Source organism: Eptesicus fuscus, chromosome 7, assembly GCF_027574615.1.
Source record: "Eptesicus fuscus isolate TK198812 chromosome 7, DD_ASM_mEF_20220401, whole genome shotgun sequence".
NCBI lineage: Eukaryota > Metazoa > Chordata > Mammalia > Chiroptera > Vespertilionidae > Eptesicus > Eptesicus fuscus.
Genome location: NC_072479.1, coordinates 65,571,372 through 65,859,729, shown reverse-complemented (window position 1 = coordinate 65,859,729; position 288,358 = coordinate 65,571,372). Strand labels below are relative to the sequence as shown.

The following is a 288,358-nucleotide window of genomic DNA, read 5'->3' as shown; positions in this document are numbered from 1 at the left end:
AACCTATCTCTGTACCTGAATTAGGGCCACTCACTCCGGGCATCCAACACTGCAGCACTTTCTTTCCTTTCCAACTGATGATACTCATGACTTGATACTGGTTTCTATTTCAATGCCTACCCACCAGAGTTCGCTGCGTATGCAGACACCTTTCATATGCAAAAGAATCCAGCACTCTGTCTACAAAGGAAAGATGTTTATTTCCAGGGGCTGAGGGTATGGTGTAATAATAAGGGTCAGATTACGTGTGTGATCAATTTTGGCCTTTTGCATGTCAATTAACATATCGCACTTGGATGTTTTATTGATGGCAAAATCCTATAGAGGGATGTTATTATGCTCATATTTTAATATCTTAGGGGTCAGCATCACTGCACACAGATATCCACCGGCATATATTCACATGCAGAATGGCTACTTTATCATTTTAAATGATTTAAGCCAGTGAAAGGCCACTCCATTTGTTTGCTCAATAGTCAATTGAAATGGAAATGGTTAGCTGAGTGCAGCTCCCTTGAAAGTCCCTTTCCTTCCAGCGCCAATTAGAGTTTATGAAAGGTGTACTCTGCACAGCTCGCTCAGGACAATAAATCACTAAATTGGAAGCGTCGCTTACCTTGCTGATTCTGATAAGAAAATTAATAGAATTAGCAGCTTATCTGCTCAACCAGGGATTCACATTATGGAGAGAGAGAGAGAGAGAGAGAGAGAGAGAGAGAGAAGAGAGAGAGAGAGAGAGAGAGGGCAAAAAGAATGAAAAAGAAAAGAAGGGAAAAAAGAAATCTATTTCTATGGTGAGGGCTGCCTGTATTTCTTCCTGGTGACAGAGAGACAGTTTGAATGGTTTCTTTTGGCCCCCTGTGGTGATAAAGCTCTGCTGAAAACAATGCAAGAAGCCCTATCAATTATTGTCTACTTGTTTTGTTTTCATGCATAATTAAAGCAGGACAAAGCCTAGACATTATATAAGGCTGCATCCAGCAAAATCCAGCATCGGTCCTACTACTGATAAACAAAAATTCTGAACAGCCCCAAATTGAAAAGTGGCGAGACTGAGATTATGTTCAAAAAGAGGATTTACTGTCTCGTGTTTTCTTGGAGAGGGGTATTACAGCGCTGCTTTTTGTCTGGGGAAGAATAATTGCTTGCAATAAAGCTGCTGTTCTCAAAACAGAATAAAAAGACAAGAGTCATTTGTTTAAAAAGATCCTTAGTAGCCTTCTCCCTGCTCCTTTTTTTCTTAAATATATATATGAAAATCTGTAATTATTTCTTTGAAGAACATTTTTCAGCAGCTGTAAGTAATAATGAGTCAATCGCTGTGTGCTCCTTTTTTTTTCCCTCAGCAGCTGCGGACCTACCCATTCAAAGCAATTAATTGATATTCGTGAAGTGCTTTGAAACTGAGAAGTGGCATCTCATAAGCGCTAAATAATGTTCTTTTTCTTTCTTTCTTTTTTCTTTTTTTTTCTTTCTTTTTTTTAGAAAGAGAAAGGGAGAGGGAGAGAGAGAAAGAATGGTATGAGAAACATTGATCCTTTGCCTCCCATATGGGAATCTACCCAGCAACCTGGGTATGTGCCCTGACCTGGAATCGAACTGGAGCCCTTTCTGTGCAAGGGATGATGCTCCAACCAACTGAGCCACACCAGCCAGGGTTAAATATTGTTCTTATTGTTTTTAGGAATTAGGAACCCAGCCTCCCTTCAGACAAGCCTCAGAAGAATACCAGTAATTCTAAGTATCATAAAGCTATCACCTAAAACTCCAAAGCACCCAAAATAAGATTCAGATCACAGACCTTTGTAAGATCCATCAGAAGTTAATTACTAGAGATAACATCACTGGGTGTTATGTATCAGGTGTTGAACAAAGTAAAGCTCTAGCTCTCTGCCACATTTATCATTTTTACACATTTATACCTGTGCATTAACTTGCACCACACTTTTTCTTAAAACACACTTTTCAAACAATATGTGTTTGAGAAGATAGTGCTTGTTTGTACAACTTCGCTAAGTTAAGACTTTCGTAGATCATCAGGCCAATTGAGAGAAAGTTTAGCATTGTGTTATTGTTTTAGAGTGGAAAATCACCCTACTAAACCAAAAGAATCTCTAGATTATCTCAAATGTTTCTTATTTTTTAGCAATATATTGATTTTGGAAAATGCTTGAGCATGAAATATTGGTATAATTTCCAGCAGATTTCACTGTTTTCATTCCATATTTCAACTTTTTTAAATCTTTACTGATATATACGCTTCTGCTATCTACATTATTGACAGTGTTGGTCATAAGAAAGGTTGGTCTGTTGGCAGTATGTATATGTTTCAAAGCACAAAATAAAAGAGAATTCTTATAAAGATATCTCACAGAGATGGCTACAATTGAAATATTGGTTCTTGGGGCAATAACTCTAGAGATGAAGTCATAAACCTGCTGGCATCCATTGCTGTTAAGAAGAGCTATGGGGAGCAAAATTCTTTCCCAATCACAGACCAAGCACACGGATTGGTATTCTTTTCCCTGATCCTGAAAAGCAGCAGCTTGCTTTAGAAATCCTTTGTTGCTAAGCTATTAATGTTGACCATCCGATGATTTTTCTTTATTGAGAAATGAAGAGAATTACAGATGGTTTAGCACCACCCAACAATGCTTACACACACATTTTGAAACCAAAGATAGATATTTGTGAGTCAAACATGATACATTAGTGAACATGCATACATAACTCTTCAGAGAAAAGAAATCACAGAATACTACTTGATAGCCATATATAAGGCAATCTGTTAATTTTGATGCAATTAAAACAAATATTGCAATCCATGCAGTTTGTTTTTAAGACCTGTGAAATAGGAATTTTTAGGGGTGAAATAGGCAGGTTTAGGGAATTTTTTAAATTAAGGGGGTCCATGGAAAAAACCCAGGGCTACAGAGTTGCAAAAGGGTACATTTCCATGAGACAAGGGAGCAGGGAGCAGAAGTTACATTTCCATAAGACAAGGAATTTGGGAGAGGCAGCAGTTACATTCCCATAAGATAAGGAAACTGGGAGTAGCAAAAGCTCTATATTTACAAAATAAAGAAGGAGGAAGAAAGTCCAAAGGAAATAGGAGAACAATAAGGGAGGAGGGGAGAAGGGCCTCACGCACCCATTGTGAGTTTTGACCTTTGAGCTCAGGAGTTACTATAGTAACCAAATCAAAGGGGAATAGGGGCCAATCATAGGGGCTATCAAGGCACAAAACCTGCCTTTATAAACTGGGGGGGGGGGGGGGGGGGACTTGGAGGGAGCCTTTCCCCCTCCCCAAGTGGGAGTCTGTGCTTGTTCTTCAATAAATTTCCCTTTGCTATACCATCTTCCGTCCATGATTTTTCTTGGACTCCGACGGACAAAGAGCTCGGGGAAGCCATCTGGCCCAGGCGAGCACTGTGTGTACCCAAACTTGGTGCTTTTAATTTTTTTTAATTTATCTTTATTGTTGAAAGTAACACAGATGTCTTCCCTTTTTTCCCCCATTGACCTCCTCCAATGGATGGCTTCAATAAAGACTTTGAATACTAGGAAATTTCAGGGTTTAAGCAAAACTTTCCCATTGCCAATTTAATTGTCCAAATGAAGCTACCAAGTTTTGTAGAACTAAAGCAAGCACATGTGGGCTCCTTTTTCCTATCACCCTAGCTGTCCCAAGTTTGCCAAACAGGGCCAAACAATTTCTCTCTAATAGTGAAGGAGTAGCCAAAAATGGCCAATGAATGACCCTTCTGAACTATGCACAGATTAAAGTGAAAAATAAAAGGAAATAATGTTAGAGATCGTCCATTCCAGAGTACTTGAGAAACCTGCTACAGTTCTCTAGAGCAAGAGCTCTCCACCTGATGGTATGCTTTAAAGATGGTTATGTCCTTTCTCCTTACAGACTTTACATGAGTGTCTCTCCTGCTATTTCAGGTGCTTAACTGAGCCTGGCCAGTGTTGCTCAGTGGTTGAGCATTGACCTATGAAACAGGAGGTCACAGTTAGATTCCCAGTAAGGGTACATGCCTGGGTTGCAGACTCAATCCCCAGTGTGGGGTGTGCAGGAGGCAGCCAATCAATGATTCTCTCATCATTGATGTTTCTCTCTCTCTCTCTTCCTCTCTGAAATCTATGAAATATATATATATATATATATATATATATATATATATATATATATTATTTATTTTTTTTTTTTTTAAAGCACTTAACCAAAACAACTGTAACAGTGATCTCCTCTATGGATTCATGGGGCAGAAATGAGAATTGCCTAACCAACTTTTCCTCCAATGGGAGCTGGGTTTTAGTTTAAAATGATGGAAATCAAGTCACATGATCATGTAACCAAAAAATGGGATTTGAGAGAAAGGATAGAAAACTAATTTTATTACAAAATTAATTTGGGGCCAGGCATTTTACAATGATAATATGATGCAATCCTCACAATTCTTCGAGAGAGATATCATTGCCTGCATTTAAAAAGTGAGACAACTCAATAATATTATAATAACTACTAGAGGCCCGGTGCATGAAATTCGTGCACGGGGGTGTGTGTCCCTCAGCCCAGCCTGCATCCTCTCCAATCTGGGACCCCTCACAATCCAGGACTGCTGGCTCCCAACTGCTCACCTGCCTGCCTTCCTGATTGCCCCTAACCGCTTCTGCCTGCCAGCCTGATCACCTCCTAACCACTCCATGCCAGCCTGATTGATGTCTAACTGCTCCCCTGCCAGCCTGTTTGCCCCCAACTTCCCTCCTTTGTCAGCCTGGTCACCTCTAACTGCCCTCCCCTGCAGGGTTGATCACCCCCAACGGCCCTCCCTTGCAGGCCTGGTCCCTCTCAACTGCCCTCCCTTGCAGGCCTGGTCCCTCCCAACTGCCCTCCTCTGCTGGCCATCTTGTGGTGGCCATCTTCTGTCCACATGGGGGCAGGATCATTGACCACATGGGGCAGCCATCTTGTGTGTTGGAGTGATGGTCAATCTGCATATTACTCTTTTATTAGATAGGATGTATGGTGTCAGATGAATACTAGATTCATCAGGGTGATCACTTTGTAAGTTACATAAATTTATAATCACTTATTGTACACCTGAAGTATATATGTATTTTTTAATTTTAGAAAAACAAGCTCATAGATACAGAGAATAGATTGGTGGTTGCCAGAGGCAGGGTAGGATCAGGTAAAGGTGATCAAAAGGTATAAACTTCCAGCTATACAATAAATAAGTCATGGGCAAGTAATGTACAGAGAAGTGACTATAGTTAATACTACTGCAGTGCATATTTGAAAGTTGCTAAGAGATTAGAGTTTAAAAGTTCTTATCACAAGATAAAGATTTTTTAACGATGTCGGGTGATAGGCATGTGGTAATCATTTTGCGACATACAAATATGGAATCATTATATTGTATACATCAGGGGTCCTCAAACTTTTTAAACAGGGGGCCAGTTCACTGTCCCTCAGACCGTTGGAGGGCCGGACTATAGTTTAAAAAAAAAACTATGAACAAATTCCTATGCACACTGCTAAGTCGGCTGCTAAGCAGGACAGGCAGCGGCGGCAAAAACACCTGGCAGGCCGGATAAATGTCCTCGGCGGGCCGCATGTGGCCCGCGGGCCGCAGTTTGAGGACCCCTGGTATACATGAAACTAATATAATGTTCTAGGTCAATTGTACCTCAGTAAAAATGATTATCATTTCAAACAACAAATTAAACTAAATAAGAAGATAAAAAGTGAGACATCTGAGGTTCCCCAGATTAAGAATTGTGCTCATGAGAGCAAAGAGATGGCACTGAAAGTTGGATTTAAGACTGTGTAACTCCTAGTGCTTGCACTCCCACTGTGCCAGGTAGTCTCCCTTCCTGCTAAAAACCAAACAACTGTTTAAGTTAATTGCCCATAGAAATAGCTGCAAAATAAGAGACCTCCATGTACCGTTGTGTTTAAGGGACAATGCCCTTCTGTCATGATTTCCTTAATAAAGAAACAATATTGAACTTATTTTTAACTAATAAAGAAACAACAAGTAGCTTGGTGGCATCACGCAGGTGTCTGATTAGTCACCTGACGCATTTTCCCAAATAGCACTAAAGGAATTTGACCTCAAGAACAATTTTCATTCATTCCTGGATGAGCACACCTTTCAAGACTTAGCACATTTGTTCTGCACTAATAATAAAATTGGATTATACCTATTTCATATGAGCAATAAAAAGCTAATCCCTCATAAAGCTCATTCTAATAAATTCTTTGTTTAACCATGAATCAGCTAATCTGCTGACCAAGAACTCTCACGAATGCCTACTGAATACTACTCCTTACCTCATAATTTACTTCCGCCTCTGTTCATTTCCCACAGATGAACTCAAATCACACATGAAGCACGTTGAGTCTGTGCTCATAAATTTCAGTTGGCCTATAATTTGTGATACCAAAAAGTCAATACAACAGAACCGGATTCTTCTCTCATAAGCTCAAAAACTTTCCAGGTTCACTAAAAACAATGAACAAACACCTTTCCTAGAAATGTGCAGCTGTGCTCCGATGTAGATCTTATATGCCTTGCTGTGTCTACAGTGAAAAGGCATGGGAAAAATTTAGCAAGCGATATACAATGCCTCCAAATACCTTTAAAATAGATCTAAATAAGAACAAAAGATGAGACAATCTTGTTAAATCCTCTGGAAATTGTAAAGGGTTTAATTTTGAATTGTGACTCTCAGCCCAGAATCTCTTCAACCACAGAAATAATAAAAGCTGTCTTCAATGCTCCTTCACTATCAGGCAATGTTGTGTTTTTAATACAGGACTGCTTGACCCTGGCAGGGCTGCTCTTACATGTAAATGCCACGTTTTCCACTCACAACTTTATTTGAGTACCACTGTTATACGTTGATTTGTGTCACCCAAAATTCATATATGGATTAGTACTTCAGAATGTGACCTTATTTGGAAATAGATTCTTTACAGAGACAATCAAGTTAAAATGAGGTCATTACAGTAAGCTCTAATATGATGTGTCCTTTTAAAAAAAATAAAATAAAATGAAGGAGCCCTGACTGGTTTTGCTCAGTAGATAGAGCATCTGCCTGTGGACTGAAGGGTCCCGGGTTCGGTTCTGGTCAGGGGCACGTGCCTGGGTTGTGGGCTTGATCCCCAGTGGGGGGCCTGCAGGAGGCAGCCGGGCAGTGATTATCTCTCATCATTGATGTTTCTATCTATCTCTCCCTCACCCTTCCTCTTTGAAATCAATCAAAATACTTTTTTTGAAAAAAAAAAAAAAGAGGACATATGGACATGGATAGAGGCACACACAGAGGGAAAACAGTGTGAAGAAACACAGGGACAAGGTGGCCGTGTGATCAGTTTGATGTACGTAAAGGCAAGAACTGTAAGGCTTGCCAGCAAACACCAGAAGCTGGATGAGGCAAGGGAGGACTCTTCCCTAGAACTGTTGGAGAGAGCATGCCCTGTTGCTTTGAGCCACTACATCTTGTGTGCTCTGTTGCAGTCGCCCTAGGAAGCTAATACAGCTACCCTTGTGGCTCCATTTCTTCAATGCATGCTTCCCCTGGGAAAAGAAAACATTATTCTAGGGATTGAAAACTAATTCCAACCCACAGACCAATTCTGATCGATGGTTAGCGACTGCTGGAGTGCTGTGTTGAAAAAGGTTCTCGGGTCAAACGCAGGATCAGCAAAAACAAAGTCCACCGCGACTGCTCGCTCCAGGGGCAGGAGGCTGCGCGTGGACATTAAGCCACACATTTCCCACGACTACATTACATCTCTGTCAGTTCAGTCATCGATACTAAGGTATAAATTCTTTTCTCAGAGTCTTTCCAATACAGACCAGATGAGAGTAGAATTCGGAGGAGGTGGTTTAAAAGTAGGTTTAGAGAAACAGATATTGGCCCCAAGAGAGCAGGCCTGGGGAAGAGCCCTGTGTAGCCTGGGATTGCATGAAGACTCTGAAATTCCAAAGATCTGTTCAGAAGAAAGGAGAAGGACCATCTCTTTTACCTACATCACAGTGTTATCCAGAGAGCCTTGCTGCTTATCTCTGTAAGGCTGTTTCTTATTCATCGAGCCAGAAGCTTTAGATTTCTCTCCAATAGCAATGACCTATCATAGAACACAAGGCAATAGCTTTGTCACACTGTAGCTCCCTGTTAATTATTGCATATTACAGTAATTAATATAATTGGGGCATTGGCGCTGGAAAATAGAAGACCTGTGTTTATAAGAAAACAATTATATAAGAGGTTATATTTCAAATCAGAGGAAGAGGATATTCAATAAATAGTGGTGAGTCAATTTGCTAATCACCTAGAAAAAAATTAAGTCAGAGCCTTATCTTAACCCAATATAGAACAACAAATCTGGACCCAACAATGAGGTACCACCTCACACCTGTCAGAATGGCTATCATCAACTAATCAACAAACGACAAGTGCTGGCGAGGATGCGGAGAAAAAGGAACCCTCGTGCACTGCTGGTGGGAATGCAGACTGGTGCAGCCACTGTGGAGAACAGTATGGTGTTTCCTCAAAAAATTAAAAATGGAACTCCCATTTGACCCAGTAATACCACTTCTAGGAATATATCCCAAGAAAATAGAAACACCAATCAGAAAGGATATATGCACCCCTATGTTCATAGCAGCACAATTTATAATAGCTAAGATTTGGAAACAGCCTAAATGCCCATCAGCAGATGAGTGGATTAGAAAACTGGTACATCTACACAATGGAATACTACGCTGCTATAAAAAGGATGGAATTCTTACCATTTACAACAGCATGGATGGAACTGGAGAGCATTATACTAAGTAAAATAAGCCAGTCATGCCCTGGTTGGTTTGGCTCAGTGGATAGAGCGTTGGCCTGCAGACTGAAGGGTCCCAGGTTCGATTCCGGTCAAGGGCACATGCCTGGGTTGTGGGCTAGATCCCCAGTGGGGGGCATGCAGGAGGCAGCCGATCAATGATTCTCTCTTATCATTGATGTTTCTATCTCTCTCTCCCTCTTCTTTCCTCTCTGAAATCAATAAAAAAAAATATTTTTTTAAAAAGAAATAAGCCAGTCAATAAAAGAAAAATACCGCATGATCTCACTCATTTATGGATAATAAAGAACATTATAAACTGATGAACAAATAGATACAGAGGCAGAGAAACATTGAACAGACTGTCAAATTACAGCGGGGAGGCTGGGGAGGGTTGGGGGGGTGGGGGTAAGAGATCAACCGAAGGACTTGTATGCCTGCATGTAAGCATAACCAATGGATGCAAGACACTGGGCTGGGGGGGGGGGGGGGAGGTTAGGGCATGTGCCGGGTGGGGGGGGGGGGGCGCGGTAGGGGAAGCCAGGGGAAGGTCAATGGGGGGGAAAAAGGAGATATATGTACTACTATTTGTAATACTTTAAATAATAAAATAAAATTTAAAAAAGAGTCTAAATATTAAAAAATCAAATTATAAAAATACAGGTAAAACTCTCCAACCCTATTCTTATAATCTTGGTTTGGGAAGACCTTCCTAAGCAAGACTCAGGGCCTAAAGGAAATAGACTGATAAAGTCAGCCATTAGCAAAATTAAATACTTCTAGGATTTAAATCATACTACAAAAAAAAAAGTTAAATAGCAAACTAGGAAAAATAGTAAATGTGTAAATCTAAATGAATATTGAGTCAGTAAACAATTATCATAAAATAATAATATCTTGTTATAGTTCAAAATATATGCAGCATTACCACAAGATAATAATAACAAACGAGAAAATTAAAGTTACTATAACAGTTCCTTATGTTCAAAAAATTAAATATAGACATGAAACATATTTAAAGACAGACTGAATTTTGGAGATGAAAACTACAATGTCTTAGAGGAACACATACTACATGGGATCGATAGAAAATTAGATAAGATAGGATAAAAGATTAGTTAACTTGAATACATCCTAATAAAAACATTCAAAAATGAAACACACAGAGAAAAAAATTCCAAAAATAAAAGAGCATTCGTGTTCTGTGGATGCTAATATATATGTAACCGGGGTCCCACCAAAAAATGAAAGGGAGAAAAAGGGAAGAAAAAATATTTTAAAAAACAATGATCAAATTTCTACATTTGGTGAAAATCCATAGATCTAAGAAGCTCAAAGAAACACAAGCATAAGAAACAGGAAGAAAACTATGCCAAAGTATATTATAATCAAATTGTTAATGTTCATCAAATTTTAATATAACCTCACACCTGTCAGAATGGCTATTATCAATACATTAACAAACAACAAGTGTTGGTGAGGATGAGGAGAAAGGGAGCCTTCATACTCTGCTGGTGGGAATGCAGACTAGTGCAGCCACTGTGGAAAATAGTATGAAGGTTCCTCAGAAAATTAAAAATGGAACTGCCTTATGACCCAGAGATTCCACTTCTGGGTATATATCTGAAGAAACCCAAAACACTAATTCAAAAGAATATATGCACCCATATATTCACTGCAACATTATTTACAATAGCCAGATATGGAAGCATCCTAAGTGTCCACAGATAGACAATTGAATAAAGAAGATGCAGTATATGTATAGAATGAAATATTACTTGGACATAAAAAAGAATGAAATCCTGCCATTTTCAACAACATGGATGAACCTAGAGTGTATTATGCTAAGTAAAATAAGTTAGAGAAAGACAAATACCATATGACCTAAAAAACAATAAGTTCCTGGTCCCACACTGCTCAGCTGCTTCTCCTATATGATTTCGATGGTTCTGTTTACATCAGTCTTAACAAGAGGTATGCCTGTTCTCGCTTGTGCAGAAAACATTGTTCCAGATTCGATTGGGTTCCTGTCCCCTCAGATAGTTTTTAAGGTTATTTATTTAAATGTCTAGTGTATTTTATTGTAACAGACATTGTTTAGCCAACATTGCCTATTTCAGTGGCACTTCACAATCTAGTTTAAAAAATAAAACATTTTAAATGGACAGAAAAAAATAAAAATAAATAAATAAATAAAATAAAAAACAATAAATGAACAAACAAAACAGAGACAGACTCATAGATACAGAGAACAAACAAGTGGCTGCCAGAGGGGAGGGCTTTGGTGGGCTGGGTGAAAAAGGTAAAGGGATTAAGATGTTAAAATTGGTAGTCATGAAATAGTCATAGGGAATAAAGTACAGCAAAGGGAATATAGTCAATAATATTGTAATAACTATGTACAGTGCCAGGTGGGTACTAGACCCATCAGTAATAAATGTCTAAGCATTATTCTGTACATTTGAAACTAATAAATATTGAATGTTAACCGTAACTGAAAATTTTTAAAAATTAGTGCCCAGCCAGTGTGGCTCAATGGTTGAGCATTAACCTATGAACCAGGAGGCCATGGTTCAATTCCCTGTCAGGGCACATGTCAAGGTTGTGGGCTTGATCTCCAGTAAGGGGTGTGCAGGAGGCAGCCAATCAATAATTCTCTCTCATCATTGATGTTTCTCTCTCTCTCCCTCTCCTTTCCTCTCTGAAATCAATAAAAATATTTTTAAAATAATAATAAGTAAAAGCAGCCAGATTTTAAAAGATGTGTTATATACAGAAATGAACAAAGAAAAGGATGACAGCAGATTTCTCATTGCAAACTGCAAGCAAGAAAACAATGAAGTAACATCTTTAGAGAACTAAAAGAAAAGGAAATTATTAACCTAGAATTTTATACCAAGCGAAAATAGCTTTCAAAAAGTAAGGCAGCCAAAACCGGTTTGGCTCAGTGGATAGAGCGTCGGCTTGCGAACTCAAGGGTCCCAGGTTCGATTCCAGTCAAAGGCAGGTACCTTGGTTGCGGGCACATCCCCAGTAGGGGGTGTGCAAGAGGCAGCTGATCGATGTTTCTGACTCTCTATCCCTCTCTCTTCCTCTCTGTAAAAAATCAATAAAATATATTTTTTAAAAAAAGTAAGGCAAAAAAATAAAAATAAAAAACAAATAAATAAATAAATAACAAAAAAGAGATAAAAATAAAATAAAAAGTAAGGCAAAGTAAGCTTTTACAAACATAAAATCACTGAATAAATTCATCACGATCAGACCCACATTCTAAGATATGCTAAAGGATGTGCTTTAGGCAGAAGGTGAATGATATCAGATGGAAATATGGATTTACACAAATAAGAACACTGAAAAAAATGCCTATGTTAAGAAACATATAATATTTTTATCTCTTTCAAAGATAATTTGTGATTGCTAACAGTTAAGGGGCTCCCTTTGGGGTGATGAAAATAGATAGTGATGATGGTTATCCAACATTATGCAAAAACCACTGAATTGTACACCTTAAAATGGTCAGTTTTGTGATATATGAATTGTATCTCAATACAAACAATAAATATTTTTCATAATTGATTAAACAAAAATAATAGTATATGTAGTAGGATATATAACATATGTAAAAGAAAAATACATGATAATAATAGATGTTAATTCTCCCTAAAATTGATCTACAGATTCAATGCATTCCCATTAAAAATTCCAGCAGGATATTTTTGTAGAAATTGACAAGCAGATTTAAAATTCACATGCAATGCAAAGGACCTAGAATAACCAAAATAACTTTGAAAAGTAAGGACAAAGTTGGAAGACTATACATCCACCAGAATACAAAAATGTTAAGGATTAAAAATACCCACTGTTGACAAAGAGAGAGAGTAACCAAAACTCTTATGACACTTTTGGGAGTGTTCCTCTGACCCAAAGAGTCCACTCCTAGCTATATACCAAAAGGCATACATGCATGTGTGCACTAAGAGGCATGTGCAAGCATGTTCAAACCAGCCCTAATTATAATAACTAAAAACTGAAACAACCCCAATGTTCATCGACAGTTGAATAGATAAATTGTGATCAATTCATACAATGGATCTCTAAACAACGAAGATCAATGACATGGGTAAATCTCAAACATAATTTTGACTGAAAGGGATCAGACATGCCTTATGTATAATACCATAAAATTCAAAACTAGGCAAAACTAATCCAGGGTGCTTGTAGATGGCTACTAAGATGGAAAAGTACAGAAAGAAGCAAGAAAGTGATTACCACAAAAAATAGGAGGATATCAGTTATATTTAGGGAGAAGGAAAAGGAAAGGGAAAGAATGGGTCCCCGAAGGAACTTCTAAGGCAGTGGTCGGCAAACTCATTAGTCAACAGAGCCAAATATCAACAGTACAATGATTGAAATGTCTTTTGAGAGCCGAAAACCAACTTCTGTGCATGGGCCACAAAGTTTCAATCTCACTGTACGTGCGCGCCCGCACGTGGTATTTTGTGGAAGAGCCACACTCAAGGGGCCAAAGAGTGGTTTGCCGACCACTGTTCTAAGGTATTGGCAATGCTTACTTTCTTGATTTAGGTAATAGTTACATGGCATTCATTTTGTAACAAGTCACTAATTCTTTTACATTTTATTTTACCCACATTTTCATTAGTGTGGTTATTTCAAAAGAGAAATGCTTGGAGGGAAAAGTCCCTTTGTTTTCATTGTGGTGGGATTTGAGTTGTGGCTGTATGTTGAATCTGCTCTTTGTTCCAAATAGACTATAACATTTTACTCTATATAAATCTATATAATGTGAATTATTTTAAAATAATCATGTGTTATTTGGGATTTAAACCAATAATTTGTGAAACAGAGAAACGAGAGATTCTGGGATTTCTGAAAGTGAATAAAACTGAGTTAAATGAATGAAAATGTGATCAGAAAGAAAGAAATAGCTCCTATTCTCAGCCAGCTTACAATCTTTGGAAGAGTGGTAGTAAAGAACAAACAATTCCTATGCCTCTTTCTTTACTCAATCAAAAGCACTTAAGCTCTTTCCAGGAGTATAATGTAAATATGAGGAAGGGAATTGATTTTTTATCAAACACACAAGAATAAATCAGATGCGTTCTATTCCCTTCAAGGTATTCATCTCAGGAAGTTAGGCACTTTTTCCAATGAAGTTTTATTAATGCAAACATTTTGGTATGCCTCTCAGAGAATTGCTTTCAGAACCTGTGGCATTCTTTTAATAACCTCAAGGATGGTAAATTCACCCTTTGAGAATAAAGTGAGAAAGTTATTTGGATCCATGCCTGATAAATAACATAAGTAAACTCATTCAGTGTGCATTGATTTGATCCAAAAATTGAAGTGTGACTGTAAAAAAATGGAAGTAGTCTCAAAAGAAATTCCCAAAGAAAAGTTCCTTTCATAAAATAGTTTGAACAATGACAGCATTATTGAAATAAGTGTTTTGATTCTTTGTAATGACTTTGGAGACAGTATATATTCCATTCACTTATTCAACAAATGTTTATTGAGTCCTTCTGTGTACCAGCATTGTTCCAGACCCACTGGGGATACAACAGGGAACAAAAATGGACCCCAAAAAAAAAAAATCCCCGCCCTCATGTAGCTTATTTGAATACATGCTTATTAACAATTCACCACAAAATTAAGTTACTTTCTGAATTTGTGTATTTAGTGGTTATAATGAACATGTCTGCATCATCTTTATAATATAAGTATTATGGCTCATTAGGTTTAGTATTATAGGTCCTTAAATGGCAGGGGCAGATCAGGATTTAAATCTTGTCCAACATATGCTATATGCATACAGATTACATATATATATATATATATATATATATATATATATATATATATATATATATCAAAACTGCTTTTCCAGTGGAAAATCAAGAGTTGCTTATATTTCATTATGGAGCTTTTAGTAAAGAAATAGAGTTGATACTAAAGCAAAATATGTTGATTTGTTTTGATTTGACAAGAATAACTTTTAAAATTCACTATTGCGTTCATAAATACAAGGATATGTTCAGTTTTCTTGAGACTAGCAGGAAAGATTTGGTCAAATAGATTCCCAGAACGTGTCACAGTCACAGGGAGAGGATTTTCCAAGGTGCCCAAGGAAGGCAGCATCGCACTAATTTAGTAGCTCACAGCTCTGCACCTGAAATCCCCAAGAACAACGGGAAACAGTATCAGCATCCGGAAATTAGTGGCTCCACACCTCAGGCTCTGTAAAGGAGGTTGGCGTGCTAACCGAAATCTCAGAATTGAGGCATCAGAATTAGGGAAGTCCCTTCCTCCTGGCCCACAGCAGCCACCACCAGCACTCATCACGCCCAATCCCATCTCATCAAAAACCTTCTGTTCCATTTCTTAAGTGAATAGAAAAAGCTCTGCTGAACATTCAAACACCGTTGCCCCAACCTCTCTGCAAAGAGGCACAGAAGTTTTATCAATGACATTAGCGGTGCGTTTTAAAGAAATCTGCAACGAAGAGAAAAACCAGTAAGAAGGCAGCACTCCACTGGCATCAGAAGGGGGGTGCTTGTCAGGCCCCGTGCCCCCACGGCTGAGGCTGTGGGAGGAATGGAGGCGCTCACGGTTGCAGATAGATAGATAGATAGATAGATAGATAGATAGATAGATAGATAGATGGATAGAGATATATAGATATAAATATAGACAAATATATGAAAAATATACACAGAAAGAATTTGGAATTGAATTTTAAATTTACATGCAGTGGTTTTAGAAGGGAATGCTTTTTTCACATCTTTGATTCCATTGTTTTGTAATTATAAATGTTGTTATTTGTAATTTAATTTATTTACTAAAAACTAAAAATGCTTTTTTTCTGGAGGAAGAAAATCAAAGGATGGGCAGTTTATATGGGGACCTATCATGATCCCAAGGGCTTCCCCTCCCAAGAGTCTGACCATTTCCCCACCTTGCTGCCTTCCACCTGCCCCATGGGGCCATCTACCCACACTCTTACCTCCAACTGAGCCCCAGAATTATAGCAGGTAAGGCCTGGAGTGGGGAGGCCTCTATTAGAAGATTTTTTGCTAAGCTTGTCAGTAGATAATACACACACACACACACACACACACACACACACACACACACACTGCTAGTCCCTTAAAAGCAGAAATCCTATCTTTCAGGTAGGAACCATTTTTCTTGGTATTCTCCCCAATTCATGGAACAGTAGTTACTTTATAGTGCTGAATGAATGAACTGATTAATGAATGATAAAAGAATGAGTGGATGATGAAAGATTAAAGAATAAGCAACTTATTCCACTTAACAGATATTAAGCACCTACTATGCATATGTCAGGCACTGTACTAGGAGCATTCCTTGCCATTGGGGAGTTTATAATTCATTGGGGAACACAGACGAGTAATAATGTCAGGGTGCTGGCTAACACCCTGAATGCTAAAGCAAAATATGTTGATTTGTTTTGATTTGACAAGAATAACTTTTAAAATTCACTATTGCATTCATAAAAATAAGGATATGTTCAGAAGGAAGTGTCCAGGTGGACTAGGCAGAGAGGGAAAAGAAGAGGAGGGAAGACTGTAAACTAATATCCATTTCTGCAGCATGAAGGGTAATGCCAGAGTGATGAAAAATGCAGATAAGACGTAAGGAAAGAGTTCTTCCAATTAGACTGCAGATGGTCACAGACAGAGGGGGGGGGGGGGGAGTCCTTTCCAGGTGGAAAGAGGGTGGCTGCTTTGATCTCTGGGAGCAGGGCAGGCAAAGTCACTACCTGCTGTAGGTCAGGGGCTTGGAGGGTTAATGAGGAAAAACTGGAATGTTAACAGCCATCCATAAGCTGGCATCAGATTGGAACCAGGAAGAGCCAAAAGACGCATGAGCCATCCATTCTTCTCCACCGGCTTTCACAGGATCCCAGGCTGGGAACACTGCGGACCTGCAGACAGACAGACCTCCACGCAGAGGCACGGAAAGCTGGGCCAGAGTGGGATGGCAAGGGAAGCCCCACAAACTCCTAGGTGGTCAGGTCTCAAGCCTACTGGAGGTAGGAACCAGAGCCCACAGGCAAAACTTTGGGAACCACTGGTAAACTGAAACTGGTGGGCATGTGCGGCCCAGCCCTACCCATCTCAGCTCTGGAATCCACCAAAGACATCACCCCTCATCCTAGTGCAGTGGTCGGCAAACTCATTAGTCAACAGAGCCAAATATCAACAGTACAACGATTGAAATTTCTTTTGAGAGCCACATTTTTTAAACTTAAACTTCTTCTAACGCCACTTCTTCAAAATAGACTCGCCCAGGCCGTGGTATTTTGTGGAAGAGCCACACTCAAGGGGCCAAAGAGCCGCATGTGGCTCGCGAGCCGCAGTTTGCCAACCACGGTCCTAGTGGAACAGAAGAAAGGATCATTGCTCTTCTGGGCAAATGTTACCTATTTCAATCTCTCCCATGCATACACAATGGCCAGCATATAATTTTTTTTTTAAAAGGAGACAATCAGGAAAATGTGACCCACAATTTTTTTTAAATGGGGATATTCGTACTTGTATGTGACTTTTGACTAAACTTGAGTCTGGCTCCTCTGAGTCCTCTTTGTGACTGGCCTCACTTGGGCTCTGTCGTTGGCCTGCTAAGTTCGGCTTTAGAAAGAATCCTCAGGGTCATTTTACTGAATATCATCATTCTCGATATCTTATCACTCTGGCCCACCTTCAGCAAAAATCCTGTCAAAGATTTTTAGCCAGAATTCCCCCTTGCCCTGTTGTTTCTTCTGGGTGATTTTCCACCCATGGACGCCCTCCCTGATCCTTGTTCTTGCTGAATTCGGAGTTGAGCTCAATCTCTCTCCCCTACTGCAAATGCCACTGCAGTAGTCCCTGAATAAAGTCTGCCTTGCCATCTTTAACAAGTGGCAGGATAATTTTTACTTTTTAGTTTTCACAGGGTTAGTGTGATGATTGATTACATCAGCTGACAAATGTAAAGTACCGAGGACAGTGCTTGGCACAAGGAAAATACGAGACAAGGCCAGCTTCATGGGGGCACAATGTAGGCGGTTGTGCCGGGACCCTCACTAAGAAGGGCCCTGAGCTTGCTGCCTCCCACCTGCCCCAGGGGCCATCCACCCACACTCATTGGTGTAATGCTCTGCTGTCACATGTTGAAATTCTTGATAGTTTTTTAATAAAGGCTCCATATTTTCATTTTATGTTGGGCAGACAGGTTATCTTACTAGTTCTGACATTATATGATTGTTCGCTACTCACTCAGCTCACCTATCACTTGATTGGAAAGAATTCTTCTGATACTGCCATCCAGTATCCAGTGGGTTTCTCTCTCTCTGAGCTTGTATGTTAGTGTGCAATTGTGCTTTTAGCAGTGTGATGATTTAAATAATGGTTTTCTCCTGACCAGTAAATAAGCCCCATGCAAGTGGGAGCTGTGGCTGTGCTCCCCATTATCTCCTGTCCATAAGTGTCTGAAAGAAAAATTGAGAACTTTTAGATTTTTTAACATATGTTAAACAAAAATCCTCTTTTTCCATCCCTTCCATATTCTGAAGCAAACAAACAAAAAAAAAAACAAAAAAAAAAAAAACTGGTTATTGATCAATTTTTTTCCTATGTTGGATTATATCACATATTGGGAAACATCCCTTTTTTTTTCTGGAAGGTTGAGAAAATAAACCAAATAAACATTATTATAGTGTGTTTCTTTGTGTGAGGATTATTAATCCATCAGATAAGCAGAATTAAGTCTTTCTGAGCACTTCCCAACCATGTTTAACATTCGGGAAGAATTATGTTAACTAAATTCGAACAAGGCCCCTAAATCTCTAGGATTTAGTTTTCTCGTCTCTAAAATGAGCTATTGGACCTCATACGCGTGGTCCCAACTGGTGTGTCCGTGCAGAACAGTGAGCCTATGACAAAGGAAACATAGTGTGAACTCCAGAAATGGGCTGCTTTGAAAAGAAGGAAACATTTTTTAAGTGTGAAAACAATTTAGGGTTTTGGATGCTGCCAGAACAAATGCTTTAAGATGAAAGGAAACGTCACAATTTCATTACCAAGTAGGTAGCAACAACAAAAATAGGAATCTATCAAAGTCATTTTATGTTTGGAAATAAAATTGACAGAAATCCCTTAGAACATGTACCCTTGTTATAGTAACTGGTATCTAAAGATAAAATTCCTGTTAGCAAACAGAAATACAAATATGGCTGCCTTTGAATTATCCACTGACAATCTGATTTAACAAAATAAGTACACAGTCAGGCTTTCAATTTGGATAAAGGTAAGTGAAGACAAATCTGACAGTGGCTTAAGTTTTATGTATAAAAATATAGACGTGGAAGCCCGGCTGGTGTTGCTCAGTTGGTTGAGCTTTGATCCATGAACCAGGAGGTCATGGTTTGATTCCCAGTCAGGACACATGCCTGGGTTGTGGGCTCAATCCCCATTAGAGGGTTTGCAGGAGGCAGCTAATCAATGTTTCTCTCTCATCATTGATGTTTCTATCCCTTTCTCCCTCTCCCTCCCTCACCCTGAAATTAATAAAAACGTATTTTTAAAAGTAGGCATGGAAGAAAGAAAGAATATAAATTGTCTAGCAAAATAAATAAAATTCAGCCATGAAAATGCAGAGTAAAGGGAGATTTTTAGAAACCAGTAACAGACAGGAAGGCTGGTAAAAATATTAAGATCGCCTCCTTAAACAGCCTCCCGGCCACTTGGATGTGGCGTGGGACTAGGTTCTGGCTGAGATACAAGTGGAAATGTTGTATTGTATGTTTAGGAGGGAGCATGCTTTTCTAAGACTGGAAGCAGCGCACGGCATAACGGGAGAGGATCTGGGTCTCTGACACTGTGGGACCACTTCCAGGTCCTGGACCAGCCACCCACTTCCAGGGTCTCTTACATGGGAGACAATAACATGACTTAACCCATTAGTTTTCAGATCTTTGTGGCTCACAAGATCTGCTGGAATGTATCTCTAACTCTTATAAAGGGATCCATTGTGAAGAAGAAGAAAAAAGACATCAATGCTCTTTACAACCTCAGCTACTGCTACTGCAGGGAGACCGGGGCCCACAATGAAGGGCCTGGGTGTAGGGGGAAGAACCTGGAGCTTCAAAAGAGAAACTGGGGGGAAAAGGAAGGAAAGGAACAAACAACTACTTAACAATTTTGCTCAAGGCCCTTTTTTACACTAAAGCCCACCTCAACATCTGTGATAAATCGTATCATATTATTTACTCAAGATCTCATGGTATACTCACAATACAATACACAGATAGTGTATTATAGAATTGTACACTTGGAAGCTATATAATTTTATTAACCAATGACACTCCAATGAAATCAATCAAAAAATAAAAACATTAAAAAAGATCTCATGATACAATAAAGGATCGGCATGAAATAATAGAGAGCAGTTCTGAATAGGAGAGGAAAGGATACACTGTAAAGAAACTCTACAAAAAGAGAAGGTTTTCATCAGTTAAAAGGATTTTTCAACGTCAACAATAGGAAATCTCATAATCTGATTTAGAGGAGGAAATGTTAAAAGTACCGTTTGAGGGACTGGCTAAGGGACTCCAATAATCCTCACACCTACTCTGTAAAATGGCAGCAGAAGAATCTTGAAGTTTGTACACACACACACACACACACACACACACACACACACACACACACCCCATTTCCAGAGGATTTGCTGTCCCTCTGGGAAGTCACCCAATGCTCACTGTGTGTAAAGTATGCATATGTGGCAGGGCTGAAAATCAAGTCCAGGCATCAAACAGAATCAATGCTGCTCTATTCCCGCAGCTTCTGCTGGTATCAGCATCTCCCAAGAATGGAGCGAAGAGAATGAAAGCGTGAATCATATTGTTGGAGTGCCCTGCAGATCTAGCTGAAGAGACTCCAGCCAATGATAGGAAAAGGTGAATAAGAATAGGGTTAGGATCCCGGACAGCAAGAGATAAAGCTTATCAAAGCTACCTGGGGAGTCTTAAGTGGGAACAGAATGTCAGATGGATGTGCATAAAACCACCAGGTAAAGGCTTGACCATATTTAACCTCAGACAAATGGGTCCCTCCAACAAGGGTTGTGATTATGATATAACTGGTGTTGGAGGAACAGTTTAGAAAAAGCTACAATCACTAGTTTGCTGCCAATTAGAAATAAAGGATCATAAGTAATGTTACATTTGTATTTCACCTGAACAGTACTGGGTTTTATATCACTTTAGTGCAGAAGTTCTAAACTCTAATTAAAGAATCTACCTTGTTTAAAGTCCCACAGTCAATTAGTTTGAAAGGCATTGAGAAAAATTAAACATTTTACTAAAAGACTTTTCAGAGCCTTTCCTATAAAAATGTGCACTGTGATGAACAAAAAGGAGGGTATAATCCAATCCATTTTATCACAGGACACATTTTAGGAGGGAGTGTATCAGTTGATAGGGGTTTCACAATTCAAACTTGGTAAAATACTTGTTTGAAGTATAAGGAAAAACACCAACTTTCTTCGGGGCTCACTCTGGGTAATAAATAATAATAATTAATTTGTCATAAGTACTTGAAGATGCTTGTGCTTTGCAAACACCTAAATCACAGGATCGGAGGACCATCTTGTTTAGGGGAAGTTCTTGTTTAGAGGAAAGGCCATGTGAAGATACAGAGAGAAGGTGGCTATCTGTAAGCCAGGAACAGAAAACTCATCAAAAATCAAATTTCCCAGTACTTGGACTTCTAGCCTCCTCAACTATTAGAAAATAGATTTGTATTGTTAACTGGTGTTATAATAACAAAGATATAAGAACAGCCTACATTGAATAATAGATTCTATGTATGTGCAATGAGTGAAGAGTAAAGACTGCTAAGAGACAAACGTCAGAAACATTTTATCAGGGCCATCTCTCTTCAATACTTTTCCCCAGATGCCTGCAGGGGTCACGCTCACTTCATACAGGTCCCTTGTCAAATGACATCTCCAAGGAGAGGACTTTCCAATAACTCTCTAGCCCCTTTCCTTGTTTTATATTTTATAGCACTTATCCACCTACATATTATATATTTATATGTTTATCTGTTTATATTTTATAGCACTTATCCACCTACATATTATATATTTATATGTTTATCTGTTTACTGTCCTAGAACATTGGCCCACAGAAGCCAAAGATTTTGTTTATTCTCCTCTGTGCCCTAAGTGACTAGAACAGTGCCTCTGTCACATAGTAGGCCTTCAAAAGTATGTGTTCATTGGATAACAAGAAATCCCACATTGATTTCTCAGTCCTCTACTAGTGATGGTGTTCCTGGAAATATTTCTTCTATTCAAGCATTTAATATTCTTATTCCTATTCTCAGAAAGAGTGATGAAAAAGAGGTTTGCCAATGGTCGAGCTCTCTAGACTTCTAGGATTATGGTTAAGGTTGGGTCTTTCATTCTTGACATAATTGCCAGTGCCAACATTCAGTGCCAATATCATCCTTTTAATTGGGGGCAAGGAGAGGTAAGATTATTCTTTTATCTATCTACCTATCTGTCTATCTATCTATCCATCTATGTACCTATTCATTCCAAGCAGCAAGCAAGTATAACTTCTATGACATAGAGCAATTACAAAAGCTGCAGAATATCATAATACTGTGGTATCTCTTGATATGGACTAAATTGTGCGGTTCCCCCCACAAAATTCCTATGTTACAGCGCTCACTTTCTAAGAGACTGTATTTGGAGACAGGACCTTTAAAGTGATCATTAAGATTAAATGAAGTCCTAGCGTGGACCTCTAACCCCATGGGACTGGTGTTATAATAATAAGAGGAAGAGAAGCCAGGGTGCATCTTCTCTCCGTGCATGCACAGAGGAAAGGCCATGTGAAGATACAGAGAGAAAGTGGCTATCTGTAAGCCAGGAACAGAAAACTCATCAAAAATCAAATTTCCCAGTACTTGGACTTCTAGCCTCCTCAACTATTAGAAAATAGATTTGTATTGTTTAAGCCTCCCAGTGTGTGTGTGTGTGTGTGTGTGTGTGTGTGTGTGTGTGTGTGTGTGTGTTTTAATTTTTATTTATTGGTTTTCAAAAGAGAGAGGGAAAGAGAGAGAGATAAACATTGACTGTTGTTCCACTTATTTATGCATGCATTGGTTGATTCTTGTATGTGTGCCCTGACCAAGGTTTGAACCCGCAACCTTTGTGTATCCAGATGACACTCTAACCAACTGACCTACTCAGCCAGGGCCCCTCCGTCTGTGATATTTTGTGAGGGTAGCCCAAGCAGACAAATACAACCTCTTCTTGTTGAAATGTATGTGCATTTTCTTGAGGGAACAAAACAACCCAATCTCTATACATTCCAACTTCATAATGACTTGTCTAGGAGTCCATTTTTTTTTCATGGATGAGAAAGTATGTTACATGGCAAGCGACTGACAGTTTCTTAGGGAGAACTGTCCAAGGCAGTGTGTTTCTCAGTACCAACTGGAACCATCCATGTGTCTACACAGGAAAACTTCTGATAGATTGACGCATGTACCAAAGACAGGAAGAAGGGCAAGTGAGCAGTGTCTGTAAGATTAGGACAGGAAAGTTAAATAGCACAGTGAGCTGAAGCTTAGGGGGAAATGCTAAGACAACAACAAAGGTTAACTGTGTTCGATAAATCAATAAAAATGAAAAGAATAAGCCCACTTCTTGAGAAAGACTGTATAATAGTAATATATGACTAAGAAAGCAGAGAATGCAAGTCCTTGACAGCCTCGTCTTCACCCAAAAGAAAGACATTCAGATTGGAAAAGGAACAAATATGGTTAAGAGGAAATTGAACAGCTAAGTAAATTACAATGCCTCCACCTTTAGCATATTAGGTAGCCACTAAAAATTATGTTCATGAAAAGTTCTTAATGGCATGGGGGGGAGGAATACATGGAATAAAATTAAGTGGGGGGAGAAAGCAGGATACAAAATTGAATCGCAAATAATCTTGACTTATGAAAAAATAAAATCAGAGAAAAAATACCAGATGGCTATGTGCCAGAATAACACGGGTTGTCTCTGATTGGTAAGATTATGGGTATTTTTTTTCTCTGTGTTATATTTTTATGAGCCTTCAAGCAATGAACATTTGTTACTTTTATAATCAGAACATAGAAGTAGAAAAGTACAAAAGAAACAAAAAAATAGGAGCCCAAAACACATGAGGTTATTACAAAGCAGCTCCAAGGCACTCTGAAATAAGGCCAGGATTCCAGACCCAGGAGTTGCAATTGAAGGAATCGGTATCAGTAATACCTGAGGACCCATAAACATTAAGTAAGAGGCCGGAAGGCTCTGGCTTTCAAAATTATGGCTATCTTAAACCACTGGGCACAAAGGCTCAGGAAAACTCTTGACTTGATAGTTTTGGAAATCTGGAAGAGGGGATAGAAAAGGAACAGGCTTAGCTTTCTCTGTCACTATTACCCTAGATGTGAGCTTCATCTTGCATACAATTACCGAGACCTGGTAGAAACAAGATACGGGGCCCACATGGACTCCAGCCCTGTGTGGTCTGTGGGTCCCAATACAATCCACTTACTAGTATAACTGATGGCATCTGGGAGTTGGGGCATAAGTTCACAGTGTTCACTGTGGTGGCTTTTTTTTGTGTGTGTGTGTGTGCCAACTTTTTCTCCCTGAACTCCTCCCTGCCCTCACAGCATTCTACCATCTCCCTCTACTGGCCTTCTCTGTTCTCAAAGTGTTCTTGTCTACCCCAATCCACACTTTCTATCAATTCCTTCCAAAGTTCTTTTTTCAACCACAGGCCACTGAGAGCCAGCCCTGACAACACATGAGGATATTTCCCAAGGTGTGCTTCTCATAACCAGCCCTGACAGATACCCACGGCATTATTCCCAGACCAAGAGACTGATTATTTAAAACTAAAGAGCCTCCTTTAGAAGATTCATAAAGTCCATTTGAATATTAAAAGTTTTGAAAATGCCTACAATAAAGAAATGTGTTTAAATGTGACCGTGTTTTATGAAACCTTTTTAAAAAAATAGTCTTGTTAAATCCAATAAATTAGTGATCTTGGAGTACATTTGGGCAAGAGTTACATGAGAAGTTTCCTCTCCAGTAACCCTTATGGCCTAAAAATTGCAGCTCCCATGCTTTTATCTAATACCTTGATATGGGAATTGGGACAAGGGCCCCTGAGGGCATCAAGCTGCAGCCTCTGCATCACCTCATGACGGGAATCCAACCTGCCCCAAAGGAAATGAATCTGTCCTCCTACAACCAACAGACGGGGCGCTGGGCCTCTTTATTCCTTCTGATGCTTCTCCCAGCTATGTCCCGCTTCCCACATTCCTCACAGTACCCACCAAAGACCACTCTGCATAAAAGCTCAGACAACCAGCAGAAATTAGCAAAGAGGCAATCAATCAAACAGTCTGTTATTCTGACATGCTCCCTGCCTATCTTTTCCGGAGATTTTTGCGATGGGATCTTGACATCTTTTGGTTTTGGTTTTGTTTTTCCTGATAAATAACTCATATCTCAGCTTACTCATCACTTCTTCAGGAACATCTCCATGGCCATATCAGATTCCCCATCTTATCCGCATAAGAGTACCCATCCCTCTTACAATACCATGTACCTCTCCCTGAAGTATCACAATGACCATTTTATGTTTATTTGTATGAACATATAATTTATGTCTGTCTCTGTCACTAATACTAATACACAATAAATTATTATGTTCTGCATACTATGTTAAATGTTTCACCTTTATTTTTTTTTCCCCATTTAAGCATAAGGTTTAGAGGTTCAATTATTATCCCCATTTTACAAATGAAGCGACTGGGGTATAAAGAGGTCAAGAAACCTGACAGAGATTACGCAGCTAATATGGGACAGGCTGGAATTCTAACACTAGGACTCTTGCTCTTAACCACTGGGCTGTATTGTCTGGCCACTAGACACCAGGTTCATGAGGGAATGGATCATATCTGACTTCGCTCATTCGGGATACAGGAGTGCCTAGCACATACAATCTTTCATTATATTTTTGAATAAGTGAATGGATGAATGGATAAATAAACATAATTCAAGCTTAAAATTAAAAAATGTCAGAAATCTACACTACATAAAGTAAAAGCTGTCCATAGTCCTACTACTACCCCTCGAAAGAAATGTTTTCAGCAATTTTCTAACTGTCCCTTACAAAGCAAAATCCCATTGAGCAGCGTCACTAAGTACATTAGGTATGTGACTGTTTGCATGGATTTTTGAAACTTCAGGAGAATAGGAAATGTTCCCCTCAGAACTTTGTCATACATTGGTACACTGTTACTCACATTACCTCTGCTTGCACCACCACAAATCCTCCCATTGTGCTCAATATTAACAGATGATGGATAAGCAGATGTTTATCATCAAAGCAATAAACAACATCATTCACAATATCTATGATCAAGAAAATGAACTATAGGCTGGATAAGAGTACAGATATGTAGAATCAAAACTGAATAAGTAATAGAACCCAGAAAGGAATAATTAATAATTGTTAAAACTGGAAAGAGGACCACGGCAGCATGCCATGGTCAACATTTCCAGTAACCATTTCAGTGAAAATGCAAAGTGTGTTGATCATTTCTGAAGATATCACTAAACTGGGAGAGAGAGAGAACATTTCAGATGACAAAATCTGTCCTTAATATTATCCCAATAGTGGAAATAATGAAAGAAAACAATAAGATTAAATTTAGCAAGATTTAATATAAAGTCTGAATTTAAGCTCTAAAATTCAATAATATAAATTTAGAATGGTGTACCCTATTTTCTTGATAGCTTATGAAAAAATATGCTTCTATGAGCCAATGAATGATTAAGAGAAAAGAAATTTTCTCTCTTTTTAAAAATCTCTGTGTGTTTTTTATTGTTAATGAATATATACTCACTGTAACATATTTTTAAAATATAGGACAAATATATATATAATATAAACCATGGTGGTCCTGTTCAACCCTTTCTCTCCCTCCAACTTCCCTCTTCCAGAGTAGTCCATGTGAACAGCTCCAGGTGACAGTTTATAGAATCATTATTTGCAATTTCATATGAAAACCAAGCAGTTCAAATGCCATAACCTCCAGGAATCCTTCTTTGACCTTTGGCCCTCAAAATGGGTTAGGGAAGTTTTGCTGTACCATCTTAACACCAGTACCATCCTCTATCCTTGACTTACACATGATACATGACTCTATTTAATTATCTACCTTACCCATTAAACTGTATGTTCTTTGAGGACAAAAATATTTTATTTAACTGGATAAATGCATGAGGTCTACATCATAAGTTTAATAATGTTTGTCAAACTAAATGGAAGTGACGTTAAAGATTTTGTTCAATGAAGCCAAAGTCAAAGATTGAAGCAATTGTTCTTCAAAGTAGAACCAAATGCTTGGGAATTAGTCATCTTTAAAGTAAAAAAAAAAAAATTAGTCCAAGAGTATCTTAGATTGTGAGGGAATTTGGCTCTCCATGATCAATTCCTCTTAACTCCAAAATTTCAATCCCTTATCAACCTTTGTTCACTTAAAACAATAGTCTTTGTGTTTTTCAAAGAGCTACAAGAGAGAATCAAAAATCTAATATCCTCTCCTTCTTCAGTATGGCTCTTCTCTATTATGATCCTCCCTGATTTTTTCTTCAAGATTCTAAGAAGAGACTAGCAAGTAGATCTCTCATTATGAAGAGAATAAATCGTTTATATTCTATTTTTCCTAAATGGTTTAAACACTTTCCTCTCTTCTTCAATGAAGAAGGTGAATATAATTACCCAGTCAAATGTTTTTTTGAATTTTAGAGAGAGAAGTGTGAGGGAGAAACATTGATGTGAGAGTGAAACATCCATCGGTACCTCCTGCATACCCCCTAGTGGGGATTGAGCCCACAACCAAGGCATGTGCCTTGATCAGCAACTTTTTGGTGCACAGGACGACACTGAACTAATTGAGCAGGACCAGTCATTTTTTATTTTTTATTTATTTATTTTTTTTTTTTGAGAGAGAGAGGAAGCAGGGAGAGAGAGAGAAAGGAGAGATGGAGAGATAGAGAAACATTGATTGATTCTTGCATGTGCCCTGATCAGGGATGGAATCCACAACCTTGGCATATTGGGACAACACTCTAACCAACTGAGCTACTGAGCCAAGGCTCCAGTCAATTTTTTTAACATTATTCTTATACTAGAGGCCTGGTGCAAGAAATTCATGCATGGGGAGCTGTGTCCCTCAGCCCAGCCTGCACCCTCTCCAATCTGGGACCCTACCAGAATAGGGCCTAAACGGGTAGGCCTAAACTGCCCTCCCCTGCCAGCCTGGTCCCCCCAACTGCCCTCTCCTTCTGACCTGGTCACCCCCAACTGCCCTCCCCTGCTGGTCTGGTCCCTCCCAACTGCCCTCCTCTGCTGGCCATCTTGTGGTGGCCATCTTGTGTCCACATGGGGGTGGCCATCTTTGACCACATGGGGCAGCCATATTGTTTGTTGGAGTGATGGTCAATTTGCATATTACCTCTTTATTATATAGGACCTGTAGAAAAATAAGCTTGCTTTTACACTTACCAGATTCCTAAATGTTGATGATTTTATTTTTCTAATAACAGTATTTCACAAGAAATTGCACTTTGATAGGAATGATAGTTAAGCTGAAACATGGTCATTTTTCTTTTATGGGTAAAGAAGAACAAGCTTATATTTAATTTAATGGATTTGTTGTTGTTGTTCTACTCTTCTACTTACTTCTTCTAGATCTATTGTTCCCATTAAGTTGTCATAATATCCTATTAACTGAATGAAAAAGAATTCTGCACGGTCCTGAGATTGGAAGGAAAGCATTTCCTTTCATTATTATCATGAGAAATTTTTTACTCACAAAAGATTTTTTCTTTTTCTTGTGGACCTTTAGTTTGCTTTCATTCAGGGTTTTCATAATTATTCCACCATTATCAGTTTTCGCTTAAGGCCCCATTGAATTGTTGTATTTCTCTTCTATCTTTAGTATTACTTTAAAAATATTGGGTATCTAATTAGGGAAGTTTTTTTCCATAAATATACATTTCAGAACTGTACCATGGAATGACCAAATACCTGCGGCTCACTCCTCAATCTTTTCTCTCAGGTTCTCCTAAAAACAGCTTTAGGTGAACAGAGAACGCTGTGCTGTGTTGCAAAGATAAAAGCAAAGGGCCGTGTGTGATTCCCAAATTGAAACCACAGAAGGCGGGATTCACACTGCTAATTGTTGCTTAGCAATAAAATGTGCAAAACATGCTAATGGAACAGTGACATCAGGCACCAGAGGTGTTTGTATGGATGCTGGCAGTAAATCAGGAAGTCAGAAAGCCAAGAGCATCAGCAAGAAAAGGAATTCCCTCCCTTCGGAGCCACGAGGGGGTCTGCCCTGCTTCCTACCTACTGCTCAGCTGTAAAAAGAGGAAGTCCCTTTTTCCATTAGGGACTCCTGTTGTGGTGCTTGAATACTGCATGGGAACAGATACTCAGGGGCTCATGTTATCCCAAAGGAGTCCCTGCTGACTTTGCACATATCTACAAGAACAGATACTGTTTTCTTTTCCTTCTTAAACAAAAAGATTCTCGTGGAGGATAAACGTTCAAACCCCAGTTCTGACGTTTGCTAAGGGGGCAGAGTGGGACTGGCAGCTTCTCTCAGTCAGTCACCCTCATCCCTGGCTTTGTAGGTGGCAGTTTGCTTCAGGGTTTAAGGTTGTGACACAAGCCAAACAAAGAGCCCACAGTGTATAGGAACAGACTGATATGGGGTCCTAACTTGAGAACAGACTCCAGCTTTTCCTTGTTGTGCTGTGTTTTGTTTTGTTCTACCTTCATTTCTTTCTTTCTTTCTTTCTTTCTTTCTTTCTTTCTTTCTTTCTTTCTTTCTTTCTTATTTATTTAATTATTTATTTGAAATATTTATTTATTTATTTATTTATTTTGGTTAATCCTCCCTTGAGGATATTTTTCCGTTGATTATTTAGAGAGAGTGGAAGGGAGGGGGAGAGATAGAGGGAGAGAAACATCAATGTGAGAGAGACACATTGATTGGTTGCCTCCCACATGCACCCCGACCTGGGCCGGGGACTGAGCCTGCAACCCAGCCAGATACATGCCTTTGACTGAATCAAACCTGGGACTTTTCAGTCCACAGGCTGATGCTCTATCCACTGAGCCAAACAGGCTGGGACCTTCATTTCTTTCTAAGGGGGTTTGTGAAATGTTACAAGTTGACTGAAAAGGAATTTGAATTTACCTATTATCTATCTCTTGGGTGACATGTAAATGAACAGAATATTGGTCAGGCAGGGATTTGGGGGGATTAAATAAATAGAACCTTGATTCTTATTAAATCAACTTTAAGGGAAAAATCATGGCCCCCAAAGAAAGACAAAAAGTACTTTCAGAAAGAGATGAAGACTCCTATATACCATGACACTGTTGAGCAACAGAATGTTGGCAAGCCCAGCCACACTTTGTCTTTCCTTAGTCTCTCTCTCAGGACACCTTTACTGGGAATATATATGGGTCCTGCTCTTTGCTACATGCTTGGGCTATACAAATATTTTGTACATGGTCCCTAACTTGTTACCAGTGTAGTAAAGATAATATGTATATGTATTAGGGACATGCAGAGACTATAATGTAAAAGTTAAAGATCTGCATACTGAAAATTGATTCATGTATTTGCAGAATTACCTAGCTCCTTTAATCTGCTATCCCCTATATTGGTGGATGGAAAAATCCAGATGCTTAGTATTCAATAGACACTTTCCAAAAACTTTTTAATTGGTATAAACTTACTGTAAAGTGCACAAGTTTTAATGGTATGAATGAAGCTCAGGAGTAAATTTTTCATTTACATAGTATATACCCATATAACTACCACACAGACCAAATATTAAAATTTTTAACCCTCCAGAGTGTTCCCCCAATTAAAACTGTCCCAGAGGTAACCATTATTCTGACTCCTGCCACCATAGATTCGTTTTACCTGTTTTTGAACCTCATAGAAATGAAGTCATAGAGTAGTCTACTCTTCGATGTCTGTCTTTTTTCACTCTACATTGGCAAGATTCTTCCATAGTACATGTAGCAGCTGTTATTTTTCATTGCAGTGTAGTAGTCCATTGTGTAATTATACCACAGTTTAGTTATCTATTTCTCTTTGGTGGACAATTAAAACCTTTTTCCAGTTTTTGACTAATATGAATAAAGATGCTATAAACACTTTTATACATTTATTTTGGCGGACATGAGCACACCTTTATGTTAGGCATAAACCAAGGAGTACAATTGCTAAGTAGGTGTATGTTTAGCTTTGGCAAAGACTACCAGTTTACATGCCCTATACCCTTGCCAACATTAGGTTTTCTTTTGACTGTAGCTAAACTGGTGAGGTATTGTGGCTTTCATTTGAAATTTCCTGGTGATGTTGAGCACTTTTTTATGTGTTCATTGGCTGTTTGAATGTCCTCTTTTGTAATAAAGCTCCGACAGATATATTTGAGAAGGGTTTAAGTTTCAAATGAACAGGATGCAGGTCTGCTGATTTTGCAGGCCTCAGAGAATCTAAGTCCTGATTAGAAAGTGATACTGGGGCCATGCCTTTTGTAAAAGGGGAAACCTTCGAGTGAGCTGCCTATCACTGGAGCTATTTAAGCAGAGACCAGACAAACAGGAAATTTGTAGAGAAATGTAGGTACCAGCTGCAAGGTGAGACTAAATTAACTCAACTGTCTCTTCCAACACTGCTATGTTCTACAGGGATTTAATTGATGAATCAGTAAGAACTGGAAGACAGAGGGTGGAAGACAAAGGACAAAGCTTTTAAGTTTTGAGAATCTATTGTGCACCAGGGCTGTACTAAGCCTTTGCATGCTTTAATTCATTTACGTTTTACAATAATCATATGACATAGTGTAAGGAAAAACTCTCTGGTTTCCTTCTCTCTATACACAACACTCACACTTCTGCTCACTAATTGTGTGGGGGTTTTCCCACACTGATCCATTCTCAGGCACCCACTGGGGGTCCTAGATTTCAGTACAGTTCTGACATCACACACCACAAGTTAAGGGCTCAGTCCCACAAGACTGCCTCCACTTCGGATGCCAGTGACAAGTCCCAAATTATCACCTGTACTTCTGACCAACTGGCTATAAATTGGGGTTCCTGCAACCAACTCCTTGGGTTCTATATTTTTAATGGCTCATAGAAGTAAGGGCCATTTCCCAGTTTGTTGTAAAGTATGTAATAAAGGATAAGATGAACAGCCAGATAAAAGAAAATACATAGGATAAGGTCCAGCGGGTACCTTTGGAGTTGAAATGCACCATCCTCCCAGCACGAGGGTATGTTCACCAACCAGAAGCTCTCTGAAGCCTGTCCTTTAGGGTTTTTATGGAGGCTTCTTATTTAGACACTAGAGGCCCAGTGCACGAATTCATGCACCAGTGGAGTCCCTTGGCCTGGCTTGCGGGATCAGGCCGAAACCAGTTCTCCAATATCCCCCGAGGGGTCCTGGATTGAGAGAGGGCACAGGCCAGGCCAAGGGACCCCACTGGTGCACAATCGGGGCTGGGGAAAGATGCAGGAGGTTGGCCAGCTGGGGAGGGACCACAGTAGGGCTCCAGGGCGTGTCTGGCCCATCTCGTTCAGTCCTGATCTGCCAGACCCCAGCAGTAAGCTAACCTAGTGGTCAGTACACATCATAGCGACTGGTCAACTAGTCAACTGTCTGCCCCCTGTGTGGTCAGTGCATGTCATAGCAGTGGTTGAGCGGCCTTAGCATATCATTAGCGTATTACACTTTGATTGGTTGAACAGATGACCAGACATTTAGCATATTAGGTTTTTATTATATAGGATAACTGATTAAATCACTGATATTTGGTGATTAACTCAACCTCCGGGCCCCATTGGCTCCCCAGAGATGCAGGGGTAGGGCTGAAAGTTCCAACTCTCTAATCCATGGGTGGGGTAAGAACAGCCAGGCCTGCAGGGAAGGCCTACAAAATCATTTGGTCTGGTCCTGCCAAGGCAGGCGGGACTCAAAATTCAATAAATCTAGGAGCTTTTTTCATAGCAACATCAATTTATATTAAGTGAATGATGTTATGAATATCCAAACGGCCATTGGCAGAAAAAAGTTTCCCCACCCCTGCTCTAATCATATGGTTGGTTCTCCTGAGAACCAGCCCTCACCCTGAGGCCATCTAGGAGCCTTCTTCCAACAGTCTTTCATTACCATACAAAAAAGATACTTATCCCTTTAGAGATTCCATGAGTTTTAGGAGCTATATGCCATCAAACAAGGACAGAGACCAACCATTTCTTATTAGGCCACAAGTAGACACTATCTGTATTAGTTACCTATTGTTGTATAACATTATTACCACACACTTAACAGCCTAAACTGACAACACATATTTTCTCATGGTTTATGGGTCAGGAGTCTTAGCGAGGTCCTCTGCAATCTAGGTGTGGGCAAAGGACTAGGTTCTCACCTGAGGCTTGACATGGGAAAGGTCAGTTTCCAAGATCACATGATTGCTGCCAGCATTCGGTTCCTTGCAGGCTATTGAACTGAGGGCTTCAATATCTTGTTGGCTGAAAGCCAGTCTAAGTGCCACAGGGCCCTCTCCATATGGCTGCTCCCCACATGGCAGCTTGTTCTTCAAAGCCAGCAAGGAAGAGAGTTTCCTAGAAAGACAGATGTTCCAGTCATATGCAACCTCATCATATATATGTAATCATGTGTATTCTCTAACCTTTGTTGTATTCTATTAATTAGGAGCAAGTCACAGGCTATACCCACACTCACGGGGAGGGAATTATGCAAAGGTAGGAACACCAGTAGCAGGTAAGATGGTAAAAGCCTACCAACTACACTACTGTTATTCTCACTTTGCAGGTGAAACATAAACTAAGAAAGGCAAATTAACTTGCCAGTCAGCAGGCAAGCCAGGTTTTGAACATAAGTGTATCTAAATCCAGATTTTGCCTTCTCAACCAGGGAAAGGTTCAAAGAAGACGTAGAACTAGAATTGCTAATAGAGGTAGAGCAGGAATTGCTGATTCTGAATAAACTGAGAGAATGGGGTGAGGGAGCAACATGAGCCAGGAGGCAGGAAAGAGTGTGTGTATTAAAGGAGAGTGAGGAAATGGCCCAATTACAATAAAGTTTATTTGGGTGAATGGTGGGGGTGAGAATTGGGGGAAGGCAGGATAACGCCAGAAGTCTAGAAAGTCAGAGAGGCATCAGTCTGTTGCAGTATCCATCAGGGAATTACTGCAGGTTTTTAAGCAGATGTTTTTAAAATATTAAGATGAATAGAGTAGCACCACCTCATTCTAATCAATATATCTGAAACTTTAAGCAAGAACAGTTAGAAGAATAAATATTGATGTTAACCAAAGTAGATATCCACCTCTACTTAGCAATGCCCTTTTAAATGGGGCTGTAAATTATTTAAACAAATAAATATTGACTATTAAGTTAAAAATATTTCTCAAGGAGCATCTTCCGTTAGATGTAAAAGGAAGAAAGACCTTGCCATTAAAAGAACAACTCTGCTTAGGAGGCTTCTACCACCCTCCCCAGGTCATAAATCCTAGGACTGGGACACCATGGACACCTTCTAAGCACTGGAGAGCACACAGCCCTGCAACCCACAGCACAGCCAACCAGACGCAGACCTGCCTGACCCTCTAGAATTCTTATCATATGGAATAGAGGGAAAATTTGAGGTTTTGGAAAAGAAGGCTGTTTCAAACAATCACTGGAAATTATAAAATGAAGTGTTTCTTCGGTCCAACACTCATGTTCCTCACTTTTTCTTCTCCTAAATTAACACATATCACCATAACGTTTGGTACAGTGAGATGAGTTGAGTGTTTATCTGTCCACCAACAATCCCAAGTGTGGGCTTAGAGGCAGGCTGCCTGGCTTGGAATCCTCACTCCTCCACCTGCAAACTGTGTGACCCTGAACAAGCTACTGAATCTCCTCCTATCTAAATGGGGGAGTAATGATGAGATCATGAATAAAGTTTGCAGAAGAATAAAATGAGGTAATACATTGAAAAGGGTGTAGTGTACAGACTGAAAGTAGTAGGCCCATGATAAAACATTCATGGCTATGTCATTAGTGCACAGCATAAGGGTTTGGTAATAAAAGTTCAGTGAATTTTGTTGAATAAAAAATCCAATGTAATGAACACAATCCTGAATCCTTATCCACTTTGGGGCTTTCCTAGGAGGGCACATGTACCTCCAGGGCACACAGCCACAGTGTAAATCAGGGGTCCTGAAACTTTTTAAACAGGGGGCCAGTTCACTGTCCCTCAGACCGTTGGAGGGCTGGATTATAGTTTAAAAAAAAACTATGAACAAATTCCTATGCACACTGCACATACCTTATTTTGAAGTAAAAAAACAAAACGGCAAAAACACCGGCATGTGGCCCGTGGGCCGTAGTTTGAGGACGCCTGGTGTAAATGATCATGGGGCTCTTCCTGAAATCAAAGATTACTTTTCTGGAAGATTTAGGGGATGGGAAAAAAAACACTCACAAGTAGCTTTTTTATTATCGTGATATTAAATGCACAAAAAATGTTTTCGTGGTTGGATATATACTAATTTATACTAATAATATTGATTTAAATATATGAGTTTACTTTTAAGTCCACAGTTTAGAAGTTAAATGTATGGATTTAAGAGTTATCCTATATAATAAAAGCCTAATATGCTAAGTGTCTGGTCGACCAGTTGGCTGTTCAACCAATCAAAGTGTAATATGCTAATGATATGCTAAGGCTGCTCAACCACTCACTATGATGCACACTGACCACCAGGGGGCAGATAGTTGACTGGTAGACCAGTCACTATGATGTGCACTGGCCACCAGGGGGCAGACATGCTCCTACAGGTAGGTTAACTTGCTGTTGGGGTCCAGCTGATTGGGACTGAATGACACGGGCCAGACATGCCCTGGAGCCCTCCCACGGTCCCTCACCGGCTGGCCAACCTCCTGCATCCCTCCCCAGCCCCAATTGTGCACCAGTGAGGTTCCTCGGCCTGGCCTGCACCCTCTGGCAATCTGGGACCTGTCGGCGGATGTCAGAGAGCCGGTTTTGGCCTAATTCTGCAGGCCAAGCCAAGGGACCCCACTGGTGCACGAATTCATGCACTGGGCCTCTAGTAATACATAATTTTTATATTAAGTATCTGGAGGAAAGACTCCATTCAAAACAAAACTTGACACATTAATTTTTTAAATTATACTCATCTTTTTTCATCTGGTGGTAAAATACTAGTGTCACTGTTTTATCAAAATAAGTCTTACCACAAAGCATAAGCAACTTTTAAATTATTTAAATATCTGTTTTCTTCACTAGAGAAAAAATTGGTGAGCCAGGAAAGTCAGACAGACTGTCTTGAGGACCACAATACATAACCAACAGCTAATTGACTGGACCACTTGTTAAACTCTCAGAACTTTGATTTTCGGAACCTGACCTGTTTCACAGAGATGTTGATAAATTTAAATCAGACATGTACATCAAGTGAAACATAAAAACCTAAAATTATAGCTCCAGTTCCCAGTTATAATTCTCTACTCCTCACTTCCCTGATCACCTCTTCCTACAAATGTCAACTTCACGTCCCACCAGCCATCAATCAGCATGTTTTTGCCTTTTAATGGAACCTGAACTTTCTCTCTCCCTTTTTTACTTTGTTATTCAATATGTAAGTTTTAAAAATTGTAGATAAGCCACAGACTGGGAGAAAATGTTTGCAAAATATATATTTGACAAAGTGCTAATATGCAGGATATAAAAATAATTCCTAAGACTCAATAATAAAAAAAAAAGGACCCAATAAAAGACAGGCAATTGGTTTGAAAAGACACTTCAAAAAAGAAGTTAGTTGAATTATCAAGTACATGGAAAAGTGTGCATCATTAGTCATCAAAGAAATGCAAATTTAATTCATAATAAAGTACTCTACACACCCAAATTGTTTTAAAAAAAATTTAAATTGACAACATCAAGTGTTGGCAAGGATATGAAGTAAACAGAACTCTCATATTCTTGAAATAGTAATTCTACTCCTAGGTTTTCACCCAAGAGGAACAAAGCATATGTCTACAGAAAAACTTGAACAAGAATGTATATAGCAGTTTTATTCACAATAGCCAAAAACTGGAAATGGCTCATATATTCGCCAATAGAAAAATGGATAAAGAAAATGTAGTATATTCATATAATGGAACACAACTCTACAATAAAAAGGAACTAATTTTTAATACATGCAATAGTATGGATGAGTCCAAAACATCATGCTGATCGAAAGAAAAACAGTATATACTATATGATTCCAAGTATATAAAATTTTGGAATAAGCAAAAGGTGGGAATTACCTCGAAAAGAGAATGAGGAAACAGTGTAAGATGATAGTAGTGTCCTATATCTTGATAGGGGTCTACATTGTATAGACATTTATATTTGTCAAGATGCAATACATATATACATACTTGAGAGATGTATATTTCTTAGTACAGCAACACACTATAAATAAATGTTGCAAACATGTATTGATGTCTGCAGTTTACTTTGAAATGTGTCAAAATTTAAGATGGATTAAGGGAAAAGAAGAGGACAAATAACCAAACAGATACATGTTAAAATAAATCAAGTAAAATATTAATGGTATAATCTAGGCAGGGGGTATATGGTTGTTCACTGTAAAATTGTTTCCATAACAAAATATTGGAAAATTTGTTTGGTATAATGCAAAACTGAATTGTAAAAACTCAATGGTGAGAAAAAATTCACAGTAGTTGCTGAAGACAGTCCATGAAGGGCACAATTTTTTAAAAATCATAGACACACATACATACATACAGTCTTCCAATTAAAATGGAGCATCACAGAGCACTTATAATAGAGTCTGATATATAACTATTTTCCTAGAAAAACAGTTCCTAAAAGTTATAATGGTTATAAAATAAAAATATAATTAAAAGGATATTAGTACAGATCTTAATCTCAGAAACTAGGAGATAGGTTCTTTTATCCCCAAAAAAATATTCATTAAGAAGGAGAGGATCTGTTAGGAAAATTGGATGGCAAAGATTTTCTTCAGATTACATTAACATCTGCTTTTTTTTAAGGTCAGACACTGTGACTTTAAGGTGTGTTTTTAATGCTTTTTGCTCAAAGTTTACTCTATTGTCTATATCAGTGTTTTTCAACATTCAGTAGTTCTTGAGCATCAGAATCACTGGGGAAAAAATAGTTGAAAATTCAGATTTCTGAGCTCAGCTCATACCAACTGAATCAGACTCGCAGAAAGGTAGTGAAATTTTATCTTTTTTTAATTTTCATATGTGATTGAGCCAGAATTGATAACCACAGCTCAACACCATGCCGTTATCAGATATTAAACATGCTCTGCTAGCAATGGGCACATAATAAAGACTCACTGGCAATCTACCCACTAACTTGTGCCAACTTCCAAACAGCTCCTAGTGTGTGTTTCCCAGTTACTCCTTCCTCTCTTCACTAACACATTTCCTGGTGGTCTCCTGTGGCACAAGCTTTTTAAGTGCAAGCTCAGTTCCCAGCTGATTTATAGAGTAAGGCTGATGGCTACATTAGAGGATAATATGGGATCCCTTGCGGTGCTATTTCTACAGCTCCCAGCCAGGGCTGGGATAATGGGATATGCAGAGCATGCTGTGCATGGGGATCCCCAAAGAGAATAGGACCCAGCCTCTTATCACTGCTTTCATTCATTTAGTTATAGATGGTTTTGTGCATCTACAGCACAGGGACCAAAAGACCTCCATTGTTGTTGTTGTTGTCTCTTAAAGAATATCCCTCCAAAGTTTCCAATGGAGACATGCACATTGCAGATATATACATATGATTTAACAGTCATCTTTCATCAGGATAAAAATTGACTAAGATGTAAGTTGAAGGGCAATAGTAAAGAGGAAAGTAAAGAAGACATGAACCCAGGAGGTATCTGGGGGTAGAAATGGTGATAAAGCCAATCCCAGGCTCACTGCATACAACAATGCCCTTGATCTATAAGTAGAGAACAATAACCCTTTCTATTCCTTCATCTAAACAATCCACAAGCCTAGTTCCCAAAGTGGAAAGACTTGAAGGGATTTACTTGACAATACACAAAAAACAAACAACAACAACAACAAAAAAAGCCTACTTAATTGATGGGTCGATTTTTAGAAGCAAAGAGAGGATGTTTAAAGGAAGGTTGTAAGTGGTGAAGCATTTTGAGATCATTTCATAGAGAAAGAATGGGATTTTGTCTAAAATGTGTCAAGGTCAAAGAATAGAGACTTTGGAAGTTCAGAAAGTACAGCATGGTATTTGGCTTCTATGAAGGCCTCGTGGGGATAGGACTTGAGCTAGTTCCTAATATCTTAAATAGGATTTGATTGAGGACCAGAGGTTGGAAGAGCACCATAGGCAAAGGACCAAAACTTGTCAAACAGCAGGAGAACTTCTTGGTGGGACACTCCTGCCACTTAAAAGGAAGATAGGCCCTGGCTGGTGTTGCTCAGTGGATAGAGCGTCGGCCTGCAGACTGAAGGGTCCCGGGTTCGATTCCGGTCAAGGGCATGTACCTTGGTTGCGGGCACATCCTTGGTAGGGGGCGTGCAGGGGGCAGTTGATCGATGTTTCTCTCTCATCGATGTTTCTAACTCTCTCTCCTTCTCCCTTCCTCTCTGTGAAAAATCAATTTAAAAATATAAAATAAAATAAAAAATAATAAAATAAAAGGAAGATAGGCTTCAATTTTCCTTATGTACTACTCCTAAATATATCATATTCAAATTGCTGAAAAGAAAACACAAAAATATTGAAGGTAGCCTGAGAAAAAAAAGACATATTACATATAAAGGAACAAAGATGAACTTACAGCAGACTTCTCATCAGAACCTTCGCAAACCAGAAGGCAAGAGAGGGCCTTGTTTAAAGTACTGGAAGACAAACACTGCCAACCAGAATTCTATACCCAGCAAAAGTATCTTTCAAAAAATGAAGGGGCCATAAAGACTTTCTCAGATAAATAAAAACAGAGAAGCCATTGCCTACATACCTATTCTGTGAGCAATATTAAAGAAGTTTTTCAAGCAGATGGAATATGATATCCATCTTAGTCTGCTTGGACTGTTATTTAAAAAATACCATAGGTTGAGTGGCTTAAAAAACAGAGATTTATTTTCTCACAGCTCATGTTCTAAGTGCCAGCATGACAGGGTTGTGGAGACAGCACTCTTTTCTGGCTTGCAAATGGCCACTTTCTTGCTGTGTCTTCACATGGCAGAGAGAGGGAGGAAAAGCAAGCTTTCTCATGTATCTTCTTATAAAGATATTAATCCCATCAGACCAATGCCCTGCCCTCATGACCTAATCCCCTCTCAAAAATATCATCTCCAAATACTATCACATTGGGGGCAGGGGTAGGACTTTAATGTATGAATTGAGATGTGGGGGACACCACAAACATTCAGTCCATAACAATATCAGAGTAAAACATGGATCTACATACATACACACACACACACACACACACACACACACACACACATGAATAGCACTGGAAATGGGATATATGAAGCTTTGATAGAATAGGAACACAAAAATATTTGGTTCATTGCTATGTCTTCAGCACTTGAAAAGGTGTCTGAATATCTGAGGGTGCTGGTATTGGAGAATAACAATACTTGAATAAGGACTGTGGATTAGATTATTCGATTTATTTTTATAAAGCAAGGAGGAAACACTCAATAAATGTTACCAATGTTTGATGTCAGGAATTATCATATTTAATCTTCACAACCACACTGAGAAAGGTATTGTTACTTATATTTCTACATTTTAGAAAGCAGACTCATAACAGTTAGATGTGTCACACAAATTATAAGTAAACCACCCTAGATTTCACCCCTAGTATGACTGACCCCCAAAGCCCATGCTCAGTTTACTGGGCCACACTACCATGCAAAATGCACAACCTACATGGGTAACAGTGTGTGGCAGCAACAGGAAGACAGTGACAAGGTGGCTTCTGCACCAAACTAAAGTTAATATGACCCTGCAGCTAATGGCTCAAAGAACACCTATTAATCTTGACCTGTGTTTTGAGAACTTCATTTACTTCTTCTTAATAAATGATAGAATAACTTGAAATGACATTTTCATTATTACCTCAAACTATAATGCCAAAGGACCGCAAGTGACATGTTAATTACTATGCTGTTATAGTTATGAGTCTTTTTTCATCTATTTTCTACTGGCATCACTACCAGCATTTCCATTAATAAGAGAATGTTAATGATGGCCTAGAAACCTCTATTATCAAGTTAGTCATATTTTGCTGTTAAGAATTACATAGGCTAAAGTTTTAGCCTTAAAAGGCCATAGTCCAAGAATTACAAGATACATCTTTCACCACGTTTCAGTAAAATGTTGATACTGTGACTTCTTAGATGAAAGAACTCAGATTCAGTGATTCTAAGCATTTCTGAAAACCTCATGCCTACAGTTCCCTGAGATTAAATCTGAAAATCATTAGCCACGCTAGTGCAAACTATCTTAATTGCCATGTTAGCAGATAAGGGAGAGGAAAAACTACTAACAAAAATGGGTCACAAACTATCTAGGCTTGCTTTAATCAGTTATGTAAATTAGCTCCAGACCCACAAACTAAACCCATGGAGAAAAAGAAATCAGGCTAGCTGGAAAGGCACATGACTGTATGCAGAAGTATTTTTAATTAAAGTGTATTTTAAAAGCACATTAGCCTGTATATATCAATGCTGAGCTTCACACAATAAAATCCAAATAAATGTGAAAGGGAGGAAAGAAAGAAAAGGCAGTCAGTGCTGATTGATGGCCAATGTATCACTTCTAACCCTAAGAAAAGGGGGGAAATTGTAAAAATTACTAATTGAAAGAAGAAAGGGCTTAATGGTTTTTAACTAATCTGCAATCCTGACAGTTAGCATAAATTAAAATTTACACCAAATTTGAACTCATAACTCTCTAAAAAAAAAATCACAGTTGCCGAAACCGGTTTGGCTCAGTGGATAGAGCGTCGGTCTGCGGACTGAAAGGTCCCAGGTTCGATTCCGGTCAAGGGCATGTACATTGGTTGCGGGCACATCCCCGGTGGGGGGTGTGCAGGAGGCAGCTGGTCGATGTATCTCTCTCATCGATGTTTCTAGCTCTCTATCCCTCTCCCTTTCTCTCTGTGAAAAGTCAATAAAAATATATTTAAAATAAATAAATAATCACAATATTATATAACATAGTGTAATTTTGCCGATTCTTCAAAAAGCTTCTCAATGCACATTCTTTTTCAAAAGCAGTTACATAAACCTGATGAGTTCAACCAAAAAGAATGGAGAAAATAACATCTGCTGTATCCATAGCCATGTGGCTACTACGATGAGGGAAATAACTTCACACACACACTTTGTTTGAAGACATTGGTTAACTGTAAAACACTGTCCATGTGAGTTATAACACTCAGGGAGGTCTCCAGTGGCCTTGCCTGGTGCTCTGCACTACGCAACTTTAAGGTGGTATGTATTATTATTGTTATTGTTGTTTTGGCATTATTATTGTTATTAAATACTAGTGGCCCGGTGCATAAAATTCATGCATATTAAAAGGGAATAATTAGTGGAAATATTATAATATTGCTATTTGCCCTTTCTCTATAATAGAAGTGTCCAGCCGGCCCCACCCTTATTGGGTGACACCAAGACCCAGCCAGCCCCACCCCCGTCAAGCCCCACCGGGCGGGGGACGCAGCCTCACGTCCCAGCGCCGGGACACAGGGCACTGCCTCAGGTCCCCCAGCCCTGGCCCGCGCCACACAGCCTCACCCAGACCCACCAAGCTGCAAGACCCCAGACCCGCTGCTGCAGGACCCATCAATGCACCTCCTGGTGACCGGTCATTTGGTCATTACGGATGAAAGTAAAGTCATGCATTTAAGCATGCACATTCATTTTCAATGCCTGATTTGTCTATGTTCTCTATATTGCAAAATAAATAAGATCTTTTTTAATTTCTTTATATAATGACACATACCATTCTCTCCACTCAGTATGCTCCATTTGAATTGATTAAATGTATGGACTCATATGAAAGGCACTGCTGCTTGCTCTTAATAGAAGAAGCATTAGCTCATTACCTAACTCCATAAGTGGTTTAAATGGCATATACTGACTTGAAGAACAGAAGAAAAAATAACAAAAAAAAAAACAACGTTCAGTCCTGTGGATGGAAGGACCCTCTCCCTTTCCCTTTGCTTTTTTCTGCTTTTCCATGAACCTATTTGCCCTCTGCCTCAAAATCAACACAGAAGACAAAATCAGATGCTGTCATCTGCAGTTTGTAGTGCCATTTGAGTACAAGGAGGTGCTTTTCAATCTTTACTTTTTTTTTTTTAATCAATGCAGCTCAAACTTGCTCCCAACATTCCAGAAGCCAGGCCAACGTGGCTGTGCGGACACACCTTTGCTAGGTGCTGTCAGACTTCAGGGCTGGGGCGGGGAACATGCCAGGTGTTGCTGGAAACGAATCAGCTCTCCTCTCTACATAGCAGGAGTCTTTTCATTATAAAATGCAAAGCAGCAGCCGTTTCCATTACCCCCAGCCCTCCACGTCCAGGGTGTAGGAAGGGGCTGGGAGGATATTGACTCTCTGCTCTGATTTCTCTTATTTAACTGAGCCCAGTGGCAGCTGCTCCTCTGAGCGCAACGCCAGCCGGCTCAGGGCTAGCCGCACCTGGAAGGCAAGCGGCAGCGCCCACCAGGGGCTTTGACCAGGCCGGAGCTGGGCTTGGGACATCGGGAAGCTGAAGGAGCCGCTTTAGGAAGCCAGGGTGTGTGGTGGTCCCCGGCACGCTGTGTCACACGGCTTCCCTCCACTCCTGCAGCTGGGGAGAGTTGAGGCTGGGAGTTGGTGAAACTCGCTCACCTGTCGGAACCCGGATTTGGGCAGGGAGCAGGGCCTGGGTCACAGCAACCTCAGCAGGCAGCTCTCCCCAGGCCCAGACGCCACAGCTGGGGGGGCAGGTGTGGGGGCTGCTCCCGAAGACTCTAGCCCCCCCCCCCCCAGCTCCGCACCCCAGCTCCCTGCTCTCCCCCTTTCACCCACAGGCGCCACCCGCATGGTGTGCCCCAAGGCTTGGTGTGCATACGCCAGGGTCACAGGTTTAAGACGCTCCACCTCCTCCTGGCACTTTGAGCCATAAGCGCCGGCAGGGACCTTTCCACTCGGTCTTGGTCTTTGGTCACTGCTGAGGTTTCCTGGACTCTCTAGGCCAGGGACAGCCAGGACCTTTGCCTCTGACCAACACCGTGCCTGCAGCCTGCCTGGGGGTACCCCTAGCCATGGGAAAGCACGGGGGCATGGCTGGCCTCGGGGAGGGGTGGGGGGGTGGGAGGGGTGGGCAGATTGGCTAGCTGCCCTACCCCCCAATTGGGGTGGGAGAGGCTGATCAGGGGTGGAGCCAGGGGAGGGGCTGGGTTTGCGGGTGCCTGGGGATATGCTGTGCACGCAGTCCCGCCCACACGTCGCTGTACACGCAGTCTCCTGCTGATCGGTCGTTATGCATGAAGGCGTGTCGACCATTTGCATAGTAGCCTTTTATTATTAAGATTATTCTAAAAATCCATAGCCCTGTCACTAGGGAGCCAACTGTGGGTCACTCAAAGTGCACAGACAGTACCCACTAGACAAGAATAGGGCAAAGCTTTTTATTGACAAGTGACTTTCTTGAACAGCAAAGTCCTTTGCATACATAGGAAGTGCTCAGTAAATGTGTCATGAATAGACCCAAACTGAAGCACTCCCTGACTATACCTGAGCTTTCCTCAAACATCTCACCCCACGGTGATATGATAGGAATAAAAATAGCAGCAGGCACTATTTATTGATACTAACTATGTAACAGGCTGAACGTGCTAATCACTTTATATTCATTAGCTCATTTAATCCCCACAACAAATTTAGAAAATAGGTACTGCCATTATTCCCATTCCACATATGAGAAAACTGAGGTCAGATGCATGAAGTCATTTGCCCAAAGAGAGCAACACATGGTAAGTAATGGGAATAAGCTTCCATGGGTTTCTCTGACTGCAATGCTTGTGTCTTAACCACAAATGAGGCTGTAATATCCACATTTATCCTTCATGTTGGAGAAAGAAATCTAACCCCAAAGAGGCTAATAAAAGAGCAGTCCAGGGTTGCCTTGCATTTTGAAAACCCAGGGCATTTAGTCTGCCTTTGTCAGTGGGGATGGATTCTGTGCAGGCCATGCAAATTCATGGGTCCTCGTAAATGTGCACTCACAGAAAAGTCCAACGTCTGCAGCCCTCACTGATGGTATATTTCTCATGGTTTCAAGGTTCCGACTAACACATCTCACTCTGGTTTAATAGGTTTCTGCTTTTTGCCTTTTGCTGATGAGGCAAGATCTTTCCCTTTCCACTTGGGAGAGAGACAGTGCAGCAGAGGGGAGAGCTATGGCAGCATGCCTGTGAAAACCAGGGGACTTTGAAGCTGGCCTTCAAATGGTCTGGTTAGAGAAGCCCCAGACCACGTTCCTCGCCCACATCCACTGGAGCCCTGAGGCCTTCTCTTGTAGAGAATCCTCTGTTAAAACGCAGAAGTCTCCATCACAGCCAGACATCTGCCAGAGGCCTGCTGGTTCCAGCGGCGTTCTGGACTTGGCCTCTAGTCCTTGGAGCCACAGCACCTGCCACAGCCCCACTATCTGCCCACATTCCCAGCCCAACTCCCTGGACAGACTTTCTCCTTCATTATGCATGTTCACTACCAAGTCTTCCAGCTCATGCTCTCGCCACTGGCTCACCTCCCTCAGCCTTCTAATACTGCAATGCCATGAGATTTATGATCCACACCAGAATACTTCTGAGAGTCAAAAGGAACAGTATGTTAATACTACACTGGGTAATAGATTTAAATCTGTAAACCTAGATCCAATCACTCCATCGAATACCCACAGGACTTCTCTGTCCTTAAAACAAAATTATAATTCAGTCTGGTGCCTTTTCTAGGAACTCATCCATTCTTCCCCTTTCTTCTCTGCAAAAAATTCCAGAATTTGTTGTCTGAAAACATGGCCTCCATGTATTCACCACTCACCTATTCTCTAATTCCCAATCATTTGTCTTCTTCATCTTCCATTCAACTGAATGGACTTTCTACTAAATCAAATCTCTTTTTTTTTTTTTTTTTTAGTCCTCATTCTCTTAGAACTTTCTGCTCTACTTGGTTCTACTTGATCCTTCTAACTTTAGCTTCCCAAAGGTCTCACTGTTTCATCTGTTCTTTGATTGTTCCCTATTATAAATGGTACACTAAAGGCCCGATGCACGAAATTTGTGCACGGGGGGGGGGGGCGGAGGGGTCCCCTCAGCCCAGCCTCCACCCTCTCCAATCCAGGACCCCTCAGAGGATGTCCCACTGCTGGTTTAGGCCCAATCCCCGAAACTGCCAGTCGGACATCCCTCTCACAATTCGGGACCACTGGCTCCTAACTACTCACCTGCCTGCCAGCCTGATCACCCCTAACCACCTCTGCCTGCTGATTGTCCCCAACTGCCCGCCCTGATGGCCTGGTCGCCCCTCACTGCCCCCTTGACGGCCTGGTTGCCACCAACTGCCCCTCCTGCTGGCCTGGTCTCCCCTCACTGCCCCCTTTGCTGGCCTGGTCGCCCCACGCAGCCTGCTGTTCGGCCGTTACTGTGAGGGTGTCCTGACCAATTTGCATATTAACCTTTTATTAGTATAGATGCCTTCAAGTATGTGGAAAACCTGCCTTTTCTGAGTTAAATCTCAGTCATCCTTCATTTGGCATAATTATGAGATGTTTTCATCCTGGCCGATTCCCCTGGTTGAGCTCCGGTTCATCAATATTCACTTCGAAATGTTTCATCCAGGAAGGAGCACACCCTCACCAGCCTGGAGAAACTCAAGACTGCTTCTCCCCACTCCGCCTCTCTCCACTCTTCCATCCTCATATTGTCTTAGCTTTGTTAGCAGGCTCTTCTCTCCAGTCGCTTCTATCATGTGACAGTCAACAGAATCTCCCGGGTCCTCATTCATGAATTCTTACCAAGTTGCTCTCATCTATCTTGACCTTGTGTGGTGAAATTTTGTTGTCAACCAAAATATAGGATTTTACATTTATCCCTATTATGTTTCAACGTCTTGATTTCAATCCTATTTCACAGCCTGTCAAGACCCTTTTGAGTTGTAATGCTATCATCTATCATGTTAACCCTTCTTTCTATTGAGTTGTCTACATATTTGATAAGCCTCCCTTATATGATTTTCTCTTTTCTGTGCTAATTTCAGCTTAGAGACAGCTGCTTTTTCAAATATAAGTGTTAAAGATCTTTTCACTGCCTCTTGGCTGCTCTGTGTGATCCAGCGTGTCACCAGGAGTTCTCACCTCCCCAGTCTGGCATTATTAGTCCTGTCATTTGGAATGGTGGTCCTCAAACAGTAGACATCAGCATTACCTGTCACATCTTTTAAAATGCATGTTCCCAGGCCCGGCCTTCAGCACTTTAGATTTAGTAGACTAGAGAGAAATCTAAGAATAAGTGCCTTTACCCTAATAATAATAATAATAATAATAATAATAATATGCATATAATATCTTTTCTAAATTGGGTGCAGGGGTTAGAGACTAGGGGTAGGGGTAAGTAATAGTGATAGAGATGAGTTTGATTTTCTAACTGCCCTGTCAATTCCCAAATGTCTTTTCAGGGAATTAAACATAATGGAATTCTCCTGTCATTCAGTTACTCTTCATTCACATTTTCTAGGTAAATTCACATTTAGCATACCAAATGACTCCTTAAAGGACCGGACATTCAATTTGAAAATAATAAGGTGAACATATTTAAATGGCTTCTTTATGGTCATAAATTTAAATAGATTATTTTTGGTCTTAATTTCTATGTCTCTGATGTGAGATTTATAAAATAACTCTTCTGGTCATACATTTATGCAATATTATAGCTGTATTTATTTAAAAAAAATTTAAATATTTCTGTGCTCTGGTTTTAATTCTCTTGTTTTAAATTTCCTTTCTCATTAATTTTAACTCAGCATTATTTTATTGGTTTTTAACCTCATAGGTTTCATTTCCCTTTAAGAGTTTTATACTTGCCTTAAAAAGAATTTTACTTAAAGATTCATCACTTACCTTGTTTTTAAATTTTTTAGCTTTAAGACTGTCTCACCTTCTTTAAATTTTTTCATTTTGTGTAACCATCCCTGTTCTCATCTGCTTTTCTATGTTTTGTCTCTTGCTCGTACAATGCCTGACCAAAAGAAAGTGGGTCATAGGAATGCTCAAAGTGGAAGGAATCCAATTACAACCAGGAAAGTATCCCAGCTGCCTGGCCACCTTGGTACCTGCTTCTCTGGCTTCCCCTAATTCCTCATCCTGAACACTCAGGAGACTCACAAATCATCCTATGATAGGGACTTTGAAATAACCTACCTAGAAAATTTTATGTCATTTTTCTCTTGCTATTAACTTATTAGAGAAGCCTGTTACTTTATAACTACTAGTGTTAGGATGTACATGCTCCAAACTGTTTTTGTTTTCTTTTCCTAACCTAAACTTTTGCTATAACTACCTTTATGCACAGTCAAATCATCAAGTAAATTGATCTATTCAGCATACATTGATTCATTAGGCCCCCATAGAAAGAGAGACATAAATGGTACTGGTTACCATTTATTGAGTATCTACCACATATCACCCTCTGAGTTAAGTCCTTTATATATAGGGTATCCCCCAAAAAATGTATACATACTCACTTTGAATAATTATAAAGGCAGTGTTTATTAAAATACATCCCATTTTCAAAATTGAGCTTGCAGCTGTTAAAGTGTATATACATTTTGGGAGGATATTCTCTATATTCATATAGATGATTAATCTTCATAAAAATTCTGCAATGAAGGTATTATCTTTATTTTACAGATAAAGAGCTGAGACTTTCCTGCTCCTTCTGCTACTCCACAGCCATGCCGTCAAGGGGGTTGCTGTGGAGAGGTAGAAACACTGCTTGTAGAGGATACGGTGATGCTTGGCAGACTCTGGGTCTGAGCCCTGGGCCTGCTGCTGCCTGACAGCCCTCCCTGTCTGACCTCCCTGAGATTGACCCTCAGCTGAAGAGAGCCCCTCACACAAGGTCATACCTCTTCCTGGAGCAGCCCACATTCCACAGCTCATGGATGGTGGAGGGAACGTAAGGACCAGCCCAAACTCAAGAAACACTAAGGGCCATCCCAGCTCCAGATCCCCCTGGGTCCGGCTAAAGGCTTATTATAACCGTAATGCAGCCCACCTTCTCTGTCTGTCCGTCCTGCTTCCTTCCCTTCACTCCACTGTATGGATCCAGAGAGCACTTCCTACTAAACTTCCTGCATCCCAATTTCCTTATCAGAGTCTGCTCCTTGGAAAATCTGACCTACAACATTAGTTTTGTGGTGAAACTTAGAAATGTTTATTTATGAATCCTCTTTAGCAAAAAGCATCAAAGGCAGTTTTCATGAATATGTAAATACAAGTTAACATATGAGAAGTGGCAGAGAAAGGCTAAAGAAATAAAAAATAAAGAAACCAAGGGAAAGGACATAAAATGGAGCCAGGCATGTAGCTAATATAAAAATGAATCCCTTCGCAGGCTCGTAAATTTGGCTCTTTTTTTGCCAATACAAAAGGAAGTAAACCCTACCATTCACGGTGACCTTAAGACTTGCTTAAAGACAAAGTTGCTCAGGACAAACTGAGACCAAAGAGAAATACTTCCTGCATGTTCATATAAAGATCTTCACAGTCTTATATTAGAGGCACAGGTGAGCTGCATGGGAAAGTGTGACTGGCTGGTAGGGTGACCAGCAGTTCAGGTTTGTCTAAAACCAGGTAAAATTCCTGGGACATGGCACACTCAGTTCTAAAACCAGGACTGTCTGGGACAAATTAGGATAGTTGGTCACCCTGGTGATAATACAAATCCAAGATCGGATCAGTAAAAACCAAATCGGCAAGGGACCAATACAAATCAGTTCAGGCACACAGGTTTATGCAGGCCTGGCTTCATCCGAGGATATTTTAGGGTTACCCAGAAGACTATTTAAACTGCAAAGCCTTCACAAACCCTCTGAAAAGACTGTTGATCTTGACTGAGCTTTTTTAAAAAAAAACACAAATTTTTTTAAAAATATATTTTATTGATTTTTTACAGAGAGGAAGGGAGAGGGACAGAGAGTTAGAAACATCGATGAGAGAGAAACATCGATCAGCCGCCTCCTGCACACCCCCCACTGGGGATGTGCCCGCAACCAAGGCACATGCCCTTGACCGGAATTGAACCTGGGACTCCTGAGTCCGCAGGCCGACACTCTATCCACTGAGCCATACCGGTTTCGGCCACAAAATTTTTTAAAAATATATTTTATTGATTTTTTACAGAGAGGAAGGGAGAGGGACAGAGAGTCAGAAACATCCATCAGCTGCCTCCTGCACACCTCCCACCGGGGATGTGCCCGCAACCAAGGTACATGCCCTTGACCAGAATCGAACCTGGGACCCTTCAGTCCGCAGGCAGACACTCTATCCACTGAGATAAACCGGCTACGGCTTGACTGAGCTTTTGAGAGATAATGTACAGTAGCTCCCCCTTATTCGCAGTTTCACTTTCCACGGTTTCAATCACCCACAGTCACCGTGGTCCAGAAGGAAACAATTCATGCGTTTTAAGTTGTGCACTGTGCTGAGGAGCATGATGCCATTCATGCTGTCCCACTCTGTCCCACCCAGGAATGGATGAAGCATCCCCTTGCCGGTGTATTCACACTGCATGTGCTACCCACCCATAAATCACTCAGGAGTCCTCACGGTTATCAGAGCAACTCACAGTATCGCAGCGCTTGTGCTCAAGTAATCCTTGTAGTAGCCTAACGCTACGTCCCAATGTCTATCTATGCCAATTCACCTCACTTCACCTCAGCAGGAAGGCGCTGTGTCATCTCACGTCATCACAAGAACGGTGAGAACAGTACCATAAGATATTTTGAGAGAGAGAGAGATACCACCATAACATCACAGCATATTGTTATAAGTGTTCTATTTTATTAGTAGTGTTAACCTCTTACTGTGCCTAATTTATACATTAAACTTTATCATAGGTATGTACAAATAGAAAAATCATAGTACACATAGGGCCCAGTATTATCTGCAGTTCCAGGCATCCACTGGGGGGTCTTGGAACATGCTCTCCGTGGATGGGAGGGAGGCACACTACTGTTCGCAGCAGTACGTTTAGTGAGCCTTCCTCAAAAATAACTACATACGGCTATTTGATGCTGTCGGAGCGGCACAGATCCTTGTACTTGAGCCGACAGTAGAGCTGGGGATAGCGTTAACATCCTTAGGTGAAAATTGAAAAACCGGACAAGCACAGAAAGGCGATTTCACCTCCATTTGGCGGTGGGCTAAAGGAGGACTTGAGGCCAGGGACAAAATTCTCCTTTGAAAGTCACTTTGAATCTTCTCTACTGAATAACTGCATTCATTGAGGTAAAAATATTCTACTCAAAGAATTGAGCCACCACAATTTTAGTCTGGAAAACACAGAAACTGAAAAAGGCAGATGTTACCAAGGAATCAATCACAATGAAGCACCTAGAATAATTAACTTGATTCTCCCCCACTGTACAACCACCTTGGTCAACTACCTGAGGAATTAACAACAAAGCAACTGAATGATTGCCCAGGACCTGATATTCCCATCTACCCCCATCTACTCTGTAACCAAAATGATAATCCGCTCATTTGTAAGCCTGACTTGTTTCTAATGGACTGAACCCAAGAGTTACAGTCAATAATCCTGATTTAGGAGGTCCCGTTTAGCCGCTGTCTTTCAGCAAATAACCTTTGGAAGTCATTTAACAAATAAATATTCCCTATTCCTGAGTGGTCTAATCAGCAATCATATGGATTTTCTTTTCTGTTCAGTTCTAGTTGTCGATTGTAATTTGTAAAAGAAACTGGGAGGAAGTTGGAAACAAAGATGGCAATTTTCCCACTAACTTGGGCTCTGTGTACGGCTGCACACATGTCAGATATGTTGGAGGACAGTTTCTATTTCCATTGACAAAACTTCCGGATGATGGCTAACACGCTTCCGTGTGTCCCCCTGCACAGCCACAAGCAAAACTGAAATGAAGACGCTCTGTGGTGCCCGAGCCTCAAAGCACAGTGTTTACAGGTAGTGAGCAGTCTCCTGAGGTTATGGACAGAGGCATAGTCAGTTTTATTTTTTTAATCATTGTTTTCCCCTCCCTTGATACAGGAGTTGGTGGAAATATTTGCTAGTGAAACGAGGAAAAGTCTGTTGGAAAGCCCAATGAGGGCAGTCTTTCCTGTGCATTATCTGCAGTTTCCCAGGGAGGCATCAGCTCTCTTACAACTTATCTCAGGCATTCACTTCACAAAAGCAGAGCACTGGCATCCATTGCGGCTTCTGAGCTCTGGCAACAGCCCGAAACAGATTTCCACCTCTGGAGAGCCTTGCTTGCATTACTTCATCGCCTTATTCACCAGCTAATTCCCAGCCCTCCATGTCGACCCAGCGAGTGAAGGATCCAAGAGCTGGGTGCCCAAGGGCCGTGCACTGAGGCCACGCAGTGAGGCATCATGCCTCCTTCCCTTTGCCTTGTCGGCCGTCACCCCGCCTGCTTCCCAGCTACCTGAGTTCCATGACACGCCGCTTTGCTAAATGCAGCCGCAGCCTCAGTCATTAGACCGGAGGGAAAGGGCATCCTTTGCTGCACGAGGAACTTCTCCATTTCCTCAGTTCAGCACCCAGGCCAGCTTTTCTTCTTTCTGCGTAACTAGCTTCAGCTGTGACTAAGAGGTCTGAAATCTGACTCCTGGACCCGCTCACTTTTGCATGGCATCAGAGCGAAGGTCTGTAATCTCCCTGACAGCAGATTTCAAACGGAAGAAGCTTAGCATTGGAGTCTAGGAACTTAACCCTCCTAACCTCGTAGGGCACAGCTCATGGAACTCCAGGTGGCTTTTCAAACATGCTGGTGAGGATAGGATGGCTGCACCACCCGCCCCTTCCACCCTGCGGCTAGGCCTCCATACACCAGCTAAGGAAGGATGAGCAAGCTCTTCCCGGAGGAAGGCAGGCCTGTAGCAGGCGCCCAGGCTCCCATCTTTGTGAACTCTTGAATCAGAGTAATTTCCAAATACATCACTGTCAACACACACCCTTCGCCTGCCCAGAAATTGGGCTGCCACCTCATTCTTTTCTAAAAGTGAAATGGCCCCTATTTTAAAAAAAAAGAAATGTGTTGTTGTGAATATGAACTTGGACCTTGAACAAATGAATGATATGAAGCATGTTTTACTCTCTAATTAACATTTCTGTTTCCAAAATGTTCGCGCATACATTTGTTTAAAAATAGCTGCCTTCATTATCATAATGATTTTTTCCCCTGTGTTCTGGAGCTCAGGGAATTAGTGATAAATGTAAATGTAATCAGGGACACCACTGTGCTCTTAATTTGGCAAGTGAAAACGATTTATATCTCCCATCATTGTGCAGGACAAGGCAGTTTTATAACCAAAAGAAGCTTGAAGTCATCTGATTGCCACCTGACTTTTTTCCCATGTGTATGTCTCTCCTGACTAAAAACGCTGGTCTTACTATCAAGGGAAACGCACTGCGGTGAAGGGTGTAAATTGGACTACCTTACTGGAGAACAATCTGCCAAAATATATCAAAAATGTAAAAATGTGATTATCCTTTCCCCCAGAAATCCCCTTCTATAAATTTACCCTGATATAGTTGCACACCTAGAAGAAGATTCATGCTTGCTGTTTTGCTATTTACAACAGAAAAAAATAAAAAAGGAACCATCCTAAATGCCCAATAAAAGTCAACTAGTCAAATATATTATGGTAGGCAAATAAGTTATCACAACTATTTAAGTAAATAGGATATTTAAAATATTGTTTAATAAGAAACATATTATATCATATATAAAATTCATATTAAAGGTTTTTGTGCAACAAATATTTGTCAAACTCTAAGTACCAGCCATTACTCTATAGCAGAGTTGGCAAACTTGTCCTGAAAGATCCACATAGTGAATACTTTTTACTTTGCGGGTGTATAGCTCTTGCCACAGCTGCTCAACTATGCCATTGGACCGTGGGCAACGTGTAAACAAATGGGTGTGGCTCTATTCCAATACAATGTTATTTACTACTAGGCGGCTAGACAAATTTGGCTGCTGGCTATTAGTTTGCTGACCCCTGTTCTGGACAATTGGAATATATAAGTGAAGCAAAACATACAAAAAACTGACTCTAAAAATCTTACATTCTATAGCTATATCTATTAGTGGCCCAGTGCATGGATTTGTGCACATTGAAAGTAAATTATTTAGAAGAAATATTTTAATATCACTATTGGCCCTTACTCTATAATAGAAGTGTCAACCAAATCCACGATCGACAATGACAGATCGAAACACACGCATGAAATTGGCACCAGTGAGAGCTTTATATGTATCACACATGTGCGAGTCAACATTTATTTTTAAATTGCCAGTGCACGTCATATGTACCGGCCGGTCGGTCAGTAGGTTGGATGGTCGGACGGACAGACAGTAGGTCATTTAGCCTTTTATATATATAGATATATGAATAATCTGATTAGATGAATGTTCACCATTCATTAAGCATATCTTTGGAGACTGTGCCAGACACCATGCTGGAATTAGCTAGTGATTCAATGGTAAACAAAAGAGATTTGGTCCCTGCCCTCACAAAGTTCATGGTCCAATGGAGAAGACAGGCTAAAGACAGTAAAAAGAACAGTTACAGTTTGTTAAAACTTATAAGAAGCAAATAAAATGATTAATACATTGTTTGAAGTTTTTACAATAAGTATGTTTTATCATTTCAAAAACAATAAAGCTAGTCTCCAGAAGATGTAAGTAATGAAAAGGATAAAAGTTCAATTTGTGTTTTCTATTGAACACCTAATCCTAATGGATTTAGAACAGTGGATGATCTCTACATTTTTTACAGTGATTTGTCTTTGAAGTTGTCTATCTAGAATAAAAGGTCTTACTATTCTTAAATAAATAAACAAACAAAAATCCTTGTCTTTGAGATATAAATGAGACTTAGTGAGAGACACAAGAACCTTAATTCTTCTCCATTGATTCACTAATCTCAAGGGTAAAGCAAAGTGCTTAAGGAAGTATAGGAAAGAAGTAACCCAAAGACTGATGATCCTTTGAGATGACTGGCTCCAAAAATATATATGTTTTTTTTATTTTGAAAGGAAAGTATATAGCAGAATATATGCTTGACTCAAAGAGAGGTCTGGCCTCTGCCCTTGGCTTCAAAGAGATCATCTCTGACACACTGGATAGGCATATTTTTGTTCGGGATTAGGGCTGGCCACACCTGATAGTCTTAGGTTGCGGGTTGGCCATGCCAAAAAGATCAACCATGTGATTTAGAGTGGGAACTTTGGATCTCATGGTCTCAGTCAAACTGGTGACTGAATTCACCTGCATAGGCAATTAATCAATCATTCCTATGAATAATGTCCCAGTGACAGCTTTTGAAAACAACGCTCAGGTGAGCTTCCCTGGTGGACAGTACTCATGAGTGTTGTCAGGTATTGACACCAGGAGAGCAGTGTGTCCTGAGGAGAACAGACCTTCACGTTTGGATCTCTCCCAGACTCTGCAAATCAGTGCATTTCCTTGATGCAGCTCCTCCTCTGGCTGATTTTAACATGTATCCTTTCCTTGTAAGAACCATAACCACAAGCATAGTTGGCTTCAGTGAATTCTTGTGAGCCCTTCTAGGGAATTATGCTGTTGGGGTCAGACATAAGCGTGGTCCTGCGGAGAACTGTGCCCTTAGACCGTGCAGTTTGGTCAACATTGTGTAGGGAGTGTTCAGAGGAAAAGAAGAGAAGACCATGTGTTAGTCAGTTAGTGGAACTTCAACTCTCCATTTTTGGTGATACTGTGTTCTCAGAGCTTCTTTCTCCCTCTGCTTCTTCTGAATTTCCAACAACATTCACCAGGTTTCACAGGAGTCACTGCACAGCACACTCAGATTTTACAAAGATGCACAACTGTCCTGATAAAACGCATGCCATTTGGGCACATTTACATATATTATTTTCACACTGTACTTGTAACTTTATCTGTATATGTTTTTTTCTCATTTAATATATAAGGAGCAAATAAAAACCCAAAGACTCAAATCAGTTCATTTCCTTGATGCAAGAGCATATATTTTGTCAAAATATTTTCCTGGCTGCTTTTTAGTGAGTCAAAGAAAAACATTTATTTGGATTCCTAATTTATTCCATTAAAAAAAATATTTCCTAGAACACCAGGGTTTAGATACATTCCATATGTTCAAAAGAGCTACAAAGATTGCAGGTTTGTGAAAGTTTAGATGTGTGTGTATGCCCGTCTTTGAGTGCTGAGATCCTGGGTAATCAACAGCTTCTACTGAATCTTTCTTAGGGGAAGCTTTGGGCTTTTAGTAATGGCAGCCTCTAGTCTATTTATCTTTAAGGTATAAAAACTTGAGAAAATCCCTAAAGCTTATTCTGTCATTTCTTAGAGCTTGCCCTAGTGGCTCTCCCAGTCAAATGTGGGTATATCATAAATCCTGGGTCATCCAGCCCATTGTTTTTAAATATCAAAAAATAATCCAAGAGAATTAACATGGTGAGCCTCCATCCACAACTTGGTCTGAAATGGAAAAGTATTTCCTCCTTGCCTGCATTTCAGCTGCATAAGTCCTGTGATATTCATTTTGAGGACTTGAATTCAGGATAGATGCAACCTCTGAAAACACATTCTAGTTCTGAATTTGTCCTTGCCCAGCACTTGAAAAGATCAGGTGCAATTCAATTATGAAGCCGTGTCTGACTTTTGAAGTGTAAATCCACTGCACTTGAAAATGGCAAGTGTAAAATCCATTCTTAAAAAGTACTTGACATTTTCACATACAGCTTTACAGCCGTGGAAATGTGAAGAGGCTCAAAAAGAGATGGCCAAGAATGGCTTTTTTTTTTTTTTTTTTAAGAAAGAAAGGGGGTTCTAATGCTTGGTCAGAAGCAGAAAAGTCTGATATTTAGCTTTTTGTTTTGAACTTCTTTAAAAGCTGTGCTTTGTACCACTCATCTGTGTGAGCTAATTTTTCCTGATAATGTTTCACTGCTGGTTTGTATGCCTAGTCTCACATGCCTTTCTCTTCACAAGACCTTAATAGGTTGTCTACTTACAACGAGAAGTGATCATGTAGATCAGGAGTTGGCAAACTTTCTGTATAAAAGGCCAGGCAGTAAATATGTTTAGCTTGGGGGCCATATGGTCTCTGTCATCTCTGCTGTTGTAACACGAAAACAGCCATTGACAATTCGTATGCAAATGAAAATGGCTGTATACCAGTAAAACTTTATTTATGGACACTGAAATTTGAATTTCTTATAACATTCACTTGCCACAAAATATTGTTCTTCCACCATTTAAAAAATAAATAAAAACTATGCTTAGCTTGCAGATTGTACAAAAACAGGCAGTGGGCTAGATCTGAACTCCCTGATATAGATGGTAAAAATAATTTAACAAAATAAAGCATAGATTGCAGCACACACGTTCTGAAGTCTTATGCACTCTGTGGGAAAGATCTGCTGCAGATGCTCAATGCCATTCGATCCCATCAGTGCTTCAATACGCTGGCTATGCTGCTGATGTCAAGCAGTTGGTGCTCTGGCCCACCCTGCTCCTCACTCACAGCCATAGCCCCTCTACCTGGGGTCATCCTTAAGCCAGCCACATCGGCATCAGCTGGGAGCAGGTTATAAATGCAGAAACTCGGGCTCTACCCCCCAAACCTTCTGATTCAAAATCTGTAGTTTAGTGAGAGAAGCCAGACACAAATGTCACATGTTGCATGGCTCCATGTATTTGAAAATGGAGAATAGGTAAATCCACAAAGACAGAGAGTGGACTGCTGATTGCTAGGGTCTTGGGGAGAAAGAGGAATGGGGACTGTTTGATGGACATGGGATTTCCTTGATGACATAAACGTCTTAAAACTAAATGGAGATGATGGTTGCACAACATTGTGAATGTGCTAAATATGCCACTGAATTGTATGCTTTAAAATGATTCATGATTAATTTTATATTATGTGAATTTTGCTTCAATAAAAAATAAAAACCAAAGACTCAAAGAGAAAGGTTTCCAAGAAAAAGTTGAAATTGATAGACTACTCAATGTGTTTGAATGTTTGAGCAGAGATACATAGTTCTGGGGGAGAGTTTGGATAAGAATTAATGATAGGTAGGTAAAAAAAAATCAAATTTTACAATGAGAAAATCCACATTTTAAGAAGACTCCCAGAGGTGGCTCATATGTACATTAAAGTTTGAGGAGCAAGCTCTAATGGAAGACCATTAGGTATTTTCAGTCATTTTCTATTTGGTTTATAGAAATATTAGGTTTTCTATACAAAGGAACAAAACATCCATTGATGCTAATGCATATAGCATCACAACATTTGTGGTTATCTAAATATTGTTGATACATTTTCTTAAACCTCTGGATTATAAAATGTTAAAATAATCTCACTTTTAAAATTCTTTTGCCCAAATTTGTCCTACATATTCCACAGGGAAATTGCTAAACCAATGATATATCAAATATGCTTCACCTATTAAATATGTTTGTGCAATTTTTTCTTATTGCAAAAACTGTTCCCTAGTACCACCTATTTCTTCCTGTTATTTATTCAACTATAACATTATTTTTTTAAAAATATTTTAACTTTCATAGATTAACTCTCCAGAAGTTTACCCTACTTGATATTCAGTATATATTTTCTTATGACAGCTTTATGGTACAATTACATTTCCTACATTTTTTTCAGCCCTCTCTGAATATGCATTAGAAAGCAAACCATCATAATTCTAAGCCAATTGGCTTGATTTGCTTACTTAAGCCCACATCACACAGTCATGCTACATTTCCATACATTCCTTTCCCATCTGCACTCCAGCCACCTGCCCAAGTTCCTGGTTGTGCTTACAGTGGAAAAAACCACAGGACACTGACCGTCACAATATGCTTTCCATTGCAAAGCTCTTTAGATTCTGAACTTTAATATGCCAAACTATATAGTGGTACCAGGTCATGTAAGAAACCGAAAATTGCCCTGGCTGGTTTGGCTCAGTGGATAGAGCACTGGCCCACAGACTGAAGGATCCCGGGTTCAATTCTGGTCAAGGGCACGTACCTCAGTTGCAGGCTCAATCCCCAGCCCTGGTCAGGGTGCATGCGGGAGGTAACCAATCAATGTATCTCTCTCACATCGATGTCTCTCTCTGTCCCTCCTCCCTTCCATTCTCTTTAAAAATCAATGGAATACTAAAGGAAGCAACTCAACAAGAAGATATAACTCTGGTAAACATATATGCACCCAATGCAGGAGCACCCAAATACATAAAAAAAAAAAACTTCTGGAAGATATCAAGGGGGAGATCAACAGCAATACAATCATAGTAGGGGACATGAATACTCCATTGACACCACTGGATAAATTCTCTAAACAAAAAATCAGCAAAGAAACAGCAATCCTAAATGACTCACTAGGATCAGATGGAATTAATTGACATCTTCAGAATATTTCACCCCAAAGCTACAGAATATACATTCTTCTCAAGTGCACATGGGACATTTTCAAAGACAGACCACATATTTGGACACAGGCAAAGTCTCTTCAAATTCAAGAAGATAGAAATCATATAAAGCATCTTCTCAGATCACAATAGCATAAAATTAGAAATCAACTACAATAAAAAAATTAAACACTTGGAGGCTAAATAGCATGCTATTAAACAATGATTGGGTTACCAAAGAGATCAAAGAAGAAATAAAAAGCATCCTAGAGACAAATGACAATGAAAACACAACAATCCAAAAATCTATGAGACACAGTGAAAGCAGTCCTAAGAGAGAAGTTCATAGCTCTACAGGCCTACCTCAAAAAATAAGAAAAAATGGTAATAAATTACCTAACCCTACAACTTAAAGAATTAGAAGGAAAGCAACAAGAAAAGACCAGAGTAAGTTGACGGAAGGAAACAATAAAGATCAGAGCAGAAATAAACAATATAGAGACAAAAAAAAATACAAAAGATCAATAAAATCAAGAGCTGATTCTTGGAAAGGATAAACAAGATTGATGAACCTCTAGCCAAGCTCACCAAAAAACAAAGAGAGAGGACCCAAATAAACAAAATCAGAAATGAAAGAGGTGAAGTAACAACCGACCTCACAGACATACAAAGGATTATAAAAAAATACTACAAGCAATTCTACTCCAACAAACCTAGACAAAATGGACATATTCCTAGAAAACTACAATCTTCCAAAACTCAATCAGGAGGAATCAAAAAACCTGAATAGGCCGATACCTACCAATGAAATTGAAGTAGTAACCAAAACACCTCCTGCAAACAAAAGCCCTGGTCCGATAGAGTCACAGAGGAGTTTTACCAAACATTCAAAGAAGAACTAAAACCTATCCTTCTCAGACTATTCCAAAAAGTTCAAGAGGAAGACATACTTCCAAGCTCTTTCTATGAAGCCAGTATTACCCTAATCCCAAAACCAGAAAAGACACTACAAAGAAAGAGAATTACAGGTCAATATCCCTGATGAATATAGGTGCTAAAATCCTCAACAAAATTCTAGCAAATCGGATCCAGCATTACATTAGAGAGATCATACACCATGACCAAGTAGGATTTATTCTGGGGATGCAAGGCTGGTACAATAGCCACAAATCAATAAACGTTATATATCACATAAACAACTTGAGAGGCAAAAATCACATAATCATATCATGGATGCAGAAAAAGTATTTGACTAAATCCAACACCCTTTCTTGATAAAAATTCTCAGCAAAGTGGGAATAGAGGGATCATACCTCAACATAATAAAAGCCTTATATAACAAACCTACAGCCAACATCATACTCAATAGGCAAAAACAAATCCATTTTCCCTAAGAACAGGAACAAGAGGGATGCCCACTTCCACCACTGTTTGGCATAGTACTGGAAGTGCTAGCCATAGTGATCAGACAAGAAGAAGAAATAAAAGGTACCCAAATTGGAAAAGAAGACATAAAACTGTCATTATTTGCAGATGACATGATATTGTACACAGAAAACCTCAAAGACTTCATCAAAAATCTATTAGTTTAATAAATGAATTTGGCAATGTAGCAGGATACAAAATTAACACCTAGAAATCTATGGATTTTTTATACACCAATAATGAACTCACAGAAAGAGAAACTTAAAAAATAATCCCATTTACCATTGCAACAAAAAATTAAGATACCTAGGAATAAACTTAACTAAGGAGGTAAAAGAACTGTACTCAGAAAACTACAGGACATTGAAAAAAGAGATAGAGAAAAACATTAACAAATGGAAGAATATACCACGTTCATGGATTGGTAGAATCAACATCATTAAAATATCCATACTATCCAAAGCAATTTATAGATTCAATGCAATCCCCATTAAAATACCAACGGCATATTTCACAGACCTAGAACAAACTCTCCAAAAATTCATATGGAATAAAAAAAGACCCTGAATAGCCACAGCAATCCTGAGAAAGAAGAACAAAGTTGGAGGGATCACAATACCAGATATCAAGCTATATTACTAAGCCACTGTTCTCAAAACTGCCTGGTATTGGCACAAGAACAGACATATAGACCAATGGAACAGAACAGAGAACCCAGAACTTGATCCAAGCCATTATGCTCAATTAATATTTGACAAAGGAGGCCAGAGCATACAATGGAGTCAAGACAGTCTTTTCAATAAATGATGTTGGGAAAATTGGACAGATACATGAAAAAAAAATTAAACCAGACCACCAATTTACACCATACACAAAAATAAACTCAAAATGGATAAAGGACTTAAACGTAAGACGGGAAACCATAAAAATCTTAGAAGAATCCATAGGCAGCAAAATATCAGACATATGTCATAGCAATATCTTTACCGATACAGCTCCTAGGGGAATGGAAACTAAGGAGAAAATAAACAAATGGGACTACATCAAAATAAAAAGCTTCTGAATAACAAAAGAAACCATCAACAAAACAACAAGAAAGCCCACTGCATGGGAGAGCATATTTGCCAATGTTATATCCAATAAGGACCTAATCTCCAAAATTTACAGGGAACTCATACAACTTAGCAAAAGGAAGACAAACAATTCAATCAAAAAATAGACATACAGAAGGCCAAGAGACATATGAAAACATGCTCAAAGTCACTAATCATCTGAGAGATGCAAATCAAAACAACAATGAGGTACCATCTCACACCTGTCAGAATGGCTATCATCAACAAATCAACAACGACAAGTGCTGGTGAGGATGTGGAGAAAAAGGAACCCTCTTGCACTGCTGGTGGGAATGCAGACTGGTGCAGCCACTGTGAAAAATAGTTTGGAGTTTCCTCAAAAAATTAAAAATGGAACTCCCATTTGACCCAGTAATCCCACTTCTAGGAATATATCCCAAGAAATCAGAAACACCAATCAGAAAGGATATATGCACCCCTCTGTTCATAGCAGCACAATTTACAATAGCTAAGATTTGGAAACAGCCTAAGTGCCCATCAGCAGATGAATGAATTAAAAAACTGTAGTACATCTACACAATGGAATACTACACTGCTGTAAACAAGAAAGAACTCTTAGCATTCGCAACAGCATGGGTGGACATGGAGAGCATTATGCTAAGCAAAATAATCCAGTTGGAGAAAGATAAATATCACATGATCTCACACATTTGTAGAATATAATAAACATAAACTGATGAACAAAAATAGATCCAGAGACAGAGAAGCAGCAAACAGACCATCAAACTTCAGAGGGAAGGAGGGGGCGAGAGGGAGGTAAGAAATCAACCAAAAGACTTGTATGCATGCATATAAGCATAACCCAAGGACACAGATACTAGGGGGTGAGGGCAGTGCTGGGGGTGGGAACGGCTGGGGAGAGGTCAATGGGGGGGAGGAAACATATATAATACTTCAAACAATAAAGAATTTAATTTTTTTTTAATGGAAAAGTATCTTCTGGTCAGGGTTAACAAGAATAAATAAATAAATAAATAAATAAATAAATAAATAAATAATAAAAATTTGAAAAAAAGAAACTGAAAATTGAACATCTACAGCAGCCTGGGCCTGCATTTTTCAAAATCTTCATCAGAGTTTAGCATATGAGAAACTGTTACCACAATTTAGATTATGAGGAAAGAATCCTGATGTTTAGATGGACTAAGTAACTTAATAAGGCTCATCTGGATGCAAAAATCAAGTTAACATTAACTTTTAATGCTTGCCATTTTATGTTAATTCGTATTTTTAAATGATGGCTGATTCTTTGCAATCAGTCTATAGCTAATTATATCTCCAACATGTAAATCTGATGAAGAGCTGGGACCAAAGAACAACAGAAAATACCCCACAAAGACCTTGGGGACTCTGAGCTGTGATGTGCCCCCATCCGTGGGCTGGTCCCATACAGCCTGCGCAGCAGACCTCAGCCTCTGAACTTCCATCCTCAGAGAGCAAAGCTTCGTTTGCTCAACCGTGGAAACATATTGATGCCTGTCGTGGCAGGTGTTTTCCCTGTGTTTTTGTTTTTTTCTTTGAAGCTGATGGTTCTGTCCTAAGGACACAGGAGCAATGTGTTGGGTAGATGTAGGCTGGATTTTTGAAAGGCCTCCTTGCTGAAGCAATCTAAATAAGAAAGCTGGAGTAAAATATATTCTTCCACCCAACACTAACGATCTACATGATCTTTAATGCCAGACAAAAGGATTCTTGCAATTATTCAAAAACATCCAGGTCTAAGTAGAATGTGTTCTAATGGCACATTCACTTCAGAACTTTATATTCTGATAATACAAAAGCTAATATATAGTTAGTATTTAAAGGGGCTCTACCCTGAGCCAGGCCCTTTATCAATGCTATTTATCTCACTTTCCACAACAACCCGCATGAGAAAACTGAAAGATGTTTAACCAAAGACACCAACCTAGTAAATGACCGAAGCAGAGTGGTCTGATTTCAGAGTCAGGTAGATCAGGGTTGTTCTAATCCAGGTACTACAAAGTTAACAAATATTTATATGATTATTGACCACTAGCTTTAAGACTCCAACTCCCACATTTCACAGGTGAAGACATTGAGGTTCAGAGAGGTTAAGCAACTTGCTCAAGTTGACACAGCCAGTTATTGGCAAATTCAGGACCAGAGCCAAGATCTCCTGTCCGCTCAGCCATCTTGTGGTGTCCAGGGTTGGGTCCCACTTGGTGTCCTGAGCTGCCGGTCTAGGCTCTGGCCACCAGCATCCCTGAACTAGAACAAGCAGGTTGGAAATCATTACCTTACTTGTTTTTATTAGTCTTTCTTAATGTTTGTATAGTTCATATTTATTTCAATGTTTAATATTAAAAGTGTTTTGGTCTTTAGAAGTTTGGTGATGCTTTTGTGACCAGAAATATACCACAGGAACTTAACGCCTGTTTATATTAATTAGACTATAGTAAAATTGGTTTTGCTATACATCGTTTTTGCTTAAAGTCAGTTTCCAGGAACCTATCAACAATGATAAATGAGACCTTACTGTATGAGGGCTCCAATCACTCCACGTCCTTACCAACACTTGTTATTTCCATCTTTTTACTATAACCCTCGTAGTGAGAGTGACATGCTTCATTGTTGTTTTGATTTTCATGAAATTCTTCAGAAATCTGAACAAGGAGTGCCTCGTTTTCATTTTACCTTGGGTCCAGCAAATGATGGAGCTGGTCCTCACTGGAGCAAAGTAACTATGAAGGGAGTACCAGCACCCAGAAGCCATAGCCCCTCCTTTCCCTCCTTCCTTTCTCCAGAGGCAAAAAAAAAAAAAAGGCTGGGGTGTGGGAAGAAGGAGAAGAAATCCATCAGATACTCAGAAGAACTGCCTGGTTTACCCTCAGAGGGGACCTACTGGGATTTCAGTTCACCCACCCACCCAAGCCTTCCCCTCTCCTACCCCTTCAACTTGAATTTCTTCAAGGGAGATGGAACCAGCTTTTTCATTCTCAATCCAACAAGAGTCTGCTATGTGCCTGCCAGGCACTGAGCTAGAGCTGCGGGTAACGTGGCAAGCAGTTCCGAGTCCCTGGATTCCCAAGTGTGAATCAAAGGCCTGGTTGATTTGCCACATTCATTAAAATTCACTTACATTAAATTAACATTCTCTGTATTCATCGACAAACATGATTTTTACAAAATCGGTTTCTGATGAAGGAGAAGGGAAAAAACAGGATGTGGGATCCCTTAAATTGGGGCAGCCATTAAGAGGTAACAGAAAGTGGAAGGTGGCGAAACAAAGAACATTGAGATATTTTATAAATCTGCCAAAGGATGGCCCTGTTTGCCCACATCTGCGAGCCACCCTGCTCAGAGGAGCTTCCGTCTTGCCAATGCCTAGTGGCAGGCAGCTCTGCCTGGCTTGATTTATGAAGATGAGATCAGAGCATATTTTTTTTCAACACTGCCTCTTTCCCCGAGGATTTGTTAATTGAGGTATCACCTCTCAAGAATCATTGAGTAAAACTAATATATTACATTGCATGTTTCTGATTTCCACCAGGGAAAATTGTTTCACAATGTGAATTAAAAGGAAGACCATGCTCTTGAGCATGTCAAATAGAAAGCAGTTTATTCAGGACTAAACTGGAAGAGGTTGATTTCCCTAATTTACACCCTGGAATTAGACTTTATTTCATTTCTTTACCCTATTTCTAGAAATGAAATCATAAATTTCTCCTGGCAGGTTAGCACAGATTAGTTTTAAGTGCTCATAATTCAGTTATCTTTGGCTTGTCTTGACCAGCATTCAGCAGAAGTTCATCACATAACTTTGTAACACCCAAAATGGTACACTTGACCGTTTCTAGTACCTGGGATGGTCACTTCCTATCTAGAAAGGTAATAAAATAACCTAGTATAGTTCTCGGGTTTCCTAGACCCCTGGCAATTTGGGAAGGTACAAATGGGGCCCTTAAGTATTTTTCTATTTCTGAAGTTCTAGCAAAAATTAAGCAATACATCTGCACACATCAACAACATCAATAAAAAGCTTTTTGTATGTGGCTGGAATTGTATCAACTCACATTCATCAGACATTCTGACTGACAATCATGTGTTGTTGTTTGATTAACAAAAAACATATTAGTCATCACTTAAAATCATTTTGTGGATATTTTTTAAACTGGAGGATGTGTTGATCACTAAAGATGTGTTAGTTTGTATTAGTTTTAAGTGTTTCTCTGCCATAGCAGGTGTGTCTGATGAAAACCCAGCCATGGTACCTGGGGGATGTGTCAATCACTACAGAGGTCCTTGGTATTAAGAAGTGTGGGGAAAACTGGGAATCTACACTAATAAAAGAATAAGATGCAAATTGACTGTACCTTCACGACACCCACCAGCCAATCAGGAGTGAGTATGCAAATCAACCCAACAAAGATGATGGATTAATTTGCATATGCAGGAGCTGAGCGACCGGGGGCGGGACGCTTGCATCATCGCCATGGTGACAACACAGGCATTCCGCACCACCCCAGCCGCTCCAGGCCTCTGGGCAGCATGGGAAGGCAAAAAGGTGGCTGCCAAGGAAAGGAAGGCCCGTTCTTGCACAAATCTTCATGCATCAGGCCTCTAGTAAACTATAAAACATCAGAAAATTCTATTCCTTTAGCAGCTATTGCTTCTGAATGCAAAGCTATTTAGGAAGTCATGTTCCTGCTTTCTCATCCCTGTTCACAGGTCTTTCTCCCCCTCCTAGCTCTCCCACCTAGAAGTGACCACATTTGGGGGTAGGGCTCCCAAGCAGATACTCTTTGTGGGTTGAATAATCAAAATAATTTGCATTATTGATACATTTTCTTGACAACCTCAGCTTAGAGTTCATTTGGGATATTAATATCAACTGTTTTCTCTCTGCTCACTGGAGGGGCTCTTGCTTGGCATGAAAGTCCAGAGAAATCCGAATGGGTACCCCTGCTCCCGTTTGAAGGTTTGAGCAAGGATAGCTCTGATTAACTTGATTCTTCTCTGTTGGGGAGTTCTACATATGACCAGGCTAAGGAAACTTCTTAAACTGGGTCTTTACCAAATGCCTCTCATCGTTTGCTAGAAGTGAATTCTAGTTCAAACCCAGTCTTATCAAAAAGTAAGATTAAATGTCTATCAAAGTCAAAGGGAGACAGAAAAGAGGCAGGGATGGGCCATTCCTTCTATAGAGAAGATACAGGAGCAACGCGTGCGCTCTCATTGTCAAGGTTAATAATAATAGCAACAATATCAATAATGCATAAAGCACATGTTTGAGAAACTCTGGGGTGGGGCCCAGCATCTGTGTTTTAACAAACCCTCCAGGTCATTCTGATGGACACAATTTGAGACTTGCGGCCCTAGTGTATTTCATTGAAAGTTCACCGCACCTCATGGTCTCTGTAGTAAAATGAAAAAAAACCTTCCAGGGCTCCTGTCTGAGATGCTGCTAGCGCCCTCTGCAGGCCATGCAGATAGAGATAAATGCAGCCAACCTTTGCGGAACAGGGACCTAGGTCCTGTCCCTCCTCGCCCAGCACAGAGCTCTTTATAGCTGATACACAGGGTGCCCAGTCTGTGACCCCCCAAGCCCATCCCCCGGCAGCCAGGCCGCTCTACTGCAAACAGCAGAATCAATGCAGTGAGATTAGCCGCAAGGTCGAAATCTGAGTCTGAACTATAAAGGTGCAGCATTTGACATTTATCCTGCCAGCTGCTTTCTGTAGCATCTCAAATATTTAACGAGTAGCACTTCCTGATATTTCATTTTTCAGGGTTAACAATGTATTTGATGTTCCCAGGATGTGGACTCAGATATCAACCTTACCCTGCTCATAAATTCTGCATTTATCTTACCAGGACCCCGTGAGCGAGGCTATAAAAGTACACCATGCTTACCAGGTTCCGAGTTGACGGCCAGCTCCCAACGCCTGGGCATCTCTCGCTCTGACCCACCCCGGAGGAGAAACAAGGCAGACCCTCAGCCTCTTCGGCCGCTCCTTGTAATGGTTCTGACGGATTCCATTATTAAAGCTTCCTCCTTAATTACTGACATATGTGCAATTCAAGTTACTTTCTTGCAATTATGTTATTCAGCAATAATTGGATTTCTAGTTTTAATTGGGCCCTAAATTAGCGATCGCTTTCATGAAAGCCATTACAGTGATTTCTCACTACAGTTTTTGGTGCTTTTTGAGTACATTATGTTTCAACCCGAGTGATTCACCAGTAGAAGTCACAGCTGCAGTGAACTCTTCCATGGTTTCCTATGAATGACTACAAGGTGGGTGCTGCTCTGGTGTAACTAAGCCTTTGCTGCAAATACTACCCACGGAGCATCGCTGTGTCACGGAGAGGCTGTCTCCTGCCTGGGGTTACAGCACATAATCCTGTGTCTGATGAAGACCCAGCCATGCGACCAGCTATTTAGCTCGGTTAAATGGGAAGAGAATCTATTTTTTACCACCTGCTACGGCGGAGAAACACTTGAAACTCATACAAAAGAAAATCAAATTATTCTTGAAAGCTCTGGAAATCAAAATTTTGTTGAAACTACAGCAAGCATAATCCCATGGGTGTCTTCCTTTCCTAAAGGGAGTGTCTACGCAAATCAGCCCAACAAGTATGCGCTGAGTGTCCGCTAGGCGCTAGTTATTGCAAAGGGCACTAAGCTGTTGGAAGCAGAAGAGGAGTAACAAGGATATCAGTGTTTGTTCTCTTGAATATTCCCCACAGATCTTGTAGGGCACCCCTGGATTCCAGCCAGCTGGATGCTACCCCAGCTCATTTCTACTGTGCTCACCCTCGGTACTCTGTCAGCCACCTGTGTGGGCCTGATTTGCTTTCTTGGCTCTTTAATCTCTGATATCTCCCTCATTTCCAGGTCCCTGCCTCCTTATCGTCCTGCAGCTCAGTCCTGGTTCTAAGCCCACCTCTAGTTAACCTCTGGCCTTTGAGGTACTTGTGTTCAGTTACCCACTCAGCGCTGGGTGCATCCGGGCTCACAGTCCAGAGCAGAGCTGTCCAGCAGGACTTTCTGTGAGGATGGACAGGTTCTGCTAGCACAGGAGCACTGGAAATGAGGCTAGAGAGACTGAGGACATGAACTTTTAATTTTATTTAATTTTAATTAATTCTAATTTGTATCGCCTCGGGTAGGAAGCTCATTTTAGTGTGGAAGATGGAAAAGAATAAAGATTTGTTAGATTTTGAATTTTTAAACAGATTTTGCTGGAACTCACCCTCAGAGAAAGTGTGGCAAGAATAAAGTATGTCTGTAGTGTGTTTTCAGCTTGACTTCTACTTCCTTTTCCCAAACCCACATATCATGTCGAAAGCTGCTCTCTGAGCTCCCTGCAGCAGCCCTCACCCCTGACCTGCTTGGCCCTGCCTCTTCTTGGGGCCTCTGTGATGGGTGTCCTTGCCCCCACGACTGTCCCCACCAGGCTGAGGGGAGCATTAGGCAAGCAAAACAAGGAGAGGAGGCAGAACCAAGGGGGGCAGAGCCAATCAAACCAAACTGTCCAGCTGAGCCCCTTCAGGAGAAAAATCCTAACTCCCACTCTAGATCCTGCTCTCGGTTTTTTCCATAGCATGTTTCATGTTCTAAAAGACTATGTAATTTAATTATGTCATGTTGATGATTTAATACTCTTCTCCCACACAAGCATATGAGCAGCACAAGGGCAGGAAATGTTGTCTGTACAGTTCACTAATCTACCAAATTGCCTACAGCAGAGTCTGTGGAATGAATGGATTGGCCAGGTGAGGGAGACAGGGACTGTGGCAAGTGGTACGTAAAGGCATCAAGATGCTAGGATCCCAAACGCTTCTCGGCCTTTTGGCTCAATTCAAGTGAAGATTCTAGGATCCCAGACAGTAGCTGGAGGGTACAAGAAGTAGGATTTTGTTCAGGACTAGACCAAAGAGTGAAACCTGTGTGCAACTCCAAAAGAATAGTAGTTGCCTAACCACAAGGTTAGGAAGGACTGTGAAACCAGCCATGAGCCCAGCAAAAAAAAAGAGTGCTATAACTGATTAGTTATGTCTGCCATGAGTGCAGGAGTGGTGGCCATAATTGATTAGTTATGTCTGCCATGAGTGCAGGAGTGGTGCTCCACATTTGTCAGTCTTGACTAGTGGAACTAAGAATTAAGGCTCTTGGACTTGGTTTCCTCAGCTGTGAACAGAGAGAGTTGGATTGGGTCAATGGTTACAAAACTGTGATTGGCACAACCCGATGGTGGCCATAGGTACATCAGGAGCCCTGGAGGGAGATGATACTAGAGGCCAAGTAGCTGAAGATTTGAATTACTTCCCCACCTCAACGTTTGGTCTGTTTTACACAACGGGGCTGCAAATCAGATTTTGTTTGAGAAAAGTCTCACTACACACCTCCCAAGAAGGTCTGAAAATCATTAAATAGTGATTATAGCATTTTTTTTCTTTTAAGTAATTGTCATAATTATTCAAAAGAAAAATCCGATGATGTTGTATACTGGGCCTTGATTCTTCACTTCTCACAGCTTGCCAAGATTTCACTACTGCGTGTGGTTTTATCTTATTACTTTCCTCACAGAGGTATTTATACTGATGATAATGAGTTTCAAAACAAATCTAATAAAATATGCAGTTTGGGTAGGATTGTAGAATACACAAGCACTGATGTAGGGAACCAAATTCTACCGCTGCCGGGAGACAAGGCTGCCCAGGAGAAGGCTGAAGTGCAGCCTGCATCTCCTTACCCTTCCCTGCACCTGCTGCCCAAACCTCCCTACCTGCTCCCTATCACATTCCAGATTGGATTTCATTACGGGATCATCTGATTATTCCCATTAAAAATAGCCCTCCAGCATACCTACACACACACACACATACACACACACTCACACACACATTCACACACACATACACACACACACACACACACACACTCACACACGCTCACCTAGAGGAAATTTCTAATAGGCGATAGATCCTTGGGACAGGGTCCCGTTCAGTCAGATGTCAGACATAGCATACCCACATAACTGATTATATTGCTCTCCCCATAAATATTCCACCACCAAGGAAGAGATTTACGATATTGTATCTTCAGTTCAATTTTCAGAACGATTTACAGCTCACACACATCCAAAAACTTATTACCAACTGCATTATTTGAAAACAAAGCGATAACTTGCTCTCCTCTGAGAGGCCTAGCGGAGCCTTCGGCGGCGCGCTCTATCTCTCTGTCCGCTATCTCTGCTGCTCCCACCGCTGGAATATATAGAACAAACCTCCTAAGTGAAATTACAAAGCACACATGCGACATGGTGGGTAGGAGTCTATTAAGTGGAAAGCCTTCAGAGGATCACATATTTGTCTTCAGACTGGGAACCTTGACAGGACTTTTCAAGAAACTGACAGGCCTAAAGCAGAGATTGTGCTGAGAAACGATGTGCCCCTCGGAGCACACTCCTGCTGATAACAACTGGCTTTCTAACATCTGACACCACAGCGCAGATGCGGAGTCTGGCCATCCATAATGTCCTGGAGTCCCCTGGCTTCGTGGCTTAGACTCCTGTCCCCAGCCAGTCCAGTGTAGCTGTGCAGCAGTGTTCCAAGCCCCAACTGCACATCAGAACCAAAGAAACTTTTAAAGAAAATACAGGTCTCGCCCGGCTGGTGTGGCTCCGTGGTTGAGCATCACCTATGAACCAGGAGGTCACGGTTCGATTCCCCGTCAGGGCACATGCCTGAGTTGCAGGCTCGGATCCCCATTGTGATCCCCAGTGTGGGGCATGCAAGAGGCAACCAATCAATGATTCTTTCTCATCATTGATGTTTCTATCTCTCTCTCCTTCTCCCTTCCTCTCTAAAATCAATATATTTTTAAAGAAAATGAGAAACCAAGATGGCGGCATAGGTTAAACACCTAACCTGAAGCCGGGCACAACAATTTCAAAAATACAACTAGAGGTCAGAACGGACATCGTCCAGAACCACAGGAAAGTTGGTGGACTGAAATGCCCACAGCTGGGGGGAAGGAGAAGGCCACGGGGACAGTCGGGGAAGCCGTAAAAGCCTGAGGTATGGAGAAACGGGCGGAGACACGAGCACACGCGCCTGCGGGGAGGATGGAACCGGAGAGGAGGGGGCGGCTGATGACCTGGCCGGAGTTCACTGGCAGGAAGGAGATGAAGGCTCCGGAGAGCGCTGAGCGCCGGCTCCGATTGCACTGAACCCCATTCCGGGCGAAACCCTGGGAAACTCACTCACTTTCGCAACTCCGCCGCCCCCGCAGGCCGCCCGGCCCGGGACGCTGGGGACGCCGCCGCAGCGGCGGCGCCCAGAGCCCAGCGGCCTCCCAGCGCCCGTCCCCGCTGCGCAGCCCCCCGCGCAGCCCCCGCGCGCCTGGTGCCGCGGGCCGCGCGCCCCGCACACCGGACGGAGGCCCGGGCGCCCTCTCCGTGCACCTCCCGGCGGCGCTAGACTTCAGTAGAGTTGACTGAATTCAAGAGATTAAGAAGTATAAATTGGGGGGGACGCCGCGGCGGCAACGTCCGGAACGCGGCGATGGCGGTGCCTAGAGCTCGGCGGCCGCCCAGCGCCCGTCCCAGCCGCGCGGCCCTTGCGCGCCTGGTTCCGCGGGACGCGCGCACCGCGCACCGGACGGAGGCCCGGGCGCCCTTTCCGTGCACCTCCCGGCGGCGCTAGACTTCAGTAGAGTTGACTGAAATGAAGGGATTAAGAAGTACAAATTGAGAAGTTTGAAAAAGATGGCGGCGGAGGTTAAAGGCTGTTCTGTTGCCTCGCACCCAGCGAAATCGGAGGGGATGAGGTGTGGAGGTGCGTGGGTCTGGCTGGTGGCGGGGGAAAGGGGCTTTTGTTCCAAACCTAAGGGAGATTAGCTCTCCATCACCCTGAAACCCATCTTCTGGCGAACCCCGGGAGACCCAGATGCCTGCGGGGAGAGGCGGGACTCTTGCGGAGGTGCGCCCAGCAATCAGTGTTTGCTGCGCTGGAGTGCGGAACGAGGGGACTTAGATACGTGAAAGGCAGAAGGACCAGACTCACAGCCATCGCGGCTCGCCGCACCATGGCCTGTTGGCGCCCTGAGACCCCGCCCCGCCCTGGGACCCGCCCCGCACGTTTTGAAGACCTGCCCCGCAAGTCTTGCAGGCACACCTGCGCCCCAAGCAACGGCTTATGCATGTGGGTGGCCTGCCCTCTGGCAGCGGACCAGATGATCTGCTGTTCTAGTCAGACTGCTCCAGGGCCACTCAGACAGGAGGAAGAAACTACAGTTTTTGCTGTAATCCTTGCTGAGTGCCTAAGGCAGTAGCTGATCTACACCCCATTGGAGACCCAGAAACGAGGGCATCTAGTGGTCTGTGGGAGATGACACCAGATTTCAACCACGTGCATAAGGGACACATTCAACGGGAATATTCAGTGAGCGCCAAAGCTTTGCTGCACCAAGACCCGGCCCATAAACGTGTCTCCTGCACAGCAACTCTTCCTTTATAGACAAAGAGAGCCCCCCCAGTGACACCAACAACAATCAAGACTTAACTATACAAAGGAGGACCAAGATGGAGGCATAGGGCGGAAGCCTGATTGTTGCCTACCACAACAACTTTGAGACTACGACAAGAGAGCAGAGCAGACACCATCCAAGACCACCATAGGGCTGGCTGAGTAGATGCTCTACAACTAGAATAAAAGAGGGGTATGTGGGATGATGCTGATGCCGGTGACCCAAAGACCACACTTTAAGAACTACGGCTCAGGCGACACAAAAGAACTATGGCTCAGGCGATACAACAGCGGCCTGGAACGTGCTCGGCGCAGTTCCCCCGGCGGTCTCCGGCTGAGGGGACGGCTCCACTGGCAGCCAAGCACGGACAGACGAGCCCCTATGAGACATGGGGTGGGAGACTCCGCGCTTGCTGACCTCTGAGTCCGTCAAGAATCTCAACGCCCCGGAAGCGGCCAGGTGCGCATGCTCGGCGACCGGCCACCGATGCAGACCCAAGGGCCGACGCAGCGACGCCAGACTGGCCCACCGCCATGCACCGGGTGCACCGGAGCTTCGCCAAGCCGCCGCCCGACGAGTTCTGCAGCAGCCATACTGGAGCTCTGGAAGGATGGCCAGGGGAATTGCTGAGGGGGGATTGACCAGCAGGAATTGGGATCGGGAAGACGGGGCCCCGCTGAGACCCGGGTGCGGGCGGGGTTGCGCGCCTCTGGGCTCGGGTGTGGTCACACGCCTCTGGGTATAAGTGAGGCCTCAAGTCCCTGGGTCTAGGAGAGGCCACATGCCCCTGGGTCCAGGTGAGGCCGGACTCCGGGTCCGGGTGAGGCCAAGTGCCCCTGGACCCGGATGACGCTGGATCCCGTGCCCGGGCGAGGCCAAGCGCCCCTGGGTCTGGGAGAGCCCACACACCCCTGGGTCCAGACGAGACCATGTGTCCCTGGATCCGGGTGAGGCCGCGTGCACCTAGGCCCGGGTGAGCCCAAGTGGCCCTGGGTCTGGGAGAGGCCAAGCGTCCCTGGGTCCGGGTGAGACCATGTGTCCCTGGATCCGGGTGAGGCCTCGTGCACCTAGGCCCGGGTGAGCCCAAGTGGCCCTGGGTCTGGGAGAGGCCAAGCATCCCTGGGTCCGGGTGAGACCATGTGTCCCAGGATCCGGGTGAGGCCTTGTGCACCTAGGCCCGGGTGAGCCCAAGTGGCCCTGGGTCTGGGAGAGGCCAAGCGTCCCTGGGTCCGGGTGAGACCATGCGTCCCTGGATCCGGATGAGGCCTCGTGCACCTAGGCCCGGGTGAGCCCAAGTGGCCCTGGGTCTGGGAGAGGCCAAGCGTCCCTGGGTCTGGGTGAGACCATGTGTCCCTGGATCCGGGTGAGGCCTCGTGCACCTAGGCCCGGGTGAGGCCACGAGCCCCTGGGTCTGGGAGAGGCTAAGCGTCCCTGGGTCCGGGTGAGACCATGTGTCCCTGGATCTGGATGAGGCCTCGTGCACCTAGGCCCGGGTGAGCCCAAGTGGCCCTGGGTCTGGGAGTGGCCAAACGTTCCTGGGTCCGGGTGAGACCATGTGTCCCTGGATCTGGGTGAGGCCTCGTGCACCTAGGCCCGGGTGAGCCCAAGTGGCCCTGGGTCTGGGAGTGGCCAAACGTTCCTGGGTCCGGGTGAGACCATGCGTCCCTGGATCCGGATGAGGCCTCGTGCACCTAGGCCCGGGTGAGGCCACGTGCCCCTGGGTCTGGGAGTGGCCAAACGTTCCTGGGTCCGGGTGAGACCATGCGTCCCTGGATCCGGATGAGGCCTCGTGCACCTAGGCCCGGGTGAGCCCAAGTGGCCCTGGGTCTGGGAGAGGCCAAGCGTCCCTGGGTCCGGGAGAGACCATGTGTCCCTGGATCCAGGTGAGGCCTTGTGCAACTAAGCCCGGGTGAGGCCACGTGCCCCTGGGTCTGGGAGAGGCCAAGCGTCCCTGGGTACGGGTGAAGCCAGATCCTGGGTCCGGGTGAGGCCGTGCGCCCCTGGATCCATCCGGGTGAGGCCGGGTCCCAGGCCCGGGTGAGACCACGCGCCCCTTGGGTATGGGTGAGGCCACGTGCCCCTTAGTCTGGGTGATGCCGTGCCCCTGGGTTCGGCCGAGACCAAACCAGAGGGAGTCGGACCTCCGTTACCACCATTTGTCCACCATCCAGAGCTGAGGGGTCAGTGCTGACATGTACACATAAGGAACTACTGGACATCGAAATTGGGTCTCAAAAGAACTGTTGGTCCAGGGGGAAGCTCGCTACAGATTGATTCATTTGCCTGTCAGCATAAATATTATTGCTCGTCTCACATTCAGTTCTTATTAGTATATATCTAGTGACATATGATCTCGTTCATCTAGAGGAAATGATGAACAACATAGACTGAGGAACAAGAACAGAACCAGAAGCAAGGAGGCATCGATCGGACTATCGGGCCTCAGAGGGAGGATAGGGGAGGGTAGGGGAAGGGTGGGGGGAGGAGGAGAGTTCAACCAAAGGACTTGTATGCATGCATATAAGCCTATCCAACGGTTAAGTTCAACAGGGGATTGGGGCATGCGTGGGGAGAGGGGTGGGATGGGAATGGGGGGATGAGGACAAATATGTGACACCTTAATCAATAAAGAAATTTAAAAAAAAAAAAGAAGAAAATACCAGTCCCCAGCCCCATAGTTAGCAACTCTGGCTTAATTAATCTAGGATTGGGACCAGACATCAGTATTTTCAAGTGCAGAGCCCCCTGGATGATTCCAATGTAGCAGAGTTGAGAACCTCTGAGTTCAAGTCTCTGAGCTTTAGTTTGCTCAGCTGTGAACTAGTAAGTAGGCACTTCTTTGACTAGTTGTGCGAATTGTTAGCCATCATAGCTCACACCAGTGCCTGGCATGCATTAGTAACTCGGTAATTACCCGTGAGTAAACAAACACCAAGTTAGAGGCGTGGTGCTACATGGTAATCATGAATAAATGAGAGCTAACAGTGCTGCTCAGAATGCTTTCTAAAACATTTACATTTACAGTTTCACCCACAAAACTGTTCGTCTTTGACTCTTGCTTTCCCATTCCAGAGGCGTGGTTTCCTTCCAGGACCAGTGTTTTAGCTGCATCATCCCATAGCAAGGAGAGCTATGAGACCAGATACAAGAAAGGTACCATCACTCAGTATCTTCATGCATCTTTTTATCCTGAAATATTTTCCTATGTCCTGTTTCCCTGGTGTATTGGAGAAGAAATGCATTTCTCATTTATTGAGAACACATTTTTCCCCGAGACTAACTTCATGCCAACATGAAAAAAGAAAATGATGTCCCTAAATTCAATATGCTTGCAAAAACTGAGCCAATGCCTTTGTTTATGGAGGCAAAAATCACAGAATAAAAAATTCTCAATTAAAATGTCCATTTTCATTTCAGTGCCAACAGCATCAAAGTCCTTTGCTATTCAAGTAGGAGTGGAACACCAGTCATCTCTCTAAATGAAACGCACCTCCTCCTAACGTACACAACACGGTCACTTTGGCCCATTTCATTGGCTGGTGCCAAGAGCCACACAGTTGATCATCTGGGGAAGTAGTAGCCCTCATGGTCAGCACCGGGAGGAAGGCAGCTGGAAGAGGTCCAGCCACTGAGCTGAGTTTCAGGGTGGATAGATGGATACAGCTGTGAACTCAGTTATACCAGAGAAGGGGAATTCTGGGAAAGTAGCCAGTTCACACAATTAATCAGCCCATTTAATTGAGATTCATTCCTAATCCTTCCTTCTGTTTGTTTCAAACTGCATCTCTCCACAGCACTTAGGTGGCCCTGTGATTCGTTTATACTACATCTTCCTTTTAAAACCAGGTACTTCGCAGTCATGACTTAAACCTTTCAAGTTTCACTCAGATTCGGTCCCTTTGAAAGCCAACTTCTGGCTGCTCTTTAAAACGTGAATACTTTTCACTCCCTGGGCCAATCAGGTCGCGCCCGAGACATTCTTTTGAGGTGCATGTTCCCCTCGGATTGCCTCCAATTGCTTGCATCTTTGAAAAATCTCTGTAATAAAAATTCAAATGCATTCAGAAGTGCACATAAATAAAACATAATTTCCTCCAAATGATTTATAATGTACTAAAACATTCACTCCCCTGTCTGTCTGCCTGTCAAGAGCACCGCGGCGTATCCATCCTTGGGTGGTGGGACTTGCCCTGCAGAATCTTCCACGGGCGCTGCCTTGACAAGAACACCCAGCGACCCGCCAGTCCTCAGAGAATGTCGGTCTCACTTTACCCATCAAAGCATCAGGGTGGTTTTCTCCATGGCGAGGTAGTGTGGCTCTACATTTACTCCTCAGAGGGCTCTACTTCCAGCGAAAATGCTCTGATGATGTAAGAATCTGTCAGGGCGGCAACAGGTGAGGGACACAGGAGTGGCTTACCCTCTAGGCTTTTACTGGAGCCAATCCTAGGGAGGGCCCTGTGGAGTTAGGTTCACTCCCCCACACCTCAATGCCCCGTTCCCTGCCAGTGCCCAGGCCCCTGCCTTGGTATCCATGAAGCTACCTGGAGTCTTAGGCAGCGGTTGACACGCTCAGAATCCCCTGGAAGTCCTGTGAAAATGCAGGCAGCTGGGGCCTGCTCCTGAGCTCCTGACACAGTAGGTCTTAGGTTTTTTCCAATGTTATTGAGATATAACTGACATCTAACATTCTGTAAGTTTAAGGTGTACAAAGTGATGATTTGATATATGTATATATTGAAAATTGATGACCACAATAAGGTTAGTTAACACATCCATCACCTATATAGTTGTCATTTGTGTGTGTGTGTGTGTGTGTGTGTGTGTGTGTGTGTGATAAGAACTTTTCAGATCTACTCTCTCATCAACTTTCAAGTATACAATACAGTATTGTTAACTACAGTAACCATGCTGTACATTAGATCCCCAGAACTTATTGATCTTATAACTGGAAGTTTGTTCCTTTTGATCATCTTCACCCATTTCCCGCAACCTCACCAACCTCACCATAGACAACCACTAATCTATGCTCTGTCTCTATGATGTCAGATTCCACATATAAGAGAGATCATAAAGTATTTGTCTTTCTCTGACTTATTTCACTTACAATAATGCCCTTGATCCATCCATATTGTCCCAAATGGCAGTTATTTCCTTCTTTTTACTATGGCTGAATAATATTCCATTGTGTGTGTGTGTGTGTGTGTGTGTGTGTGTGTGTGTGTGTGTGTGTATACACATATATATATCACAGTCTTTTCAGACCATCATCCATCTACAGACACTTAGGTTGTTTCTATGTCTTGACTGTTGTGAATAAAGCTGCAGTGAACACGGGGAGCAGCTATCCCCTTGAGATAGTAATTTCATTTCCTTTGTATATATACACAAACATGAGTCCCGTGCATAATAAATGATAAAAATATTAAGATAGTTACGAATGGGTATACATTTTGCAGTCACAAACTTAGATGTGCAAAGATAGAACTTTTAAAAAAACAGGTTTCTCTATAACTCAAACTACCTTCGCTCTCAAACCTCCATTTCACCTGAAGCAGAAAACTTTGTCTAGTCACTTCCAGGAAAACAATCAATTCAGAGTTCTCACCCTCTCTATTAACTCTTTTTTTGCCCAGAGATTATTTCAGTCATGGGGTGTTCAGTAGTTTCCTGTGTATTGGCAGACGCATCTTTTCCCCACCTCCGTCTTCCTTGGTCATATGCTGTGTCTACTACTGATAGATCTTGCAGGATGTTTATGCTCTCCGGGCACTAACCTCACTGCTGCTGCACCATACAGGCTGCACCCTGCTCCCTGGGCACTAGGGCCTTGCTGGTCGCCTGCACCCTTCTTGTCTAGATGTCTAGGCCTCTCCGATCTCCTGGCCACTCTCAACCACTTCTGCACCCCACTTCAGGACACAGAAAATGTTCTTTATTCTTCCACTTCAGGGACAAGGAAAGCTGATGATTGTGCGCTGTCAACTCTCCTCTGCTTAAGTAAACCACTCTGTCATTTTTAACCTACTGGGACCCACTTGGTTCAGGGGATCCTCAGTCTAAGAGGCTTTCTGTTTTCTCAGGCTTCACCCAGAAAACAAAGCACACGTTCCCTGCTCTGGAACTTCCCCTGACTTCTCCAGGTTTCCATTGTCCAACCCCTGCCAAGGCCCCAGGAGGTGTGGCATCCCTTCTCCAGCGCCACCAGCTCCAGTTATAGCTCCTCCAACCCACCTCCTACCACCAACGATTGACTGTACATCTCTTTTTTAATTAAAATTTTCCCACCATTATTATTTTATTATTTGCTTCAAAGTACATGTCTTTTTAATCAGTAAAATGTTACCTAAAAAAAAAAATCAACCTCATCTACCTCCAAATTATTTGGATAGTGTACCTTGGTACATTCTTTTTTCATTTATTTGTTTATTATTGAATATCTATTATTATATCAAATATGTTCTAGGCACTGAGGATACATCAAGAAACAAAACACAGCCTAACTGGTTTGGCTCAGTGGATAGAGCACCAGCCTGTGGACTGAAAGGTCCCAGGTTCAATTCCGGTCAAGGGCATGTACCTTGGTTGTGGGCACATCCCCAGTAGGAAGTGTGCAGGAGGCAGCTGATCGATGTTTCTCTCTCATCGATGTTTCTAACTCTCTCTCCCTCTCCCTTCCTCTCTGTAGAAAATCAATAAAATATTTTTTAAAAGATAAAGAAAGAAACAAAACATAAAAATATCTGCACTCTGAAGCTTACATACTAGAGGGAGAAGGTAGACTATAAACAATAAATACAAAACATTATGTTATCACATTTAGTATATTATATCTATCATATGAGAAGATTATGTAGCATACTCACTAATTAAATAATATTTTAGAAGATGATACATGTTACAGAAAAAGAATTCCACTGTTGGGGGCCTAATGCAAACAAATATGTCAGGTTCTGTGGGTGTGGGGTCCTGGCATCAGCATTTTTCAAAAGCTCCCCAGGTGATTCTAATGTGCAGCCAGACTTGAGAACCACTGCCTTTGTCCATGGAAATGATCATTATCACTCTGTGGGAATTCTCGCTTTTGTCTTATTAATGTCTTTAGTTGTTGATTCATTCAATAAGTTAAATAATAAATCAATAAATATTTATTTAGTAAAATGTAGCACCTCCATTCTCCAGCCTTGTTCAAACTACCAGGGATTTGGCAATGAAGAAATGAAACAAGGTCCTTGCTCGCATGCTGTTTGCATCCCAGAGGATTGTTTTTTCCTCCAATCATCTCAATTCATTCTCACAATACACATATGCAGTGGTCATTCTTATCCTCACTACCCAGGGGAGGAAACTGAGCCTTCATCGAGGTAAGAAACTCACCCAACACCATACAACTACGAAGTGACAGAGCTGGGACTCAGGTCTGAGGAATCAAAAGACCATATTCCTACAACCTCTCTAGTAACAGCATTTCTCAGTGGAAGGCCTTCATTCATGCTTCTTTCCATCTTATATTCAATACTCACGATAGAATTTAATGGAGTTAAATTTGAACAGCTCAAAATTGTGTAATTGATTACATTCAGTCTCCATCACAAATTACTAATTTGATTCACACCTGCCAATGTGACACCTGAGGGAGGGAGTAGCTGGGGCTGGATGGTTAGGCCTTAATGATATACGATATATGTGCTAATCGTGTAAAATAAATGTAATTTTAAATTCCCAGATGGTCTGTGATTAGGCAGGCCACATAGCTATCACTAACTTACCTGTTGGATACCTGAAAATTATTATAATTAAGCCTGGTAAATTCTGAAATTAATTTTCATTAAATCTCCCTATATGAGAGGTACACTGAGGATCTCTCAATGTATTATCTATATATATAAAAGGCTAAGTGACTGACAGTCCGGTCAGCCAGTACCTATGATGCGCACTGACCACCAGGGGGCAGACTCTCAATGCAGGAGCTGTGGAGCTGCAGTGACTTGGCAGCAGTGGTTCTCTGGTGATGCACCCCAAACCAGAGAGGAGGGAGCCCAATTCCTCACGGGGCCACACGATTCCACCTTCAGCCATAGGTTATGTTGTTGCTGGGCACTGTCGACCCCAAATCTGGTTTACTGCACACTTTCGTTTGCATTCCACACCCTGTAGGACAGCAACTTTGAAAATAAAAAATAAATGAAAGAAAAGATGACATAAACAAGCCACCATTACACAATTAGTAGCAGAGGAGGGACTCACACACAGGCAATTCTGTCTGAGAGCTGCCACACTCTACACGCATTGCACCCACTGCACCCACACGCTGCTCAAAAGCACCTGACGTGCTCCGTACCGAAGAGCTCTCAGAATCCTCTCAACTTATTAATGAGGAAATTGAGACACACGGGAAGGTCCTACATTGCTCAAAATTGTATAGCAGGGAGTGTCTGTTTTTTTAGGAGAATACATACTCTATAACCCTCCCAAAGAATTCTGATGATTCTCATCAGACTCTGGATACTTCCTACTTCTCCGTGTGACTTAGCAACTATCAGAACAAAAAGAATAAGAAGAAAAAATCTCAAAATATAAATTCTGTGACAATGGGGGGAAAGGAAAATTTAAATACAACTTCTTTTATGTATGCATGATAAAAGCTAATGTCTATTAAGACCCTAAGATATGGTGAGCACATTAACTGCATTTCCTCATTCAATCCTCACACCAATCCTTGCAGATAGATGCCATTATTATCCCATTTTAGTATCAGGTGTGAAATAATTCGTCTAAGTCTGGAAGGTTGTCAGTGGTGGAGCAGGGAATTCAGAGCCAGGCCTATCAGACCTTAGCACCCACACTTCTAACTTCACGCTCTGTTACCTCCAACTCATGCTCTTCTCTGTACTTCCACTCAAGTCAGCCCCCGACTCCTCTCCTCTCTCCAAATCCAAATTATGTTCCTAAGCACCAGTTCCCACCTTCTCTGCAATACCTTCAGCTTTTTTTAATGTATATATTTTTATTGATTTCAGAGAGGAATGAAGAGGGAGAGAGAGATAGAAACATCAATAATGAGAGAGTCATTGATCAGCTGCCTCCTGCACACCCCACACTGGGGATCGAGCCTGCAACCCAGACATGTGCCCCGACCAGGAATCGAACTGTGACCTCATGGTTCATAAGTTGATACTCAGCCACTAAGCCACGCTGGCTGGGCACCTTCAGCTGTTTATACCAGAATGCAGGCATCAAATCACTCAGGGTGGCCCTGGCTGGGTGGCTCAGTTGGTTAGAGTGTCATCCCGGGCACCAAAAGGTCACTGGTTCAATTCCCAGTCAGGGCATATACCTAGGTTATGAGTCAATCACGGGTTGGGGTGCGTATGGGAGGCAACCAATTGATGTTTCTTTCTCACATCTCTCTCTCTCTCTCTCTCTCTCTCTCTCTCTCTCTCTCACCCTCCCTCTATCTCTCCTCCCTCTTCCTCTCTTTTCCTCTCACTCTCTAAAAAAAAAATTAAATCAATAAAACATATTCTAGGATGAGATTTTTTAAAAATCAGCCAGGGTGGCTGGCTGAAATGTAAGTTCCTGTATGACACCCTGATCCAATGAATTACAGTCTAGGAGAGTGGGACTCAAATGCATTGTAACAGGCTCACTGGGATATTCTGAAGCTCTAATGTTTGAGGGTGCTGGCCTGCACTACCCTGCATGAAACTGTGTACTAGACAGGTTGACCCAGGGGGCACTTGGAACCTGGCAAGGGTTGCCACCAGCTCCAAGCAAGTATGGTCACAAAGACAGCTGTTTGACCTTTCTCGCAAGAGCAAGACTATCATTTTTTTTTTTTTTTTGGACTCTTAGGTTAGCCAACCAAAGCTGGGTTATCCATAATGTGGCTTAACTATGGCGCTAGTTAAGCCTTGGTAGTAATTACTAAAGAAACATTAGGTACAGAACACAAAGAAAGAGAGAATATGGTGGCTCACAAAACACATTTTCTGGAGTTCATGTTTACTCCATATTGAAAGTTAAAGAGTATCCCCTTATGGCATTTCCACTTCAAATGTTCAAGAAAGAAAAATAGATAACAGATTTAAATCAAGCCCTGTAAGAAGCCACTTCTAACAGCCAGGTGGCTCATTTAAATTAGAATGCATTTTGATCCTTTTCTGAATAACAAGGAGGAGCAGAAAAGACACATTTTCAATAACATTTATGAAGCATTGATTTCCCTGTCTTTCTAATCCAGGGATACTCCAGTCACTGCAGAAAGCCCACCCTAAATAGGAACATGATTAACAACGATGATTTGATGACAGGTAGTTAGAGGAAAGCAATTCCTTCATCGGCATTAATGAACATTTACACCTACTATCTACAGAGCATACAATGAAGTAGAGACTTGAAAAATATTTAGGTTTACACCATGGTGACCTAAAGATGACAGTATCTGAAAGAATGATTAAGCTGAGTCCTTTATCAGATCTGGAACATTTAAGGAGCATCTATATCCAGTCTGACCAAAAGAATCATAAAAACACTAGAATGTAAGTTTTCCTCAGCTGCCTCCTCAGCTAGCAGGGTTTGGTGAGCAGGAACTGCCTTCTCCTGGCCGCTCTTCTATTTTTCCAGAACAACCATGATTGAAGGAATGGTCCCTTGGCCCTGTCAGTGACTCCAGATAATTTGATGGGGGGCGGGGGGGGAGGAATCAATGCATCCTCTATTGTATTATTTTTAGTATCTGTTAAGAAAATGCATATTGTTAAAAGGTACCATAAATTCAGTATTATCTTAAAATAACATGTGTTTTATTAAGCACAGCAATTTCAACAGAAACCTAGAAAGTAGTTAAATCATCTCATTTATTCAGTCTATAGACAATGCTTGGTGCACTGGGGAATGGGAAGATCCCTTTAATCATTTTAAGGGCCCGGGGCAAAGATTGGAGTTCCACCAGCTGAGATTTGTTGCCCCAGCCTCTGATCTCAAGGGATTTCCTCCCAGGCTCTTCTCCTTGACTGGTCTGTGGCGAGAGAGCCCTGGTGCCCATCGGAAGCAAGAAGGTCAGACCTGTTAGGACATGGGGAGGCTCGCAGCAAACGCTGGGCTTCTGCAGTTTCCTTACAGCAGCATCTTCAAAGGCCGTCAGGGTCTCCACTGTGTTTAGACTTGGGGACAGAGCCTAGACTGTCTCAGAGCAACTGCTTTGCTCTCTGTGAAGATCTGATTTCACCCTCAAAAGATTCCCTGCCTGGCACAGAGCATGGTGGGTAGAAAAGGATGAGGTAAAAAAGCATTGTCAAGCAGCTCATAAATGTCCAATTCTCTCCAACGGAGGCAAGCGTTGTCCTTGGGAATAGTTACACTATAAAACTGAAGGCAGCAGAGAAGTGGGCTAAAGCAGATCATTCACAAGGTTTATTCCTCAGAAGTCAAACATGATTTCAATGTGGGGTCATCCACCAAGCATGAAGGTTGTGGAGAACAGAATTATTAATATTCCATAAATTCTTTATATAGTACTCAGTGGAAAAATCATCATTTGTAATATTTATCTGGTGCTTGAATGAGAACATGCGATAATATGACAATTCAATTTTCTACTTTGACATTTCAAATATGACCAAGTCATTATAATCAATCCATAATACATTTATCATCTACATGAAGCCAATTATGCACCAATAATCAGTGAATTTTTGAACTTGTAACCTAGACCCGGGTGCAGTGATGACAGCGAAGGTGGAGACATTTGCTATAATTATGCTGTTATTGCTTCTAACAAAATGCTTTATACCTGAAAGGGCAGACAGTGCTTTTAAAACCTCAATTCAAGTCTGGCTTTTTATTACAAATTGCCTTTTGAATCATAAGCTTTTTAGAAGGGCAATAGGAAATGCAGTCATCGGCATGGGTATATGCCTTTGGAATCAGAGAGGCTGTGGTTCAAATCCTGGCTCTGCATTTATTAACTGAGTAACCTTGTCTAAATAATTAAACTCTCTAAGCCTCAGTTTCCCCTTTTATAAAGGGAATGGTAATAATTACCTTGCCAAGGTGCGTAAGGATTCACCATGATGTATGGCACAGAGGTGACCTACAAAATATAGGAGCTATCTTTATAATCAAAAGAACATAATGAAATCTTAAAGGTTTAGATCATGTTTTTTTTAAGTATAAAACTTTCAGCCAATGTTGAAAGAAGAGAAATATTTAAAACACAGCACTCATTGTAATCAAGTGTCTTTTAAAATATTCTGATTGCTAAACAACAATTATATACACTATTTTAATAATACCATAAAATGGTTGCACTTTGTTCTTTGTTTATTGCATTCTAAAATCCCGTGTTAGAATTATAGGCCTATAAATTGGGGCTATTAGGAATGCCTGCAGAAGGCACTTACTGATGCATCATTTAGCCTGAATCTTGTCTTTGGAAGAGAGAAATCCAAATGGCTGCTTCTTTCAAATGTCACCCAGATACATAGTGTTCATTTAAGATCATCTAAATAGCGTATGTGTGTGCATTTTAACTCAACTTTCCACAGTGCCTCATGGGAATTTTTCTTCTCCTATGAGACAGTGAAGAATACTGTCTGGGTCCAGGATGGATTCAGAGATAACCACTATGCGTGGGATGTGTCACTATAGGAAACGTCCCATGGACCACTTCTCTGGTCCCAAATAGTTGGCCTCAGACCTCGTGGAGCTACAGTGATTGCCAGGGATCCTTGAATCAGTATGAGCACAAGCATTCACCTATGCACAATATATAGAGTACATTATCATAAAGGATCTGTGTTTCAGTTACCTACTGTGGAACAAACCACCCAAAAACATAGAGGCTTAAAACAAAAATTATTCTCTCGCATCATTTTCTGGGTTGACTGGGTGGTTCCACTCCACATGGTGTCTGCTGGGGTGCAATTGGGCTGGAACAGTGGTCGGCAAACTGCGGCTCACGAGCCACATGCGGCTCTTTGGCCCCCTGAGTGTGGCTCTTCCACAAAATACCACGGCCTGGGCGAGTCTATTTTGAAGAAGTGGCGTTAGAAGAAGTTTAAGTTTAAAAAATTTGGCTCTCAAAAGAAATTTCAATCGTTGTACTGTTGATATTTGGCTCTGTTGACTAATGAGTTTGCCGACCACTGGGCTGGAACGTCCAAGTTAGCTCATTTTTAGGCTCGCTGCCTGTTGTTGGCTGGGAGCGCAGCTGAGGCTGTCAATCAAAAAAGGCCCACACGTGAACCTCCACAAAGTCGGGGCTTCTCACAGTTTGGTGGTTCGGCTGCAAAAAGTAGACTCACTAAAGGAGAATTCAAAAAGCCCGGTGGAAGCAGCAAGGCTTCTAATGGCCTTGCCTTGGAAGCCACCAGTGTCATTTTGACATCCTATTGGTCAAGCAACTCGCAGGGCTAGCCTTCACTTCCCAGTGGGAGTGCTGCTATTTTTCCTGTGTTTTTCAATATGTAATTGCTAAAGTACAAATTTATTGAAGGATAACTTTTAGTCATCAGGTATTTTTTTTAATCAACTTATACACCGTATAAGCAATCTCACAAAATGATTAAGAATTTAAGCTTTGGCCCAAGCCAGCTCAATGGTTGAGCATTCACCCATGAACCAAAAGGTCACTGGTTCAATTCACATGCTTGGGTTGTGGGCATGATCCCCAATAGGAGGCATGCAGGAGGCAGCCAATTGATGATCTTTCTCTCTTATTGATGTTTTCTATCTGTCGATCTCTCTCCCTTCTTCTCTCTCTTAAAAAATCAATTAAAACTAGTTTTAAGAAAAGAATTTAAGCTTTGTCATCACTTTCCAAGCACTGTGAGACCACACTATATGATCAAATGTTGGTCATCAAAGCATCCTTTGGATTGATGTATGACCAAAAGGGGCAACTGTGGACAAAAAAAAAGGGGGGGCGGGAGGTTCTGTGAAAAGTAACATCACAAGGTGATCTGATCATAAATTCCTAACTGGGCAGGTCATGGTGGATAGTCAGACCCTTTAGTAAAGGCTTATCTTTTCCTCAAGCAAGCCCTGTCCACTGCTTCTGTGAATCCACATTAACACACCTTTGAAATAAGCTATCACCACCTTCAAGAGTGCACTGTAAGCTTGTTAACACATCCTGTAATCTAATCCCTGCCTTGCTTTTGTTCACCTTCATGTGAACTTCCTTACTTTTTCTCTTTAATTTCAAATTCATAAAAGAAGCTACAAAACTCTCTGGAGATCTTGCTCCTAGCATCTGTCGTCACCTTGGCTCAGATAAACTCTTAAATATTAAAAAAAAAAAAAAAAAAAAAAAAAAAAAGCTTTGTAGTCAGACAGGTCTGAATTTAAATCCCTATACTTATTGGTTGTATAACCTTGGGAAAATCACTAAGCCTCAATTTCTCTACCTCTAACTTGGCTACAGAAACACACTTCACAGAGTAGCTTCAAAAATTGCATTTAAAAATGTGTGGCAAGATGCATAGGACTCAGAAAAAGTTAGCCTTGTAGTTACTGTAACGCCAGGAGGCAGTGCTGTAGCTGCATCTCCGTTCTTCTACGGCTCCCTGCTCCACCCCCATCCCTTCCCTCACTTCATCTTATATTGTATTTGAATGGATGCATTGCTACAATGCCTGACCCGTGCTCTGGCTGGGAAGTGTCCATAATTAGAAACTCACTGGAAAGATGGATTTTAACATTTGTTTAGGCACAAAATTTATTAATGACAAACAACTTAAGGGCCAACCTGTTGATAGCAGAGAAGGAAAAACTAAAAAAGTAGCCTTGTTATAATCAAATACCCTTTTTTTGAAAAAAATCTTACAAGTCAGAAACTGACTCCTACATATTAATCACGTGGTGAGTTAGTGCTGACCCACTTGCCACATTTCTTGGGACAAACTGACCAAGAAGCAGGAGTGGGCTCCCGTGCTTAATGAGCAAAAGGTGGCCTCTGAGCGCACAGTGGGCACCAAGTCAAGGAAAGCAGGAGGGGCTGCAGGCCGAAGCAAAGCTTATAACTGGGAACCCAAGGAACTGAACCCAGGCAATGTGGTGAGGGCAACAGGGCCGACTAACGAAGTGAGAGGCAGGAAGTCCACAGAAAGAATTCTGGTGGCCTCCTTGTGGCTGTTCCTCCTACTGCCTGTTCCAAGCAACTCTCCCCAACCTGGAGTGCAAAGCTGCACCGTGCGGCTTCCGACCAAGCCTAGCCCAACCAAGTCCAAGGTTAGCCCAGCCCAGTTCATGGTAAACAAAGGACTCAATGCAGATTTTAAAGTGGAAATTTGGTTCAATTCAAATATTTTATTGGAAGGAAGGAAGGGAGCTCTCTGGCCCTGAACTATTCAAGTGACTATCTTATGAAGAAGTGAATGGCCCAGCACACATAAAGCATGAGGTTTCGCTCCCATGTTCTGAAGCCAGCAAGAGCTGTGCACATTGGAAACTCTGAGGGTGAAAATGTTTGTGGAAGTTAAATGGACCGGGTCTCTCTCTGGGTGGCATAGCTCTGCATGACATGAGTGAAACAAGCTCTCCTCGTGTGCCCAGATAAAGCTTTTTTTTTTTTTAAGGCTGCTAGAAGGGTCTGCCTACTTCTCTGCACTGTAGTCGATCTTGTTATATATTAGGACCCCACTGGATAAGGCCTTCTCAGTAATGGTTTTCTCCCAGTTCTTGGACTGTACCTACAAATTCACCCAGCTACCCAAGTCCATCGTTCTCATGCTCTGCTCCATGTTAACAATGCTGAACAATGGATTTATAGGCAATACATTAGCCATTGAAAACAGACTCTCCCGGAGACTCTCACATCTTATCACAGCATTTGGTATACTATTGAGAAAAAACTCTCAGATGCTAACCCAGGCGTCCTCAAACTACGGCCCGCGGGCCACATGCGGGTGTTTTTGCCGTTTTGTTTTTACTTCAAAATAAGATATGTGCAGTGTGCATAGGAATTTGTTCATAGTTTTTTTTTAAACTATAGTCCGGCCCTCCAACGGTCTGAGGGACAGTGAACTGGCCCCCTGTTTAAAAAGTTTGAGGACCCCTGTGCTAACCCTTTCTTCATTTATAAGCTAGAAGGGAGAGCCATCACTTAACATTCTTGGTGGTGCATCTCACAGGCTGTGAGTGCCACCAAAGAAACAGCTGGCTAGGACTGCCATGTCTCTTTGAGAATGTCTCTCATACACTGATAGTCACAGCATCCATCAAGTCACTACTTTGACATGAATTGTTCATTTATTTTTATTTAAACTCAAGAGATTGTCATCGGATGACCAAGTGGTTCCAATGAATCTCATTGTTTTTTGCCCCTTTTCCCACCCAGAAAGATGCTTTTCCCAAACTCCCCATTGGCCAGACTCTACTTTCATTGAAAAGAAGGGCCTACCTTCTCTCATCCGTCATAGAAGTCTGCCAGCAATTCATGGATGATACTCAAATGTTGCCGCACACCTTCAGGCAGCCATTTATTACTTAAAACCGTTATATCAGAGAAAACTCGGTTTATATCTCACAGAATTAAATTCTTCTGACTACACCCTGCCGACTACTTGCATTTAAATGTAAACTTAATTGGATGGGAGTTTAGCCAGGCGAAGGTGACAGATCTGTGGCCACCAGGCCATGTGGAATTGACTGTCACTCATTAAAGTTATCCTTAAGATAAAGATTTAAATCTATTTCATTTCCTTGCTCAGGATCAGTAAAGTAAATAGGACTAAGACACGGGAATTAAAGGAGATATTCTAGCCGAGAGCATTGACAGCTGAAATATAATCAGTTTCTAAGATTTATAATGCTATTGACTTTTCTTTTGCATCATAAATTCCACTGCTGACTCTCTGCCTGGGCTTTATTATAATATCATATCATATTAGGGAGATCAATTTTGCTGGTGACGAATGAAAACCACTGATATGAAAAAAATTCCCATTATCAGCTCATCACCTAATTATATTAGCATCTTTGTATCCTATTATCAACTCTTTTTATATAAAATAACATTTCCTAATGACAGGGATTTCACTAATGCTATATGAGTGATGCTAATATCATTTGCAAGTTCTCATCATGCATGTCCTGCTTGAAAGCAGAGTGTATTTGTTTTCTACACAGACTTCAAAATTGCAAGTGGTGTCTAGCAATTCAAGCAAAAATGGTGCTTTATGGAAAAGCTCTCCTCTTGCTTAGCATTGAGGGCCCTTCACAGTTTGGGTCCAACCTTCAATTAATAGCATGATGACTCAAAATGTGAAGGTGGTTACAGCAAAAGGAAAGAAATCTGCTAACCTGTGCGGAATGCAAAGTCGAATATATCTACCTTCTTTAATTATCACTCATCCTATTCTCAAAGTCACATCAGGGTAAAGTTCAGCCAAGTGCACTATTATCCCAAACCACGAATGTTCTATATCAACTTTTCGCCAATGCCACTGAATAAGAGATTTTTACCCATTTCTTGGCAAACTCGCAACTTTCTTCGCTGGGTTGAAACCTGATAAAGGCAAAAAACAGCATTTCTAAACTTCATGTTTTAGAATGTGATCGAGTCATTGGAGTTTCTGGCTCTAACTCTGAGATGCTGAACCAGTCAATCACCTCAGCGATTCAGCTTGACAACCAGTCAATGCAGTGAGAAAATCAATTTTATCAGTTCATTGAACTGAACCGATGCCTGTGGACACATGCAAATCCAAGGCCCTCCGCGGCCTCCCATCGCCAGGGTGGCAGCTGCTTCTCTCTGGCCATGTGGGTAAGGCTCTCACCTAGCCAAAATTGCCACACGGGGGGAGCCCGGCTCTTTCAGGTGTTTTTAAGTTCCCATGGCATCTGGCACCGAACTAGGAGACACTTGCTGGGCAGTACCAAGTACGTCTCCTGGCCAGCGCCAGCCCAGGGCCCGGTGGAGCAGGCTGGGCTACTCAATAAGCTCCATGATGACTCTGCTCATTCCTTTTAGAATTCAGGACTTGACATGGACCCTGCTATCCGAGTGCTCTCCCACCGCTCCACAGACTGGCCGTCAGAGCAGCGTCTCTCCAGCCTGTCTTCCAAGAGCCTATTTACCAGGTCCTCGGGGTGGAGCCACGGACCTCCAGGGCCAGTCCTGAGATTGCAGAATTCCTACGGTGGTTAAGTAGCTTGACTTCTTGAACCCTCCCTACAAGTCACCAGCAGAAATGTAAGTCCTTGAAATGGAAAATTCAGGTCTTTATAACCTGTGCAATGAATGGCAGATCGCAGGGTGTATTAAATATGGAACAACTGGATTAATTAATTAGTTAATTAATTAATTAAAAGCAATGGCTCTCAAAGTTTAATTGGCATTTTTTTAAATCACCTGAAATCTTGTTTAAAATATGGATTCTTGCACTCTACTCTCCCCCCAAAAAATATTCTTATTTAATAGGTTCTGAAGGGTGCAGGCATCTCAATTTTAACAAGTACCTTAAGTAACATGCTTCAGTTCAAAGTATCAATAGTCTCCCACACATCTGACTCATCCCTTACTTTAAAACACAAACACCAGCCGGTTTGGCTCAGTGGAATGAATATCGGCCCATGGGCTAAAGAGTCACGGGTTCAATTCCGGTCGAGGGCATATTTCTTGGTTGCACGCTCGATTCCCCGGGGGATGTATCTCTCTCACATCAGTGTTTCTCTCTCTGTCTCTCCCATCCCTTCCACTCTCTTTAACAATCAATGGAAAAATATCCTTGGGTGAGGATTAACAAAAAAAGGAAAAAACCACGAAACTGTGTAAATGTTTGCTGCAAGAAAAATGTTGTAAGTTGGCCCATTTCTGCAGCGAGTTGTTTTGATGCATCATTTACTGTATGTAAGCCTGGGAGAATGGTCAAGCATTTAAGTCATATTCCCAACTCTTCGTTTCAGAGGAAATAAGTTGGGAAAACATCCCTAGTAAAATGTATGAAAATATTTTCACGGGGAATGCCTGAAAATCTTAAACAATGTCTCTCCTCGCGTGGCTTTTTTTGAGTTACCTTAGCCCCAGCGAATTTCCAGGAACCCAGCAGCAGGAAAAAAAAAAAAAAACACCACACCAGGTCCTGAGCATTAGCTCCCACCTTTAAGGAGAGGTGAGAGGAGTCCCGAGAAGCCTAATTATGCTGTCAGGCTAAAGAAGAAAGTGCGGGAAAGCCAGCTTCTTGGGAAGCTGCGTAGAAGCTAAACAATACAGGGAGGGTGGGGACGTTAAACTGTCACATCTCTGAAGGCTTCTAGCTGCTCCTTGCAAGGGGACTTGCGCCCTGTTCTGTGCTCCTATTCTCAAGTGGGTAAGCCTATATGACTGTGCTTTTTACAGCAGTGTGAACTTAACAGCTCACTGTCCCTGGGGGCAGTAAACTCCTTGGCGTGGGTCCTATGATTGCCAGTGTCAAGGTAAAGAGCTTGTTTTAGAGCTAGACCCCAAATTCAAATCCCGATCTACCCCTATCGACTGTGTGAGCTTGGCAACTTATCCTCCAAGCCTCAGCTTCCTCATCTGAAAAATGGACACAATAATAACTTCCCTGGTAGAATGGGTGTAAGTGAGATAAGCTGTGAAAACGCTTAGCAAACTTGCACTGTAAGCATCCCCGATAAATGTTAGTTTATATAAGTTTTGATTCATTTTGGGTCCCCAGTACAGCTTGTGATAAATGGAATGGAAATGCCTCTGATACCCAGCCTACCACAGCCAGCCTCTCTCTCCAGCTGGGCCCCTGAGGGAGACAAAGTCAAGGCCAGACAAATGCTCACTGCTGATTACTTAAGTACTCGCCATAAGCTTTATGTGAAACGCTAACCCTCGTGCCCTTGGACCAAAAATTCCGGAGACTTCCATGGCCCTGTCCTCTGGGTCTACCCTTTGATCTTAGATCCTGAAGGTTCCCACTCCTTGGAAAAATATACAGAAAAAGGATGTCAATGAAGAGAGCACCAAGACCAAGGCCTTCCCCAAACCACACCCCGAGGGAGAGTGACCCCCTGCCTTGGCTTGCCTGGGGCAATCCTGGTGTGATTGTTAACTAGACACCCTCTCCCATGCCGGTCCAGGTGTGGTTATCCAGCCCCTAGGCAATGCAGAGCCGGGGTCCCTCCAGGTCACTTGCAGGTGTTGGAAGCAGATGGAGCTTTGGATGACAACAGCCTCAGGGGCTAACAGGGAAGAGAAGCAATCAAGGAGGAAGAAACCTCCAAAGACAGAAACTGCGGGCCCCGCCTCCCTTCCCAAAGCCCCGCTCTGGAGCCTTGCAGCCCAGCTGTGTCCCTGGGAACCCCTTTGCTTGGACTTCCCTCAAAGCCCCTCTCCCTCAGGTGGGGGAGCCCAGGGGAAGTCTATACAGTATTCCAGGAAATTTTTAAAGAGGCCTTTAAGCCCTACCGGTTTGGCTCAGTGAATAGAGTGTTGACCTTCGGATTGAAGGGTCCCAGGTTCAATTCCAGTCAAGGGCATGTACCTTGGTTGCGGGCACATCCCCAGTAGGAGGTGTGCAAGAGGCAGCTGATCAACGTTTCTCTCATCGATGTTTCTAACTCTCTATTCCTCTCTGTAAAAAATCAATAAAATATATATATATATATATATATATATATATATATATTTTTTTTTTTTTTTTTTTTTTTTAAAGAGTCCTTTAAACCCTGTTCCTAACAGGGTCCCCAACCAGTTCAAGAAGCTCAAAAGGTGAACTTTTACTTTAGAAAGAAACCTTTATATGGACTTAAAAGCTAACATGTTTTTGATGGTCATAACATTCTTGGATAAGGGACAAAAGACCGTCTAACAAGTGGTCTGTTAGCCAGCACAGGGTATTAAAGATACAAGTCCAAAAAAATCACTATCAGCCATAATAACCGGTTCCTGACAAACAATTTACATTCACAGTGTGCTTCCAGACACAGCCTCGCTTCCGCCTTTCACAGCTCCGTGAGATCGGCATTGTGACCCCAAGGTTTACAAGTGAGGGGCAGGACACTGGGAAAAGCTGACTGACTTGCCAAGATCGCAGACCACCGAAGTGGCAGCGCTGGAGCCGGGAGCCCAGGCTTGTGGTTCTCGCCAATCCAGCCAGTCACATCACAGTCAGACTAAACCTGAAGTCAGTTATACAGGAAAAAGAGAGAAGAGAAAAACACAGAGAAGGAAAAGTCCAGGAGGAACCATGTAAGTAGTGCAGGAACATCTCTGCCCCATCCTCTTCACAAATCGCATGCCACGGAAGGAGAAAGGACTGGAAACAGGGCCACGTGATTCACTCAGCTGGGCTCTGTTCTCAGATGCTTCCACAGGAGGGCATCTCACTCACTGACGTGATTCTAAGATATAAAGGCTCGTGTTTTCTCAAAAATATATATACAGAGAAGAGTAAATTATAAACAAATAAATAAATAGCCCTGGCCAGTTTGCTCAGTGGATAGAGCATCAGCCCACAGACTGAAGGGTCCCAATTTGATTCCGGTCAAGGGCACATACCTCGGTTGCAGGTTCTCTGGCCCTGGTCCAGGCACGTGCAGGAGGCAGCCAATCGTTATGTCTCTCTCTCTTTCTCTCCCACTCCCTTCCACTCTCTTTAAAAATCAATGGAGGAGAGAACCAAGATGGCAGCATAGGTAAACGCCTGTACTTGCTGCCTCCCACAACCACATCAAAATTACAACTAAAATACAGAACAACTGTCATCCAGAACTGCGGGAAAGCTGGCTGAGTGGAAGTACTACAGCTAGAGAGGTAAAGAAGAAAGCACACTGAGACTGGTAGGAGGTGTGGAGGCACAGAACAGGCTGGTGCCGCTTTTTTAATCGGGAGGGAGATGGCTTCTTTGGAGGCCGCCTGGAGGAGCAAGGAGTCCCAGTCCCACACCAGACCCCCAGCCCAGAGTTCCAGAGCTGGGGAAAGAAGTCCCTTTGGGCAGTAAGAACTATGGGCTGTAAAAACCAGTGCAGATTGGAGCTGAGTGACACACAGGCTGCTGGAGACCCAGCTGCTCCTCTTAAAAGGCCGGCACCGCAAACTGAACTTACAAGCTCCCGCTTGCTCTGAGCTCCAGTGCTGGGCGAGGCTCTGGGAGACTCAGATACAAGAAGAAACTGGACTGTCTGGCATTGGGGCAGGAACACGGAGGCAGCTTTCTTCCAGATGGAGGTGCTCACAGCGGTCATAGTTCCCGTGTTGAGACCTACCCAGTGCAGGGCTGACTGGCAGACATTTCTGTTTGCTCCACCCTGGAGATTCCCTGAGGCCCCGCCCCACCCAATTTACAACCCCACCCAAGCTGTGCTTAGCAGCTTTTGCATATGAACGGCCTGTCCTTTCTCAGCCTAAAACCTGTCAAACAAGCTGCAGCTGGATCAGGGAGCCCCAAAGCTATCAATAAAAGGCTCAAGGCTGGCACCAGCACCCAACTGCCTTGCTTCACAGCTCAGCCTCATCTGGGCACTTCAAACCCGATACAAAGAGGAGGAATCTGCAGATCTCTCTGTAGCTCCTGCTGGGTGGCCCCAGGCAGTGGCTGACTTTACACCTCCTTGGAGATCCAAGAGCCACTGTACCCAATGGTCAGTGTGAGACCATACCAGATTATAACTCTTCACATCCATAAGTGACACACTCAAGGGGCAGACTCAGTGAGCACCAAAGCCCCACTGAAGCAAGTCCTGCCCCATAAGGATGTCTCCTGCACAGCAGCTCTCCCACTGTAGTCACAGCTGGTCCCCACAGCCAATTGGCCTGGAGGTCAATTCCTCCCAGTGATACCAACAACAATCAAGGCTCAACTACAATAAGACTGCTCACACAGCCCACAAAGGGGTGCACCAAGAGTGATTGGGGAGGCTGAGCCACTGGGCCCTATAGGACCTCTACTACACAAGGCAAATCTATCAACTCAAGGAGACATAGCAGCTACCCAATACATAGAAACAAACACAGGGAAGCAGCCAAAATGCAGAGACAAAGAAACATGTCACAAATGAAAAAAAAAATGGAAGAAAGCAAACTACTGGATAGAGTCCAAAACCACAGTTATAAGGTTACTCAAGAATCTTCTAGAAACCTCCGAGGAACTTAGTGAGACCTTCAAGGATCTTAGTGAGAATGCCAAAAACATGGAAAAGGACCAGCCAGAAATTAAGCATACACTGACTGAAATAAAGAATAATATACAGGGATTCAACAGTAGACTAGAGGATTCCAAGAATCAAGTCAATGATGTGAAATATGAGGAAGCAAGAAACACCCAACCAGAAGAGCAAAAAGAAAAAAAGAATCCAAAAATATGAAGATAGTGTAAGGAGCCTCTGGGACAACTTCAAGCATACCAACATCTGAATTATGGGGGTGCCAGAAGAAGAGAGAGAGCAAGATATTGAAAACCTATTTGAAGAAATAATGACAGAAAACTTCCCCTACCTGGTGAAAGAAATAGATTTACAAGTCCAGGAAGTGCAGAGAACCCCAAACAAGAGGAATCCAAAGAGGACCACACCAAGACACATCACAATTAAAATGCCAAGGGCAAAAGACAAAGAGAGAATCTTAAAAGCAGCAAGAAAAAAAAACAGTTAGCTACCTACAAGGGAGTACTCATATGACTATCAGCTGATTTCTCAACAGAAACTATGCAGGCCAGAAGGGTGTGGCAAGAAATATTCAAAATGATGAACAGTAAGAACCTACAACCAAGAATACTCTACCCAGCAAAGCTATCATTTAGAATTGGAGGTCGGATAAAGAGCTTCACAGACAAGAAAAAGCTAAAGGAGTTCATCACCACGAAACCAGTATTATATGAAATGCTGAAGGGTATTCTTTAAGAAGAGGAAGAAGAAGAAAAAGGTAAAGATAAAAAATTACGAACAACAAAGTGACAACAAATACATATCTATCAACAAGTGAATCTAAAACTCAAATGAATAAAAAATATGATGAACAGAATAAACTGGTGAATGGAATAGAATCAGAGGTATGGAACAGACTGACGATTCTCAGAGGAAGGGAGTGTCGGGGGGTGCAGAAAGAGATTAGACAAAGATCTTATATGCACGTATGCAGTACCTATGGACACAGACAATAGGGTGGCAAGGGCCTGGGGTGGGGTGGGAACTAGTGGAGGGGAGCTATGGGGGGAAAAAAGAGGGACATCTGTAATAATCTCAACAATAAAGATTTAAAAAACCAATGGAAAAATATCCTCAGGTGAGGATTAGCATAAATAAATAAATAATAAATAAATAAATAAAACAGAATCTACAAAACAAGCTGATTTTTAAATAAATAAATAAAGGCTTGTGTTTTTGATAACACAACTCCTAAACACACATGAATGCAACTCGTTCATCTGCTGCTCAACCCCAGGGAACATACTATGTCAGAGGAAAACCCTAGTGAGCAACAATGTCAGCTCCTACACACACACACACACACGCACACACACACACACACACACACACACGGCACCATCCTCAGAGCCGTGGCTCCTCCACTGTCCAGCAGGCACAGTGGAGGAAATGCTTTGACAGACCCCACCTCACCCACTCCTGTCAACATCCCTGAGAAAGGGGGCAATAGGAGAGATGTGGTTGTCCCCATCCTGTAGGTAGGGCAGGATGGTACATTGTGTGGTTGTTTTCTCTGTATCTAAGCCCTATGGGGATAGAAGTGGACTCATGAATATCTTTCAGGGCTGGGCAAGGTTCTTGGGCCCAACCTTGGTCCAAAACCCACAGAGCTGCCGGCCTCGAAGGCACAAGTCTTGGACACTGCAGCTGGACTGAGGCTGGACTGTCCTCCCCATAGAGCAAAGCACCACGGAAACTCCTGGGCCCTGTACAAGCCAAGGGAGATGGGAGGAGCCCCAGTAATAACTATAAATAAGTTTCTTGCTCACCCTGAGAACGTGGTTAGTTTTGCTTTTGCTTTTTTTTTTTTTTTTTTAGAGCAATTTAAAATTCACACCAGAATTACAGGGAAGGTACGGAGATTTCCCATATACCTCCCGCCCCTACAGATGCATACCCTCCCCCCAACACCAACACCCTTCAGCACAGTGGTATATTTGTTACAGCTGATAAACTGATATTGATTACCCAAAGTCCATAGTCTACATTAGAGCTCATTCTTGGTGTTGTGTCTTTTATAGGTTTGGACAAATGTATAATGACCTATATTCATCATTATAGCATCATACAGAGTATTTTTACCGCCCTAAAGGTCTGTGCTCTGCCTAGTCATCTCTGCCTCCACCCCTGGCAACCACTGATCTTTTCACTGCCTCCATAGTTTCACCTTTTCCACAATGTCATGTAGTTTAAATCATATATTATGCAGCCTTTTCAGATGGGCTCTGTTCACTTAGTAATACGCATTTAAGTTTTTTCCCCGTCTTTTCATGGCTTGTACTCATTTCTCTTAGCACTGAGTAATATGGAATTATCTGGGCGTACCACAGTTTAGTTATCCATTCACCTCCTGAAGGACAGCTTGTTTTGTGTTGACTTGTTTTAAATGAAGAAAGACGACATTTCTTGTGGATCTTATTTTGTGATTGTAAATGTCTTCTCACCGTGTGAGTGAGAAAAAAAAACTAAGATGCCAAACATCCAGAAAAACATGTTTTTGAGGTGTAAGAGCAGCCCTAGTTTGTAATGAGACACTTGGTTTATTAGGCAACCTGTTGGCTAACCTATGGTTCTCTCCTTGTTTCCTACACAGTCCTCCACTGTTTAAAGGGACTTTGGGGTGTTCCTGTCCTTTACTGACTCACTTGACTGGTAATCTCAACACCAGTTACCATCCTCAGGATGTGTTGCCAAGACACACAGTAGAAGGGGTTCCTGAGGCCGACCGTCATTAATCAGCTTTCCGTGCCCTGATGCCCGGGCCTTTCGTTAGGATATAGAAAGTAGCTGGGTTTAATGGATCCTTGTCATACAAGAGTCTGTGACTATAAACTCACTTGATATTCATCTAGTTGCAGATGTCTCCTCCACATGTCCTGTTCTGCTCCCACTCTACATTTTGGCGTTTCCTTGCTTTTTAGCATTTGAAGATTTCTTTTTCAGTTTTTCTTGTTTTCCAGCTCAGAGATACAGTTATGGGTTTCTCTTACATGTAATCCGACAAAAGTATATGGATGTGTTCAGAGCCCAAGGAAGACTTCCCATGGCACCCCAGTTTGCCATTCTCAGGGTATTCTCTGTAAAAAGTTCATTCATTCATTCATTCATTCGACATTGTTGAACCATTATGAGGTGACAGGCACTGGGATGAAACAAACATGAGTGAGACAAAATGCCTGTTCCCCACAACCTGACAGTCTAGGGAAGACAACAAACACAAGTGCCATGGGGCTCCTACCCGGCATAGGTGTGCGCCAAAGGGAACAGGAGCCAAGAATCCGGAGCCCCTCACTCGGTGGGAAAGCCGGGAAGGCTTCGCATGTACGGCCAGGGGTGATGAATGTGACCAGCCAAGACCCATCCGTGATCAGCACGTCAGTAACACAAATCAACCTTGGCATTTGTGATCTGCACCTGTTTTAAAATGCAATCGAGCATAAGGTAAAGTGGGTTGTTGGACTAACTCATGAGACCTGGGTCAGAGTTCTCACTCCGCCTCTGTGTGAGCAGGAGCATTTCTACACATCTCGTTCTCACCATATTATTTAACCATTTGGGTTAAACTATCTCTGCCGTCTTCTCTAGCTGAAGATTACATGGCTATTATACTGAACTGTCATCATTTTCCCACCAAAAGCATTTTGTTACATTAGTCAAGGAAATGCAGCTACAAATATCTGTTTCGCCAATGTCGACAAATGCAAATTTAGCTAAAGCAGCAGACCCGGAAGAAGAACACAGACGAACCAAAAAACCTAGAGAGAGGCGAGATGGCTGGTGAGCCTTGGATGCAATTAGCACAATGATGCTGGAACACAGCAAAATGACACTGTGGTTGTTCAGCGTGGATGGCCAGAACGTCGTTTTGACAATTTCTGGTTCACCTGCTTAATCACAAACTTCTCAGAGTTACAAGTCGCATCTTCGCCTCGCAGCCCACTACCAAACACCAGGGGACCCTTAATAATTACAAATTGGCCGTGAGGAAGAAGACACCCGTCTTTTGGTATTTGTCCGGCTGCTGAAAACATGCTTTCAACCTGCCGCAGCAACAAGCCGGTCCCTCCTGGCAAGCGGCCCCTTTCCTACCCTTAGCATGATGGACAACGGTTAATGCAACGCCCAGAGCCCCTGCCTAGATCAAGGATAACAAAAACTATGTCCCAATTGGTATGAAGTGAGGTAAATTGTGATGCTAAATGCGTAGCTTCAGTCGCTCACCCAATTCCGAATCTGTTGTTTACAATCTTTAGCTCAGCTCTGCCAGAGTTGGGTTCCGGTCCCAGCAGCCCAGGCAGACAAAAGGGGAAGCGCAGCGCCACCTGCTGTCCGTCCGCGGGGAGCTGCGGAGAAATTCCTTCCAGAGGGACTGCGACTGCATTTTTGTATATCAATTCTCTCTACTGTAAAGGAATACATGACATGTAGTTGTCGTATGTTTCATTATCTTCTATTGTTTGTTTTTGTCGGATATTCTGCATAAGGATCTCAGACAAAAATGAAATTTTAAGTTTAAAACCTAGTTTATTTTAATATATGTGCTTTATAGAACCACAACATACATTTTTTTTAAATCATCTGACCTTTTCTTTGCATTCATTTTAAGTACCATAAAATTAGAGCCATACACACAGGGAACTATTGGTGAGGGAAAATGTATTGAACAATATTATTTTTTTTTTAAATAAAGGCCAAAACTTGCATCGAGTTCACTGATCTTTTTATAAGTAGTCTTGGTATATGACTCTATTTTAATAAAGCCTATTTTCAGAGCTGACAGTGGTACCCTGGAATTCCTTCAACTATGAATAAAGAAGTCCTTCCCCGGCCAGCATGGCTCAGTGGTTGAGTGTCAACCTATGAACCAGGAGGTCACAATTGGATTCCTAGTCAGGGCAAATGCTTGGGTTGTGTGCTTGATCCCCAGTGGGGGGTGTGCAGGAGGCAGCTGATCAATGATTCTCTCTACTCATTGATGTTTCTATCTCTCCCTTCCTCTCTGAAATCAATAGAAATATATTTTTTAAAAAGAAGCCCTGGTTAGGACTACATATTGGCTCTCCAGCTTGGATGATTTGGGGCTTGTGTTTTATGACGAGAAAAAAATATATGTGGTGAACAAGAAGTCAAGGACAGCCACAAATGTCTCCGAACCCTTACCTGCCACACAGCCATCCCTAAGACTCTGTATTGCTCCCACAGCAGCAACCTGGCGAGAAGCCCAGAGACAGCTTTCTCTGGCCCCTTCTCCCAACATCTCCTACTTTTATTAATTAAGCTTCTCTTCCTATAACTCAAGGTAGGAGTGACAGCAAGAGAGAAACGGTGCTTGTTTTTTTTTTATTACAAATACTAGCGGCCCGGTGCATGAAAATTCATGCACTGGAGGGGGCGTCCCTCAGCCCGGCCTGCCCCCTCTCACAGTCCAGGAGCCCTCAGGGGCGGGAGGCAACCCAGCCATCAGGGGAAGGCAATGCCCCCATCACATCTCTGCTGCTGCCACTGCCAGCAGCTCAAGCCTCAGCCGGCCCTGGCTACCTGAGCCTTGGGCAGCCCTGGGAGGCTGGGCAGCCACCATCCACGGCTTGCCTGCACCTCGGGCCAGCCCTGGGCTGAGGGGACTGGGGGACTCTGGAGGCAGGCGTGCAGCAAGGCCGGGCCCGGTCTTGCCGCGCACCTGCTGCCCCGGTGGTGGCAAGGGAACTGGGTGCCGCCATCTTGTGGCTGTGGGTGCCACCATCTTTGAGGGCGTGACAGTCAATTAGCATATTCCCTCCTTATTGGCTGTGGGCACCACCATCTTTGAGGGCATGGCAGTCAATTAGCATATTCCCTCCTTATTGGCTGTGGGTGCCGCCATCTTTGAGAGCATGGCAGTCAATTAGCATATCTCCCCTTATTGGCTGTGGGCACCACCATCTTTGCGACAGTGTGAGGGTCAATTAGTATATTCCCTCTTTATTAGATAGGATTCCCAAAAATATTGAGCAAGACCAAGATGCTAGTAACAGAATTCATGAAACAAATTATAGATTGAGCCATAAGAAACTGTTGCTACTTTTTACCTAAAATAAAGCAATTCTGCATGCTACCTAGGAAATACTTAGGAAACTCAAGAAATGGAACACCGTCATGGATATAACATCCCGTGGAAGTGCAGTTTTTAACTCCACAGAATTGGTTTATGACTCCATCCATGTGTATGTGACCTGAGGTTGGACAAATGCTGCAGCTTGCTATACGAGTTACAACGTAGCACCATCACTTAGCAGGATGCACATGTGCAAGCTTGCTTCCAATAGGGACAGTCCATTTGGGCATTAAGACTTAGTTTCTCATCCTTGTTTAGCAATTAAGTCTCTGTCAAACTTTTCTATGTTATAATATAAATAAGAACTACATATAAAATTAACATCTTCATACATCCACTAAAGACATGCTCTGTTGCCAAAGCCCATTTTTAAGGCAGCTGCTTAAAAGTCAGAAAGCACCTCCTCAAAGAAATAGCAAGAAGTTAAGCTCCCAGGCCAGCTCATGAGAGTCTGCATAATTCGCAGTGCAGCTCCACTATGATGTCATTTTACAAACCTGAATTGCAAGCCCAGGAAGCAGAAAGACAAAAAGAAGAATGAAAAGGATCAGAAAGTGGCATTGTGATACTTAGTGCTTGTGACACAATTTATTGTTTTTAAGTACTGAAATATGTATTTCGTTCTGGATAATACTGTTGTTTTAATACTTGAAAGAATGTGAATTCTAGATCATTTATGAATTCGAAGGTCAATGACTCAGTGGTTCCATTTATACCACAATACAAAGTTATGCTCATTTTTCCCAGCGAGGCAAAACCGTACCCATAAAGGTTGCAATAAGCAACCAGATGTGCTACCGCACAGTTCCCACTGAAAGGATGAGGCTTATTCCAATTCAAAGACTTTCAGAACAAGTGGGATATAAAAGCACCGGTATTGAAATTGACAAAGGTCCCTCCATCTCAGTGTCCACATGATGAAACTAAGAAAGACAAAGGCAACTCCAACATGCTTGCTTCAAAACAAAATATTACAGCTTCCCATGATAAAAAGATTGTCACTCTGAAAGAGTTCACAAATTTTCAAAAAGTACTCCTCAAAGAGATGGGGTTATTTGAAGATGAAGGAGTCAAAAGTAAAACTCTAGCTTATAGCTTGCCCCTTCACTTCTGGACCTATATAGAATCAGAAATAACATTGTCAGCAGCTGGAAACATTTGTACAAAAATATGCTTGTAACTGGATGATGATGCCATTGACTTCATTTTGTTTAGGTTGCTACTTCTTAAGAGAACTACAAATTACGTCAGATATTTGACTTTACATTTGTGGGCAATTTTCTTCATTTCATAAAAAGGCCATTATGATAAGGAATTATTTTATATATTTCATCTCTTAATGATTTATACTTTTATAATAAATGTTTATCTTCAGAGATTTATCTTTTACTTGAGGTTTTCTAGGTTTATACTTTCTATTTTTGAAATGTGTGAAGTTTGTAGTCCCACTCAAATTTTTTTTTCAGGAATTCTGAAAGTTTGTTTTAAATAAATTATAGATAATACATGTATTTCAGTGTTTATATCACTTAAAATGAAAATAAATACTGAGGTGCCAGAAATACCCTTTTTTTCTGGTCTGTCATAATACCCAGCGGTGCTCAAACAAAGATGGCATGTTGAGGAGGATGGAAGAAAGAACTAGCACTCAAGAGACCTATATGTCAGGTTTAAACAGAACCTACCGAGGCCATAAATAGTGGATGGAACCCCCTCGCCAATATGTAATTAAAAATTAAAACAATACTAAGCCATAAGTCTAACAGAATCCTAATTTTTCCCAGATGAATAATAAATGGTTTTTGTTAAATATTTCATTTCCCCAGCCCCCTAGCCCCCCAAAAAATGTAATGTGTTGGTTCCCTACACATAAGACATGGTCCATCTCTCTGAAGGAGCCCAGTCCTCTCCTGTTCTCCTGATTCTGCTCCTATCCCTCAGTGGCTTCACCTCTCTGGGCTTCTTCCTGCTTAAAAACAAAATTCAACCAAGTAAATTTGAAGATCTAATTGGCTTTATTAAGAGATTCAAGAATGAGGTAGCATCCCATCTAGCAATTAGAAGGGTTTGTATAAAATGGAAGGTTTCGCCCTAGTCAGTTTGTCTCCATGGATAGAGCATCAGCTTGTGGACTAAAGGATCCCGGGTTCGATTCAGGTTAAGGGCACATACCTTGGTTGCAGGCTCCTTCCCAGCCTGGGGCCCTGGTCAGGGCTCATGTAGGAGACAACCAATTGATGTTTCACATCGATGTTTCTCTCTGCCTTTCCCTCTGTCTTCCACTCTTCCTAAAAATCAATGAGAAAATATCCTCAGGTGAGGATTAACAAAAACTTAATTTAATTTAATTTAATTTAATTTAATTTAATTTAAAAATGTAAGGTTTCTACAGGACAAGGAAGCGATTAGCAAAAGAGGAAAGGATTCTTTGTAGGCCAGGACATTTCTTTTCGGGGTGGAGGGGGCCAACAAGGGTTTTACATGCAAATTTCCTCTTCCTCCTTTGGGGCTGGGAGGGTGCGCATTTTGAGGGTCCATGCGACAGATATCTTACTGGTGCTAGCCCAGAAAATTCCACATTGGCAGATTAAGATAACATTTCTGATGAAGGTTAAAACTGCAGTTAGGTCAGGTATTCAGTCTAGGTTTGGTATCATGGGCTTTAGCACAAGCAACACCCTTTTGGGCCTATGTTTTTCTCTTTAACATTCATCAACACAATAAAGATGATATCCAGCCTCCCATGCAACTCTAAAGAATTGCCCTAGCCAGTTTGGCTCAGTGGTTAAAGTGTCAGCCCAGGGACTGAAGGGTTGCTGGTTCGATTCCAGTCAAGGGCACATACCTTGGTTGCAGACTCTATCCCTGGCCTCTATCAGGGAGCATGCAGGAGGCAACCAAACAATGTGTCTCTCTCACATCGATGTTTCTCTGTTTCTCCCCCTCCCTTCCACTCTCTAAAAATCAATGGGAAAAAATATTCTCAAGTGAAGATTAGCAAAATAAATAAATAAATAAATAAATAAATACTCACTACAGAGTCAGTCCTTGGCAACAAACGACAAATGCTGGCAAGGATGTGGAGAAGAAGGAACCCTCATGCACTGCTGGTGGGAATGCAGCCACTGTGGAAGACAGTATGGAGTTTCCTCAAAAAGTTAAAAATGGAACTCCCATTTGACCCAGTGATCCCACTTGTAGGACTATAGCCCAAGAAACCAGAAACACCAATCAGAAAGGATATATGCATCCCTATGTTCATAGCAGCACAATTTACAATAGCTAAGATTTGGAAACAACCCAAGTGCCCATCAGTAGATGAGTGGATTAAAAAACTGTGGTTTATCTACAACAGTGGTCGGCACACTCATTAGTCAACAGAGCCAAATATCAACAGTACAACGACTGAAATTTCTTTTGAGAGCCAAATTTTTTAAACTTAAACTTTTTCTAATGCCACTTCTTCAAAATAGACTCGCCCAGGCCGTGGTATTTTGTGGAAGAGCCACACTCAAGGGGCCAAAGAGCCACATGTGGCTCACGAGCCACAGTTTGCCAACCACGGATCTACACAATGGAATACTATGCCGCTATAAAAAAGAAGGAATTTTTACCATTTGCAACAGCATGGATGGAACTGGAGAGCATTATGCTAAGTGAAATAAGCCGGTTGGAGAAAGATAAATATCACATGATCTCACTCATATGTGGGATATAATGATCAACATAAACTGATGGACGGAAATAGATCCAGAGATAAATGGCGGGGGCAGAGGGGGATTAGAGATCAACCAAAGGACTTGTATGAATGCATATTAGCATAACCAATGGACACGGACACTGGGGCAGTGGGGGCTTGTCCTCGGGGGTGGGAGGGGCCAGAGGGTCAATTGGGGGAAAAGGAGACATATGTAAAACTTTAGAAAATAAAATAAATAACAAGTTTTAGAGTAGAGATCTAGGATACCCTAGATCTCTACTCTAAAACTTGTTATTTATTTTACTGAGCACACCTTCATATCTAAGACATACCCAACCTCCTCCCAAGTCTATGAGTCTCTGTCTATGACTGAAAATATAATCAGAAATGCAAAGAGATATTGTGAGACTTTAATGTCATTATGGTGATGTGAGAAAGAGAAACCCACTTTTTGCATTTTGTTGGAACAACAGAAGGAAGATTTCATAGTCAGATGTGCTTTAATGTTTTGCTAAGGAAAATTACAATATTAATAAGAGGAACTTAAACTTTTCTGTGAGATCAAGGGGTTTAGTTCATGATCAAACGTGGGGCATACTGTATTACTGGAATAATGTCCACTGTGCCAGGGACAAGGGAAATGAGTGCATTCTCCAGGGGAGAGAGACCGCCACCTCTACCAGAGTGTATTGTGTATGTAGCCTTCAGGTTTCCTTAATTAATGCTCTCCCTTGACCCGTTTCGGAATCTCTGGGAGCAACATGAAAGAGGAACTTACAAAAAGGCCTTCTGGGGCCTCGCTACCTTCTTAATTAGTCCAAGAAGTTGTCTAAGGTTTTTGAAGTGACTCCAAAAATATCCAAGCAGGATATGTCACTCTGGATTTGGTCAGAAAACAGGGTCACTACCAGTATTAAGAAATAAGGAGTTTAACATAGGAATTCAAGTCTGCAGCTAGAAAAGAAGGAAAACAGTCACTGACAACCTTACACCAAAGGCACGGAGGAGGGGGTGGGGGCAGCGAGTCTCCCAGGGAAGCCCCAAAACTGTTGCACCTGCCACCACACCTGCCCGGGGGGAGCTCTGGGGACACCGGCAAAGCTGTATCTGTGGCCGCCACAACTTCCTGTGAAGAATGGCTTTTGCTTCCATTTCCACCCTCCAGATCTCCAAGTCTCTCTCTATTGTCCAATTCTAACTCAGAGCCATCCCTTGCGTCACCTTTTACCTAGTTTCTCCTTCTCAGTCTCTTTTCATGGTTCTTCTTCATCTCTCGGAGATCAGTCCCCGGGACGTCCTTTCTCATTTCATCTCCAGTCTCATGACTTTAAACAGCATCTCTGTTCTGATGATGGACCCAAACATATACCTCCAGCTCAGACCCTGCCCCAAGCTCTTGACTCGTGTCTTCCGGTGCCCTCTTGATTTCTCTGCCCAAATGTCTCATAGTACAAACCAAACCCTTGATTTCCCCTAAGAAAAACGTCTCCCTCAGTCTTCCCCATCGCAATAAATAGCAAGTCTGTGTGTGGGTTTTTTCAGTTGCTTGAATCAAGTCATCTTGATTTTTCTCTTTCATCCTAAATCTAATTCATTGCCAAATCCTAGCAGCCCTATGTTTAAAATATTTTCAAGTACATGTACCACATCTTACTACCTTTCATTATCTCCACCTCTGTACCTTGTGCAAGCTTCCATCTGGATTTCTGAAATGGTTTCTTTGCCCAACACACCTCAAGTTTATTTCCAATACCACAGGTAGAGGGATCCAGCTGAAACATTAGATCACATCACTCCACTCTCAGGATTCTACAGTAACACTCCATTTCACTCAGAGTAAAGCCAAATATTTTACAATGTCACATTATCAGAAAGACCTGTCCTGATAACCTTATATAAAATGGCAATCCCATACATACTCTCCTCTATTGACTCCATTTTTCTCCGTAGCACATATCACCGTCTGACCTATTATGTAATTACTAGTGGCCCAGTGCATAAAATTTGTGCACGGGGGTGGGGGGAGGTGTCCCTCAGTCCAGCCTGCACCCTCTCCAATCTGGGACCCCTCGGGGGATATCTGACTGCCAGTTTAGGCCCAATCCCGGATCAGGCCTAAACCGGCAGTCAGGCATCCCTCCCACAATCTGGGACTGCTGGCTCCTAACCACTCACCTGTCTGCCTGCCTGATCACCCTTAACCACTAGGCCTGCTGACCTGCTCGCCCCCAACTGTTCCCCCTTGCTGACCTTCTTGCCCCCAACTGCCCCCCCCTTCCAGCCTGATCTCCCCCAACTGCTCCCCACTGCCGGCCTTCCCACCCCTAACTGCCTGCCCCACCCCCCCCCCCCCCCCGCTGCCTGCTCGCCCCCAACTGGACCCCTGCCAGCCTGCTCGCCCCCAAGTGCTCCCCTGCTGGCCTGATCACCCCCAACTGACCCCCCGCTGGCCTGCTTGCCCCCAACTACCCCCCCGCCAGCCTGATCTCACCCAACTGCCCCCCAATGCCGGCCTGCTCACCCCTAACTGCCCCCCCACTGGCCTGCTCACCCCCAACAGCCCCCCCTCCCCCTGCTGGCCGGATCACCCCCAACTGCCCTCCCCTCCTGGCCTGATCACCCCTAACCGCCTCTGCCTCGGCCCTGCCACCATGGCTTTGTCCGGAAGGACATCCAGAAGTTCTCCTGGAAGGTCTCCCGGTCTAATTAGCATATTACCCTTTTATTAGTATAGATTTAAGATTCTATGTAGAGCCTGCTATAGACCAAACTGTGTTCCTCCAAATTCACCCGTTGAGGTCCTAGCCCCCAATGTGACGATATTTGGAGATGGGCCTTTGGAGGTACTTAGGTTGAGATGAGGGTAGGGTCCTCATAATGGGATTAATACTCTTATAAGAAGAGACACCAGCCTGGCCAGTATGGCTCAGTGGTTGAGCATCGACCCATGGCTCAATTTCTGGTGGGGGCACATGCCGGGGTTTCGGGCTCCATCCCTTGTAGGGGGCATTCAAGAGGCAGCAGATCGATGTTTCTACCTCTCTCTCTCTAAAAAATTAATTTTAAAAATATTTTTTATAAAAAGGAAGAAGAAGAAGAAACACCAGAGAGTTTGCTTCTTCTCTCCACCATGTGAGGTCCTGGCTTTAAAACCAAGGCAATGCTTTCCTCGTTCCCTGAGAAGGAGGGCTGTCTACAAGCCAGAAACCTCATCAGGAACCAAATCTGCCTGTACCTTGATCTTGAATTTCCCAACCTCCAGAACTGAGAGAAAATTAATTTTTGTTGTTTAAGCCACCCAGTCTATGATATTTTGTGTGGAAGCCTGAGTAGGCCAGGACACTCCCACTCTTCCCAACTAGATTATAAGATTCGTAAGGGACCAGGTTTGGTTTTGTTCACTACTGTATTCCCAGCACCTACTTGCCACTCAACATGCAATGTATTCAAACAATGAATAAACTACTGAATGAACGAGCTGCCCGGTCTTAGCTGGAATGTGGCCGAGGTTTGGCTAGCTCTGAGGCTAGCTGATAACTACAAAAAGAAGCGGGAATAAGCTTTCTATCCTAATTGCGTGCATTTAATTTGCAAATGACAATTTAAGCAACCCATCTTAAATATCCTGTAACATTCAGAAAACACAAATACAAATTCTGCCTCTCTGGTTTTCTCCTGATTGAAGGGAGTGGTCATCTATTTGAGAAAGCCTCATAGCGTATCTATCCTGCCACAGGCTTCATCCGGTGAACAGCATTTAGGGGTTCAGAAAGCACAGCATTAAATTCCACTCCCCACCCAAACCACAAAAATGTGTTCCTTTCTTAAAAGCTATTGCAGGGCTAACTTTCAGTATAAGGGCCAACACACTTGAGGTCCTGACTTTGAAACCAAGGCAGTCCTTTCTTAATTCTCCAAGATGGAGTACATGTTGTTACAGAAACGTAATTCATGATGTGAATTAGCTTTTGATAGTCATTCATCCGGTTCCACAAACTCAGAAAGCTCAAAGCCACTCAGACGCGTTTCCTTCAACTGCTGAAATGAGAGTCCTTTCCAAGCCGTAAATTGTAATTGTCTCTGAAAACCAAAGCCAAATGGGCCAGAAATGAGAAGCAGTTTGTAAATCCTGAGTTTGGACCCACCAGAGCCAATTACTCTAACAGGGGCGATTTTGGTGTCTTTATTTGAACGATTGAGATAGCCTGCTTACGGCAAGGTAAATGAATTGATGTGCTCTGACTGTGTAATTGAAGAAAAGCCTGTTGGATCACAAATTCACCCAGTGATTACTTTAGGATTCCTCTGAGAAGGTGCTTACATAATTTCCTTTGTATGGGTTTTCCAGGAGGACATATGTCTCCTATCCAGTGTTCTCGAGACCACAAATGTACCCCATTGATTTTCTCAGTCTACAGTGTGTTGATTTTCAGCCCATAGTGTGTAAGGTAAAAGGAAACAATAACTGTATATAGAAAATATTGATCTGCAACCATTGATTGAAGGCCCCATGTTGTCAAAAGATTAGTTACCTTTAAAAGAAGTACTAAAGGTGACTTTCAACTACTTTTTATTGACTAACACAGACCAGATAAACCCTTCTATTCAAAGCCATAGACTCTTCTCCAGAAGCCGTAATGAATAAACCGTTTTATTCCCTTGCTTGTGATCTAAATAACACTGTCTACGTATTTTCCAAGTACATACAGACATATGCATGTGCTGTTACCAAATGTCAGACAGATAGATGGACATATAGAGCTTCTCTTTTATAGTAATCAAAGGCATGAATACTGGTCTGTACCATCTTTTCTTATCACAACAAAATAGCTTAGAGATAATTCCATATGAGCACATTACTTTAAAAAGTTGCTTGACATTCTATGGTTGGGGATACTATAATTCATCTAAGCTACCTGTTAGCAATGATCATTTCATTAACTAGTTTTTTGTTACAATAGGCAATGCTGCAACAACAACAAAAAATCCTCTGAAATAGAAAATACACAATAGTTCCTGCATTAATCAGGATGCATCATCCGCGTGTTACAGCCTCCCTCCTTAATCACCACTTTCCACCATCTCAGTCCAGAAGTGGCTTCGTAGCTCTTAGCCAGAACTAGGATTCAGCTGCTCCCTCCCAACTGAAAAGAGGCTTAAAAATGTAGGTGAATAAAATGAAATATTTGATGAGTGTTATGACTATCTCTTCCACACTTCAATCACATAAATAGAAATCATTTCCTTACTACAGATGAATTCAAAGTTTGCCAATTATTTATGGAAAGCTTCTTAACTCTCAAGTGGTTATATTTCATTCAACAAATATTGATATCATTCCTACTTCATGCTGAGTACAGGAACATGGTAGGCATTCGATACATGTTTGCTAAGTAAACAAAGGAATGAACCCTAATTATACTAGTAATTGCTGCCATTTCTCCCAGAGCAATCCAACAACTAGAAATGGGTAGAAAGAGCAAATAAGAAAAGACTTCTCTGTCTTCCCTCCTAGTCACTTGGCTTGAGCCCAAATTACCCTCACTTCCGGTTTGAGTCCAAACCTTGACCGGCCGGAGAACGAGGAATCTTAGTGAGCTGTAAACTACAAGTAAACTATGATCATTGCCCAATTCAAAATTCTCATTGTTTCAAGCTCAGTCTACAAGCCTCGGATGGCACTTAAACATTTCAGCCTACAGCTCGCATTTGCATTTTGTGCAAACATTATGCAGGGGTAAAAGAAGAGAATGCGAGGCAGCCTAATCCAATGGCTAATTAGCAACACCTGCACCGAGGCACTCCTCGAATCTTGCTGGTAGGTTACCGGTTGCATTAAAGGATAAGTGATTATGCCTGTCAAACGATGACAGGGCTTGCTTCGTTTTTCAGCGCATGTATAAATTAAATGCCATATTTTTAAATATCCCACATTTTAAAATGACATTGCTAGTTTTGATTTTCAGTTAACAGATTTCAAACATCAGTGACAGAATTATAATTCAATTCCTATAAAATTAGAAAGTTGTATTTACATGCATAAGCATATCCATTTAATCATCGGCATCAGAGTACCTTCTCTACTTGGTCTGATGTTCATCATTTTACCCCTATGCCTAGCAGAACACCCAGGATGTGTAGATACTCAATACGTATTTGCTGAAATAATTCAATTTCTGCCTCAATGTGGATGACTCCCAAATCTCTCTAGCTCCAGGCTGCTACTCACTAAATATCTTTCAATATGTCACCATTCTAAAGACAGCACATGCTCTACTACAATAAACATTGACATTATTTCCTAAATGTACAGTCATTCAAATCAAGGTTAAAAAATGCAGTGTTCCTTGCCCACACATGAGAAAAATCGTTCTTCCTCTAGTCCTGGGGGGCAGTGTCATGGTGGGAAATGGGCGTTAGACCAGCAGTCCTAGCCTGGGACCACAGAGAGTCCTGTGGAAATCTAGGAATCCCCTAAAATTCACACAAAATTCGTGTCGGGTGGATTTTCTCTCTCCCTCTGGGAAGGAGCAGGGTGGCTGCAGGATGACGTGTGTCTGCAGCATGGACACGATGGCAACCCCAGGTGCAGTGGAACCCCTTCGTGTGTCAATGTGGTGACAGTGGTGGTGGTTCCAGACCCACATGAATGGTGTCCGTGTAGGACCGGTGGTAGGTGCCATAAGACTTAGTGTGTCACCCGGCCGGTGTGGCTCAGTGGTTGAGCATCGACCTATGAATCAGGAGGTCAGGGTTCAATTCCCAGTCAGGGAACATATCCGGGTTGCGGGCTCGATCCCCAGTGTGAGTGTGCAATAGGAAGTCATCAGTGATTCTCTCTCATCATTGATGTTTCTTTCTCCCTCTCCCTTCCTTTCTGAAATCAATAAAAAAAAAAATTTTTTTAAAAAAGACAGTGTGCAGTCAGGGCTGGCCACATAATTTGTAGGATGAAAATGTGGATCCCCTCATTCAAAACTTACCTAGATGAGGGGTTGTAGGTGGGGTAATGGGGGAATAAGGACAGATATGTAACACCGTAATCAATAAAGACATTTTTTTAAAAAAAGAAGGTACCCACCCGAGGGAAAAAAAAACAAAACTTACCTAGAATTTCAAAATGCTGACAGTGGGCACTAAAGCAAGTGTGGGCCCCTCTGAGCCCAGGGCCCCATGCAACTGCCCTGGTTCCAGGCCCACGGAGCAGGCGCTGGGCAGTGGCCACGTGGTGATGACGGCGGCTGCTATGCGTCCACGTTTGTTATGTCAGCAGGTATCAGGCACTGCAGCTGCAGGACCAAGTTTGTGGGGTTGATGTGGTGGCAGCAGAGGTTTCAACAGCACTGAATCCCAGAAACAGCAGTGCCAGCGGTAGCTTCTAGTGTTCGAGTCCTCACAAGACACTTCCACGGGGTGGGCCTGGCCTTTATCCCTGGCTGACTAATGTCATTCCTGGTCCTGCAGCAGTCCCAGGGACTCAATGGGCTACCAAGATCTCAAGAACATAAAGCCTCCCCTCCTATTTCACAACCAGATTTGCTTCTGTAGCTTATAACAGAGAACTCCAACTGATTCGTGGCTTATGTGCATTTACTGGGAAGGGAGCTATGGCTTTTACCAGTCTCTCACAGGGGCTCTCTGCCTTAGACACAAGCCTAGTTGAGTCTCAATCCCAACTCTGTCTGTCCCATGCCTCAAGACGGACTTTCCTCTTCTATAAAGCAGGATTAATAAAATCTACTTGGCAGTATTGTCATGAGGAATAAGCAGTAATGCAGAGGACTGCCTATCATTCATGTACTTAAGTTTAATTCCCTTTTGTAGACTCCCTCAAATTATAAATAAAACTTAAGTTTCACTTTAAGAAATGCGGTTGTAAGGTGAGTTAATAAACAAGGATTGGGGATGACTTAGATGTGTTTAATATTTGTAAAAAAAAAAAATCAAGTATTCTATGTTTACTAGGGATGTTTTGAAAACATAAATCAAATCTACAGAAAACTGAGATATTCTATAACAATACAGGGAAAGACAATGGAAACGCTGGATGGAAGGATTAAATGCCATTGTACTTTAAGATCAACACTGGTGCTGTGTTCCTGGGACTGACAGGCCAAGGGCAGGCCCTGTGCCCAATATTTCTGAATTTCAGGCTGGCATCCGGCAGGGCTTCACGCTATTGCACGGTGCCCTGTGGACATGAAGAGATGAGAGGTGTGTGCTGGGAGTGACTGAGCACGGGGGCCCGTAACTGGTTAAATGAGCACAGCCTAAAACACGCATTACGGAGTGAGGGAGCAGGGTTTCAGAGTGTACATCAGAGGGCAATTTCCTTGGTCCTGTACACAGGCTTATTGTTACTCGGTGAAGCCAATTAACTCATCTAGCTATTTATTCGAAAATAATAATTAAATAAATAAATGTATATACTATATGCTATATATACTATAGACACTGAAGATAACGGCTGAACAAATATATATTCCTGCATTCGAGGGTCTTATAGGTTAGTGAGCCAAAGAAGCCGAGACTAGACCATGAATACTGTGGTTTGATAAATGCTAGGACTGAGTAGTATGGCAGCTCAGAAGTGAGCTAACTTGCCCAGTAGTAAGAGTCCTGGAAATGTCAGTCGAACCTTGAAAAATAAGAAAGAGTTTGCAGATTTAAAAAAAAAAAAAAAAGAGGAAAGAGGGGATAAATGGTGATGGATGGAGACGTGACTTGGGGTGGTGACCACACAATACAATGTACAGATGATGTGTTGTGGAATTGTACACCTGAAACCTATATGATTTTGTTAACCAGTGTCCCCCCAATAATTTCAATAAAAAGGAAAAAGAAAAGTGTCACGGAACAATACGTGCAATGACTCACCTTGAGATAAAGCGTGGACTGTTCCAAGAATTATATTCCTGGCTGTGTGTATGGAGCAGAGTGTGTGAGGCGGGAGCAATGAGAGGTGACAATGCAGGTGACATACAGTGGTTGAGAGGATCACTAGTGACACGATATTATGTGAGAACCCGTAAAGATCCTGGTAAGCCAAATGATAGGCTAAACACAAGAAATTTAATTGGGAGACGTGCAAGCTTCCAGATCTAACTACGGAAGAACAGGGTGGAGCACGTGAAAAAGACAATCGGATTTTAGCTGATTACAGGATCAATATGATTCAAATGAGGGAGGGGGTAACCCATAAAACAAGCTTCTTCAAAATTCAAGTCCTCGAAGGGGGACGTCAGAATCGGACTTCGTGGTGCGGTGCTCGCCATAAATGTTGTGTCATCGTATTTACCTTCAAACGCCCAAAGCGCTTTAGATATGGAAGAAGGATCAGACGTGTCCCGGGAGGCCTCAGCGGACAGGCCGGGCCTGGGGAAGTGAGAGGAGCGCACACGTTCACTCGGGAGAAGAAAAAGCCTCCGCTTGTCAAAACCGACACAGACTCGCTCACACGTGTGGTGGGAAGTTACTGTGTCGAAACATGTCCAAGCAGAGGCTTGTCTGTCTGTGATCATTTGGATGAATGTCTCCAAAGACCGTCATCCCGCTCTGACGAGGTGAGAAGATAAAAAATGAACAAGCAATGCCTGCCTTCTAGGCACTCCCAACGATGTCATGCCCTGCATTCAGAGGTATATGCAAATTAACAAGCATATTAAAATCATACTTTCACTTGAAACTGTTCTATTTTTGAGAGGTTATTTCCCCTAAATATTAGCTTTTATACCTCCTTGTGTATAAAAAGAAATCTATATCACCACAATATCTTGTATTCCATTGTGATTTACAACATAACATAAGCAAAACCACACTCTGACCGTAAAGATTAAAAAGCTGTTCTCCGGGTGGGCCACCCTGGGAACCCCTCCAATAATCCAGGCTCCACGCTTTCTGTGAAATGGACTCGGATTTTGCCCCCAGCTGTATAATATAGAACCCTGTAGACAATACTTTTAAATTCACCATTAAAAGTCTAAGAACGTTTTCCAGAACCTACAGAAAACTACTCTTTGAGACGATGGGAGTCACTTTTTTCATAGCACTAAACTGAAAAAAGGCATGGTAGGTCAAAGTCTTTATACTCAGAGAGCACACCTATTAATTTATTTCCACTTCTGTCTGAGAATGAACCACAGCAGTGGTGACCTACAATTTCTTACAGACAGATTTATCCTGAAAAGATGCAAAATGGCCTTTCTACTCAGCATGCAGTATCTCCTCTTCTACTGGGAGACCTTCATTTTGGATGCATATTTTCTTCAGGTCATGGATATTCTTTGCAACATTCACTTGACTTTGATCACCAATTTGACAATTTAGCCTCTATTGCAGAAAGTAGTCTCCAGTTTAGAAATATAGTCTTAAATAGAAAACTAGTAGATTAGTCAAAGCAAGGCAATTTTTATCTATTTTAGAATCTTTAGAGACTGTTAAGAATAGGAAATAGTTTGCCAACCTTCTCTTTTCTATCAGGGAATTAGAGAAGTAGGGGAGGGAAGAAATAAAGCACAACAATATTAAATATTTCTCATGAATGGAGTGAGAACCAAAAATATAGTTTTCAAAACAAATGATATCTACACTTCAGAAATTAGACAAAGTATCATCTATAGGGTTTGGAAGTTTTACTCTGTCATGCTGACTCTATGAAATGTCTTTAATTCTATATAATATAAATCATCAAACACTATTAAAATGAAATATAATTTGAAATTAATGATGCAAAGAATTTATTTTGGTTATCATTTAATCAAACTACTTTCATAATTCAGCTATTCACCTTGGCTTCTTAGAAACTAATGAAATACTAGTAGCTTACCAAATGATGGGGGGATGGACTTTTGGATCTGCTTTTTACCACATGACTACCACTATAACCTTGGACAAGTCACTTCACCTCCCTGGGCCCAAGTCCTCATCTGAAAATACGCAAAATAATACCTGCAGCATAGATTACATTCATCTATGTGGCAAATGCTTCTCAAGTGCTCACAAGGATCTAGTCTCATAGATACTAGAAATTCAATGAAAAGCCAGGTAGGGTCCCTATCCTTATGAACTTACATTTTAGTGGAATAGGAGAATAAGACAGCACACAAAAAATTACATGTCATGATGACCACATCTAATATTCTGACTCTGATCCCACCTCTGATCACCAACTCTGCACCCAATTCCAACATGGGGGAGGGGGTTTCTCCACACCACCCAGCAATTCTCCAGTTCCAGCTGGGTGTCCTACAGTTCAGCTCAGTTCTGAAAGATCTACCCTGAGATGGCATCCGATCCCACAGGTTAAGGATTCAGTCCTACAAGACTGCCCCTCCCTCTTCAGATGCCAATCAAAAATCCAGGCTGTCATTTGTGCTGTCAGCAGCTATGGATTGGAGGTTACAATGACCCCCCTCATGGGTTCAATTAATTTGCTAGAGCGGCTCACAGAACTTAGAGAAACATTTTACTTACTACATGACTGGTTTATCATAAGAGGATGTAACTCAGGAGCAGCCAGCTGGAAGAGATGCCTGGGGCAAGGCATGGGGAAAGGTGTGTCTAGGAGTGCCACTCTTTCCAAATCTCCACACGTTCACCAACACAGAAGCTCTTTGAACCACATCCTTTTGGGTTTTTATGGAGACTTCACATCAAAGGCATAATTAATTAAATCTTTGGAGATCCGCAAGTGATTCAATCTTCAGCCCCTTTCCCCTCCCCAGATGTCAAGGGGAGTGGGAATGAAAGTTCCAACCCTCTAACCCCTGATTGGTTCTCCTAGCAGCCAGCCTCATCCTTAGGTAGGGTCCAAATGTCACCTCATTAACATAACAAAAGACACTTTTTAACACTCTCAACGCTTAGGAAATTCCAAGGGTTTTAGGAGCTCAATCGGGAGATATATATATATATATATATATATATAGATATATATATATATACACATTTATTTATTAAATATATATTTCTTACTAGGGGCCCAGTGCATGAATTCATGCACCTTGAAAGGAACTGTGGGCCGAGAGGCTGCAGTGGGCACAGGGGCAGGTCTCCGTCCATCCTCCGCGCCCCCGCCCAGCCCCTCCTGCCACGGCCCCCGGCCCCCTGTCTGCCGGCAGCCCTGCTCCAGCTGCTGCCGCTCCCACGCACTGACGGCGCCAAGTGATCAGGACTGGTGCCCTGCGCCAGCAGGGGGTGTGAGCACCGGGCAGGACCACCGCGCTCGGGAGCAGAGAATTTTCAGTAACCACCAGAGGCTCGCCCCAATGACAGCGACCAGCGCCCTGCCTTAGTCTGGCACCCCTACTCCACCATCCCGCCATGTCCGGCACCCGCCCACCATGTTCCACACTCTGCAACCTGCTGCCGACGCTTCCCCATGTTTCACGTACACCACCTGGTGGTCAGCGCACATCGTAGTGACCGGTTGTTTGGTTGTTCAATTGTTCTGCCATTCGGTCTATTTGCTTATTAGCCTTTTATTGTATAGGATTATAAATCACAATATCACCCCACTATATAGGATACACACAGGGTAAATGCAGAGACTAACAGGGTCCTATTTATAGAGAGTGATTAGTGTTACAGTAAAGATAACAACAAAGTAGGATCACAGATATAAAGCACTTGGCACATAAAAGACATTCAATAAACAGTAGGTTTTATTATTACATTGCTTCAGAACAAAGGCAGGGAGAAAACTCTGGGACACAAGTAGGTAGGATTTGAAATTTAAAGGAATAGCAGGCCAGATCATTACAAAAATTCTTTTATAAGAAACCCAGAAAAACTAAGTGAAATATAACAGCCAGCCTTTGTAATGCATAGCTGAATTCATTAAAAATTAAATAAATAAATAATAGCCCAGCTGGTGTTGGCTGAGCAGTGAACATTGACCCAAGAATCAAGAGGTCACTGGTTCGATTCCCAGTCTGGGCACATGCCTGGGTTACAGGCTGGATCACCAGTAGGGAGTGTGCAAGAGGCAGCTGATTGATGATGTTTCTTTCTCATCAATGTTTCTATTTCTCTATCCCTCTTCTTTCCTCTCTCTCTCAAAAAATCAATAAAACATATTTATAAACAAATAAATAAACATATGTATGTATGTTTGTATGTATGTATGTAAAGGAAATTTCCAAGGGTCAAGACTAAAAAACAAGCGATAACCCACAGTTTTAGACTGACACCAAAAAACAGTTGGCCTCAAAGTATTTCCACTTTCCATTATCTAAAGGTTTGGGTTTTAATGGTTGCCTGGGGACAGGAAACAAGGCTTTGAACTTGCAAAAGGTAGAGATTTGGAATTGAAGTTCCACATGAATTGCTCACCCTCAGTGAAAAAGAAGTCTAGAAAAAGGCTGCCCATCAGCAAAGAGGGAATACACGGAGATCTGTATTGCCCTGGCACAGAGCCAGGGTGTTTGAAATAAAAATCTCCCCCTCCTCCCCCACCCAGATTCATAAGAACAGGCCTACCCTTATGCACTTGGGATTAAAATTCAGTCTCTGACTTTGGAAACTTCAAAACAATAAATTAACATATAAATTTCAGGCAAACATGCTCTCATAATCCAAAATTACAAAACAAACCACCATGAGCAAAAGTCAGCAGAAAGAAGAAATTAGGCTCTCAATGACTTCAGCTATTGGAAATATCATTTAGAGAATGAAAATGAGAATAAGTAAAATAAGAAAATGACCCATAAGTAAAAATTGAGAAGAGATTACACTGATGATGGGGTAGAACACAAACACAAAAGTTAATTGGAAATAAAAATTAAACTAAAAAAATTGGGGAGCGGATGACTATAAAAATGTACAAAATTGTCTGGAGGATCCCTGAAATTGAGACAGATATTCCAAATTATAACAAAATGAAATTTATACATCAAAAATTTTAGAAAGTTTAGCCGAAACCAGTTTGGCTCAGTGGATAGAGCGTTGGCCTGCGGACTGAAGGATCCCAGGTTCAGTTCCAGTCAAGGGCATGTACCTTGGTTGCGGGCACATCCCCAGTGGGGGGTGTGCAGGAGGCAGCTGATCGATGTTTCTCTCTCATCGATGTTTCTGGCTCTCTATCCCTCTCCCTTCCTCTCTGTAAAAAATCAATAAAATATATTTTTTTAAAAAATTTTTAGAAAGTTTCAAGACTAAAAATAAACTGCTGGAATAGTCTCTTTCTTGGTGAAATGAATAACATATATGGAAATAATTCTCTGCTTTATAAGTCATTAGATAGAAGTGGCATACATTTTTATGCTTAACTAGAGGCCTGGTGCACGACATTCGTGAACTGGGGGGGGGCGGGGGGCACGTCCCTCAGCCCAGCCTGCACCCTCTCACAGTCCAGGAGCCCTCGGGGTATATCTGACTGCCGCAGAGGTGGGAGAGGCTCCCGCCACTGCCACTGCACTCGCCAGCTGTGAGCCCTGCTTCTGGCTGAGTGGCACTCCCCCTGTGGAAGCACACTGACCACCAGGGGGCAGCTCCTTGCATTGAGTGTCTGCCCCCTGGTAGTCTGTACGCATCATAGCAACCAATCATTCTGCCGTTTGGTCGATTTGCATATTAGCCTTTTATTATATAAGATAATTATTGGATGACAGAAAGCCCAGTGTATAGTACAGGCCAAACAAACACAATCAAGATTTTAGAAAGAGTTTCTTTTCATCGGCATGGAAGCAGATAGAGCAGAAATTATGGGAATTTTTTAATGTCTGTACCAGTATGACACTCCTGAGGCATATTTGTAACTTTCAGATTGCTCCTTCTGTGGCCAGATGAAAAACAGAATAACAGGACACCAATTGCATGTTCCAGGTTCAAGGGGGATGACCCCAGTATAATAAAATAAGGGATAAGTCATATGTTTTGGAACTGGCAGATGCTCTGACAATAATGCTGATGCATCCAGGGAGGCATCAAGGTCTTGCAGGATGATTCTTCCTTAGATCAGCACTGCCTAATTATGAATAATTGAATTATGGGCACTGCTTGTGAGGCTCTCATCATTTGTCTTGTTGAAAATAACTCCAAAACCCACCCACACTTGCATTAATTCACTGGGAGTTATTGAAAGAGAAGTAAAATGGTTCAGCAGGCTAATCAGAAGGGCTGGGCGAGTGGACCTGACAGCAATGCAATCAATTGCATACCATGGCCCAGCTCCGTTGTATAATATGTTATTTATATGTCAGTTGATCCTTCTGCCTCGTTTTCTTCACAATGGAGCTGGAAAACATGTGCAGCTCAGACCTACAGAACATTCTGCTCATCTCAGCAACCCAGAGTGAACACCAGTGTCAAAATATTGGCCCAGCACAGCCGGTGTGTCGCAGTGGTTGAGTGTTGACCTATGAACCAGGAGGTCATGGTTTGATTCCCGGTCAGGGGACATGCCCAGGTTGCAGGCTCCATATCCAGTGTAGGGTGTGCAGGAGGTAGCTGATCAATGATTCTCTCTCATCATTGATGTTTCTATCTCTCTCTCCCTCTCCCTTCCTCTCTAAAGTCAATAAAAATATATTTTAAAGAAGAAAAAGTATCTGTTTACATGACAACATTGAGTAACAACCCATCTTTATCCACTTGTTAAACAGGAGCCATAGTATGAATGAATGGGACTCAGCCTGGTTGACATCAATATGAGAACCTTCTCTTCACAATATGCAGGAGAAAGTACCCAATTTATTCCCCGAGACAACTAACACATCTCTGAAAATATTATTATTTTTAGATGAGACAGAATAATGATAAATTTTCAGACTTTCGACCACCTTCATATTTCTTCATTGATTCTTTTCTCATCCTGGAAAAATTGATATATAAATCTTAATTCTACAAAGGGAGAGACTGACATAACAAGCCTCAAAGTGATTTCCACTTTCCATTATCTAAAGGCTTGGGTTTTAATGGCTGCCTGGTTCAGTTGGTTGGGTGTCATCCAGTGTGCAAGATGGTTGCCAGTTCAATTCTCAGTCAAAGGCACATGCACCAGTTTCTAGCTATATCCTGGATTGGGGGTGTGCAGTAGGCAGCTGATCAATGTTGCACTCTCACATTGGTCTCTCTCTCTCTCTCTCTCTCTCTCTCTCTCTCTCTCTCTCTCTCTTCTCTCTCTAAAAAGTCAATGAAAATTAAAAAGAAACTTATAATAAAAATTTTATATTTAATGTTTTCTAAAACTATCTATATATATAAAAGGATAATATGCTAAGTGTCCCTCTGCCCATCTGACTGGTTGCTATGACACGCACTGACCACCAGGGAGCAGACGCTCAATGCAGGAGCTGCTGAGCTGCAGTGACTTGGCAGCGGCAGTTCTCAGGTGACGCACCCCAAAACTAGAGAGGAGGGAGCCTGATTCCTCGTGGGGCCAGGCAATTCCACTTTTGGCTGTGGGTTATGTTGTTGCTGGGGCACTGTTGGCCCCAAATCTGGTTTATTGCACACTTGCATTTGCGTTTCACACCCTGCATGACAGCAACTTTGCAGAGTGCCCTCTTGTACTCCACAATCCCTCGGGTAATGTTGGAGAGCCAATTTCGGCCCAATCCCTGCAGGCCAGGCTGAAGGACCCCACTTGCCAGAGGGACCTTGCTCACTCTGCCAATGCCCTTCGAGCCATGGCGCCACCCCAGGTGCAGCCAGCCAGGGAGGGACCGCGGGAGGTTGGCTCCAGGACATGTCCAGCCTGCCTCGCCCAGTCCCACCTCACCGACCACCTTCTAATTAATTTCCTTTCAATGTGCACAAAGCCGTGCACTGGGCCACTAGTTCCAAATAAAGATCAAAGGTATTTGTGACCATATACAAATCTATTTGGTTAGTCTTGGGTGGAAAAGTGGTTACCAGGGGGGTTTTTTTGTGTGTGTTTTTCGTTTTGGTTTGGTTTTTTAATATATTTTTATTGATTTCAGAGTGGGAGAAAGAGATAGAAACATCAATGATGAGAGGGAATCATCGATCGGCTGCCTCCTGCATGCCCCACAATAGGATCAAGCCCACAACGCAGGCATGTGCCCTTGACTGGAATCGAACCTGGGACCCTTCAGTCCGCAGGCCAGTGCTCTATCCACTGAGCCAAACCAGCTAGGGCACCAGGGCTTTTTTTGCTTTGCGGGAGAGGTTGTGTTCTTCTGTAGACAAGTGGGCACATGTTTGAAATAATCTATGTAAATGTCAGAAATTAATTTTACAGATGATACTTGTTAAGTCTCTTTGCTTCAGACAAATAACATACTGTCTTTCTGTTTCTGCCTATGTAAAATGGGGATAGTACTATCTAACTCCTAGAACTATTAAAAGATTTCATGAGATGATAAATAAATATAAAGCAAAAATATCATACTTAAAGCTCCGTATTAGGAAAGGCTTAGCTCCTTGAATAAACTCATGTGTGAGGTAGGGCAAGGAGCTTCCTAGCAGATAGAGCTTAAAACTGCCAGAGTTTAGCTAAATGTGCCTCCTACATGTAATTAAAAGTCACTAAAAATGTACAGGAAGTAAAGTGAGAAGCACAGATAGAAAAGAGAATTTAAATTTAAATTCCTTATGTTAAAAACAACAAATTGCTGAATTAAACAGTGAATTGAACTAGCTTGTACCTTTGCTTCCTCCACAATGACATAAAACAGGAGCCATAAACCCACAAGGACAAAGGGCAAAGAAAACAGGAAAGAATGAAAACAGCAACAAAAAATGAAAGCAAATGAACAAGAAGTTCTGACTTTTTTTTTTTTTCTTCTTTCTGAAATGTAAGCAGGCAATGGGAAAAGCCCAGAAATAAACTATCTGAATCAAAGAATCCTGGAGAAATATCGGGAACTGAGTACAAAGTGCAAAGTAGGAGAACTTGTAGACCCCACAAGTTCGAATTAGCTGAAGCTGTTAGACCTCACCACCACACCACCACCACCTCCACCTTCAAGTCCTTGTTTCTTACACAATGGCGGAAGCCTGGAGGTTAACTGGCTACAGAGTTTGAGCAAAAAGGCTCTAAGACTCTGAATTTGGGTACGTCAGGCTCAACTGATGGTGAGAGGCACATAACACACAAAAAAAAACGGGGAAGGATGAATTAAGTCAAAGGCAACAGTCCCCTTCCCCAACTTACCAGGTAAATCAGGCTCTAACTACATAAATGAGAGTTCCTTTCTGAGAAGCCCAATCAGGCCAAGAAAAAGGATCTATCTTGACTGAATCAGGAGTTCCTAGTAAAACAGCACAAATTACCCTACAGTAAAGCCCATCCGCTGATAAATCCCAACCACCCTCAGAATTTCCACTCAACTCCTAGGGCCTCATATTAAGTATGATAAAGATTATCAAGGAACACCAGACATTAGGAAGTTTCCACCTGACATGAAAGACCAAAACAAAGACTAAAAAGAAACTTTGTGACTGAGATAATGCAAAAATCATTCATGTTTTTGGGGTGATAAAACAGTGCATCTTTGAAACAAAACCAAGATGCTATTAAAAGGAGCATTCAGAGAGCAAACAACTGTTTTTTGGATACTAAAAATATGAAGACAACTGAAAAACAGAATAGAAGTGTGGAAGATGAGTTAAACATAAAAAATAGGAGAAAAAGGACCAGATTATTAGGGAACTAAACCAGGCCATACAATGGCTGAAAAATGGGTGTTTCAAGAAGGAAGACAAAAGGCACAAAGAAAACACTCAAGACAATTTCCTTCAAGGAATGAAGTACCAAAGGTCCAAATCAAAATATGTAAGTACCCAGCACACTGAAGGGGAAAAGGCTCACACTGAAGTGCATCTCCATGAATTTCCAGGACTCCACGACTTCCCCAGCAGAATGAAACAAAAAGAACCCCAGGAAAAAAGAGATCAGTTTCAATAAAGAAATTCAGGCCACACACAGGAGCTCAAGAATTAGAGTTCCATCAGATATCTCAACAACAATGTGATGGTTAACGGTATATGTACACAGTTACTGGGCCAAGGGGTCTCCAAGATTAAACATTTTTGCCAGGTGTGTCTGTGAGGGTGCTTTTGGATGAGATTAGCACTTCAATTGGACTCAGTAGACTGCCCTCCCCAATGTCCATGTGCATCATCCAAGCCACTGAGATCCTGAATAGAACAAAAGGTGGAGGAGAGAGGAATTTGCCTTTTTATCCCTGCCTTACTGTTTGAGCTGAACATCTCATCTTACCTTCTGCACACGGACTGGGATTTTTTGCCCCCAGCTTTACTGAGGTATAATTGTATATATTTTATGTGTACAACATGATGTTTTGATACACATATACATTGTGAAATGGTTACTACAATCAAGCTAACATATCCATTATCTCACAGTTACCATTTCATGTGTGTAGTAAGAACGCTTCAGATCTACTCTCTTAGCAAATTTCAAGTATACAGTATCTCTAACCATAGTCATCATGGTGTACATTAGACCTGCAGAATTTACTTTTTTTAATTTTTATGTTTGACTTGAGGAACACTGACTTGTTGTTCCACTTATTTAGGCATTTATTGGTTGGTTCTTGTATGTGCCCTGACTGGGTATGAAATCTGCAACCTTGGTGTATTGGGACAGTGCTCTAACCAACCCATCCAGGGTGAATTTACTCTACTGATAACTAGAATTTTGTACTCTCTAACCAACATCTCCCCATTTCCTCTAGCCTCTGGTAACCACCATTCTATTCTATGCTTTTGTAAGTTAAACTTTTTAGATTCCACATATAAATGAGATCATGCAGTATTTGTCTTTTAGTGATTTTTCCATGTGGTCACAAATGGCAGGATTTCCTTCCTTTTGCAAGACTCAATAATATTCCATTATATATATACTAGAGGCTCAATGCATGAAATTCGTGCAAGAGTAGACCTTCCTTCCCCCAGCTGTTGGAATCGGCTTCCCTCTGGCACCCGGGACCCAGGCTTCCCTCACAGCCCTGGCTTCGTCCGGAAGGTCGTCTGGTCTAATTAGCATATTATGCTTTTATTATTATAGATTATATATACACTGAGTGGCTAGATTATTATGATCTCTGAACGCATAATAATCTGGCCACTCAGTGTGTGTGTGTGTGTGTGTGTGTATTGTGTGTGTGTGTGTGTGTGTATTCATGCACTGGGCCTCTAATAGATAGATAGATAGATAGATAGATAGATAGATAGATAGATAGATAGATAGATATTAGAGGCCCAGTGCATGAATTCGTGCAGGGGTGGGGTCCGGCCAGGCTGGCCAGGGGGAGGGGACATGGGCAGTTGGCTGGCCTGCCTGCTGGTCGAAATCTTGGTCAAGGGGAGAATTTGCATATTAGCCTTTTATTATATAGGATATACAGCTCCTTTATCCATTTATCAATCCACAGACACTTAGGCTGTTTCCATGTCTTAGCTATTGTGAATAATGCTGCAAAGAACATGGGAATGCAAGTATTGCTTTGAGATACTGATTTCATTTTAGATTGGGATTTACACCATCATTTCCACTGGTTCTCAGGCCTTTGGACTTGGAGTGACTTACAGCACCAGTTTCCTGGGTCTCCAGCTTGTGGCCAACTGATCATGGGACTATTCAGCCTCCATAATTGCATAAACCAATTCCTTATTTTATATAGATATAAATATATCCACACACACCTTCCCCGGAGAAACCTAATACAAACAATATAGGAAATTAAAAAAACAATAAACCAATGTTTTGCAAATTTGAAAAACAAATTGCTCAGAGTTCTACAAACAGCCAAATTATTCAATAGGGCAAATACAGACTGAAACATTTTCAGATGTGCCAAGTGTCTCAGTGATTGTTTTCCCTTAATATGTATTATTTTCTTCTTCAGCAGCAGCAGTTGACATGACAAATTTTATCTGGGCCCATGTGAAGAACATGTAAAAATATCCCAACCTCCATTGCAGCTAGAGAGTCCATGACTAGGTTCTGAGCCTAAGGAATGTAATCTGTGATACTCCCCAAAAGTTGTATGAAAGCTGGAGACAGGCTCTTTTCCTTCTAGTTCTTCCTCCCTGCTACCTGAAAGTAGACATGCTAAATGGAAGCAGAAATACTCTTGTACCACTGGAAGAAGCCCTTTACTGGAAACGACAAAGGAGCAGGCAAGAGAGAGATTGAGTCCCTGAGCACAGTGGAAACTCCAAATTAGACTTGACAACCACATTGATGTGATAGAGAAATGAGCTTCTATCTTTAAGGCACCATTATTTTGGATTTCTGTCACTTGTAGTCAATTCTCATCCTAGGTAATCTTACCTAATACACAAGTTTATGAAGGTTTTCTTTGCAGGTTACTAAATTCTATAAATATGGATATAAAACATGGTATTTATTTATTACATTATTCAAATCCTCTGAATACATGATTATTTTTGGTCTTGATGTGCAAATTCAGAAAGAAGTTTATTAAAGATTGACAAAATGATGGTGGCTTTAACAATACCCTATTTCTGGGAGATTTTGCTATATGTAAACTATGTTTGATATATAAGAATTATTGTGTCTTTTGGTAGATTACTGTACAAAATTGTTTAAAATATTACCATATTTTTCCGTGTATAAGACGCCCCCATGTATAAGATGCCCCCCACTTTTCCAACCCAAAATTAAGAAATCAATATTTTAAACATTTTGCTGGTTTTCCTCTTAAGGCCTTCTTTTTTGGCATCTTAAGAGTTGTTCTTCCAGTTTTCTCCATGTCTGATCATACACTCAGTGGGAGGAGGTCCAAATTGCCTCTCTGCAGCTCTATTTCCATGCTCTTTTGCATAGCTGATTACATTCAGTTTGAATTTTGCAGAGTAAGACAATCGCTTATCGGTATTTATCTTTTTATTTTTGCCATCTTTATGGGCTCAGAACACTCAGGTTCCTGTTGCATCTGCGCACTTTCCACCTACACCTCCAATTACGCATCAACAGACGTCAGTAACAATAAGGTTTGTGATTGGAGGACGCCTGTTTGACAAGGTATGGGCAGCTATGCGCTCACAGGGCTCCCTCCTCAGCTGACTTCCGTGAATAAGACGCCCCTTGGATTTTCAGTCTAACGACTTTAGAAAAAAAAAAAATAGCATCTTATACATGGAAAAATACGGTACCACGGGCTCTGCTTCTCTGCCCCCGTGCCCACCCACAGCACCTCCTCCCGGCGCAGATATGGCCTCAGGTGCCACCCCTACAGCTATGAAGATTGGAATCATTGGTGCAACAGGCCTGGATGATCCAGAAATCTTAGAAGGAAGAACCAAGAAATATGTGGATATTTGGCAAGCCTTCTGATGCCTTATTTTTGGGGAAGACAGAGAATGCTGATTGCGTCCTCCTTGCAAGGCATGGGAGGCAGCATACCATCATGCCTTCAAAAGTCAACTATCAGGCGAGCATCTGGGCTCTGAAGGAGGGTTGTACTCCCGTCATAGAGACCACAGCTTGCGGTTCCTTGAGGGCGCAGATTCAGCTGGGTGATATTGTCATTATTGACCAGTTCATCAACAGGACCACCATGAGGCCTCAGACCTTCCATGATGGGAGTCACTCCTGTGCCGGAGGAGTGTGCCATATCCCAGTGGCTGAGCCATTCTGCCCCCAAACCACAGAGGTCCTCATAGTGACTGCTAAGAAGCTAGGATTCTGGTACCACTCAAAAGGGACAGTGCTCACAATTGAAGGACTTTAAGTTCACAGACAGAAAGCTTCGTGTTTTGTACCGGGGGTGGGGGGATGAGGGGGTGAGAGGGTGAGAGGTGGGGGGAGGGAGGTGGGTATTATCAACATGACCACAGTTCCAGAGGTGGTTCTCACTAAGGAGGCTGGACTTTGCTATGCAAGTGTTTATGGCCATGGCAACAGATTAGGATTGCTGGAAGGAGCACGAGAAGGTAGTTTCAGTGGACCAGGTTTTAAAGACCCTGAAAGAAAATGCCAATAAAGCCAAAAGTTTGCTCCTTACTGCCATAGCTCAGATAGGTTCCATGGAATGGTCAGAAACCCTCCACAACCTGAAGAATATGGTCCAGTTCTCTGTTTTATTACCAAGACATTAAAATATGGCATGTTGCCCAGAAGATAACTTTCTAATTCTAATCATTTGGGGAATTCCTGCTTAACTTGAAATGTGGAAAAGCATCCATGCTTTTGCTCACCGAGAACATGTGATAAGACCATGCCAATGCGAAGGATGCCTTCTGAAAGACACTGACTGCTTCAAAAAACAAGGAAAGCCACTGACCAGTAAACATGTGGAAAATTCCTACCCTTTAGAAAAGAGACAAGACACCATTCACCCTTCCCCCATTAAATTCAAAACAATAAAAGGTGGGAGGTGACAGTTTCCCATATTGCCAAGGAATATGAAGACAAAAATTAATAATAAAAATATTACTTTGTCCCATTTTAAACTTTGGATCTTGATTTTACTTTTTCTAATAGTACATTTTCTTTTGGTGTGTTTGTATTCTTCTATGCCTTTCCCCATTCCTTTGCTAGTATTTTCCTTATACACTTTGCTTAGGAATTGCAGGATAAACCTGAAGGCTAATTCTTTCAAGGGATGCTAGGCCTGCCTGGGAAATTCTTCATTCAGCCTCATGGTAAGCGTTTAGAAATATGTTGGGATTATTCTGCCCCTGCTGTGAGTGGCACCTGACTTATTGTGCTAAACCTTTCTATGTCAACAATTTAATTTTCAACTATCTTTTCTGGTCCTTTCTAATTTATCAGATTTTCAAAGGCACCCTTCTGATCTTCAACTTGTTTCTTAGGCCCAACTCTCTTTTTATCATTTCATTTTGAGGTTTACCATAAGGAACTCATGACCGTATCAGTAAGTTTTTCCACAGTACGAAGCACTTAGGAAAATCTATTCCTTAGGATACAGCTACTGGACTCGTAGTTATCAAGCATCCTAACCCTCAACATTCCAAAGCTATTTATGATTTCTAGAATAACTCAGACACATCATTTGGAGAAATTAAACATTTATTGAGATGGGGTTTTTTAGTAACAGCAACACAGTTTCTCAAGAAAAAGATGAGTTGAACTCACCCAAAACAAACCGAAGCAACTTTCCATTATTCTCAGGTAATAGTGGCATCTATAATCTTATATTCCCCTTTAATAAATGTCAAGATACATAAAATACTTGGAGGAAGACATCCAAATTATTCTAAAATCACAATATTTCAAGGTAAAAAGCAGTTTAAGGGTGGTAATCTCTGCATATCACAGTACACCAGATGCCTTCTGCAGCTTTACAAACATTCTACTCAAATTATTAAAACATTTATGCAAAATGCTTGTAAAAAAACGGAAACATCTGCAACCGTTCCCAGTGTTTGATTTCGGGAACAGGTGCAAACCATCTCCTTCATAGATCTTCTGTTATAGCACCCATCAAAAACCATTGGTCCAGCTCTCAAATAACGAATACGAAGCATGTGTGTTCTGCTAAATTTTGAATAAATGATGTATTCTACAGCTATACTACAAGCCCTGAATTATTTTAGCACGACATTCCAATATTCCCTGAAGAGATTTTATACAAAAGTTGAAAATAGCTATTTTCCATCATAGTCAAAGTCAATTTACTTTTTAACGCAACATACACGGTTGCATTGTGTTCAATTTTTACACGCAGTTGCTATGGTGTTGTGTGTGTTAATATGCTCACATATTCAGACTATGCGTATACTAAACATAATCAATGGCTCCACATCAGTTAAGTTTCATATCAAAATGTCTGACCACAGATCCTCCAAATACCACTCACAGTATTAGTAATGAGAGAATTTTTCATTTTTCTTCATATATTTTCAATGGCTCTCTGTTTTAAAACTGAGTCTACAGATAATTCTAAAGAAATCCCATTAGACACTTGGGATTGTTGATAGATGAGGTGACGATACATATTTTCCATTTAAAAATAAGTGTGACATTGATTTATAATCAACTTTAAATTGCCTAGTCCAATATGCTATTTCATGTTCTCCTCGTGATTCTATTGCTAGAGAGTTGATTTAACATCATATTCCTTTTCAGTTTTATAAAAGAACATTCTTGTACCACCTTTTAGAGTTGTCTTAAGTTTATGTAACTTTATAACTTAGTTTTAAAAAAAAATCTAGTTTCATGTTCAATGAATTAAGAAACAATAAACATCAGAACAGTTCGGCCAGAATTTAATAGGCAAACAAGGGTTGCTTTGGCAGTGTATAAAAAGGTAACTGTTACATACAAATCATTCTTTAATCTACTTTTATTAAATATTAAAAGGCGGTTGTTTTAAGACACTTAAAATTACATTTAATAAATGGATAACTCACCCCACACCTGACATATTGCTCCCCTACTTTTCTTCTTAATTTACTCTAAGGAACCAAAAAAGCTATTTTTAAAAAACAGATCCATGGTCATTCTAAACACCTCAAAGAGGTTCTGACTACTACTAAGGACACTCAGCACTACCGTCTTACTTATTAGTACAATATAAACTGCTGAAAAAGACAGTGAGTACTATCTCTTAAGGTTTTTCCCTTTCATGTATTTCTGCTATCTCCTGTTCTCTTGAATCCATTCATACCGGTTCAACTGAAAATATGCCTATTGAGGAATCAATAGATGTGACTGTTTAAGCTGCCACTCAAGGGAGGGCAGTGATTCCCAAACCTGGCTTCCTATCAGCATCATCTTGGGAAAATGATGCAGTAAGTTCCTGGGCCCCTTCACACCTAATGAAACCATCCCTCCACCCTAGCCTCTCCGGTGACTCTGTGCTGTGGTCTTGCATAATCCAACATTCAGGATGACTAAAAGGACAATGTTAAGGGAAGATGCTTGTCATTGTGTTTCCACAGGCCCTACCTCATAAACTGGGATCCAGAAAATAATAATAATAATAATGAAAATAATGTTCAATCATTAGCTCTAAAAGAGTGAGTAGAGTGACTGGGAAACAACTCCAGCATCAACAAATCTAACAAGGGAGCCGTGCTGCCTCCTGACCCTGAGGGCCCAGCACTGCACTGGAGGAAGGCGAGCGGGCAGCGGCACAGGGTGGGGGCGACAACTCCGCCAGTGACTGTTTCCACACCACTTCTCTCCATCGCTCCATCTCGATTCTCCATCGCTCCATCTCGATTCTCCATCGCTCCATCTCGATTCTCCATCGCTCCATCTCGATTCTCCATCGCTCCATCTCGATACTCGTTCCATCTTACTCTGCCTTTTGCCATTCTCACTCTCATTCCCATCTTTCCTCCCTTTTCTCACTTCCTCTCTTTTCCTTCTTTTTTTGATCATTCACTTATATCATTCTTATCTCTGCTTTCTCTTCCCTAAAAACTCTTTCTTACCTAATATAAGCAAATTAATACTGGAGATACAATGATGTCAGAAACCATTCAGCTGAAGGGGACGACTGGGCAAAGCAGAACTCCCACAGTAACGCTGATGGATGTACATGACAGACGCCATGCAGAACGTTTTCAAATCCATTATCTCGAGTCTCAAAACTTCCTAACTCATGACTGCTGGGTCTCATGAGTTTGGAAGGGCATATTGATTACTTGCAAACCCAAGGCACAGAGAAGGTTAAACAATAAACCTGGAATCCCTTAACCAGGAAGAGAACACAGCCCTAGTTCACAGTCTGATTTTCTTCCCATTACACCACTAACATCTGACTGGAGGCAAGATGCGAGAGCAACAGAAAGCAGTAATATTACTTCAGGCTCTAAAGCATCCAAGGTAACTGGGTTACCTAATACATTCTCAACTATTCTTCATGTGGGACAGATGTATTTTTTAAAAAATATTTTTATTGATTTCAGATAGGAAGGGAGAGAGAGAGATAGAAACATCAATGAGAGAGAATCACTGATCAGCTGCCTCCCACACGCCCCCTACTGGGGATCGAGCCCACAAACCGGGCATGTGCCCTTGACTGGAATCGAACCTGGGACCCTTCAGTCTGCAGGCCGACGCTCTATCCACTGAGCCAAACCAGCCAGGACTGTATTTTCTTAAAATGTAAATCACAATATATATTTCTAAAAGTTTTCCATATTCTTTTAAGATAACTTCTTCATATACATGAAGTGTGACTATATTTTAGTCAATCCACTTTGGTAATACTGTAGCCCAGAGATAGTTCTGAGGTCAGAATTGTTCTAATATATAGACTCAAAAAATATACAATGTAATTTATATAAACTGCATAGGTATACTATTTTATAAAAAGAAATGTAATATTCTCTATAAGTGGTTCTATAATTTAACCTCATTAATGCTTAGAGCTGCATTTCTTGAGAATCCTCAAGGAAAAAGTTACCTTATCTAAAGATAAACTCAGAAAACTCATTTTAATATTTTTATGGACTTTCTGTGATATTCTAAGTTTTAGGTACAATAGTCCATAAGTGGAAAGTTTTCACTATAAACCAATTTATGGTAAAATGCCCAATTAGGCCAGATCTGGATAAACCAGATGAAGAATCTTCCAACTGATGGACAATGTAGAATGTTTGACAGTGTAAATAAGCCACATGTGTGAGACCAGAGTATACAGCCCAGCTGGATTAAACTATGACCACACTCTACATGGTCCCAATCATATCAGAGCCCATGGGGCTGAGGTTCTCTGTTCACTGAGGAAATTAAACCTAAGGAACTTGCTTGGAATATAAATTCATATGCTGTCAATAACCCCAAGTACTTCGTCTAATATTTCAGAATCACAATTATAATCCACCAACTGTGCTAAGAATTATGATATCCTAATTTCAACCTTCAAGTTGGCAAAATGATTTCCAGTGGTTCCCAAACTAGCTGACATCAAAATCACCTGACGTGTTTATTAAAAATAGAATCATATAGGGGAGGGTGGGGGTAAAGGGGAGAGATCAACCAAAGGACTTGGGTGCAAGCATATGCGCCTAACCAGCGGTTGGGGACAACAGGGGGGTGGGGGCATGTGTGTGGAGGGGTGTGGGATGGGAATGGGGGCATGAGGACAAATATGTGATACCTTAATCAATAAAGAAATTTAAAAAAATAAAAATAAAATAAAAATAGAATCATAATGTGACTTATTTTTGCACCCTGATTCTAACATTGGAGACAAGCAGGGGAATCTGCTTAAGGACTGGAGATGCATTTAATATGGAGGAAGTATAATGTCACTGTAGTTACTGAACTGTTCACAGTGGTGTAATCACATGCTGTCTGGGATTTTCTTTAAGATACTTTAGAAAAAAAGAAAAAGGACAGATGATGCAAATATGGCAAGATATTGAGAAGTGCTTGATCCAGACAAACAGCACCATTGTATTCTTCCCTCTACTTCTGTGTAATTTTTAAATCCCTTCATAAAAAAAAAAAAAAAAAAAAAAAAAGTTTGCAGACCCCAATCCTAGACACAGTGGGCCAGAAAGGGGAAACCTCAGAATCCATTCTCAACAAGCTCTCCCCAAGAGTCTAATGCTGCCAGGCAGGCAATTGTCTTATTTGGGGACCATTAACAACAACCTTCTATATACCCTCCAAACTTAGATAGAGGTCAAGAACACTGAGAAATAATATTTTTTGTATTTTCAACATTAAAAAAAAATAACTGTCTTAAGTGATGTTCAAAAAGGGAAGCTATTCACATTGACCCAAACTACTTTCCTGTAGTCAGAGGTAACGGTTTTCTTAATCCCAATCATCCATGATAGTTGTTTAAATTAAGGCTCTATATATTTGCTTCTTCAAAAATATCTTGCAAAACTATTTTGAGGTAGAAGAAAAAAAGTTAAATGACCACTTTCTCCTGCTCTGTTGTAACTAAAATTACTGTTCACAGAAGTACAGAGCTTATGCATTTTGGTCCATCACATAGTTTACTATTTAGGTTTTCATTTTATTATCATATCTTTTTCTGCTTCCAGAATGCCCAGTAAAGCTGAAATTCTTCATTTAAAATGATAAAAAAAAATTTTTTTTCCAAAATATTTAACGATCTTAGATCTGAGTTTGGCAAGACAGGTTAAAAATAAACACATGAAAATACTATATTTCACAAGCAAACACACAGACTAAAACCCAATTTTCACTGTTTTCCCTCTTTCTTATACAGCGCCATTTTAAACGTGCAGTTTACTTGTAATCTAAAAATAATTTTAAACGTGATTGTCAAAAAAAAGATTTTAAAACAGAGATGAAATCTATGAAGGCACACATGGATTGTCAATGGTTACATCACATTTCTTTAGAAACAGAATCTTTTCTGCTCCTGTAAACGTTTTTCTCACACATTTAAAGTGAGGTTAGTGCTGACAAAATTATTGCTATACTCACAGTTTGCAACCCACTGTGTATGAGGTACATCTTCTCCATTCATACACCCCGTCCCTTCTACTATTCTTACTCACTTGAGTTTAAGAGTCAACCAAAGTCTAGAGGCTACAAACAATTTAGTATTTTCATCAATACTGGAATGACAGCAAACAACATTACAAAACGTCAGAGATGAAAAATGTCTTCTTATTGGAGTCCAAGACTTCAATTTATTCTTCATTAAATGAATATATTGCTCATTTAACTTCCTCAGGAAAAAGAAATTATTCTGAAAATGAATAATTCTTTCCTGAACACTTCATCCAAGACTATTCCTTCACGTTTCCTCTAATATTTTGTTGGTTTAATTCATTTGACTTAGTAGTCTCCAAGAATCACATCACCTTTCCTTGGGTGGTCTATCATAGCGGTCTTGGATGCTTTTGGTTAGCCGTTTGATAAATATTTTGTAAATTTTCCCACAGTATGTATGCACTGTCTTTTGCAATTCCAGTTCTAAAGGTTTTAATAAGGAATGGATGTGGTCATCTTCAAAAGAACACTAGAGGAAGAAAATAAAAAGACAAATATAAATATGTAATTAATTCTAAATAACTTCTTCAATCAATTTAATATTGACAAGCTCCATTTAAAATCTCATAAAAAAGAAACCCTGGCCAGTGTGGCTCAGTTGGTCGAGCACTGTCCCATGCACTGAAAGGTTGCCGGTTCCATTCCTGATCGGGGCACATGCCCAGGTTGCCAGCTCAGTCTGCGGTCGGGGTGTGTACGGGAGACAGCCATCAATGTTTCTCTCTCACATAAATGCTTCTCTCTCCCCCGCTCTTCCCTCACTCTCTAAATTCAATAAAAACTTATTTTAAAATAAAGTCTCACAAAAGCATTTTCTCAACAAATATTTTCAGTGAAATAAACAGAACTATGGTCTCACATTCTGGAGGAGGAGAAAGTAATGGTAATCACTGGGGCATCAGGGAGAGCTTTCCACAGGACAATGGAGGCAGGGCAAGCCAAGGCAGGAGTTCTCACATGTTCAGGGACAGAGACCACCCAGGGATTCTAACTACTGTGAGATGACATCCACAAGCTCAGAGAGAAACGAACAAAAGCCCCAAATCCCTCCGATGCAAACACAGCCTGAAGTCACTGCATTCTTCCATTCACGTAATGCGCAGTGCCCGTAGAGTTGTGCAGTACACAACTGGCATCTAGGTGTTCCCACGTGTGCCTAACCTGACTGCAGGCCTCTTCCCACACCGCAGGCTGTGCCTGGCTCACCTTCACCTTCCCTTTTCTGCCTGGTCCTCATCCTCACAGCTCAGTTCAAGTGTCAGCTCCTCTGAGAAACCTCTCCTGACAGTTAATCACTCCCTCCCTCGTCACTGGCACACCACTCAGTACACAGACTTTCAGGAAGGTCGTGCTCTGTATATAAGACTGCAGACTGGAAGGCAGCAAATAGCGAGACTATGATGACCACAAGTAAATAATTCAAGGCATTTTCAAAGAACAAGACATGTTTTTAAAATATGGCAGAATGGCAGTTCAATCCAGCAAATGCTGGGTACAACCATGGCTCTGACTAAGAAGGTAGGGTAGGAATAAGCACTCAACTCTCTTGCTGAGATAGTTATGCAAATATAAGCAGGGTGTGTGAAGTAAATCAAACTTAACACAGAAATACCAAGAAATATAATAATTCAGGATGATATACATTAAGCAGAAAATACCTTATAGAGCAATAAAATACTTTGTTCCCATTTTGAATTTGCAATTTTTAATCTTAATATTTTTATTCACTCAACAACTAATATTTAAGAAATATATGTGGACTGTAAAAATTGATTTGCTGGCAGATATAGCCATGCATTTACAATTTAAAAATGATACACATTCTTTATAATTCATATTGTTCACTGTATTCGATGGCTATGACTAAGTGTCTGTCTAAAACTTGCATAAATACCTTTGTCTGAATGCAATTCTTTTAAAAATTACACTTCTCACTGAATTATAGATAAGGGAAGATAAAAACACTAACCAAAAGCACCATAAAGGGTTGATTAACTTCATTAAGTTGAAAAACATAAAATCATTAATTCAGTATTTGAAATAATCTTAAAAGATTTATTTTTTAAAAATCAAGTGTAGTTAATCAGCTTAAAAACCAACTCAACATTTTAAAGGTATGTATTTATAAAAGATAAAAGATCAAATAAATTAGAAAGATTTAATTCTTTAATAATGCATTTTTAATGCTCAAAGGAAACAAAGAAATCACATTTTTATAAGTATGCATTTCTTTTCTATCCTGCAAAGTCTCAGATCCTCCAAAAGTCCTTTTGTTCATTTTTATCACCTTTCGACAATCCATGAAAAACATGATTAAAATACGATATTGATTTCTAAATACTGCATTAAATGAACATCAACACTAAATTTTATAATTCTCCAAAGAGTGTAGCTCAGTGGATTACAGTTAAGTACTTTTTTTCTAATTCCTACTGATGAGGCTGTACTAGACCAGAGGTTTTCAGTCACCAACAATTAATAAGAATTAGAATCCAGCGCCCACACCTAAGCCAAACTAGTACTCCCATGATTCATTTATGTCTTGTCTTCATATCCATAAAAGATTAGGCACAGTCTAGCCTGACAGCAGAACTACATGAGATGAGTGGTCACATATACTTCTCCCTAAGTATCAGTGAATTAGCTGCATGCATAGTGAGTGATACAACTCAATAAACAAAACCATAAATTCAACCTTCATTTGGATTTGCCCCAAGACTTGGTCCCCAACATATTCAGACCTGGTTCCATGCATCACCCTAGAGATATGTGAGGTATAATCACCTTCCCTTGTAAAACCACCTTAATTACACAAAAGGGGACTATAAGAACAAGAAAAAAGAGGGAGAAAAGATTATCTGGGGCAGGGATAGGAGAGGGAGCGTATAATTTCCACCCAAAACTCAATAAAAACAAATGCTTAAACAAGAAAACCCCATTTACAAAGGCAACAAAGATAAAATACTTAAGCATAAACTCAAGATATGTTTAAAATCTGTATGCAGAAAACTACTAAACAATCCTGAGACACAAATAGAAAGACATTCTTAAGATGTATCAACACAATCAAAATCTCAGCAGCCCCTAATATATGAAGCTGATACACTCCCAATAAAAATGACAAGATTTTTATGTAGTTAAAAGTGTTGGTATCTGTGGGAAAATAAATATACAAAATCTAGGAACACACTGAGGACAGGCTATGAAGAAGAAGTGACCCGACCAGATAATAAAACACAGCACACAGTCTTTTAAGTAAAATAGTGTGGCATTGGTGCACAAATGAACAGATCAATGGAACAAAACAGAAATGAAAATGCAACTTTAGTATATGATAAAATCAGTATCTCAAATCTTTGCGTTAAAGATAGACTTTTAGCCCTGGTCAGTGTGACTCAGTGGTTAGACAGTTGGCTCTCGCTGAAGGACCTCTGGCTCAATTCCTGGTCAAGGGCATGTACCTGGGTTGCAGGTTCCCCACCATGGTTGGGGCACATGTGGGGGGCAACCAATTGATGTGGCTCTCTCACACTGATGTTTCTCTCTCTCCTCTCTACCCCTCCCCCTCCTTCCACTCTCTTTAAAATCAATGGAAAAAATATCCTTCAGTGAAGACTGACAAACAAACAAAAAAGATAGACTTTTAAATAAATGGTGTTTGGACAACAAGACTGCCATTTGGAAAAAGATCAAATGCAATCCATTCCTCACCTAATACAAAAGACTAAATTCCAAACTAAGCAAAGGACTAAATTTAATAAATAAAACAATACATAGGTGAATATTTCTATAACCTAAGTGTAGTTAGGAAAAGGCTTTCTAATTTTGACTTTTTACAAAAAGGTTGATAAACATGATTAAACAAAATTAAAAACAGACTGAATAGCAAAAAATGCCACAAATGAAGTAAATTGGGAGAAAATATTTACAACAGAAATCACAGATTAAGTACTAACATCCCTAATATACAAAGAACTTACTATTGTCAGGGAGATGGTAAATAAAGACTCTGCAAATATGCAAAAATGATTGAATTAATTATATACTTTAAATGGGTGAACTTTGTGGTATATAAAATGTGTATCAATAAAGTTACTTTAGCCCTAACAGGTTTGGCTCAGTGGATAGAGCGTCTGTCTGCAGACTGAAGGGTCCCAGGTTCGATTCCGGTCAAGGGCATGTACCTTGGTTGCGGGCACATCCCCAATAGGGGGTGTGCAGGAGGCAGCTGATTGATGTTTCTCTCTCACTGATGTTTCTAACTCTCTATCCCTCTCCCTTCCTCTCTGTAAAAAATCAATAAAATATATTTTTAAAAAATAGTTACTTTAAAAACACTATAAATAGGTAAACTATCTGAAAGAAAATTCACCAAAAAAGATAAAATGGCTCTTTAATATATAAAAAGATGTTCACCTTACTCATAAGAGAAATACAAATTAAAACTAAACTAAGACTCCATTTCTCACTCACACGAAAGGCAAAATTTTATTTTAGTTTTTCTAGTTAATTCTCACCCGAGGACATTTTCCCACTGATTTTAGAGAGAGTGGAAGAGAGAGGGAAGGAGAGGAACATCAATGTGAGAGAAACATATTGATTGGTTGCCTCCTGCAAGGGCTGGGGAGGAACCTTCAACTAAGGTATGTGCCCTTGACTGGAATCAAACCCAGGACCCTTTGGTCCACAAGCCGACACTCTCCACTGAGCCAAACTGGCTAGGGCTGAAAGGCAAAATTTTAAAAGTTTGATAACACACTCCACTGAGGAGGATGTGGGGAACAGGCCTCCTATAAATTGTAAGGCAATCCCCATGCAGGGGAAATAAGCAGTATCTTCAATCCAATAACCCCACTTCCAGGAATGTACCCTGAAGGTACATCTCCCGACAACACAAACATACATATGGCACGGTTATGCATTGCTGCATTATTTATAATTCAAAATGTTGGAAAACAAAACATTCAAACACAAGAGGTGAGTTGAATAAACGCTAGTACATATACAAAATGGAATATTATACAGCTATAAAAAAGAAAGAGAAAGATATATATAAATACATGTATTTCCAGAATATTTTAATAAAAAAAGCAAAGAGCAAAAAATATATAAACAAAAAAAGGTGTGCTACCTTTTGTTTAGTAAAGGGAATTATAACACATACACACATCTGCTCATGTGTACAAGAAGGACAAACCAGAAGATAATGGAACTGGCAACCGATGGAGTGGGGGAAAGAGATGGGGAATATACTTTTTGAAGTATATTAACCTTTTGCACTCGGATGTCAAGTGTGACTCGACACGGTTAGCATCGGTAGCAGCTCTTTTTATACTCTTTGAATGTATCAATAATTTGAAATATAAAAAAATCCAAATAAATAAGTTCGTATGAAAAGAAACTCCAGTTTTTTATTCTACTGCCTCGCTTTGTAAAATCTGGGGTATTTAAAAAATTAAATCCCGAGTAAAATAAAGGAATCGAGAAAAAAGCAAGCGAGTGCAAAGGGTTAATATTCCACACATCCGATTAAAGTTAAATTAACAAGGATGAGGAGGAAAACGTAACACTAAAAGCATACTGAACAATGAACCCAATTGTATTTGAAATGAGTAAAATTAACTCACTGAAAGAGAGGATAAAAGAACTAATCCAAGTAACTTCTGAACACAGTAATTGAGCACACACCCTCGTCCAGGGCAGGGGCGGGGAAGAAAAAGGACTGGAAACAATCCTGAACAGGCTGTTTTTTGTGTGAAGAGAGAAGCAGAGACACAGCATTTTTCAAATTATTTTAGATGTATTGTAGGATTAAGTTAAATGAACAAATGTTTTATGTTAGGAGTCAGGATTCTATCTGTAGAAAAAGATAAAACACAGAAACATAGAGTAGGAAAAAGCAAGGAAGGGCCTTGGGGGGATGGAACTGGAGGCACTGGTGTGGGCGCAGGATTATAAGTGAGTGTGTGTGGGTTTACATTTTCTAGCTCTGTTACTGAAAGGGCTAAGAAGACACCCTTGAAGCAATAAGGATACCTAGCACCCAGAGCCCACCAGAAGGAGCAGAGCACCTTTGTCAGATAGTGAATTTCAGGGCTACAGCAGGGAAGGTGCATCAAGATGAGCCTGGAATAACTTGTTGGGACAAACAATGAGGTACTAAAAACAATGATGGGAATATGTCAGAAGGGCACAGGAGGTAGCCAAAAGGGACTCCCAAGAGTCAAATTTGGAACAACATAAATAAAAGGGAAAACCGCATTATAAATCATTGGAAAAAATACACACTAATTTCATACTAAGTGTGTGTAAAGAGCAATAAACAGGCAAAAAGCTGTATGTGGAAGGAGTGCCAGAGTTGGACAATCACCAATTTGTAACTACCATAATAAAGACTGGTTTGAGCAAGAACCAACAATGGCCACTAAATTTACTATGGACATTTTGATGAGCAGGGTATTTACATGATTTTAAAGAGTCTCCCCAAAAACTGCTTGCAAGAGGAAAAATAACTATACAGTGCATAAACTGAACAACATTTTGACTGAGTGGTTAAAATCAACGTCACTGGGGGAGGAACCAAGATGGCGGCATAGTTAAACAACTAATCTGCTGCCTCACACAACAATTTCAAAAATACAACTAAAAGACAAAAACGTCTACCACCCAGAACCACGGGAAAGCTGGCTGAGTGGAAGATTTACAACTAAGAAGAGAAAGGAGCACAATCGCTGAAAAGCTGAGGTACGGAGGCATGCGAATTGGGCCAGCGGCGGGTGGCGGGGTGCGCAGCTTTTCTTCAACCCGCAGGGAGACAAGCTCCCGATCACTCTGAAATCCAGTTTCTGGGGACACTTGGGGGACCCAGGCACCTACGGGGAGAAGCTGGACTCTCGGCCATCGGGTCGGAAAGTGAGAGTGACTTTTTTGCAGAGGTGCGCCCAGCAATCATTGTTTACTGCGCTGGAGCACGGGGCGCAGGGACTTGGAAACGGGAAAGGCAGAGACGGCTGACGGCAGCCATCGCCGTTGGCCACGCCCCAGCCTAGTGACTCCCTGAGACCCCGCCCTGCCCTGAGGCCCCACCCCGCACATTCTACAAACCCGCCCAGGCTCAACACAGGGCTTTTGGATATAAATGGCCTGTTCTGGGGCGGCTCAACCAAATTAACTGCAGCTCCAGTCAGACTGCTCCAAAACCGCCCAAGCAAAGAGGAGAAAACTAGCCCTTGCTGTAGCTCCTGCTGGGGGACACACAGTACACAAGGGTACACCAAGAGTGTCCACCTCAAGTAACTGGGAGGCTGACCCATTGAACCAATAGGACACCTAGTACACAAAACTACCTTACCAACTTAGGGAAGCAGAGAATATGAGAAGGCAAGGAAACAGATCACAAACCAAAGAAATGGAGGAGAACAAGCGACTGGACATAGAGTTCAAAACCACGGTTATAAGGTTTTTCAAGAATTTCATGGAAAAGGCAGATAAATTCAATGAGGACCAACTAGAAATTAAACATACACTGACTGAGATAAAAAATATTATACAGAGACCCAAAAGCAGACTAGAGGATTGCAAGAATCAACTCAAAGACTTGGAATACAAAGAGGTCAAGGACACTCCTCCAGAGAAGCATGAAGAGAAGAGAATTCAGAAAGTTGAAGATAGTGTAAGAAGCCTCTGGGACAACTTCAAGCAAACCAACATCAGAATTATGGGGGTACCAGAAGAAGAGGGAGAGCAAGATACTGAAAACCTATTTGAAGAAATAATGAACGAAAACTTCCCCCACCTGATGAAATAGACTTACAAGTCCAGGAAGCGCACAGAACCCCAAACAAAAGGAATCCAAAGAGGACCACACCAAGACACATAATAATTAAAATGCCAAGAGCAAAAGACAAAGAGAGAATCTTACAAGCAGCAAGAGAAAAACAGTTAGTTACCTACAAGGGATCTCCCATACGATTATCAGCTAATTTCTCAACAGAAACCATGCAGGCCAGACGGGAGTGGCAAGAAATATTCAAAGTGATGAATAGCAGGAACCTACAACCAAGACTACTCTACCCAGCAAAGTTATCATTCAGAATTGAAGGGCAGATAAAGAGCTTCACAGATAAGAAAAAGCTAAAGGAGTTCATTACCACCAAACCAGCATTATATGAAATGCTGAAAGGTATTCTTTAAAAAGAGGAAAAAGAAGAAGAATGATAAAAATTATGAACAACAAATACATATCTATCAACAAGTGAATCTAAAAGTCAAGTGAATTAAAAATCTGAGGAACAGAATAAACTGGTGAACTTAATAGAATCAGGCATAGAATGGGAGTGGATTGATAATTCTCAGGGGGAAAGGGGTGTCTGTGTGGGGAGTATGGGAAGAGACTGGACAAAAATCATACACCTATGGATAAGGACAGCGGGGGGGGGAGGTAAGAGAAGAGGGGGGGTGGGAACTGGGTGGTGGGGAGATATGTGGGGAAAAAGGAGAAACAATTGTAATCTGAACAATAAAGATTCATTAAAAAAATAAATAAATAAATAAAATAAAATAAAATAAAATCAATGTCACCAATAAGAGGCAGACAGACAGCAGACAGAGGTGACTGAATGTGACACCCTGAGAAGAACACAACTCCACTTAAATAGTATTCTGACCAGGAGGGCATACCCTGAACCTAATCATAAAGAAACATCAGGCAAGCCATTATGAAGAACTTTCTAATAATATCAGGAATTAAGGGGCTCTATTCCTCCCAAAATGTCAATGCCATAATAGACAAAAAAAGATTGAAAACCTGTTCTAGATCAAAGAAGAGTAAAGCTCATGGATGGTAGATTAAAGTATTGTATCAATATTTTATTTCCTGAGTTTGACATCTGTCCTGTCAGTTGGTAATAAGAAAATATCCTTGTTCTAACTAAAAACACACATAAGTTTTTAGGGACAAAAGCACATGATTCAGAAAAAAAACAATGTATGTATAAAGAGAACCAATGATAAAGCAAATGGGGTAAAATATTAACAGCATATCCATATCCTTCAGTAAAGGACATAGAAATTTTTTGTACTATTCTTGCAAGTTCTCCATAAGCTTGCAAGTATTTCCACATAAAAACATTTTAAAATGCTTACATTTCTCAGTGCTTCATAAATAGCTCTAAATGCTGGCTGCTTATCATCATGGTAAACACCTCTGTTCCCATGAAGAATGAAGATTCCTTCTTCCTCTGCTTCTTGGCAATTGCTTCCATATATACAATGATCTGGTCGATAATTCCATTGACATGGAAAAATAAAAAGACTTTCTACATGAAGAAAGACAAAACAATTAAGTAAATAGCCCTAATCCCACAGAATTATCATTTTGCAAAAATTTTAGTTTAAAACTAGTCCTTACAGAGTAAAATTTAAAATAGTAAAAAATACGTTTGGCATTTAGATCTCCTCCTACTAAATCAATATTCAAGAAAAGTTTTACTCTGTCTTTAACATAAATAGTACTTACTATTAATATAAAGCCAAAATCAAATAAATGCATTTCATTTTGACTAAATAATACCTGTAATTTTTTTTTAAATGCAAAGGATCAAAGAAATTAAATGATTACCTGGGTTATGAAAAAATATGATATTCAACAGATCTTGATCACCCCACGTGATATTCAGTTTGTATTTCTTGAGCAATGGCATAAGTATGTCTCCCCATCGCATCCGTACAGTTGTCATATCATTCTGTTGGTAAACACAGTAAAAAGGTCCTCAAGCTTCCAGGCTCAAAATGGTGGCATGATGACAGTTCCCCATTCTTCCCTTAGCAATCATTACAGATCAGGAAGAAATAGCAACTTCTTTTGTTACAAAACCCAGTGACGCCAATGTAAACCTTAATGTGAGTAAGGCTGCCCAGCTGGAGCGGGAAAGGTAACAAAAGAAGCTATCTGAAGCTGCATGTAGAATTGAGAATACTAATAAAGCTGGGAAGGAGATGGAAAGAGAAAGCAGGCAATGGTCTGACTGTAACCTCATCTGAAAATGCAGACCACTTTAGTACCATATGTCTGGACAAAGTACCTCTGTCTATGTCTATGTCATAGAGTGGTTGAGGATTAAACCTGTTACTATATAATTAAAAAGTACCTGGAACAGTACCTGACACACAGTACACATGCAGTTAGCTATTACTATTGTTGCCATGATCACTATTATTCTTAGACTGATGCTAATCTTTTGTAACTGGCATTTCAGAGAGATCATTCAAAATTGATATCAAAAATAGATACTGAATTTCATCAGTTGCCTTTCAGCCTCATAGCTCATTATTTTAAAACACTAGAGGCCCGGTGCACGAAATTCATGCACGAGGGGAGGGGGAGGTGTGTGTCCCTCAGCCCAGCCTGCATCCTCTCCAATCTGGGAGCCCTTGAGGGATCTCCGACTGTCCGTTTAGGCAGTCGGACATCCCTCTCACAATCCAGGACTGCTGGCTCCCAACCGCTCGCCTGCCTGCCTGCCTGATTGCCTCTAACCGCTTCTGCCTGCCAGCCTGATCACCCCCTAACCACTCCCCTGCCAGCCTGATCGACGCCTAACTGCTCCCCTGCTGGCCCGATTACCCCTAACTGCCCTCCCCTGCAGGCCTGGTCGCCCCTAACTGCCCTCCCTTGCTGGCCTGGTCACCCCTAACTGTCCTCCTCTGCCAGCCTGGTCGCCCCTAACTGTCCTCTCCTGCAGGCCTGGTCGCCCCCAACTGTCCTCTCCTGTAGGCCTGGTCGCCCCCAACTGTCCTCCCCTGCAGGCCTGGTCACCCCCAACTGCCCTCCCCTGCAGGCCTGGGTCCCCCCCAACTACCCTCCCCTGCAGGCCTGGGTCCCCCCGCAACTGCCCTCCCTTGCAGGCCTGGTCGCCCCCAACTGCCCTCTCCTGCAGGACTGATCGCCCACAACTGCCCTCCCCTGCCAGCCATCTTGTGGCAGCCATCTTGTGTCCTCATGGGGGTGGACATCTTTGACCACATGGGGGTGGCCATCTTGTGTGTTGGAGTGATGGTCAATTTGCATATTACTCTTTTATTAGATAGGATGAAGTCAAATACCTGAGGAAACAACAGAATTGAAAGAGGGCTCTGGACCACAGAATCTGGAATGTGAAGGGATGGAGTTGAATAGTAAGCTTCTTATACTTCTGTGACTCTCTTAAACTCTCCAGACTTAACCCAGTATTTCTCAAAGTGCAGTTTGCATCATGCCAATCAGTGAATTTTTTATGACCTCAATAATACTAAGTACAAATATTAAAAGTGAGGTTTAGAAACTTTTATAGAATTTAACAGAATTATATCTATGTAATCTTATAATTTAGTAATTTATTTATATAATTTTTTTAAAACATGTTTTTATTGATTTCAGAAAGAGGAGGAAGGAGATAGAAACATCAATGATGAGGTAATCATTGATCAGCTGCCTCCTGCATGCCCCCTCCTGGGAATCGAGCCTGCAACACAGGCATGTGACCTGACTGGGAATCGAACTGTGACCTCCTGGTTCTTGGGTCAACACTCAACCACTGAGCAACATCAGCCAGGCTTATTTACATCATTTTTAGAAAAATATTGGCTCATGACAGATTGCAAGTTAAAAAAAAATTTTGATCCTTCTCCAAAGTTTGAAAAAAACATTGTTGTAAGCTATTCTAGGATATACATAAACTTAGTGGAGGTATAAACAATCTATCCTTGAAGAAAGAGAAAGAAAAGCTAGAATTCCTGGGGAAAAAACCAAAACATTTAAACTAAATATGATCTGCTCAAATTGTTTACCTTTGTGTGAAGTTTGTCAGAACGTAGTAATCACAGTAATAAAGGAATCTAAAGTCCCTCCCAAAATAATCTGGAAAATGACTGAAACTAATTTTACTTAAGGAATTAAGAAAATACTTTATTGAAAAAATTACTGTGAAATAAGTCACTGAGCAGGTTAACAAAATATTCTTAGGATCTGAAAAGGAAAATATAAACTGCACAAGGATAAAGACCAGCAACACCTTCAATAGGCAGGGACTGGTGGGCCCATTGTACCAGGCCATGTCCAACTCTTCACTGGGTTCAATCTATTCAAATAGACAGATAGATAGATTTAAACACACACACACACACACACAACACACACACACACACACACACACACACCTATTCAAAGAAAAATCAATGAAAGATATACTACAAGGCCCAGCGTAGTCTTGGAAGGGAGAGTGAAGATCAAAGAGGAAAAAAACCTTTATGGCTTAAAAATCCCCCTAGGAAAATACTGGACAAGAAACAACACTAATATTATTTGCTGATGACATAACTAGAATATTCAAGACAACCAATGAAAAAACAATGAGAAATCAAGTCAACAGAATTAGAAAAATGGCCTAAGGATATGGACAGCCATTACAAAGGAGAAAAAGAAATGACTGAAAATTATAATCAGATTTTTATCCACACTGGTAGCAGAGTCAGAAAAACACAAATTAAAATATATGAGATATTTTTCAGCCATATAATTTCAAGTTCATACTAGTACATACAAACAATAAAACCCTATCATCCATTCTCTACAATACCACACTCACATTAAAAATAAATGTGACAGACTGCATGTACTGAGAAAAAGCAATTATATCTTTACTAAGTAAAAAAAGAAAAGTGAAGATACAGAATAGGACCCTACACTTATAGTGTTAATATACATGTGTATCAGTTTTAAATTCCGTTTTTTAAAAAGTCTGAAGAATATGGTACATTGCAAAGTTTGTCATTTTGGCAAAGAAATGAAATTGGGGCCCTGGACAGTTTGGCTCAGTGGATACAGCGTCGGCCTGCAGACTGAAAGGTCCCAGGTTCGATTCCGGCCAGGGGCATGTACCTTGGTTGCGAGCACATCCCCAGCAGGAGGTGTGCAGGAGGCAGCTGACTGATGTTTCTCTCTCATCGATGTTTCGAACTCTCTATCCCTCTCCCTTCCTCTCTATAAAAAATCAGTAAAATTAAAAAAAAAAGAAATGAAACTGGGGAAAGCGGTGTGCAAAGGGGGAACTTGTTTTTTGATTCTACATACAATGAATTGTTTAAATTTTTATAAACATGACTGAGCCCAGCCGGCGTGGCTCAGTGGCCAAGCATCAACCCATGAACCAGGAGGTCACGGTTGGATTCCCAGGTCAGGGCACATGCCTGGGTTGCTGGCTTGATCCCCAGTAGGGCGCGTGCAGAAAGCAACCAACCGATCACTCTCATTGATGTTTCTATCTCTATCCCTCTTCCTCCCTCTCTCTTTAAAATCAATAAAAAGATATATTTTAAAAAATTTTAGTTTTATAATTTAAAAAACAGTAGTTGGCAAAAGTAGGTTTATAGTTGTATGTAAAACAAGTTTATTCTTGTATTATTATTTATCAATTATCGTAGTATTTTCCATACGAACAACTATAGACCTACTTTTACCAACCTCATACATAGTTTTAATTTACTAAATTTAGCAAACCTACTACCAAAATACACATGTATTATATTAAGATCAATTACCCTTTTAGAATTATGTATGCTTTTGAAAATTCATAGGCTCATTACCATTATCAGTCTACCTTATAATATAAAACTGACAGGTGGCTATTCATATTATATTCCAGCAATGCTAGAAACTGAAACTCATCAATTCCCCCAAATTAGTTACTCCACTAATCTCTGAAAAGTTCTATCCCTTTGGGTAAGATGTTCATTGATATTCTGTTCTCATAAGGTATTATTTTTATTTATATATATATATATAACAGTAAATCCTCTTTATTGGTGCAATGGGGTCCGCCAGACCCTGTCACATACAAATTACAAATAATTCAGAGCTCTAAAGTTTAAGACCTGTGCCAGGAAAAATCAAGGTAATGTTTGCTACAGATATAGCCTGGAAAGCAACCCAGAAAACAAAGAAAGATTATAAAAAAGGAATTAAAAACTCAGTAAGTTTTGTAGAAGCATCCAGCAACCATAAATGTAATAATATTTGAAAACAAAGCAAATTTGTATTGTTCTCACTGAGCAAGAGTAGGGTTGTTTGGAACATAGAGACAGTAGGTATGAAGCAAACAGTACCTAATAAATTAATGTACAATGCCTCTTATATTTTTCTTCGTTAAATAGTCATTAATATACAAAAGAAAGCTGAAGTTTGAAAGTTTAGCAATTACTTCAACTTCCATATCTACATCTCCAGCTGGTTTAGAACATGCCACAGACAAAAACAAAAGGGGAGTGGGAGAAACTGTTAAAGTATTTAAGAATGACATTTAAATAAGTAAAAAATAATCATAGATTTGAACTATATAGCTGTATTTTGAAATTTTTAAAAAAGTGAATAATGGTGTTACACTAAATTATCTCTAAGGTTCTTTGCAACACTAAGTTTCTCATAATTCTGTGAATTTCAAATGAAAGGTTACTGAGAAGTCACATTATTCCTTAGCAGATAATCTTACAGCACCATCTTCTGGTATAATATTACTATGCATAGAAAAGGAAGAAAACTCATAGTTTGAAATCTTATTTAGAAAAATTTATGGTATGTGAAATTTTAAAACTCAAGATATATTAACAAATTGGGTAACCTTTTAAAGATGTTCACTTTTAAGTAAGAACACAGTCACACCAGCCTCATTCGTTCATTCAATTGTAAGAGACAAAGGTAAAATGAAATCAAGATTTCAGAAAGGTTCAGAAAATGGAAAAGATTTATTAAAAAAAAAAACACGAACACCTAGATTTACTAGTACTAGATCTACAGAATGATGGGTATAAACTGTCTGTGCTAAGACTGAAATGTCAAGATGTGGCGGGAGGGTGGCTACAAGCATCACTGCTGCCTATACCCAAAATAAGAGGGAGGTTTAAATCAGACACGTAGAAAGGAGTATTAAATAATGATGTAAATTCTGTTCCACCAGAAGCCATAAGAAAAAGATCTGACAAATAAACGTATAAAACATACATATATACTCATATCAGATATGACTTAATATCTCTTAATGTTTATTTCTGTCCTAACTAGATGTAAAGGGATAAACAGTAAGTCTATATGGGTGTTACAGAGGTCACTGTTTTTAGCTGACATTTAAGTGCTTACTTTGTGGCATACTCTGTACACTTACTATGAGTTAGCCACTGTTCTAACTAATTTCATCCTCACAAAAGCCTATAACATAGGTACTGTGTTACCTTGCCATCCTCATTTCACAGATGAAGAAACTAAACCCCATAGATGTTCAAAACTTACCCAAGGTTCTAGCATTTGAACCAAGCCAGCAGGCACCAGAGTCTTAAGCTCTTAACTGCAACTCTGTGTTCCCCCAAGATGTCTCACACTTTAAATTCAAGTATTCTACGGCTGCGGCTGCACAACTACAGAACGACTGCTGCTGCCTGGAATAACAACCTAAGAAGGTAATGTTCGCTACAGTGCATTAGTTCACTTCATTGTAATGCCATCTCGTTTGAGCAATGCTCTAATAAACAGAATACTAAGAACAAGCATTTCTTCAAATACTTTAGATAAATAGAAATATTCTGAATAGTTCGATCTAGTTTTTAACAAAGCAAAATTAAATCGGAAACCAAACACTTCAGAGGGAAAATAACCAACTACCTATTATCAGGGACTTACCTTGAAATACTTCCTTCTTATTCTAGTCATGTTCATCAACATAACTCCAGAGTTTACTCCAGTTTTTCCATAGTATGGATGTCTGGCAAAGCGATTATACCATCCTATTCGAGGCTCTTCATGTTCTGGTGCCATTCCAGCAATTTGTGTGGAATTAAATTTCTTGAGTAAAGACCAAATGTCATCAACGGGCCGTAAAAAAAGGATATCAGTGTCGACATACAGTAGTGAGTCAACTTCTTTCAGGATTAACTATAAGGAGAGATATTTGAATCATTAACTATAATTCTATTTATTTAGTATAAAACATAAAAGAAGATTTAATTATCAAAGAAGTACTTAAGAGATAAGCTAACTTACATTAACTTTTAAAGCAATTTTTCCTCGATCAGTCATTTTTTGCAACAGCATGTTAAAGATACTATGCTAATCTTTATATTAACTTTTAGAGAAGAAACACTATCAAAACAAATAAGAACAAAAACTAACAATAAGAATAAAATAAAAGGATATGCTCATAGATTAGGGAGAAATCTTAATTAAAGAACATTAACTTAGGTGAATTTCTATCTCAAATTTTAATTTCTTGAGATAAATATAGAAATAAACCAATATAAATAAAGATATGGCCCTAGCCAGTTTGGCTCAGTGGATAGAGCATCTGCCTGTGGACTGAAGGGTCCTAGGTTCAATTCCGGCCAAGGGCACATGCCTGGGTTGTGGGCTCGATCCCCAGTAGGGGGTGTGCAGGAGGCAGCCGATCAATGGTTCTCTCTCATCATTGATGTTTCTATCTCTATCTTTCTCCCTTCCTCTCTGAAATCAATAAAAATATATTTTTTTAAAAAGATATGAATTTGTTCCCTTGGCCTGCAACACTAATGCCTGGCACCTTTACATCATTTTGGTCTCAACTAGCAAACGGTAGAGCCAAAATTGAAACCCAGACCACTTAGCTTAAGTTCATGCTCTTATTTCTATGCTTACTGTCCACCAACAAATCAAAGAAAATGTGCACACACTTAGTAAGAGTAAAAACAAAACTTGTCTTGCAAGACAGATCAGCTATGCTGCTACTTCCAGAGAAATGTTAAATCTCCAACATATCTTCTACAGGGATTCCCAAAGGCAATTTTTGTTTTTTATTTCTGCCTTACCCATGAATTTTAGAATTTGACTCCTACAAATTTAAATTTATTGCCTATCCAGTGTATCAGTAAGACTCGATAATTAGGTTAAGCTAAACCTTTTTAGTTAAGAATGAAAATAAGAGCTTGTTCTTCATTCTGCTCCTTTTCAAAGATGCTACCTCCTCCTAGAGCTAAGGTTAAGCAATTACCTTAATGAGCAGCTAGGAGGTTGAAAACACCCAATTCCCCCCACCAGCTGGTTTAATATCAGGCTGAAAAAAATCTGATGGTTGACTGGAGTGCCTGTATAAAGCCCCCAATTAAAAGAGTATGTGTACATGTGTCTGTAGGTCTGTCTGTCTCTCTGTTGTGGGGTCAAAAATGAGGGCAACTGGTTTTATATCAACATTCTGCTTCTGTACCACGATACAATGTGTATTTACAGATTACTGGATTGTTGCAGACTAGGAAGACTGCATAAAACTCCAAGTTCACTGCCAACTGGAAATCAGACATAAGGTTAAATAATAACCACATCAGTATTTCTCGTGGAAGAAGTCGACAGAGCCTACATTAGTTCTTTTCATCCATTTTAAAGGAAGAGAAACTCAGTAAAAAAAAAAAAAAAGTTTATCACTTAGAAAAATAAAGCATCAATCTATTAAAATCTGAGTATTTTAGATTTAAAAAATTATAATCAAGGTTTATCGCCAGACATTACCAAAAAACAGCCCCACTGAATAAATGGTTCCCATCTCCCTGTGAGTTCACATGCCTTAAATTGTCTTTGTGTTAAAATATTAGTTAGAAAAGGTAAATTGACTTGGTGTAAGACAAAAACGGTTAATGATGCAATCTATTTCCCAAATTATAATGAAGTCTGCAACTTGAAGGTGACATTACCACCATATTTCTGCTGGCAAAAGATGACCTCGATTTCTTCTTAGAGATATAACAGTTTATAGCACTGAATAAATTAAAATGCAAGGAACAGTGTTTCAATAGAAATTATTTACTGGTACAGTTTTCATTTTAACAGAGGTTTCTATGGAAATGTTTTTTATTCCTTGTGTTCGTTCAAAGGAAAAGTCATACTGTGTGTGTGTGTGTGTGTGTGTGTGTGTGTGTGTGTGTGATGATTTAAATGCAACTCTTCATTAATTCATGTGTATAAAAGCAAGAGTCAAAAAACAAACAAAACACTGGGGGGAAAACTTACTGGCAAGAACAATCTCTGGGAAGCACATGGTTTAAAGAGCTTTTTCCACTCCAATGCATTCTCACTCGGAAAACTTATTGGGTATAATGAATAATTAAATGTTTGCAAAAATGACCAGCTGTCGAGCTGAAAAATATAAAAAAATAAGAACTCAGTTTAATTATTTTTCACTTTCAATTTTCTCTGTAAGATCATATACCAACATTTTTTAAAAACTAAAAACTAAGATATTACACATTTTACGTTGGACAAAGTTAAGACAAAGTCAGAGTCTTCTTTCTCATCATTTTTTTTCATTCAGAATTTTAAAATAATAATATGCTAGAGAGAATCCACCACAAAGATCTGAGGCATAATAAAAGTTATAAGGAAATCAATCACAAAATCAGAAAGTTGTAAAAGCCTTGTAAATTGTTGATCTCCTTCAACTTTACCTGATATATAAATCTTCTCAATCTCTAAACAAATTAAACTGAGAAAAATGAAGCACTAATTTTATTGCATCATATCATACTACAGGCCTGGTGCACGAAATTCGTGCATGGGAGGGGTGGTCCCTCAGCCTGGCCTGCATCCTCTCCAATCTGGGACCCTTTCGGGGGATATCCGGGCCTAAACAGATCCCACAGGGATCGGGCCTAAACTGGCAGTTGGACATCCATCTCGCAATCCAGGACCGCTGGCTCCTAACAGCTCACCTGCCTGCTGACCTGACCCCCTAACTGCTCTCCCCTGCTGGCCTGATCCCCCTAACTGCTCTCCCCTGCTGGCCTGATCCCCCTAACTGCTCTCCCCTGCTGGCCTGATCCCCCTAACTGCTCTCCCCTGCCGGCCTAATCACCCCTAACTGCCTCTGCCTCAGCCCCGCCACCATGGCTTTGTCCGGAAGGTCATCCAGAAGACGCCCAGTCTAATTAGCATATTACCCTTTTATTAATATAGATAATATATTTACAAAGTCAGACTAATATGAAACTAATTAGAAAGTATTTGTCTATTTATGTGCTTTTAATATGCATAGATATTCCTGATAATAAAATGTTCTGATAAATACATATCCAATGCGAACTTCTAAAAAAAAGATTACAAAAGGCAAAACAGACCTAAAAATCTATAATGAACACGTTTACTCTTTAGCATCCTGAATGCATTGCAAGACACTGTATTGTTTCAAATTCTGCTTAAGTATTACCTATCATTGTTGCTTCAACAAAATTATTGACTCAAATTTCCTACATTCACAATTTATAAGGAGGGGGTACTAAGTAGTTTATGTAAGAAGCTAAAAATGTTCTCTTTTTGAATGACTGTTTACAAGTAATTTTTTTTTAAATCCTCACCCAAGGATATGTTTAATTGATTTTAGAGAGACGAAGGAAGAGAGACAGAAACATCAGTCGGTTGCCCCCTTTACGTGCCCCAACCAGGGATTAAGCCCGCAACGTAGGGATGTGTCATCTCAACGTGAGAAATGTTGCTGCTTTAAGGCAGGGGTGGGGAACGTCCAGCCCTCGCGCCATACAAGTCCCACGAAATCATTTGGTCTGGCCCTGCCAAGGCATTAGGGGTGAGTTAATTAAATGTTTGACCAAATATAGCAGGCTAATTTTAAAGCTGATAATTTTGCACAGCCCTCGAATGATGTTATAAATATCCAAATGGGCCTTGGCAAAAAAAAAGGCTCCCTACCAAGCAGTACACCATTAAATATTTAACTCTATAGACTTAAGTCTCAAATACTTACTATGCCTTTGAAACTATCATGTAGTTGATCTTCAGCAAAAATATGGAACTGAAGAGGTTTGATGCTGAAAATGATCGCTGACTTCAACATGGTTACAGTTTCTTCCAGTCGTTCACCACAGGCAACTACAGCGAGGTGCATCCTCTCCACGGGCTGTACTTTCAGACCATATCTAATCGAAAAGAAAACCACATGTTCAAACAGTTTTAGCATAAAGTTAACATATTAACAACACGGCATTTTGACCATGTTCAAAAACTGAAGTACGAAACTTCTATTTAAAAGGCAAAGAAATATCAAATTACAAAACAGTACAATGCTGAATCAATCATACAGTTCTATACCCTCAGTCAGCCTTTCTTGGCCAACATTCCTCACTAGGAACCATAAAATATTAAAACACACACACAACTACTTACTTTCTCACGTCTCTCAAGAGTGGTATATAATTAAAACCATTCTAGATGCACACAAGAGAAGTTAATTCATTACTCACACTGAATGCATTAGCACATTAGGGCTCAATTCTCTCAAGGAACCTCCCCAATTGAAAAGGAGAGCATCAATTTTTAAAGCTTTTTTATTTTTTAAAAATCACAAACACACATAAAGGTAGAGAGAATACACAGACGTTCCCCATGTGCCCATCTCCCAGCTGCAACAATTACCATCCAACATTATTATTTCATCTAAAACTCCTGCCCACGCTTTTCACTAACCAATGAATCATTGTGAAGCAAACACAGACAGAAATTCACCCATAAATATTTCAATATTATATCCAATCTTCACCCACGTGACTACAAGAAGTTTTCTTCACCTAACTTTTGTCACTGACATACCTTCAGTCCCCTTTACCAAGTAATCAGTGAGTAGTAAAAATTTCTGAGGTGGTCTAAAACATACAAGTCAAACTCTAGGATTGCATCTTGGAAGGAAAGACTCCCTAAACCCCCGTTATTGGCCTAGGCTATGTTAGACCATATTACTTCTAACACAGAGCAGCAGTGTAACCTTTATAACCTACCAGTACCTAAAGAACAGAACTAATTAAGTGTGACTGTATTGTTATTAAATAAAATAACATACTTATAACATAAAATAAAGATCCCATCTGTAATTATGACATAAAACAATCTTTTTGGAACTGACAGCTAAAGTAATGTAAGAATGGAAGATAACAAGACAAAACTAGTAACACATTGAAGTATTATAATACAAACAATCCACACTAAAAATGTACAAACTTGATTTTAACTCAATTTTTGCTTACAGAGATCATTTCTGGAAAATGTGTAAGAATTAGGAATTATAGTATTTAACATTACCAGTTGTATGTATACATAACTGAGATTTGCAGTAGCAGGGGATGAGAAATTTAATTATTTCTCTTAAATTTACAAGCTAAAATTACTGTAGTTATATTCTTTAGCATAGGACTTTGGAATCCTAGAGTATTCACCCACATGTTAGAGTGGTCCCAGACTGTTTTCTGAGGAAATGCTTGATCTTGCACATGGGTAATCAGTCCCTCAACCAACCAGGCTAATAGAGAACAGAAAATCACATTAAATAACATTAAATACAAGCAACTGACTATGTAAAACATATTTGGAGAAGTTGCTACATATAAAATGGTGTTCTTACAAGATTTTTACTATTCCAGAAGTAGTGGTGATATTCTTCAGCAAATTCATACATCTTAATGTTAAAATGACATTCAACATTTGGAATTTTTCACAGTAGTATAGAAAATTAAGTCTGAGTCCTGTTTTTGCTGTGCTTCCTACTAACAAGCCTGTTTTGCTAAAGGCCTGGAGATATTTAAAACAGCGGTTGAAACTGCTGCTTTTCTGGTCTAACTGGGTTCTTTGGGCCTGAAAATGGGTTCATTGCTCTTACATTGGGATATCTCACATACACAGTTACGTACTGGTAACTGGCTGTCAGCCTTTATTCGGAAGAGCAGAAAGCTCTTCAGCCAAATTACTTGTCTCCTAGAAAACATAGGGACCGTTTTCTTCCCTGAGCCCTCTACTGGGAGGCTGAAACTTAAGACTCTTCAATGCCTCCCTTTTGTTCAGGCTAATGGACCAATTATTCTATAGATCAGTGGTTCTCAAACTTCCTAATGCCGCAGCCCTTTAATACAGTTCCTCATGTTGTGGTGACCCCAACCATAAAGTTATTTTCGTTGCTGCTTCATAACTGTAATTTTGCTACTGTTAGGCGACTCTGCTAACGGTTCTCAACCACAGGTTGAGAACCGCTGCTGTAGAGCCTAAGACCATTGGAAAACACAGATATTTACATTACAATTCATTAACAGTAGCAAAATTACAGTTATGAAGCAGCAACGAAAATAATGTTATGGTTGGGGGTCACCACAACATGAGGAACTGTATTAAAGGGCCGCGGCATTAGGAAGTTTGAGAACCACTGCTATAGATGGATATGCTTTTTTTAAGAGAAAAAAATAACCTTTCCCAGATAAGTTATAAAGTTAAATGTCATTTAAATGGTGTTAAATGGAGAAGTTACATATAAAATGGTGTTCTTGCAAGAATTATTTTCACTATTCCAGAAGCAGTGGTGATATTCATCTAAGTATTAAGATCATCATTAAATTAAAACATAATATTAGGTACAGACTTTGCTTTTAATATTTAGATTCATCTGCCAGGAATGGACTTTATGAATGGCTTGAGGTGGGGACAGTCACATAATTTTGCACATGGCTATTCCACTGTGCAAGCACCAGCTATTAGTTACCCACCCACCTGGCCTGCCATGCCACTTCTTTCACATACTGGGTTAGCATAAGCTTAAATCTTTTTAAAGCTCTGTTCTTTCCCATGGACAGCAACAGAAAGCAGCAATACCTCTCCCCTTGTCTGCATTCTCTATCTGCCCCCAATTCTCCGTTGAGCCCCTCAGTTTGTAATATTAAAACCCTAGCAGAGAGAGGACTAGGTATCTACGCTTTCTATACTTATAATAAGGGGAAGAGGGGAAGGGTGGGAACCTCGTTCATCTCAAAACACAATGACACAATAAAAGACAAAGCAGTGAAGACCTACAACAATTTCACAGAGCTCTAATTATCTAATCTTTCCAGCAAATGCCTCCAGACCCCACTTCTCCATGGTATAAAGGCCCTCATTAAAGCACCAAGACTTGAGAATCTATAATGGGCTCTGATTGCTTAATTGGCCCTAACTAGATCCTGCCCCAAAGCTAAAGGCCAAGAGATTTTTAAAGTAAGCCATAATAGTCATGTGTTGCACAGAATTCTCTACATACAGAGACAAGAAGTATAACAAACCTTTTTAAGAAAAATAAGTTAAATGTTCAAGAAAAAAATAATCCCTCTAAAACCAGTCCCAGGGACTCCTCCTCCCAGGCATTTTAGCAAGGCTTATTTTAGTCACACTGCCAACACTCCTTCCACCAATTTCTATGGAAGGAGTACCATCAAATTGCATTTATTTTTCTGTTGAGTCCTTTTTTAGCGAAAGCATTATATACAGTACAGACTCAGCACCTAAACTGTGACAAGACAAAACATATTTTAACATGTCTCTGTCCACCACCGTGTCCCTAGACCCCAAGGACAGGAAATAATTGCAAGTGGAAGAAATCTAATATAAGCTTCTACTCTATAGGAAGGGGAAACTAAAACCATCTAGAAGTAACAGGGAAACAGCCATTCAAGTAATTTTGGTGACAACTGAATGGCATAATCTTATCAAGCTCTGTGAAAGTATGCTATATTTTAATCAGTGTAACTAAGAAAAAAAGGCCCTATGGATTAAAGAAATGTTATCCAAAAGGACATTTTCAAGTCAAATCTATTTTCCACAGATATGTGATTAGAAGAAAGTCTTCACATAATTCAAAGATAACACTTGAGGGTTCCCATGGCTAAATTTGGCATAAGCTGAGCATGAACAGGAATTATGAGAGTGATGCATGATAACACATTAGATTTAAAAAATGAATCCATGAGTCTACAATGACACCAAATAAAGGGATAAGGGGGAGGTGGAACTCTTTAAAGAAGAATGCCAAGAAATAAATGTAGAAAGAATAACAGAATTATGAAAATCACTAGTTTGCAATCACCATTATAATAGACTAGAGGCCCAGTGCACGGATGGGGTCTCTTAGCCTGGCCTGTGCCCTCTCGCAATCTGGGACCCTGAGGGATGTAGCAGTGCTGAAGCAGCAGGCAGCTGGGGAGGAACCCCAGCCGGGGTGGGCACAACTCCGCTGCTGCTCATCCTGGCCCCGTTGCTCCTGCCACCACCTCCGCCGCAGCTGCACTCACCAGCCGTGAGCCAAAGCTTCTGGCTGAGCAGAACCCCCGCTATGGGAGCCCACTGACCACCAGGGGGCAGCTCCTGCATTGAGCATCTGCCCCCTGGTGGTCAGTGCACGTCACAGCGACCGGTCGACCAGTCGTTCCAGTCATTCAGTCGTAATGGTCGCTTAGGTTTTTATATATATAGATAGATGATTTGAACAAGAATAACCAATGGGCCCTAACAGGTTTGGCTCAGTGGATAGAGCATCGGCCTGCGGACTGAAAGGTCCCAGGTTCGATTCCGGTCAAGGGCATGTACCTTGGTTGCGGGCACATCCCCAGTAGGGGGTGTGCAGGAGGCAGCTGATCGATGTTTCTCTCTCATCGATGTTTCTAACTCTCTCTCCCTCTCTCCCTTCCTCTCTGTAAAAAATCAATAAAATATTAAATTAAAAAAAAGAATAACCAATGGATGTTAAAATCACGTATCAAAGTATTATCCCCACACATTACAAAGGGGATAAAGATACTTTTACAAGTTTAGAAATGTAATATCAACACCTTAATCACATGATCAAACTTAACCAATAATATTATTTAAACTTATGACCTTCATAAGCCTCCTGAGAGCAGGCCCAAAGAGGAGTACAGTATCTATTATGAGTATTCCTGCCAAAAATCCTGAAACTAATCATGAGGAGACAGACAAATCTAAATAAAGGGATATTCTACAAAACAAAACACAACACAAATATCAAATCATGAAGGATACCATCCCTGCCCAAAAGGCTGAGGTACTATTCTATAGGGAAGGAGACTTTTAAAGAGATCTAATAACTGAATGCAATATATAACCCTTGAGTGGATCCTGAATGAGGGAGGAAAGACATAATATGAATATATATATCCTGTCAGTGTTAAACAACCTGAAGTAACAATTTTATTACGCTTATACTGAAGAATGTTCTTGTTCTTAGGAGCTGCAAGCTGAACACATGTAACTAGGCGGGTGTAACAAGGGTTGCAGCTGTCTCTCAAATGGTTCAGCCAAAAAAAAAAAAAAAAAAGGTGGCAAAATGTAATATTAATTAATAGATAAATAGCTAGGTGAAGGTAGGTAGTGTGCTTGCTATACTATTCTCATAACCTTTGTAGATTTGAAACTAATGGAAGTAAAATGCTGAGAGGGGAAAATCAGAAAAAAATACTATTTAAATAATACTTTACATGAGAAATTCTAATACAAACACTGTTAACAGATTCTAAGCCTTAGAATTATATTTATTTTACTGCTGTAAAAGGATCACAATACAGTTGACCCTTGAACAATATGGGAGTTAGGGGCACTGACCTCCATGCAGTCAAAAATCTGCATATAACTTTTTTTTTTTTTTTTTTTTTTTTACAGAGAGGGAGATAGAGAGTCAGAAACATCGATGAGAGAGAAACACCGACCAGCTGCCTCCCGCACACCCCCCACTGGGGACGCGCCCGCAACCAAGGCACATGCCCCCGACCGGAACTGAACCTGGGACCCCCCAGTCCGCAGGCCAACGCTCTACCCACTGAGCCAAACCGGCCTTGGCTGCATATAACTTTTAACTCCCCCCAAATTTAACTACTAATAGCCTAAACAGTTGATTAACATATATTTTGTATTACATACTGTATTTTTGCAATAAACTAAGATAAAGAAAATCATAAGAGAACATACAATTACAATATAGTAAGCATTTACTGAAAAAAAATCTGCATAAAAGTGGACCTGCACAGTTCAACCCCATGTTGTTCAAGGGTCAAATGTAATTTCTCTTCAATTTTTATTTAAACAGCATGAAAAGCTTCCAGTGTGTTCTTCTGGGCTTTTATTAAACTATGTTCTCGCCATAAAGAAAAATAATATATAATAATTAGACTAGGAATTAGCACTATGATTAAATATATAAAGTGAATCTAAACAATTACTCAAATGAAAAAATTACTGTCATGAACCATTAAAAACCTGCAGTTAACAAAATGGAAAACTATCTTCAGAAACACTAATGACAATTTCCTTAATATATAGCTTAAAAAATGTTTTTCCTCTTACTATAAAAAAAAAAAAAGTTGTGCCCTGACCGGTTTGGCTCAGTGGATAGAGTGTCGGTCTGCGGACTGAAGGGTCCTGGGTTCAGTTCCAGTCAAGGGCATGTACCTTAGTTGCGGGCACATCCCCAGTAGGGGGTGTGCAGGAGGCAGCTGATCGATGTTTCTCTCTCATCGATGTTTCTAACTCTCTATTCCTCTCCCTTCCTCTCTGTAAAAAATCAATAAAATATATTTTTTAAAAAAGTTGTGCCAAATTATCAAACTAGACAAAGCTCCTTTAAAGAGTTGTATATAAATCACTTTTGAAACAAAATACAATACTTAAAAAAACTCTTCAAGACATTATACAAGCATAAAAAAGGAAATCTAAAAATTCTACATTAAAAGCCCTGGCCGATGTAGCTCAGTTGGTTAGGCATTATCCCGTGCTGCAAAAGATTGCTGGCTCGATCCCTGGTTGGGGGCATGCAGGAGGCAGCCAATCAGTGTTATGCTTCCATATTGATGTTCCTCTCTTTCTCCCTCTCCCTTCCTCTCTCTTTAAAAAAATGAAATCAATAAAGTATTCTTTTAAAAATTTTTTAAATTCTATATTAAATATAACTATTAATTACTAAAACCTAACTTTAAACAACCTATAAAAAAAGTAAAAACATAAAAAATAAAATTACCTGTAAAAATATATTTCTTAAAATGAACATGTGACCACTCAAGAGAAGACAGATAACATTAAATTCACCTATAACCATAGATTCCATGAGCTGAAAATTGATTCCCACCATAAAGAAAAAGATTAAGTATTTTAAAAACTCAACTCTTAGAAAAATTATATTAAAACAATATTTATAATAATACTAAAATTAAGAGATTGCATAATAAAAAGATAACTAAAAATTAAAAATGCAACAAATTAGGAAGGTATTTGTAATCCATGGCAAAAGCAGAACACATTATTCTATGAGTTCATAAAATAAGCAATAAAAACTCAATAGGTAAAATATCAATACAGAAAAAATTAAAAAGCTAAATATGGAAATATATTCAACAAATAACCAACAAAATATGAATCAGTAACAAGTCATTATTTTACCCTAGTATTTGGTAAAATTATAACTCCCAGTAATGTTTAAGGTTATGGTGACACCAGTACATTCACACAATCCTGGTGCAGGCTTAAATCTATATAATTTTTAGAACATAATATAAAGCTTCATTCTTTGTAATGAATATGTGAACTCCTTTCATACGCCAGACATTGGGGATAAGTAGGAAAGCCTCAAATTTACAACCTTTGGTGAAAAGACAGAATTTTAAAAGATTTAATCAGAGCCGAAACCGGTTTGGCTCGGTGGATAGAGCGTCGGCCTGCGGACTCAAGGGTCCCGGGTTCGATTCCGGTCAAGGGCATGTGCCTTGGTTGCGGGCACATCCCCAGTGGGGGGTGTGCAGGAGGCAGCTGATCGATGTTTCTCTCTCATCGATGTTTCTGACTCTCTGTCCCTCTCTCTTCCTCTCTGTAAAAAATCAATAAAATATATTTTAAAAAATAAAATAAAATAAAAGATTTAATCAGAAATAATGGTAACTGCTTAAAATAGAAAAAAAATTGAGATTGCCCAAGAAGCTTACTACACAAACATGTAGGCTAGTCTGGAAATGCTGTGGAAAATCATTAGTTATTTACTGGTTGCCAAGCACCAGTAAAAAAAAAAAAAAAAAAAAAATCAGTAAACTATTCTTTAAAAAAATAAAAATTCTACATTAAATATAAGTATTAATTGCTAAAACATAATTTACATGATGAATATGATGTACTATCTATCTGTAAAGTCAGTCTACAAGTAGATTCAGAACCACAACAGATGAAATAGGTAAAGTAATACAGAAGACACAGAGAAGGCAGGAGCAGTGGGCAGGGAAGGGAGATCACTCTAGCTGGATAAGAAGCGATGAGCATGGTAGATAAGGCAACAGGAAGGAAGAGGCCATCAGGAGCAACTGTGAAAGGAAAAGGGTAGAAGTGTCACTGTGGACTGACATGTGAAAGTCAGTTGTAAACCAAGATTCAATAGCTGGATAAGAAGTGATGAGCATGGTAGATAAGGCAACAGGAAGGAGGAGGCCATCAGGAGCAACTGTGAAAGGAGACCAGTACAAGAGTCACTGTGGACTGACAGATGAAAGTCAGTGGTAAACCAAGATACAATCTACAGATGAGGGAAAGTGGGAGGAGCTAGACCCCGCGTTCAGGTCTGAACAAGAGTGTCTGAGGTATCTGAATCGGCAAGGTAAAATAACCAACATGCAGCTGGAAATACAGTCGTGGAGCTCAGAAATGAGATCTGGACTAGAGACACCAGTTGAACAGATTATCCTCAGTGGGGAGAGGAAAGAGCAGAGTTCTAAGGAACTTCGATGTTTAGGAGTCAGGAATAGAGAAAGGAGTCCAGATCAAAGAGCTGAGGACACTAGTCTCCAGAGCCAGAGACTGGTAGAGTTGAAAGAAAGAAAGAGGAAGTGGTCACCAGTGTCAAATGGACAAGAAAAGTGAGATGAGGCCCAGAAGAGAGGCAGGGGTAACTTCAATGAGAGGCAGGCACCGCTCATAGTGGACTGAGGTGTGAAGGGCTGGTTGGTTTACAGAAGGAAGCCAGTAGACACTCTTAAGAAGTTTGCTGGTAATGGGAAAGAGAATAAATAAGAGACAATTTTCATTTTTATGTTACTCTATGTTCATTGTATAATAAATTGGGAGAAAATAATCCTCCCAGATAAACTTTGATCAAAATAAAATTATATAAAGAACTAGAGGCCCTTGCCGAAACTGGTTTGGCTCAATAGATAGAGCGTCTGCCTGCGGACTGAAGGGTCCCAGGTTTGATTCCGGGCAAGGGCATGTACCTTGGTTGCGGGCACATCCCCAGTAGGGGGTGTGCAGGAGGCAGCTGATCGATGTTTCTCTTTCATCAGTGTTTCTAACTCTCTATCCCTCTCCCTTCCTCTCTGTAAAAAATCAATAATATGCACACACACACACACACACACACACAAAAAAAAAAAAAAAAAAAGAACTAGAGGCCTGATGCACGAAAATTCATGCAAGAGTAGGCCTTCCATCCCCTGGCTGCCAGCACCGGCCTCCCTCCGGCACCCGGCACCCCGGACCCGGGCTTCCCTCCTCAGGCCACGGGCAGGCACTCGAGACCCAGGCTGGCTTCCCTCCGGCCCCAGCTTCGTCAGGAAGGACATCCGGAATGATGTGCGGGAGACGTCCAGTCTAATTAGCATATTACCCTTTTATTATTATAGATTCAAAGCAGGGGCAGGCCTGGGAAGAAGAAAATGGTGCCAGCGAGGTGCCCACTGGTGCCCGGCAAAATATGAGACCTAAGGGTACAGTAAAAGGGAATTTCAAAGAAGCTTTACCTCTTTTAAGTAAGGAGGTGGGGCAGACAAGGCAACCTAGTGGAGTCAGGGAAAAGGGGGGTATTATTTAGAACAAATACTGAAATGGAGGGAGGGAAGGATGTGGCTATTATATGGCATTTTGGCTTGGCTATGTGTTTGAAGAGAATGAGTTAAGTGTGAGGGATCCTAAGTTCTAAGTAAGAAACAAAATGGTTACAGATATATACTATGGATTGAATATTACAAGTAGAGAGTATAACAGGGAAGTGTAACTTTTAAAACTTCAAATTCAGGAGAGTAACAAGCTCAAGGGTTTACATTATATATTCATTCACATGTAATTACTTCCAGGGACTGGGGACGCCAAATCAAAAGGAATAATAAACAGAGGCTCCGGGATTCAGACCAGGTCCACTTCCCTGGGCTACTCTTGCAGTTGAGGAGGAGGATTATTCCTCATGCCTTATGATTATAACTTACAAAAGAGTCTGGGTTATATAGATCAGAGCATACGGAAGTTTTCAAACTTACCAAGCTTCTAGAGTGAGGAAATTTATGACACAAGGCTGAAAACAGCAAGGTGACGCTTGTCAAGGCTCTATTCATTAGCAGACTTTTATAAAAATAAAAAATATGAAGCCCCAATTCTCCAAAATTATGATCAAGCTAAGGGTAAGATTAACTTTCAAAAGGATAAGATCATTTTTAAAAGTTTGAATAATCTGATTTGACCATCCATATTAGAATTTTAATCTTTCCATAGCAATGAGATATAATTAAAATATCTGATTTCAACGATTCCCTCCCAGTAGTTCCTGAAACACATAATGTATTGGGAATATAAGAATTGTAAAATATATACTATTACATATTAAAATGTGTATTAGTTCTTCCCACCTAGACTACTTCACCTCCTGTCCTTGAGCCTATTCATCTTGCAGGAGCTCCCTCCGGGAAGCCTTCCCTGATGCCTTAAGATGATCCCACCTGATGGACGACTCACCTGTTTCTCCCATCATCATAGCTATAATACATCACCCTCTGCAATCTCAGGTTTACTAGCTCCAGTCAGAATGTAAGCTGCAGAAGGATGAAGCCACATTAACTAGACTCACAGTCTGGTTCTCAGCACGCAGCCCTGTGCCTGGCAAACTGAATGAGTAAATGTAAATGACTCACAAGACACAGTAAAAGTAGGTGACTCTCAAATTTTACCTTAGGGAAGAGCATTTCAGGCTACCGCCGCTCTCTCGCCTGTCACTATCTCAGGAAGACAGGCTGATGTCTCATTCAATACTTGCTGCTTTCACTGAAAGTTAGGGCAGGAAAGGGACCCGAGAGGTCAGCCAATCCAGTGCCTTCCTTATCCAGAGAAGTGAACAAGGCCAAACTATTCAGGAATTTAAGAGATCAATAAACAATGCCATGTCATTTGCTCCTTCATTAAACCCTGATCTTTATCCTCCCACTCCCCAATATTCAATTTCTGCTAATAACCAAAATAATCCTTGTCAAGGTGTCCCCATCCACTTGCAAAATGTTTGTTTACAATACTAACTTTAAATTAAATAAATGTCACGTATATGTATGTATCTCTGTAAAAATCAGTGGAAGTCTATCTTAAACCACCTATTTATCACTTTATCACTCGTTACCTAAAATTAGATCATAAATTTTACTAAGAACAATGGTTTATCATAGCATCTAAAAAGATCAGAGCATTTTATATGCATTATGTACTTCATTCCTTTTCACAGCAATAACTACAAAGTAGGGGAAAAAACAGAAAATAAATCATTTACTTGTATGATGATATATTACAGGGGGGGAAACATTTTTACATCCTATTTATTATTAAAAAAAATGCATCTACTATCTAATCTTAGCTACACTGACTGATCTGCCAATTAAATATTAAGTGCCTACCTAAAAGCCGCTTCCCAAAAGCAGTTCATTCCACAAACATCAGAGGGCAGCATCCAATAGGGATTCCAGTAACACAGAGAGAAATCTTTACACCTAACAGAGTAAGACAGAAATAGAGTCCTAAGTGAGTATTTCAGTTTAACACTAACAAGGAATTTACCCTAAAACATAACTTACTGTTCTATTTTACAGCAATAAAACCGCAAATCCAATTTTGCAAATTCAATATTGCTACAGTAATTTGAGGATTTTTGAAAATTGATTTCTCCATTACTTAGGGTACCATTATTTTAAATAGAACTTTAAAACCTTAGGGTGGAATATACAACAGATTGGAAACCAGTTTCCTAGTCAGGAACTCTCCTAATATATTAAAATCCCCTCCTTAGACAATACAGAAAATACAAGAGTACATCTAAAATTTTCCTTCCGCCCTGGCTGGTTTGGCTCAAGTGGTTGGAGCGTCAGCCCACGGAACAAAGGGTCTCGGGTTCTATTCCCAAAGTTATGTACCTTGGTTGCAGGGGTGTGGGAGGCAATGAAGCATTGTGTCTCTCTCACATCTGTTTTTCTCCCCCTTCCCCACCTCTCTCTAAAATAATCAGTGGAAAGACTAACCTCCGGTGAGGATTAATTAAGAAAATAAAATTAAAATTTCCTTCATGGACTGCACATATTCCCCTTAGAATAAAATCCATTTTAGCCAAACAAAATATTTGCTTATCCTGAAGCAAAATTAAAATGCCACAATGCTGATGAAAAGGCAAGAGGAACTTTAAATGTTTTCAAATTAATCCTCAATCAAAGCTTCTTGTATGGTGTTTCAAACTGAAAAAAATATGAAATCATGGCTCAGTTTCATTATCTACATTATGTCAGTTTTTGCTATATTATACACGCTCAAATGGAGGCTCGAATGTGTTCTTTCTCCTTCAATTGCAGGTTGGAGCAAAAAACAAAACAATGCTTCACGTTACAAAAAGCATGTTTTTCATCGTTATTCCTTTTCAGAACAGTCTAGTTTGAAATCACTACAGTGGAGGCCTGGGTATTAAATTAACCAAGTATGAACTCAGAGTGAGGTACTAAACCAGGTCACCTCATATCCAATCACCCTGAAGCTTTGTTTTCTCTCCACGGATTCAATTATAAGTTACTGTTCTACAAGGAAAGGTTTATGTAATTTCAGATTCGAAAAGATCTCTGATCATACCTCTCACAAGTGCCAATGCCTCACACCAGACCTATTAAATCAATCTCCAAGCACAGGGTCAGGCACTGGTGGTTTTTAAAATGCTGCCTAAGTAATTCTGTACACTACTGCATAAAACTATAAAGTCTACATTTTAAAATCAATGGGAAAAAGATACATTGCAATCTGATTTTCCTTTAAAGGGACACCCTTTTCAAACATAACATGTTACATACCTTAATTTAGGTGGTTGATAAATCAGAAAAAAAGCAACTGTGGGCAGACAAGTAAAACATACAAGTTGATCAGGAAACATGTTTGCCCCCCCCAGGCATGGTTATGAGTTTTTTTAAGACTTGCATTTCACACTAGACACAGGCTCAGCAGTGGTGATAAGAGAGTTCTTTTCAGATGCAAATGTTTTCACATCCCTTTAAGCCTCACAACAAACTTGTTCAAACAGATATCTCCATCCTTCAGATTCAGACATCATCACCGCTTTCTTTCAACAAATTTATTGATAATCAATCCTAAAGTGCACCTTTGTTCCAAGAAGGAAATAACTAATCCGGTTATTCCACCTCTCCATGTCAAACCTTACAACAGTAGAAAATGGATAATAAACTCTCAAATTACTCCCTAATTAAATTTTTCTATAAAAGTTATTGCTTAAAATTACATAATAATACCATTTTTTTGCTTCAACTTACAATCCTCAATCCCTCGGCCGTAGGCAACCACAAATCTATTTTCTGTCTCCATAGATTTTGCCCGTTACTGGCATTTCACAAAAATGGAATCATATAATATGTGACCTTCTGAGTCTGATTTCATTCACTAGCGTACTATTTTCAAGGTTCACCCAGTGTAGCATTTATCATACACTTCATTACTTTTTATAGCCAAACTATATTCCATCTATGGATGGATATACACATTTTGTTTATTCATCAGGTGATAGACATTTGGGTTGTTTCCCAATTTTTTACTATTATATACAATGCTGCTGTTATGACTATCCATGCAGTTTTTCTGTGAGCATATGTTTGCAATTCTCTTGAGTCTACACTTAAAAGTGGAATTGCCAGATCATGTAATCACTGTCAAGTGATTAATGCAGATGAAGCTACACGTAAAAAAGCTAAGTTTTAGGTAAGTTTCTTGACTATAACTTAATCTCAGAAAACACAGTTTATAAAAGGATGTTTTTCTGCCTTTCTTTAATGGGAATGTAAAACATAAGTGCTAGTGAGTACACGTGCTTTTTTTTTTTTAATCATAAAACACTGAGGTGCTGCTAGCAAAAGGTGGCATAAAGTGTCTTACCTCCCAAATTTACATTCTCTTATGAAAAATTGATTTTAAAAATTAAGATACAGAGTAGAAACTCATTACATACAGTAACTGTTACTATAAGCAATAAATTAAGAAAAGCAACTAATCTGGAGACAGATAGCACTTGTAGTTTCAGGCCAGAAAAAAATAATAAAGCTTAAAAATACTGGAAAAGTAAAAGTAGTTATCCAAGTTCTGGTTATTAATTGCTTTTTCTTTTATTCCTTAAAGCTATTAGAAATGGATACTAGATATACAACATTCGAAAGGTAGTAATTCTATTAAATACTTTTAATGGAGCAAAACTGTAAGCTAAGCTAAGTGGGTATGTCTTCAGTAAACAGTGAGTGATATTAAAAATCAGACAAGTCCATAAATGCAGTATTTTCACTGTGGATCAAATTGAAATAAAATTTTTCTGTGGCTCATCCTCAACTTTCTTATGGCTTAAAGTTTCTAGCTCTAGATGGCTTGTCCATAGCAAACTGATCAGGCGTAGCACAAAAGATCTCTGTGGTGATAAAACAGTTCTGCATCCTGATTGTGTCATGGTTACATGAATTAACATCTGTAATAAAATTACACAAAATTGCACATACAAATGAGTGCATGTAAAACTGGTTAGAAGTATGGGTTACTCAATGTCAAATTTGGGGGTTATATTATATTATATTATACTGATACATATATATTCCAGATATAGTAGTATATAAGATTTCATGTACATATAGTGGTAAGGTTTTACTACTGAGGGAAAGTGAGTGAACATGGGGTATCTCAGCCACTTCCTGTGGACCTACACATCAAAAGTTTAAAAAAATAAAGCTGGCCAAAAATAAAATTCCCCAAAATTTCAGTACTTGAAAAATGTTACAAAAATTGAGACATTTCATGCTGTAAAGTGAGCATTTAACACAATGCTCACCACAACATCAGTTCTCAAATTTAAAGTTTTCTTTAAAAACTTAAATCTGATCATGGAAAGTCTTTTATACTTTTTAATTAAACTGAAAAAAGCTATTTTTCTTATCAAAATGTCTATGAGGCTTCAGTGAAAACCATGCACAACTTAGAGAGTCAGGGATAAGTCCAGGCATATCCAGCATGAGAATGTGGAAGCTTGAATGAGGTGCCACAAGCCAACGGTGCAGCTGCAAGGCACGGATCCGCCGTGGTAAAGGAGCCCAGGCCCATGAGACTGACACAGCACCCTTCTTTAAAGGTCAGAGCCTGGGTCACTCACCTTCAACTGAAACTTGTCTCCAGACAACTTCAATTCACTTTTAGCTTCTTTTTCCTTAAATCTCTAATTTCATGAATACACAGGATGTGGGAAAAGGATTACTTACATATAAATGGCACTAAACAATATTAATCTATATATATAAAAGCCTAAGCGACCGTTCGACCATTCGACTGGTAGCTATGATGTACACTGACCAGCTGCGGGGACTGGGCTGAAACTGGCAGTCCGACATCCCCCGAGGGGTCCCAGATTGCGAGAGGGCATAGGCCAGGCCGAAGGACCCCACCAGTGCACGAATCCTGTGCACTGGGCCTCTAATATTAGATAACCATTTCTAAAATAAGTTAGCATCACATTGCACCCCCCACCCAAAAAAATGCTGGATTAAAGATTTAAATGTAAAAAAGTTTGGGAGGGGGGGACCCTCTTGTTAGAAATGACAAAAGTAAAAATAAAGGAGAAAAACTGTCTATCTGAATACATAAGAGTTTTAAGCTCCACATGGTATACAAACTGAAAAAAAAAATAATTTAACATGGGGGGAAAGTACTTTCAACAGGTATGGCTGATAATAATCTTAATGTTTTAAAATAGGATTTCTAAATCAAAAGTACACATTTCTCATTAGCCTAATCACTTTCCCCTGCAAAAGCACAGAACAATATTTTAATTAATTAATTATTAGCCAGGTTTGTGCTAAACACTTTACAACTATGTGAAATATGATCTTCAGTGCACTAAAATTACAAGGTGCAGAGAATTTCTTTTATACAAGTTGTCTCTACATTAACAAAGTGGAGAATTACAGTCAATATTACTGTAATAAGTATGTATGGTGCCAGGAGAGTAACAGACTTATCAAGGCACCACTTCGTAAATTATGTGTCTAACCACTATGCTGTACACCTGAAATCAGTATTAAAAAAATACTGAATGTCAACTATAATTGAAAAAAAAACAAAACTTTTTTAAAGCAGAGATTAAGGTGACTTTAGTAATTCAACCTTCTTCATTGGTCACTTCCCCAACTCCTCTCTTCTTAAAAAATAACTTTACCTCTAACTGATGAGGAAATGTGTTCAAGGTTAACACAGCCCGTAAATGACAAAGCTGAAATATGTGTCTCCAAAACCCTTATACTTGCCACTCTAAATTCTCCATGAAACCTACTAGTGTTCCCAGGGCCAGCAGAAATAACAACTCGATGGCCTACCAGGGGTTGGCAAACTCATTAGTCAACAGAGCCAAATATCAACAGTACAACGATTGAAATTTCTTTTGAGAGCCAAATTTTTTAAACTTAAACTTTTTCTAACGCCACTTCTTCAAAATAGACTCGCCCAGGCCGTGGTATTTTGTGGAAGAGCCACACTCAAGGGGCCAAAGAGCAGCATGTGGCTCGCGAGCCACAGTTTGCCGACCACGGGCCTATCCAGATCTGAAAATCAGTCACACAAAGGGCATGGACAGTCCAGAAATGGTATCACTGAAATGCTTAGTATTTGTTGATTCCCTATGGCCAATATGCTATATAGTCACAACAGGATGAGATCTTGAAAATCACTGTCAAGATTCATCAGTGAAATGCGAGAGTTTAATCACCCTGAATAGCTAAAGTCGCAAAATGGCACATAACTCCTTCACAGAAGTACTGAGGCCTGGCTATAGTAACTGCTTTCGGTTGAATAACTTACACAGTTTGTCCCATACTGAATAGCTTAAGCGTTACTCTAGGAGGAAGAACCACTGCCCACCCACCATACTTCCCCTCCTTTGTGGCACCCACCACTCCACTCCAACACCAATCATGGGATTCTCTCCACCACAGGGATGTGCAAGCAACACAGAGCCAGACGATCAGAGGTCCCATTCCAGGCATTGCTGACTGGTCCACGGTGGACATGTGAAGAAAGCAAGAGCAATGAGTGCCTTTCCCTAGAATTTTCTACTTGAGATTAGAGAAGAAACATTGCAAGGAGCACTCCATGAACCAGGCCTGTCTACAGTGGAAGAGAATGAGAGCCCCCAGTCCCTGAGGTCCCTGAAGATGCCTGGGCATTTTTCCTTCAGTGTTGTTCCTTCCAGCAACCCATATAAGCCTATAAATATCTATTTTTGCTTAAGTGAGTTTTATTGGATTTTAATCACTGACAACTAAGAATCCTGATTATTACAAATTAAGTAAGGTGAGTATCCTATACAATTAAAGCCTAATATGCAAATCAACCAAACAGCGGAACGACCGGTCGCTATGACGTGCACTGACCACCAGGGGGCAGATGCTCAATGCAGGAGCTGTACCCAGCCCACAGGCCCCAGGCCAGCCAAGGCAGGTACCAGCGGGAGCCCTCCAACTGCCCCGTTGGTCGCCCCGCAGAAGGAGGCGACTGGCGGCAGCAGGGGGTGGGGCCGGCCGGTGAGCAGGTGGTGGCGGGGCCATCGGGGGGCAGGGCCGGCCGGCAAGCGGATGGCAGTGCCCCCCAATCGCCTCCAAGGAGGGTGCCAGCAAGCCCCCCCCCCCCCCCCCCGCATCGCCCCACTGGTCACCCTGCAGAGGGAGGCGACTGGCGGCAGTGGTGGGGGATGGGACCAGCGAGCGGGAAGCACCAGGCTGGTCAAGGTGGGTGCCAGCGGGCTCCCCCCCCCCCCATCACCCCACAGATCGGCCCTGATCGCCGGCCAGGCCTAGGGACCCTACCCGTGCATGAATTTCGTGCACTGGGCCTCTAGTTATCTACATATTACAGGTGAGAAAACTGAAGCAGAGAGGTGGTCAAGGTTGCACAGCAAACAGAGCCAGAATGAGAACACAGGCTTCTCTGACTCTAAGACCTTTGCATTTTCTAAATACCAAAATAATAGATTCAAATGGAATGCACTAATCAATAACAGATTTCACTAAAAAACTGTTCCTATCATTTTTGTTTTCACTCTGAGTACTTGGAAAGACCTTTCTAAGTATGTTGTTGTCATGGAATTCCATGCAACCAATATTTTCTGTAAGAGAGTTGACCCATGGACCCTGCTGGGTATCAACCTAGATCCCATGTATTAAATGAAAGAAAGAAATGATGGTCTTCATCTTTCAAGTAAGAGAGCCTCAAAAAAGGTAAGACGACAATGGTAATCGAGTCCTACAGAAAAAGGGACGATTTTGTTTGCCTCATAGCCCCATTCTCCACTGATGAAACACTACAGACTGGGTTCTTATCACAGCAGCGTCATAGAAAGAGCACTTGGAGAGCAATTAAAGGATATATAATTTTTAATCCTGGTCCAATCCAATGACCGATGCCCTATGAACCTTGGTCAAATGATTTAAACACAGGAAGGGAGGTGACGGATGCCTACTCCATATCCTACAATAGTCCAAGAAGTTGCCTGAAGTCTATGAGAAATATAAAAAGATGTTATAAGTGATAATATCTAAAATTAAGAGTCCTGATGTCTTAGGAATTCTCCTGACCTTAATCAAAGCATAGGGTAAAAACATGACAACACAGCTTTCCCACGTTGTCCCTCTGCCCAAACTTCTTATGCATGAACGTGTGGTGGAATGTCTTTCATCAGTTTTACAAAGACTTTAGTTCTTTTTAGTTACACCTTTATTTTTAACTTAGACGTTTGCCCCATTTAAAATGAGGAGTTCTGCTGCTCAGGGGACCTGTCATGTCCAGCTTTTTGGTTGCCTCTACTCTGACACATCAAAATTAAGATTTCAGTGATGGTTCTACAAAACAAAAATTTATTAAAATGCAGGTGCTTATTTTCTAAACGGCCAATAAAGACACTGTTAAAATTAGCTGGCTAAAGCAAATACAATTTATAAAAATCTGCCACAAAATAAAGTATAGGTGAGACAAAGCACTGAAAATGAATGTCACTCTATCAAACTGAAATGCTAATACCCATCGTATTATTTCATTTAATGGTTTGATTAAAATGATTTCGTTTCCACCAATTTACAATGCTTCACAATATTATAAACCGCTGCTTTTCACGGTTTATATACTCAGGATGAGTATTTTTCATGACCTCATCCTGGTCTTGAAGTCACTGCCTCTCCCAAGACAGAGAACTTGAGTTTACAAACCCGGCTCTGGAAGCAGTTCTGCTTTTAGGAATAGAGTGCTGATGTCCTAGGCATTCGCCTGACTGTCATCAAATCAGAGGGCAACAACCTGGCCATTTCCATGCTCCTCTGCCCCAAATGTCCCTTTCATGTGGGGAATGGTCATCAACTCTCAAAAGAAGGTTCAACAGCCCCCGTCTCGCGGCGCCCCCTCCTCCTTCCAATGCCATGCTTTCGCTATCCAGGCAGCCTCGGCCTGTCCCGAAGGGAGGGCTCCGGCCGGTCCCACACAGGCGCCCACCGCCATCCAGTCCGTCCCCAGGAAGTGGGGGCGCTCGGGGTTTGTTAAGCATTCACAACGCGCGGCATTCTCTTCTCCCTTAGATCGCACGTCGACTCCAACTCCGGCAGTGGTTTGTGTGCGCCCACCTCCATCATTCTGCTGCTCTTTAAACACCCATTTTTAAAGGGGACCTCCACCCCGCCTCACAAAAGACGCGGGCATGTGAAGTGTCGCTCATCTTTTTGAACTTGCTGCAAGTTTCAGAAGAGGCTGTTTCCTAAGGAAAAATCCAATCAGCCTAAGTGCTCGGTCCAGCTTTAACTAACCAATTAGTAATGACAAATTTAAACGTCAACACACAAAAATTAGACTCCCCATTCAGGAGGGGATAAAAAAAAACACAAAAAACAATTGAACTAGGGCGACAGCCTGTGTAAGATTTCAACCTGAACTCCATGGAAACAAGAGGGAATTCCGACTCACAGCAAGAAGGCTTTTGTGAGGCATCTCTTATTTTCAAAGAACCCTTTTTTTAAAAAAACCAACTGCCCATTAAAAGTTGAAAATTAATTTCTTCTGCATTAAAAGAGCGCAGAAGGCATGGGTCGGAAGGCAAACACAGAAGTGTGGGGCGCTCTCAGGCTGGAGCGGCGCCGGGCGCCCCCGAGGTGGAGGGAAATGGGGGAGAGGGGGCCGGAGACGGCGGCCCAGGAGCGGGCGGCGCGGGACGGACCCGCCGCAGACCCGGCCAGGCCGACCCCCGCGCCCAGCGCCCGCTCGCCCCCCACCCGCCTCGGCTCCCGCCACACGGGACACGACCCGTACCTGTGCGACCCGCCGGGGTGCGCTGCCGTGGCCGCGCCGCCCGCCCCTCTCGCGGCGCCCCGTCCTCCGCCCGCGAGCCAGGAAGCCGCTCGGGCCTGCGGCTTCCCGCCGCCGCCGCCCGCGCCCTCCTCCGGGGCCAGGGCGAGCTGGCTGAAGGCGTAGAGGAGCGAGCAGAAGCCGCAGGCCAGGCACAGCACCGCGATGCGCAGGTAGCGCCGCATCTCGCCGGCCCGCGCCTCCTCCCCGCCGCCGCCGCCGCCGCCGCCGCGCCCGCCCGCGAATTGGAGCGGAGGGAGCGGCACCGCGCAGCCGCGGGCGCAACAAGTTCCTCCTCCGCCGCGGCCGCGAGCCACCCGCCCTCCGCCCCCGCCGGCGCCGCCTCCGCGCCTCCGCGCGCTCCTCCCCGAAGGGCGGGCCGCGGCCGGACGCGCCGGCGCACTGAGCGCGCGAGGGCTGGGCGCGGCTCCCGGAGGCGCCGGTCCCGCGGGGCGTGGGGCGTGGGGAGACGCCCACCCGGGAGTCCCGGGCTCTCAACTGCACGGGAGACGTGTGGCGACAGGAACAGGCGTTGGAGACGGCTGACCCAAATCCAATGGACGGTTCTCTACTGGGTAGCTCGTGATGTTGAGCAACCTAAGTTCTATGAGCCTGTTTTTTCGTCTCTAAATGGAGAGAATGTTCTCCTCACGGGGAGGTTGTAAAGACTAAATTGCTCAACGCACATAAAACGCCCTTCCCTTAGAAGGCACATGACTAAGCCGTTTTTCAGCTCCCTCATCCTCAGCAGGGACTTCCCCAGACTCTTAAGTTTGTATAAGGCTGTCTATTAGAGCCATTTCACCCAGGTCCCTCTTGATCTTGTAATACTGTTGGGAATGCTTATTTTTCCCTCCCAAGGGTTGGGCAGCAAGAAGGGCACCAGGTGTTAGACCAGTGGGGTCAGACCGGACCTGGGTTCAGCAACCTCAATACTTTAGTCTTGCTAAGAAAGAATTCAGAGCCAAGACTCAATCTGTAAGAGAACATTTCTTTGTAAAATCATAGAGATGGAAGTGATCCATAGAAGAAATGGGTTTAGGAAACAAGTTAGAGGGCCCTTGGAGCTTAGAAGTGAGGAAGGTAATGGTAAGGTGTCTGGGGGTGGGGGGGAGGAGGTTGGGAAAGGGGGATGCTCCTCCTAAGGGTTTTAAGGGTGGAAGTGAAAGGGGAGGTCCCAGGAGAAGATCTCCAGAGAATATTCATCAGCTTTCCAGGTGTGCTCTTTCAGGATCCTGGTCTCCACTGATTGGTTGGTTGGTGCCAGTGCAGGGGGACAGTGCATTTGGTCCTGAGGTCAGCCATGGCCTTGCTCGTCTGATTTTGCTGGCTTTTCTGGGCCTGGAGCTGAAATACGCCTGAGGCCTAGATGTTATCCCTAGAGAGGAAAGGTCATGGGGTCCAAACAGCATGACCAGCAAGATGCTAGGGAGGCAAGGTCACCCTGGGTATGAGGTCCTACACTACAATTGTCCTTTGTAGGCGCCCAGGCCTTTCTGCTCTGGTGGCCTGTACCTGGCCCATCATCCTTGCTCTGCTCCTGTCAGTCTAACTGCCTACTCACAGGAGCGTAAAGCTGAGATCCCTCCTTTTACATCTTTTTGACCTTCCTCACAACTCATTCACACATCCAAAACAATTTCATGTTCTCCCTACAGAGCTTTCTCTTCAGCTATGTGTTTCTTCTTCCTCTTCCACAGCCATATTCCTACTCCACTTGCTCACTGAACATTTACAGAGCGCCACTATGTGCAAAGTGCTCTGTGAGTACCTTGGAGTATAGGGACGCCGTGTTGGAGTGTAGGGTGGAACAGTGGATACTTGTAAGTACAATACAGACATTCGGATGTAAGCCGGTAAAGGTGTGGACACACACACACACACAAAGGAACAATCAGTTCCACTGTGGGTGTGGTCAAGAGAAACTTCATAGCAAAGTTGGCCCTAGAGTCTTGGGGAGGATTAGGGGTAGGCTGGCAGGGGAGGGGGGGGGGGGGGGGGGGGCGGGCATTAAGGGAATTCCAGGCTGGGGGAATCAATGAAATAGGCTCTTGTGTTTAGTGAACTGCAAGAAGTTTGATACCACAGCTAAGTGAATGCAAGAGATGATATGATCAGCGATAAGACTGTAGAAGTTGAAGGGGCTAGTTACTTGAGTGCCTTGTTTAATATGCCAAAGAGTTTGAACTTACTCTGGCAGATAATGGTGAGCCACTGAAGGTTTGTTTTTTTAATTAGGAAGTAACATGATCACATTTGCCTTTTAGGGAGCAGATTCTGGCTGGGACAGAGATTGAGACTGGAGCCCGAAAGCAGCTCCAGTACCGAAAAGTGAAGGAAAGGAAGCTTTACACACACAAACACACATTTCAGAGAGAGAAATCATGCTGTTAAATTGTTCAAATTGCATTTGGAGCTCTGGAGAGTTTGGCGATGAGAAACAAGGTGAGGAAGTGCTATGTAACTTAACAACAGTTCTCCATTTGAAATTCCTACACCAAAAAAGTGCTGGCTCTGTGACCAGGGGAAGTCACTAAACACTTTTTTAAAAAAATACATATCTTCTTTATTTCAGACAGGAAGGGAGAATGAGAGGGAGGTTGAAAAATCCATGATGAGCCGAGACCGGTTTGGCTCAGTGGATAGAGCGTCGGCCTGCGGACTGAAGGGTCCCGGGTTCGATTCCGGTCGGGGGCATGTACCTTGGTTGCGGGCACATCCCCAGTGGGGGTTGTGCAGGAGGCAGCTGATCGATGTTTCTCTATCATCGATGTTTCTAACTCTCTGTCCCTCTCTCTTCCCCTCTGTGAAAAATCAATAAAATATATTTTAAAAAAAAAAAATCCATGATGAGAGAATCATGGATCGGCTGTCTCCCACATGCCCCCTACTGGGGATTGAGCCCGAAACTTGGGCATGTGCCCTGACCTCCTGGTTCATAGGTCGACGCTTAACCACTGAGCCACGCCAGCCGGGCAGTCACTAAACACTAAGCCAGTTTCTTCCCCTATAAAAATAAAGGGTCTTGCCTTACCTGACAAAAAATGAAAAACTAGCATCCTATCAAGATGTGTGAATAGAATGAAAACATACACTTATTCATTCAATAAACATTTATTGAATATATTCTACATGCCAGACAAGGGGCTAGAGTGTACTGCCCTCAAAGGGGAGACAGGCAGATAAAAATGAAGACAATATTAAGTTATTCCTTCCACTACACCTTACAATTCTTAGAGAAATAAACGCAAGGAGATACAAAGAGCGGTAAGCATTTATAAGAATGGAAAATAGATTTTGAGAGGAAAAAACTAAATAATACAACACTAAGAAACTAGAGTAAGAATTAGTACTCAAATCAAGGATGTTTAATATAAAGGGATGGTAACTACAATTGTTCTCTATCTCAACAAAGAAATTAAATGTAGTAAAAATAAAAAATAATTTAATGACCCACAGATTGTTAAAATACTGGAATGGCAGTTTTCATTTCTGCAACAATTTATGGGAAGAGCATATCCAGAAGAAGAATAATCCATTTACTTGACATCAGGGTTCTGGACCATATCCTCCCTTTAGGCTCCTTTTAATCCTGTAATTAAAAAGGAAATTCTGTTGAAAAAGTATATAAGGTATTCCAAAAATAGAAATGATTTTTGTATTACTCACATACTATCTTATGTGGTTGTCTTGGAGTGTAAGGAGCTGTGTGCATGCCCTTCTGATCATTTTTAGGTTTCACATTACATTTTCATATTCCTAAAATTAAATTATTTTAGATATTTAGGATATTTTAATGTTATAATAGTTTACTATGTGTATGTACATATTCCTAAACCTATTTTTTCATGTTTAGACCATCCTCTTAATTTTCTAATAACAGGCTGGCTATATCCAAATTTTTAATCAATTTTGATCTTCCTTTCATCATGTCAAAAAGGTAAATTTTGGCAGATAAAAAGAAATTTAAAAGTAGCAATATCTGTTGTTTAAATTATGGATAGAGCTCTTTCCCATGATCTGGAGAAATCTCAGATCCAGATCTCAAGAATTATTATATTCAAAAGATTAATCTTGATTTTTCTCAGAGCTCCTAGTACATGTTGGATATATAATAGACATTCAATTCATGAGTGTTTTTAATTTTTTATGTCTTCTCTAAGTCTCTCTAGAGTAAACTTTAGGTTCTGCTCAGTATTTCTTTCTCACCTCTATTTACACTGAGTACTTGATTCTTAATAAAAAAAAAACAAAAAACATCCTATTGGAAAAAAGGTAAATTTATACCTTTTCAGAGGAAAGTTCAAGAACATTTTTATATAACTTCTACTTTATAAAGGTCTATGCATAATCTAATTTAATCCCTATGACATTTATATGAAGGAGATATTTTATTCTTTTAAATAACAAGGAACCTGAAATTTAGAAAAGTTTGTTAACCACATCGCTAATAATGAAATCCATAATTTGAATGAAAATCTTTGAGAATACAAAGACCATGTTTGTTTTTTCCATTAATACCATGTTGTCTCACTATGAACAAACAAATGCTAACCTGAGTGATGCAAATTAAAAAGAAAACAGAAACACAATGTTATATGAAAACCTCTTAGACTGATCTTGGAGGTTCAAATAAAATTTAAAATCAGAGAAAGACAAGTCAGATTAGTTAGAGCACAAAGAATCAGAAACTCTAAAAGTAAAAATTATCCCCTCCAGTAGGCCTCTAATGAAATTTCTCCATTTTTCACAGTCTACTTCCTAGAAACCTTGTTGGACTGAAGGAAAAAGTTGGAAAATAATATAGTTAGTTTAAGCAAAAAGTATTTCATTTTAAGTGTTCATTCAGACCAGTAAATGTGGGAAAAGAGGAGGGTCAGGAAGAGAATTAAAGAGTGCAAAACTAAAAAAGCTCAGCTACAGGCTACAAGATTGGAAAAAGTGGTAGTAGAAATCCAATGAATGGGGACACCTTAGCTCCTAAATGATCCCAGAATTTAGCTAGCATTTCTATCTACAAGGGAGAGTATGAAGGAGCTGGAGTGGGGAAGAAAGTAAAGACTGTCTTATGGACCATCCCTGTATTTTTCCATGGTTCAATCTTCACTCCCATTATTACAATAGATTATAATCTACTAGAGGCCCAGTGCACGAATTTGTGCACAGGTGGGGTCCGGCCAGCCCCACCCCAATCAGGGTATGGGGGACGATTTGGGGCAGGGCTGGCGGGGGGGGGGGGGGGGGGGGGCACAGGTGGTTGGCCCACCCTGCCCCCTGGTCAAACTCCTGGTCGAGGGGACAATTTGCATTTAGTCTTTTATTATATAGGATTACTTTAAAATAAATGGTGTCAGGGAAATTAAAAGCTAGATTTGCAGGGAAATTTACTCATGGGGAAAATCAGATTTAAAAAGCACATGCACGCCCTAGCCAGTCTGGCTCAGTGGATAGAGTGTCGGCCTGAGGACTAAAGGGTCCCAGGTTCAATTCCGGTCAAGGGCATGTACCTTGGTTGCGGGCACATCCCCAGTTGGGGGTGTGCAGGAGGCAGCTGATCGATATTTCTCTCTCATCGATGTTTCTAACTCTCTATTTCTCTCCCTTCCTCTCTGTAAAAAAATCAGTAAAATATATATTTTTTAAAAAAGCACATGCACAAATTCTCCTAACCCAGGTTCCCAAAAATTGAAGGCTGAAAATAATTAAGAATTCTGATACCATCACACTTCAGTCCTACGTTGTTTAATTTCTGTTTCTTTTTACATTTCCCTATTTTATTTTTAATAAAGTAAAAAAAAATATCTTTTGCTCTAAATATCCCTTAAATTATTTATCTTATCAGGCACTGGGAACAATAGGTTTGTTGTTTTTTTATTTACTCTTATTAAAGATCAAAAACTATCCCTTAGGCCTAAGGCCAGGTCACTCTGCTCTTGAAGTCAGACCACTCTCCTTTTCTAAAATACATTTTCACTGCCATTTTTGGAGTATTCTCCTCCCAAACTGGTTTTAAACAGTAGCCCAACTCTTCTCAATCTTGCTGACTCCAAAGTAAACACAGGCTCATTCATTGCTGTTATTATAAAAGAGGACTATGAAAATAATACATAGTAAAAAAATCTAAGTGAATAAATAAATCTTGATAACCAGTTTTGTTTCTGATTCTCTTGCTAAAGGAAGTAATGGAAGTATAAAGATGGTATGGTAGTTTTCATCCCAACTCCGGACTTCTAAGTTGGTCGGCAGATCTAAACCAAGGTATAATCCCAAGACCTGTCAAATTCATCTATTGTTTCCACTCATCAGAAATTCCAGCTGAGAGGCACCACTTTGCTGGCTCCTTGCCCCAAGAAGTTCCCGTTGGGCTTATCCTCACACCTTGAAATAAAGCCATTTTTTTTAGCTTTTTAAAAAAGTGTCACTATTTAGCCTTATTACAGAAGAAATTTGAGGAACTTTAGAATGACACAAGGAAAAACATGAGATAAAAATCAGAATCTAGAAGACTGAAGAATAACAAATCAGAATATAGACATGCAGGCAATTGAGCCCAACATAATTGTTAAAAGCAAGCTTCCTTTTAATGTGAGATTTCTCACAACTAAAATAAACACCGAGGACAATTAATGATTAGTATTGTCCATAAGAAAAAGGTAAATTAATTTATTAGGAGAAGTAAATATTTTCCTGAAACAGGTCTGAATACAATTTCCCATTTGGATTGAGTGACGTAATGTTCCCTCAATAATCTTCATAAAAAGGCAATAGCAAACCTCATTCAGCTGTTTATTGATTTTTAAAAGTATGGTTAAGTGATAATCTCACATTATATGGCTTAAAGTTTTAAACTTTTGGAAATTCAAGCTGGAATAATAAAATGGTGCTGGCTAAAACTACTTGTTGACACCTAACAATATCGGCTGCAACTATGAGATGAGATCCAGTGTAGGCTTGCAGTGAAGATGAATTTTCTAGAACCAAAGGCGTGACAAATATACCCAGCTCAGTGCTACTTCTGTATCTTATATATAGTTATTGTTGCAGTGATGGCATTGTAATAATTCACAGATCTCTCCTCTAAGAGTTCTATATCTTTGTCCTTCTGGTAACCAATTCCTAGCCAGTGCCTAGTACACAAAACATACCCAACAAATGTTCAGAGTTGAATAATATTGATGTAAAGAAAGCCTAGATCAGGAAAATACTGAAGAACAGCTACTATAATGTACAACTCCTACTGACATTGGGGCAGGGACCACCACCAGAGAAGATTCAGAACATGGAACGTCCCATGGCACTGAAAGCTTTCAAAGCTTTTTTTTTTTTTTTTCACAGAAGTACCTGCATTATCACAGCATTTCGTATGCTCCAGGATTGGCCTATTCCATAAAGGCAGGAATATCGGCACTGGCTAAGTAGAATGCCATATTAGAAACATAATGCTTAAATTACCTGGGCTAGTGGGGATGTGCATTCAGGGAAGTATTCATATAATTCAAGGTAATACTTCTCTATGGCAGCTTTTTAAAATTAACTGGCTTTGAAGGAAACCATTCTAAAGTTACCACATACTGCTGCCCTAGTAAAACGTCTACTAAACACAACTGAAACTTTAATTACTGAGTCATTATGATGATTTATCATGGAATGTTTTTCAAGCATTTTCAGAGACAAACACGTTCTAAGTTCCATTTGTTCTCTCTCCCGCCAACCCCGTTCCTAGTGATTTTTCTCTATCATCCAGATAACACCCTAATACCCCATTTTCTAATTTCTGCTATTTGTGCTTCGTTTTCCCCCTTCTTCCCTCATTTCCCTCCATTCCTATTCTCCCTTGCCTTTGATATTAGTAGGGCTTATTTTCTCATTCAATAGCAATTGAGGGAATTCTTTTCCTTCTGCTTTTACAAAACGATCAGTCACCTCCTATATTCTGCAACCTTCGCTGTCTCTTGATTCTGCTCAGCTATATTTGACGCAGATAACTTTCCTACACATCAATTTTCTACATTTGTTGTTCCAGACAACTGAAGGTGCCTCTGGTTAAAAGGAAAGGGGGGGGGGGGCAATGCTAATAGGTCAAAGTACTATTTTATGATTTTCCTTATTCTTACACAAACTTTTCTTTTTTCACTTAATTTTCCACGTACAGTACAGAAATTATCATCAATTTCACCTACATCAGGTCTTAAAAGATTCTGGAAAAAAGATAAGTAGCAGACCAAAAAAAAAAAATAAGTAAAAAGAAGGGCCTTAGTAGAAACTAAAACTTCTAGACCATTTAGCATTAATGCATATAATATGCAGAAACTACATTCTTTTTAGGCAATAAGGATTTTTACCTAAAAGAAAGGTAATAAATATGTAATCAACTTAGAAAAGCTGAGGTTTTTCTTCCTTTTTCAATGTTTTCACTTTGTCTGCTATCATCACTATACTTTTAGGAAAGCATTTAATAAATATAAAACCTTTATTAAGTCAACTATTTCTACTAATACAAAAGGCTTTATGAGTATGTATTCTTGTATGCCTCAAATTATATCTTCACTCTTACTTATATCAAAATAAGGTAATAAACTCTGAAAAACATCCAAATTCTCTATTTGTATGGAATTTGGATAAAAGGACCCACTACAATCACAGGGTAAATTGATGAAACAGAGCTAAAAATGTACCCTAAGCCCAGGCTCTGAATCTTTTTGCATATTTTAATATTAGGTTTTAAGGTGGGATTTGGGTCTGCTTCCTTGTTTGGAAGTGTTTGAGGTAGGGTGAAATGAAGGCAGGTGAAGATAATTATGATGAATGGAAGGAAAACAAAATTTTAAACTAGGCAACTCAGTTCATTTCTGCTGTCTCATAGTGCCTACCATCAGGTTCTCTAATTATGGAAAGATAGGTGGTCTAGGATCAGAACAAACATCTGATGCAGAAAATTCAGTGTAACCTATAGATCACAATTCCTTTCTGTCATACAAGAGGGTATGGAAATGATTTGTTACAAATATTTTTTTTGTATTTTTGTAATGGAATTTTACCAGTTAAGATAGCAAAGGCCCACATTTATTAAGCATCCAGTATGTGTCAGGTAATGGTTAAGAACTTTATATGGATTGACATTTAATTGTCCCAACAACCCTATGAGTTAGATATGATTATCATCACCCTGTTTAACAGATGGGAAGTAACCTTGAGTAATTTACTCAAGCTCACTTAGGTTCTACAACAGGGATTCAAATGCCAGACACCAGTTAGTACTTTAATTTCCATGCTACATTATCTCCCCACCAATATAGAAAGATGATTGTGCCACCCCCATTCAGGTAAAATCCCACCTTCTGTCAGATTTGTCTCTTTTGCAGTCCATTGAAAATACATTCTGAAAGTATTTGAGCATCATCAGAAGACCCAGTACCTCTAAAGCATAGTTTTGACTTAAATTTTAGAATATTTCCCTATTAATATTATTTGTAATTTTTGCTATGTCTAAAAATAAGAATATTTTTAAAAACATCTGAAATATGGTAAAAAAAAAAAATAAGACAGAAAAAACTTCACGTTTTTTAAAAGAACATAACCAGTTAGTTGCAGTTCCATTGAAAGTATCTGATAATAAAAACAAATTTTAATTTTTCATTTAACAACACTAAAGAATGAGGTATATAAATGTTTTAATCACAGACTTTTACTGTATGCAATTAACTGTATTTCACAACTAGCATCTTACAAAAAAGACAGTACCATTGTGCCTGTAAAAAGTACTGCAATTAAACAGAAAATTACATTATCACATGAAACCACCATATATCACAACTGTCAGGGTCTACAGTTTTTTTTTCTTAAAATGCTATCATGATGTCTTTATGTGATATCTTGTATCCAAGTTATGTTGTTAAGTTCACTGATATTGCAGAAGTCTCCTACTGGTGGCTATATATTAAGCAAATGGCTAAGAAAAAGCAGGAGACCTTAGGAGAATTTAAGAAGTACTGTGTGGTTTCTAGGTTTGATTTTTAAATATAACATAAAACACTTTATTAGTTGTAAACAAAAATGCAAAATCTGTAGTCATAAAAATATTTTATTCATAACTTTACATAATAGTAAGTGGAGCTGTAAATATTTTTTTATCTTGGGATATTGATAAATGCATAAACTGGCAGTTGTGTCTGAAAATAGGGCACTATGATTTTCTTAAGAATTGTTACATTTAATAAGAGGCCAATTAAACTGACTTAAGACTAGTTTTTTCCCCAGTTCTGTGCAACAGTTGCCATTTCTGTATTTATTAGATTCATACTTCTATAACCCTGGATAAAGTTTGGGGCGAGGAAACAGTGATAGAACTATTAAGTTAAAGCTTTTCCAAAATTGCAGCTTTTAAAATATGGAAATATGGCAGGTTTCTTTTCTCTTCTGCTTTTGTCAAATGCTTATAATTATTTGAATTTTAATATTTTATATAATACAGAAAATACCAGTGTTCAATGACAATAGCACTAAACTTGAATTATAAAGCTAAATAATCAATGTTTTATTGTTTACTAGTCTGAGAGTAAACATTACAACAAATGAATGTTTGAAAGCAAAAAAAAAAAAAAAAAAAAAGGAGGTAAAACCAGAAACATAATTCAGGAAAAATAATTTAGTAAAATGTGTCAAAAATATTGGCAACGGTTCATACAAATTCTTTATTTAATAACAGTTTTTCTATTTAACCACACCAAGTACCAGCAGGTGTATTAAGAGGATAGCCATTAAGAAAATCCTGTTGCAGCAATAGTTGATTAAGTTGATCTTTGACTTGTATACATATAACTATTTGTTTCACAATTCTCAAATAATACATATTTAGGCAGCTTGCACTATGTTATAAAATTTAACTTCATTACATGCCAATAGTAGAGAATTCAAGAATTATGTGTTAGAATTCACTAAACTAAAAGTGAAAATAGACTTACCAATAACACTGCATAATGAATAATTCAACCACATTTTCATGGCACCTTTAACTGTGGAGACCAAAATGTTAAACTCTGGAAATGTTTGGTAGGTATAGATTGCAATCAAATCTAACAAATTCTAACAAATTTCTATTTTATGTAAAATGCAAATTATGAATTGTGCATGAATATGTTTGTCATGAAAATGTGGTACTTCTTGGCATAATCTGTATATTTGCATGATATGACAGAACTAAGAAACTGGAGAAAATAAACTTTAATGGGATTCTCCATTCAATGATGAGGCTTCTCCTCTGGGTGAAGATGACCTGGACATTCCCCTCTCTGTGTTATCAGGGCTAGAGCCACTCTGATTGTGCTGATCTGCAGAAGCAGCACTAGATGCAGGCGGTGACTTCGTTTTCTCCTTAAAGTCTGTAATAATGACTGTCAGATCTCCAACGGTAACTTCCAAATGCTGAGCACTACTCCGATCCACATTTTTCAATCGTGGCCTAAATACACAAAAGATGATACAATTTTAAACTAGCTTTTCTGTCTACTAACTTCCTGTGCACATAATGAATAAATTAGGTAAGAACAACAAAATAAAAACATCTATGTTTAAAACTCTACATTCATGTGTACCTAGCCACAAAAATATCATTAAATGTTTCAAATCATTAACATTACTCAAACCACTCACTCATGAATCTTCTTCTTGACAAAAAACTGTGACATTCTGGAAGTAACAGGCTCTTAATTGTGCTTTTATAGCTTTATCCTAATTTTGCAGATAGATTATCAATTATTTTTAAAACAAATGTTTCAGAAGGGCAATGATATAGTTACATCACAGAGGAAGCTGGGAACAGCTAAGGTTACATTATACGCTGGGCTGTTACTCCACTGATGTGCATGGTAAGGGCATCAAGATTGTCTATTCTGCCTGAACCCATGACCATTTTGACTGATTAAAGCCCATGCAAATATCTGTGAATACTGTGAATATTACTCCTGGCTTTGAGTGAAAAAGAAATAACTCAAACACAAATGTCTTTTAATCTAGTGAAAAAACACACACATCCTCACATTTAAGCTTATATTTATGGATTCTGTGTTTAATTTCTAGTATACCTTTCAAACTAAAAAAAAAACACAAAAAAAAAAACACACCAAAACCAATTTCATGATATTTGACAATAAAGGAGATGAAATAAATCTTTTACTTCTACTTTGTATATCTCATATTAAAAGAGATAAAATGGTTAATTTTATTATTTCAAAAGTACCATAAAATATTTTTTTAATTTACCTGGTTTTCTTATGACTGTTCTTTTTGCTAGTTGTTTCCTTTTCACTTTTTTCTTTTTCTACTTTATCTTTTTTCTCTTTCTTTGACTGTGTAGGGGGCACAAACTGCTGAGTAACCTGCTGCGCAACCAACTGGGAGACAGGTCGAGGTTTCCTGTGTGTATGTTAAAAAGAAAGTTTTTAAAAATTATTATAACTTAAGAATACATATTCTTTATAAGAAAATAGCTCAAATTATGAGAATAGATATATATTATGATTTTCAAGGATAAAAAATTCCTCATATGCAAGGTAATTCAGATGTGCAATTTAACAATTTAATAACATTATTTTTCCAATCCAACAAAAGTCCTATATAATAAAAGCCGAAAGTCTAGGTGTCCGGTCGTCCGTTCAACCAATCAAAGCGTAATATGGTAATGATATGCTAAGGCCGCACAACCACTAGCTATGACATGCACTGACCACCAGGCGGCAGATGCTCTGACTGGTAGGTTAGCTTGCTGCTGGGGTCTGGCCAATTGGGACTGAGCAAGATGGGCCAGATATGCCCTGGACCTCTCCCTGGCTGGCCAACCTCTCATGTCCCTCCCCGGCCCTGATCATGCACCGGTGGGGTCCCTCAGCCTGGCCTGTGCCCTCTCGCAATCCGGGACTCCTCAGGTGATGTCAGAGAGCCAGTTTCAGCCCAATCCTGCAGGCTTGGCTGAGGGACCCCACTGGTGCACAAATTCATGTACCGGGCCTCTAGTAGAAATACAATAGCTAAAAGTTATAGCCCAAGATATATGGTCAAACCATTAGAATATAACTTACATAAATCAATATGAAATTATTAAAAATATGTATCAAACTGAATGCTCATAGGGAAGCACAGATAAAAATACACATAAATTTTAAAAATTAAACTTGAAAGTTTACACTGAAATAACATTTAAATTTATCCTTTCTCCCTCAGAGAAAGAAATATCTAACCATCTGTGACTATGACTATTTGTTTTTTCCTTTAAAATCTTTCATTTATTCATTTAATAAATATTTGAGTGTTGAAATTTCTCAGTCATTATTACTCAATTCCTTGGGGTGCCTTATGTATCTAGCCACAAGCTCACCATGCTTTTTTGACCTTGGAGATCTGCCCGGTCTTTTGATACAGGCCTCCTCACTCACTTATTCATGAAAAAAAAACATTTATTGAGAACTACTGTAGGAACTGCACAGAGATATCTGAAATGTTGTCTGGCTTTAATCTTTGGTGCCAGTACAAGCTATCACTCTATAGGCCCAGATCAAGGATCCCTCCAGCTTTATGGTAGAACTTGGGTAACTAAAGTCAAGATTTAAAGTAAGTAGTCTCTAAGTTCTTAAAATGAGAGAGAAAAAGAAGATTGAGAAAGGGAAAAGGGAAGGAAGGAAAAAGTTAGGGAGGATAAGATAAAAATACATTTCAACAGATGGTCTATAAACAATAGTTAATTTTACTGTCTGGAAAATCCTGATCCTATTTTGGTCAGTAGAGTTACTAAAAATAAATAAATAAATAAATAAATAAATAAATAAATAAATAAATAAATAAATAAATCCTTTTTTTTTTTTTGTCTTGTTTCTTTAGACAAGCAAGACAAAATAGAAACCAATGAGAAAATATTGCATAATCTACAATTCAAAGCTGCACGGAGGAATCCTTTGAAGGAGGAAACAGGAAACAGTATGTAAAACAGATTTCTGCAGATGGGAAATTAATTTTGTTTAGAGCCTAAACAGTATGAAGTACAGGAAGGATATCCAGGAAAGATGACCAATACACAAGTAGGGTTGACATATAAATCACGGTTAGTGTTGTAGATTAAGCGTTACACAAATTAAAGTGACACTGAAAACATGGCAAGTGATGGCTGAGCTTACTCAAGAAATGAACTTTTAAAAAAAGGGGTTAAAGGAATGGTTCTCAAATTTACATACAACAGGATCACCTGGAAGACTTAGCCCCACTCCCAGGGTTTCTGATTGAGTAGGCCTGAGGTAGTGTCCAATAATTTGCATTTCTAACTAGTTTCCAAGCTAAACTGATGCCTCTGGTCTGGCCACCACACTTTGTGAAAAAGCTTGAAAAAATATAATATACACTGAGTGGCCAGATTATTATGATCTCTGAACACATAATAATCTGGCCACTCAATGTACTTCTCTTGAGTACCTCATATCAAAGACACTATAAATCGTGCACCTGATCAGTTTTCCCCTTTGCACTGGCTGATAGAAAGCTCAGGGCAAATAGGTGGTTGATCTCCAGCAAAAGTCTAGAATACTTTTGGTACCCATTTGAGATACAAACACACTGAGTGACCAGATTATTATGCGTTCAGAGATCCTAATAATCTGGCCACTCAGTGTATTAGTACTACTGGAGCATGAAGTTTGAGATGAAAAGCAGGGAGTAGCAGAGAAATAAAAAGAGCAAGGCTGAATGGCCAGGAAGGAACCCAATAATGAAAACCCAAGAAGTTTGATTTACCCTTAATAGATGGGAGAGCATTGAAGAAATTCAGATTTGAATTTTACAAAGATTACTGGCAGCAGTCTTAAGAGGAAAGGTACGAGAGAGGCAGGGAAACTGTTAAGAAGCTACTTTAATGGATCAGGCAAAATTAAAAGGGGCCTGAACTAAGGAAGCAGCAGTAGAGTTATTTAAGACAGACTGAAGAAGCATGGTCAAGGGGACACGATGACTAGCCAGATGTGCTTTTCTCACTTCTCAACCAACGAACATTCCTTTAGCAAAACATAGAGAAACTCTTGCCCTCCTGTAGCCAACTTTCTGTGGGTGGCATAAAAAAAGAAAAAACAGTCTCTGATGCCAATAAATGCTATAAAAAAATAAAGTAAGGATCATAGAGAGTGTTGGGGAAGGAGATGTAGTTTTAATTTTGTATTGTTTCTGCTTCTAAAATAAACTCCACAAGTAAAGAGATGGTATTACATACCACTGTATAACTAGTATCCAGCACAGTACTGAAAAAATACTAGGTACTTAATACTAGTATTTGTGCCCGGCCGATGTGGCCCAGTGGTTGACCATCAACTCATGAACCAAGAGGGCTCGGTTTGATTCCTGGTCAGGGCACAAACCTGAGTTGTGGCCTCGATCCCCAGTAGGGGGTGTGCAGGAGGCAGTTGATTGATGTTTCTTTCTCATTATGTTTCTATCCCTCTCCCTTCCTCTCTCTCTAAAAAAAAAAAATCAATAAAAGCATATAAAAATATTTTCTGAAGAATGAGCGAATAATAAAATCAGGTTTAATGAGGAAGGAAGATATTTTTTTAAGAAAAGGAGTACAGTAATGTCTAAGCTTAGTCATTGTTCAGGATCGTTACACAGAAGTAACCAAATAATGAAAAAGAGCAGCAAGAATTAATTTCTCTTTTAATAATGCTGTAATATAGAAAGAGAAAGCTAAAAGGTGTGGTAGAGTTGAGAAAAGATTTGTTTAGACTAGTGCCTAGTGAATAGTGAATCACCTAAAATTCAAAATCACCCCAAGATATAAAATGCAAGTGAGGTGTAGTAATCATTTGGTCTCCAAGTTATTAAGGATCTCTGAATCTATTTCTTCCATAACAAATGAAGGTAAGACAACTTCCTTTCTTACATTTTGTAATGTTACTCCCTTCTGCATCCCAAAATTTAATGCAAAATAAATTTCCAAAATGGTTAATGAATAAAATTGAATTACAATAAAATTGCAAACATTCATACAAATTTATATTCATTTGAACCTAGTATAAAATCCTGAAGTTTCAAGCAATCAATAAATTGATGTTAGTTATTCAGGAGCCATTAATACTAACTTAAAATATTTAATTTATTTATATTCAGTTTACTTAGTACTGCCTTTAAGTAAAGTTGATTATTTTTCTAGGTGTTTTGGATTCATTAATGACCTCAATATCCCAAAGCAGTTTTTTTCCCTTAAGATCTAAATATCTCATTCATGGATATTCTACATCATGAAGATTTTTCAGGAATATAACTATTGTGCTGTGGTTAAGGAAAAAAGGTTTTTATAACATGATCAATCACTCCCCCTTCCCTCCAGCATGTCTCCAAGTGGGGACCCAACTATTCTGTGACACCGTTCCTCAACATTGTCACTCCCACTTCTGTGAGAAAGGGATAATCCTAATTCCCCAACTTCATGAATCTTACAATACAACTGCTGCTTTTCATATTTAACAAGTTTTATGTCTCCAGAATCTTTCTAGGATCATTTTTACCTTTTATATGGCCCATATAAATAAAACATGAGTCCATTAGTGTGAAAATAAAAGCATATTAGTAGAGAAGGTTTTGTTTCATTAAGCCAGAAGGATGAATTAAATAAATTCTTTCTCTTTTAAAAACACCTTTATTGATTGATTTTAGAGAAGAAGGAAAGGAGAGGGAGTGAGGAAGGTGCGGAGGGAGAGAGGGAGGGGAAACATCAATTTGTTGTTCCACTTATTCAGGCACCCATTGGTTGATTCTTATATGTGCCCTGAATGGGGATCGAACTTCCAACCTTGGAATATCGAGATGATGCTTTAACCAACTGAGCTATCCGGCCAGGGCACTAATTTATCTTTTAAACGAGTTATGAATCTAGAATTATTCTAAGTGTTACATTCTCAGTGGTAAGAACAAAATAATAAATGCATACTCTCCTACAAGGCAAAACCAACCCAGAAAGAACAATTATTTAAACTGCTCAGGTAAGAGACTGGAATCAGAAAACAAGCTAGAGGACTACCACGTCAAACTAGAAATGAAGTAATAGTAATAAGGATCTATTCTATGGTGTAGTCAGGGGAATGGAATTGAAGCAGTGAATCTGTTGACATTTCAGAAAGATAATACAACCAGATATGTGCTGAATAAGAGGGATAAAGAACAACACCCCCTTCCCAATAGGAGTAAAACTGAAAGAAACAGGGAATTAGGAAGCACAGTGCTATGGACAGAATATTTGTGACCCTCCTCCCCAAATTCACATGTTGAAATCCTATCCCCCAAGGTGATAGTATTATACTGGTAGGTGGAGCCTTTGGGAGATGATTAAGTAATGCAGGTAGAGCCCTCATGATGGGATTAATGCTCTTATAAAAGAGGCCACAGAGAGAGATTCTTTGCCCCTTCTACCATGTGAGGACACAGTGAAAAATTGGCTGTCAAAGACAGGTGTGTCTTCATTAGACACTGAATCTGCCAGTGGCTATGATCTTGAACTTCCCAGTCTCAAGAACTGGGAAAAATAAATGTTGTTTATGTCCCACACAGTCTATGGTATTGTTGTTAGAGCAGCTCAAACCGACTAAGACCCATAGTTGCAGGAAGCCAAGAACAGGACTCATCTAAACAAGAGGAACTGATGAACTTGGGTGTTGGACATGTTGGCTTTTTAGATTTTACAAAATGTAAGCAAAGCTGTCCTTAGGGCAAGTGGAAATGTGAGACTAGTTGTTTGATAAGTAACCATGTAATTTCTGTACCTAGTGTTGTTGGTTATTGATTTTATTTTTTAATCACCAACAAATTTTCCATACTGGTTCTCTTTTTCCTTAAGAAAAAGGTTTATTTCTGTTCTTGAGTAGTTGTATTTCTTACTCTCTCTTTTTATCCTAAACTTTACTAAATACACTGAGTGGCCAGATTATTATGATCTCTAATATATATACATATACATACATACATATATATATATATACACACATATATATATATGTATATGTATATGTATATGTATATGTATATGTATATGTATATGTATATGTATATATATTAGAGGCCCAGTGCATGAATTCGTGCATGGGTGGGGGGCCGGCCAGCCTGGCCAGGAGGAGGGGACATGGGCGGTTGGCCGGCCTGCCTTCTGGTCAAACTCCTGGTTATGCATTCAGAGATCATAATAATCTGGCCACTCAGTGTATATACTATTCTATTCTTTTATTATTATTTTAACGGTGGTTTTCACTTAAAGATTATACCTTTGCTCTTCTGTTCTAGGATTACTTGCTCTGTTTCAAATTTGGGAGAAAAGCACAATATATAAATATACATGTATGCATATAGCCTATTGAAATAAAGTTTTTTTGCTGATCTCTAGGGGCTAAATGAGCTCTAAAGATTCTTCCCTGAAGACAGAGGGAACATAGCTTATGATGATCTTCTTTTCCTATCATACAGTGATTCATCTTCACCGTGCCGTTAAAAAAAAAGTCTTCCTATCTCCAGGGAGCTTAACAAGGTCTAACTTTGATCCCTTTTCTATTTAATGAGAAAAATAAGGAGAATAGTATGGAATTTTAGAGGTGGAAGAAAGTTTACTCAGGAAATAAGGGGCAGGATAAATCATTTATAAGATATGCCTTTTTGTGTTCAGGGTTTTATGATTCAGGGTCTTAACAATACATCTGTAATACCAAAGGTTCTGCGATAAGAACAAAAACGTCATCGAATTAGTAAATAAGTGCTGTCCAGCCGTATCCCAAATGCACTCTATTATCTTCTTACATATATCATGATTAGGCTGTAACTTGTGAAATACTGTATTCAAAAATTTTGGAGTCCCTATGTATCTATTTATCCATCATAAATGCCCAAATAGACAGTGTTTGGCAAGAGTGATAATTTACTGTAACATATAAAAAGGAAACATTTCAACAACCATTTAATGGACACCTACTATTCATCAAAACAAAATATTTTAGAAGCTGTTAAACCTTCCATGTGAGGAGGAGGCTTAATACATACTATTTCTAATTATGTGTCTGCCCTTCACCTCCACTACCCTCCAATACAATATGTGCTAAATATAAGAAAAATGCTTTAAGCTTGATCAATCTCATTACAAATTAGCTTAGTCAAATTGAACATACAAAAAGAAAAAGACAAACAAGACATAAAACAATTACTGGTTCTTTTCTAAAAGAGGCGGCATTACTCAGAGCTCCAAAAGAAGCCATCTGGTTCATGACATTAAAATACATGGTAATTTGAAGCAATATAATAAATCTCAATGAGTAAAATGGCTGAACTAAACCCAAATCTGAGTTTGTTGACAAAATCCAAAAATCTAACCAAGAAAGACTGTATAAGCACCCACCCCATTGACAAATTTATTACACAGTTAACACTTGTCAAGGACTAGGTGGGGTGCTGGAGATTCACTAGAGAACAAGGCAGACTTAGTCTGTGCCCTCATAGTTTACTTAGCAGATGAGAAAGACACTACACAAAAGGAAATAAAAGTAAATTTTGTCAAAAGCACTAAGAAGAAAATGATGTCCTGTGATAGAACAAACAGTCAGGGGACTTATTATAGACAGGGTAGAAAGAACTTTATTTAGTTCATGACTAAACCGTCAGTACATCAGGAAAAATAGCCATTACCATTGACCCCTTTTTAAAATATGTCATTTTATGAATAATTTAGATGAAATAAAGAAACAATGAATATTTAAAATTTTAGTAACATAGTAAGCTCAAATTTTTATTGCCTAATAATGTGATTTTAAAGGTATATAGACCTAAAAGACACCAAGTTTTTATAATGTAGCTAACTTATCAGTTATTATGTCTAATCCTAGGAACATATCCTATCTAATAAAACAGCAATATGCAAATTGACCGTACCTTCGCTATGCCCACAGCCAATCAGAGCGAACAAGATGGCGGTTAATTTGCATATGCTGAGGGAGAGAGGAGTGAAGAAAGCAGAAAGCATGGCGGCTGCGCGGGTGGGCGGTGGCGCAGCTGTGGAGCACGCGGCCATGGTGGCCTCTGAGGCAGTGGCGGGCAGTGTGAGCGGCCCTGACGCGGCCACAGCGGTGGCGGCGGCAGCGGTGGACGGGGCGCACAGTGGAGGCAGCAGGCGGGGCATGGCGGGTGGTGTGCGAGGCCGCAGTGGCCTTGGAGGCGGTGGTGGCTGCAGGCGGGGCGTGGCTAGGCGGGTGTCGTGTGGTGGGGCGGGTGGGCAGGTGGGGCGCGCAGCAGCAGCAGCAGCGCGCGGGGCTGAGGAGGCGGCGGCAGCGTGCGCGGCGAGTCGGGGTGATCAGAGGCAGCTGCATCAGCGGGCGCAGAGGGTCGGGAGTGTGGGGCGAGGCGGGCTGGGTTGGGTGGGCAGGACGGGCGGGAGGCGCCCCGCCCATTCGGCCCGCCCCACCCGCCGCAGCGGGAGAGGTGGGGGGGCAGGAGGGAAGCCCGCCAGAAGTCTTGCAGGAAATATTCCTGCAATTGGTCCCTAGTCTATCTTATAAACACTGGTTTCCTGAATTCATATACATCGCTGACAGATTTTGGCTTATCTTTTTTTTTTTAAACAAACAAATATTTTTATTGATTTTAGAGAGGAAGGGACAGGGAGAGAGAGATAGAAACATCAATGATGAGAATCATTGATTGGCTGCCTCCTGCACACCCCCTATTGGGGATCAAGCCCGAAACCCAGGCATGCGCCCTTGACTGGAATCAAACCCAGGACCCTTCAGTCCATAGACTGGTGCTCTATCCACTAAGCCAAATCAGCTAGGGCGATTTTGGCTTATCTTTATATCCACTTCTTACCCTTGCATTGTCAAAACATTTTACTTTGAAAACCTTGGTGGCTCATCATTTTTTGAAAAGAGGACAGCAATTTTCTTTGCTCCAAAATTACTAGACATTTTCATTTTTAGACTAGTATACATATATATCCTCCAGTATTCATCCACTTATGAATCATATCAAGTAAATTTTGGTGTCAAATGTCATAGAAGATAAAAGAATACCATCACATGTCAATGCAAAACAAGATGGTTGAGGTTCACTGTTGCAAAATGCTGTATGATAAAATCCTTCCTATTGTGAGAAACCATATTTCTTTTTTGTCCTTAAACATATATTGTTGCCAAAACCGGTTTGGCTCAGTGGATAGAGCGTCGGCCTGCGGACTGAAAGGTCCCAGGTTCGATTCCGGTCGGGGGCATGTACCTTGGTTGCGGGCACATCCCTAGTAGGGGGTGTGCAAGAGGCAGCTGATCGATGATTCTCTCTCATCGATGTTTCTAACTCTCTATCCCTCTCTCTTCCTCTCTGTAAAAACTCAATAAAATATATATATATAAAAAAAAAACCATATATTGTTAATGTAATGACTACTAGGATATTGTCATTTGAAGACTTGGTCAGAGAGCTGTAGCACCATGCAGTCTACAAAGGATTAACAAACATAGAGGGATGAAAACGACTCCATGTCAAGTCCCTGGATTTCTCCTCCCCAGGCCCTCAGAAGAGCATCCTCTAGTTTGGCCTGCTCAATGACTCTTCCCCTCCCAGGCTTTCTGAGGTAGATCTTACTTGACAGATCAGTTTTTTGAGATTTTATGATGGAGACTCCGAAGGGGAAAAAATTGAAAGAAATTGCCAGAAGAGGTTTTGTTTATTTGTGGGGGTTAGAAAGGTTTTGAGGAATAGCTTGGGAACAAAACTGTTATATGAGGGCAGAGGTAGAAAAGGGAAAATAAATGACTAAAAAATGCTTCTAGGGCTATGTGTCTTCTTTCACAGTGTTTGAGAAATACAAATAAAGGATTTGCTACTTTATCTTGAAATTGTAAAAAAAAGAGTAAATTAATTAGCTTTTGTGGTCTTCCTTCTGTGGATAATACCTTGTGCAAAAACCACATTTATATAATGTGTTAACTTTTTAAGTGATTAAAATAATTTAAAAAGAAATGTGCATCTAATATTTGTGGAGCCCTTAAAGTACCTCTGCAGAATTGTGGTCTTCTACATTGCTCTGTAATGCTATTGATCCTTGCATGGCTGTGTCCTGTCTCCCCACCAACTGGACTACATAATACCTACATGGGAAAAGATCACATCTTACCTATTGTTGTAGCTCCAGCAACTAGTACAGTAGATCTTACATGTATTAAATGCTCAATAAACATGTCTTGATATTAATAATTATTATAAATACAATTTAAATATAATGTATAAAAACAATTATTAACCAACTGTGTGAACACTGATTTGAATAGGTGCCAACTTCCAAGGACTCATTTTCTTTTAGTTTTTTAATTTAACTTTTTAAAAAAATTATCTTGATTGTTGAAAGTGTTACAGATGTTCCTTTTTTCCCCCAATGACCTCCCTGCACCTTGCACCCATCCCCTTCCCATCACTTCACCACACTATTGTCTGTGTCCATGGGTTATGTATGTATGCATATAAGTTCTTTGGTTAATTTATTCTCACCCTCCCCCCTTGAAAAAATTTCTGATGCCATCTTGATTTTGAGTCATTTACTTCTTCTCCATAAATACAGAATGAAGAGTTTAATGTACGTCTCCTTGCTATAAAATTTTATTATTAAATCAAAGGATTAAAAGTCCTTTATAAGTGGTTTTCCCCACCTCTAAATAATGGAATCATCTACCAGCACTATTTGACTTATCAGAAAAAATTCAAATATTACCTATAGTAAGGATATTCAAATGTTTTTGCTATTGTTTTTCAGAATCACCATGCTAATAAAATTTTATAAGGACTCTCAATAGATAAAACTGCAAAAACTAACTTACACATCTATGAAGTTGATGTAGGGACTCCTTAGCCCCCATGTGCTCAGTGTTCATGCTCAAATCCCCCAGTTATCCCTGACATGTGGCTGTGATGACTACCATGGGAAAACCACTGATCCAATGTATTCACACCATGCCAATTAAATTTATACCTAAGGTTCAACGTATTCTTTCTTCTTGTCACTTGCCTAAGTGTGATTATAGAATGTATGGAACAATATTCCTCACCATTTCAAGAATCTATGCAGAGTATTTTGAAGAGTCTGCAAGGTTTCCATATATTTAATTTTCAATATCAAACACTTCTGCAGAAGCCCAGACACAATTTTCCCTAAACTCCTGGAAGACAGCAGCAGGAGAGACTTGATTCTTTGGCAACTACTGCGATAGTCCTTGGTAAGTACAGACAAAATAGATGACTACAACTGCTATAAAAACTAGGTTAGAGTGTTCAGCAATTAAGTCTCTGAAAAATCCCTCAAATCATTAAGCAACATCACAGTTCACTTAACTTCAAAGACCAAGGACACACTCTAGAACAGGGGTGAGGAACCTTTTTTCTGCCAAGGGCCATTTGAATATTTACAACATCATTTGAGGGTCATACAAATTTATCAACTTAAAAATTAGCCTGCTATATTTGGTCAAATATTTAATTAACTCACCCCTACTGCCTTGGCAGGGCCAGACAAAATGATTTTGCAGGCCTTATACGGCCCACAGGCCAGACATTCCCCACTTCTGCTCTAGAGCTACATTTAGGTAGGTCATCTTCAACTTTTCCTTCATCTTAGCCAAATAAACATCAATTCCTTTCAATTTTTCTTCCATATTATTTATCAGTCCCATGAACACCACTATAGCTTAACCCAACAGCAGCTCCCTACACTACCTACTACTTGACTCCTTCCCTTCTCCCTTCCAACCCAAGATTACTCTTCCCTGCATATTTATTAAACACACATTATGTTCAAATCACTGTTCCAAGCATGGGGATAGAACACTGAAGAAGGCTTACTTTTATTACATGTCATATTATCATGGGATGACCTTGATTCCTATTTCACAGAGAAAATAGAAGCAACTGGATTAAAATTTCCACAGGTTCCCATCTGTACCCATACACTCTAACTTCCCTATCCACATTCCTATTTAAGAGTATGCCTCCACCACCCCGCTGCCGTGGCTCAGTGGTTGAGTATCAACCCATGAACCAGGAGATCATGGTTCGATTCCCAGTTTGGGCACATGCCTGGATTGCGGGCTCAATTCCTAGTGGGCGGCATGCAGGAGACAGCCAATCAATGATTCTCTCTCATCACTGATGTTTCTACTTTCTGTCCTCCCTTCCTCTCTGAAATCAATAAAAATATATTTTTTTAAAAATGCCTATACCTGCCCACTGGATCACTTCTCTAGGACACCACTCCTGCTACTGATCTCCTTTCTCCTCTGCTCCAACAATTTTTATTTTCTTCTCTAATAGGTTATTCCTACTAGATACAAATACATTATAATAGTTCTTATCTTAAACAAAGAAAATACCTTTCCCTAAGTCCAAATGCCTTTCTAGCCACTGCCCCATTTCTCTCTTCTGTTTTCCACCTCAATCAGTTTTTGTCTCTACTATTTACCAAAATAAATTCTTTCAAGGTCAGCAATAATTACTTTATCATATTCATTGATCAACTGTAGCTCTCACCTTACTCGGTCTTTTTAAGTATTTAACTGAGTTTTTCACTCCTTCTCTTCCAGCAAAACTTTTTCACAAACCTTTAGAACACCACGTTCTTCTGATTTTTCTCCTGCCTCACAGACTACTCTTTCATAGTCTCATTTACTGATTTCTCCTCCTCTTTCTCAATTTCTAAATTGTGCAGTGCTCCAGGAGTCAGTCTTCGGGTATCTCTTCTACCTACGCTAACCCTACAGGATGGTATTACTTGAAGTATGGGCCACCAACCCAACCAAGGGAATCTGCACTGGGCGCTTCCTGGATATTCAAATTCTCAATTTTGTCCCAGAACTATGGGTATTTTTATGCACACAAAGCTTGAGAAATGCTGGTCTAGGTGATCTAATTCAGTCCTTGGCTGTAAATACCATCTGTACAATGATTTGCAGCCCTGATTCCAACTAGAATTAACTTACAATGCTTTTTAAAAATAACTATGCCTTGGGGGATAAAAGTTAAATTTTGTAAGTTGAATAAGATTTGTAAAAATGAACAAACATTTAAGAAAAAATTAGCTTTTTAAAAAAAAACAAAAAACCTCACCCAAGGATATGTTTGCACTGATTTTTGAGAGAGAGAGAGAGAAACATCAATATGACAGAGAAACATCGATCGGCCAACTCCCAAACTCGCCCCAACAGGGGACTGGACCTGCAACTGAGGTATGTGTCCTGACCAGGAATCAGACCCACAACCTTTTGGTGTTCAGGATGATGCTCCAACCAACTGAACAACCCAGCTAGGGCAGAAAAAACTAGATTTTAAAACTGAAACTAATAAATTGAAGATTAATTATAATAATTTCAAATAAATTAACATTATTTTAATAAAAAATTTTCTCAAAGACATGCACACACATACACACACACACACACACAAAATTTCTCATGTTGAAACATATGAACAAATGTGATCCACATTACCCAGCTACTCTACACCAAGGTATTTATCTAGAGGGAAAGAAGTGTCCATACAAAGACTTGTACACAAATGTTCATAGCAGCTTTATGTGTAATGGCCAAAACCTGAAAATACCCAAATGTCCATTAACAGTTGAATAAAGAAACTGTAGGATTGCTGGGTTATATGGTAACTCTTCTTAAATTTTTAAGAAACCTCCATACTGTTTCCAGTTTACATTCCCACCAGCAATCTATGAGGTTTCTTTCTCCAATATCTCCCCAACACTTATTACTTACTAGAGTCCTGGTGCATGAAATTCGTGCATGGGTGGCGGGGGTCCCCTCACCCTGACCTTCACCCTCTCGCAGTCTGGGACATCCCTCTAAGCTGGCAGTTGTACATGCCTCTCGCAGTCTGGGGCCTCTCGCTCCTTACCGCCTGCCTGCTTGCTGCTCCTTAACACTGCCACAGAGACGGGACAAGCTCATGCCACTGCCACTGTGCTCACTAGCTGTAAGCCCAGCTTCTAGCTGAACGGTGCTTCCCCTGTGGGAGCACACTAACCACCAGGGGGCAGCTCCTGCATTGAGCATCTGCCCCCTGGTGGTCAGTGCACATCATAGCGACTGGTCGTTGTGGTCATTCCACTGTAATGGTCGCTTAGGCTTTTATTATATAAACTAGAGGCCCGGTGCATGAAATTCGTGCGCGGGAGGGAGGGTCCCTCAGCCCAACCTGCACCCTCTCCAATCCGGAAGCCCTCAGGGGATGTCCTACTGACGTCTGGACTCCCTCTGCAGGAGGTGACCGGACTGATCAGGGGAAGGTGCCCCCCAACCTGATGCTGCTGCCGTTGCCAACCACCACAGCCACCAAGGTGTTTTCATCAACATGGACTCCAGTTCCTTCACCACAAAAAAATGACAACTTTCTTTAGGCATTTTCAAGACGTCTCTTTCATAGGATATGAAATTTCCTTCCTTCAATTTCCTTCCTTCCTTCCTTACTCACCTGAGAATATTTTTCCATTGATTTTTAGAGAGCGTGGAAGAGACAGGGAAGGACAGAGAGAAACGTCAATGTGAGAGGAACACTTCGATTGGTTGCCTCCTGCATGAGCCCTGACCTGGGCCCCAGCCAGGGAGAAGCCTGCAACCTAGGTACATGCCCTTGACCAGAATTGAACCTGGACCCTGCGGTCGGCAGGCCGAGGCTCTATCCACTGAGCCAAACTGGCTAGGGCAGGATATGACATTTCTTAGCCCCTCCAGCAGCAGACCTTAGTTTTTCCTCCAGGAGTGAGGTGGAAAAACCCTAGATCACCTTCTTGGATTCTTATTACCCAAGTTACCAAGAATACTGAGAGTGGTGTACGGGGAGCTTAGCCAATGAGCAGTCAGAAAAGGTGTTTCCTCTGCAGCTCATGCGCAGAGGCGGGACTGCCGGCACGCTGCGGCTGGCAGGCCCTGCTGTCTGCGGTCCTGCTCGCTCACTTGCCACGGCGCCTGGCAGCCAGGCCCAGCTATCTGTCTGCGGTCCCGGGGCCTGGCAGCAAGGCCCTGCTGTCTGTCTGCGGGACTGCTCGCTCACTCGCCCCAGCGCCTGGCAGCCAGGCCCTGCTGTCTGTCTGTGGGCCACGGTGCCGGGCAGCCAGGCCCTGCTGTCTGTCTGCGGGCCTGCACACTCGCTCGCCCCGGCGCCTGGCAGCCAGGCCCTGCTCTCTGCGCCTGCCTTGCCCCGCCCACTGAGCTGCCAGCCTTGCTATGATAGGAGCCTGTGGGCAGCAGGGGTGGGATCCAGAGGTGCTCCATGCACTTCCTGGTGACCGGTTGTCCGTCTGGTCAAGACGGCCCTAGGCTATTATTAGTATAGATTATTACTTGATGGTAACAGCCATTCTAACAGGTATGTGGTGGCATCTCATTGTAGATTTGAACTGCATTTCCCTCAGTGCTAGTTACCAGAGGGAAAAGGGAGTGGGGGCTTGGGGTAGAAAAGGATAAAGGGAGTCAAATATATGTTGATAGAATACTTGACTGGGGGTAGTAAATACATAACACAATATACAGATAAGGTATTACAGAACTGTACACTTGAAACCTATATAATTTTATTAACCAATCTCACCCCAATAAATTTAATAAAAAATTTTTAAAAAGAAATTGTACAATTCTTACAATGGAATACTACTCAGCAACAGAGAGAACTGAAGCACTGATACATACAACATAAATGAATATCAAAACAATTATGCTTAAAGAAGTCATACAAAGGAATACATATTATATGATTCTACTTACAAAATTCTAGAAAATGCAAACTAATCTATACAGAAAGCAAATTAGTAGTTGCCTAGTGCCAGAGGATGGAAGGGAGGTACACACAGGAGGAAAACCCAGAAAAGGATACAAACACACTTCTGATGATGACAAATATGTTCGCTATATTAATTGTGGAAATGTTTTTCCACAGGTATATTCACATGCTGAAACTTATCAAATTGTATACTTTAATTATGTGCAGTATAGTATATGTCAATTATACATTAATAAAAGCTATTTTAAAAAATGTTTAACCAAACCACTAATCAAATTAAAACATGAATGCCTGAACCTCACGTTCAAATTAAATGAGAGTCTATAGGGATGGGGCCAGGCTCAGAAATTTTTTTGAAAGTTCCCAAATTGATTATAAAGTACATCCAAGGTTGGCAATAACTGACCTATACACTGATACTCCAATCTTTATTTTTAAAAATGTTTTTATTTATTTCAGAGAGAGGAAGGGAGAGGGGGAGAGAGAGAAACATCGAAGAGAGAGAAACACTAGATCAGCTGCCTCCTGCACACCCCCTACTGGGGATCGAGCCTGAAACCCGGGGCTTCTGACGTGGCTACCTCCTAGTGCATAGGATGGTGCTCAATCAACTGAGCCACACCAGCCAGGCCAAACTTTAAATTAAAAACTCCAATGTCTCCCCTAAACCCCAGACTTATACCAACTGCCTATTTAATATCTTCACGTGGCTGTCTAGTAGCAACTCAAAATAACTTAGTTTGTTCAACAAAATACTTTTGATTCCTCCCTTCTCCCACTTTTCCATCCTTTGATAGTCTCCCTATCTTAGTAAATAGTACTCCATACTTATATTTGTTTGGACCAAAGGCTTAGAAGCAATATTTATTCCACACTTTCTCTCACACCCACATCCACTTCACCAACAAATCCTTTCCACTCTACCTTAAAAATATAAAACTGAATGTTTTCTCACTACCATCACGACTGATTTTTCTCAATATCACCCTTGTAATAGTCCCATAACTAATATCCCTGATTCCTCAACTGCTTTCCTACAGACCATTTTCTCACAAAGCAGGTGATCCTTCCAGATGTAAATCAGATTAAATCACTCCTCTGCTTAAAGTGGTATAATGTGTTCCTCCTTGCCACCCAAACCCTTCCCTTGTTACATTCTGGCAACCAGAGTATATGGCAATTGAGAATAAAATCCAAAATGCTTGCTCTAGTCCACAACCCTACATGACTTAGTCACTCTCCTCTTTATCTTCTATATTCTCCCCTCTGACACTTTCTATTCCCATGTCTTAGTGTCTTGGGCTGCCATGACAAAATACTGTAGTCTGGGTGGTTTAAACAACCTAACTTTATTTTCTCACAATTCTGGAGGATAGAAAGTCCAAAATGAAGATCCAGCAGGTTCAGCTTCTGGTGCGTGGTCTCCTGGCTTGCAGAAGGCCTCCTTCTGTATCTACACATGGTAAAGTGAGAGAGATCTCTTTTCCTCTTCTGATAAGGCCACCAATACTATGGCATTATAATAATATGAGGCACCAATATTATGGACCTCACCCTTATGACCTCATTTAACCTGAATTAGCTCCTAAAAACCCTATCTCCAGATTCCGTCACATTGGGGCTTAGGGCTTCAATATATAAACTGGGGGCAGAGGGGTACAATTCAGTTCATAGCATCCAAGCTCACTGCCTTTACTCCTGCCTGGGATGTCCCCTGCTATCCCCTCTGCCCAGTCACTCCCTCACTCCTTCCAACTGTCAAATGCCAAGTCACGGAAGTCTTTTCTAACCTGATAAAATAGCACTCTCCTCTTCAACTCCACTTCCCACTGTGGTCATTACTCTGCCCCCTCATTATGCTTTATTTTCTTCAAAGCACTTGTTTCTTCTTACCATATTATATGTTATTAGTTTATTGCCTGTCTTCCCCTACCAGAAAAGAATATAAGCTCCCTACAACCCCCATAGTGTAAACAGGGACTTTTTCCTGTTTTCTTTTGTTCACTGCTGTTTGCCCTGTGCCCATGACATAAAAAATACCTAATGTTTTTAATGGATGGGTGAATGTTAAACCCTCCTACTAAAAAATGTCCAGGGACCTGAAGTGATCCTATAACAGTGTTCCAACCCAGCTGACATGAACACCACAGGGAAATTAGTGTTTTTACAATTACACTACTTGGGTCCCACCCAGACCAACAGAATAAAAGTCTCCAGGAGTGAAACCCGGTATTTTTCAAAGCTCCTCAGTTGCCCCTCTCTTGCAGCCACCCACCTACAGAATAAGGTCAGAGTGTCAGCTAAACTGTCAGATCTCTCCAAATCGGATCCCAGGATCTGGATCTGTCAAGGGCAGCAAGTTCCTGCATTTCACTAATGTCCTTTTCTATCTACCTCTGCCCCATCTTATCCAAATAGCCTAATTTATCTACTCTGGTCTATATTCACCTCTTCCCTCTCTGAAACCCTACCGCACATGTGGACTGTGTCAGATAATCATAGTAAACTAGTGACCTGGTGCACATAGAAAGGAAATTAATTAGAAGGTGGCCCGGGGTAGGACTGGGCCGGACATGCCCTGGAGCCAAGCTCCCGCGGTCCCTCCCTGGCCGGCTACACCTGGGGTGGTGCCATGGCTCAAAGGGTGATGCCAAAGTGAGCAGGGTCCCTCTGGCAGGTGGGGTCCTTCGGCCTGGCCTGCAGAGATCGGGCCAAAACCGTCTCTCCGACATCCCCCGAGGGGTCCCGGAGTGCAAGAGGGCACTCTACAAAGTTGCTGTCATACAGGGTGTGGAACACAAACTCAAGTGTGCAATAAACCAGATTCTGGGCCGACAGTGCCACAGCAACAACATAACCCACAGCCACAGGTGGAATCGCACAGCTCCGCGAAGAATTGGGTTGCCTTCTCTCTGGTTTTGGGTGCTTCACCTAAGAAAGACTGCTGCCAAGTCACTGCAGCTCGGCAGCTCCTGCGTTAAGCGTCTGCCCCCTGGTGGTCAGTGCGAAAGTGGGAAGGACAATCAACATATTAGCTTTTTATATATATACTAGAAGCCCGGTGCACGAAATTCGTGCACGGCAGGGGGTTGTCCCTCAGCCCAGCCTGTACCCTCTGCAATCTGGGACTCCTGGAGGGATGTCTGACTGCCCGTTTAGGCCCGATCGTGGTGGTTGTGCTTATATGCATGCATACAAGTCCTGGTGGGATCGGGCCTAAACGGGCAGTCGGACATCCCTCTCACAATCCAGGACTGCTGGCTCCCAACTGCTTGCCTGCCTGCCTTCCTGATTGCCCCTAATCGCTTCTGCCTGCCAGCCTGATCACCCCCTAACCACTCCGCTGCCAGCCTTGTTGATGCTTAACTGCTCTCCTGCCAGCCTGTTTGCCCCCAACTTCCCTCCTCTGCCAGCCTGGTCACCCCTAACTGTCCTCTCCTGCAGGGTTGATCACCTCCAACTGCCCTCACTTGCAAGCCGGGTCCCTCTCAACTGCCCTCCCTTGCAGGCCTGGTCCCTCACAACTGCCCTCCCTTGCAGGCCGGGTGCCTCCCAACTGCCCTCTCCTGCTGGCCATCTTGTGGTGGCCATCTTGTGTCCACATGGGGGCAGGATCTTTGACCACATAGGGGCAGCTATATTGTGTGTTGCAGTGATGATCAATCTGTATATTACTCTTTTATTAGATAAGATAGAGGCCTGATGCATGGGTGGAGGCCAGCTGGTTTGCCCTGAAGGGTGTCCCGGATCAGGGTGGGGTTCCCTTGGGGCGAGGGGCGGCCTGAGCGAGGGGCCTGTGGTGGTTTGCAGGCCAGCCACGCCCCCTGGCAACCCAAGAGGAGGCCCTGGTATCTGGAATTTATTTTCCTTCTACAATTGAAACTTTGTAGCCTGGAGCGGAGCCAAGCCTGCTGTTCCCTCCGGGGCGGCAGCCATTTCTGTGGCAGTTAATTCATCTTCTACAATTGAAACTTTGTAGCCTTAAGCGGGTGAGCCCGGCCAGGGTGTGCGGAAAGCTTTGCTTCCCCTGTTGCGGCCGGCAACCCTGGCCTGCTCTCTCAAGCTCCATTCTGCCGCCATTTGTTTGAATTTGTTTACCTTTATAATTGAAACTTTGTAGCTTGAGTGGAGGCTTAGGCCTGCAACAGCTATGGAAAGCTTGGCTTGCTCTGTTACCTGGGAAACCTTGCTCTCTGTGGCTGTAGCCATCTTGGTTTGGGTTAATTTGCATACTCGCTCTGATTGGCTGGTGGGCATGGCTTGGCTGGTGGGCATGGCTTATGTAGCGGAGAGATGGTTAATTTGCATATTACCATTTTATTAGAGAGGAGAGATACCTAACTATATTATGAAGTATAGCTTATGCCCGTTTTTAAATTACTTCCATTTCTTTCTTTCTCTTAATCTCCCATAACTGGTATTTACATTCCAGACACTATAAATATATGCTGAATGAAGAAAGCTTATTCATAAAATTATTTCTTTATTCCATTTGTACTAAACCAGAGAAAGGGTACGTACTCAAATCCTTCCATTAGGAACCACTTAAAACAACAGTTCCTAAGCCGATACACACTGGACTCACCTGATGAAAATTTACAAAAAAATATGCTTGTCTGAGCCCCACTTTCATAGTGGTTTTCATTTATTTAGCCAAGACAGAGCCCAGACATCCTTTTTTGGTTTGGTCTTTCTGTTTTCAAGGTGATTCCAATATACAGGGAAAGCTATAAACCAATGACTGAAATGCATCAACTTTATCTTTTTTGTCATTTATCATGTTTTATTAATTATTATATTCATTTGCCATTACACCTAAGACCACAGTAAACATCCTTGAGCACATTACAAATACTTTAGTGGGTTCAATTTCCAGAAGTGGAACTGAGGGTTAAGTAAGAGGCAGGCAGATTTCAATTTTTTTAAAAAAAATTTATTGTTTAAGGTATTACAAATAGTAGTACATATGTCTCTTTTTGTTTTTCCCCACTGACCTCCCCCAGTCTCCCCTACCTCCCTGGCACTTGCCCTCATCTCCCCACCCCCAGTGTCTTGTGTCTGTTGGTTGTGCTTATATGCATGCATACAAGTCCTTCGGTTGATCTCTTACCCCCCCAACCCTCCCCTACCTTCCTGCTGTAGTTTGAAATGCATCAATTTTAGATGCTAGATCTTTCTAAATATAGAGACTGGCTATAGTAAAAGATGTCATTTGATTTAGAATCTGCAGAAAACAGCACCCATGTTTCCCAAGCCTTTCTTTTATGATATGAATAAACTAATAGAGTACTTATTGATCAACATATGTCTACTTTTAGCTAAAACCGTTCTTATCCAGAGACTAAAGGTCCAGTGCACAAAATTCATTTACAGGTAGGGTCCCTAGGCCTGGCCAGCGATCAGGGCCGATCAGATTCCCTGCCTCCCCACCTCCTCCTTCCCTCGCCACCTGTGCACCACCACCATGCGGTTCCCCCCACCTCCCTGCCTCCTCCTTCCCTTGCTCCTTCAGCGCCCCACCGCTGCCACTGCAGGTCGCCTGCCATGTTCCACACCGCCCCTGGTGGTCAGTGCACATCATAGCAAGTGATTCAACTCCCGGTCTCCTGATTGAACTCCCGAGGGGACACTTTGCACATTAGCCATATATATATATATATATATTAGAGGCCCGGTGCACAACATTTGTGCACTGGGGGGAGGGGGGGCCCTCAGCCTGACCTGTGCATTCTCACAGTGTGGGACCCCTTGGAGGATGTCTGCCTGCCGGCTTAGGCCCGCTCCCCACAGTCGGACATCCCTCGAGGGGTCCTTAGTGCTGCCGCAGAGGCAAAAGAGGCTCCAGCCACTGCTGCTGCGCTCGCCAGCCCTGAGCCAGGCTTCTGGCTGAATGGCGCTCTTTCTCTGTGGGAGTGCACTGACAACCAAGGAGAAGCTCCTGCGTTGAGCATTTGCCCCCTGGTGGTCAGTGCACATCATAGCAACCAGTCATTCTGCCATTCGATCAATTTGCACATTAGCCTTTTATTATATAGGACTAGAGGCCCGGTGCACGAAATTCGTGCACGGAGGGGGGTTGTCCCTCAGCCAAGCCTGTACCCTCTCCAATATGGGACCCCTTGAGGGATGTCCGACTGCCCGTTTAGGCCCGATCCCAGTGGGATCGGGCCTAAACGGGCAGTCGGACATCCCTCTCACTATCCAGGACTGATGGCTCCCAACTGCTTGCCTGCCTGCCTTCCTTATTGCCCCTAACCGCTTCTGCCTGCCAGCCTGATCACCCCCTAACCACTCTGCTGCCAGCCTGTTTGCCCCCAACTTCCCTCCTCTGCCGGCCTGGTCACCCCTAACTGCCCTCTCCTGCAGGGTTGATCACCTCCAACTGCCCTCCCTTGCAGGCTTGGTCCCTCTCAACTCCTCCCTTGCAGGCCGGGTGCCTCCCAACTGCCCTCTCCTGCTGGCCATCTGTGGTAGCCATCTTGTTTCCACATGGGGGCAGGATCTTTACCACATGGGGGCAGCTATATTGTGTGTTGCAGTGATGATCAATCTGCATAGTACTCTTTTATTAGATAGGATAGAGGCCTGGTACAGGGGTGGGGGCCAGCTGGTTTGCCCTGAAGGGCGTCCCAGATCAGGTGGGGGTTCCTTTGGGGTGTGGGGCGGCCTGAGCGAGGGGCCTGTGGTGGTTTGCAGGCAGGCCACGCCCCCTGGCAACCCAAGAGGAGGCCATGGTATCTGGAATTTATTTTCCTTCTACAATTGAAACTTTGTAGCCTGGAGCGGAGCCAAGCCTGCTGTTCCCTCCGGGGCAGGCAGCCATTTGTGTTGGGGTTATAATTGAAACTTTGTAGCCTTAAGCGGGTGGGCCCGGCCAGGGTGTGCGGAAAGCTTTGCTTCCCCTGTTGCCAGTGGCAACCCTGGCCTGCTCTCTCAAGCTCCATTCTGCTTCCATTTGTTTGAATTTGTTTACCTTCTATAATTGAAACTTTGTAGCTTGAGTGGAGGCTTAGGCCTGGCAAGGGCAGGCGGAAAGCTTGGCTTCCTCTGTTACCTAGGAAACCTTGCTCTCTGTGGCTGTAGCCATCTTGGTTTGGGTTAATTTGCATACTCGCTCTGATTGGATGGTGGGCGTGGCTTGTGGGTGTGTCGGAGGTATGGTCAATTTGCATATTTGTCTATTATTAGATAGGACTAGTGGTCCAGTGCACAGATTCATGCACATTGAAAGGAAATTAATTAGAAACTATTCACTCTTTCTCTATAATATAAGTGTCAACCAAATTCATGATCAACAATGACAGATCGAAACACACACGTGCGATTGGCACCAGCAAGAGCTTTATATGTATCGTGCATGTACAAGTCAACGTTTATTTTTAAATTGCCAGTGCACGTCATACGTACCGGCCAGCCAGTCAGTCGGATGGTCAGACTGACAGATGGCCGGTCACTTAGTCTTTTATATATAGAGACTAGAGGCTCGATGCACGAAATTCATGCAACAGTAGGCCTTCCTTCCCCTGGCTGCTGGCACCGGCTTCCCTCTGGCAGCCGGCATGCACCCGGGACCCAAGCTTTCCTCACAGCCCCAGCTTCGTCTGGAAGGTCGTCCAAAAGGACGGCCAGTCTAATTAGCATGTTATGCTTTTATTATTATAGATAGATTACTTTTTTCTTTTATGGTTCAGTTCCCATGCTTATAAATTGTATCTATGGACCACTTAGTACAGGCATACCCCAGAGATACTGCAGGTTTGATTCCAGACCACCATAATAAAGTCAATCTTTTTACTGTGGAGGATCTTGCCTTCATAAAATGCAATGAATAGAAAAAAATTAAAATGGGGTATGCCTGTATACTAAGTGTACTGGTTAATAATGGTGGATTTTGTAATCAAAGAAAACACAGTAATTTCAAGAGAAACATCAAAAGTGCGTTATTCAAAGTAATGTCCATCGCTAGCTATACATTTCCCCCATCTTTCAGGTAATTTGTGGATACCGTCCCAATAGAACTTTTCTTGATTTGAGGCAAACCATTCAGAGACCCAATTTTCCATTTCTTCTTACGTTTTGAAGTGCTGCTCAGAAAGTGCATGTGCCATCGATCAGAACAAGTAGTAATCTGAAGGAGCAAGGTCTGGTGAATACAGCAGGTGGGTTAATACTTCCCAGGCAAGATCTTTTAACATGTCTTTAACTGGTTTTGAAGTGTGTGATGGTGCATCAGCATGAAGCAAAATTACTTTGCCGTGTCTTCTGGAACGTTCTGGTTGTTTCACAATCAAAGGGTGGTTCAAATTGATTATTTGTTGTCAGCAGCGATCAGTATTAATGGTTTCACCTGGTTTTAGAAGCTCATAATACACCACCACCTTCCTGATCCCACCAAACGCAGAGCATTGTCTTCTTTCCCAAGCGATTTGGCCTTGCAGTCAATGTTGATGGTTGACCTGGATCAACCCATGATTCTGTGCATTTAGGATTCTCAAAATAAATCCACTTTTCATCGTCAGTCACAATTCGATGCAAAAAAGACTTTCTTTTGTGCTGTTGAAGCAACATTTTACTGATGACTTTTCGGTTTTACATTTGTCTTTCATTCAGTTGATGTGGCAACCATTTTTCTTCCTTTAAAATCTTTCCCATTGCTTGTAAATGATCGGAAATTGTTTGCTGAGCAACGTTTAATCTTTCTGCAAGTTGTTTTTGAGTTTGACACGCATCTTCATCCAATATGCTTGTAATTGTTGGTCTTCAAACTTTTTCGGTTGACCCAGACGTTCTTTGTCTTTTACATCAAAATCATCACTTTTAAAGCATTTAAACCAACATTCACAAGTATCTGAGATGGAGCATGTTCACCATAGCTTCCCAAAGTATACAATAACTTTCAGCAGCACTTTTCTTCAAAATAAAGTAATGAATTAAAACTTCCCGCAAATGCTTTTTTTTGGCACGAAATTCGACATTTTTTAAGTGTAAAAATATCTATGATGTTAACACCTTCAGCAAATTTGACATTATGAAGTTTTGAAGCTTGCTGTCAATATAATAAAAGAGCATACATATCAAATCACATATATATCAACATATGTGTAATTTTCCATCTACTGAAAAAACCCTCATTAACTGGCGCACCTAGTAAGCTATTTTTGCTTAAGTTTCTCTCTTTTTTAAAAAAAATATATTTTATTGATTTTTTTTACAGAGAGAAAGGAAAAGGGATAGAGAGTTAGAAACATCAATGAAAGAGAAACATCGATCAGCTGCCTCCTGCACACTCCCTACTGGGTATGTGCCCGCAACCAAGGTACATGCCCTTGACCAGAATCGAACCTGAGACCCTTGAGTCTGCAGGCGACGCTCTATCCACTGAGCCAAACCAGTTAGGGCAAGTTTCTCTCTTCATTCCTTTTTTATTTTCAATCCTCACTGGAAGATATTTTTCCCATTGATCTTTAGAGACAAAATGGAAGGGAGGGAGAAGGTGGGGAAAGGAAGAGAGAGAGACAGAGAGAGAGAGAGAGAGAGAGAGAGAGGGAGAGAGAGAGGGAGGGAGACTGGTTCCCTCTCATATGTGCCCGACCAGGGCCAGGGACTGAACCTGCAAACCTGTAACCGAGGTACATGTCCTTGACTGGCAATCAAACCCCAGACCCTTCGGTCCACGGGCCAACAATCTAACCACTGAGCAAAACCTGCCAGAGCTCTTTCCTTCATTTTTTATTCACTTATTGTAGCAGGCAGTCTTCTAAGATGGTCCCCAATAATCCCTGCCCCCTGGTATTCATGTCCCTTCTAATATCCTCCTTGTGAGTTGGCTAAACCTAGAAAGACCTTAAACAAGTAGCAAAATTGATTGATGCCACTTCCAAAGTTATGTTACTAAAAGACTCTATAGCTTCAATCTTACTCACTCTCTCGTGCCTTGCTATGAGTTCCCCTATAGAGTGGCCTATGTGACAAAGAACAAGTCGGTGAGGAACTAAAGTCCTCTGTCCAACAGCCAGTAGGGAACTAAGTAGCCACCTGAGTGAGAGAGCCTGGAGTAATTCCTCCCCCAATAACACCTTGAGACAAGTGCAGCTCATGACAGACCCAGCTAAGCTGTGCCCAGATTCCTGATCCACAGAATCTGTGAGGTAATTAATATTTCTTGATTTAAGCAGTTAAGTTTTGAGGTTATATTTTATGCAGCAATAGATACTAATACACTTATTGACAACTATTATATTGCAAGAATTGAGATGCCATTCTTTGCTACAGAAAATCTGGTACCCATACTGCTTGTTTGAGACACCTTTCTCTGGTCCACTGAATCTTTATATATTCCACAGAAGGTATGGTACTGACTATAACAAATCCACCAGATTATAGCACCTTCAATGCTCTGTCCTTTGCTTGAGGTTTCTGATGTAAATACTTGATTTGTCCTTTGGTTAGCAATACAGCTGTTCTATTTGGTGTTTCTTTTCACTCCTTTGTAGCATTCACCTTTATTCTGTGCTGTCAATTATCCCAGCCCTGTTAGGCAGTTTACTTTGTATTGTCTCTCCTTACTCCTTGCCTGCCGGAAACAAATCAGTTTCACTAAAAGAGAGATGTTGACAGGAAGCCAGGAAGGCTGGTCAACAACCTTAATTGCTCTAACCACTCACCCTTTAGTTGAGACATTGTTAGCTGAAGCAGCCTCCACCTTTGTTTTTCCCATGTAAATTTCTGTTTATCCTGGCTAAGATGTTTTCCCCAAAGCCTCAATAAAAGGGATGGCAGGGCCAGAACAGGGAGTAGTTCTCCCACTAGAGTTGGACTACCGCCTGGCCCCCCATATCGCCAAATTGAATTTCTTCAAGTCTCCTTTCATTTGTGTGCGGCCCTTCTCCAGAATTCGAACCCTGAACCGGAACCCTGGACCACGCGGGACGTGGAAAGGGATTCCTACACTTGCCCTATTGCTTTTCCTCTGCTTCTTGGCCTAATGTGGGTAAGACACTGGTTTTCATTATCATCACCATGCACTAGTATTGCTCCTTTCATTTTACCTCTCCTTTACCTTCTACCAGCCAGATCTATTTCTTGTGTAATAATCAGATCTGTGGCTGTTTTAATACCTGTTCATAGAGCAGCTGAGTGCAGTGTCCTCAAAGCATGATCTGTGTATCACTAGTGGGCCATGTCAGTCCACCTAGTGCTCCATAGGCAAGTCTGGTATAATAAATTTAAAAGGTAAGATCAGCCCTGGCCAGGTGTCTCAGTTGGTTGGAGTGTCATCCCATGTACTGAAAGGTTGCAGGTTCGATTCCCGGTCGAGGCGTGTACAAGACACAACCGATCAATGTTTCCCTCTCACATTGATGTTTCTCTCTCTCTTTCTCCATCCCTCCTTCTCTCTCTAAAAATCAATAAAAACATATCAAGTGAGGATTTAAAAAAAATAAATAAATAAAAGGTAAGATCAAATGATTTTTCACAGAAATCTCACTGTTATTTTGTAATGTACAATCCAAACTCATAAAAATTGTTTTAACTCATAAAAATAGACAATTCCACAAATGCCAGAATTCAGAGTAATGATGTAAACACTGAACAGGGCTTCAACAGAATATAAAATGTCAATCAATATGACTGGCCCTATTGCACACATAAATCTGCAAGTATTGATGTGTACACAAAAGTACCCGGAAAAGAAAAGTGAAATGAGAAGTATATTGATAAATAACTAAAAACTGTTTTTTAGCAAGTCAACATCCTTCTGCCTCTAATGACCACAGTATAATTCTTTGTCAAACAATGGCATGAAGCATCAAAGCTTTTGAATAATTTTCAAAATATAGTACTTTTATGGAAAACCAAGTAAATTTTTACAAAACAAAGGGCAAAATATGGTCTTCAGTGTAAAACTGATGTATTCTGTCACCAAAAATGAGAGAAGTCTAAAACTACAATGGTATCATTCACAGCTGTACTCATAATAGCAAAAACATTATAAACAGAAAGTTTAAAAAAATTATAAAATTGATGACATATGGTTGAAGAGGAAGTAGAAGGTACAAAATCCTTTTAATATATGATATAGTTGGGCATAGTATACTATTAGCATGCAATGTAGAAGAGTTAATACTGTTACATGTGCATACTAGTAGATATTTTTGCTTTACAGCTGAAACAAACCACAAATGTGAAAAAATATCAATTAGTTCTTATTATATCACTAGTGGCCTGGTGCCCAGATTCATGCACAATGAAAGAAATTAATTAGAAGAAATATTTTAATATTGCTATTCGCCCTTTCTCTATAATAGAAGTATCAACCAAATTCACGATTGACAGTGATAGATCGAAACACACACATGCGACTGGCACCAGCGAGAGCTTTATATGTATCATGCATGCATGAGTCAACTTAGCCTTTTATATCCTATATAATAAATAGCTAATATGCAAATAGACTGAACGGCAGAACAACCCAACAACCAAACAACCAGTCACTATAATGTGCGCTGACCACCAGGGGGCATGCGCTGAACATGGCGGGTGTCTGCAGCAGGTGGCAGAGCATGGAACATGGTGGGTGTTGGCCGTGGCGGGATGGTGGAACAGGTGAGCGGGGGCGCCAGACCAAGGTGGGGCACCAGTCGCTGTCATCAGGGCAAGCCTCTGGTGGTTACTGAAAATTCTTTGCTCCCATGTGCCAAGGTCCCACCCGGCGCTCACACCTGCTGCCGGCATCAGCCCCACTTGCACCTATTGCTGGCACCAGCCCTGCTTACACCTACAGCAGGTGCTAGAGCCGCCACTCACAACCACTGCTGGCACCCGGCGCCGGCCCCAAGTCAGCGGGTTAAGTGGCAGCTGCCAGCAATGATCGCCCTTGAAGGCTTCTCCACCTCCCCCTGCTACTGAGGGGCGATCAGGGCAGCAGCTGCCGCTCACACCCGCTGACAGCACTGGCCCTGCTCGCACCCACTGCTGGCGCTAGCCCCAATCGCTCCCTGCCGTCAGTGGGTGCGAGCGGGGCCGGAGCCATCAGCACATGGGAGCAGTGGCAGCAGTGGGAGCAGGGCTGCCGGCAGAGAGGAGACCGGGGGCCACAGCAGGAGGGGCTGGGCGGGGGCGCAGAGGATGGGCCGAGACCCGCCCCCCTGTGCCCACCACAGCCTTACAGCTCACAGCTCCTTTCAAGCTGTACAAATTCATACACTGGGCCCTTGTATATAGAATAAACTTGCTTAATTAGACCTGCTTTCTGATTTAGCTAAACTTTTTCCAGCCCAGTGAAGCACCCCAACTTCTCTTTCAGGTAATTGTCTGCAACACAGCAGTAAATATTAACACGAAGCAGATTATTATTGTGTATCATGCAGGAGGAACAAAGGGTAAAATATTTAACTGCAGCAGTGTTTGACTATATTCTGCACACTGAGAAAACTTGAAGTAATTTTCAAGGTCCACCATTTCTTACTTCTTTTCAGTTGGGTCAAGTTGCTAAACTTTCTAAATCTCCGTTTTCCGGCTAATGAAAAGAAAATAGGATTCCACCAAGTCTCCTATCTACCTACTCCAGGACTTCTGTGAGGATCAAATGAGATGAGGAAAGGGAAAATGCTTCACAAACATTTGGTTAAACTGTGAAATGTTTGCACCTGGCTATAAAGCAAGTCGTGTTCCTGGGCTGGAGAAACTCCAAGAGTGATAGTCGCTATGGAGAGGAAGTCAGGCGTTGCTACATGACGCCATTACCCCGCGCCCATAGCCACTGTTTCTGAGCTGGGCTGGGCTGTGGGCTGCATTTTGTGCCATGGGGTCTTGGAAGCATAGGCTGCGATTTGGTGGGGTGTCGCTCCGGGGTGGTGGCGGAGCCTGTGTCCCACTTGGGGGGAGCCGAGTGTTGCTTTGTCAATGCCAGGTCCGCACTGCCTTTTCTCTGTAAATGGCCAGTGTGAGTCACGGCAGCTCCTGTGTTGAGCGTCTGCCTCCTGGTGGTCAGTGTGCGTCATAGCAACTGGTTGGACAGGCGGAGGGACACTTAGCATATTAGCTTTTTATATGTATAGAAGATTATAGACAACCTATTTGAGAGAGAAGTAATCAATGACTTTTCATCACTGACAACCAAACTACAGAAAAGTTACTTCCAATAGAGTGAAACTACATTGAAAACTGTGAACTGCGATGTCAGCTGGAAAAGGTAGGTTGGGACCAGTACTGATAGAACACCAGGTATTGGTGTAGATACAAAGCTATAAAAGAGGTTACAATTAATTGCCTGATCTATGTTACATTATTCCTCAATGTATAACTGGCAATAAAAAGCATACCTCCCAATTTTGATTCAATGTGATCAGAATGGTTACAATGTCTTTCTCTAAAAAAAAAAAAATTACTTAAGCCCTGGCTGGTTTGGCTCAGTAGATAGAGCGTCGGCCTGTGACTGAAGGGTCCTGGGTTTGATTCTGGGTCGGGGCACATGCACAGGTTGCAGGCTCAATCCCTAGTGGGGAGGCGTGCAGGGGCAGCTGATTGATGATTCTCTCTCATCAATGATGTTTCTGTCTCTCTCTCTCTCCCTTCCTCTCCGAGATCAATAAAAATATATATTTTTAAAAACTTACTGAATATATTGTTTTCCCCCCCCCATCTTAATAGAAAGTGTCTGTTGTGGTAAAAAATGTTTGCGCCTCTTCAAGGCACTAATAACATCTGAAATGATAATTTCTACGATTTTTAGAGATCTGCTCAAGTGGTATGTCTATCTGAGAAATATGTTTAAATCTTGAATAGTATGAATATGTTGATTTAAAATACAAGAGAATAAATTTAATTTTTAGTTTAAGAAACCTATAGACAACCTATTTGCATAGGGTTGATCACCAAGAGGTTGACTTTCCCACTAAAAACCAAAAAGCTAATTAATATTACATTTGCCATTGCCTCAATTTGAAATATTCCAACTTTCAGTATTCAGTGGAACAAGGTTCATCAAAAGTCTGAGAGTACAGGAACAGCTTAAGAAATTATCCCTAATTTTGGGTTCAATCTGAATATGCAGAATTACCTGAACCAGCCATTGCTTGCTACCATTTCAGCAATCTATAATTTTAAGTTAGCAGTACTAAGAACAGGAAAAAAACACACATATGATTTGGGAAATCTGATCTATTGTGCAAGCTCCTGAGCCCTATAGAAAAACTGGTAAACATCTCTTTCACAGATGAGACTTATTATAAACAATAATATTATTTTTTAAATACTATTTTATTTTTTATTGCTTTAGATGTGATAGTATTTTTCAATTTACCAAATATTAGTGGCATGCTTATAGAATGTATATTCTCTGCGTTCCAAAGATACTGAAATACTGAGATTCGATGGCATAATATTTATTTTTTTAATATATTTTATTGATTTTTTACAGAGAGGAAGGGAGAGGGATAGAGAGTTAGAAACATTGATCAGCTGCCTCCTGCACACTCCCCACTGGGTATGTGCCCACAACCAAGGTACATGCCCCTGACTGGAATTGAACCTGGGACCCTTGAGTCCGCAGGCCGACGCTCTATCTACTGAGCCAAACCAGTTAGGGCCGATGGCATAATATTTTAAAGTGCTAGGAGGTGAAGTAAGATTGTCTCGAGTCTAATCCTACTCTGACACTTACTTAAAAATCTCATTTCTTGCCCGGCTGGCGTAGCTCAGTGGCTGAGCGTCGACCTATAAACCAGGAGGTTGCGGTTCAATTCCCACTCAGGGCACATGCCCAGGCTGTAGGCTCAATCCCCAGTAGGGGGCATGCAGGAAGCAGCAGATCAGTGAGTCTCTCTCATTATTGATATTTCTCTCTCTCTCTCTCTCTCTCTCTCTCTCTCTCTCTCTCTCCCCCCCTTCCTCTCTGAAATCAATAATAAAAATATGTTTTAAAATCTCATTTCTTGTTTAGAAAATAGTAATTGTGGGGAGTAAATATTGTGATCACGAAAATACCTTAACACACTGTCTTACATGTAATAAATACTACTAAGGATTAATAATAAACTATTACTTATTCTTTGAGGTTGTTCAGACAATTGAGTGTATAAAAACTAATATTTGACAGTACTGCTAAAATTTGATTGAGGAATGCATCCTTGTACTAGTAAGAGTTTAAGTCTTTCATACCTTGTCACTTTCAAACAAAATGGCAATACTACACTATACCCAATTTGAAAAAACTAAAAGCTATTTGGCCTTTTCATATTACCTCTACATTTTCCAGTTACAAATAACTACTGCTAGCCTCCAAGATGGTGGCCAATGAGCCTCACATCTCTTGGCATTTGCGCCCTTGTACCACTCCTCTCACAATAAAAAGTGCTGAGCTGTGTAACCAAAAAGATACTGCAGAAATGACTAAGTGGACTTTCAAGACTAGGTCATACTAATAAAAGACATTGTGACTTCCGTTTTGCTCACTCTTGGATCACTTAATCTGGAGGAAGCCAGCTGCTATGTCATCAGGACACTGAAAGCAGGTCTATAGGGAAGTACACATGGCGAGGACCTAAGGTCTCCTGCCAACAACAGCCAGTGTGGGTGTGCCATCTTGGCAGCAGATGCTGCAGCTGAGTCAAGCCTTCAAATGACTGCAGCCTCAGTTGACATCGTAATTACAACCTCAGAATAAGCCCAAGTTAAGCTGTTCCCAAATTCTTGATTCACAGAAACTATGAGAAAATAAATGCTTTGTGATAATTTGTTACACAGAAATCCTATATAATAAAAGCCTAATATGCTAAGTGTCTGGTTGTCCAGTCATCCGTTCAACCAATCAAAACGTAATATGCTAATGATAAGTTAAGGCCGCTCAACCGCTCGCTATGATGTGCACTGACCACCAAGGGGCAGACAGTTGACCAGTTGACCAGTCACTATGATGTGTACTGACCACCAGGGGGCAGATGCTCTAACCAGTAGGTTAGCTTGCTACTGGGGTCCGGCCAATCAGGACTGAGCAAGAAGGGCCAGACACGCCCTGGAGCCCTCCTCCCACGGTTCCTCCCCGGCTGGCCAACCTCCTGCATCCCTCTCCAGCCCTGATTGTGCACCGGTAGGGTCCCTCAGCCTGGCCTACACTCTCTCGCAATCTGGGACCCCTCGGGGGATGTCAGAGAGCCGGTTTCAGCCCAATCCGCAGGCCAGGCCGAGGGTCCCCACTGGTGCATGAATTCATGCACTGAGCCTCTAGTATGTAATAAATCTGTTTGCCAAAAATCCATGTGAAAAGACAGTGCTATTTGGTGTGGGAAGGGGAACACAGAAGGGAGGAAGAAGGAGACAAATGGGGATAGAGCTAATCAAAGTGAATAGAATAAATCAATGCAAAGTATTCAAAAATATTTCAAGCTGTCATTTTTTCTAGGTTCCTAAGATCATTTTAATTTTCTTGTTTGTCCTTATCTATATTTTCACACTTTTAACAATAGTTTACTTTTCAAAAATATACTTTTTAATTTTAAAAACTCTCTAAATATTCACATGTATAATTTTATTATGCAGTAATTAATTGAAAACAACTGAAGGTCAACTATTAAGATCACTATTCACTTCAAACCTACATGCAATCACTGTGCTAACTGCAAGAGAGGACTAAGCGATGAAGACAGCAAGGTTCCTAACATCATGGAGCCTCAATTTAGTAGAAGAAACAGACATGAGGAATCCAATACGGCCTAGAACACAGTATATGTCCAATAAATATCTGTTGAATAAATGAGAAGTAGGGATACCTAAAAAAAAAAGGCACACCTATAAATGGGAGAGTCAGAGTGGAAAAGAAACGAGCTGGTATTTAAACTGAGCCTTAAGTAACATGTAGAATTTCAATGAATAAAGTTGAAAAGAAGGGCAATTAAGGCATAGGGAGCACAATGAGTAGTCACAATGTCAGGAAGAAACGGGGAATTTCCAAAGCATTTTCAGAAAACAAATAATTAGAAAGTAACCCAGTACAGCTAGAATACTAAGATTATATAAAGAGACAAAACTGGAAAGACAAATTGGAGCCCGGCTATGGAGAATTCTGGTTGCTTTATGAAGTGGTCTGAATTTTGGATTTCATTCTAAAATGAAATAAGGAGTTATCTATCAAAAGTTCAATCCATATGCTATTCTCTCTACTTTTACATTTTATGTTTGAAATGTTATATAATAAAAAGTTTAAAAATTGAAATCGTTTTTGAATCCTCACTGCTGACAAAGCAAGAATATCAGGGTCAGACCTGAAGCAAAGGACACCATTAAAAAATTATTACAATAGTTGAAAAAGAGGTGACAAGGTTCCAAAATAGGGCGTTAGGGGTTAGATGGGCTATGTGAGCGAGTAGGAGAAAAACAACTCAGAAGTCTAACTAGATTTAGGGCTGCTAAGACAGAGGAAAGGAGATAATTTAAAGGTTTAAAGCTCGGTGCCTGAGAGCATAATGATGTCACAATAACAGAAACATACTTAAAGCTTGCTGTTTGGCCTTGTGTATGCATATGTGTGTGTGCATATACACACATACACACATATGCATACACAGATAGTATCTATATATGTAATCTGATATTTAAATGTTATATATTATATATTACAAAACATACATATATAAATATATAACGTATTTGCAGCAGATATAAAATCATTTAAAATTTTATATTCCTAATTGTTTCTTAGATTGATATTAATATTAGATGGAACCCTGGCCAGTGCCTCAGTGGTTAGAGCATCAATTTGCGCACTGGAGGGTCTCAGGTTTGATTCCCGATTAAGGGCATGTACCTGAGTTTCAGGTTCCATCCCTGACCTTAGTTAGGGTGGGTTTGGGAAGCAACCAATTGATATGTCTCTCACATCAGTGTTTCTCTCTCTCTCTCTCCCCCCCCCCACGCCCCTCTCCACTCTTTACTCCCTCCCTCCCACCCTCTCTAAAAAGCAATGGAAAAAATATCCTCCAATGAGGATTAAAAAAAAATTAGATGGAATTTCATAAGTACCAATTGGTGGTATATGCTACAGATAGACAGGGAAGGTAAACAAGCCCACATTAAGTATCAGAGAAAAATTATGTTAGTATAAACACTTCTTCTTGATAATTCATATACAAATAATCAGTGCAAGGCAAACAACAGGTTCAATAATGTACATATCAGTATAGCATACACTTTCTAAACAATAAAAGCAGAAAATTTTAAACACAAATCTTCAAAAAATTGTCTATTTTAATATACAATGCCATTCCAATTTCTTTAGATTGCTTTTCCTATTTAATTCAAGATGCCTATAATCAGAGAGATTTCATTCTATTTTAAAGAATGTTCTTTTAGAGGTACCTATAATTAGAAAGAATAAAAATATTGAGCCTAATAATATCAAGCACAACTAGCCTATTTCTTTTTTATTATACTACATATTAATTTTTCACAGTTAGGGTAGTAAGAAATCAACAAATGGTTACTATCTCCTATCTGCTAACAGAAGATTTAATTAAGCCTGCATTAAGTTCTCTTAACATTTGGGTCCAAAATTTGGCTATATAAGAAGTTTATGGAAGATTACCATACTTCTTAGAATAAAAATAGTATTCTGAATTAAAATAAACACTCATATGTTCCTTAAAATAGATTTAGCTCTAATCAGTTAAATTATTTACAAAATATTAAGTGACCAACTGGGGTTGTACATAAGTAAACTAAATTTAGAATGAATGGGTCATGATCATATATTCCAAAATAACTGAAAAGGGAAAGTTAAGACTTAATAACATCAAATATATTTTTAAATGCAACAAAAGGTAGGCCTACCTAAAGTAAAAGAGGAGAGGAAGACTAAGGAAGAGATTTCTGTTGATGAACAGAAATTAGGAAGGACAAATGGCCCTCTATCTCAGCATTTCTCAGCCAAACACTAGTGAACTCCCAGCTTCTCTTTCCAAAAACTGTAAGGAACTACTTCAGGATCCTTTATCCCTAATGATCCTATGAAATTTAAGTCAAGTTTACCCTCCAGATCAGCTAAGGAAACAGTTGTGATTTCCTCCTCCATCCCATAATTCCCCATCTGCTCCTGCTAGCCAAAACTTAAACAGAGAGCTAAAACATAAATGTATGGCTAAACTGACAAATTTACAAATACGTATTAGTAATAAATCAACCAATTAGCAGGCATAAATAACTACTTCAGATCTTTGCTTTTTGATCAAAGGGAACTAAAAGGAAGAACAGAAATATATTAGGCTCTCTAAATAAGATACATAAAAAAGAAACTTGAGAAGACAAACTTTATAATTGTATACAGGATTACAATAGTTAACATGTATTAGGTACTAATAAATGGAAGCTATGTGCAGAAATTTTTGTTAGCAAGCCCACAAATAAATACAATTTACTAAAAACACTACCACTGAGCTTCTACAGAACAACAATGGCTACAAATCAACTCAGTTTTTTTAAAATTAACATTAATTTCCTATAAAAGAGCTTTCTTAACACAGAATTTCCTAAGTTATCACAGTTATCAATTAAACTTAGCAATTCACTAGTAAGTAGTTCAGTGCAAATGAAAGATACTATCACATTAAAAGTCAAGGTTAAATGTAGTCAAATTGAAAATATAACATCTGTGCATTTTATTTTATGTTAATTTACTTAAGTCAAAAAATTAAACATAAAAAGACTTTAGTTATGAGTAACTGGGAATGAAATACTTGTTTCTTTTTTCAATCTTTATTGTTGAAAGTATTACATATGTCCCGTTTTTGAGGATGAAGTATTTAGATAAAAGCAATTTTCCAGCTGAGTAAGATTTAAAAAACCAAATCTTTTTATTTTCTTCCTAAAATATGTTGCATGATTCACTGCCTTAATAAATAGTATAACATATAAAAATTGTTAACTTTTTAAAGGTTGTCCTTATGTGTGCCAAGGATCATGCCAAGCTCTTTACATTCACTAACTCATTTAATTTCAAATTCCTTTTTACATGATGAGGAAACCAAGGATCACCCAGCTGGCATGGCACAGTGGTTGAGCTTTAACTTATGAACCAAGAGATCACCAGTTCAATTCCTGGTCAGGGCACATGCCTGGGTTATGGGCTCCATCCCCAGTAGGGGGCATGCAGGAGGCAGTCTATCAATGATTCTCTCTCATCATTGATGTTTCTCTCTCTCCCTTTCCCTTCCTCTCTGAAATCAATGAAGATATATATTGTTTTTTTAAAAAAAAGAAACCAAGGCTCAAAATGTTTAAGAAGCCTACCATGATCACATTCCAAGTTATACTCAACTCCATGTCTGCCTGAATCTAAAGTGTACACTTAATTTTTTCCCAGGTTTATTACAGCACAATTGACAAATAAAAATGGCGTATAATTAAGGTGTACAAGTAATGTTTTTATATACGTATACATTGTAAAATGATTACCACAATCAAGCTAATTAACAAATCCATAAACTCATATCACCTTTCTTGTAGTAAGAACATTAGATTTACTCTTTTAGCAAATTTCAAGTATGCAACACAATATTAACTACTAGAGGCCCAGTGCACGAAATTCGTGCATGGGTGCAGTCCCTAGGTCTGGCCAGTGATCGAAGCGTGAGTGTCTGGCATGGAAGGGCAGATCCCAGCTGACCTCTGGGCCCTGGGAAGCAACTTGGCCCCCGCGCCCCCACGTGTCCCCCTCCACCTAAGTCACGGCACCTGATCCCCACATAGATATGCAGTGAGTGCCGACCGGGGCGCAGCATGGGCCTCTGGGCCACCCAGCGGTGCTGCACGGAAGCTGGGCGGCCAGCCTTGCAGACCGGCTCCTGCACAAACCCATGGGGAGCCCGACCGGCTGCGGCACGGCTCACAAGGAAGAGGCTGCGCAGGTGCAGGGCGGGCTCCTCACGCAAGCCCTGGCATCCCGGGGGAGGGTAGCAGGGGGAGTGAGAGCAAGCCCTGCATTCTCATTGCACCTTCATTCCCATCACCCCCGCCACCAGGTAGCCAGCACGAGGTCACAGCACATTGCCAATGCCCGCCATGTTCCAGCTGCCCCCTGCTGGTCAGCACACATCATAGCGAGCAGTCGAACTCCTGGTCTCCGGGTTGAACTCTCAGTCGAATGACCGCCCGAGGGGACAATTTGCATATCAGGCTTTTATTATATAAGATAGGATAGTCACCTCGCTGTACATTAGATCACAAGAACTTTATTTATCCTGCATAGCTAAAACTTTGTACTCTTTGACCAACACCCATGGTCGGCAAACTGCGGCTCGCGAGCCACATGCGGCTCTTTGGCCCCTTGAGTGTGGCTCTTCCACAAAATACCATGGCCTGGGCGAGTCTATTTGAAGAAGTGGCGTTAGAAGTTTAAGTTTAACAAATTGGCTCTGAAAAGAAATTTCAATCGTTGTACTGTTGATATTTGCCTCTGTTGACTAATGAGTTTGCCGACCACTGACCAACACCATGCCATTTCTCCCATTCCCCTGCCTGTCAGCAACCATTATACTCCATCTCTATGAGTTCAATTTTCCAGATTCCACAGATAGGAGATATTATGCAGTGTCTTTCTAGAGCCCATACTTTCTACATGTCACAATGCTGTGCTGTCTTGATATTCAGAACCACCATTTAGAACCTCATACAACATGTCTCTCTGGAGCCTGAATTGGTTATGGACCAGCTGCCCTTTCTAAAATGGCAGTTCCAGAATAGTTCTTGAAGACACATGAACTAAATGTCCAGAAAAAAGCACTGGATGTCATCCAAAGAGTTTGGTGGTTACTTCTACATCATGCCTCTTAACTATGTTAAAATTTTATTAAAGATGACTTTCAGAAATATGTCTCATTTTATTAACTTCAGTTCAAGATCTATTGAGATAATCATATGGCTTTTCCACTTTTATCTACTAACTAGAGGCTCAGTGCATGGAATCGTGCACCAGTGGGGTCCCTTGGCCTGGCCTGCAAGGATCGGGCCAAAACCGGCTACCCAACATTCCCCAAGGGGTCCCGGATTGTGAGAGGGCAGTTCTTGGGTGACATACCCGGGAACTGGGCTCTCTCCTCTCTGGTTCCAGGTGCTGGTCACCCAAGAGCTGCAGCTGCCAAGTCACAGCAGCTCAGCAGCTCCTGTATTGAGCATCTGCCCCCTGGTGGTCATTGAGTGTCATAGCTACCAGTCGGATGGTCGCTCGCTTAGGCTTTCATATATATAGATATAGATATGTTGAATTATATATAAGGGCATTCCAATATATCTTTGCATTCCTGAAACATTCTTCTAATATTTTATACACACACACACAGTATAGTATATTTTGAATCTACTATTGAACTTCTGCATCAATATTCTTAGATAAAACTGATCTGTAGTTGTATTTTATTATGAGAGCTCCATCAGGTGTTATCAGTATTATGCCTGCTCTATTGCTCTATTTTTATGCCTGCTCTATTGCTCTATTTTTATGGCACTAATATTTATTGAATGCTTTCTATATGTCAGGTGTTGTTCTAAGGACTGTGTTTGTATTAACCTGTATTAGTTTCACAGCAACTTTTCTTACCTGATGTTTACTGCTTTTAATTCAATTTTGTCTAGCAATAATACCAATCCATTGATAATTTTTGTTTATATTTGCCTACTATTTTGTTTCAACTATCGATTTACTTTCAACCCCCTTAGTAATTTTGTTCTTAGATGTGTTTCTAAATCAAGTGTATAGGTCAATTTTATATTTGACCTAATCCAAGTCTTGCTTAATAGCTGAGCTTATGTCATGGGCATTTATTGTTTTAACAAGCATATTGTACTGTCTTTATGTTTTCTGGGTCTTTTTCCCACTTCATGCTCATTCTTTTTGTTTTCCATCTTTTGTTGCATAGTTATTTCACATATTAAACAAATGTTTATTAAGTGCCTACAATGTGCAAAGCACCATGCTTAGTGTTAGGAATATAATAGTAAACCAAAACATTAGCTACATATATATAATTACAAACTGTAGTGTTGTCTTTCCCCACCCCCACTCCAAAACCATGAGCAATTTTAATAGGAGTGAAGGTAGATAAGGCTTTCAAGGAAAAATCCCATAAGCTCTGACATATTCAGATTTAAATAAAACAAAGGAATTGCCGAATGAAAGAATGGAAGAAAGATTATCTCAGGCAGAAAGCAAGTATTGAATATACAAAGGAGGAAAGAATTTCAGACATTATAGAAACTAAAAGTCAGTAAAACTGGAGAATATTGAGTAAGGGGAAAGATCAGGAGGTTGGAAGGCCAGGTCAGGTCTACAAATGGGACAAGTTAAAGAACCTAGTTATTTTGGGGGCAACAGATATCCTAAAATATTCTTCAGGAGAGAAGTGACTTATATTACATTTCCATTTTTAAACTGTTGTGTACACAATGCACTGGTGTGTGACACATAAAGAGTTGGAGAGACTAAGTGGTACATTAGTAGAGTAATCTATACAAGCGAGATGGTGGCTTGCAGTAGTTGGCACATGGTGAAGATGGAAGGAAATGAATGGATCCAACCATTTTTAAAAATTGATTTCAGAGAGGAAAGGGAGGGGAAGACATAGAAACATCAATGATAAGAGAGAATCATTTATTGGCTGCCTCTTGCACACACACACACACACACACACACACACACACTGGCGATAGAGCCTGCAACCCAGGCATGTGCCCTGACCGAGAATTGAACAGAGACCTCCCGGTTCATAGGTCGATGCTCAACCACTGAGCCATGCCAGCAGGGCTGAATCCAACTATTTTAATCAAGGTGGTATTATCACTCTTCCTCCTTCCCTTCCAAAATTATTTTTTTAAATATATGTTTTATTGATTTTTTACAGAGAGGAAGGGAGAGGGATAGAGAGTTAGAAACATCGATGAGAGAGAAACATAGATCAGCTGCCTCCTGCACACCCCCCACTGGGGATGTGCCCGCAACCAAGGTACATGCCCTTGACCAGAATCAAACCTGGGACCTTTCAGTTCGTAGGCTGACGCTCTATCCACTGAGCCAAACCCGTTTCGGCCCAAAATTACTTTTAAATATAGTATAATTTGGTTATTCTTATAATAAAGACATCACTGTTCCTTTACATAAACTCATCCACTCAGTAAATATTTATTAAATGTATATTACTGCCAGGTAACATGCTAAGGATGGGACTATAGCAAAGAAGAAAAAAAAAATCTCTAGCCTCACAAAGTCTATAATTTGTGAAATAAATTAAAACTAAGCCTCCTTTATGTTTCTGATTATATTCTACTACAATATTATAAATCAGTAACACTAAAACATTTTTTGATATAATATAGTCATTCATTCACTCAACAGACATTTACTAAGCACAACCTATGTACCATATCTTATTCTACAGGTATATAGAAGTATTGCCTCATGGAGCACACATGGATTCTAGAAAAGATAGGCAATCAAACATATCCTATATAATAAAGAGGTGATATGCAAATTGACCCTCACACCCTTGCACAAGATGGCTACCACAAGATGGCTGGAAGGGGAGGGTAGTTGTGGGCGATCAGGCCTGCAGGGAGGGCAGTTGGGGGTGACCAGGCCAGCAGAGGAGGGCAGTTGGGGGTGACCAGGTCGGCAGGGGAGGGCAGTTAGGGATGACCAGGCCAGCAGGGGAGGGCAGTTGGGAGCGACCGAGCTTGCAGGGGAGGGCAGTTGGGGGTTACCAGGGCAGTTGGGGGCGATCGGGCCAGCAGGGGAGCAGTTAGGCATCGATCAGGCTGGCAGGGGAGTGGTTAGGGGGCAATCAGGCAGGCGAGTGGTTGGGAGCCAGCAGTCCCAGATTAGGCCTGTGGGATCGGGCCTAACCCGGCAGTTGGACATCTCTCGAGGGGTCCCAGATTGGAGAGGGTGCAGGCTGGGCTGAGAGACAGCTCCCCCTCCCCCGCCCCCCCAGTGCACGAATTTCGTGTACCGGGCCTCTAATATCTGTATAATGTATGATTAGGTAGTCGTAAAAGGAAGATAAAGCAGGGTCTGGGAAGAGAGAGTTACACAGAAGAGCTATTTTTCTACAGAGAAATCAAGGAAGGTCTTCTGATGAGGTTATATTTAGAGCCCTAAATGAAGTGAAGGAATAAGCCATGCAGGTATCTAGATGTAAAAGATTCCAGGATAAGCAAGACCAACTGCAAAGGCTCTGAGGCAGAAGGATGGCATGTTCAAGGAAAATAAGGTGACCAAAATGTCTGACTGCAATGAGTGAAAGAGAAAAGGCAATGAAGAGGCAACCAACAGCCAGATCATGTAAGGCCTTTCTTTCATACAATGGGGAAAAACTTGGAATTCTATTATGCTAAGGAGAATGAGAAACTCAATAGAATGGGAAAGTTCTAAGATCTAACTAAAATTAAAATGAAAATTACCTGGCTGCCCTACTAGAATGGTCTAACTCCAGAACCCTGCCAACACCAAATGCTGGTGCAAATGTGGAGCAACACAAGTTCTTATTCATTTCTGGTGAGAATACAAAATGGTGGATGGATGAATAAACTGTAATACATCCAGACAATGAATTATTATTCAACACTTAAAAAAAAAAAGAACTATCAAGCCATCAAAAGGGATGGAGGAATCTACAATGCCTAAGTAAAAAAAGCCAATCTGAAAAAGCTACATTCTGATTACATCCAGATTACATTCTGGACAAGGCAAAACTATAGAGATAATAAAAAGATCAATGGTGCCAAGGGCTGGGTGGAGGGAAGGATTAATAGGCACAGCACTAAAGCTTTTTAGGGTAGTAAAACTATCTTTTATGACACTGTAATTGTGGATACATATCCTACCTAATAAAAGGGAAGTATGCAAATAACCATCACTTTGCTACGCCCACGTTTGGGCCGTGGCAGGCTGGGGGCGGGACTTGGGGTGGCCAATTGGGCTGACAGGATGAGCAGGGGGCGGGGACTCACGAGTCCCCACCCCCCGTTCCTCGCCGGCCCCAACGGCCGGTGCTGCGGGAGGACCGATGGAGCCGGCGGAAGGAAGGCGCCGGTGGCGGAACTCGGGGTGGCCGATTGCGTGGCTGCCAGCACCAGTTTTCCGCCAGCAGCAGTTTTCCTCTGGCCACCCGCCGATCGGAGCGCCTACTGCCAGCGCAATCGGCCACCCCGAGAGGAACTCCGATCGGGAGGCGCTCCGATCAGCGGGTGGCCAGAGGAAAACTGCTGCTGGTGGAAAACTGGTGCCGGCAGCCAGGTGAAGGTCTATTGCACGAAACTTCGTGCAACGGGCTTCTAGTCATTATGTATTTGTCCAAACCCACAGAATGTATACCACCAAGAGTGAACCCTAATGTAAATTATGGACTTTGGGGGATAATGATATGTCAATACAGGTGAATCAATTATAACAAATGTACCACTCTGGTGGGGAAGCTATGCAAGTGTGGGGGCAGGAGTTATACGGGAATTTGTGGTCCACAAGACAAAACTTTGAGACATGAAGATATATAATTAAATTCTGGTTCTACTACTGAATAGCTTTGTTCCTATGTATGCCACTTAACCATTCTAGATTCTGCTTTCTTGGTAAAATAATTATTATAATAATAGTCATTCTACAAAGGGGTTTGTGAGGATCAGATAAAAAAAGAGCTTCGGAAATTATTTTTTTTAAAAATGGCCTGGCTGCTATTTAGAAACCAGATGGTAGGGGAACAGAAACCAATTAGGAACTTACTATAATAGGCAGGCAGGAGATGATGGTGGCTTATATTAAGATAGCAACAGTAGAGGGTAGAAAAAGTGGTATAATTCTAAACATATTTGGAGATACATCATGCAGGATTTGTAGATGAACAGGAAGTAGAGAGTGCGAGAGGGAAAAGACAGAGTGTGTCATCAAGAGAGGAAGAGAAATTAGGGGACAGAAATCTAAGTTCTGGCAAGAGTGGCTCAGTGGTTGAGTGTCGATCTATGAACCAGGAGGTCATGGTTTGATCCCAGTCAGGGCACATGCCCAGGGTTTTGGGCTTGCTCCCTAGTAGGGAGCATGCAGGAGGCAGCTAATTGATGATTCTCTCTCATCACTGATGTTTCTATCTCTTTCTCCCCTTTCCTCTCTGAAATAAAAAAAAAAAAAGTCTATTAAATAGATGCAGAAGAGACTATCAGAAGCAATTTGTAGGAAGTGTTAAGACTGGGTTAAATTCAGGAAGTTATAAAAATACATAGGCAGATCCTGTGGAAGCTGGGAAGGCTTTCTGATGGATGTGACATCTAAATTAAGACATTAACAGGAATTAACCAAACTTGGGGTGGAGCAGGGGAAGCAGTGGGGACAGAGAATGGGGAGGAAAGGCAAACTATCATCCACAGATTAGTGTGAGTGTGTGTGTGTACGCGCGCACACAAAGGCCAGAAACAATAGAACACACAACACCAGTAGGTGAGTGGTAGAAATGGCTGGGATATAACTTTACTGCGGTGAATGGCAAGAGCTAAGGCTGAAGAAATAAAGAGGAACCAAACCACAAAAAATGTCTAAGCCATGTTAAAAGAGTATAGACCTTACCTAAGGATGTCCTCTTGGCCATACTAAAAGATTCATATCAAAGAAAAGTTTCGAGTAATGAGGGACCAGATTATCTAAAACAGGGGTTGCAAGCTTAATTATCTACAGAGACCAGGTAATTAATAAAAATAAGTGAAGAGGACCGGGTACTTACTAGACAAATCCAGGAGACAACAGAAAATGGTAAGAACTATGGAGAGCAGCCCTAACCGGTGTGGCTAAGTGGACAGAGCATCGGCCTGTGGACTTAAGGGTCCCAGGTTCGATTCCGGTCAAGGGCATGTACCTTGGTTGCAGGCACATCCCCAGTAGAGGGCGTGCAGGAGGCAGCTGATAGATGTTTCTCTCTAATCGATGTTTCTAGCTCTCTATCCCTCTCCGTTCCTCTCTGTAAAATATCAATAAAATATATTTTTAAAAAATAAAATAAAATAAAGAACTATGGAGAGCAAAAGTTCCTTCTAAATGGGGCAAGTTGTTGCAATGAACAATGTGACTAAGTGTTGCTAAACCTTCCAATTAATAAAAAGAAGCTGGAAATTGAAATTTAAAAAAATAACCTGCATTTTTAAAAATGGTAATTCGATTTGTTTGAAACATGGTGCAGATCAACAGTAAGGGGACCAAACAAAACAAGACTAAGAGTCAAACAAGCAGTCATCAGTTTCCAGACTCCACTGCAGAACCTAAAAGAATAAGACCTTGGCCTTGGACCTGAAGGCAGTGCAGAGTTACTGGACATTTAAAGAGGAATGACCACTTGAGAAGCCAGTGTCTACCTTATTCACTGACAAAGTACTAGACACTTCATTAGTTTCAGTAAATATCTATAGATGAAGTTAAAACTGGAATTTTTTTGAAAATTGGTATCATGGCAGTAGATAGGACAAACTGGAGGACAGAAAACTTTAAAAAAAAAAAGAAAAGAAAACTAATCCAGTGCTCCTTTGCTCTAGTGCTAGCCCACTCTTCTACCAGTTTTCAGTTGTGCTCACAGCTGCTACCACATGCTGCCTAGTGCTATTTCTTTGGCTATACAGTATAACTGCCTCTAACTCAGGAATCTGGCCAACACACTAGTGACCTCAATTAGCAACTATCAGCTTTCACATGGCTAGGGACAATGAAATTAAATAGGATGAATGATCACAGTGGATGGGAGAGAATGAGTATAGTCTTTGCTTCACTTCAACATCAGGCCAGGACCTCCAATACTAATTCTATACTGTTGCTAAAACTGATACCTAAATATCAGGGATAAGTAACAGTCAAATGCTGCACTTGACTGTGCTGGGAACACCCATCAAAAATCATAGGTATGCATGGAAAGTAGAGCTGGAAAAGAAATAGAATGGGATTGAGGTTCTGCTGGAAGGGAGATGGAGTAATAAAGAGGTAGGCTAAGACTAGAAACTCATAACAAGTATGAAAGCTAAATAATAATTAAGATAAGAAAAGAGGGAACACAAAAACTCCCAGAATCTGAGCACTTATATATTCAAGTCCAAATAATCTCATGTTATAAGAGCAAAGTCTGGCACTGTTTGATATAAATCATAGAAGATTCTTCTGCTAGTTTTGGGACACATGGATAACCAATATTAAAGGTTACAAATTCATTTACTGAGAATAATTTTAAATGTCCCTCATCTAGGAAAGGTGAAACCAACAGGCTATCAGAATGTCATATGCATTATACCTTAGATATGACTTTATTTTGCAATGTAAGTATCTACTAGGGTATAGAAAAATGCATTACCTTGAAAATCTCTAAGCAATTATTATCTTAGAGAATGGACACTCAAAAATAAGTCATCATATGGAATCCTGGTTCAGAGCAATGACTTAAACTAAGAAGAGAGAGGTTTATTACCCAGCTAGGGTGAGGGAGATGACAATATAATAATGTGTAATCTTATCTACACAGCCCATGTAGAAGGTTTGAGCCTGATAGTCTGAGAAAAAGCAGTAGTCAATACTCTGATTCAAAGCTTACAGGAAGGAAACTTTACTACACTTTATCTAAAAACATTAAGTAAACATAAATATACGGGAACACTACAGAAAGACCTAAATGCTCTGTCAATTTTAGGAAGTAAAGTAGAGTTTCAGGTTGCCAATGATCAATAGTAAAGCCAAGCACCCATGAACAGGTGAAGCAATAAAAGAAAAAAATATGCAAAGCATCTTTAATGGGAAGCAATAGAAGAATGATATAGAACCAAATATTCTTCCAGATACCCTAGTCTGTGCTATACAGTGCAGAAGCCGCATAGGAGTATTGGGCACTTGAAATGTGCTAGTCCAAATTGAGATGCATTCTAAGTATAAAATATACCCCAAATTTTGAAGACTTAGTGTGAAAAAGATTGTAAAATAGCTCACTAATAATGTAAAGAACAATACTTTAGATATATTGAGTTAAATACAACCTAATATTAAAAGTAATTTCATCTGTTACATTTTACTTTTTAAATTTGGCCAAAAGAACTTTTAAAATTACACATATGGCTCCCTTTTTTGGCTTACATTACATTTCTATTGAACAGCACTGTTATAAATTAGTCATGTTTAATGTGAAGCCTTAAATTAATGGACTATTCTAACATTTTCATTATTACTGTTTGTTCCTTTAGTATTAAATTCCTCTTGGGTTCCCTCTGAATAAGAGCAATGACAGCTTACCAGACTGTCCAGAAAAGAGACTGAATCAAATTTCTGGGCAGGGGTTTGAGCCAGGATTGTTCTACCAAATGATAACCATGTTATCTCTGGCAAAAGGGCTACATAATAAGAAAGAAGCACTATGTACACACTGAACAGGGTTTGACCAATAGTTTACTATAATCCATCTAGCATCATAATATGCTATGTTTAAGGGTTTTCTCAATTATAACCCAAGTGTTAAACTTACAAAGTAGGATAAACATTTTTCACTATGATTTATTCAAGTATACCCATTTTCAGCAGTTTTTAGACATTAAAATTTGGCCTTTTGGGAAAGATCTCACCTAACAGTGACTCTAATTTGCTACCAAGGGAAACATACCTCTCTCACTGGAGCAAAAGGAGGTAACAGTAACTACTTTTCATGAGATACCATGACAAATTTTAAAAGACAGTGGAATTTTCAGATAATAAACACTAATACAATCTGGAAACAGTCCATAGTCCATCTGAAAACTTCAAGAAAATGTGGTTTTCGGAAATTAAGAATTTCACAAATAAGATGCAGAATATAAACACACCTAGAGGCCCCATGCACGAATTCATGCATGAGTGGGGTCCGGCCAGCCTGCCCCAATTGGGGCCAGCTGGCTGGGGGGAGGGGATGCAGGAGGTTGGCCGGGCACCCCCACCCCTGACCAGGATGGGGGGGTCAATCAGGGGCCGGGCTGGCCGGGGGAGGGGCCGCAGGAGGTTGGCCGGCCAGGCCCGCCCCCGATCAGGGTTGGGGGGGACCGATTGGGGGCCAGGTCAATGGGGGGGTAGGAGGAGCCGCGGGAGATTGGCTGACCGGCCCCGCCCCCATCGGGCTGGTTGGCCGGCCGCAGTGTGTGTCATAGTGACGGGTCGTTCTGGTCGTTCCGGTTGTTTGGCTTTTAAATATATAGATTACAAGACAGTAGTGACTCAAAGACAGAGAATATAGTAACTCTGAGAAAAATAATTGTACTATCCCAATATTAGAAGACTACTAGTTTTTTAAAAAAAATGCATTTGACTTAGCACAATGAAAATAAAATTGTGTTTAGAGATTTAAAATTTCCTACAGATTTAAGTATTTCTCAAGTCAGAGTTCTTTGGCACAAAACAATTCAAGGCTTTATATAGTGTCTTCAATCAAATTACCTTTGACTTCAGTAACAAATGGAAGAAATGGAACCAATAGAAGACATCCCAGATAGCTTAAGGAGAACTTTGGGTTCAGGCGCTAGCTGACTTAAGAGTGAAGTGTGAAAGTGCATCAGTTATTCATTAAAACATCTAGGAGTCAGTAATACCAAGCATAAGGCATTTTAAGTTTAAGTTTTGGAGAGACAATGATGAATAAGCTACAACCTCTAAACATTAAAGGTTTATTCTCTGGTAGTTTTGTAAAAGAATAAGAAGTAAGATTGCCATTGATATTTCATTGTTTCCCATGCCCCAAATCAAGATAGTTACCCATTATCCTATTTGTATATGGAGGGAAGGGGTTGGGGATGGAGAAACAGGGAAAAAAAGAAATACCGAATTAAAACTTAACATACTGAATTAAAATTAGTTCTTAACTATTTCCCTGTAAAACTCTTAAGCTCCTTAAAGACAGAGGATGAAACCTATTCATCTGCCTATCCCTAACTCAGTGTCTGGAGCTCATTAATGGCTATTTCAGAACTAGATTAAATTATAGCCATTGTGCTAAGGCCACTGCTTTCTTTTTCTACTATAAACCAATATCGAAAATAAATGAAGATTAAAACAATAAAGGTCAATCCTTCCGGTGTTGTTTTTTTTTTTTTAAATAAGCATATACATACATTAAATGTGGGTGTTTAAAAGTAATGTGTGTGTGTGCATATTCTTTAAGGGAAAGCAGGCAGTTCCATAAAGCTAGTTTCCTTCCACCACTATTACTAGATCTCCCTCACTTCCCAACCTCAACCAAAAGTAACCACTACCATTTATTTTGTGTAAATTAGATCACATCATTCTGCAACAAACTTTTCCTTACACTTATGAGGTCTCTCCATATTTATATACATCAATTATAAAGCATGGCATAGTGGACTCTGGAGCCAAGCAACTGAGGTTCAAAAACCTAGCTTTGAATCCCAACTCTGGTATTTACTCCCTATGAGAGTGGGTAGGTTATTTACTCCTCTATGCTTCAGTATTCCCATATGTAAAATGGAGATAATGGCTGAATATTTCTGAGTTCCTAAGAGGACTAAAATAGTTCATGTTTATAATAAAATGCTTAGAACAATCCCTGGGCATAGACAGTACAATATGTTTCTTAAAGTAAAAAAAAACCAACAACAATAATCTGAACACAGATCTAGGTAATTGTTATAGAACTATCCTATGTAACAAAAGCCTAATATGCAAATTGACCGAACGGTGAAATGACCAGTGGAATGACCGGTCGCTATGACGTGCACTGACCACCAGGGGGTAGACACTCAACGCAGGAGCTGCCCCCAGCCCGCAGGCCCCAGGCCAGCCAAGGCAGGTGCCAGTGGGGTGCCCCGATCGCCCCGCCGGCTGCCCCAAGATCGGCCCTGATCACCGGCCAGGCCTACATAATAAAACCCTAATATGCAAATCAACCGAACGGCGAAACGACAACGGAACAACTGGTCGCTATGACACGCACTGACCACCAGGGGGCAGATGCTCAACACAGGAGCTGCCTGCTGGTGGTCAGTGTGCTCCCACAGGGGTAGCGCCACTTAGCCAGAAGCCAGGCTCATGGCTGGCAGCAGCCATGACAGGAGCCTCTCCCACCTCCACGGCAGCACTAAGGAACAGCAAGCCTGGCTTCTGGCTCACAGATCCCCGGGGGGATCAGGCCTAAGCCAGCAGGTGGACATCCCACAAGGGGTCCCAGACTGCAAGAGAGCGCAGGCCAGGCTAAGGGACCCTGCCCCCCCAGTGCAGGAGTTTCATGCACCAGGCCTCTAGTCTATATATATAAAAGGCTAATATGCAAAGTGTCCCCTCAGGAGTTCAACTGGGAGATCGAGAGTTTGATCGCTTGCTATGACGTGCACTGACCACCAGGGGGTGGCGTGGAATGAAGGAAGGCCCCAGCTGGCAGCCAGAAGGCCCCAATCGGCCCTGATTGCTGGCCAGGCCTAGGGATCCTACCTGTGCGTGCATTTCATGCACCGGGCCTCTAGTTTTGTATCTTATTTATCCCCAACTCCTATCCCTGATAGACATGTAGACTCTTTTTCCAAATAAATCTCCCTGTAAAAATCTTGCTGGGAAAATGTGCAAGTTTCCCAAGACTAATATCTTGAACAATAATTGCTGGATACTAGGGTAAGCACATTTTTAACTTTGTAACACTTACCCCATCCTGAGCTCTGCAATCTAATGAGTGAAAATTGATGGCTCATAAGTTTTTAACTGCATTTCCTGCAAATGAGACTAAGCATCTTCTCAGTTCATTAGCCATTCCAATTTCCAGTTTCCTCTGCTATGAATTTCTTTAATAACCATTGTTCATTTTATTTATATTTGCATCATCTGTCTTATTCTTTTGATCTTTATATATTATGGATACAAACCCACTGGATATTACAGACACTGCACATATCTCCTAGCTGTGCTACTTACCTTTATGTTTGGTTTATGATGTCATTTATTAAACCTCAGTTTTTCTTTTTAAGGTACTCAAATTCTTTATCCTTGATGGTTTAGTCTTCTTTTCTTGACTTGTTAAAGAAGGCCTTACATATTCTTCTATACTTTCTTGTTTTAAAAAGTTTTTCCTGTTCAGTGCTTAAATTGACTTTATTGCTGTATATGGTTTGAGATCTAGTCCCTTCCTTCATATGAAAAACCAATTCACTGGTTCACGCTCTTTCCCTGCTGATAGAAAATGCCATTTCTAGCACTTATCAACTTCAAATACATATAGATCCATTTATTAACTCTGTTTATTAAACTGTCTTTTCCTGTATTAAGACTATACTACTTTAAATACCATGTTTTTATTTTACTTGTTTATTGAGATATAATTTACATAGAGTATACAAGTGCTGTATACAACTTGATTTTTAAATGTCTAACACCCCTTAGTGATCCAAACCAATATATTAGCATTTCTCCAGAATGTTCCCTCATACCCCTTGGCAATCAGTACCATATTTTTAAGATAACTATTATTCCTATCTCTATCACCATTGATTAAGTCAATCTGCTTTTGAGCTTCCTGTAAATGAAATTATTCAATAGGTAATCTTTTGTTTCTCTCTTTCTTTGCTCAGCATTAAATCTGGGAAATTCATCCCATTTTGTGTGCAGCAGTTCATTCTTTTTCATAGCTATGTAGTATTTCATTCTAAATACCATATATTTAAAAATTAGTCTTGATATCCACAGGAGAAGTTCTTCCTCCTTATTCTTTTTCTTCTTTCAGAACTCTTGGCAATTCTTGTGTCTGTATCTTTGTATATGAAGATCATTTTCCACACACAAAAAATTCTATGGGGATTTTTGTCTGAAACTACATATAAATCACAGAGATGTAATTTTAAAGCAATATTTATATTTCTCCCCCATAAATATAGTATATCCTACCTTTTATTCATGTCTAACTTTATGTCCTTCAATAAAACTTTGGGTACTTTATAGAATTTGCTGTAACAGAAATACTTTTTATTTTCTGACTGGCTATTGCCAAATGGAATGTTGATCTTGTATCCAGTAACATTTAAGTCCCTTATTAAAGTCAGTTGACTTTTAAAAAAGATTTTCTAGTCATTTGTTCATCTCCTTTTTCTTCCTCTAATCCTTTTGGATTTTCTTTTTCTTAACAGTACAGGTATGTGTCTTATTCTCAACTTTCATGAGAATATTTGTAAGGTTTCACCATTAAGCATGATGCTTGCTGTTTGAAAGACAACCTTTACTGGAAGAAAAAAGTTCAATTCTCTTCATGGTTTAAGGGTTACTTTAAAAAATCAATAGATATTGACTTTTATCATATATTTTCACTAGATCTTTCAAGATTTTTTCCCTAAGTCTTATAAATTACATTGATGGTTTTCAAATATTGAACTATCCTTATATTCTTATAATTATAATTTTTATATCTCTATTCATAAATGAGGTTGAATATAAACTTTCCCTTGTATATTCTTTCCAATTTAGGTTTCAGGGCTAAAAGTCGAATAAATGATCAGGGTAGCATTCCCCTTTTTTTCTTCTATTATCTGGGTCAGTTTGTATAAAATTGGGATTGCCCTGGCCAGTGTGACTCAGTTGGTTGAGCGACATCCCATGCACCAAGAGGTCTCGAGTTTCAATTCCCAATCAGGGCACACGCCCAAGTTTTAGGTTCAATCCCCAATTAGAATGTGTGCAGGAAGCAGCCAATTGATGTTTCTCACATTGATGTTTCTCTCCCTCTCCCTTCCTCTCGCTCTAAAACCAATAAAAATAAATAAAATTGGGATTATCTGTTCCACAAAAGTGTACCTGAAATCATAATAAACTTCACATTAAAACTATTCCTCTGGTACAAATTGTATAGTTACAGAATAGTCAGGGGATATACAGTACAGCATAAGGAATATAGTCCATAATACTGTAATAATACCTAAGGTGTCAGATGGATACAAGATTTATTGGGAGGATCAGTTAGCAAGTTATATAATGTCTAATTACTGGGCTGTACACCTGAAGCTAATATAATATTGTATGTCAACTGTAATTTAAAATTAAAGTAAAAAAACCCTATTACTTCTGAAATCACTTCACACTTCTGAGGATGGCTATAGTCAGACTCATAATGAAAATGTTGGTGAGGATGTGGAAAAATTGGGGCCCTCATACATTGCTGGTAGGAAAGCAATCTAGCAGTTCCTCATAAAGTTAAACATCAAGTCACCATATGACCTAGCAATTCCACTTCTAGGTATATACTCAAGAGAAATGAAAACATATGTCCACATAAAAACTTGTACACACTGCTGATAATAGGAAAAGAGTAGGAAATAATCCAAATATCCATCAATTGATGACTGGATAAACAAAATGTGGTATACCCGTAAAATGAAATATTACTTGGCCATAAAAAGAAATGAAGTGTATTGGTACATGCTACAACATGGTTAGACCTTAAAAATAAGTGAAAGAGCTGAACCACAAAAGGCCATCTATTAAAGATTCCATTTATATGAAATGTCTAGAAGGGGCAAATCTACACAGAGAGTAGATTAGTGGTTGCCTAACACTGATTTGCGGAGAACTGGGATTGCGTGCTAATAGGTACAGAGTTTCTTTCTGAGGTGATGAAAATATTCTAAAATTGACTGTGGTAATGGTGGCACAACTGTAAAATACTAGAAACTATTGAATTGTACATTTTAAATGGGTAAATGGTATGGTTTGTGAATTATAGCTTCATAAACTTGCTATTTTTAAAAATTCCTCTTGGGGAAATTTATTACAGTTTTAATTTCTTAAATGGTTTTTATTTTCCTTGGATTTTCTTTTTCTTGTACAATTTTAGAATTATTCCTTCTCCTAGAAAACAGACCATTTCACCTGTTTTAAAAAATTTATATACATATAAATTAAGTGATTTCCTGTGATCTTTAAAATTAGAATTGTACTTGTAATTATATTTTATATGCAATTGCCTTGTAATTATATTCCACTTTAAAATATTATTTATAATTACATTCCACTTTTAAATTTTATTATTTATCATCTTTTTCCTGGTGAGTATTTTCAGAATTTAACCAACTGAAAAGAAACAGCTTTAATTTGAATAAGCATCACTATTATTTTTATTATTGACTAGAGGCCCAGTGCACGGATTCGTGCACTGGTGGGGCCCCTCGGCCTGGCCTGCGGGAATCAGGCTGAAATCAGCTCTCCAACATCCCCCGGAGGGTCCCAGATCACAAGAGGGCCCAGGCCAGGCCGAGGGACCCCCACCGGTGCACGATCAGGACCGGGGAGGGACTGTGGGAGGGCTCCAGGGCGTGTCTGGCCCGTCTCACCCAGCTCCAATCAGCCGGACCCCAGCAGCAAACTAACCTACCAGTCAGAGCATCTGCCCCCTGGAGGTCAGTGCACGTCATAGCAACTGGTCAAACAACAGTCAGATAGTTAGCATATTAGGCTTTTATTACATAGGATTATAGTCTATCTTACCAAATTCTATATTTATTTTTATTTCCTCTCCTTTCTTTGGTTTTACTTTCCCCTTTTTGTAGTTGAATATCTGATTCATTTATTTTCTTTCAACCTAATACATGCATTTAAGGTTATAAATTTACCCTTAAAGCCCCACTTTTCTTGCATTCCTCAAGTTTTGATACGTTTTGTTGTAATTAAGCTCTAATTAATTCATAATTTCCACTTTTTTTAATTCTTGAAAAGTTCTGAGTCATTTTTTATTCAATGTTGCTTCTCTACCATGGTATCCTTTTTTCTGCTAATACACTTTTAGGTGAAATGTTCTTTGAAAAGTTCTCCATTGTAAAACTCTTCTTTAATGTAAAAAAGAAATTTCTTAAAAGTTCTCTTGATTGCCATTTTATCTACCAAAGGTTATCCCACTGTGCCTACCTGCATCAAAGCATAGAAAGAACAAGTTCCATTATTCCCATTTCAGAATTAGAGAAACTGAATCACAGTAAAGTTCTTTTTTAAAAAAATATTGATTTCAGAGAGGAAAGGAGAGGGAGAAAGACATAGAAACATCAATGATGAGAGAGAATCATTGATCAGCTGCCTCCTGCACACCCCCTACTGGTGATAGAGCCTTCAACCCGAGCATGTGCCCTGACCTGGAATCGAACCATGACCTCCTGGTTCATGGTTCAACACTCAACCACTGAGCCGGGCAGTAAAGTTCTTTTTCAAATACTTTCTCCCTAACTTTTTTTCTGAAAAATATCAAAGCCACATAAGAGTTAAAAGTACAATGTATATCTATATACCCTTCACCTAGACTCAAAATTAACTTTTGCAACATTTTATCTTTCTTTTTATTTCTCTTTATATATACACTAGAAGCCCGGTGATGAATTCGTGCACAGGTGGGGTCCAGCCGGCCCGCCCCGATGGGGGCCAATAGGGCCGGGCCAGCAGGTGGTAGAGGATGCGGGGGAGAGGGGGAGCGGTTGGGGCCAGGGCCAGACAGGGGGAGAGGCCATGGGCAGTTGGCCAGCCAGCCCCGCCCCCTGGTCTAACTCCTGGTCAAACTCCTGGTCGAGGGGACAATTTGCATACTAGCCTTTTATTATATATTAAAGGCCCAGTGCACGAAATTTGTGCACGGGGGGGGGGGGGGGGGGAGGCGGGGGGGGAGGTGCCGCTCAGCCCAGCCTGCACCCTCTCCAATCTGGGACCCCTTGAGGGATGTCCGACTGCCCATTTAGGCCCAATCCCGGTGCAGTCAGACATCCCTTTCACAATCCAGGACTGCTGGCTCCCAACCACTCGCCTGCCTGACTGCCTGATTGCCCCTAACTGCTTCTGCCTGCCAGCCTGAACACTCCCTAACCGCCCCCCTGCCAGCCTAATCTACGCTTAACTGCTCCCTTGCCGGCCCAATTGCCCCTAACTGCCCTCCCATGCCAGCCTAGTCACCCCTAATTGCCCTCTCCTGCCAGCCTGGTCGCCCCTAACTGTCCTCCCCTTCAGGCCTGGTCGCCCCCAACTTCCCTCCCCTGTGAGCCTGGTCACCCCTAACTGCCCTCCCCTGCAGGCCTGGTTGCCCCCAACTGCCCTCCCCTGCCAGCCTGCTCGCCCCCAACTGCCCTCCTCTACCGGCCCAGTCACTCCTAACTGCCCTCCCCTACAGGCCTGATTGCCCCAACTGCCCTCTCTTGCAGGCCTGGTACCTCCCAACTGCCCTCCCCTGCCAGCCATCTTCTGGTGGCCATCTTGTGTCCACATGGGGGTGGCCATCTTTGACCACATGGGGGCAGCCATCTTGTGTGTTGGAGTGATGGTCAATTTGCATATTACTCTTTTATTAGATAGGACTAGAGGCCCAGTGCACAAAATTCTTGCACAGGTAGGGTCCTTCAGCCTGGCCAGAAATCAAGGCCAATCTGTGGGGCGACCGGCGGGGCGATCAGGGGGCCCCCGCTGGCACCTGCCTTGGTCAACCTGGTGCCGCCCACTTGCTGGCCCCACCCACCGCCGGTCATCTACCTCTGTGGGAGGCGACCAGCGGGGCAATCAGGGGGATCCCACTGGCACCCACCTTGGCTGGCCTGGGGCCTACAGGCTGGGGGCAGCTCCTGTGTTGAGCATCTGCCCCTGGTGGTCAGTGGGTGTCACAGCGACCGGTCGTTCTGCCATTCGGTTGATTTGCATATTAGGCTTTTATTATATAAGAAGATATATACACACACCACACCCAAATACCCGCATTTTATTTTCTGAGCACATTCCTAAACCCATTGTGATACTTCAATTATAAATATTTCAGTATAGACCTCTAACGAATAAGGGCATTCTCAATATAACCATCATACCATTATCAAACCAAAGAAACCATGCAATTAAATAGTGTCTTACGTGGATGTGCGTAAGCAGACTCAAAACAAGCAATGAAGTCATCTGACTTTTGTTCTTTATCTTGGCTTGTCTAATGGACCTGAAATGGCTCTCTAGTGAATTATTTAGAAGTGATACTCAATCTGTCAAGGAACATTTCCTTCCTCAATGACCTTGAAAACAGATTTCATTTACTGCATCATCAAAATTAAGCAACAACCTTCTAAAATAGTCAAACCTCAAAAAATCAAGTACACTGAATTTCCAGTTTGCTTTCTAATGCTTCACAAAGTCTTAAAGTAAAGCCAATCAACTTAACTTTCAAAACTATACATTCCTTGTAATGTTCCATAGGAGAAGTTTATATTGTACTAAACAATAATTTCACTATACTATTTTTATAGGGAAAAAAACCTGTTGTTCTTAAGAAAAACATACAGTACAAATGGCATTGATAAGCCAAATAAACCTGTTTATAAATGAAAAAAACTGTTAAGTATAGTTGTGAATTTAGATTAAAAAAAAACACATGATTTTTTTCAGTGGATATAATTTAATCTCAGTCACTGATGTTAGGGACTAAATAAGATAAAGAACAATAAAATCCTATCCTTGATGCCCTGGCCTGTGTGGCTTAGTTGGTTGGAGCATTGTCCTGTATACCAAAAGGTTGCAGGGTACATACACCTAGGTTTTGAGTTCAATCCTTGGCCAGGGCACATAGGAAAGACAACCAATGGATGTTCTCTCCCACCTCTCTCTCTCTCTCTCTCTCTCTCTCTCTCTCTCTCTCTCTCTCTCTCTCTCTCTTCCTCCCCCTTCCTCTCTCTCTCTAAAATCAATGAGCATATCCTCAGGTGAAGACTTATAAAAAAGACCATACAAGTCAGTTTAAGAGGTTTATTTCTAAAGAAACAGCAATATAACCTGAAGATAATATTTCAAAGCTAAACTGTATCATACAAATAAGAATTATACCTATAATCACAGAATTGTTTAAGATCAATCTATTATTAATTAGCTAATAAGAAGAGTGTTTACTATGTACTACTAGGTACTTTCCTAAATATATTCCATGAATTCAATCCTCAGAGCAATCTCATGTTTCTACTCACTCAAACAGAAGTAACAGAGAGGTGCTAGCATAAAATGATTTATGACCTCAACCTTAAAGTAGAGAAAAGTAGAATGAAAGAAGGCCATTTCAAGAAAATGGAAAAGCAGAAACCAAGATATAAATATGACAAGTGTCCAGATAAGACCAAACCAAAGTTCCAAATTGCAGCAATTAGGGCTGGATAAATAGAATGGGGTTGGATTATGAGAGGCCTTAAATACCTAGCAAATTATGACAATTTTATAAAATAGGTAGAGCAAGCAAGCACCACTACAGGCTCTTATGTGCTAAAAGTGCCCTTTTAGAAATGATAACCTGGTAATGACTGAGAGAGAAATGAGAAACTCTGTCCATTTCTAACATGTACATGCCAGCTCAATAAATTATCTTGTACCTGAGAAACCAGAGAGCACACACTGAACCAATTGCACCACCCTTCACATCATTAAGTCCATAAACAATAAACAAGAAAATGGTAAAAATAATTGCAGCATGCCCTGAATTACTTTCCCAATATACCTTCAGTGAAGTTAAAAGGTACAACTAAACTATGTCAGTAAGAAGTACTAATCAAGTTATATAAGACTATTTTTGCTGTTCAGTACTATGTCAAAAGAATTTGGCCAAATTTGGCATAAGCATAAATTTTACAGTGTTTAGTGTTTACTTCAATAAAAGCAACATCACAAATGAATTAACATAATATTTCAACACAGAGACTCCTTGTATTGCTTTAGAACTATTATACTATTTACTATGAGGTAATAAACATAATTTTTATAAACAGCCATTACGTAAATGATACACTTTGAAATTAATGTCACATTTATTCATATACTATTTAAGAACTAGGTGTTTATTATCCATATAATAAATTCTATAATCCACATCAAGCTTATAAAAAGACTCTATGGCAAACAACTTCCTTTCTTTGTAATTAAATGAGCTCCTTCTAAAGAGAAGAAATGTGAGAAAAACATCTCAAACTTGAAAAAACTAGCTTACTTACCAGTAACTTGAGTTATCCTATTGGGTCTTTTCCCTCACAGATCCACCTCTCTTGCCCTTCTGTCCAGCATGAGAGTCTTCCTGATGGACAGCCACTGGAACTGAGGGGGCATGCAGTACAGATGTATATGTAAGAAAGTTGGGGGGAGGGGATTTGGAAGATGCTAGAGACATGCTTCAGTGCACTTGCTTACCTTCCTGAAATTGGAAATTTCAACGGTTCCTTGGTCCTCGAGGCATTCACAATAACTTCAAAGAATGTGGATCTGTGGAGATTACCCAATAGGAGAACTCCAGTTACTGGTAAGTGATCCAGCTTTTTCTTCTCTATCAGAATAAGAAGATTATTTCATTTTATTTGAGATTATTAACACATACAGAACTACAGAGAAAGGGTTATAAATTCACCACATAACTACATATGCATGCACCAAAGCAAATACAGAAACTATCTGCTAACCACATGTCAACAAAAACTTCTGACATTATTAGAAACACAAGCCAAAAAAAAATATTTGAATGGTTTCATTTATAAAGTTCCACTATAATGGCAGTTATGTTTTAATATACAAATATATCAGTTACCACACTATTCCATTTCACTGAAACAACACCATCATTTTTAATATTAGTACAAGGATAATTAGTTAATCAAAAATCTGTCATTCCCTAACTAGCCATTGTCATTAACATTCACTGAATTTTGGTTTAGAGGCCACTACAGTGGATTAACAATATACAAGGCTTCAAATAAAAAGCATCAACACAATTCCCATTCAGCACTCAATAAGTCTTTAAAATAATCATTTGCCACCTACAACAAATCAACCATACACACATATAAAAGTATGCCAGGCCATGGACAAATAACAACACTGATTTTAATTTAAATAGTTGTACAGAGTAATACGGTAATATTTTTTATTAACGGTTACACTTAAAATAATTGCCTAAAAATGGACGTGTCATTTAAAAAATCTGTTTCTAACAAAAGGAAAAAAGGTCTACTAAATAGAACTTCATCTTCAAGCTCACATTTTACCTTTAACTGAATACATATTAATCAGGTACCTGTTCATTTTAATGTGATACAGCAGTGATGACTTTGCAAACACCAATTCTTGTTGAAGATACAAAGAGATGTTTCAATAATACACCTCCCTTTTACCATTATGTTACTAAATAACTATCCCCCCCTACCCTCAAGAAACTTCGGTTTCATGGTTCTTCATTCTATGAAAACAAATTAAAGATAATGTATCTTTTTTCCTTTGTTTTAATCATAAACAGGATAAAATTGTGTATAAAATAGTTCTTCAACAAAAAATTAAAAATGTAATTCTAATAAATACCTTACATTTCTATCTTATTATAAGGTAATATTATATTTCATAAAGGCTAACAGCACACGTCAAGATTGTTTCTAGATTTCTACTTATTTTAAGATACAAACTGCCTAGTAAATTATATTCATTTTTCTATAAATCTGAATTTTAAAAATAACAGTACTTAATGCACTCAATTTTTTTTCAATTTATCTTTATTGTTGGAAGTATTACATATGTCCCCCTTTTTCCTCCTATTGACTCCCTCCCCCCCACTCCCACCCCCTCACTAGGCCTTCACCACACTATTTATTGTCTGTGTCCATGGGTTATGCATATAAATTCCTTGGTTAATCTCCTTGCGCCCTTCCCCTTTCCTCTGAGAATCTTAAGTCTGTTGCATGCTTCCATGTCTCTGGATCTATTTTGTTCCCCATTTTATTTTGTTCATTAGATTCCACATATAAGTGAGATCATGTTATATTTGTCTTTCTCTTACTGGTTTATTTCGCTTAGCATAATACTTTCCAGGTCCCTCCATATTGTCTCAAAAGGTCAGAGATCCTTCTTTTTTTATAGCTGCATAGTGTTCCATTGTATAAATGTACCATGGCATTTTTATCCACTCATCTACAGATGGGCACTAGGGCTGTTTCCAGATCTTAGCTATTGTAAATAATGCTTCTATGAACATAGGGATGCATGTATTTTTCTGATTGGTGTTTCAGGCTTCTTAGGATACATTCCTAGAAGTGGGATCATTGGATCAAATGGCAGTTCCATTTTTAATTTTTCAGGAAACTCCGCACTGTTTTCCATAGTGGCTGCACCAGTCTGCATTCCTACCAGCAGTGTACTAGGGTTCCCTTTTTTCCACATCCTCACCAGCACTTGTTCGTTGATTTACTGATGGTAGCCATTCAGGCAGGTATGAGGTGATACCTCATTGTTGTTTTAATTTGCATCCCTCTGATGATTAGTGACTTTGAGCATTTTTTCATATGTCTCTTGGCCATTTTTATGTCTTCTTTGGAGAAGTGTCTATTCAGGTCTTCTGCCTATTTTCCAATTGGGTTGTCTTCCTTTTGTTGAGTTGTATGAGTACTTTAAATATTATGGAAATTAATGCCTTATCAGATGTATCATTGGCAAATATGTTCTCCCCTACAGTGGGCTCCCTTTTCATTTTTAAATGACTCATTCACTAAAACAGGGGCATTACACACACATCCATTTCTAACTGTAATAAAAGGATAAATACCAAAAAGGTCATCTAGTTAACTTTTCTAGTTAACTAAATAGAAATCTTGTTGACTTCTATTCCCTGAAGAGTGAGCAAGTACATGGCATAAAGGTCCTACCTGTTTGGTCCTAGCCAGTTTGGCTCAGTGGACAGAACATTGGCCTGCAGACCAAAGGGTCCCAGATTCGATTCCAGTCAAGAGCACAGACCTTGGTTGCAGGCTCCTCCCTGGCCGGTGCCCGCGTGCAGGAGGCAACCAATTGATGTGTTTCTCTGACATCTATGTTTCTCTCTGTCTTTCCCTCTCTCTTCCACTCTCTCTAAAAAAAGTCAAAGGAAAAATAGAGTGAGGATTAACAGGAAAAGAAAATGTCTTACATGTTTAGATTGATAAAATAGGCACAAAAACAATAATCCAAATATATTATCCTTATGGTATAAGCTAGTATAAAAGATGTCATTAAGAACTAAATAGCCTAGCCGGCATGGCTCAGTGGTTGAGCATCGACCTATGAACCAGGAGGTCACGGTTCAATTCCTGGTCAGGGCACATGCTAGGTTGCAGGCTCGATGCCCAGTGTGGGGCATGCAGGAGGCAGCTGATCAATGATACTCTTTCATCATGGACATTTCTCTCTCTCTCTTCCTCTCCCTCTCTGAAATCAATAAAAATACATATTTTTAAAAAGAACTAAATAATAATTTCCAAATTTTATTTACAGAAAATGCAGTCTCCATTAAACTCAGGTCTTATGTATTTAAAATAGAATCAAGTACTTTTTTTAAAAAAAGTAAGTGAATTAAAAAGGTCTTGAAAATATTTTAAGACAACCAAAATGGTCACTTAGACACCAATATTGAAAGTTTTATTTGTCGGTGTTACCATGCCATAAGCTCAACTAAGATATAGATTTCATCAGAATAGCTTAGAAAAGAAATTCCAAAAATTAGGATGCTCTATTCAAAAGTATCCTGTGTAAGCTTTAATAGTCATAATGCTCATCCACAAAAAGGTACTCCTTAGTAATCAAGTACTAAATCAAGCATTTCACTAATGAAAATCTATTCCATCAAATCAATCTGAACTTATGACAATACCGCTCAGGAAACAACATGGTAGCAACTTTCACTTCCTACTACCCACTGGTTTGAACATTATATTTTTCCAAGAAGTAACTTAAATTATAACCGGTTTTGATGATTCCAGATACACTATTTTCTAATTTTCATTAAGATTTAAACATTTAATGTAAGACGTTATGGTTGTGAAAGTTGTTCAAGATAAGTCCTGGACTTGGAATCCTGTTACAGTGTAATGAAATTTGATATTATACACACACATATTCACACATACATAAGTGACATTATTGAAGGGTTATATATAAATATGGAGGAATGTGTGAATATATAATTGAGTTGAACCTCAGTTAACCAAAATAAGGTTAAAAGTGAATTATAAACTTATTAAGTAATGTTATTTACAGAAAACTGTCCTCTTTTTGGCTCCTTAAATAGATCAGTAAAGTATAGAATCCCACTTTATCTGGTTTTTCTAGCTAGAACTCCCTTTCATTATTATCTAGAGGTGGAAAAGTTCTACAGGGCACAGCAGTTATATACAAAAATTATAAGATTGGTACTTAGTCTTTCTTTTATACTTTTGACAAAAATTTACTGTCTATTGTGCCTTAGCTCCCTTTTCATTTCCCATGATATACTATCCTCAGGGTCCCAAATTATAAATACCATCTCATTTCCTAATCAAAATTTTCCTTTTCCTCAGTTTTTATCTGCCATTTTCCCTATATCAATCCATAATGACAAACAAAAGCAGTACTATTTTCTTGTTAATGCAAATTAACCTGAAATCAAGAGGGCAAAAAATATATTCATCTGTAAAATATGGATAACAACTGAACCTACTTCACAGGGCAGTTGTAAGGATTAACTAAGTTAATATAAGTGTTTAGAAACAACGCCCAGAATCTAACCATATATCCAACTATCAGCATGACCACCCAGAAATGAAATTATTTTCAAATGATGTTAAATATAACGTTTTTTAGAGGGATGTAATCTAAGGACTAAAAGAACAATAAAGAAACTCTAAACTTCACTCAGAGATTTATTGTTTACATTAATTCTGGTACTATTATTTTGAAACTATATTTTTATATTGCAAGATAAAGAAAATAACTGATGTTATTAGAAATCACAATTTGCAGCATAAAAGAGCTACAAGAACACATTAATATTAAAACTGAATTGCAAATACCACTAGACACTCATTTTTTAAAAAAAATACATATAGTTTGGAAATAGTTAATAAAACATTCTAGATAGTAGCTACTAAGTAAATCTCTATCGTTATCATACCAATTATATCTACTAATATTATAAAATCAGCTATAACATTAGATTTACTTTATTAAAGGAAGCTACTCAGACTTTAAAAGTTGCCAGAAACAGTCGGGCTGATGTGGCTCAGTGGTTAAGCGTCGACCCATGAACCAGGAGGTTACCAGTTCAGTTCCTGGTCAGGGCACATGTGCAGGTTACAGGCTGGATCCCCAGTAGGAGATGTGCAGGAGGCAGCTGATCGATGATGTTTCTCTCTCATCAATGTTTCTATCTCTCTCCCTCTCCCTTCCTCTCTCTAAAAATCAATAAAAATACATTTTTAAAAAGGTGCCAGAAACATTTACACAAGTAATTTTCCATGTTCCAATACCTGATTTTTATAAGCTAGAATTTTAGGGATGCTGATAAATTCTTAATTGAAAATATGAGATAACTGCTCTTGACTGACACTTGATGGTAAAGATATTAATAATCAAACTGTTTGGAAAAGCTAAAGAGGCAAAATCTAGGACCCCTGCTCCGGACAGAACAGCTCCCCTTTCATCTACAGTATATTTTGGGTTTCCCCCATATCTTAAAATGGGATACTTCTATAGACATTTAATATCATCTAACATTTTCCTGATCCTAGTCCAAAATGTCAGGAGCATTATATGCAGCCCTTTACACACTAATTATAGTTATATCCAAGTTAATATGCAAAAATGCCAACAATTATGTCAACATAATAAGGAAGTCTAACCTTTACTCTGTAATTACGTTTTTTCCCATCTTTTCTAATTATAATATTAAAATTAATCTCACCAGAGTCTAAGCCCTGCATTAGTTTTCAAATCAATTCTTAAAAACCATCTCAAAGATGTTAAGTATATATCTTCCATGTAAAACTGATTTTATAAAACAATGGCAAATTTTTCTAACATAATAAATTTCAATATAATGTGAGGTCAAAGTGACAGTTTTCAAAGTATTGCCTATGTTCTAAGAAATAACTTTGTTATTCAGCACTCATAAAATCTGAATCACAAGTCACATCAAATCAAATGTACTCCACAGATGACTATCACTTTACGGACCAAATACAAATTTATGGGAAACACTATGATTTGCTTGGTTAGCTGATCCCTAAAGAATGTGATGATTCACTCCTCCTAAAAGCAAAAGGGCTTCTTCAAACCATTCATGCTTCTCCACAATTAACCACACAATTTTCCAAGAGTCTTCAAATTACTGGACATTTACTTACCACTTTAAAAGTTCTTAATAGCAAGATGAACCAATTTTTAAAATTAATTCTATTAATTTCCATAGCTACAATCAGCAACTACCTGTGGAAGTACAGGCTTAATGATAGATATTACTAGATAATTAAAGCTCTCTTTCTTGAGAAACAAAGTTAGATACTAACAAAATTATATTCATCTCCCAACCTACCAATATTAACCTCCTTTATTTAACCTATAGAAATAATTCAGAACTGTTATAACTATCATGAAAAGCTTAGTACAAGCACTACACAAGATTATCGTTACAACTTAAAAAATATATTTTAATGCCACAGTTGTTAAATAAACATTGCATAGAATGCAAGGAGAAATTTAAGGTTCTGGTTAAAGTAAAGGCCATTTGACAGCGTCCCTGGGTCCGGGTGAGACCATGTGTCCCTGGATCCGGGTGAGGCCTCGTGCACCTAGGTCCAGGTGAGGCCACGTACCCCGGGGTCTGAGAGAGGCCACGCACCCCTGGGTCCGGGCGAGACCATGTGTCCCTGGATCCGGGTGAGGCCTCGTGCACCTAGGCCCAGGTGAGGCCACGTGCCCCTGGGTCTGGGAGAGGCCAAGCGTCCCTGGGTCCGGGTGAGACCATGTGTCCCTGGATCCGGGTGAGGCCTCGTGCACCTAGGCCCGGGTGAGGCCACGTGCCCCTGGGTCTGGGAGAGGCCAAGCGTCCCTGGGTCCGGGTGAGACCATGTGTCCCTGGATCCGGGTGAGGCCTCGTGCACTTAGGCCCGGGTGAGGCCACGTGCCCCTGGGGCTGGGAGAGGCCAAGCGTCCCTGGGTCCGGGTGAGACCATGTGTCCCTGGATCCGGGTGAGGCCTCGTACACCTAGGCCCGGATGAGGCCACGTGCCCCTGGGTCTGGGAGAGCCCAAGCGTCCCTCGGTCCGGGTGAGACCATGTGTCCCTAGATCCGGGTGAGGCCACGTGCCCCTTAGTCCGGGTGAAGCCGTGCCCCTGGGTTCGCCGAGACCAAACCAGAGGGAGTCGGACCTCCGTTACCACCATTTGTCCACCATCCAGAGCTGAGGGGTCAGTGCTGACATGTACACATAAGGAACTGGTGGTCATTGAAATTGGGTCTCAAAAGAACTGTTGGTCCAGAAAGAAACTCACTACAGACTGATCAATCTGCCTGTCAGCATAACTATTATTGCTCGTCTCACATTCAGTTCTCATAAGTATATATCTAGTGACATATGATCTCGCTCATCTAGGGGAAATGATGAACAACATAGACTGAGGAACAAGAACAGAACCAGAAGCAAGGAGGCATCGATCAGACTATCGGGCCTCAGAGGGAGGATAGGGGAGGGGGGGGGGGAGGGGGAGAGTTCAACCAAAGGACTTGTGTGCATGCATATGAGCCTATCCAACGGTTAAGTTCAACAGGGGGTTGGGGCATGCGGGGGGAGGGGGGGGATGGGAATGGGGAGATGAGGACAAATATGTGACACCTTAATCAATAAAGAAATTTAAAAGTGTAAAAAAAATAATAATAAATAAATTAATTAATTAACAGAAAATAAAAAAAAATATTAAAGTAAAGGCCATTTGACATGGCTGACCTTCTGAAAACATTCTCTTCCCTCTGTTTCTATAACTACACTTTCCTGGGTTTCTTACTCCATATTTAATTTTTCTTTCTCCTCTATTTCTTTCTTCTTCTTTATGGATGCTCTTCTTCTACCACCACCAAAAAAACCACAAAAGTCTTTCTCAATTTTCGGTCCTAGGTTTTCTTTTCTCATGCTATGCAGTCTATTCTCTCCCTAATCTGTCTTATCACTCACATGCCTTCAACTCGGTCATGTATACTGATAACTACCCAATAAATATGTTTAGCCCTGTTCTCTTTCCTAAGCTTAAGCCCCACATATCCAACTTCCTCATAAGTCTCCCCTCTCAGATTTTCCACAGATGCCTAAAATTAAACAAATCTAAAAATGAACTATTACCTTACCCAAACCTGCCCTTCTCCTGTTCCCCATGTCAGTGAGAAGTTCCACCATTTATTTACCCAGCTACTTAACTAAGCCAAAATCTGGAATTCATCTTTGCTTCTCCCCTCTCTACAACTCAACTTCCTACCTCCTACAACCATCTCCAAGCACCCAATAAGTCCTATAAATTTCCTCCTAAACATATCTAGAATCCATTCGTTTCTCTTTCCCACTGATATTATCCTTGTTGGGCCACTAGTGTCTCTTCCCTTGACTAATGCAATGGCTTCCACTAAATGATCTGTCTGCCTCTAGTTAAGATTCAACAAACAAGTAAGCAGGACATTAAGACAAAAAAAAAAAATGCTGTATCAACTGCAGTATCAACTATACATTGAATTGATGGCAAAGGAAAACATTTTAAACTGCTGAAAGAGCCAAGTATGAAGGTAACTTGGGTTTACATAAATTCTTTTATCAAATAAAACAGGAAAAATTAAACATACTCCATCCGACTCACAGATTCATGAAATTAAATTATATTAATGTCCCTTAACATGTTAAGCACCATGTCAGTCACCGGTAACTGACACTATACTTTCCGTCCGGACCTCGTCAGTCACTGGTGCAGCCAGCGTATGGGTGAAATCGGATATCGCGGGCTAAACGGAAAGGAAGACAAAACAGGCTTGGCTCTTAACGTGTTAAAAAAGAAGTGGAAAACAGTTTAAAGCAGCCACAGAACCATAAATGATAAGGAGCCTTTGCAGTTCAGTTAAGCATTATCAATACCTATGTAAGACATAGAGACAGGCATTGAGAATTTTTATTACCATTATTTACAATTATTATCTTTATTATTAAGAACAGTGCTCATTTCCTTACATCATTAATCACCAAAAAGCCCTCTGGTTATATGACTACAAATGGCAAGGTGGGGATTTAAACTAAAATATGACTCCAGGACCAATGGTACTACTCTCAAGATTCGTCCAGGGAAGGAAAGAGAAACAAAACAAAATATTTTCAATACACTGTGTAAATACAATCATTACATTTTGCATAGAATGCTTTAAGAGTAATTGAAAGGGCATTCATTCTGGCCTAGGAATAAAGGAGTGCTTCTCAAGAGAAATGATGCTTAAGCAATCATAAAGAATTAGAAAGAAGTTGTGGAGGACAGGAGAGTGCAAGGCAGAAGTAACAGCATTACATGACACATACACTGAGTGGCCAGATTATTATGATCTCTGAATGCATAATAACCGGGCCACTCAGTGTATATCCTATATAATAAAAGGCTAATATGAAAATTGTCCCCTCGACCAGGAGTTCGACCAGCAGGCAGGCCGGCCAACCAACCATGTCCCAGGCCCCTGGCCAGACTGGCCGGACCCCACCCATGCACGAATTCATGCACCAGGCCTCATATACAGACACACACACACATATATATGTATAAGATGACAGTATCCAAAAAAAGACCATGATTGTGCTGACACTCCAACCTTGAAAATAAACTTACTCCTTAACTATGGCAAATAGTAAAAAATGCTGATTTAAAATGTTTCAGTTCTTAAGTGTATATGCACTGCTTACCACTATTACACTACCAGGGTACTTTCATCTTTTTTTAAACTCTTTGTTTATTGATATTTAGAGAGAAAGGGAGCGAAACATGGATTAGTTGTTCCACTTATTTATGCATTCATTGGTTGCTTTTATATGTGCCCTGACTGGAGATCAAACCCACAACCATGGTGTATCCGAAAGATGCATCAAATTAATTACCCAGCCAGAGCAGAAAACACTTTCTTATGCTCTGGTTTTGTTAGTTACCCCACTAGGATCCCATATTTGACAATAGGGACTGTTAAACCCTATATAAATTATATTACCACATGTGTATTTGATGTTTTTAGCTAACATTTTTTGAGGACTTACTATACAGTAGGCACTGTGCCAAGTACTTTGCAAGAATTATCTCATCTAATCCTCACAACAACTCTATAAGGTAGGTGTTACCATCTCCATTTTACGAATGAAAAAACTGAAGCTCAAAAAGCTGAGTATCTTTCAGAAAGTCACACAGTCATTAAGTGGTGAGATCAATATTTAAACCCAAAGAGTGGAACTCCAGAGTCTAAACTCTTCACCACAATACTACATAATTGTAGGGAGTTATTAAATGTTGAAGCTCTTTTTTTTCTTTCCGTTATCATACTAAATACACATAAAAATTTAACATAGATACATATTTGAAAAAAATAAAACTGGATATATTTTCTTGCACTAAGAATATGTATAATGAAATCCTATACAAGTGGAAAACAGCAAAATTACAGTTAAAATGTGAATTACCAAGGTATCCTATCTAATAAAAGAGTAATATGCAAATTAATCATTTTGCTACACCCACAAGCCACGCCCACCAGCCAATCATGAGCAAGTATGAAAATTAACCCAGCCAAGATGGCTGTGGCCACGGAGCGAGCAGGAGGCTTGGGTTTCCCCTGTAATGGAAGAAGCCAAACTTTCCACACACCCTGGTCGGCCTAGGCCTCCACTCAAGGCTACAAAGTTTCAATTATAGAAGATATATAAATCCCAACAAAAATGGCTGCGGCCACGGAGCAAGCAGGAGGCTTGGCTCCACTCAAGGCTACAGAGTTTTAATTATAGAAGATAAATAAATCCCAGATACCAGGGCCTCCACTTGGGTTGCCGGGGGGCGTGGCCAGCCTGCAAACCACCACAGGCCCCTCGCCCAGGGCGCCCCACGCCCCAAGGGAACCCCCACCCTGATCTGGGACACCCTTCAGGGCAAACCAGCTGGCCCCCACCCGTGCATCAGGCCTCTATCCTATCTAATAAGACTAATATGCAAATTGACCATCATTCCACACAAGATGGCTGTCCCCATGTGGTCAAAGATGGCTGCCCCCACGTGGACACAAGGTGGCCACCACAAGTTGGCCAGCAGGGGAGGGAAGTTGGGAGAGACCAGGCCTGCAAGGGAGGGCAGTTGTGGGTGATCAGGCCAGCAGGGGAGGGCAGTTGGGAGGGACCAGGCCTGCAAGAGAGGGCAGTTGGGGGTGATCAAGCCTGCAGGGGAGGGCAGTTAGGGGTGACCAGGCTGGCAGAGGAGGGAAGTTGGGGGAGACCGGGCCTGCAGGGAAGGGCAGTTGGGGGGGACCCAGGCCTGCAAGGGAGAGCAGTTGGGGGGGGTGGGGGGGGGACCAGGCCTGGAGGGGAGGGCAGTTAGGAGCAAACAGGCTGGCAGGAGAGCAGTTAGGCATCAATAAGGCTGGCAGGGGAGTGGTTAGGGGGTGATCAGGCTGGTAGACAGAAGTGGTTAGGGGCAATCAGGAAGGCAGGCAGGCGAGCAGTTGGGAGTCAGCAATCCTGGATTGTGAGAGGAATGTCCGACTGCCCGTTTAGGCCCAATTCTACCAGGATAGGGCCTAAACGGGCAGTCAGACATCCCTCGAGGGGTCCCAGATTGGAGAGGGTGCAGGCTGGGCTGAGGGACACACACCCCTGTGCACCAATTTCGTGCACCGGGCCTCTAGTATTATATAAAAATGCTGTGTAATCAAAGACATTAAGTTTATGGAAAATTGGCAACAAGGGAATAGTGACCAAATTTGCTAACGAGATTCTCGTAGATAATAGAATAGTCTTATAAATTTTAACAAAAGTAATACTTGATGACATTATTAATTCATTTTGCATCTATAAACTGTATTTCTCATTACTCATCTAATCAGATTATGTGCCTTTGGACCTTACCAGCCCTGGTCTTTAAAAAGAGCAATATGTCTAAGAAAAAGGATGAGAATAAAGGAAAGATACAGTGAAGGAAGGAGGGAGAAAAGGCTTTTCAAGAGAGAGCTTCAAATCTCCCTGCCACTACACAAAATTCATTATCAACTCTTCCCTTTGAAATGTGAGACTAAGAAGTCCAGTCACAACCCAGTAATGCTTAACAGAAGAATCTGAGTTGTAGAAGGCTAAATGGATGGAACAAGGCAATGATTTTCAAAATAAGTGCTTGACAGCAAAACACCTCTAGGAAATAAAAACCAAGAAAAATCCTAATAAATAAAATGAGTGTAGGTGATCTGGCTGAAGGTATTGGCACGCCGTGAGACAATTCCATGAGACCTCAGGGTTCTAATCAACACAATTAAAAACCCCTAGGCCCTTCTGAGGGAAGGCCAGCTATCTTCTACTCCAAGAAACTTACTTGATTCTACCTGGCAAACCCATCTACTCCTACTCCCTATTTCCTCACAGGAGGCTTCCAGAGCCAGCCCTGAATGAGCTATATGGCTGAAGGAATGTATGGTTGTGTATGAATAAACAGAAGCAAGGACAAAAGGTGTTAACAGAGGAGTCATTTTTGGACATAAAAGTTCATAAGGGGAGTGTTGGCCGAACAGAGGAGGGGCACCATAAACAGACATACCCACACACTCACATGCCTGTATACACATGCATGCCCACATACACGCATACTTGCAACCCTTCCTGCACACACAATAAAAGGGGAGAAGCCCTTGGAGAAAAGTAGAGCACGTTGAATGAACATCTCAGAACCTCACCCAGCTCATCTTATCCTGAAAAAAACTATAGAGCAGTGCTCCTCAAATTTTAAGGTGTGTATGAATAATCCAGGGATCCTGTTAAAATGGTTCTGACTTAGTAAGTCCTTGGTGGGGGCCAGAGATTCATTTCCTTTTTTTTAAAAATCTTTATTGTTGAGATTATTACAGATATCCCTCTTTTTCCCCCATAGCTCCCACCACCCGGCTCCCACCACACCCCAGGCCCTCATCCCTCTACTGTCTGTGTCCATAGGTACTGCATACATGCATAGAAGATCTTTGTCTAATCTCTTCCCGCACTCCCCCACACCCCTTTCCCTCTGAGAATTGTCAGTCTGTTCCATTTCTTCCATGCCACTGATTGCATTCCATTCACCAGTTTATTCTGTTCATCAGATTTTTATTCAATTTTTAGATTCACTTGTTGATATATATTCGTTGTCACTTTGTTGTTTATGACTTTTTATCTTTACCTTCTTCTTCTTCCTCTTCTTAATTAATACCCTTCAGCATTTCATATAATACTGGCTTGGTGGTCATGAACTCCTTTAGCTTTTTCTTGTCTGTGAAGCTCTTTATCAATTCTAAATGAGAGCTTTGCTGGGTAGAGTATTCTTGGTTGTAGGTTCTTGCTATTCATCACTTTGAATATTTCTTGCCACTCCCTTCTGGCCTGCAGAGTTTCTGTTGAAAAATCAGCTGAAAGTCGTATGTGTACTTTCTTGTAGATAACTATTTTTTTTTCTTGCTGCTTTTAAGATTCTCTCTTTGTCTTTTGCCATTGGCATTTTAATTATGATGTGTCTTGGTGTGGTCCTCTTTGGATTCCTTGTTTGGGGTTCACTGTGCTTCCTGGACTTGTAAGTCTATTTCTTTTACCAGGTAGGGGAAGTTTTCTGTCATTATTTCTTCAAATAGGTTTTCAATATCTTGCTATCTCTTTTCTTCTGGCACCCCCATAATTCAGATGTTGGTACGCTTGAAGTTGTCCCAGAGGCTCCTTACACTATCTTCATATTTTTGGATTATTTTTTCTTTTTGCTCTTCTGGTTGGGTGTTTCTTGCTTCCTCATATTTCACATCATTGACTTGATTCTTGGGGTCTTCTAGTCTACTGTTGAATCCTTGTATATTATTCTTTATTTCAGTCAGTGTATGCTTAATTTCTAACTGGTCCTTTACTCCTCCCCGCCCCCCCCCTTTTTTTTTTTAGCATTCTCACTAAGATCCTTGAAGGTCTAAGTTCCTCGGAGGATTTGAGAAGATTCTTGAGTAACTTTGTAACTGTGGTTTTGAACTCTGTATCCAGTAGTTTGCTTTCTTCCATTTATTTCATTTGTTACATGTTTGTCTCCGCATTTTGGCTGCTTCCCTGTGTTTGTTTCTATGTATTGGGTAGCTGCTAAGTCTCCTTGATTTGATAGAGTGGCCTTGTGTATTAGGTGTCCTAAAGGGTCCAGTGGCTCAGCCTCCCCAATCACCTGAGGTGGACACTCTTGGTGCACCCCTTTGTGGGCTGTGTGCACAGTCTTGTTGTAGTTGAGCTTTGATTGCTGTCGGTACCACTGGGAAGAATTGACCTCCAGGCCAATTGGCTGTGGGGACCAGCTGTGACTTCAGGGGGAGAGCTGATGAGCAGGACACACCCTTATGGGGCATGACTTGCTTCAGTGGGGCTTTGGTGATCACTGAGTCTGCCCCTTGAGTGTGTCACTTATGGATGTGAAGAGTTATAATCTGGTATGTTCTCACACTGACCATTGGGTACACAGTGGCTCTTGGATCTCCAAGGAGGTGCAAAGTCAGCCACTGCCTGGGGCCACCCAGCAGGAGCTTCAGAGAGATCTACAGATTCCTCCTCTATGTATTGGGTTTGGAAGTGCCCAGACCAGGCCCAGTTGTGAAACAAGGCAGGCTGGTGCTGGCCTTAGGCTTTTTATTAATAGCTTTGGGGCTCCCTGACCCAGCTGCAGCTTGATAGGTTTTAGGCTAAGAAAGGACAGGCCATTCATATGCAAAAGCTGCTGCAAACAGCTTGGGTGGTTGGGGTTGTAAGTTGGGTGAGGCAGGGTCTCAGGGAATCTCCAGGGTGGAGCAAACAGAAATGGCTGCCAGTCAGCCTATACCAGGGAGGTCCCAGCACGGGAACAATGACCACTGAGAGCATCTTCCATCTGGAAGAAAGCCACCCACGCGTTCCTGTCCTGAAGCCAACAGTCCAATTTCTTCCTATATCTGTCTGGGTCCCTCAGAGCCTTGCCCGGCACTAGAGCTCAGAGCAAGCAGAAGCTTGTAAATTCAGTTTGCAGTGCCGGCCTTTTAATAGTAGCAGCTTGGTCTCTAGCAGCCTGTGTGTCACTCAGCCCCAATCCAGACTGGTTTTTACAACCCGTAGTTCTTACTGCCCATAGGGAATTCTTTCCCCACCTCTGAGACCGTGGGCTGGGGGTTTGGTGTGGGACTGGGACTCGTTGCTCCTCCAGGCGGCCTCCAAAGAGGTGATCTCCCTCCCTATTAAAAAAGCGGCACACCCAGGTGCCAGACCAGTCCGTTCCGCACCTCCACACCTCCTACCAGTCTCAATGTGCTTTCTTCTTTACCTCTCTAGTTGTAATACTTCCACTCAGCCAGCTTTCCCGCGGTTCTGGATGATAGTTGTTCTGTATTCTAGTTGTAATTTTGATGTGGTTGTGGGAGGCAGCAAGTACAGGCATTTACTATGCCACCATCTTGGTTCTCTCTTTTTTATTTTTTTAATGTTTTATTCATTTTAGAGGGAGAAGAAGGGAGAAGGAGAGATAGAAACATCGATCACGCCTCTTACTGGAGATCAAGTCCTCAACATGTACATATGCCCTGAACTGGAATCCAACTGGTAACCTCTTAGGACTTGGGCTGATGCTCAACCAACTGAGTCACTGTGACCAGGGCAAATTCTTCATTTCTAAAGGACACCCAGGTGATACTAATACCACTGTTATTTGGACCAACTTCAATAGCAAGGGTCTACAGAACAGTATGACCCAACATGTTCTGGTCAAGTAAGGTTGAGAACACTCAAATAAAACAAGTTGTTCTTCTAAGAAACTTTATTAAACTCCATGAAGATTACATACAATATTTTCAAACTTTCTTGATTTCTTGTTTTCAAAGAGCATTCCCTAGGATTAGTGTCTGTGAAACACACTGGAGCATAGAGGATCAGGCAAGTTGAAAGCAGTCATGGGAAGTCAGAGAAGGCCACCAATTTGGAAGTCTCCTCCTTTCCCCCATTCTTCCAAACAGATACCTCAACTTGCACTTTTAAATGCTAATATCTATGTGTAAAAAGACAGAAAAGAAGCACATTAAACACAACAAAATAGCTATCTCTGGCTAGAGATATTATATTATGACTAGGGGCCCAGTGCACGACTTCGTGCACCTTGAAAGGAACTGTAGGCTGTGAAACTGCGGTGGGCACAGGGGTGGGTCTTGGCCCATCCTCTGCACGCCCACCCGGCCCCTCCCGCCATGGCCTCCGAGTCCCATCTGCCACTACCACACGCTGACAGTGCCGGTCCTGCTTGCACCCGCTGACAGCGTGGAGCAATTGGGGCCGGCGCCAGAGAAGTGGGGCCGGCAAAGTCAGCAGGTGCGAGTGGCGGCTGTTGCCCCAATCGCCCCTCAGGAGCAGGGGGAGGTGGAGAAGCCCTCAGGGGCGATCGGGGCTGGCAGCAGCCGCTTGCACCCACTGACAGTGCTGAGCAATCGGGACCAGTATGAGGCGCCAGCAGCAGGTGCGAGCGGCAGCTCTGGTGCCGACAGTGGTTATGACCGGGGTCGTCGCCGGCAGCGGGTGCAAGAGGCGGCTGCCGGTCCTGATTGCCCCTCAGAAGCAGGGGAAGGTGGAGAAGCCCTGAGGGGCGATCAGGGCCGGCAGCCGTGGCTTGCACCCAATGACAGCAGAGCAATTGGGGCTGGCGCCAGGTGCCAGCAGCGAGTGCGAGCGCTGGTCGGGACCGCGGTGCACAGGAGCTAAGAATTTTCAGTAACCACGAGGCTCGCCTGGATGGCAGCAACCGGCACCCGGCCTTGGTCTGGCGCCCCCACTCACCTGCTTCACCATCCCGCTGCAGCTGACACCCACCACGTTCAGCGCGCTGCCACCTACTGCTGATGCCTGCCATGTTCTGCATGCACCTCCTGGTGGTCAGCGCACGTCATAGCAACCAGTTGTTCGGATATTCCACAGTTCGGTTTATCTGCATATTAGCCTTTTATTATATAGGAGGATGGTGGGCATTCCTATTTTCCTCCTTACACTTCTTCATTCTTTTAGTATCTTCAATGAGCATGTAATACTTTTGTCATCAGAGAGTTATTATCTTAAGAAAAAAACGCTACCCACCATGCTCACTTTTATTTACATTCACATTTGAATGAATTACTTTATTCAGATTACTTTATTAAGCAGAAAAGATTTTAGGAGCGCTACTAAAGAAGAAAATAAAGGAATCAGAACATTTTTTAAATGTTTTTTTAAATTAAGTTTAGAGAAAGAGGAAGGGAAAGGATAGAGAGATAGAAACATTGATTCAAAAGAAACATTGATTGGCTGCCTCCTGCACACCTCCTACTGGGGATCGAACCCACAACTTGGGTATGTGCCCTGACCAGGAAAGGAATCATGTGCTCCTGGTTCATGGGTCGATGCTCAATGACTGAGTCACACCAGCCAGGCAGGAATCAGAACAATTTAGAATATAGGCTAGAAATGAACATTGGTGAGGAGATTTTGGGCCCTAGGGAAACAAAAGATAAATAGCAAAAAGGGATGGGAAAAGACGAAAGAAGACCAAAACAACTTTGCCTACTCTGCAGATGCACCTAGAATTATAAAAACTTTTTATCATACATGCACATTCATATATACATATATAATCAAATTGGTTATTAATTATATTATTAGTGATCCTTATTATTTATATCACATAAAAGGGGAAATAATATCTACTGGAATTGTTCTAAGAAATACTATGATATCAAAGAAGACAAGATACACAGCACAATAAATGCTACTATAAAAGACATCAAAATGAAGTTTGTTAATATTTATACTTCAACTACACCAAGCCTATCAACAATAAAATGGTCAAATAATTGTGAATGAAATGTTAGCCAGCAATAAAAATGAATGAAAACATATGTATTTGTTAACACAGGGAAAATAACTGATAGTACTTTGTTCTTCATTAATTATGCTAGCCCCGATTTTAACATAAGTTCTTATTATATTAGTTATAAGTAATAGGTTTAGTGTTAGAAGTTATCAAGTTGTACAACACTAGATCTAGCTATAAGGAAATTTAAAAGAAATCCTTATGAAATTAACTTAGCCAGCAAATTTAAATGCTGCCATGGCTAGGTAATAAAAAGAACTGGAAATGCAAATACCTGAATCTGACACTAACTAGTTACTGACCTCAAACAAATCAATCTTTCCAGGCTTCTTACCTGTCAAAAGGACGCTAGGCTAGAGCCATGAGTTTCAAGAAATAGAAAAGACCAAACCCAGAAGATTGCTACATGTTGCCTGGCAGTTCCCTAAGACAGTACCACAACAAGAATCCTCCAAACTGAGCTGAAAATCCTAACCAAGGAAGGTTTGCAAACAATAGTGGCCTCAACCTATTTCAAAAATTTTAATGCAAACATCTCTACCTGAAACCTCTCAGGATCTTTCCTCTGAAGACTATCTTATCCCTTTACCATTAAGGTTTCAAGTAATAAAAACTAGCTTGTCTCAAGAAATGACTAAACATTATGAAAGCTCTTGAAAATTTCCCTCCAGCTCTGAAATTCTCTCAATCTCTCTCCATACCCCCCTCAAAGAACTTGTATACATACCAGAGGCCCAGTGCACGAAATTCGTGCATGTGTGTGTGTGTGTGTGTGTGTGTGTGTGTGTGTGTGTGTCCCTCAGCCCAGTCTGAACCCTCTCCAATCTGGGACCCCTCGAGGGATGTCCGACTGCCTGTTTAGACCCAATCCTGGTGCAGTCGGACATCTCTTTCACAATCCAGGACTGCTGGCTCCCAACCGCTCGCCTGCCTGCCTGCCTGCCTGATTGCCCCTAACCGCTTCTGCCTGCCAACTTGATCACCCCCTAACCATTCCCCTGCCAGCCTGATCGAAACCTAACTGCTCCCCTGCCAGCCCAATTGCCCCTAACTGCCCTCCCCTGCCGGCCTGGTCACCCCCAACTGCCCTCCCCTGCTGGCCTGGTCGCCCCTAACTGCTCTCCCCTGCAGGCCTGGTGCCCCCCCAACTGTCCTCCCCTGCAGGCCTGGTCGCCCCCAACTGCCCTCCCCTTCAGGCCTGGTCCCTCCCAACTGCCCTCCCCTGCTGGCCTGATCGCCCACAACTGCCCTCCCCTGCCGGCCATCTTGTGGCAGCCATCTTGTGTTCACATGAGGGAAGCCATCTTGTGTGTTGGAGTGATGGTCAATTTGCATATTATGCTTTTATTAGATATGCTATGCATAAACAATGGACACAAGCAATAGTGTGGTGAAGGCCTGGGGGGGTAAGGATTGGAAGGAAGGAGGTAAAGGGGGAGTAAATATTATATTGGAGGACATCTGTAATACTGGCAACAATTAAATTAAATTAAATTAAATTAAATTAAATGGGGAGGTAGATATTTTAACAAACATAAAAGTCAATAAACAAAGACATTGTAGGTGTTCAATATTTATTAAATGAATAATTTACAAAGTCATTATGACATTTTTATGCAATTGTAATACCAGTAAAAATTACAACCTATAAAAGATGAATATTTAAGGTCAATATGTCTTTCAAAACAAAACAAAAACTAAGGTTTCATTAAATCCTTGAGTAAAACTTGATGCCCCAGAGAATGCTAATCTTTCTACCAAAGTATGCTGGCCCTGTATCTAATATTGAAGGAAAGAGGAATAAGCAAAGAAACCTTTTACCTGAACAGGATTGTTTTATAAACCTGTTTATCAGAGATGGAAGGGTGAAAAGATCAATCAGTCAAAACAACCTGATTCTCAATCTGGGTTCTATCACTAAACTGTGATGAGATGACCATCTTCCTTTCCTCCATGTAGGGTGGTTTGATAAGCAAATGGAAGGATATATAGGAAAGAATTCTGAATGCAGTACAGCATTACATGAATGAAATTTAAAGATATTGCTTTTACTGAACTGCTACCCCCACCCCCAGAAATCACCAATAGTACATAAAAATTAATTTGGCAATAATAAATTACATTTTTTAACATTTTTTATTGATTATTTTTTTTAGAGAGAGAGAGGGAAGGGACAGAGAAAAACAATAACGTGATAGACAAACATCAATTGGTTGCCTCCCATACGTGTCCCAAAGACTGAACCCAAAACCTGGGTATGTGCCCTGACTGGGAATCGAACCCATGACCTTTTGGTGCCAGGAATGAAGCTCCAACCAACTGAGCCACACTGGCCAGGGCCATATATTATATGCTTACAAATACATACTTAACAGTAATGGCTACCATTTAGTGAGTATTTACTATGTAAAAGCCACTGTGTAAAGAGCTTTACACAAATTAATTTGCTAAAACTTCTCAGCAATGCTTTTTACAGAAAAACAATTAGCATTGCCAATATAACCAATAAGATAACTGAAGAAACACAGATTAAATCTAATAATGTAGTCCTATTACGAAATTATTTTATTCTCAAAGAAGGTGGTTTCTGGGATGAGTACAGTCTATAACATCCTATGTAAATTTGTCATCAGCAAGTAATCATTTTAGTCTTATGAAATCTTCAATTATGTAACAACTGTTATTTTAAAAACAGTAGTTTCTTTTAAAAACATACACATCTACACACACACACACACACACACACACACACAAAGAGAGAAAGAGAAGGTTTTACCTAGCAATGAAGTGGCAGCTTCATTTGGCTAAAATTTCTTGAGACAGATAATCCATCAAATTAGAAATTGGCCATGATGTTAAAGCACATTTTAGCTTAAGCACTTATTAATAACTAGAGGCCCGATGCACGAAGATTCATGCAAGAATGGGCCTTCCTTCCCCTGGCTGCAGGTACCGCCTTCACTCCGGCCAGAGCCGCCTTTCTGCCTTCCCTTGCTCTGGACCAGAGCCACCTTTCCGCCTTCCCACGCTGCCCAGAGGCCCAGAGCAGCTGAAGTGTCCTGCCCGCTGCCGCCTGCATATGCAAATTAGCCTGCAATCTTTGTTGGGTTAATTTGCATACTCACTCCTGACTGGCTGGTGGGCGTTGCAAAGGTATGGTCAATTTGCATCTTTCTCTTTTATTAGTGTAGACTAGAGGCCCGGTGCACAAAATTCGTGCATGGAGGGGGGTTGTCCCTCAGCCCAGCCTGTACCCTCTCCAATATGGGACCCCTCGAGGGATGTCCGACTGCCCGTTTAGGCCCGATCACAATCCAGGACTGCTGGCTCCCAACTTCTTCCCTGCCTGCCTTCCTGATTGCCCCTAACCGCTTCTGCCTGCCAGCCTGATCACCCCCTAACCACTATGCTGCCAGCCTGTTTGCCCCCAACTTCCCTCCTCTGCCGGCCTGGTCACCCCTAACTGCCCTCTCCTGCAGGGTTGATCACCTCCAACTGCCCTCCCTTGCAGGCCTGGTCCTTCTCAACTGCCCTCCCTTGCAGGCCGGGTGCCTCCCAACTGCCCTCTCCTGCTGGCCATCTTGTGGTGGCCATCTTGTATCCACATGGGGGCAGGATCTTTGACCACATGGGGGCAGCTATATTGTGTGTTGCAGTGATGATCAATCTGCATATTACTCTTTTATTAGATAGGATAGAGGCCTGGTACAGGGGTGGGGGCCAGCTGGTTTGCCCTGAAGGGCGTCCTGGATCAGGTGGGGGTTCCCTTGGGGTGTGGGGCGGCCTGAGCAAGGGGCCTGTGGTGGTTTGCAGGCCAGCCACGCCCCCTGGCGACGCAAGCGGAGGCCCTGGTATCTGGATTTTATTTTCCTTCTACAATTGAAACTTTGTAGCCTGGAGCGGAGCCAAGCCTGGGGCTCCCTCCAAGGCCGGCAGCCATTTGTGTTGGGGTTATAATTGAAACTTTGTTGCCTTAAGCGGGTGAGCCCGGCCAGGGTGTGCGGAAAGCTTTGCTTCCCCTGTTGCCGGCAGCAACCCTGGCCTGCTCTCTCAAGCTCCATTCTGCCGCCATTTGTTTGAATTTGTTTACCTTCTATAATTGAAACTTTGTAGCTTGAGTGGAGGCTTAGGCCTGGGAAGGGCAGGCGGAAAGCTTGGCTTCCTCTGTTACCTAGGAAACCTTGCTCTCTGTGGCTGTAGCCATCTTGGTTTGGGTTAATTTGCATACTCGCTCTGATTGGATGGTGGGCGTGGCTTGTGGGTGTGTCAGAGGTATGGTCCATTTGCATATTTGTCTATTATTAGATAGGATGGCCACAGCAATAACTGATTTCATACTTAATTTGAGCACAGTACTTCTCCAAAAACTAGGACTGTGTTGGAAAATTAATTTAAATTCCTTCTGTTTACTCCCTAGAGATATCTTCTTTGCTAGAATTCAAATTCTCAGAGAGCTGGAACTAGGTCTCTCATCCACAATTCTATAGTTCAGGCATAATTCCTGGCATATGGTAGTGTCTAATAACCATTTACAGAATTATAGAATTTTTTTACTTCTATATATTTCTGATAGTTCACACATGTATACAGGAGGTCCTATCCAAATTATGACTTATACAACCTGTATCAAAATTCCAACTTTTTCAAAGCTTATTTAAAATAAATAAAATTTCCTTTTTAATACCTATGTTCCTCTTTTACCAAACCTTTATTGAACACATTACTTCCCAGGCACTTTGTCAAGCATTTTCAAAAAAGATCATGAAAAACTCATATTTTCTTAGAAACTGATAGCATAACAAGTAAATGCATATATGTAACAGAACTATAGTATGCTAAATGATATAATAAAGGTAAACATCACAAATTAATTTTGAGGGACTATTTGAATCCTAGAAAGAGAATATAGTTACTCTCATAACATTAGCCAAAGAGCCATCCTCCCCTGTCTGATTACCTTGTCCTCTGAGAAAAAATACTCAGCTTCCTGAGAAAGCATGAATCGGTGCTATATTTATGAGAAAATGCTAAAGCTAGATGGAGTACAGAATGAGAGATATGCACAAAAGACACACAAGTGGAGGCTTAGGCCTGGGAAGGGCAGGCGGAAAGCTTGGCTTCCAAGTTTGGGATGTGCCTAGGAGAATATCAAAGGCAATAGACACGTGAGCTGGGTCTTTTATTTTTTTTTCCCCCCTTTCTTTTTAAACATATTTTTTATTTATTTCAGAGAGGAAGGGAAAGAGAGATAGAAACATCAACGATGAGAGAGAATCATTGATCGGCTGCCTCCTGCACGTCCCCTACTGGGGATCGAGCCTGCAACCTGAGCATGTGCCCTTGACCAGAATTAAACCCGGGACCCTTACAGTCAGGCTGACACTCTATTCACTGAGCCAAACCGGCTAGCCGCTAGGGCATGAGCTGGGTCTTGAAGTATAGTTAATTAGGCAGGCAAAATGATAATCAAATTCTAGAAAGATATCAGTGACTAATCCTGTTAGTCTGACTCTGAACAACTAGATGCAGTAAAAAGTACAAGATGAAGGAAAATTCCATTATTTTCTTAATGTCTATCTAATTTCTATACCTATTAGGTGCCTGCTAAATTTGTATAATTTATATTTAAAAGCAATAAGTCCACAGATAAATGAAGATTAGCTCAATTTTAATAATTAAATTTAATTTGTTCCATTAATTTAAAACTCAGTAGTTCAAAGGAATGCACTATATGAATTCTAAACTGTTTTTCAATTAAACAATCTCAAATGCCACAAATCTCTATTTAGTTTTAGTATATTTTATTTTTTGATAGATCCTCAATGTCAACCATCCTAACTTTAAAAATCATTCAACAGAGATCTTATAATTTAGTTGAGAAATAAAATATATTTTATAATATGCTGTACTCTTTCATGACTTCAGTAGTGAATTTCTCATTTTTAGCTGTATTATATAAATTTCAATAGTCTGGATGACAAGACCTAAATAAGTGGTGGTAAGACAATAAAAATAAAAAACATAAAATGTTCCAAAGTTATTTCTTAAAAATGCTAAGGTATTCATGTATAACATCACCTTTGAAATAATGCTAAAACATGAAATTAATATGTCAATTTTAAAAACTATAAAGGTAGCCCTAGCCAGCATTGCTCAGTGATTAGAGCGTCAGCCCTCACAATGGAGGGTCTCAGGTTTGATTCCTGGTCAAGGGCAAGTACTTGGGTTGCAGGATCGATCCCAATCCATGTGTCTTTCTCACATTGAAATATCTCCTCCGCAACCCCCCCGCTTTTACTCCCACTCCCCTCTCCCTTTCACTATGAAAACCAATGGAAAAAAATCCTCAGGTGAGGATTAACAAACAAACAAAATGATAAAGCTAAATATGTTCAAAAACTGAGAAGAAAATTATATTTCCTACTTCCACACGTATGTTTTTCAAAATATAAATGACAAATAGAAGAAAAAAGAAAATTAAAAAATAAAGCAAAATATATGACAAGAACAAATAAAAATAAATACGGTAATAGAAAAAAAATAAGATACTAAGTTCTTTAAGTGTATTCTACTTTAATCTTCAAAATAACCACACATTGTATTAAAACATTATTGTGCTATAAAAATACCACAGCCATGTTTAAAAATGAAGAAAGTAAATCTAAATCTGTTACTAGTCTAACTGTAAAAATTGTGTTTTTAATCAATTAACACAGCTTCAAAATATAAAGTAAGCTGTAAAAAAGTAATAATGCTAAAACTAATATATACCAATAAATTGCAAACAAAACAGCTGCTAATATTTTTGCTGTTGTTAATCCTCACCTGAGAGCACTTTACCACCGATTTTCAGAGACTGGAAGGGAGGGAGAGAGAAACACTGACATGAGAGAGACACATCCATGGGCCACCTCCTGCAAGAGCACAAACCGGGACGGGGATGGAAGGTGGGCCAGGATTCGAACCTGCAACCCAGGTATGTGCTCTTGAGCTGAAATCAAACCAGAGACCCTTCGGTCTGTGGGCCGACACTCTAACCACTGAACAACACTGGCCAGGGCAGTCTGATAATATGTTTAAAAATACAGACTTAAAAGTTATTGGAAAAGCAATGCTGGATATCAAATTTAATAGTCAAATTTAAAAAACAACACGTTAATTGAAAAAATTTAAATGCCTACAATGTTCCAGGTATTCTACTAGCTTCTGGGGATACCAAAGTGAGAGTAAGAGAGTCCCTGCCTGGTAGAACAGATACAACTCTAGACAATAATACTACAATATGGTGATTCTCTAGGAATAATTACTATATATATACACTTAGAAAGATAAGAATGAATCAATGATAGTTGGGAGTACCATCTGATCAAAATATTTCAGTGCTGATGCAGCATAGGATTGTTTGGGATACACAGCAGAAAATGAAGCTAGGAAAGTAGTTTAGGAATAGATTATTATTGCCTGAAACATCAATCTCAGGAACTTAACCCTTGATTAGAAGTAACTGGAGAGTCTCTCTCTCTTTTTTAATATAGGAACCAACATAATTACATAGTTTTCAAAAATTATACTGAAGATAACATTAGCAGCATTCTAGAGAAGAGATAAATTTGTCCAATAACTCAAGAGAGATGATATGGGCTTCTAAATTTTACTTACATAAACTGGAAAAAGGACAGATTTGAGAGAAAATCCAGAGAAAGACTGAACATAAGGGATGATGGCTTACAATCAAATATGAGTCAATAATAGTTTCTAGCTCAGGTTCCAGAAAGTCTGTGCCACATACAAAGAGAAGAAGCCAAGTCTGGGTAGGCAGAAATTCATTTGAGACATACAAGGAAAACTAGGGGAAAAGTAGCATTACAGATGGCAAGGAAGGAGAATTTCAATTTTTTTAAAAAAGGTTACCAATACCAACTACTACAAAGATGACATAGAAAGAATTTGAAATTAAGCCACTGAGTTTAACAACTAGGTCACATAGAGATCTTACTCAACAAAGGATAAAGGAAAGGAAAAGAATGCTGCTGAAATAAATCTGTTGCATGTAGAAACCCAAGTTAGTAAAACTCTAGACCAAACAGTTCATGAACTTTTTGGTCTCAGAATCGCTACTCTCAAAAGTTAAAAGAGCTTTTGTCTTATCTGTCAAGAAATAAAATAAACAGAAAAAAATTTAAATATATACTAGTGCATTTTTAAAAGTAACAAAAAGTACATCACATGTTGATATAAATAACATTTTTTGTGGAAAAAAACTATATTTTCCAAAACAATGGTAATTTTGCATGAAGAGTGGCACTTGCATATTTTTGCAAACCTCTATTATCGAGCTTAACCCTTTGCACTCGCTTGCTTTTTTCTCGATTCCTTTATTCTAATGCTAACTGTGTCGAGTCACACTCGACATCCGAGTGCAAATTAACAGAAGTCATCTGGATTGTCATATCTACTTCTGCATTCAATATGCTGCACTACCCTGTTTTGGTTCAAGAACATGAAATCTGGACTCCCACAAATATGTAGTAGAAATAAGAAAGAAGTATTTTAATAGAGCCTTTTCAGATAATAGTGAATATTCTTCTTTGATATTACATAAAAAAACACACAAGTAGTTGTTTCTCAAAGATTAGCTGCATGTGAAATCTGAAACCACATCAAGGAAGTTTTCATAGTGTACCCTTAAAAAACACTGGCTTAATTAGAACCTTGAATGGATTATATCCATGCATGGTTTTGTAAAATCATACCCTGGTTATTGGAAAATGTTGAGTTATGAAGATCATCCAAATATTGACAAATTTCATGACAAACTATCATAAATTACATTAATTGATATTACCACATGATCTCATCTTTAAAGTAGTCTAAGTTCTTAATATCACTGTAGTGGTTACAAGTTTTCAGAAACTCTAATTTTCTCCTGAAAGCTCCATTTTATCATTGGCAACAAATACTATCAATTGTTTTTCTTAAAGTGACAGACACACTGTGTTCATTTTTTAGAAAATATCTGCTAAATATCCAAGTCTGAAGAACTATAGTTTGCCAGGAATTCTTTCAAGTAAAAATGATGTTCTACAAAAAAAGGAGCTAGTTTTGCTTGCACCTCAACACAATTGCTTTCCCTTGAACCAACCACTCTACTTTGCTATAAAGCAAAATGTGCTTTTATATGTACCAGTACTTCCTGGTTCATGAAACAGAATATTAAAAAAGACATGATATTTCATAAAATTAGTAACTTTTACTGCTTCATCAAAGATATTCTTAAGTGAGACTGACATTATTTTTACTGCATGTGCATGGTGGTGAAGATTACTGTGAAAGTCACAGTTCGGTGCCACTACTTTGATTCATGCTAAGGGGCCAGCAGTTTGACCCACCACTGCCTCTGCACCACCACTGCAGTATCAACACAGTGAATAACATCTTAGTATGATTACGAAAATAGTTTGGGCTTCACAGGCTTCCTAAAAGGATCCTAAAAGGGAATTCCAGGGTTCCTCAGATCACACTTTAAAAACCACTACCTAGACTCTCCAAACACAATCATTTTCAAAATGCTCTGTAAACACTGAGCCCATGTAACTACTCTAACCCAAGACACAGGGAGGAAACCCACCCCCTCCTAGAACAACAGTGTGGTAGCTGGAAAGGGAGGCTCAGGAATTCTGCATTATCTGAAAAGCGGACTGACTTAGATGGTCCTCAATTTTTTTCTCCCATTCCCACACCAAAAGTCTAGGAGAGTCTGTGCCAAACTTCAAATTACAAGACAGGAAGCTAGTATGGAAATACAACAATAATACTGAAATGATTTTTATCAGATGATAACTGGTTTAAGGTTTTTTCAAAATGTGAATTTTATAGTTTAATCCCATCCTATAGAAGCTGAAATAATTCATTCTTTAAACCAACAGTCAGATCCTAACCACAACACTGTGTTCAGTTAGAAACACTATTTTTCTTTACACGAGAAAATTTCACCTCTTCAGCATAAAAGATTTAATAATACTACCTCATGTACAGATTTGGTACAATTCAAAGTGTTTCTGATTTGATAAAAATCACAAAATTTTACAAAAGAAGCAAGGAACATCTATTTTGTTCACCACTGTATGTCCAGTACCTAGCTCTGCTCTTATATAAAATAAGATGTTCAATAAACATTGCTGAATGCTGGGTACTGAAGTGGCTGAAATGAGTAAGAACCCTGGTTACCAGACTCTTAGTACAACACGTAGTGCTCTTTCTATTATGTAAAATCTTTTTCATCATTCTCTAAAATAACATCTGAGGGAACCTAAAGGAGCTATTACAATTTACCTTCAGAAGATCATTATCTGTTCCACTTGAAATTACACTAGAAAGCCTCCTATGAATTAGGTGTTTTATAGGTTCTCGTTTAGATCACATTTCATCATCTTTTTTAAAATATATTTTTATTCATTTCAGAAAGGAAGGGAAGTGGGAGAGAAAGACAGAAACATCAATGATGAGAGAAAATCATTGATCGGCCGCCTCCTGCACGCCCCCAACTGGGGATTGAGCCCACAACCCAGGCATGTGCCCTGGACGGGAATCAAACCTGGGACGGACTCTTCAGTCCATAGGCCGATGCTCTATCCATTGAGCCAAACTGGCTAGGGTGTCATCATCATTTTTTAATATTTGCTATCTGAATTAAGCAGTAATTTCCATTCCTATATGAAGAAGTGACAATTAAGATACTAATCTAAATCATCATGTGCATGGTGGTGAAGTATATCTGCAAGGATATACTTTACATTATACTCTCCTCACACAGACATTATACTCAATATTTCATTTTCTGAGATGATTCAGAATGGCTCTTAATTTCTTAAAGTTTCCTGGGTTTATATTTGAGACACAATGTGTTATAAGAAGCTGAGATATAAATATGAAGGAGCCCTAGCTGGTTTGGCTCAGTGGATAAGCGTTGGCCTGTGGGCTGAAGGGTCCCGGGTTCAATTCCCATCAAGGGCACATGCCTAGGTTGGGAGCTCAATTGCCAGTTGGGGGCGTGCAGGAGGCAGCGAATCAATGATTCTCTCTCATCATTGATGTTTCTATCTCTCTTTCCCTCTCACTTCTTCTCTGAAATAAGTAAAAATATTTTTAAAATAAAAATAAATATGAAGGAGACTATGTAGTACTTTCGATAACAATTTGTCACCATAACTTTTTCTTTTTAAAATTTTCCTGTCATTTTGACATTTATCATTTTTGCTCACAAAAGCACAATGTAGAAAACCTCAGGTACTTGAACTATGTAATTATTTAGCTTCTGGATTAAAAAAGGATTAATAAAATTTAAACTAATAAGGCCAGCAAGTACAAACTAAAATTCAATCATAGAAATGGTTTAAATTTAAAGAATGTAATTTATCAATTTAGGAATTGAAGCTACTTCAATCAAATCACATTTCATTTAAAATACTGCTATGAACATAACCTCATTTCATTCCATACAAACTGTTATTCTGCAGAAAAACGTGACCTACCAAGGATACAGCCAAAGGAAATGGTCTTCTGTAATATAAAGGATCTGAACTAGACTTTTTTTTAAAAACTAGATATTCTTTAAAGAAAATAAAACTGTCACTGAAGACTTTATAGGGGACCATGGCCCCATCTTCTCCGGAGGTTTAGAAAAAAAGATGTTTCAAGGGTCTGGGAAGGCTTACACTTGGCCTCCCATTTATGGACCAAGACAGAATCAGTTCAAAGGTCAGTCTGACCCAAGGGATTCAAACCCAGTCTGTCCTCTTGCAAACTAGTCATTAGCAATCTGCATCCTTCTGTTCCGAAGCTATCTAGTCCCTGCTTTGGTAATCACCAATCTTATCCTTGAAATTACCTTAACTGCTAATTAACATGTCAGTTGTAGAGAATTACTTCTTCCAACTACTAAAAACTTTTGCTTCTCCAGAGCGTTCTGCAGTCCTTTAATCCTGTTTTCTAACATTACCAGAGAGGGCAATATTTTGTGGTGCAATCAATATCTGCCCTATTAACAATGCCCTGCTCCATTGTTCTATCTAAACATGGATTCCACTCTGATTTTCAGAAATGATGGTATGAAGAAAATAACAGAGAAATTAGAGCTCTCAGAGCTCTTAATTTATAGCCAAAATCAAAAGAGAAGAGACAATTCAGAGAGGGGAAGGAAGAAGCTGAGAGGGTTGTAGTGTAGAACACTTACTTTTAGGAACAGAGTGTCCCTTAGACTTCTGGTGAGTTGCCCAGAGCCTCTTCAGTTTCAATCCAAATGAGAATGCTTCTCTGAGTCCTCCTCAAGTAATCCACTAAAAATTGGATCTACAAGAGCTCAGATGTACTGGTAAAAATTGTCAGGGGCCCCCATGGGGGACTCAAGCCTCTTTTAAACTAGGCCCACTTCTCTGTCCTGGGCCAACTCCCCTGTGCACCATATTCCTTCTTTCTCCAGGTGCCAGGTATTCAGCCTGTTTCTTCTCTTCTGAGCTGCCACCACCTACTCTATTTCTCAGGGTTCCTCTAACCCCAAGACTGGCTGTGGAGTAGGACACCAGCTTCCCCCCTTCCTTGCTGTCCCTGCAAATAAACATATAGGCTCTTCTAGTTTCAGTAATTTTCTAATGGCTACAAGAAAATAGAGGGAACAACAAAAAGCAATAATAAATACCAGAGATTAAGATTATAATAATCATTATAATCTCCACTTTAAAATTCCTGCCTCCAAAAACCAAATTTTCTGAAAATCGTGTTGAGCATTTTTAAAAGTGGAAAGTACTAACATAGATATACAAACATAATCTAAACCAATTCCAACCTTACATAGACATAAAGATATAAAGATATTCTGCTTTTCAAAAATACTTTAATCACAGGTCCAAAAATAGTTACCACATTCATTTTAGAAAACAGGTACTTTTTCATTAAAATGTTCTGTTCCATTTCCTTGAATTTTGTAAATGTTTGAAAACTTGCTTTTTAAAGGATATTATGGAAAATTTCATCCAATGAAGATGGGAATATGCAAAAAGCATACTATGATTTACAAAAAGACTTATGTCCAAAGCAGCTATACTTCATTCACTGAGTATATCTTAAAATGTTAAATCATTGTCAACCATTTCTGAATCTACATTTAAAAATTTTAATAAAATACTCTGGTGTTTAAAAATCTGAATCTCTCATTTTTAGAAATCTAATTTCTACTGAATATATAACTAAAGTCAATTTTGTGTTAGTGTTTTTTACAACAACAGTATATCACATTAGTACACTTATATTCTTGTGGTAATTTAGTTTGTAACAGATTCTGTGATATCAAAATACATGTTAACTAAATATCAAGCTATAAATCACAGGATTACAATAAATTAACTTAAAAACTACCTTCCTATAAAGGCGAAGGAACTCTGTAACTAAGTGCTGGCATATCAAGACTGTCACTGACTTTGAATTTCCTGGATGATTTTCTTTACCCAGTAAATCAACTTAAATGTTTTTGTAAAAGACTCAGTTATTGCAAGCTTACAATAAAATAAAGACTGAAAATAGACAGAGATCGATTCATCTCATTTGTATAGTCTAACAGATTGCCATGTGATCAAACTAAAGATATTCAGATACTTTCGGTAAAAATGTGTCCGTGACTGGGCTCACCTCCAACTACCTATTTATAAAATATATTAAAGAACTGGAACACAAACATGAAGCAAAACCTTGATCTGACCCTTCCAGGCGTCTGTATGAAAAAGGAAGTTAAACCTATTGTGTATTCTATAATCAAATACTTTACTTTGAAGAACGATAGTAAATTACATCTTTTGCTCCTAAAGAGGTCTTCATGGTTTTCCTTTGGTTCCTACACACTAACGCAACAATGCAGCCAACACTGTTATATCCGGAATGTGTGCGGGGTGGGGTGGGGTGGGGTGGGGGGGGTGGGGGGGAGGGTATTACACCTAGTGACACGAATTGAATCCAAGTAGCTACTGCCTCCCTTCAATAATTGATGCCCTCCTGGCAGCGGAAGACGTTACAGCCTCTTCAATTAGCCCTCACCGCAAACCATCGCTGGGGTCGCGATCAATCTGACCCAATTCCTATCGCGCCCGCCCCCTCCTTCTGGCCTCCTCTCGCCTGGTCTGCGAGTGTCACGGAGTGGGGGGGGGGGGGGCAGCCGCAGGGGCGTCCTCCTCGGCGGGCGCCGCGACCCGGCCGGCCGGGCGGGCGGCGCGCGGGCGCGCGCGGGCGGCGCGCGGGGCGGACGCGGGACTCACCGGGTGGAGGTGCCCTTCCGCACATCGCACATCATGCACTTGAAGGCCTCGGCGCTGTTCCGGAAGGTGCAGACGCTGCAGTCCCAGTAGCCCTCATCCGAGGACGGCTTCGGCTGCCGCTTCGGCCTGCAGGACACAACCCGGACACGACGCCCCGCGGGGTCACCAGCAGGCCGCGCCCGGCGCCCCGGCCCGCGGCCGCCCGCCCGCCCCGCCCCCTGCCCCGATTCCGCGACCCCGGCCCCGCGGGCCCGGCCGCCGCTCGACTCGGAGGGGGAGGGGAGTCAGGAAGGGGGAGGGCGCGAGCGCGGTGCAGTCGCCGCTCACCCGGCCGCCGCCGCCGCCGCCGCGCCGCCCTGACACCCCGGGCCGCCGCTCGGGCCGCCGCCATCGCGGCTCCATTGTGGGGCGGCCGGCGCCGGCCCCTCGCGCGGAGCAGCGGCGTCGCCCCCGTTCTCGCCCCGCTGGCTGCCCGGGCGGCGAGCGAGGCGGCCGCCCGCAGCCCGGCGCGAGGGCCCCGCCGCCCGCCCGGTCCGGGCCCGGGGGCCGGGCGCCGTTACCTGGTGGGGCTCTTCTTGTCTCCCATGGCTTGGCTACCGATGCTCGCCGAGAGTCGCCGCCGCGGCCGCTCTGTTTGTCAATACGGAGGATAATAAGCCGGGCGGAAGCGGGCGGGGAGGAGGAGGGGCGGGGAGGGCCGCAGCGCCGAGCTCCGAGCCGCCGCCGGATCCCACGCAGCCTCCAGCTGTCGGGGAAACTCCTGCCTGGGCCACGTGACCCGCGCCCGCCAACCAGCGGCCGCGCCCGCGACTTCAAACGCGGCCAGCGCGGCCCAGCACCGCGGCGAGTTCGCAGGCGGGCGGCGTGGGGGTGACGCTGCGGCCTGGGCGCCGCCGCCCCGCCCGCTCCGCTCGCCCGCTCTCCCCGCCTCCCCTAGGCATCCCGGGCGAGCTGGGGCCGCCGCGCGCTTCCGAGCCTCTCTCCGTCCCGCGGGCTGGCGGGGGGATGCTCTGTCCTCCCGGGAAGCTGGGTCGGAGCTGGGGCCGGTGCCTGGAGGTCAGCCCCAGGTCGGGGGCGGGGAGGGGGGAGGAGTGGGGAGGGGGGGGTACCTGCGGGAGAACCGCTTTCCCAGTCTCGGCCGCCCTGGGCTACTCGGACCCAGCCCGAAGGATGCCTGGGGGGAGACGGGAGCCAACCTTGAGCGCTATTTGCTGGGGCCTTAAAACACGGACTGGTTTACCAAGGAGGGAATTTCGCGTTTAACTCAGAGGAAATGAAACCGAGGCTCACCAGAGGGTGGATGACTTCCTCTGCATTGCATAATTGGAAGATAACAGCCAGGAATCTAACCCTGGTTTTAATTACAAATGCGCTCCTTTGGCTTCCCAGGCCTCTACAGTAGCTTTAAAAAATATGTTTAAAGTGCTCATTAGTCCTTTTTTAAAAAAATAACGGTTTGGCTCAGTGGATAGAGCTTGGACCTGCGGGCTGAAGGGTCCCGAAATCGATTCTAGTCAAGGGCACATGCCTGGGTTGTGGGCTCCGGTCGTGCAGGAGGGAGCCGATGGATGACTCTGTCTCATCATTGATGTTTCTCTCTCTCCTCTCTTCCTCTCTGAAATCAATAAAAATATACTTTAAAAAATAAACAAAAATAACGGGTTTACATGTGCCTGCACACCATCTCTTGACTAAAAACAGAAGACCTTCCTCCCAGGGTCTCATTAATTTTATCTCAACCTACTGGATGCCCTCTTCTTGTGTGTGCTTCAGTACTAGACTGTAACAACAGCCATCTAACTCGTCCCTGAACCTCCAGCCCCAATTCCCCAATCTATTTAATAATCCACAACCAGATAAGTAATAAAATGCTAGTAATGGGCCGTTACTCTGATCAAGGTTTTTCCTGAGGCTACTTAGTCTGGCATTAGGACCCCCACACCTTCTCCCTGCCTCCCACCCCATTCCCCATCAGAAAGGCTGCCTCGTGGTAAAGACTGCAGAGGAAATTCATTATCTTCCCAAACCCTTCCTTCACATACATAGCTTACTTCTGCATAAAACATTTCCCTCTTCTCTTTGACCGTACTGTTTCTACATCTTTCTAGATTCACAGCAAGTCTAAATTATTGTAAAATAATAACCTTACACCTAAATGGGCTTTAGTGTACTACAAAGGAAATAGAAGTCCCAGTCTCGGCCTACTTTCCCTGTTGAGACCTTGGAAAATTGTGTGGTTAATTTCTGTAATTCTTAGCTTTTACATCTGCAAAATGGCATCTCTATTTATGGGGTTGTGTGATTAATAATAAAATAACTAACCTTTTTTAGCACTATATGCCAGGCACTTTGTAACTCTCTCTACACAAATGCACATTTTAAAGAACTCCAAGTACTATGCAAATGTTCTCCTCAACTAGCCTATCCCTTCATTTGAAAGACAAGGAACTTAGAGCCCTGGTTAAGTGGTTTTTCTTTCATGAACAGGTCGGGATTAGAGCTCAGATTTCCTATTAGGTGTTCACCAGCCGTGCTTTCTGATTAATCATATCATCCCATTTACAGCAATCTCTGAACTCACTGCATCATCTGTAATTCTTGCAAGTGTCACTTCTTGAGACTCAGACCTTGATTCAGAAGCGCAGAAACCCGGAGGAGGAGGATTGACCAAAGCAGACAAGATCTAAGGCCTTGTCTTCAATCTCTCAGCAATGCAATGGTTAAACTTAGGCTAGCGACTTCTTTTTTTCCATCTGTAAAATAAAGGAGTTAAAACTGTTGTATCAACTAAGGTCCCTTCAAGCCTAAGACATTGTGATTTTTTTTTTTTAAATTCCTCAACTGGCTGGATCTTCCAGGAAACGGACAAGAATTGTGGTCTACTTGTGAAAGTAATGGCAACAATTATAAAACCAATCATATTTTTAAAAGCTTGATTTGGGAGGGGAGGCGTGGTTTAGTTTAGTTGGTTGGTACATTGTTTTTGCAAAATGGAGGTACTTTGTTGATTATAAAAGCTGTATGTTACCATTGCATTGGTTTCTAGGGTGCCAAAACAAAATACCCACAGTCGCTGAGTAACCTAACAACAGAAATTTATTTTACAATTTTGGAGGCTAGATTATCCACAGGCCTGGTCTCTTCTGAGGCCTCTCTCCTTGGTTTATAGATGGCTGCCTTCTCTCTGTGCCTTTAGGAAGTCTTCCCTCTGTGTGAATGTGCCCTAATATCTTCTTTTAAGGACACCAGTCATTTTGGATTAGGTCCTATCCTAATGACCTCATTTTGCTTTAATTACCTCTTTGAAGACTGTCACCAAATACAGTCACATTCTGAGGTACTGGTAGTTAGGACTTCAGCATGAATTCAGCCCATAATACCAGGACAAAAATTTCAGCAAAGATTTTTAAAATTAACATATCCAGTACATTCTTGGAACATTACTAGTACAGGTTCACAATCCTCATCTCAAACCCTTAAGCCTGGATACAGTTTTAAAGTAAGATATTTTGGGTTTTTCAAAACGCAGTATGTTACAAATATAATTACCCAACTCTCTGAGTGGGTTCTGAAGCAGTATCCCATAATCAAATGCATTAATATTTATGCAAAACATACATATTCATACTACGTTGAAAAATAAAGTCTATAAATCACTTTCTATCAATCCTACACAGGTTTTACTACTACATGATTACAAGTCAGGTAAAATATGAAGATGCTTTCAATTTTCAGTGCTTTTTAGATTACAGGATTATTATGGAAAAAGGATGTTCACTTGTAAGAATTTGAGGGCAAATTAAGAATGAAAATATTAAGATTAAAAACATACATATTCTCTGACACAGCAGTTCCACTTTGGGGAATATATACTAAGGATACAACCTGAAGTGCATAAAAAGCTTTTGCTCATCCAGCCAGTGTGGCTCAATGGTTGAGCATTGACCTATGAACCAGGAGGTCAAGGATAGATTCTGGTCAGGGCACATGCTGGGGTTCAGGCTTGATCCCAGTAGGAGGCTTGGGGGAGGCAGCCTATCAATGATTCTCTTTCATCATTAATGTTTCTATCTCTTCATCTCCTTCCTCTCTGAAATTAAAAAAAAAAATTTAAAGCTTATGCACCCTAGCCAGTTTTGCTCAGTAGATAAGAGTGTTGGCTTGCAGACTGAAGGGTCCTAGGTTTTATTCTAGTCAAGGGCATATACCTCTGTTGCAGGCTCTATCCCTGTGGCAGCTAATGGATGTGTCTCTCTCACATCGATGCTTCCCTCTCTCTGTCTCTCCCCCTGCATTCCACTCTCTCTCTAAAAATAAAATAAAATAAAATAAAATAAATAAAATAAAATAAAATAAAAATCAAAGGAAAAATATCCCAGGGTGAGGATTAACAAAAAAAAAAAAAAGCTTTTGCACAAAGACAGTCATTGCAGTTATTTTAATAAATATTGAAAATAACCTGAAAGCCCACCAGAAGAGGAATAGTTAAATAAATAATGATCTAACAAAAAATGGGATTTTAATCAGTCACTAAAAATGATGTTGAGAACCTCAATAGACATTTTTTCAAGGAACACATACAGATGGCCACAAGTACATGAAAAGATGCTCAACATCATTATTTATAAGGGAAATGCAAATTAAAACCACAGTGAGATATCACATCACACCTGTTAGGATGGCTCTTACAAAAAAGATAAGAAATAACAGGTGTTGGTCAAGTTGTGAAGAAAAAGGAACCCTTGTGCACTGTTGGTGGGAATGTAAATTGGTGCATCACTAAAACAGTATGGAGGTTCCTCAAAAAACTAAAAATAGAACTATAATGCCATCCAGCAATTCCACTTTGGGTGTTTATCCAAAGAAAATGAAAACACTAACTCAAAGAATATACACCCCCATGTTCATTGCAGCATTATTTACAGTAGCCAAGATATGGAAACAAATTAAGTGTTCATTGATGAATGAATGAAGAAATTATTTAAATATATATAATGGAATATTATTCAACCATACGAAAGAATAAAGTCTCACCAGTTGCGACAACATGGATGAACCTTGAGGGCATTATGTTAAATGAAATAATTCAGACAGAAAGACAAATACCATATGATCTCACTTATCTGTGAAAACTAAAACAAAAACAGAACAAGCTTATAGATACAGAGAATAGATTGGTGGTTGCCAGAGGTGGGGGAGGGGCTGAAAAATAGGTAAAGGGTGCAAACTTCCAGTTATCAAATAAATGTCATGGGATGTAATGTACAGCATGGTGATAATAACACTCTATTGCATATTTGAAAATTGCTGATAGTAGATCTTAAAAGTTCTCATCACAAGAAAAGAATTCTGTAACTATGTATGGTGATGGATGTTAATGAGACATAGTGTGGTGATAATTTTGCAGATATACAAGTATCAAATCATTACGTTAAACACCTAAAACTAACAATGTTATGCCAATTGTACTTCAATTAAAAATAAAATAATATGGCACTGGCTCAAAAAATAAATAAATGTAGGATGAGCACTGTTTGTTGCACTGCATATTATCTTTTTTTCTAATATATTTTTATTTATTTCAGAGAGGAAGGAAGAGGGAGAGAGAGATAGAAACATCAATGATGAGAGAGAATTATTGATCAGCTGCTTCCTGCACACCCCCTACGGGGGATCAAGCCAGCAACCCGGGCATGTGCCCTGACCAGGAATGAAAACCGGGACCCATCAGTCCACAGGCTAATGCTTTATCCACTGAGCCAAACCAGCTAGGGCTGCATGTTATCTTTACTAGTATATTCTCTTTTGCTTTCTTGCCCAAATTTAAACACACACACACACACACACACACACACACACACACACAAGACTATGTTCATGTTATAAGAAGAGGCAATGTTTATGTTGTAATGTTAAGTGACAGATGCAGAAGATAAAATTGAATATACAATAATGACCAAACTGAATAAAAAGCATTAAAAAAGGTCAGAAGGAAACACACCAAAATATTAAGGTGGCTTGTAAGTCTCAATTTCATTTCAATACAGTATAACCTGTTACTACACTGTCAGCGCCTGACCTTTTGTTCCCTCTACTCTACAATTCCCTCTTTTCCTATATCCTACTGCTTCCTAGCAGTTCTGTATGTCATTACATGGTCTGGCCTTTACTGTAAGGACCCACCCATCAGGGCACTATGCCGCCTGCATTTCCTCTTTACTCCAAACCAACCCAGTGCTAGCTTCAGGATAGCCTCCCATTTCTACGTGTTGTCTTAGCCACCTTCCCCAAATCCAGAAAGGAGTGTGATGGGGACACTAGATGCATTAATAGGAGATGAAGTTGGCCCAGCCGGCTTGGCTCAGTGGTTGAGTGTCAACCTATGAACAGCTTGATTCCTGATCAGGGCACATGCCCGGGTTGCTGGCTCTATCCCCAGTGTGGGACATGCAGGAGGCAGCCGATCAATGATTCTCTCTCATCATTGATATATATATATATATTATCTATGTATATATATATATATCCCTCTCCCTTCCTCTCTGAAATCAATAAAAATATATTTTTAAAAAGAGGTGAATTTGAAAAAGGGAGTTGGAAGATGTTTTAAGGCTTGAGCCCAGCTCCGCAGAAGAGCCACTGACCCACTAATGCTGGTGTCTCTGACAGGGTCAGGTGAGGCTGGTACTGAAAATGCTGGGGAAACTGCAAAGTGGATTCAGCTCCTACCAAAGAAAGGAACTGCTGCTGCTGGAGTGATGCTCAGAGGAGCAGGAAGTGGACTGGAAGACAAGGAAACGGCAACAAGAAGCTGATGGGGGAGGTGGAGGGAGCAAGTTCCTTCTTCCTCTTGCCTTTCAGTCTCCTCCTGGCATCCCCTGTTGGCAGAGCCAGCTGTGGCCAGCTAACAAAGCTGAAATGTGGCCCCAGAGTCCAGAGGAGTCCAGCTCCAGCATCACAAAGCGAGTATAGAATAGAGGGTGGGTTTGGGGCTGACAGTGACCCAGTAACTGCCACAGTGACTCCTTTGACACTCAGCATCCACACGAGGGTGGCTGGGAACAAGGGCTGGTGGGCAATAGGAGGCTGCCATTTTGTCCACCTGATTACCGAAAGCCTCCTCTTCAGATGATGGCTTTGGTGAGTATCTGCATGGAACAAAAATGTCTCTACACTGTGTGCCCATTCGGAGAGGCCCATCACGTACTTCTGTCCCCAGACGTTTTTGTATCAGTTTTCCCATCTTGTCCTTCCTGAGTTCCTTACCACCCAGCCCAAATGTTAGCAAGTGCCTATGGATCCCTGCAGATCCATACTTGTGATATGTTTCAGTCCAGACAAGGTGGACTAGCAAATGTGTTGCTCCAAACTATGCTCATTAGGAGAATTTCCCTCCAGTAACGGCCTCCGGGGCCACCTCTCATCGGGACTGTAATGATGCAATTGGCCACCTCTCCTTGGTGCCGGGATATTATGCAGAACCATTTGTAAACCAGTCCTAGGTTTTTCCTCCTCAACCAGCCAGTTACACAAAACGCTTTATAGGGCCTTCGATGTGGACTGAGAGGAAGAGTCACTGCTGACGGTTTCTTCATGCAATAAACTCCACAGCTGTAAAGATTTCATCCCCAACCCCATACTAAGAAAACTTTATGAACTCCAGTACAAAATATAAATACTGTAGCTACACTTAGAACCCCTAGAAAAGTCAAATGTATTTGAATCGTTTTTATATTAATGTTTGACCCAGAAAAATCTACTGTAACATATCTGAAAAAAAATGTAAGTACCCAAAGTCTTTCTGCCAAGAGCACAAACACAGCTGCAATGCCATATTTCTCAGTAGTGAAAATAATATTTCCCTGAGACATGATCTCGGAAACAGATGTTTAAGGAGAAATTTCAATCTGTTGTCATATGTATCTTCATAGGAAAATGATTGAACTAGCATCAGTTTTTGCAGTAATATAAATATAACTCCAGCAATTTCTACAAGGATTTCTTGCAGCAAACACATTGCCATTTAAATAATATATTTCATTAGTACATTACATTCTAGAAGCAAACACATCTTATTTCAGTAACACACAAAACAGATTTTTCAGTAATACACGAAACAGTTATATATTACTTGACATTTCTCAGGTTAAGTATACTTTTAATTTTTAATATGAATAAATTATGCCAACAAGAAAAACAAGACTGTTTGCTTAACCAATGGTTAAGGGCATTATCTGAGGCCAAATTGTCCGGATTCAAATTCAGGCTCTGCAATTTACTAGCTGCGCTACCTTGGACACATTACTTAACCTGTGCCTCAGCTTTCACATCCATGAAATGAGGCTATTAATAGCATGTACTTATGGGGTTGTTATGAGGTTTAGAGCCCTTGGAAACAATGCTTAGCACTTGTAGGTAATGTCGAAGACCTAGCTGTTTTTCGGAGGTAGCTCAACAGAATGCTTAGAGCCAGACGGATGGTTTCTAATCTTAGCTCTACAGCTTACTCCCTGCATAACTTCAGAAAAGTTTTTTAATTTTTTTGGACCTCAGTTTCCTTATCTGTAAAGTGATAATGATAATAATGCCTCATGCAACTATTGCGGAATGATATACATAAAGTACTATATA

General features: G+C 40.9%; 2 protein-coding genes and 1 pseudogene across 10 annotated transcripts; 1 reads left to right on the top strand and 2 right to left on the bottom strand.

The window, feature by feature from the left end:
- Nucleotides 1–116,338: 116,338 nt before the first annotated feature.
- On the bottom strand, nt 116,339–177,032 carry GXYLT1 (glucoside xylosyltransferase 1). Of its 4 annotated transcripts, none has more exons than XM_054719153.1 (8): nt 176,702–177,032; nt 167,749–167,841; nt 156,021–156,192; nt 154,277–154,402; nt 151,928–152,179; nt 145,844–145,967; nt 145,369–145,541; nt 116,339–116,434 (listed from the first exon to the last, which is right to left on the bottom strand). In XM_054719153.1, exons 1-8 carry the CDS (start codon nt 176,920–176,922, stop codon nt 116,354–116,356), a joined length of 1,242 nt encoding a protein of 413 aa, XP_054575128.1. In that variant the 5' UTR covers nt 176,923–177,032; the 3' UTR covers nt 116,339–116,353. The 4 variants fall into 4 exon arrangements, with proteins under 4 accessions (XP_054575128.1, XP_054575127.1, XP_054575130.1 ...); XM_054719152.1 differs by lacking the exon at nt 116,339–116,434 and adding an exon at nt 135,985–136,693 and having other exon boundaries at nt 176,702–177,024; XM_054719155.1 differs by lacking the exons at nt 116,339–116,434; nt 154,277–154,402 and adding an exon at nt 135,985–136,693 and having other exon boundaries at nt 176,702–177,025.
- Nucleotides 128,977–129,863, top strand: LOC103285204 (S-methyl-5'-thioadenosine phosphorylase-like; annotated as a pseudogene).
- Nucleotides 177,033–180,083: 3,051 nt separating the features above from the next.
- On the bottom strand, nt 180,084–280,541 carry YAF2 (YY1 associated factor 2). Of its 6 annotated transcripts, none has more exons than XR_008556620.1 (7): nt 280,288–280,524; nt 279,728–279,853; nt 247,701–247,772; nt 188,996–189,148; nt 187,699–188,195; nt 180,407–180,496; nt 180,084–180,329 (listed from the first exon to the last, which is right to left on the bottom strand). XR_008556620.1 is itself a non-coding variant. In XM_054719156.1 (5 exons), exons 1-5 carry the CDS (start codon nt 280,311–280,313, stop codon nt 187,958–187,960), a joined length of 615 nt encoding a protein of 204 aa, XP_054575131.1. In that variant the 5' UTR covers nt 280,314–280,524; the 3' UTR covers nt 187,348–187,957. The 6 variants fall into 6 exon arrangements, 2 of the variants coding, with proteins under 2 accessions (XP_054575131.1, XP_054575132.1); XR_008556621.1 differs by having other exon boundaries at nt 180,411–180,496; XR_008556619.1 differs by lacking the exon at nt 180,407–180,496.
- Between the last annotated feature and the right edge of the window lie 7,817 nt (nt 280,542–288,358).

Bases quoted from the DNA above. Each gene is read 5' to 3' on its own strand.
- YAF2 (XM_054719156.1), bottom strand. From the start codon at position 280,313: ATGGGAGACAAGAAGAGCCCCACCAG. The intron at 279,854-280,287 runs GTAACGGCGCCC...TGTGTCCTGCAG, and splicing joins GACAAGAAGAGCCCCACCAG to GCCGAAGCGGCAGCCGAAGC. The intron at 189,149-247,700 runs GTAAGCAAGTGC...ACATACACACAG, and splicing joins AAATTTCCAATTTCAGGAAG to GAAACCTCGACCTGTCTCCC.
- GXYLT1 (XM_054719152.1), bottom strand. From the start codon at position 176,922: ATGCGGCGCTACCTGCGCATCGCGGTGCTGTGCCTGGCCTGCGGCTTC. The intron at 156,193-167,748 runs GTAGGCACTTAA...CTTTTCGATTAG, and splicing joins TTTTGGGAAGCGGCTTTTAG to ATATGGTCTGAAAGTACAGC. The intron at 136,694-145,368 runs GTAAGCATTTTA...TTCTTCCTCTAG, and splicing joins TTTATGAAGCACTGAGAAAT to TGTTCTTTTGAAGATGACCA.